The sequence below is a fragment of the Papio anubis genome, chromosome 14, assembly GCF_008728515.1.
Source record: "Papio anubis isolate 15944 chromosome 14, Panubis1.0, whole genome shotgun sequence".
Lineage (NCBI taxonomy): Eukaryota > Metazoa > Chordata > Mammalia > Primates > Cercopithecidae > Papio > Papio anubis.
The window spans coordinates 71536429-71787015 of record NC_044989.1 but is presented as its reverse complement, the minus strand read 5'-3'; the positions used below and the strand labels follow the sequence as shown (position 1 = coordinate 71787015).

Genomic DNA, 250587 nt, shown 5'->3' with positions numbered 1-250587 from the left:
TGTGCAGCTTTGCATAATCACCACCATCATCAAGACAACTTCACTATCACAAGATTCCTTCCTAGTACCCTTCTATGATCCTCTCATTCCAAATACCTGGCATTAAGTAATCTGTTCTTCACCTTTATTTTATGAATGATACATAAATGAAATCATGTGGCATTTATCATTTTGATATGAGCCTTTTTCACTCAATGTAATTTCTTTGAGGGTCAAGTTGCTGCATGCTATCAATACTGGCCAATAGCTTTCCTTAAAAATAAACAAAACCTGTTAAATAGTATTTTATGGTATGGATGTACCCACGGTTTGCTTAACCATTGACACATTGAAGGATATTTGGATAGTTTCCAGTTCGAAACTACTATGAATAAAGCTGCTATGAAGATTTATGTAAACATTCTTGTATACATTCTATGTGAAAATGGGTCTTTATTTCTACGGGATAAATGTTCAAGTGTGTAAGTGCTTGGTCATACAGTTACTTGCCAGAGTGGCTGCACCATTTTATAATCTCATCAGCATTGTATGAGTGATCTAGTTTCAACTTCATCCTTTTCAGCACTTGGTGTTATCCTATTTTTCATGTTAGCCATCCTTATAGATGCGTAGTGTTATCTCATTGTGGTTTTAATTTACATCTCTCTAACAGCTACTGATATTTGACACTTTCTTCAGGTGTTGTGTATCTGTATATCCTCTTTAGTGAAATATCTCTTTTGCTGATTTTCTAATTGGATAATTTTTAAACGTTAAGTTTTGAGACTTTTTTATGTATTCCAGGTAAAAGCCTTTGTTGGATTTATGACTTGCAAATATTTCCTGTTAGTCTATAATTTGTCTTTCACAGAACAAAAATTTTGATGAAATCAGATTTATCCATTTTTCCTCTTATAAACTGTGCTTTTGATGTCAAGTCTAAGTACTCTTTGCCCAATCTTAGGTCCTAAAGAATTTCTCTTATTTTCTTTAAGTTTTATAGTGTTATATTTTACCTTTAAACCTATGGTCCCTTGAGTTTTTATAACTTTAAATATATAATTTTGAGTTTTTTAGTTTTAATATAAGGTGTGAGGTTTAGATCAAGGTACATTTTCAGCTGATGGATGTCTAATTGCTCCAGCATCATTTGTTGCAAAGGCTCTCCTCATCTGCTGAATTGCTTTTGCTTCTGTGTAAATAACTAGGTGTATTTGTGTAGATTTATTTCGAGGTTTTCTACGCCATTCTATCAATCTATGTCTCCCTCTCTCTGCCAATACAGCACACTCTTGATTATAGGACCTGTGTAGTAAGCATCTGCATCAGAAAGAGATTCCTTCCGTTTTATTCTTCTTTTTCAAAACTGTTTTAGCTATTTGCATAATCTTTCCTTTTCCATATAATCTTTAGAATAAGACTGTGCCTACAAAAAATTTTGATTGGATTTTGGTAGAAATTGCCTTAAACCAATAGAACAACTTAGGGAGAGGTAACATCGATATTAAGTCTTCCAATCCATGAACATGATAAATCACCTTATTCAGGTTTTCTTTAATTTCTTTCATCAGCCTTTTATAATTTTCATCATATAGATCCTACAAATGTTTTGATACATTTATACCTAAGTAATTTTCTTTGGTGCAAATGTAAATGTACTTCACTTGTTATTTTGGTTTCTACTTGTTTGCTGTCAGTACGCAGAAAACATAAATGACTGCTGTCTATTGATGTTGTGTCCTTCAACCTTACTCATTGATTCTAAAAGTTTTATTACACATTCCTTGAAGTTTTCTGGGTAGACAGTCATGTATCTGCAAATAGAGACAGTTTCATTAAATTTCTCACCTACATGCCTTTTCTTTTTCTTGCCTAGAATTGCAGTGGCTGGAAAACTGCAGTACTAAGTTTGTTGCCTAACGATGGCAGGAATGAACATCCTTTCGTTGTTCCTAATCCTAGAGGGAACACATATTTTCAACATTAAGTATGATGCCAGATTTTGTTTCTGTAGATCCTCTTTATAAAACTGAGGAAGTTCCTTTGTTTATGATCTACTGAGAATGATGAGTAAGTGCTGATTTTCATATCAAATGCCTTTTCTAAATGAATTGATACACTCATTTTTTTCTTCTTTAGCCTATTGATACAGTGAATTAAACGGACTTTCCAGTATTGAACCAGTCGTGCATGCCTGAAATAAGTTCCTCATAAAATGTAATCCCAGCTACTCGGGAGGCTGAGGCAGGAGAATCACTTGAACCCAGGAGGCACAGGTTGCAGTAAGCTGAGATTGTGCCACTGCACTCCAGCCTAGGTAACAGAGTGAGACTCTGTCTCAAAAAAAAAAAAAAAAAAAAATAAGGGTGTTGAGAAGTGTTCCCTCTTCTATTTTCTTTGGAAGAGGTTGTACAAAATCAATCCTTCTTTTGAATGTTCAGTAAAATTCTCCAGTGAAACCATCAGGACTTGCAGGTTATCTTTTTCATGGATGCTCTCAGTACAAGTTCAGTATCTTTAATGGTTTCAGAATTACTCATGTTCTCTATTTCATCCTGGCTAAATTTTAGTACTTTCTGATTTTTGAGGAATTTGTCCATTTCTTCCAAGTTGTATTTGAGTAGAGTTGTTCACAGTACTCCTTTTGTTCTCATGGCTGCAGGATCTGTTATGATCTTTTCTATTTCATTCATATTAGTGGTTTGGGTGTTTTTTTTCTTAGTCAATCTTGTAGATTTATCAATTTTATTATTTTTGAAGGACCAGCTTTTTGTTTCACTAATTTTTCTCTATTGTTTTCCTGTTTACAATTTCATTAATTTCTGCTCTATCATTTCCTTCCTTCTGTTTGCTTTGGATTTACTTCATTCTAACTTTTCTAGTATCTTGAAGCAGAAACTCAGATTACTGATTTGAGACCTTTCTTTATAATTTAAGCTCTTAGTGCTATATTATTTCCCTCCCAGCATTTCATTAGATGCATCTCAGAGTTTATTCTGTTTTCATTTTCATTCAATTCTATGTTTTATAAATTTCCTTTGAGAAATCAAGAAAATAATCCATTTACAATAGCTACAAAATAAAATACCTAGGAATTAACCAAAAAAGCCAAAGATCACTGCAATGAAACTATAAAACACTGATGCAAGAAACTGAAGAGCACACACAAAATAAAGATAATCCATGTTCATGGATTAGAAAAATCACTATTGTTAAAGTGTTCATATATTTTTACAGTGTTCATGCTACCCAATCTGCAGATTCAATGCAACCCCTATCAAAATACCAGTAATATTCTTCACATATGAAAAAACAATCTTAAAATTTATACAGAACCACAACAAAAGAACCAGAATAGGCAAAGCTCTCCTAAGCAAAAAGAACTAAACCAGAGGAATCACATTACCTGACATCATGTTATACTATAGAGCTATAGTAACAAAAATGGCATGGTACTGGCATAAAAACAGACACATAGACCAGTGAACAGAATAGAGAGCACAGAAATAAATCCAATATATCTATAGTAAATTCATTTTCACACAGGTTCCAATAACATACCTTCAGGAAACGACGGTCTCTTCAAAAATGGTGCTGAGGAAACTGAATATCCATATGCAGAAGAATAAAACTAGGCCCCCAACTTTCCCCATATAAAAAATCAAAATAGATTAAAGATTTAAATCTAGGACCTCACACTACGCAACTACTACAAGAAAACACTGGAGAAACTCTCCAGGACACTGGAGTGGGCAAAGACTTCTTGTGGCAAAGACCGCACAAGCACAAGCAACCAAAGCAAACATGAATAAATAGGATCACATTAAGTTAAAAAGCTTTTGCAAAGTGAAGGAAACAATTAACAAAGAGACAACCCACAGAATGGGAGAAAACATCTGCAAACCATCCATCTGACAAAGGATTAATAACCAGAAGATATAAGGAGCTCAAACTACTCTACAAGAAAAAAAATATATATCTAATAATTCAATAAAAATAATGGGCAAAAGATCTGAATAGACATTTCTCAAAAGACATACAAATGGCAAACAGATGTATGAAAAGGTGCTCAAAATCACTGATCATCAGAGAAATGCAAATCAAAACTGCAATGAGGTATCATCTCACCCCAGTTAAAATGGCTTTTATCTATGACAGGCGACAACAAATGCAGCCGAAGATGTTGAGAAAAAGGAACACTTGTACACTGTTGGTGGGAATGTAAATCAGTATAACCGCTAAGAAGAACGGTTTGGAGGTTCCTCAAAAAACTAAAAACACAGCTATCCTACAATCCAGCAATCCCACTCCTAGGTATATACCCAAAAGAAAGGAAATCAGTAAATTGAAGATACATCTGCACTTCTACATTTGTTGCAGCATTATACAAAATAGCCGAGATTTAGAAGCAATCTAAGTGTCCACCAACAGATGAATGGATTAAGAAATGGTTCAATATACACAATGGAGGATCATTCAACCACAAAAAAGAGAATGAGATCCTGTCATTTGCAATAACACAGGAGGAACTGGAGGTCATTATGTTAAGTCAAATAAGCCACTTTCAGAAAGACAAACATCGTATGTTCTCACTTACTTGTAGGAGTTAAAAAATGAAAACAATTGAACTCACGGTGACAGAAAGTAGGAAGATGGTTACCACAGGCTGGGAAAAGTAGTCGGGGTAGAAGGGGGATGGTTAATGGGTACAAACAATAGAAAGAATAAATAAGGCTGAGTGCAATGGCTCACACCTGTCATCCCAGCACTTTGGGAGGCCAAGGTAGGCAGATCACTTGAGGCCAGGAGTTCAAGACAAGCCTGGCCAACATGTCAAAATCCCATCTCTACAAAAAAATACAAAAATTAGCTGAGCATGGTGGCATGAACCTGTAGTCCCAGCTGCTCTAGAGGCTGAGGTGGGAGGATCACCTAAGCCCAGGGAGGTTGAGGCTATTGTGAGCTGAGATAGTGTCACTGCACTCCAGCCTGGGTGACAGAATGAGACCTTAAAAAATTTTTTTTTTAATTGTACATTTAAAAATAATTTGAAGAGCATAACTGGACTGTCTGAAACACAAAGGACAAACGCTTGAGGTGATGGATGCCCAATTTACCCTGATGTGATTATCACACATTACATGCCTGTATCAAAGTATCACATGTAACCCACAAATATATACACCTAGTTAGTACGTACCCCGTTCTACACACACAAAATTCCTTTGAGACTTCCCCTATTTGAATGTATATTCTTAATGATGTATTCCCTAAGGACAAAACAAAAGTAAAACAGAAAAATTCTTTTTAACTGTTTTCAATAATCACATTGTTGGTTAAGGTCTTGGCATTGTTATTGTGACTGTGATGCATGTAAGGTGAGATAAAAGCTAAGCAATTCTGTGACAGTTTATGTCTATCATCCTGATGTCCTGGAGAATTGTAATACCTGACACAGGACAAAGAAGACCTATATTTAAGATAGAAGAGGTTATGAATTTGAACCAGAAGAATCAGTAAAATAATGATGAATTTTCACTTAAAAACAAAACAGATGCATTGAGAGGCCAAAGCGGGCAGATCACTTGAGGCCAGGGGTTCGAGACCAGCCTGGGCAACATGGTGAAACCCTGTCTCTACTAAAAATACAACTAGCCAGGTGTGGTAGCACATGCCTGTAGTCCCAGCTACTTGGGAGGTTGAGGCACGAGAAATCACTTGAACCCAGAAGGCTGAGGCTACAGTGAGCCAGGATTGTGCCACTGCACTCCAGCCTGGGCAACAGAGTGAGAACCCTGGTCTAGAAAACAAAACATACACTTCAAGTTCCATCTATGGGAAAGTAATAACCAGCCCAGAAGCAATGAACACCCCTAATTAGCCACTGTTCTTTAGAGAAATAGCTGACCCCAGGTCTGGAGAAGTGAGCCTGAAACATCTTGACATACAGGTAACTACTAGTAGAAATGAGGAATCAAATCAAATGTGGGACATATGAGGATCAATAACACTAATACTGCAGAGGTTTCAAACACCAAGTATGTTAAAATTCACAAGTTCATACTAATGCTTAAGAAAAAAATTTATCACAGTTGGTGGATGCCAAAGAATCAACTCATTCTGAAAAAAACAGGTAAGTAAAGGAAAAACATCCCGTATCTGTGTGTTTCTTACACAAACCGTACCACTAAGTAGCCAAAGAGCAGATGAGGGAGAGTTTCTCCTTGCAGAGAAATATTCCTGCTTACACATGAAACAGGGATATAGAATTAAGATATCATTATTTTGCAACCCCTAATGAATAAGTGGATCAAAACTAAGCATCAGCTGCTACTCAAACCCAAAGAAAGCAATCCGTTTGCGCCTCCTATCAGGAAGACCACATCACTGCCTAAAGTAGTCTTATCAAAAAGAAAGAAAGAAAAAAACAAACTCTAATCAAGTGTCTATATTCACTCACCAATTTATAAGCTACGGAGAGGGCAAGGGACACATTAAAGGTACTACATGGTTGCAAGCAACAAAGTCAGACCTGGGGAAATCTGTCAACAGTGCTTCTCAAACTATGTGCTTCATCAGTTTTCTTTTTCTCCCTAATTTTCAATTAACTATAGACCAATTATTCTGTAAAGTACAAAAAAAAAAAAAAAGACAAAAATTTAAAAAGCCCCACAAAAACATACAAACTCCATTTTTTTAAATTGTAAGATTCAATAAACGAATATAAAATCACTGTCAAAATGTTTCTAGAAACTCTCAATTTCCGTACTTAAGTAATCATAAACTAGTACTACAGTTTCTGATCTGGCACTGCACTGGGTCCAAAGACATCTGGAGCAGCACTGCTTGGCAGAGTCAAGAATCTAGCTTCTATATCAAATAAATTACAAGGAGGGAAGGAGGGAAGGAGATAAGGAGGGAGGGAAGAACCTATATATTCAAAATGGTATAATTTAAAAGACCTACCAGCCAGTCACAATGTATGGATCTTATCTGAATCTGGATTCAGACTTAGTAAAGCAACCACCACAAAAAAAAAAAGACTTATGAAACAGCTGAAAATCTGAACCAAACTATAAAATAAGAGATATTTTTAATGGTACTGGTTATGTTAAAAAGAACCCTTATCCATTTTAGAAATACACAATTAACGAGTAAAACATACTGAGATTTAAAGTAATACAAGAGAGCTGGGAGTGGAGATACACACACACAAACATAACTGGCCTTCAGTTGATAATTATTGAAACCAGTGTATGAGGGTAATTATCTTATTGTCTTAATATGCTTGACATTTTCCACAATCAAATAACAAATTAGTAAAATTAAAAATTTAAGTTTTAAAAACCTGACTCCCCTATAAATGTTTTTTAAAGAAGGATTAAAAAGGAGTAAGTTTGGAGAGGCAAGTTTCCACAGCATTCTAATGCCAGAAAGGGTAATAAAATCTAAAAACTTTTATAGAGAGCATCATGAATGTAAACTTTTTTTGCCTTGGAGTCTAGATGCTGAGTTCAAGACCAGCCTGACCAACCTGGAGAAAGCCCGTCTCTACTAAAAAGAAATAAAAATTAAAAAATACAAAATTAGCCAGGTGTGATGGCACACGCATGTAGGCCCAGCTACTCGGGAGGCTGAGGCTGAAGAATCGCTTGAACCCCGGAGGCACAGGTTGCAGTGGGCCAAGATCACGCCACTGCACTCCAGCCTAGGCAACAAGAGCGAAACTCTGTCTCAAAAAAAAAAAGAAAAGAAAATTAAGTCAGCTGCAATCCTAATTACATCCCTCAATCAACTAATAAGCAGAAACTACTATGTATATGATGTTCCATTTGTGTGGTGTGACTAAAGGAGGCAGATTTTTCTGAAAATGTCAAGAACACCACTAAAATTATATGCAAAGAGCACATGTTTATTTTCTGAAAACCTCATATAAATCTTTTGTATTTGAAGCCCTGTGATAAAAATTACCAGCATTAAGTGCAAAAAGTCCCAGAGAAAAACATTATTTATAATGTATAATTAATGGTCAACATTGGTCACTAGGATAAAACACAAAAATCACCCCTGCCATTTTTATACTTTAGCAGCTCCTCCTCTCATTCTAATTTAGAATCCCAATTTCAAAAGACTGATCCAGACAAGATTAAAGAAGTTTATAACTTCTCTAGTTGCAAAAGTTCCAAAAGCAAGCTGAGGAGAAAGGAAGATTCTTTAAAAGTAAGATTCTTATTCACAATGACTGTGTTTCTGTAGTTTACAGGCACCTTATTCTACAATCTTTTAACAGCTCTTCTCCCTCTGATTATCCGGATTCACCTATAAGGTTTTAATTCCAACAAACTCTTGACAGATTCACCTATAAGGTTTTAAAACAGTGAGTTTCATAGGAGGTGACAAAGAGGTGCTGTCTTTTGTTCTCCAAGTCCTTCAAAGCTGACTGTGTTGTCTCTCTTGTGCTGTGATGGAAATAAGAGATCTAAAAAAAGTAGGGGTTTTGTTGTTCTTGTTCCCCTCCATTCATCCTCTTTGTATTATTAATTGGTGTACTCTATCTTGAGGCATCAAATACTAAAACAATTATAAGTAAGCAGACTATGTCTGAAGAATGGCTCAATCTAAAAACTTAAAAGTATAGGGCTATTTCCATCACCTGCTAGCCATTCAATTATTTTTTGTGCCCTTAAAACCTCTTATAAACATATTCAACTATAATTCAAATGGTTTAAAAAGCTACTCTGGTGGTCCACAGAAGTAATAGCTGCTCTGCGGATTCAAGCTAATAATAAATGAGCAGCTTGGTGTTACCTTAAATGGGTTCTGGCAGAAACAGCAAGTGTTACCAGAAACAGAAAAAATACCTTTCCAATACATATAAAAATCAAGCAAAGTTTCATTCAAACCTATCTGGGGAAAACATGCTGTAATCTAATTTTATCCAGAAAAAAACTGAATTTTAAGAAACCTATGACCTGTATATACATGAATGGTTGAAGCCAAGTAAAATACTGTCATGCTATGACTTCCAGTGATACATGAAGAATCCCCAAACATCCCAAATCACAGGAGTTGTAGTGAAAAACTTTTGTCTGCAATAAGAGGCAAGCAAGTCTTTAAAAAATCAGCCACAAACACAGATGGTATTTTAAATATACAGTAGGAACATTTATTTTAACACTTCTAAAAGATATTTCTCCATGCCTGATGATTTGATATAAAAATCAAACCCATCATACTTTCCCCATCAGTCTCTCTACATTTAGGGCAATCAGAAATTTGTACAACACGAATATTTGCTTCTGAAATGAAAATTACAAATTAAATGATAACAAAAATACACAAATCAACTGGACCCTAAAGAAATTTCTAGTATAATTCTTTCCACTTTCCCCCAATCACCTAGAGCTTCTTTCTTCAGCCTCATTCTGCTCCTTTTCCTTTCTTTGCTTGGCCATGAATTTCTGTTAAAAGCAATTTGCAATATAAAATACTTATTAGACATTATTTTGCTATGTGTGCAAACTTATCTACTGTATATTTATAATTTAAAAGAAACTGATCCTGCAAAGTATTATAAACACAGTGCCTTATATAAACATTTCTTCCTTTCATTCATCAGTCATTTGATGTTTATGATACACCAGGTATTACGCTTGGTGCCTGAGGATTCAGTGGGCAACAGGACAGATAGGATTTTTTATACCATAGAGCTTACACTCTAATGGGAGAAGAGAAACAATAAAATAAAAAAATAAAATAGTTTGGGGGTGGTGGTAAGTACTTTAAAGACACAGCAACAAGGTAACTGAGGTTGAACTTTTTGGGGGGTTCTACTTAGCTAGGTCTTTCTTAAGCAAAGACCTTTCTGGGGAACTGATATTTGAGACAAAAAACATGAAGAACTGGCCATGCAAGTAAGACTGGGAGGGGGCAAAACAACAGCAATATAAAGGTGCAAAGGCAGCAATGGGCCTCTCATGTATGAAAAACAGAACAAAGAGAGCCAGAAAAGCTGAAACACAGAACGCAAAAAAAAAACTGAGTTCAGAGAAGTAGAAAAGAATCAGATCATGCAGGGCTTTAAAGACCCAAAATAAGAAGTTTGGATATTAGACCAAGTGCAATATGAAGCTACTAGAAGGTTTTAAATGGAAAAGTGACATGACGAACTAAGTTAAGCACACAGGTAGCAAAGCACAATGTATAAGAGCTTGGGCCTAGAATGAAATAGAGCTGAGTTCAAATCCTAGGTCTGCTACTTACTAGCTATGTGCCCTTGGGTTTAGATACGTAACCTCCTTAAGTCTGTTTTCTCATCCTTAAAATTGAAATAATAGCATCTACCTCATGAAGTTGATGAGGAGATTAAATAAGCATCCAGCATTAGATGAGTGTCTGTGCCACAAATTCAACAGAGAGGATGTACAAAATTCTCAAATATTCAGCAGGAACTAGAACCACCACTTCAATTATGGCTAATGATGATTCTCTAGAGTAACACTTCTTAAAGATGAGTACAATTTAAAAGGTTTTGTGATTAAATCAGTTTAATAAATGAGTTGCATGAAGTTAAGCGGATTCATTTCGGCTAGACAATTTAGAAACTTTAATAAAGTGCTAATGTCTACATGACTGAAGAGGTCATCAAAATACGCAGTTTCTTTAATAATGGAATGTCATATGAGACTTAGTGATCTGCAGAATCTACTCTGGCAAATGTTGCTGTTCAAGGAAAAGGAATAAAGACTAGAAATTACAGGCAAGGTACACTGAACGAGAAAACAGGACTTAAGAGGAATAAACTGGCATAAACATTCTCCTAAAGGGGGGGAAAATGTACGTTTGGGGTGGATAAATAATTTGATTCTAAGACAATTAACAACACCTCAATATTTTTAAATTTTAATTTTTAAGAATTTTAAAATTCTTAAATTTTTAAAATTTAAAGAATTTTAAAAATTACCTCAGTATTTTGCTTATGACGTGTACTCTTGCAGTGATTTGTCATTGCTTTTTCACCTGAGTAGAATAGGGAACAAATTGGACAGAAGAATCCAGCCTTAGGTACGAGAAAGTCTAATTCTAGGGGATAAGAAAATAAGAAAATTAACAATAATTAATCTCCAGTTGTGTTCATCAATTTATTTTATTTATTTATTTGAGACGAAGTCTCACTCTGTCGTCCAGGCTGGAGTGCAGTGGTGCGATCTCAGCTCACTGCAACCTCTGCCTCCTGGTTTCAAGTGATTCTCCTGTCTCAGCCTCCCACGTAGCTATGATTATAGGTGCACGCCACCACGCCCGGCTAATTCTGTATTTTCAGTAGAGATGGGTTTTTACCATGTTGCCCAGGCTGGTCTCGAACTCCCGACCTCCCCTATAGGATCTGCCTGCCTTGGACTCCGAAAGTGCTGGGATTACAGGCGTGAGCCACCACAACGGGCCTTCATCAATTTATTTAAACATGACAAAAATATTAAGCACAGTATATACTTAAATGTAAGAACAGTACACACTGCTATAAATTTAGGGATCAAAAGTAGTAATTTTAATCAGAAAACGTAAGTTTTTATTTCGTTAACACATTCTGTAATATTCCAGAGCCTCTAGGGAAAGGCAGTATGCCACTGCTTTGGTATAATGCCAAGTTGAATAGATTCCCAAGGAGAATCTTCAGATAACAAAGAACTGTTCAATAATCCTTCAGAATACCAAGTCATTACATAAGAACCTAACAGTTCGGTGGCTCACGCCTGTAATCCTAGCACTTTGGGAGGCCGAGGCGGGCGGATCACGAGGTCAGGAGATCGAGACCATCCTGGTTAACACGGTGAAACCCCATTTCTACTAAAAATACAAAAAATTAGCCAGGTGTGGTGGCGGGCACCTGTAGTCCCAGCTACTTGGGAGGCTGTCGCAGGAGAAAGGCATGAACCCGGGAGGCGGAGCCTGCAGTGAGCCAAGATTGCGTCACTGCACTCCAGCCTGGGCAACAGAGCGAGACTCCGTCTCAAGAAAAAAAAAAAAAAAAAAAAAAAAAAAGAACCTAACAGTTGAGGTGGCTCCAGCCTGTAATCCCAGCACTTTGGGAGGCCAAGGTAGGCAGACTGCTTGAGCTCAGGGGTTTGAGAGCAGCCTGAGCAACAAGGTGAAACCCTGTATCTACCAAAAATACAAAAATTAGCCAGGTGTGATGGTAGATGACTGTAGTCCCAGCTACTCAGGAGGCTGAGGTGAGAGGACTGCTTGAGCCTGGGAGTTAGCTGAGATCACATCACTGCACTCCAGCCTGGGCGACAGAGTGAGACCCTGTCTCAAAATAAAATACAATAAAAATAAACCTTTTAGGAATCCCGTTAAAATAAAAGAGAGAGAAGAGGTAGAATGTTGGGCAACTGTCTGATTGAGGAGTATGCTGGCTGAATAAGGTCCCCCTCAGCTCACCTTAGCTGACCATGAACAAAGTCGGCTAGCAAAGACTTTCAGCATGTTCTGCTTAACTGGAGTGACTTTCTGCCTGGGCAAGTATAACTCAATTCTCACCAGAGTGGCAAAGAAAGTACCAGGAATAAAACAGGAGATACATCCCAGATTTCAAGAGTGCAGTAAAAATATCCTTCTCAGGTAAAAACAGCCCAGTAAGCTGTCTTCAAAAATGCCACTGTGTAAAACATGCAAATTTCCACTATTAAATGACAGTGCAGGCAAGGTTACCCAATTACTCATCTGAACAATAGAATACTCATTATGGTGTTGAATTTTTATTTCATATAGGTAAGAAAAAAATGTCATTTTAACTTTACCCTCAGGGACATCAGATGCCACTGATTTGCCTGAAGAAGAGTCTTCAGTCTTCTTGCGTTTTCGCTCTGGTTCTGAATCCTTTAATCCAGATTCCTCATCAACTAAAATTTTTCAAGGAAAAAAAGCTATTCAGAATAGATTTACAGACTTTGTAAAGTTAACATTGGATAATTCTTACCTTAAAACTGAGAGAAAACCCCCCTCGGTTAATCCCATCTGGCCATTCTTTGCACAATGTTCTCCAAGATTCTTTAATGTGAGGAATAAATGGGTAAATCCATTCAAATGGATTTAGGAATACAGTCTAAAGCTAACAGCAAATTTTATTTATATATGTTCCAGGCAGAATTTAAAGACTAATACAAGTCCTATCGTTACTGGCAAGAGAACTTATATATGCAAAGTGCTAAGGTGAGCAGAGTGGAGATTCAGGGAAAAGGGTACCAGCAGAAATTGATTCCATGGCCCAATACTGAGGCCCTTCCAACCTAGAAAATTGAGCCTAAACTGATAGCCTAAGACCCCTGTTAGAATCACAAGTAAAATTATTAATATAAATGTTAAAGCCCACCAAAGTGAGTAACACGTAAGCAGCACTCAATGTTAGCAGACTGCATACTATGATCTTGGGGACAGACAAAAATGAAGACTGATTCCAAGCAATTCTGATTACCCTCAGTAGCTGAAATGCCTTACTGTTGCCTAATACTTGACAAAACCCTTTTACATATATAATCATTTAGCTTTTATCTCATGTAAGATAGGTCAAATCATTATTATCCCATCCCTACTTCTTCAGAGATGGAGAAAGCACAATCAAAAGAGGTAATAAACAGATATGCCCAAGGTTGCATAGCTAGTGAGTGACACAGGGTGGAACGAAGACTTTGTGACTTCAAGTTCAGTGTTCCCTCCATACATCTGGGCTACTCTTTAGTATTCCCTGAGGGGATGGCCAGGAACTTTGAAATCATTACTTACTCTTACTCCTCACATTTTACTGATCAAGTCCTACAGTCAATAAGAAAAAGGTATCATCCTTTTCTTAACTTGATGGTTAAAATAATCTGGTTTCCTTGCCTCCAATCTCTTTCTATAATTGTTTATTTCTTCATCAGGGTAATAAACTTTTCCAAACATATCTGTTCCTGCCACTCCAAAGGCACATTTATCTTAATAATATATAACATATAATAAAATTATATAATTAAAATAAATTAAAATAAATGATTTAGGTTTACAATTGTGTGGAAAAATGACTTTTTCTTAAGCTGGGTCCTTTTGTCAAAACATATTGTTCATTAGCAGAAATATATTGTTACGTAAGCAGTAACTAAATCATCCTTTTATATTACTTGGTTGCAATGAGGTAGTTCTTAGCAAGCTGATTGCTAAAGTTGCCCTACCATACAGAAATTCTGAAGTCCGGGAGTGACCTCGTGAAATCATGCGAGAATCTAATTACTGAACTACCACCTATAGCTTGGTTATCAAAGATTGGTTATGGAAAAGAATAGACAAGGAAGAAGGAATACCCACTTGACCATGAATTGGCAAAGAGCTTCAAGAGAGAGCATTATCAAAAGTAACCAATCATGTGGGAAAGTAGAGTAAGACTAACTTAAGAAGAAAACACTTTAAAAAATCATGTTTGACAACAACCTATTGGGGGTCATCAACATCATTTTCAGGAAGGCGGCAGGAGAAAGAAACCAAAATACATCCAGTTCAATGGGAAATTAAGACGTAAAAGTAGGTGGTTCTTTCTAGATGTCTTGCTCTAAAAGCAAGGAGGAAAGATAGGAGCTAGAGAGATTTCAAGGTCAAAGGGATATTTCTTTCAATGGGAAAAACTTGGCCAAATTTTATGTGTACAAAGCAAAATATAAGTTGGTAGACAAGGGAGATCCTAGATTTACTCTGGGAAATAAAAACGAAAGCAAGGACATCCAGTGAGAAACGGGCTAGGTGATGTAGAGTGGGGAAAAAGCTACTTTTACATCTGGTTAGGAAATAGTAAAGGAAGGAGACCTCTAATATATTGGGAGCAGCACTGACAGCCCACCTGAAATCAAATTCAATTAACTCCTTGGACCAAATCATACTTGGTAAGTTTTCTTTAGAGAAGACAGGATAGGAAAGAAAGAGGGCAATGAGGGTGCTACAAAAAGAATGGTAAAAGTGATATCCTTATAGTGCTCTATTTAAATCATACTGGTAAGGTGATTTTTTGCTTAACCTCTCTGAATCAATAAACCCCTTGAGAGCAGGAGCTATGTACTTTCGTCTACCCTTTTTAACACTGTTATGAAAGATGCCAAATACAATGAATATGACAAATATCTGGTTGAGTGACTAAAGTATTATCTCTCACTAGACATTTCCTTATTTGTTTCAAGTTAAATTTTATAAATGCTATTAAGATTTCTTGTTTAATTCATTGGCTGGCTACTTAGAAGCATCCATATAGCAAGGTCCACAAATAATAGCCAGTTAATAAATAATTTCTCTCTGATGCTGCAACATGGTCAGAAAACCTTTCGAAGATCATTTCCTCTAATCTGTCACATTCTAATATCAATAATCCATTCTCTCTACATTACAAAGATCAAAATCTTACCCACATCTAATAACCACCCCTGCTCCATTCCACTGATTTTCTACTTTTCTTCTTAGCTAGATCTGTAAAACTTCAACTACTCTCTTGTGTTGTGTAACTTTCCTTCCCATTCCAACAATCCTGCTTTACCTTCACTCATCTGGAAGGCCTCTTCACCTTTTGCTGGTTCTGTCACAACAGCTTTTTCTGATGGCAGAGTTTTCCCAATTCTAACTCTCTTGGTTGGAGTTTTAGCTTTAAAAAGAAAGTCCTAATTTATTGCTCTAGTAACAGATTTTAAATTGCTTTAAATTAAACATATTATACTGTCTGAATCACCATTATACATTTTTGCAAAAAATACCCAAATCTGGGTGGGAAGCCTACTGCTAATATAAAATAGAAGAATTCTATTTTAAAATACTCAGTTTAATCTAAGCATTTCCTTTTGTTCCCAGTTATCATTTTCCAAATAACTATGCTTTTCTAACTTCTTTTCTCATGGTGTCTATGTTTTCCTAATTTGTTCCATAAGCCTGTGGGACCTTCCTAGTATTTTATTCTTAGGTGAATTAAATCTTTCAGGTTTTTCTTCTTCTTTTTGGAGACAAAGTGGCTCACACTGTTACCAAGGCTGGAGTGCAGTGGCACAACCATAGCTCGTCACAACCTCGACCTTCAGGGCTCAAGCGATCCTCTCGCCTCAGTCTCCAAAGCAGCTGGGACCACAGACGCATGCCACTGTCCCTGGCTCATTTATTTTTTGTACAGATGGAGTCTTGCTAGGCTGCCCAGACTGGTGTCACACGCCTGGCCTCAAGCGATCCTCCCACTTCGGCTTCCCAAAGTGCTGAGACTACAGATGTGAGCCACAATACTTGGCTTCAAGATTTTCTTAATGGAAATTATGTTTATCTCCCTCAAGTTCGGAAAGTGAGCTGCCCTACTATTCTGTATCATTACCATATTACTTTAAAATAAAATAGTTCCTTTATAAATAGTTCTTAATCCTAAGTCTAAGCAAAAACTGGAAGGCAATCTGATGTAAATGTTCTTCTATTTATCAAAAGTTGTCTTTTTCCCACAATACAAATATATCATTTTCATTTCAATTCTAATTTGGTTACTTTAGTTTGTTTTCTGTTTTTTTGTCATCCTTTCTTGAAGTATAACCTGGACCAAGTTCTGCTGTGTAACTTTAAAAAACTGTGAAACTTGTACACATTTCTTTGAAAAATTTATTGTTGACTTTTAACTGTCTGTTGGCCTCTAATATCAATACTGGGTGACATTATTGGTAATGCCACAACATGTATTTTAAAATTAATTTTAAATGTAATCCCCTTATAAAACAAAAAGACTACCCCTTCCAATTATCTACCTGTTAAGTGTCTTTCAATCATGGTTTTTAGATCTTCTTCCATAACATTCTCATTTACTGGACCCACTTGGGACAAGGCTTCAAGTTTTGTCTTTTTTGTGTCCACAGCTCTCTTCTTTCTATTCCCTTTTTTATCTGTGGCATGGTCATTTTTGCTTTGTGCTAATTCAACTTTTAAATCATCTCCATCTTCCTCCTCTCCAACTTCATCAACAGTAACAAAATTAAGTTCTTCTTTAAGGCTGTTAAAATCAGCCAGAGAGTCTTCATCCTCTTCAGTTACTTCATCCAAAGTCACTAAATGCAAATCACTGCTGTCATCTTGTATTTCATCTACAGTAACTAAAGTAGAAGGGTCTTCGGGCATCTGAGAAGAAATGAAGCCAATGGAATCCCTTACAGTATCTCCTTCATTTCCTTTAGTATTTAAAGTGGCAAAAGTTATGTCTGCTGACTCATTCAAAGGTAGCTCTTCCACTTCTCCAATTTCATCCACAGTTACCAAGCGTTCCTGTTTGAGGAGATCTTGTTCTTCAGCCACTGACAGAACAGTAACATCTTTAGGTTCACTGTGGGAAATGCAATCATCTTGGTCAATTAATTCATCTAATGTAAAAAGTGAATTTGAATTTTTTACCATTTCTTCCATATTTAGTTCTTCTTCATCAATTACTTCATCCACAGTGACTAGAGCTTGTGCTAGATGTGTAGCTGCATCTTCCTCTTCCCCAATCTCATCCAGTGTTACAAAAGATAGTTCTCCCTCAACACCACGAGGGGCAGAAGTTTTCCCCTTTTTCTTCTTTAAGTTCAGTTCAGAGAAAGGAACATTTTTGAGAGTTTCTTTCCTTTTTCCCTTTAGTGGATTCTGCTTGGCTTGAGAAGGATTCACTTCTTCTATAACCTCATCCACAGTAACAAATTCATCCAAATTAAATGGAAATAATGGTTCCTGCTGGAAAGTTAAAAATCATAGTATTATAAACAAATTTTGACCACTGGTTAGATTCCAAATAGTCACAATAAATGTGCATGAAGATCATGTGGGAGAATTTCAGTGCAAATTAGGTTTCCTAAAGGCTAAAATTAAGAGTTATTTTTTTTAAAGCCCCACAAATGACTTAGCTATAAATTCACAAAGTATAAGCCAAAGGTAAAATCCTAACAATATCAACCTAATTTCACTTTTACTTCAATTCATTAAGATTACATTTCCTAAATGATGAGTTTTGAAGTATGACACATAAAAATACATTTAAAGTATTTGTCAGACAATACAAAGGAGGTACTGTTCCATATGTCAAACATCTAATAAGTGTTCTAGGAGACTTACTGGACTTCTAAAAGCACCTCAAATATAGTTAGAAAGTAAACAGCTAATTAGTCTATTTATCAGTATATACTGATTACACATTAATTAATTATATATAGAATACATATTTTAAGAAATACAGGCCAGACGTGGTGGCTCATGCCTGTAATCCCAGCGCTTTGGGAGGCCGATCGATTGAGGTCAGGAGTTTGAGACCAGCCTGGCCAACATGGTCAAACCCCGTCTCTACCAAGAATATAAAAATCAGCTGGGCGTGGTGGCAGGCGCCTGTAATCCCAGCTACTTGGGAGGCTGAGACAGGAGAATCACTTGAACCCAGGAGGCAGAGACTACAGTGAGCCGAGATCGTGCCTTTGCACTCCAGCCTGGGGGACAGGAGCAAAACTTCATTGCAAAATAGTAATAATAATAATAATAGTAGTAATAATAATAATAAAAGAAATATAATGGTTACATTTTGAGAAAGTTGTATGAAAAAATTATTACTAAGACTCAATGCCTAATATAACTGTATTTGAAAAGAACAGTATCTGTAATTTTTTCAATGCTGTCAATAGTAAAGAAGATAAATTCCTACCGGGGCTCCTATACACTTAGTGTGTTACCAATGATCAACTGCTATTATATATAATAACGACATTAGAATATGTACCCTGTAATTTCTAGGGAGAGTATCTGCAAGCGATTGCAGTATCAAGTTAACAAAGCAAAATGAAGTAGCCGTAATCCTTACTTCTGCTTTAGTAGCCATAATCCTTATTTCTGCTTAAAACTAGTAACATTTCTCCTTGCCCCAACGACATAGGCCCAAATTTATCCCCTACCAGATAAGAAAAGTAAAATGACTGAAAAAAAATTCTACGAATGGTAAAAACCTAAAATAACAACTAAATATAAAATATGTTTGACAATGGAACTTGGTACCAGTAAAGTAAATCTTAGAGACCATCCACTTAAGGCTCAATTACAGCCAAAAGGATAACCTGTTTTAACAAAATGAGGATGACTCAAGTCAAATGTCAGTCTCTTTTACATATATAATTTTTTCTGTGTCTACAACCTATTCCTGTCAATATGAGATTGGAGGTATTTCCCTACTATACTCTCTTTCTGTCCCTGTATAACATTTTGCGCCCCCACCCCCCTGACCCCAAGAACACAAGGTGTTTAGACTAGCTCAAGGTCAAAAAGTAAATTAATGGTAGAATTAGAGATAAGTTAAAAATGAAACATCTCATTCCTATCCCTTGCTCTATATGCTTACTCTCTAACGTTGTTAAGGCAGGCACAAGTTGTAAGATAGATGAACTATGGAGATGAAAAAGAAGGGTTAAGGTCTGTGATCCATTTTTTACCTCTTTAGATTTGGAACTTCTACCAGTAGTGCTTTTAGGATTCTTAGTGTTTTGCTCAGTCAAAGTCTGAAATAGTAAATAAGAAATACAGAAAAACAGAATTTACAACCAGATTACTAATGTTCTAAAAAACAAAAAAAAAAAAACCCAGTAAACATTACCCAAATACAGTCAATTATGCAAATTAACACGTATACAAAACTAAGTCAACAGTCACTAAACAGTATAGGCACAGTCTCTACAAGTTGTAGTTAACTTCAGTTTTACTGATCTTTTCGTCCCACAATGTCTAGTTAGGCAATCAGTGACCTGACAAAGGAAGCTTCAATTTAAGAGAGGAAACAGTTTCCCATTCAGAAGCAGAGTGGTAAATCACCTTAGGAGATTCACAGCAGACTTTTTTTTTAAACCACAGTTGTTTCCAAATTGTATCCAAATAATGCTTTTCAAACTTGTCAATAAATTATGAACTTGAGCTTAATACTCTAAATGTCTACTGGCTTAAACAATGGAATCATTTAAGAAAAGGAAATGGAAGCTTCTGGGGTAGAGTGAGGAGATGAAAGTATGAAACAAAATTACATCTCCTACTCCATAGCTACAGCAGCGGAGCTAAGCACTTCAAAGACACACTGCGCCATTCTTCCTACCCTCCTCACCTTATTGTTGCTGTCATCCCGTTTCATGATGGAAGGTCTAGCCTCCGTTTCCTGAGATTGTTTTGTTATGTCCCTGTAATCCAGTTTAGAAAGCTTGCCTTGCAGGGCTGAGATCTTTCCACTGCCTCCTCTGGTAAGACTGCTCTGAGTAGGTTTGAATTTACTGCTGCTTTCTGCCAAGCCTGACCTGGCACTTGTAGGTTTAAGCAGACCAAATTCTTTGGCTGAAAGTTTCTTTTCAGCATTTATTTGATCTCTGGGCACAGATTTTGTTAAACTTTTTTGATTTTCAGTTTTTGAAACTGTAGCTTTTGCCTTAGGAGAAGAGACCATAACAGCCTTGATGCTTGGTTTACTGCTAGATACATCTGATACAGCCAGAATGCTAGTTTTACTAGTTTCATCAGGCTTATTAGCCTGACCCACTCCTTTATTTGGGTATGCCTTGAATAAAGTGTTTTCTGCAGACTTTTCTTTCACTGCTGCCATAATCTTTTCCACCTTTTCTGCATCCATCCTACCTTCATTCTTTTCAGCCTTCTCTGTTCCTATTTGAAGATCCATTCTGGTTTCCTTAGTATTAAATTCATTCTCCTCCTTTTCATCCATGTTACTTTTTTTTTCAGAAATACTCTTTTTATCCACTGTCTTCTCATCCCCAGGGGAAATTCCCGGTACTAACGTCACAATACAAGTTGATGGCGATATTTCTGAAACAGTTTCATGTTTTTCTACTTCAGCTACAGTTTCTACCATAGTCTGTGTAATTCCAGAAAAGAAATCTGCTTCAGATGGAGATTCTTCTAGAATTCCTTTGATGTTCCTTTCTTCTATAAACACACTGTCAGATGGTAACAATGCTGTTTTAGGGCTAACAATTTCTGCCTCTTTCTTCTCCAAGTCACTGTTAAAGATGTGCTGATTTAAAGCACACTCCTCGGCATTTTCAGTGAATTGTTCAACACTGGCTGGAGTGGATGCTACAAAAGGAATTTCTTTGACCTCCTCTCCTTGAGTTTCAAGCTCCAAAGTTTCAATAGCAAAGTCAGAATGACATGTTGCTTTTTCAGGTTCTTCCTCACAAGGCTCTTCCTGCTGTACTAAAGTTTCTGTTTGAATGCTGGGAGTACTTTCTTCTTCAAGCACATTAGGTTTAACAGAGGGACTATCAGTTGCTGTTTGCACCTCACTTTCATCAACTGGATTGTTTTTCAAGTCAGGGCTAAAAGTATTTAAAAACAAACAAAAAGAACACAAACAAAAACACAAACAAAAATCAAACTATGATGAGAATTCAACCATTATAAAGAATCCTGTTGACACCAATTGTTAAGACTTCCTGATGCATTCGTAATAAGCACTGGGAAATCCAACCAATTGGCATAAAATGGCTAAGATGATTTGATGGAAATATGTAAATAATATAAATTATGACTGTTGATGTTCCTTTTGTGCTCATGTGATTATAGCCAATATTTTCCCTTCTCTGGCAAGCTAACCCCTGACACTGAAAGGACAAATGTGAATCTCAGACACTTCAAATATTATCAGGTCCTATTCCCAACAGTGGTAACTGAAATAATAAAATATGTGTACAGTTCTACAATAAAACTAATGATCCATGCATTACGATTTAAAACTTTATAAGTGAACCTTACCTAAAAAGAACATAAAAGCAACTGGTGGGGGGAAAAGACCATACTCTAAATCATATCACCTTTTTATTTTTTTTGGGTGTGAAATATTTAATTACCTAAGAACCATATTTATTAATAATATTTAAAACTTTTTTTGGAAAGTATTCTTTATATACTCTAGTGAAGATTTAAAGTTAGTGACAAAACCTTATACAATCACCTTATGTGAACATACAGTCTTATTATAAATATTTGCCTTTGGCTATAAGAAGACATATGTTAAAAAATAAACCTTCCCAATTCAAGAGAATAATGTATAATTCTAATATTTAACTTAAATGTGTAAGTAATATTATTCAGAAGAAATGGAAGAAATGCATGGCCAAGTATATGTAATTCATCTTATTTCATCATGGTCTCCCCCCAAATCTAAAGTATATGAAAAGTGAGTGGTCCTATAATTCCAGTACCTTCACTGAGGTAGACACAAAATAAGTTATTTTTATATTAATGTTCCACAAATCAGAGGTTTTCTTGAAGAAGAACAAGGAAAATCTTAGCTTCCAAAAACAATGCCCAACATGCTATCAATGCAAATTAAAATTTACCAAATATATTCACATAATGAGAAGCAGCAGATTGGAGCAAGACACCAGAAAGTGATCCTATAATATCAAAACCTATTAGAAAGTATTGACTTTCTTCTCCTATTTTTTAAGGAAGGAAAGGATGAGCCATCATCCCTTTTGACCTGCTTCTTAGAGGGTGGCCATGTACCCTTTAGTTAACAACACAAGATGATGTATATCTGTGTGCTGAGATGTTAACCATATTTAAGAAGTATTGGAATAAGTCGTGCTACCACATCAGGGTCTTAAATCATTTGAACCAAACTGGTCTTCCCTCATGCCCCAAAGGTTACATCCTGAGGAGAAAACTTTTCTACCAGATTACAGAAATACCTCTTGACCCTAAACCTTAATCAACATATATTCTATTCATTGTGCAAGTTATTCTTTGCATGCTAAAACGGTTTTTATTTGAAATAATCACACCCCTTTTATTCAAAATATAAATGGCTAATTTTAACAGTTTCAAATCTTTACAATTCAAAATAAAATTTGTGGCAAAACACAACAGGAAAAAGAGTAGTGACATTCAGTTACAGCAGGTATATGAGTATTATTTCTCAAAACAAGCTTTTGTCTTTAAATTACAAGACTCATTTCCAATAATGAATATATTAAATTCCTGCCTCATTACTGTACTGCATATAAAAGCTTTAGAAACTTACGCCTATGTAAAAACATCTATGGGGCTAGAATAACAATGGAGACCTTGATTCCTGGCTCAAGGATGCAGCAAGACTTTCCCCTTTACAAGTTTTTCAATAAAAAAGTTATTATCTTTCATACAAACTGAATCATTCTGCTGTTCCATACTTGAAACAGAGAACACAGGTCTACTCAGAAAAATTATTTAATTCCATATTTGTCCTTGAGTGCTAGTCTTTTTAAATCATAGTGTTCTCTTTAGAGAAGTCATTTACCAAAACTAGTATCTGCTTTCTGGCTAATATGGAAAAAAAGCCTCAATATTGATCAAGTTAGTTTGAAAAGAGTTTGAAATGTCAAATAAATTACATTAACACCAAAGTTAAACAACCACCCTTTGTAACGATCAAATGAAAACACAGCCATATTCTGGGAAATGGAACAAAAAAGGATTCCAGAAAGGCATTTGAGATATAGATATCTCATCTGCCACTCCTCCCTCCTGCCCCAATATCCCAATAATACCAGAATTTCACAGTCTTTGGAAAAAGCATACAGTAAAAGCTGGGCATGAGAACAAACGTTAACATTGAAACGCAAACATCCTGAGAAACTTTAAACTGGGACTTCACAACACTGAAGATTAGTGTTTATTTCAGTGGCCAACTGGTTACTTTCTAATATTAATGAATTAGAAAAATTTCATCTAGCATTCTTATTTGTGGCCTTAATCTGTTTACATGTCAACAGGATGAGCACAGACATAATGTGAATTATTAAATTATGATTGTATCCACGTGAGTTTCCTCTAAACAGTATTTAAATAGTTTAAACAAAAGTATCATATTCATAATGAATTGGCAACCATAAGCACTTTAAAACAAAACAAAACAAAACAAAACAAAACAAGTGCATGTAGTACCAGCTACACAGGAAGCTGAGGTGGGAAGACAGCTTGAGCCCAGGAGGTTCAAGGCCAGCCTGAGCAGCATAGCAAGACCCTGTCTCTAAAAAAAAAAAACACACACACAACAAAACCAACAAATAGTATTTTCTCAGCATCAGTTCACTCCAAAAGAAACGTTTAGTATTCTGGACATACTCCACATTTTTTTCTCTAATGTAAGTCAAAAAAAAAAAAAGGGAATTAATAAGTTTTTGGTGCTAATTTTAAAAATTAGTTTTATGAGGTTGAATAGCTCTAAAGTCATTAAGAAATATATTCAATTTTAAAAGTTATGTCTAAACAATGAGAGGAGAACAATGATCAACTGCTATTGCTATGGACAACAACTTTTCATGCGGACCTCAAAAAAACTGTGTAAAATGAAATAAAATGGGTTTTGCCACAGAGTTTTCGTGACCAATCTTTAGGTCTATATATAGTACTACATTGGCACTGTTATTTATTAAGCCCTTTGTGAGCTTTCACATCACACACTGCTGGTGGTACTATTTCTTAGGTATGTGAATGCACCTAGTATGATGACATACAAATTAAAAAACCCTGTGCTGACACACAGAGCAAACCTATTGCTTAACGTTCCTGGTATATTTTAACGTACTCATCATCTTTATCAACTAAAATAATCTGATTTTATGAAAATTACTGAGAAGAAAAAATCCATTAAGACATGCTGTTTTACAGGGATCTTAACATCAGTGCATCAGATAAACACTTTTCATATTTAAACACTTTCAAACTGCTGTTTCAAACAAATATACGCTCTTACAATATGGATTAATAAATACGGATGGCTCAGTACACAGGAGGAAAAAGAAATATTCTAAACCAGTGATTTACAGTGAATAGCAGTGAAAGGCAAGTCATTAATTGGTGGAACAATGGTGGTGATAAGGCAGACACTCATCAGAATGAGAAAGTTATTAAGGAGAGGGTGTACTTTATGTGGTCAAAACAAGGCTGTAAGTCACCACTTTGTGGAGACTTTGAAAAACAAGCTTTCATTGCTCTGATAATGCAAAACTGTATACATAATTTTTTTGGACACTTACTTGCCCCGACCCAGTTGTTTTTAAAAATATCAAAATACGCAATGAAATTAAGTAACGTTAAAAGGTTAAAATTTTACTATCGTGTTTATTTTGGAATAGGAAAATCTAACAAAAACAATGTAATTACTGTTTGTGAAGTTGAGTTACTGGAGAATCTTAAAACATTTTATAAAGAAGTGGTTTATTTAATTGAAACTGTTTATATGTTCAGTTATCCTAAATATTCAGTAAATACTTAAATGAGAGTAAATAAACAAAAAACAACAAAGAAAACTCCTAGGTCAGGCTGAATCCAAAAAGAAAACTGTAGCAAGCCCATATGTACACAGAATAAATATGTAGAATAGAACTTTTCACTACATGTGAGTCATTACTATAAAATACAGCAATAAAATTCAGAAACTAAATACTACACAAAAGTGTTAGTAAACATACAGCAACATACCTTTCTTTTTCTAATTCTGGGTCATGCTCAGTTTGCACCTGTAATATAATCAGCATTTTATTAGAGGCTATTCCACTGGATTTGAAATATTTAACTATAAAAGCAATGTTTTTAGTTAAAATTTAAGCTAAAAAAAAAAAACTCTTAAAAATGTATCAAAGCAGCTAGTTTTCAGTGTCTACATTACTATCAGGTTCTAGAATTTTTTTTTCTAATTAAAGACCTCCAAATTAGGTCACACACAATAACTTACATTAATGAAAAAATAAGTTTCCTTAATAATGCTATAAATGAGAAACTTTTTTAACTTTAGAAGCCTGGAAATTCTATCTTTTCCCTAAACAATAAATGTGAAATATCAACATCTTCCTTGTGGAATTATTTTAAAAGACTTCTAAGAGAGATGAGCTGTCTAAAAAAGTTTCCTATTCAAAATACCTAGAAATGCTGAACAAAACTGAACAATAATCCTTTTAAATATTTGTCTGATATCTGATATTTTATTTATCTGGTATGTGGGTCCCAAAAAAGCAATATTCTGGAGCCCCCAAATAGGGCAGGAATTAAAAATCCATCCCTATATGCCAAGCACTGTCCCAGGTACTTGGGATGCATCAGTGAACAAAATGGCAAAAATATCTGCCATTTAGAGCTTATACATAATAGAAGAAAGCCTTTTCTGAGAAATCATGCATTCTCTGGGTAGAAACTTTCTAGAAAGATTTTGTCAGACTAAAAACTGAAAACGGTGCTTTAAGGAAATTCAATGTGTCTAGAGAGGATTCCTGGCATAGGTGTTTGAGTCCAACAGTAAAGACTTCCTTTACTGGGATATCTGGTGATAAGTCTAGTTTATATCCTAATGATACTGCCAAAACTAAAGATGATGGTTTTTAAGTCCCAATTACAGACAGTGTTTATTAGCAGCTTTCCATTCAGGAGAAAGGTTTATTAGAGGAAAAAAAAAAAAACTCTGTATGGTATCAGAGGAACTCTACATCAGATACCTATACTGGTCAACTTACTTCCTTATTCATAAAGGAATAACAGGAAAACAAATACACAAAAGTGAACAAGGTAAGCTAAAGAAAAGATATTTCAGACAACTGAAGTGCCTTTTAAAAAAACTCAAAGGAACAACCTCAGAAAAATTCGAGAGAATATAGTATCTACGAAATCAGTGCTGGTGCTATTTCCAGAAAAATAGAATATTAAAAATTGAAGGAAATAAATCAAAAAATAATAATAGAAAAACTTCCCTGGGGCTGGGCGCAGTGGTTCACGCCTGTAATCTCAGCACTTCGGGAGGGTGAGGTAGGCGGATCAAAAGGCCAGGAGTTCAAGACCAGCCTGGCCAGCATAATGAAACCCCATCTCTACTAAAAATACAAAAAAAAATTAGTGGGCATGGTGGCGCGTGCTTGTAGTCCCAGCTACTTGGGAAGCTGAGGCAGCAGAATTGCTTGAACTCGGCAGGTGGAGGCTGCAGTGAGCCGAGATCACGCCACTACACTCCAGCCTGGGCAACAGAGCAAGACTCCGCCTCAAAAAAAAGGAAAAAAAAAAAAAAAAAGAAAAACTTCCTGCTCTAAACACAGGATGTAGGAAATGAGTCGCAAACCAAGAAAAAACCTTGCTCACTGGACTAGCATTACCAACCCTCTCTTTAGAAATTCTTGAATCACTAAATATGTCCCTAAAGCCTTTGATCTGGTTCTTCTGTCTAAAAAATCTCCTCTTTGAAATTTTCTTAAAGCTTGCTCTCTTCCGTCAGGTCTCTCAAATAACTCTTCTGCTGAGGGACTATCACTGACTACTTTAAGATACACATTCCCCACATTAATCATTCTCTTTTTATCTCAACTTATTTATTCACAGTCTTTTTACCACTTGTATCTGTTTATAGTCTATCTCCTCCACTAAAATATAATCCTCGAGGCCTAGGACATTGAAACAATGTTCATCATGGTATTCTAATACCTAAATGTAAGCATACAGAAAAGGAATTAGATAAATACTAGTTTAGGGCCAGGCACAGTGGCTCACACCTGTAACTCCAACACTTTGGAAGGCCCAGGGTAGAGGATCACTTCAGGCCAGAAGTCTGAGACCAGCCTGGGCAACACAGTGAGACCCCATCGACACACACAAACAAAAATCAAAAATCAGATTAAAAAATAAAGTTAGCCGGGCATGGTGGCATGCCCTTAGAGTCTACTCTGGAGGCTAAAGTGAGAGGATTGCCTAAGCCCAGGAGTTGAGGATTCTGTGGGCCATGATTGCACCACGGTACCCCAGCCCAGGTGACACAGTTAAGACTTCGTCTTTAAAACCAACAAACATAAAAACTAGTTTAAAGAATTAACATAAAAATCCTAAAACCTTTCAGAGGAACAAAATAGTTATGACCCAAATCAGCCTTCTCCTAATACTGGATTCTGGATGCTAAAAATAATCAAAGGAAAAATAGCCTAAGCACAGAATTTTACATCCTGACAATCAATCAATGAAATACGTAAGAGCAAAATAAAGTCGGTTTCAAACATTCAGAGATTCAGAAAATGTACTGCCTCTACATACTTTCTGGGGTAAAAAATATATATATATATATTTGAGAATGTACTCTAGCAAACAGAAAACCTGTGATGTGACAGAATCCAAGAAAAAGCAGACATAATTCAGAAAAACAATGAAAGAAAACCAAAGGTGTATAATTGGTCGACAAAGCAAATGGCCCTAACTTTAGAAAAGAGTCACAAGAATAGCTCTGAAAGGAGATTTCATTGAACAAATAGTAACTAAGTTACACAGATGATCAGAGTAACATGAAGACTGCCATTTTTTCCCCATTCAACAACAAAATACAAACTCTAAACCATACAAGAAAACCATAATCTAAACACTTATGAAAATGAAAATGTGGCACCATTTTGAGAAATGACTGGGAATATAAGAAACTCACCTGTGAGTGTAGAGGTTATGGACACATATTACATATTGCCTTCTTTGTAAACCCATTCTCATTACTACTTAATTCTGCAGTAAATATTTTCATATTCATGATATCAAAAATGCAGATACTAGTCTTCAGTATTTAGAATGGAGTGCTACATTGTTTTGTATACAAGCTAACTACAGATATTGAAATAAAGGTCACACATACTAAACAAAGAAGTAACATTTCAGTCTAACAGAAACAGTAGGTGTTGAAGAGAGGATAGTATAAAGTTGATTCTTTACTCATTTTAAATAGTAGTCAATTAAAAACGGTTATAAATAAGCCACATGTATTATCCAACTTAAGCTATATGAATAAGATTCTGAGTAAGCACTTAGGAAGTGAAGTACCAATTCAAGCAGAAGTTTATGTAAATTTTCACTGGTTTAATTTTCTTTTAACTCTAAGAATTTGGGACTGTATTTCCGGGATAAGGATTTCTGTACAGTCAGTCAGTGTTTAATTTTGAACTTAGTTGAACACAACTAAATAATAACTTGAAAAATATAAATGACAAATTTTTTAAAATGCATGTTCTGCTGAGGAATAGCTAAAAACTTTAAAAATATTTTTTCTGAAATTATGAAGTGAAATGAGCCACTCATTTGTGCTTAAACTGGTACCTATCGTAATACATTTACTTACAGATACTCTAATTTAGATTTAGATGATGAAATTGCCTTTTTCTTTAGATAGTACAAGGTTTTTAACAGATTGACAAACAACACATGGACACCAAATGTAAGGTCCCATTATTTACCTCTGCCATCAGCATACAATGGAATACAAGGAGAAAATATCTGAGTTTGAATTTAATGCTTTCAAAGGTTGACTATTCATAGCTTTCCTTCACGTACTACTGCGTAAGCCAAGAACCTGTGAAATCTTATTTCTTAACCCCAAAACAGTTTATAATAAATATAACTGAAACAAAAAGAATAAACAAACTTCCTTCTACCCAGAGGAAGCCAAAATGGATTCAAAGTAGCTGCATTCTGGAGACAATCATGTTACATACAAGGAGTCACTGTACACAAAAATGTAGATACCTACATGCCAACAATAAACATGCAAATGTATATGTTACACTGTTGAAAATTTCTTTATTCTCATTTAGACAAATTTATACTGCTTTATAAACTATGAAAATTGGAACACTGATTGCAAAACAAATTGTCAAAATCATCTCTAAACACAGAAACACTTTGACTACTGCCTAAGACTGACCTTTATGTTCTCTGTATTTTCTAAAAGCACAAAAGCTGAAGCAAGAGAAATCTTACCTCTGGTAAGTCTATCTTTGGAGATAATGAGCAGGTCAATATACGGTCACCAATGCTTTGTGGATTTTGTTTCAGAAAGCTGTACATTGACTGAGCAGATTCAGGACTATCTAACTGAAGAATTGCCTTTGGAGAAGATTAAAAAGTTATTAATATTTCTTTAAAAAAATTAAAATTAGAATAACCACATAATCCAACAATTCCACTTTTTAGTATATACCTAAAAGGAATGAAAGCCGAGACTTGAACATGTATTTGTATACCCATGTTCACAGAAGCATTACTCACAACAGACCAAAGTGAGAAGCAACTCAACTGCCCATCAACGGATGAGTGGATATAAAAATGTGTTATATGCATAAAACAGAATTATTACTCAGCTTTAAAAATGAAGAAAAATCTGACTCATGCTGCAACATGGATGAACCTTAGAGACATTATGCTAAGTGACATGAGCCAGTCACAAAAAAGCAAATACAATTCCACATACATGAGGTAACTAGAGTAAATTTACAAAAACAGAAATAAAGGTTGATAAGGGCTGAATTAATGGCGAGTTATTGTCAAAAGGATAGAAAGCTTCCAGTTTGAGAAGATAAAAGTTCTGGAAATAGATGGTGGTGAAGGTGCTTAATAAAACACTTAAACATGGTTAAAATGTTAAATTTATGTCTTACAAATGGTAAAATTTGTGTATTTTGCTACAATAAAAATGTTTTTAATTGTTTTAAAAGTTTGGAATATATTCTTCTTTCAGGTTTCAGATATGTGATTACAAAGGTAAGGTTAAGCCTTATTTAAAGGAAACAAGAGAAAGCAATCCTTAAAATGTTGTAAAGGCAAGGCAAAACTGAAGAGAATGATAGGTATTTTTTTAAACAGAGGATTAAAAATGTTTACAAGAAAGGTTCAGAATTCCTATGTGTCATCTGTGCCCCACCTTCCATTCTATGCCACACTATTTATCATATTCCATTCTATGCTCTATTTGTCAGAAGCATATCAAAGATATGTTGATTAATTAAGTGCTCTTTATGAATACTGTCCACTTTTAGGTAAAACCCTGCCTTTCTAGGTAATAATATGGCTGACAAAAATTTAATTTTAATGAACATACAGCTGAAACACATATTAAATGCAGAAGGCATACCAAATGTAAACAGATGAATAATTTTTGGTTCTTTAAGAGGCCAAATCATGAAAGTAAGGAATTATTACTTTATTTTTGAGACAGGATCTCGCTATGTTACCCAAGCTGGAGTGTAATGGCGTGAACACGGCTCACTACAGCCTCCAACTCCTGGGCTCAAACCACCCTCCTGCCTCAGCCTCCCAGGCAGCTGGGACCGCAGGCACACGCCACCATGCCCAGCTAATTTTTAAACTTTTTGTAGAGACGGCATCCCACTATGTTGCCCAGGCTGGTCTCAAACTCCTGGGCTCAAGCAATCCCCTCGTCTCAGCCGAGGCTGAGTGCTGGGACTCCCAAAGTGCTGGGATTAGTGAGCCACTGCATCCAGCAATTATTTTATCTATATCTCTCTCTTTCCATATAAACAAACAAATAGACCTAACTCAGGAGTTACATAGCTGGAAGGGACTTAAAGAAATATTGGGTAATACCCCTTTCATTTTACAAGTAAGTGTAAACCAACTTAGCGAGGACCACAAAGATAGTTAAGATGAGAGCCAAAGGAATTCAGGTCTAAACTTCCCAGTAAGATAATGCTGTCTGCACTATATTACCTTTCCCCCATGTGTAAGTCTTATTTTTCCTTAAAAACTAGGAGTTCGGAAAAAAGAGAGATCATCTCTTCTTTCTCGGCACAGTCTAGAATAAAATATTCTGGTTTATCATAATCGTGCAAAGTAGTTAATATTTATAGGTGCTTCAGATCAGAAGCTGAGTTAGAAGTTGCAGATCGTCAGAATACAGGGTTATTATATATTCTTTATAGAATGTATAGCTAAATTATGAGGGAACTTGTTACCTTGTTTTTATTACTTATGAATACATGGTGATCCACTTTTCCAAACTGAAGTCCAACACAAAGTACACACTGAAGTCCATCTTCCGGTAAATTATCAAGATGTACAAATCGATCATAAATTGTATCTATATTTGCCTGTAGTTTTTTTTTAAGAGACAGCATAGAAAAAACCACAGCTGAAGCAACAAACCGTAAAACAGATTAACGTTAACTTAAACTATTACACAGGTTAGATGATGTTCTCTCCCAAGAGTAAGAAAATGACTACATGGGGGAAGATAGTGAGGTCTTGATTTTACATACAAGTAATCAGTAAAACGATGTACTAAAATGGGAAGTAAAATATCTCTACTATCAACATAATGTTTACCCAAAACATCCTCAGACAAGATATTGACCTACTAGACCACTGAGTATGCACTCCAGTACCTGAACAATCTTTTCACATTAAGGACTACAATAACCCTTTATTTTTTTATTTGTACCAAGAAGACCCATCTGACATTTCCATCACCTCAATATCTTAAAATTAGTTCTAAGGTTTTAATCCCTAAAAGGCAAACAAGTAAAACAATGTTTCCATCAATTAAATAAGTATACAAAAGCATTTAAATGCAAAACTCACCTCTGGGTCATTTTCTCTTACCAAGGTTATAAATATAGCTTCCTAAAAAGCCAAAATAGATAAAGGTTGATGGTATAAGCTCTTTCTCATACAAATAAATAATTACTTAGGTAAGATTTATAACATGACAATCTATACAAATATGCATTACAAAGTATTTCATAAAATTAAGCAGCAGCAAGATTTACATTCTTTCCAAAAATCTTTTTCTCCTCAACAAGCCTCATCCTAACTCATACAATTTAATTCTTCTTATTCCCCTAAGAACATAAAAGACTAATATCCCCTAAGAACATAAAAGACTAGTAAGACAGTACCATTTAAGAAAGACATTCAAATTCACATATAAAGAATAAAGAGATTTAATTTAGACAACAGGAAGATAATTCAAATTACAAAAGAAAAGTTAACTAAGCAAAGCAGGAGATGAGAAAGAACAGAAATGCAGGCAAATAAAACAGCACAGAGCATAAATGCAGACTTGATGCTACTGAATTATGAAGAGGTCAAGAACATCATGAAACAAGGATATCAAAGCAGGCAGAGGACAACTAATGGAAGGCTTTGTGTGTGGCAAAGGAACTTGGACTTTGTAAGACTGAGGATCCTAAACTTTTTTTCTTGTTGATACTACTGACGTGTATAAAACAATCTCGCCAATTATATCACATTACAGTGATTCTTAATGAAAGGTATTTTTACATTACATGCATTTCTACCTGCCTCTAGAGAGGATGTAACATTTCTACCTCATGTAATGCATACAATATTTCTACCTCATGCTTCTTAGCAGTTGACAATAAATGTTTATAGGCCACATAGAGGCACTGAAGGGTGTGTACATGAGATAAAAGCTGAGAACTTGAGGCAGTTTTATAAAACTGAAGGTAGCGTGTATGTAGAAAAGACAATTACTTTTGTATACGCAAAAGGTCCAGGAGGCGGTCTGTCTGTTTGTTTTAGAGACTAGGTCTCCCTCTGTCACCCAGGCTGAAGTTCAGTGGTACAATCACAGCTCAGTGCAGCCTCGAACTCCTGGGCTCAAGTGATCCTCCTACCTCAGCATCCTGAGGAGCTGGGACCACGGGTGTGCGCCTTCAGGCCCAGCTAATTATTTTAAGTTTTGTAGACATGAGGTCTCACTTTGTTGCCTAGGCTGGTCTTGGGTCTTGAAGTCCTGGGCTCACACAATCCTCCCACCTCAGCCTCTCAAAGTGCTAGGATCACCAGCGTGAGCCACCATGCCTGGACTAGTAAGAGTTTTTAAGAGATAAAGCAATGGTATATGGGATGAGGAAGAGGGAACAAGCTCACTGAGTTAAACAAGATTTAGCAGGAAACTAAATGTAAGAAATGATAGAAAAAAAATTAAAGATAACTTCCAGAATCCTAGTTTAGATGACAGATAATGGCAGAAAGATAAGAGAGAAACCTTTTTTTTAGATAAAATTCAATCTTTTTTCCATCCCAACATGCATGAAGAACAGGATTCCCTCACAATGAAAGTAACTCTCAAACAGTTGGATGGGTGACTGGGTGATTGTTGGAGGGACAGGAAGAAGCTTTCTTAGTGTCTGTGAGAAAAATGTGACCCAAAGTGGAAAACTAGAAAACATAACAGATTGTAACAAATCTGATTTAAAAACTTAGTAAGAGCTAGTAAAAATGGTGGTCTGATTTACCTCATCTTTTATATTCATGTTTTCAGGAGCCATACTTATTGAGAGTTGATTTCCATCCATCAATACTGGGAAGCAGTTATAAAATTTTATCATAGACTCAGCAGCTTTTCTATTTATTTCTATATACGCCTTTTAAAATAGAAATTACGGTAACAAAAAATTCTTACGTTAATTTTTCTCAAAAACAGACTTACAAGTATAAACAAACTACTTCAAAGTCAAGTGAATTGAACAACTTAGTAAATATTTTTAAGATACAAAAGGCAGTCCTCAGAAAAATGAGGCCCAAAGACTAAGAATATTACAACCATAGCCAAGAAATAATGAATGACTAAACTTACTATACTAAGGCAAACTAAAGAGAGAAAAAAGAAGAGACATTCTAGCCACTGACATTAAGAAAAATCTTATTCAACACTGTATCCTTAGTACCTAGAGCAGTATCTGGCATGTAGCAGATACATTTCTAATCAATATTAGTATTTCTTGAGTAAATAAATTTATTGACAAAATATGAGAAATATGAGAAATAAAGAACCAAAAAAAGTGTAATAATTGTGAAGTCATTTTTCATTCTGTTATTTTCATAGGTATAAAAGCTGTAGCTCCATACATTTTGGCTTTAATTTTCACACCTTGGTAAGTAGAGGTTGAAACTTCTTCCATATATTTGATAGTTAATGAGGTAGAAAGCTATATGTTTACTTTTAGTTGTAAGCCTATTTGAAATGAATTATCTCTTAAGGTTGTTTGTCTAGTTATTTATTGTAGCTTTAAAATGTTACTGCATAATATAGATGTGAATCCTGTTCCTAAAAACAAATACTCTTCAGTTTTTAAATTTTCATTTTAATTTGTTAATTTTAATTTCATAAATGTTTAAAGTAGTTTCATTAAGTCTCCAAATATTTTAATTTTACTCAACTCCACTCAAAACTGGGCAGATAACTTAGGTTTAAAGTTCAATCGCTGTACACAATGCAATGGGTTTTAGTGTATTTACTGAGCTCTGCGATCATTCAAATAATCTACTTTTAACATAACGTGAAATTACATATAACTCGTACTCATTCTCTTCTACCATTTTCTCAAGCACACTGGCTCTGAGTGCCTCAAAACATATATCCTATTCTACTTTCAAAGATCTCTAGTGACTACCAACTCCTTTCTATTTTAAGAACACTTCTTCCCACTATTCTAATGGTGTCATTTCCATGACTTAAACTACTTCCTGAAATCTCGCTCGATTAAACATACTTTCTACAAGTTGATTATTACATACATTTTAATGTGTTGTTTTAAAAACACAAAGCCAACACACGCTTATAGAAAATTTAGAACATAAAGATAAATCTAGATTGTTTTAAGTATTGATGACATCATTAGTCTGAGTCTGAAAATGGTTACTTCCCATTTGAGTATCACTGATAAAAGAGCAGAAAGAGTATGAAATACAAGTAGAAGAATGATCTACAAAATCTTACAAATATAGCTTCCTAAAAAGCCAAAATAGATAAAGTTTGCTGGTATAAGCCTTTCTCATACATATAGTTATATATTAAACATATTAAAGATATAAAACATTTCCTATTTATTAAACATATTGAAGATATAAAACATTTCCTATTAAACTAAAATCTTGAGTAAAACTTTGACATATTAGAAAGCCATCTGTCCCCATCATTAAAACTATGTCTCATTACAACAATACTAAAATACAGGATATTTGTATTTTATATTTTAAAATCCCTTAGCTTGGAAGTTTACTTTGAGATACTGCTTTTAAACACTTTCTTTTTAGTTTTGTAAGTAAATGTAGTGTTTTTCAAAGCCTGCTTGCAGAGGATATGAACAGCTATTAATCAACTCTTACCTTTTTATGAGATGATAAAATCAAGATATCCTTTAAACCACCAAATGGTTTTGCTAAGTCATAAACTTCTTCTATAGAATATCCTTTATTAGGCAAATTAGAGATAAGCATCACACACATTTCTTCTGTTTCCTTCAAAACAAATTTTTAAAACCTGGTATTAAAATTTCTTTAATTGCTTTTATATTTACTTAAGTTTATACTGTATTATCATGTTTTATGTTAGTATATCGTTGCATTTAATACAGAGGAAAGTCTGATAAACTCAAGAGGCTGGTCTGAACCTCAAATTAAAAAGAAAAGCAAAAAAGCTTGCAAATTTACACTCTTCAAGAGTACACAGACTAATTGTAGTTATACCATCTGTCATCTAGTTCAGGTCTGCTGGTCTCTTTTTCACCCACCGTTTTTTTTTGAGAGTCTTGCTCTGTTGCCCAGGCTGGAGTGCAGCAGTGCAACCTTGGCTCACTGCAAGCTCCATCTCCCAGGTGCAAGTGATTCTTGTGTCTCAGTCACCCAAGCAGCTGTCACCCACTGTTTTCAAACACAAGTTCATTTGTTTCTGGCTACAACTGCTTCCTTTCATATACTGTCGCCATCCCTGTGCCTTGTGATAATATCCCCAAGCTCCAAATCAGTGTGTATCCTTTTATCCTCCTGAATAAGATAATCACTTTTAGGCAATAAATAATAAAAAAGCTCCTGAGAATCTTTACCCCATAACCCAATCCTCAATGCAATTAAGCACTTTGTTTTCTGCCATCCCTTGTCTCAGATATATTTTATTCTTCAAGGTAACCCTCTCATCAATGCCAATTATTCCTTTCATGCTTATTGGGGAAATTTCTAAAGATGATGTGTTATAGTCAACTTGGCAATTTTTGATCTCTAGGGGAAAAAAAAAGGCAGGAAGTTACAATTTTCATAAACCAGTTTAGTGTGACTTTAAACTAAATTGGTACTATAAAATACTCTTCCTAAAGTAAGACTTACTACTTAGTTACTACTTGAAGAATGGCTCTACCAGACAAAAATAAACTTATGCTCAACACCTGAAGGATCTAAAAATCTACACCAGTAAAATGTACATTAATCACTGTATTCATAATAATATACATAAACACAAGAAAACAATTATTAAGTGAACTTTCTGTCCTTTACATAAAACTGCAAACTCCACTTGCTTCTCCACAAATGCAAACAACTGGTATTCTAACCATTAACATATCTCCCATTTACCTCTAAGAAAAAAAGAGATTTCACAAAATTCTACTGATTCTAATTTAACCAACTACTGTCTACCCAAAACCCATTTTGGCATAACATGTTGTTTTCAATGAATAGTAATCTTCAAACAACATGTACATTTGTTGATGATCTGTTCCTAATTTTTGTGACTTAACTCTGCACCTCAGGGTTTCTGAGCTAAAATCACATTTTTTTCTCTTTTCCTTTTTAAAAATCATGTGTTAAAAGTCATAAATGACTGGAATTCTCACATGCCAAATACCGTGAATTTTTTACCTGGCTTTATAAGAAAAACATCTTTTATTAAAATGTCTTGAGCTTTAAAGAAATAAATAAAATATGGAAACTGACCTTGCTAACTGGTTCATTTTCTGTGGTCTCCAAAGCAGCATCTTAATACAAAATAAAATTTAAAATGATGCAGACATATTTATCAAGATCCCACTTTATTCCACAATAGATTAAACAGTAGCTACATGAAAACGTATAATACAAAAGTCTAGAGAATAACTATGTAACAAAATAACTACAAAAGTGACACTGACTTTTAAAAAATACATTTAAATTTCATTCTTTTTCAGATCAAAATTTCAGATTAAGAGATACAGACATGAATCATAATAATCTTAATTTCACTTAGGTATGGCATTGGTAATTAAAATAAGTAAATGCGTTGGGGAGATACTAAATTAAGAATTTCTTTTCTAAAAATGTTAACTTTCCTTCTACCTTTAAACATAAAAGAACAAATTAAATTTCTATTGACCCACCACAAATAGCTTCTTTAGCACAGTCTTCAGTGGCTTTGACTTCAATACTGGTCTTTATTTCAGAGTTTCCTGCATCAAATAGTCTGCTTTAATAGTCTAGTAAAACACTAATATAATTAAACTAATGAATCTAAACAGCAACTTAAGCTAGTTTATTTTGACATTTCAAGTCTCCTTAGGCTGACCTAAGTCAAACATCTCTCTTTGAAAAACAAAAGACAGCAATCCCCACTTTGATAATTTTTAGGCAAAATTTCAAAATATACCTTAAAGATGATCTAAAGAAAATAAATGGACCCATAGAGGGAAACCACACACACTGGGGCCTATTGGAAGGTGGGTGGTGGGAGGAGGGAGAGGATCAGGAAAAATAACTAATGGTGCTGGGCTTAATACCTGGGTGACAAAATAATCTGTACAACAAACCCCCATGACACGTTTACCTATGTAAGAAACCTGCACATGTACCCCTGAACTTAAAAAGTGAAAAAAAAGAAAACAAAACAAAGCACTGAAAGACTACATTTCAAGCTTACCTGGTACGGTCACAGGTTTGTTAGAGTCTTTGTTTTTGACATTCCCAGTCTTTTTGGCTTCTAGAGACTTCTTCCCACCAGATTTTGCTTGTAAAAGTACAGTGAGCCATTATTCTAAAGGTCTGTTAAATCATTTAGCATGTTTCACACTAATGTATTAGTAAATTAGTTTGACTTTATTACAAAAGCAGCCCTTTTCTAAATATTCATTATTTCTATTTATTTTCAGTACCTCTTTCCCAATAAGATTAAGTCAAGATACAACTTTTTGGTGATGCCCTCAAAAAAGCCACATCTTTAACTTTCACATGGCAGACCAACATCATAATCACATACACACAAAAATAATACTGTGTAATTTCTGCAAAGATTCTTTAGAATTAGTCTATTAGGAAAGATACTACTAAAAAGATTGCTCTAGTTCCAAGGTGCAACATTTATTTTAAATAGTATTCCATTTCTTTATGGAAAAAAATGAATTCTCCTAACATAATCTTTTTAAAAGTAACAAGCATCTAAGAAATTGTACAAACTGGAGATGGCAATATGAATTGACAACTCTAAAAAAAAGAGGGAAACAAAGATTTAAACCATTTATGGAGGGAAACGACAGAGCAACCTGTGATTACAAAGCTGTCAAAAATGTACAGTTATATAGCTGCATATTTATGTGATTGTTTACATGCACAAAAATGTATCTGCCTATTTGCCAAAGACAAAATTCCAACAAAATGGGTCAGGTTTTAAATATCAAGGAAATATCTACTAAACTATTCAAGTATTAGATGCTAACAACTATTATACGAATTTAAAACGTGAATAAAGAATAAACAATAAAATCTCTCCTCCCCAATAGTCTTACCTGTTTTGATTGAAGCTTTATTACCTTTAGCAGCTACCGTTACCACAGATTTTACAGAACTTGCTGATTTCCCTAAATCACAAAAGCTGCAGTCAAAACTGGTTTACTTAACTGTATCAACAATCCCCAAAGAACTTCACAGAGAAAAAAATATAAGAACAATAGACTATATTTTATTCAAAACATAAAATCATCTTTGGGACATAGGCCGTTTTCTAAATCTAGCAATGATGATAATTTCTTCAGAAAAAAGAAATCATTGAAATAAGAATCTACCTCCCTACTGGGGTATAGGTTAAACATCCCTAATCTGAAAATCCAAAATCTGAAATGTTCCAAAACCTGAAACCGTGAGTGCTGCTGACATGACACAAGAGGGAAATTCCCACATAAGTACTTAAAAAAAACTTTGTTTCATGCACAATATTATTTAAAACACTGTGTAAAATTGCCTTCAGGCTAAGGTGTATATGAAACATAAATGAATTTCACGTTTAGACTTGGCTCCCATCCCCCAGGTATTTCATTATATATATGCAAACATTCCAAAATCTGAAAAAAATCCAAAATCTAAAACACTTCTGCTCCCAACCATTTTGGATAAGGGATACTCAACCTGTACTTAAAACAGCATTCATGCAAGTTAAATAAATTTCTGAACGTGTGGATCAACTAGAAGCAAAATTACTAATTCCAAGGACATAAAAACAATCCCATACTTTTAGCAGTTCCAAAAGCAGTTAAACCTAGACCCTCCCAACCCATGCTTCCATGGCTCCTAATTGATTAAAAAGCATTCAAGAACACTTATATCATGGTGAGGTCATATAAAGATTGTTTTGACTCATTCCTACAGTTTCCTAGCTGTACAGGACTATTTAAATTGCTCTGACCATTATTTGTACCTACATTATCTATTACTATGGCCTATTTTCCAAGATGGTGCTGTTTATAAAGATGGGATCATCAAAGTGTTGTAGAAGACTGTCAGAGCCCAAACACTTTCCATTCAGAGAGCAACACAAGATTTAACTTCGAAATTAGGATTCATAACAACTAGCAAGAATGGATGAGGAAAAAGCCCAAGATCAAAAATCAACAGATCTAAACTAAACCCCAACTTATATTGAGAAGCTTTGGGGCACTAACAGATTTGTGTACATATTTCCCTATATATAAGGGTGATGATTGCCAGAATTACGTAACAGGAACCTTATGAGAATACAATCATACTTTTAAAAATCATACAAAAAACATTCACTGACATCTACAAAAATCAACTGAACCAATTTACAAATCCACCCTTTATATTCAAGACAGTCCATAATCTTTGCTCAAAAAGAACAATACAAATCCTTATAGCTTGTCACCTAGCTTGTCAATTCTTAGTCATTCACGACTTTTGCCACACTGCAGTAAACTGAGCCTCAGTGAGCCCTTAAGATATTTCTTTCACTATCCCTATGTTATTATCACAAGTCAATTCACTTTATAACTTCTATCTGGGTACTGGGACTTAAGGAAAAAATAAAAAATAGCCGGCATTAATTTCCAGCAAGTAAAGGAGTGGCCATCAGCTTAATCCCAGTCTACCACATCCCCAGTGACTCCATACACTTGGTATCAAAGTAACAGCAAAGTGTTAGCAAAATAAATGCAGCTTCAAGACAAGTTTCCCAGCCACCCATGACCCACTAGCTTCAAGACAAGTTTCCTAGCCACCCATGACCCACTCAAATTACTGCTTCTAAGAAACTACTATATGAAAATTCTGGATCTGCCACTAATAATGATTTTTGCCAGTTCCAGGCTGTTTCCTTTCCTTTTTAATATTATATGAAAGATTATTTGTTTATTTATTTGAGACAGAGTCTCCCTAGGCTGGAGTGCAGTGGTGAGATCTCGGCTCACGGCAACTTCCACCTCCCAGGTTCCAGGTTCAAGCGATTCTCCTGCCCCAGCCTTCCTAGTAGCTGAGATTACAGGTGTGCACCACTGGCACCTGGCTAATTTTTTTGTATTTTCAGTAGAGACAGAATTTCACCTTGTTGGCCAGGCTGGACTCTTAACTCCTGACTTCAGGTGATCCATCCCCTTCGGCCTCCCAAAGTGATGGGATTATAGGCGTGAGCCACCATGCCCAACTTGAAAGATAATTTAATACACTGATCTCTATTCACTTAAAAGAAATGACCCTGAATTAATGTGGGTTTAGCAGAAATGGGAGACAAACTGGAAAGGATTATGCCAGGGAAAAGAGAAAAAAACTTAATTATTACCTAAAATCCCACCATAGCTCACAAAAACCATAAGGGATCATATTTATTAAACTATTGTATAAAAGAAAGGAAGAGAGATCTCAATAAAAGAGAAAGAGGAAAATATGTGATATTCACCATGAGAAATTTCTGCAGTTAAATTATTTCAATAATTACTATAGGAGCATTATCTAGTACATATCATTTCTCAAAACTGCTAGATGATTATAAATCTCAAAGATTAGCATGCATTCAATACAGACTACGTCATGTGAAATCCAAGACTACTACCATACGATTTTAAAATACTTTGAAGTTTTAATAGTCTAGAATCCTAATTTAAAAAACATACCTGCAGATTTGTTTACTTTGGCTACAGATGCCTTGGCTTGTCCAGTTTTGGCTAAAATAACAAGAAAAACATTTAAGTACTACATTACAAATAACATCATTTGGATTTAGTTAAGTCAACCTAGCAATAATTTAGAAAGAACCCTGCAAGAAACATCCCTATACTCATCTTTGTATGTCCATGGAATTACTATGGGGGCAAATTCTTAGATATGAACTTGATGTGTCAAAAGGCATACAGATTTAAATTTTAACGATTAACATTAGACTGACCTCCAGAAAGGCTGAACCAATTAATATTCCCATCAATAGTACATAAGCATAGGAATTATTCCCCATTTCCAAACACACACAATATATCAAGTTAAAATCCTGCCAAGTCTGACCCACAGACTCAGGCTGAGCGACGGATGAAAAAAGTACACAGACACAGGTATTTTGCATGAGTGCGGCTAGGGGACTGCTTGGCCTTAGAGACACCGAAGACAGAATGCAGCCCTGATAAGCTGGAGCCGCTTGTATTTATTCAGTACAGATTTAATGACAAAGGCCTGGAGCCAACACAATCTGTAGGTACTTGTCGCCCCTTCCCCCCATCCTTGGGAGCAGTCCTGCGCGCACGGATAGGATGATTAAACGTCTGCAAAAGTAAATAAACTTGTCTAGATAAATTCCTTTACACTCCTTTGTTACCTACTTCTTGCCCTTAGCATCAGGGTAAGAGAATTTAGCTGCCTTCAGCCTGTATTCTCTCCTGAAGCTTTGCAAAACCTCCCGGACTTCCAAGAAGGTTTGCGTCTCTCCTTATAACTTTTCCCATCACCCTGACTGATTTCCTGCTCTCCTGCATCTCCCCCTTTTTCTGTTTTTTGCATCAGGTTTTGTTGATTGAAGAGTATTGTTGATTGAAGAGTACAGATGTGTGCAGCAACAGGTTTGTCAGGTGTAGCGATTACTGCTCGTATTCCGGCTTTGCATCCTAGAATTGGTAAATAACGTAAGACAAACATGAGTATAATTAGTGATATCTTTTTCTAATCAAGGAGTGGGAGTCTATCCAGGAGAGATGTTCTTGCACATCCTTCCATATGGCTGTCTGTTGGGCATGTGGATCTATGGCACTTAGCAATTCTAGATTTAAGTTGCTTTACGACTGCTGTTAAATTATCATGTAAGGTCACCCAGAGGTGTTTCACCTCATCCCAACTATGTATTGACTGGCTCCATGGTAGAGAGGTGACAGAGATATGCTTATGCTCCCAGTCGGTTTAATTGCTGTCAGAATGCCAGCGCCATCTGTCACTCCCCTACATGTTCCAAGGCAGTCTCGAGGGCTTGCAGATGTGGAGGAACCTTATGATTTATACCCCGTTGTAGAATAAGTTCATTAGACACATTTCTGGTCAAGTTATCTACAAAAGTAGCTGTTTGTACTGACTCAGTAATAGATGCTACAGCAACACTAGCAGTTGGTAGGATGACTACGGCTGAGACTATAAAGGCTGTAAGAGCAACTATGAATCTTTTGTGTCTGACCTGGGATATGGCATGTTCTAAGGTGGCAAAAGCAGAGGAAACTTGCCAATAGTGTATCAAACTGACTGGTAGGAATGTCTCAGATTGCCTCCTTAATACCATAACACTAGTAATATTTAAATTAGATATACTGTAATTAGTGATACATGAGGTGAAGCAAGCCTGTCCTTGCACTCAGGTCACAAACATGGAGTTTTGGGGTGTAATGGAAATACTGGTTCCCGTAAGAAAAACATATGGATGAGTAGTGCAAATCAGGCACTGATCTGTGTGATTATGTATAAAGGTTATAGCATAACTGTTACTGGAATTATGGTATGTCCCATACCAGGTGGTAAGGGTGGTGCTAAGATGTCCCAGATGCCATAAAGTGTCTTGGGGTGGCATGGACTCTACCTGGGGTCTGGGATATCCCATCCCCTCTTTGGCCCAAATCCCATAAAGGAATGGACATGGCCACGAAACTATGATTGATATCACAATGGACGCAAACATCAGTATGTTCGCCCTGTAAACAACCGTCAGGGGCTCCAGTCTAAGATATTAAATTGCCTAACTGCAGACTAAGGGCTTGTCCCCCATGACAGACCTCCCAGCCGAAGTGGAATCCATTACTTTCCCGGCTTTGTTCTTTAGCACAGGGAGGAATGCTGGGGAAAGTGGCACTGATTGCATTGCCCGGTTTGAGGCTACTGGCAACCAAGAATGTTAAGGCATTTCCTTTGCCCATGACGTACCCATAATTTTGTTTGGGCAGGTACACAGTAAGGGTTAGAACTTTTAAAACTTACACACAGTGGGAGGACAGTGGAGTGATATGTAGTGTTACCTGGCACCTTAGTCCAATGTGTGCCACTAATAAGGGACCCTACTAGGGGTGAGTCAATCCCTCCTAGCCAAGCAGTTACATTATTAGAGGCTGGAAGGGGGTGTCTGCCCAGGTAACAGGGCATAAGAAAGGCGGATCTAAGAGATGAGCCCAACAGAGTGTAGCAGGTACGGGTTGCAGGGAAAGCGAGAGCCTAAAAAGGATCCTATGTGAGTTGCAACTTACACCAGAGAGCAAAGCAAGGAACAAATTATCTGGAGTGAATGGTTTCTGTGTCTGGAGCAGGATTTGCTCAGCCTTGTAAGTTGTCTTCTTCAGCATCCCCCAGGTAATGTCCGGGGCTTGTGTTGTCTGAGGAAGCTGTGTTGTCTGGAGCTGCGGGTCCTGTGGGGTCATTTCCTTCACTTCTGGTACCGTGTTGGGTCCTAGCCACGCCATGGTATGGTCTGATGCATCATGCTGGAATCCAAAGAGGGCCTGAGGGGGGTGTGAACACAAGCATATCATCTTCCCCATGTTAGCAATTCATTTGGACATACCATACATTACTATTTACATCTTTCCATAATACTGTGGGTTTTGTCTTGAGAAGATTTAGCAAAGTGCTTTTCTATAGCTGATTGAAATTTATCATTTAAATTGAAGAAATTAAGCGTAAATAACGCTTGTGCTACTAGTGTTGCAGGGTCCTTACTCATTTTCCCCTTTTGTTTCCTGAGCATATTTTTAAGGGTGGAGAGGGCATGTTCTATTATGGCCTGTCCTTGGGGGTTATACGGGATGCCTGTGGAATGTTGGATGCTCCACGTGTGACAAAATTGTTGAAAATGTGAGCTGGCATAAGCCAGATTATTATCAGTTTTAATTTTTGTGGGCCACCCCATAAGCACAAAAGTTAAAAGGTGTTTAATGATATATCGGGTGGACTCTCCAGGAAGAGCGTGTGCTAATTAGGTAGGAATTGGTTATCAACGGATACATGTACATATCTTAGTTTTCCAAATTTAGGGACGTGTGTAACATCTGTTGCTGTAACTGATTAGGTTCTAGTCCTCTACGATTAATACCTGTTGAAGGAGGGGACGTGCCTGTGAGCTGGCTATCTGGGTATTGCAGGACAATTTGTTTAGCTAGTCTTGGGGTAAGCTGCAATTAAGTTTCTCTAATTTTGGTGGAAAAATCGATTCGACTGGGTGGCTTGGTCAAGCAGTGACGTCATAACCTGCAGGTCTGCTTGATCACTGCCATAAGCCAGTGGGAAAGGCAGTGAGCTGTGGGCTGGAATATGTGTGATAAAATTGACTGTGTATGTTGATCCAGCAATTGCTGAAGTCCAAGAAAAGGTGCACTCAGGGTGGGCTCGAGAGCAGACTTTATGAGCGCCATCTCAAGGTTTTGCAACAAATAAACAGAGTCACTAACAATGTTAATGGGCTGAGAGGAATAGGTTTCTAGGGCCAGTATTAGGGCTCCAACCTCAGCTCCCTGAGCGCTGAGGCAAGACTGCTTCGAATTTTTACTCAAGAAAATTCTTATGACATCAGGGTCATAACCTAGCAACAGACTGCATCGTCTGCGGCCCATATAGATGACTTTACTAACTAGCTGGATATAGTGAGATAGTGTTTTAGTCCCAATATGTGAGCAAAACACACATTCTAGGAAGCGCAGCCCTGCGGCCATCTGTCCTATTAATCCTGTAGAGGAGTGTTTAGCAGGAAAAACAAACAACTGAACTGAATATCATGGATCTATGCGATCTAGATGCCTCTGAGAAATAACTTGGTCTATTTCCTCAATTTCCCTTTTTGCTGCAGGGGTTAAATGCCGAGTGAGTCTAGGACAGCATTGCCTTTTAGGACAGAAAACAGGTTCTGTAATTTATCAGTAGTTATGCCTAAGGTAGGAGGATGCCAGTTAATATCACCCAGTAATTTCTGATAATCATTTAAGGTATGTAAATTGCTAGTATTTAATTTAACCTTCTGAGGTCTTACTGACCAGGAAGTTAGTATGTATCCAAGATATTTCCAAGGTGAGGACATCTGTACTTTTTCAGGTGCTACGATTAACCTCTTAACAACAGAGGTATATAAACTTAAGTTTACAACAGAGGCATATAAATTTAAAAGTACTGGCTGTTGGGTCTGCTAGTAAAATACCATCCACAAAATGAATAATCTTAATTATTAAGAAATTTTTTTCTACTGGGGAGCAAAGCCTGATTTACATGATGCTGACACATGGTAGGACTGCTCAGCATTCCTTGAGGAGTATTTTCCAATGAAATTGGTGAGCTGCCCTTTCGTTACTGATAGCTAGTATGGTAAATGTAAATTATTCTCTGCCCTGTTCTTTAACAGGAATGTATAAAAGCAGTCTTCTAAGTCAGTATCGACTATAGGCCAATCTTGAAGAATTGCCACAGGGGAAGGGAGTCTCTGTTGAAGAGGCCCCATAGGTTGCAAATTAGCACTGACAGCCCGTAAGTCATGCAAGTCTCCATTTGCCAGACCTTTTGGGAATGATGAAAATGGGCAAATTCTAAGGGCTGTTTGATGGTTCTATATGGCTGGCTTTTAATTGCTCAACTAATTTGTGGGCTCACTGTAATTACTCTCCCTTTAAAGGCCACTGTTTTACCCAAATTGGATCTTGAGACAGCCACGTCAGGGGTAGGGGAGGAATAACAACAGTGGTCATTATTAGAAAGGGGTTTGCAGCTCCCACTGGGCTAAGAGGTCCCATCCCCAAGGTTAACAGGGACGGTCATGATTAGAGTTTTGTAACTGTTTTTTCCCTCCAAATCGCAATGTTAGGGGGCACTTGCTCTGCTTGGCTGTGTGCACTTCCCCGATGCCGACAATTTTTGTTTCTGAGTGACCCAAGGCCAAGTTTCTGGCCAGTTTTGATCACTAATAATCGAAATATTTGCCCCTGTATCCAGTAGGCCAGTAAAATTCTTATTTCCAATTTTTAAGGTAATCATGGGTCTCTGATCAGTGATTAATTTTTTCCAATATACTCCTATGGCTCCCGTGCTTCCAAACTTCCCTTACCCTTTCCCTGGGCGCTGGGGACCCAGTATGGTAAGAGTAGTAACTGAGCTATTTTAGATTTAGGAGGAAGAATATGCAGACTGACCTTTACATTCCATCATAACTAATATCTCACCTTGAAAATCACTATCAATCACTCTCGTGAGCACACTGATTCCTTTACTGGATAGGCTTGATCATCCTAGGACCAATCCCACCGTTCTGGAGGCAGTGGGCCCCAGATCCCTGCTGCAACCCTTTTAGGGTCTTCTCCTTCTTTTAGCACTAATTCGTTGGGGCAGAGTAAAAGTTCAATCCTGTGCTCCCAGAGGTGGCTGTTCTGAAAGAGTGGACTGTGGGCTTTCCAATTGACCAAGGAAAGCTGCTGGCACTGCCCAAGTTTGGAGCAGGGCCTGGGGCTGGCCCCTCATGAAGTTTCCTGATTACTTATGGGGTTGCCATCTTCTCAAATTTGGACTTGCATTGATTTGCCCAATGTTTCTCCTTTCTACATCGGGGGCATACAGAAGGGGGTTCTTTTCCTGAGTTACCTCTTCATATGACCTGGCTCTCCACATAGAAAACAATTTGGGTTTTTCTCCCTTTTCACTTTAGGAGGCTTTATTGCCATAGCCAATATTTTGGCTTTGTGTGTTTCAGTCCCCATCAGTTGACATGCTCATGTAAGTTCCCTGACCGTAGCTGCCTTTCCTCTGACTGTCTGCATTGCTTGCTGGCAGTGGACGTTAACATTTTCATAAACCAACTGCAACAATAAGATATCAGCACCCTGGGCTGACTAATTTGTCTCTTAATTGCCTGGGTTAACCAATTGATAAATTCAACAAATGGCTCCTAAGGCCCTTGTCGAACATTTATAAAAGATCCCTGTTGAACTCCGCTTTCAGAAAGTCGGTTCCAAGCCCTGAGAGCACACACAGACACTTGTGCATAGGCTTAGGGAACAAAACTTAATTGTTGTTGTACACTGGCATAGGAACCCCTCCCCTGAAGCACAGCAGCTGTTATGTCTTGCCTGGCCAATTGATTCTGGTTGGCTTGTTGTTCACACAACTCATCATACTCTGCCTTCCAGAGAGGGACTGACTGGGCTCTAAAGTTGTTTTAGTTAGCACTGACCAGTCCCATGGGGCCAAACAGAAGTTGTCTGCTACGGCTTCAGTTAATCCTTTCGTAAATGGACTAACAGCTGTGTTTGCGCGAATGCTTTCTCTTATCTTTATAAGTGTCAAAAGAAATGGGTTCACATACCTGATCGCCTTGGTGATCTTGCATTTCCGGACAGGTTAAGAGCTCCCCTTCTAATGCCACCTGCCTAAGACAGGGTCCCATAGCTGTAGTGTATCCCTTGTCTTTTTTCCAATTTATTGGGGGAGGGGGCTCAGGGAAAACCTCCATTTCCTCTTTAGTATCTTTACCCAGTAATGGCAGTGATGAGGGAGGAGGCGGTGGCACTAAGGTAGGTGATGGTTCCTCCTCCCTTCCCTTCTTGGGCTCTTCTGCGTACAGCGGGGCCAAAGCAGCCCTAACTAAGGTCCATACGGTTAAAGACATTACTGGGATCCGTTGCCCTTGTGTATGATACTGTTTAAGGTTTTTCCCCACTTGTTCCCAGAGTTCTAGGTCCAGCGTTCCTTCTGCTGGGAACCATAGATTATGGGAAACAACAGTTTGCATTAGGTCCCTTAACTGAGCCTGTGAAATTGAGGCTCCGCTATCTTTAAGCAGTTGTTTCAATACTTTTATATACTGTTTCTGTTGTGCGGATAGCTGTTGTCTCATGATGAAACTCCAGCTTGAGAATTTCCCTGAACTTGGATATCCCGAGCGGGCACCAATGACTTACTGACTGCACAATCTCTTCGCCTTCATTTTCGGGGGTTCCGCTGTGATCCCTTGCAACGTTCCTCACGAGGGGCACCAGCTGCTGAGTCTGATCCGCTGACTCTGGCCGAGCGACGGATGAAAAAAGTACGCAGACACAGGTATTTTGCGTGAGCGCGGCTAGGAAACTGCTCGGCCTTAGAGACTCCGAAGAGAGAATGCAGCCCCAATAAGCTGGAGCTGCTTGTATTTATTCAGTACAGATTTAATGATGAAGGCCTGGAGCCAACACAATCTGTGGGTAACTGCTGCCCCCGCTGTAGGGAGCAGTCCTGCATGCAGATGATGAAAGGTCAGATGATCAAAGGTCGGAGGATCAAAGGTCGGATGATCGAAGGTCGGCAAAAGTAAATAAACTTACCTAAATTCCTTACTATTTGCCCGTAGCCTCAGGGTAAGAGAATTCAGCTGCCTTCAGCCTTTATTCTCTCCTGAAGCTTTGCAAAACCTCCCAGGACTTCCAAGGTTTGTGTCTCCTTATAACTTTTCCCCCCACCCTGACCAATCTCCTTCAAAAGCCTAACATGGTTAACTGAAATGATCAACCTTCCCAATGTTAAATGGAAACTGGTAGAATTTTTTTTTCTTTAATTGTAAGTGTAGATGTATCCATCTTCTTATGTTTAAAAGTCATCTCCACTTCTTTCTCTATAATCTGCCTAATCATACTATTTTCCAGTTTATCTTTTGAGTTGAGGCTTTTTTCTTATTTTTTATTAGAGTTCCTTATATATTAAGAAAATTAACACATAGGTTAACAATTTTTTTAAAAGTCACTCAAAATACTGATGCACTAATACATTTTATGTAGTCAAATGTCTTCCTGAGAAGAACTTCTCAACCTAAATTTTACAAAAATATTCTCCACACTGTTATCATCTTATGTATCATAGTAAATCTTTGATCCAACTGCAGTTTGATGTAAGTGCTTTTACTTTTTTTTTTTTTTTGAGATAGAGTCTCGCTCTGTTGCCCAGGCTGAGTGGCATGATCTCAGCTCATTACAACCTCCGCCTCCCAGGTTCAAGCGATTCTCCTGCCTCAGCCTCCTGGGTACCTGGGTCTACAGAAGAGCACCACCACACCCAGCTAATTTTTGTTTTAGTAGAGATGGGATTTTACCACGTTGGCCAGGCCGGTCTCAAACTCCTGGCCTCAAGTGATCCAGCCACCTTGGCCTCCCAAAGTGCTGGGATTACAGGCGGGAGCCACTGCACCAAGCAGAGTGCTTTTACTTTAATCAAAAGTAAAAAAAAAAAAAAGTAGCTAATGAATAATTGATTGTTTCTCAACTAATATGAAATATCATACAAATTTACTGATGGTCTGTATGTTTTGGGAAATATCTCTGGATTCTCTTCTGTCCTACTTTTTGTCTACATAACTATGTGAAACGATTCTAAATCTTTGAACTTTGTAATATATTTTAATATTCATTGTGGTTAGTCTGTTTTCATTGTTTTCTTTAAAGAACTGTCCTGCCTATTCTTTTATGTTAATTTCTTAAACTTAGAATCAGCTTATGTAATTTAAAATGTTTTATCGCTATTATTCTTTATACTTAGTGTATAAAGAAAAAAAGGTTTAGCTGGACGAGGTGGTTCTGGCCTATAATACCAGCTACTCAGGAGGATAAGGTAGAAGAAGCACTTGAACCTGGGAGGTAGAGACTGCAGTGAACTGAGATTCCACAACTGAACTCCAGCCTGGGCAACAGAAAAAAAAAAAGAAAAGAAAGAAAGAAAAAAAAGGCATTTTGTAACAGTGAAGCCTTCTATCCAAGAAGGTTATTTTTTCATTTAAGACTCATTTTATGCCTTTTAATATTTTAGTTTTCTTTTTATAACTTCTACTTTTTTTACTGTAAATGGACTATTTAATATTAGATTACATAAGGAGCTCTTCTTTATAAATAAAGCAATTAAACATTACATATTAGAGAATTAAGATGGGTAATTATAATTAAATAGCACTGTATAATTGATTCTCTTAGGTTCTCCATCATACTATCATATTTGCAAATAATGGTGTATCCTACTTTCCAATTTCCATGCCTCCTGAATTACATTGTACTGGTTAATGGTTATTAGTTTTAAAAAATATTTATTTTAACTCAAAGAAGTGCTGATACATAGTCTCAGTTTAATGGGAATGCATCTCATGCATTATTAAGCATATTATTATGCATATGCTGGCTTTTAACATATGCGTACTTGTATATGTGTGTGCATAAAAAAGTATATATACACACATACCATATTTAAGAAACTTTTTTTTTTTTTTGGAGACAGGGTCTCACCCTGCTGCATAGGCTGGGGTACAGTAGCACAATCACAGCTCACTGAAGCCTCGACCTCCTGGGCTTAAGCAATCCTCCCAGATCAGCCTTGCAAGTAACTGGCACATGCCAACATGCCCAGATAATTTCTTAATTTCTGATACAGACTAGGTCTCACTATGTTGCCCACGCTAAGAATTCTTTTTTAAATGCTAGAAATGGATGTTGAAGTTAATACCCCTTTCAGTGTTTATGGAAAGGTTCATACGTTCCTTTTTTTAATATGGTAGAATTGAATTAACAGATTTCCTCATTTTGAACCATCTTTATACTTCCAATACAACCCTCTCTTGAGAATAGTCCATTATTCAAAGTGCTCGCAGACACTGTATGTTAAAATTTTACACTAAAATTTAACATTATTATTCCTAAATATAATTGTTCTACAGTTTCATGAAAGCTGTCAGCATTTAAAAAAATACTTAACTTTCACCTTTGGGATAATTATAAATTCACATGGAGCTGTATGAAGTAAGAGGGAGAGACCCCATATACCCTTTACCCAGTTTCCCTCCAATGGTTAACACTTTGTATAACTGTAGTACAGTATCACAGACAGAAAATTGATACAATTGATACCATCTACCAACATCCAGATTTCACTCATTTTACACACAATGTGTACTTAGCTCTGTGAAATTTTATCATAGGTGTATATCAGTGTGATTACCACCAGCCAAGATACAGAACAGTTCCTTCATAACGATCTCTTCTAAAACCCATTTATAGCAATAGCCACCTCCCTCCCACCAACCCTGACAATCACTAATCTGTTCTCTCTCTGTATTTTCATTTCAATATGATATACGTGAAATTTTATAATATAAAACTTTTTAAAATAGTCATTCATCCACTGAAGAACATTTGGGTTGTTTCCAGTTTGGGACAATTAAAAACAAAGTACCCATAAATATTCGTGTATAGGCTTTTGTATGAGCGTAAGTTTTCATTTCTCTGGGATGAGTGCTCGAGAGTATAGGTGATAAGTCACATAGTAAGCACATGTTTAGTTTTGTTAAGTTAAACTTCCACACTCTTTTCCAGAATGGCTGTACTATTTCACAACTGCTCTTGCACACAATGTATGAGTTTTTCTACATACACATCAGCATTTGGTGCTATCATTATTTTTTATATTAGCCATTCAGATAGGTGTGTAGTGTCTTTGTCAGTATTTGATGTATTAGCCTGTTGCCCCACCTTTTCTCATTCCCCCTTTTATAGGAAGCTTTCCCTTCCCCTGAATGCCATGGTATAGCTGAAATCGATATTGCTTTCTAAAAGATTTGGTGGAACTCACATGTGGGAGTTCCCACAGGTGAGCAGAGGGTTTTTACTGTGGAAATAACTGACTTAAGCAAACAAACAAGAGATCTCTGAATGGTGTGAATCACTTTCTTTAAACATTTTCTGAAATATTTTAAATTACTGACAACAAACATTCATTATTTTTATAATTAGATTTAAAAGAAAGCCATTTTCAGCTGGGAATTGAAAAGGTAAAAAGAAAAGGGGACATAGTATTTATAAAAAAGAGAAAAGCCACAGAAAGAGAAAAAAATCATTCGATCAAGGAAGTTTCATCAGAGATGAGCCTTACAGGATAAATCAGAATCTGTCCCCCAACTCTCCCCAAAAGGAGTCTTAACTGACTTTTTATCTTCAGTACCTTGCCTGTGACCTATTAAGTGCTTACTAAAGTTAAATGAAGTCAGATATCAATTCTATGCAAATAGCATAAATAAAGAAGCAATGAAATAACATGGAAAATAAACTATTCTGAGTGACTAGAAAATAGTACGTAGTTGACTGTTAATAGGTTCAAAAGATAATCTGGGGTCAAAGGGCAAAGAATAATTTACGGAAAGTCAATGAATTTGGACTTTATTCCACTGGTCACTAAAAGTAGAATGATCAGATTTGCTTTAAAGAGACCTCTGGGCAACAATGTGTATAATAAAGCAGAGAATGGAATAAAAAATACCAGTCAGGAGGCTATCTTCAAAAGTCCAAGCGTGAGACGATAGGTCTGAATTAAAGAGTTATAGGCATGATGAAGCTACATATAAAGAATCTGAGAGCTGAAGTAGATTCAAGGGAAAATACAGATCTGCCACTGACCGGCTGAAAAGAGGAAGGATGTTATCGAAATCCGAGTTATGTCAAACAGAAGAAAAGAGAAGACAGGGTTAAGAATTACTCTACTGGATGATTAGTAGTAACTGTAATATAAGAAAATGAGAAGAGTATACTCAAGGGGATAGAAGAGTTTATGTATGTATGGGAGATGTCCTTAAAGACTGACAGGAAAGAAATCACCCAGAAAGAGGGCCAGGCATGGTGGCTCACACCTGTAATCCCAGCACTTTGGGAGGCCGAGGTGGGTACATCACTTAAGGTCAGGAGTTTGAGACCAGCCTGGCCAACATGGTGAAACCCCATGTCTACTTAAAAAAAAAAAAAAATCAGTCAGGCATAGTGTCGCATGTGTGTAATCCCAGCTATTCGGGAGGGTGAGGCAGGAGAATCACTTGAACCTGGGAGGCAGCGGTTGCAGTGAGTCAAAATCATGCCACTGTACTCCAGACTAGGCAACAGAGTGAAACTTCATCTCAATAAAAGAAAAAAAAAAAAAAAAAGAAACCACCCAGGAAGAAAAGTATGACATGAGAAGAGGAAAAGATTGTTAGGAAAACTAGAAAGGCTGGAGAAAAGTAGTGATCCAAGGAGATCAACAAGTTTTCATTCCTGAGGGAGGTAATTTAGTATATGCACAAAGCTTTGGAATCATAGTTTTGCATTCAAATTCTAACTCCTCCATGTGACCCTGAGTCATTTAACCTTTCTGAATCTATCTCTTCTAGAAAATGAGAACAATATATTTTTTTGAGGTGGAGTCTCGCTCTTGTCATCCAGGCTGGAGTGCAGTGGCACGATCTTGGCTCACTGCAACCCCTGCCTCCCAGATTCAAGAGACTCTCGTGCCTCGGCCTCCCGAGTAGCTGGGACTACCACCACCACACACGGCTAATCTTTGTATTTTTAGCAGAGACAACGTTTCACCATGTTGGCCAGGCTGGTCTTGAACTCCTGACCTCAGGTGATCCGTCCACCTCAACCTCCCAAAGTGCTGGGATTATAGGCACAAGCCACTGCACCCAGTCAAACATTAACTATAACTCAAAGAACGGTTTGAAAGATTAAACAAAGTAACATAAATATACTATGTGCCCAGCATAAATATCATACCCACAAATGTTAGGCTTCTTTTCCTTGTTTTCTCTCTTCTGGAACAGATTGTGTTAGTAGGCCTGTCTACTTAATAAGTCATTTTTACCTCATTTTGTATACTAAATTCTAACTTTAAAACAAACTAATCCTGCATCACCTTTACCCTGGTTCTGCTTTTGCTCTGTGTCACAGAACTTCTCATTTTCTAAAACTTGTGTTATTTAATGTTTATTTTATATTTTATATTTGTCATCTCAAGTTAAAAATGTAAACTGTCTGGTGGGATGCCTATTTGGTCCACTGATACATCCTAAGCCTCTACAAAGTACCCCCTATCATGGGCATATAATAGGTACTCAATAATTACTATTTTTCTTTTTAATTAGTACTGGGTAAGAGCTCTAATGTTTCCATTTATGATCAAATTACACTCTTGCTTCCTCCCTGTGCTTATAATCAAATTTATCCTTAAAACTGCCCTAATTAACTCTTCCTGTCACTCTTCAATCTGAGCAGATCTCAAAAAATTATCAAGTACCCTTCTTTCTCACCTGTCACTTTCTCAGTCCTGTTTAGAGGTTCCTTTTTCTTTCTACATTTATATTGGAAGGAAGTACTTGGCTTTTCAAAATTTAGACCAACTTAAAAAAATTCCCAAGTATCTCACTTTCAATGCCACATGATTGGCTGACTAAAGAGTATCTCCAGCAGATACCTGTGACAGCTGAAATTTGGTAATGGTGAAATCTAAGGTCCTACCCCCAAATTCAAAGACACCACTGTGAGTTTTCCAATTGTAATCAATAATATCATCACACTCTTAGTAAAACCTATCAGGACTGAAACTTGGAAATTTTTTATTACTTAAAAATTTTTTTAAACTCATTTACTAAAAAATTCCATACAATAAAATGCAAATTTTACCTCCTCACATCACTTAAATTAACCTTTTTCACATCAGGTCCTGATCATTCCAAAGTGAAGCCCAACTGTGTTTTCTCAGCGGGATTTTTACATCTCTCCAATTTATCCAATCTATATAAGAATCCTAAACAATTAGTGAGTGGCTCCAGATTCTCTACTGCAATTTCCCAGTCTGTACCAATTGTTGCTAGCCCTTATACAGAAAAAATAGAGTGCACTTTTGCCAAGCTTAAGAAACAGTGGACTAAACAAAGCTAAATAGGTTTCTTTCCTGAAGGACTTCATAAAACGTGTTCTGTGAATTATTTTTTCAAAAGAGAAAAAATAGCTGTAACACACACCCCAAACTTTTTTACCCAAAACGTCTTTCAGAAATTAATCTTTAATACGACACATTCTGAAAATGCTACTAATGGGGTCAAATTTGAAAACTTCTCAGCATGACCCTTCAAGGCCTTCAGTAGAATAACTCCACTTTGTTACCCTTGTTATGTGTCCCCCACATGAAGTAATCTTCTGCCTCCACATTTTATCTCTTCACATAACGTTACCTAATTTAAAATCTTAATCAAAATGTACTGTCTTCCAGAAGCCATTCATAGTATCTCTACTAACCTTCAATACTTCAGTACTCTATGCAACTAAAAACTACAGGGAAATGAGATATTCCATACAATCCAATTTTCACCTCACTAGTAAAACTTAGTACCTAAATTCTTATCTCATTCCAGGCAGAAAAACCAAAACACACTATATTTTTACCTTCCCCAAACAGAACATACAAAATGCAATGTAAGTTCCTAAATTTGTGTCTGCCTTATTTTAGCTTTTCTTTCCTGTCTTTCAGCATTGAGCTATTTATTCTCACTAGTACTAGTCTCAAAACTTTTTTCCACCTTCTAGTCCTAAATGGACTAAGAAAAAAGAGAACTCGGATTATAAAACTGTATGCAATATTTATTTAACTAGATTCATAATGATGGCTTCAAGTATTTTCCTGAGTATAAAGAAATAGATTTTATCACATGAGTATGATAATATCCATTTCTGGATAGTCTTTTTTGCTTGCCTTTTGGCTCTCAATTAACCTTCAAAATCAAAGGAGACCAGATAAGCAATCTTAACATACCTTTCTCAGGTTTTGTCTTGTGGGTTTATCGGGAGGGGATGGAGGGAGATATTGCATAACTAACCTAAACATGTAAAAAGCAGCTATTAACTATGGAACTAGGATAGACATTTCATATACATTATCTTAGATTTGTTGTATTTACTCCAGCAGAGATTCTGTAATTACACAACACTAAATATTAACCATCTGCTTAATACATGGGTCAATTAAAGAATGTAATTTGGGTCTCCTTCATTAAAGCACAATAGTGTCTTCCTAGCATCATCATCTAAGTTTCTACTAAACTGACAAGATACATTCATTTGAAAGAATGTTAAAAGTAACAACTTACCAGCAGAAGTTGAAGTAACAATTTCAACAGCTTTTGAAGCATCTGCATCTCTTCTATTTAAGAGGAGAAAAAAAATTAGCAGCAACTTAGGAATTCCAAGTTCTTCAAAATCCTAAAAATGTAATATTTAAACCTAAAAACGTTTAAAATAATTCAACTGGAGTGATATCCCTCTTAAATTGTAGTTATAGTGATAAAATATATTAAAAATGCAGTTTTAAAAATTAAAATTTCTTAAGTCACATGTACATTTCATTCTCACATATGAAATCAGAGTCACTTACTTTAAGGTAGATGCAGATACTTTCTTTGACTCTAAAGTCTTTCTCTTCACCTCTTTGTTCTATGTAGGAAAAATATTTTGAACAAAAGAAATTTAGTATAAAGCAATTTTAAAAATATAGAACAAAAAAATATAAAATCTTCCTAAAGGATACATGCTTATTACACCTTTTTCTATTTATAAAGACATTTTTTTTCAATTTGTGATTACACAGCCTAATTTTACATCTCATCTTTTACAACTCATCTGCGTTTTCTTATCATTCAGTTTCCCCTTATCCAAGACCCCCGGTGGATGCCTTGAAACCGTGCTAGTGCTGAACCCTATATATACTATGTTTTTTCCTATATATACATGAAAGTTTAATTTATGAATTAGACATAGTAAGAGATCAATAAAAAAAACAGAAAAATGCTCTCTTCAGCAGAACATACACTAAAATTGGAATGATACCGTAATTAGCATGGCCCCTGTGCAAGGATGACACATGTATTTGTTAGGCATTCCATATTTTAAATTTAAACAAAAAGTTGTAACAATGTAGTGTAATAAAACTTACGTGAATATGGTCTGTCAAAACATCTTACTGTACTGTAGATCTTAGCTTCAGCATACAATTTTTTTCTTTCCTTATTAAGTTGAGAACTTTCACCTTTTCACTTGAAGCATTTTACAGCTTCTCTTTGGCATATCCAAATTGCCAGCATCACCATACTTGCACTTTAGGGCCATTATTAAGTAAAATGAGGGTTATTTAAACACAAAGCACTGCAATACAGTGACGGTCAATCTGATAACCAAGACAGCTGTTAAGTCACTAGTGGGCACATAGCATATAAAGTATGGATAACTCTAGACAAAGCAATGATTCACAGCCCCAGTGGGTTGGAGTTGGACTGCATGAAATTTCATCATGCTACTCAGAACGGGGCACAATTTAAAACATGTTATTTCTGGAATTTTCTATTCAGTATTTTCAAACCACAACTGACCACTAAAACTGCAAAGCCAAGCCTCAGATAGGGGGAACTACTGTATCTTTCAAAAACATGGTTTCTTATAGCACTGTGACATTTCAGATGTCTAAAGTTCAACTGCTATCACCCTGGTCTAATCTACTGCTATCTTTTGCTTTGATTACTACAACTGCCTCCTAACCATCTCTGCTTCAGTCCTTGGGATTCACCCACTCTCTATTCACAACATAAAACCAGACTGAACCTGCTGTTCAAAACTTCTCATTAGACTCAAGGAAAAAAAGCCAGAGGCCTCTTACAACGGCCTCTAAGAGTTTACAACATATGTTCCACCTACCTTCTAACTCCCAAACCACAATACACTTCTTCCTACATTTCTTCACTCCAACCCCCAAGCATCCTTTCTACTCCTCTAAGATGCTACACAGGCATAGGTTTTGCAGGTGCTGTTCCTTCTGTCTGGAATGCTCTCAATCCAGGATGTGGTTTGTTCCCTCATCTTCTTCAAGTGTTTGCTCAAATATCACCTTTTCAATGAGATCTTCCCCAACTACCTTACTGAAAGTTGCACAGCTCTTCATTTCCCAACAAGAGTACTTCTATTCCCCTTTCCTAATATTTTTTTTACCATAGCACTGGTTGAAAACAAACAATTTATGTATGCATTTTTAATTTATTTGTGGTCTTTCTCTCCCTATCCCTTGAAGTTAAAACTCTGTGATACCGGGGACTTTGTTTTCTTCAATATTCTATTTCCAGTGCATAAAGTCATGCTTTAACATTCAGCAAATATTTGTTAACTTGATCTGAATTTCATCATAACTGTTCTCATGCAATTTTATACTTTCTGTTCTTTTTGGGCACTCTCGTCATTTCTTTTTGCACTATATGGGATTTTATCCCACACATTCCTTCAACTCAATTATTTAGAAGAAATTAGTTCTAGTTCTATTTTACTAATGGTAACTTTCAATTTTAAAAGAAATTTGAAACTACTGAGTTCCAACGTGTAAGTTGAAACTTTTAGCCTTTACTCCTTGGCTACATTCCAATTTTTGATTATACATTTCAGATGAAAATTGTGTTTCTGGTAATTTTAAGTGATATTTCTTGAAATTTATTTTATAAAAATATGATTATTTAGATTTTAGTCTATGTTTAACTGGTTTCATTGTTCACTGCCAACATTTTATATAATAACTTCTCCATTTCTTACGTTCTTCATTTTAATGTTTGGGAAAAAGATGTATTAGTGAAATACCTTCTAAGTCCATGCAAGTCTGAGAATAAATACTGCCCTAACACACACCTTAGGATTCCACTTGAAATGAATGTACTCAATTACAATGAATCACAATCTTTTTCCCACCCAACTCTTAAGAATGTGTTGCTCTGCCATCTAAGGCTAGACTATTTCTTTGTACAGTTAAACTGTTTTCTGCCTAGATCACTATAAGGTGCCCCACCATAACCATGAAATTTAAAATCCTCAGTATTTAAGTGATGTCTTCTTTCTGGAATTCCACTTATGTACAGATTGCATCTTCTAAATATATCTACCATGCCTTTCCTCTAATCATTTTTCACTCTTTTAAACTTTCACACCAAGAGTAGGATCACACGTCTCTTGCTCACCACTGCATCTTCTGTAGATGTTACAATGCCTGACACAACAGATGCGTAACAGATGCTTAACTAATAAGAAATAGTTTCAGAATTAAAATGAAAACCTCTCATCCGAATTCTGATTGCATATTTTCGCTTTTATCTCCTTGTTAATTCATTAGATTTTCTGTAATGCTCAATTGTTCACTAACGCCCAGCACTATTTTTCATATCCATGCAATCTTCTTAGTTGACTACTTGCTCCAATTTTAATTGTAATGTTCCCATGAATCCTGCTGAAAACACTGAATTGAAATTTTAAAAATTGGGTTTTTTTGCACAAGGTTGAACCGCAGTAGTATTTCATGGCTAAAAGGGTTTTATTAGAAATCTGATCCTACTTCTTTCCACATCAAGGGCTCCTGACCATCTCCTAGCCCCCTTTTTTTTGAGATAGGATCTCACTCCATCACCCAGCCAACCTCTGCCTCCCGGGCTCAAGCGATCCTCCCACCTCACCCTACCCAGCAGCTGGATGCATACCACCACACCTGGTCAATTTTTAAATTTTCTGTAGAGATAAGATCTCACTATATTGCCCGGGCTAGTCTCAAACTCCTGAGCTCAAGCAATTATCCTGCCTCAGCCTCCCAAAGTGCTGGGATTACAGGCGTGACCCACTGCGCTGGGCTCCTAATATTTTAAAGAAAACTTTTAAAGTATGAGTATATGACCCTTTCTCTGGGAGAAAAAAGAATGTTTGCTTTCATTAGATTACTGGTAATGGTGGGGCAAGGAGTAGCTCAAAAAGACTTAATCACTGCTAAGAATGGATGTCGAGATTATTATTAAATTATTATTATTATTAAAGACTAGGTTGCAAGGTTATTATTAAAGACTAGGTTACCTAGTTTCTGACAAGAGTTGTACAAATCTGTATTAACACAGGGATATAGAATACCTTTTCTGTAATATTTACTGATTCCCAGAAGCAGCAAAATGGAAAGGATGTTACATGAAACATAGCTAGAGTCAGAGGCAGTCCTAACATGAAATATCAAATGTTGGGAAGGTAAGTTTTTTCTACATTTTGACATGCCATGCCAAAATCAAGATCTGGACCAAGAAAGCTATAGCACAGCTCTTCTTTTTCCTAGTTTGTTCTTTCAGCTTATTTCTGGCTTGCACTGGTAGAAAAACTTGAAGTGGTAACACGCCAAAAAGATTGCCCCTTCCTGCCTCAGACACTTATTTACAAAACAAAACAAACAAAACAAACACAACAACAAAAAAACCAATTGGAAGTATGTACATACTTCCAATATGAAGAAGGCACAACTCAAATTCTGTTAGGAGTTCCCTCCATTCAATCCCTAGGCATGTTGCTCTATCACAACAGAGGTGTCATGAGTTAGCCCTCTTGTTCCAGCATCATCCAAACAATACGTAGCTGGAGAACATTAATATTTGCCATGAAAATGGCATGTTTTCTAGATTTTAGTGCTAGTATTTTCTTTACCCTGTTCATTACTAAGAAAATCATGACAGTAAATATGCCTGGCCTCTTAGACTTACATTGTTACCTTACCAACTTCATCAAAAAGTTGGCCAAGAGAATTTTTTAAGCTATTTTAAACATTCTATTTCCTTAAATGTATCCTTACCTATGTTCCTTATCCTTAACTATGTTAACTGTTTAGAATGAAATAAAACTGGCCTTCTCAACAATTCCCAAAATTTAATGATCAGCTGAGTCTTTCTGGACAGTCGCTAAGACAAGCCACTATTCCTTTCTGTTTTCAAGGTTACTAGTCTACCCCCAAATCATTACCATGATCACAAAAGGCTGAGTATATTGATTAAATGAGTTTTCTAACTGGACTTCAGTGCTCTTCTCCACTTTCATCAATCTGCTAGGCTTTCTTTGCCTTCAGAATCATTTGCCTAACTCATTCTCCAGACCATTTCCAAATGAATCCTTCTAATCTCCATTTTATTATGTCATGCCCCGGTTCAAAAACCTTGAACATATACCTCTCTACGGAATAAAGTTTAAGTTCTTAAATTATGTATTTAATCCTTGTTTCTCCTTAACTGCCTCTGCAACTAGATGGCCATGTGTCTGGTAGCTCTGGTAAATCAAATGCAGGCAAATGCTGCTGGGGAACTCATTCTTTCCAGAAAAGAAAACAAAAACTCACTTTGCTCTTCATTTTTATTCCTTTATGTCTCGAAGATAGAAAAGATGCCAGAAGGCGCAGAAACCATCTTACAACTGAGGATGAAAGACACATTCTAAAGATAGTAGTGCTGGAAGACAAGGCGGGGTTCCTGAAGATACTATGGCGCTGTTACACCAGCACTGGACCACCTACATGCAGATTTCTGTTATGAGATAAATATCTCTCTTATTTGTTAACAACCTACTAGTGAGGTTTTCTGTTATTTGAAACAATGAAATCCTAAATGGTAACACTGGTAATAACTAAGGCCACACGATTTAATTATCCAAACCAGGACAATGGGAATAAATGTATGGCATGTAGCAGGTATAAACTAGGATGACAAGTTACTCTAGTAGTAACTAACTAGAAAACATATGAGAACTAAAAAATAAAGATCCCTCTAATAGCTATATGTAAAAATAAGTAAAATAATAAATTTAACCCCCACAAAATGTTCAAGAACTTCATGGAAAAAAAATAAAATAAAACTTGCTAAAGGGCATAAAAGGAAATCTAAATAAACAAACCATGTTCTTTAAGACAAAGCCTGACTCTGTTGCCCAGGCTGGGGTGCCATGATGCCATCTCAGCTCACTGCGACCCTCCACCTCGTGGGCTCAAGCAATCCTCCTGCCACAGCCTCTTCCTGAGTAGCTGTGACTACATGTACGCACCACCACACCCAGCTAATTTTTGTATTTTTAGTAGAGACTGGATTTCATCATATTGCCCCAGGCTGGTCTCAAACTCCTGAGCTCAAGTTATCTGCCCACCTCAGCCTCTCAAAATGCTAGGATAACAGGCATGAGCCACCAGCCAACGAACCATGTTTTTTGATAAGACTTAATGTTGTAAAAATACTATTACAAACTCAACACAGTATTAATTAAATTCCAGTAAGTTTTTTTTAGAGTACTTAAACTGATTCTAAAACTAATGTGCAAGAATAAATGTTCAAGTTTAAACAAAATTTAAATAAAGAGGAAAAACATTAACCAAAATGAATAAACCAAGAAAAATAACTCTACAAGAAAGAGAGGGAAATATTATGAAGTTATAATAATTGCTATAACAGAAACCACATAGTATTGCCACAGCAGAAGAGTATGAAACACATCTATGTATACAGAATTTATACAAATAAAAGCAGCTTTTCAAATCAACAAGGAAGGATAAATTAGGCATAAACAGTGTTGAGGCTAACTGGCTCCCATTTTGGAAATAATACTGATTCCAATCCTATACTATTGCTGCAAGTAATAGATTAAGGAATAAAATCTTCTAGGCACTAGCACAGGCAAGTTCTTTTTTTTTTTTTTGAGATGGAGTCTCGCTCTGTCACCCAGGCTGGAGTGCAGTGGCCAGATCTCAGCTCACTGCAAGCTCCACCTCCCGGGTTTACGCCATTCTCCTGAGCACAGGCAAGTTCTTAAAAAGACAAAAGAAAAAAGCAGGCCAGGAACAGTGACTCACACCTGTAATCCCAACACTCTGGGAGGCGGAGGCAGGAGAATCACCTGAGCCCAGGAGTGTGAGATCACCTTGGGCAACAAAGTGAGACCTCTTATCTACAAAAAATAAATTAAAAATTAGCTATGCGTGGTTGCTTGCACTTGTAGTCCCAGGTACTCAGGAGGCTGACATGGGAGGATTACTTGAACTGGGAGGCAGAGGTGGCAATGAGCCAAAATTGTGCCACTGCACTCCAGCCTGGGTGACAGAGTGAAACCCTATCTCAAAAAGAGGGGCACATGTCCTTGGGACCTCCTGAGGTTGTGTCACAGGCAAAAAAAAAAATAAAGAAAAAAATCACAGAAGCCATAGAATACCAATAAGTTTGAGTACACAAAAATTTCAAATTTGGCCGGGTGAGGTGGCTCATGCCTGTGATCCCAGCACTTTGGGAGTCCGAGGCGGGCAGATCACGAGGTCAGATCGAGACCATCCTGGCTAACATGGTGAAATCCCGTCTCTATTAGTGGCGAGCACCTGAAGTCCCAGGTACTCAGAAGGCTGAGGCAGGAGAATGGCGTGAACCCAGAAGGCAGAGCTTGCAGTGAGGCAAGATAGCATCACTGCATTCCAGCCTGGGCAACAGAGCGAGGCTCTGCCAAAACAAAAAAAAATTCAAACTCGTTATATGTATGCATAACACAAGCAACACACTATAAGAAAATACTTCTTACATAAAATGCAAAATTAGTGTCTAGAATGCACAATATTCATGCACCTTCAAATGAATATCTTTTAAATGATAACAATAACAGAATAGGAAAAGATACAGACAACTCACTTAAACAGTTAATAGATATAGCTAACAATTATACAAAAAGATGAAGTTAATGAATAATCAAAAGATGCAAATTAAAACTAGGTATCATTTTCCATATGATGCATTTTTAAAGCTGAAGAAATTAAGATGTTGGTAACACTCTCATAAATTACCAAGGAGTAAATTATTACAGTTATTTAGTGAGCAATCTTACATTATCCATTATTGCGCATCTACAAACCAACCATTCCACTGGGTAGGTATCACCTAAAAAAACACTATCATAAATGTCAAAAGATGGCCTGTCAAGGTACACAAGGTGTTAACTAAAGTTCTGTTTCTAGAAACAACCTAAATATCAATCAGTAAGGAATTGATAATATATCTGTGGTATATTCATACAAAGAAACACTATAGAGAAGTTAAAAAGAATGAGGCAAATCTAAATGTACTAACATGGTTAGACTACCAAATCAAATTATTGAGAAATGTGTGTTATAGAACCCCTATAAAGTAGCCATTCCACAGCAAGTAGAAAAACTAAATTACTGGGTGGAGCAGGATGGTAGAATAGAAGCCTACACTGTTCATCCCACCCCCAACAGGAACACCAAATTTTACAACTATCTGCACACAGAAAAGCATCATCACAAGAACCAAATATCACGTGAGCAATCATACTACCTGGTTTTGACTTTGTATCACTGAAAGAGGCATTGAAGAGGGTAGGAGAGACAGCCTTAAATCCCTGACAGCACACCTCCCCCATCTGGCCCCACAACATGGACAGAGTCTGTGCACTTAAGGGAGGGACAGGAAAGCCATGCTGGGCTCAGCTAGTGCCCATGCACTGACGGAGCCTTTGGACCAGATCTAGCCAAAGAGGAATCATCCATCCCAGCAATAAGAACCTGACTTTCTTGGCAAGCCTCACTACCATGGGCTCAAGTGCTCCAGGGTGTGGGGAAAAGAAAGAGATCAGCCTGTTACTGTGTCTATATAGAAAGAAGTAGACATAAGAGACTCCATTTTGTTCTGTATTTGAGATGCTGTTAATCTGCGGCCCTACCCCCAACCTTGTTCTTGCAAGAGACATGTGCTGTGGTAACTCAAGGTTTAATGGATTTTGGGCATGCAGGGTGTGTCTTTGTTACTAGAAAAGCTAGGTATTGTCCAAGGTTTATCCCCATGTGATAGGATGAAACAATGCTGCTAAAAGGTTTATCTCTAGGCACAGGATTTTCCTTTGAACTTATTCAAGTCACAGAAATCCTTGTTCTTATGTCTTACTGCTGATTTCCTCCCTAAAAACGATCCTATTGTCCTGCCACTCCCTGATCTTTAAGATGGTAAAGATAATTATCTATAAATACTAAGGGAACTCAGAGACCGGTGCCGGCGTGGGTCCTCTGTAAGCTGAGCGCCGGTCCCCTGGGCCCCAGCTTTTCTTTCTCTATACTTTGTCTCTGTGTCTTATTTCTTTTCTCAAGTCTCTCATTCCACCTAACGAGAAACACCCACAGGTGTGGAGGGGCAGGCTACCCCTTCACAGGGTCCTAGGTAAACCTGAAAGGCAGTCTAGGACACAAGGACTGCAACTCCTAGGCAACTCTTAGGACTGGGGCTGGGATCAGAGCTAGTGGACTAGGGTGGCATATAACCTAGGGAGGTACCAGCTGGGAAAACTGGATACCCATATGCATTAATGAACCTGAACACTATCTCTCAAGATATACAAAAATTCAAGTAAAAATAGATTAAAGACTTTTATCTAAGATCTCAAACTATGAAACTACTACAAGAAAACACTGGAGGAACTCTCTCTCCAGGACATCGGTCTGGGTAAAGATTTCTTCAGTAATACTCCACACGCATAGGCAAATGCTATACAAAAATGAACAAATGGAACCACTTCAAGTTAAAAAGCTTCTGCAGAGCAAAGGAAACAACAGAGAGACAACCCACAAAATGAGAGAAAATATTTGCAAACTGTCCATCTGACAAGGGATTAATAAGCAGAATAAAGAAGGAACTCAAGCCACTCTACAGGGAAAAAAAATCTAATATTCTGATAAAAAAAATGGGCAAAAGGTCTGAAGAAACATTTCTCAAAAGATGACACAGCAAAAAGGCACATGAAAAGGTACTCGACATTACTGATCATCAGAGAAATGCAAATCAAAACTACTATGAGATATCATCCTACCCCGGTTAAAATGGCTTTTATCCAAAAGACAGGCAAAAACAAATGCTGGCCAGGATGTGGAGAAAAGGGAACCCTCAGTATATTGTTGGTGGGAACGTAAATTAGTACGATCACTATGGAGAACAGTGTGAAGGGTCCTAAGAAACTAAAAATAGAATCTACCACACAATCCAGCAATCCCACTGCTGGGTATATATACCCAAAAGAAAAGAAATCAGTATATCAAAGAGATATCTGCACTCCCACGTTTCTAGCAGCACTGTTCACATTAGCTAAGATTTGAAAGCAAACTAAGTGTCCATCAACAGATGAACAAAGAAAATGTGGCACATATACACAATGGAGTACTATTCAGCCATAAAAATGAATGAGATTCAGTTATTTAAAATAACATGGATGGAACTGGAAGTCATTATATTAAGTGAAATAAGCCAGGCACAGAAAGACAAAGATCACATGTTCCCACTTATTTGTAGTATCTAAAAAATCCCACAATTTGTGGGATCTAAAACAACTGAACTCATGGAGACAGAAAGTAGAAGGATGGTTATGAGACTGGGAAAGGTAATAGGAGGTAGGAGGGGATAATTAACGGGTACCAAAAAAAACCACAAAAACAACAGAATGAGTAAGACCTAGTATTAGCTAGCGCAACAGAGTGACTATAGTAAAAAAGAATTTAATGGTACATTTTTAAACAATTATAAGAGTATAACTGGACTGTTTGATACACAAAGAATAAATGCTGGAGGGGACAGATATCCCATTTTCCATAATGTGATTATTACACACCGCATGCCTGTATCTAGATATCTCATGTACCTCATAAATATATATATCTACCATGTACCCACAAAAATTAAAAATAGAAGAATTTTTTTTTAAGTAATAAAAATATTTTCTCAACACCCTATTTTTAAAAATACACATACACAAAGAAAACCTTACAGGTGAGATATAGCTTTTGTACCTAACAGAAAGGTCATCCTTAAAGAGTAATTTAATTCTATAGATACTATCTATAGACATATAAACTGAAGCATAGAAATGATCTAGAAAGAATAAAGTTACAAAAATTGATACTCCTAAGGAAGTAAAAGCCCAAAGAATATACACTCTATGATTTTGTTTATGTAAAGCTGAAAACAGGCAAAACTCAACTATGGCATTAGAAAACAAGTTAGTGATTACTTGTGAGAAAAAGGGAGAGTGTAAGAATTCAGAAGAAGTAAGCAAGGGACTTCCAGGTACTGTCAATGTTCTCTTTTGTGACCTAGGTACCGGATTCACAGATATTTGCTATTTTTGTGTTATATATGGCCAAGTATTTTCTCCTAGTTATTGTTATTTAATACTGTATACAGCACTATACATTTATGAAGAAGTTTTGATTTCAATATATTTGAATTAATGCACATATAATCTGTTGAGCTAACATTTATGTTTCTATGCATATTTCTGTATGTGTGCCATACTTAAACAAAAAAGTTAAACTAAACAACAGTGACCTAAATCCAGTTTACCTGTGCTTTTTTCTTTCCTGGAACACATATTTTCACACTTTTGCCTTTTATCATAAGCGGTGTTGTTTCAATGTACTTCATAATTGCGGTAATCGCCTCTTTAAATTCCATTTCTAAGTAAGCCTAAAATGAAATTTATTCCATCTTTAGTCACAAATTTACCTTTAAAAGTTCCTGCATTTTAAAATTGACTTAATCCTTTCTTTTGTAACATCAAACTATGAAATTACCTCAAGTCATGGTTGCTTTTGCCTGTTTTTATTTTGGTCATGTGTAATTTGATTAAGGATGTTTCACACATGAAATGGCCATTTAACCTTACAGAATTTCTATACCACTACCAAGATAAAAAAAATCCAGGCAGGCTCATGCAACAAGAAGAAATGAGAAGGCAGGGCTCACTGAACAACAGGAGGGAAGGGAAGATACGGTCCAGCTTGTGGTAGGTCTGACATTTTAAAGGTTTCTCGCAACAAAGACAACACTATCACCATGTTCCCCGTCCTAACTTTTTAAAAAAGTTAAGACAGAGGTCTCGCTATGTTGCCCAGGTTGGTCTTGAATTCCTGGCCTCAAGTGATCCTCCAGCCTTGGCCTCCCAAAGTACTGGGATTACAGACTTGAGCCACCACACCCAGCCTTAACTCACAAATTTTTCTGAGACAGAGTCCTACTCTGTTGTCTAGGCTGAAGTGCAGCAGCGCGATCTCTACTCACCGCAACCTCCACCTCCTGGGTTCAAGGGATTTTCCTGCCTCAATCTCCCATGTAGCTGGGATTAGAGATGCCTGGCTAATTTTTGTATTCTTAGTAGAGACAGGGTTTTGCTATGTTGGTCAGGCTGGTCTCAAACTCCTGACCTCAGGTGATCCACCTGCCTCGGCCTCCCAAAGTGCTGCGATTACAGGCAAAAGCCAACATGCCCAGCCTTAACTCACTATTTTATGTTGTGCTTAAAGACTGTTCATAGTTCTTAACTTTATCATGTGAGTTATAGGAATATAACCCACAGACAATACTCACCATACAAAGGAAGTAATTTGTTTTAGTATGATCAAACTGGTGTTCTAAAGCAATGTTCAAACTGGTGTTCTAAAGCAAGCTATGGCATACTACCTATTTTGTAAATAGTTTTTTGCAACACAGCCATGCTTGCTTATTTACATATTACTTATAGCTGTTTTTGTACTAGAATGCCAGAGCACAGCAGTTGAGATCCTATAACTGGCTCATAAAACTGAAAATATTTATCTGGCCCTTTACAGAAAAAGTGGGCAAACACTTATTTTAAAGGATATAAAACACTATATTGGGCACTTGCTCACTCACATCCAAACATTTATATAACTCTCAAAGAACAATTATATATGCAGTACAAACAGCTAAGGAACACAACAGCAATTTATAGAATCATCAAAGCAATGACTTTGTATGAATTTTTACCAGATTAAATGACTCACCTCCTTTCTATATGGAACAATCAGGACATCATTCACTTTCCCAAATGGTTGAAATAATTTTCTAACATCTTCTTCAGTACAACCATCCTCTGGTAATTCCGATATAAGAAGAACCGAACCGTAATGCAATGATTGTTCTTTCCGAAGCTATTTTTGGAGTGAAAGAAAATTAAAAATAAACCAAATTAAGCTACAATGTACAGTAATAATTTCCCATATAATTTCTTCTACCACTAATATTAGTATATTAAAGGGTCTTTTCCAAATATTTTACCCATTTTCCTTTTTCCTTCACCACCCCCTTTACGTAATTTTTTAAAATCACAATTTTAACACTTTAATAAGATTTTAAATGCAAAAGTGATAAGAAATGTTATTTATATTTTTTAACCCAGAAATGGTTTATAGGTGCTCTTTTCTGTTTATAGCATCTTATAGCAAATAAGATCTATGGAATGGTCCAAGGCCATTAGAGAGAATTTTTCTATGAAACTACATGGCCCACCGACAAGGAAAGCTGAAATTACAGCTTTGCTCACCCCCCCGTTCTAATAATTGGAAATGGTATCTAGACAGGTATATTTTTAAAAATTCATATATAATGCATACCATTTGAATACAGTGTAGTATCACCTTTACCACTCATGTTAAAAATTAGGGTCAGGCATGGTGGCTCATGCCTGTACCCCAGTGCTTTGGGAGGCCAAGGCAGAAAGACTGCTTGAGGCCAGGAGTTTGAGGCCAGGAGTTTAAGACCAGGATGGGCAACATACTAAGACTCTCTACTTTAAAAAGAGAAAGAAAAAAAAGGTCGGGCCCGGTGGCTCACGCCTGTAATCCCAGCACTTTGGGAACCGAGGTGGGTGGATCACAAGGTCAGGTGTTCGAGACCAGCCTGATCAACATGGTGAAACCCCGTCTCTGCTAAAAATAAAAAAAAATTAGCCAGGCGTGGTGGCATGCGCCTGTAATTTCAGCTGCTCAGGAGGCTGAGGCAGGAGGCAGGAGAATCACTTGAACCTGGGAGGCGGAGGTTGCAGTGAGCCGAGATCACGCCACTGCACTCCAGCCTGGGAGACAGAGCGAGACTACGTCTCAAAAAAAAAAAAAAATGAAAACACCCAGCTGGGTGTGGTGGTGCATACCTGTAGTCTTAGCTATCCCGGAGCCTGAGGCAGGAGGATACTTGATCTCAGGAATTTGAGGCTGCAGTGACTTATAACTGTGCCACTGCACTTCAGCCTAGATGACAGAGTCCCCATCTCTCCTATTTTTTACTAAATAAGAAAACTTTTTTTAAAAAAGTTCCACTGCCACCACCTAGAAGTCTTGAACCAAAATGAAAAGAACTTCATATATTAATAATCTTATGAGACTAACTCAGCCTCTTCAAAATTTTCCTTATACTCAAAAATTTCTTCCCAATGCTCTTCAAAATTCTGTTAATTACTGGTTGATTACTACAAGTTTATCCTTCTAAACGTTAAGTTCTTTGGGGCACGGAACAGCACATACTGAAAGTCTTTAATGTATTTAAGTCTTTAATGAGAGCAATGCATACCATACCTAAATGCTTGAAAACTTATTAATATTAAAATATACAAAATATTCGATATTTGGCCTATTAGGATTTTCTCTGAAGATAGTCTCTTGATGTTTTAATATATTATTTCATAGTGATTCAATAAACACACACAATAAAACAATACCTTAGTATTGTAACCAGTAGGTTACAGTCAAAATACACTAAAAATCAGTATCAAAATATACATTTTACACTGTACAACAGAGTTTCTGACTTCTGAATTGTACCACAAAAAGTATAGAACAGATGTATAAAGATCATTTCTCAGGAGAGGCTCACCCTTATACCTTACTAAAAAAGATTACAAAAGCTCAATAATGCTACTGGTGATTATTCACTTTCTCAATTAGAGAGCAAAACTCATCACAATGATCTGCTTGGGAAAGCTAGCCAAAAATGCCAAACCATCAAAATGTTCTCTTTTGACGCATCAAACATCAAACCACTGGAATTCCTAAGCTACAAGATTTTGAACCTTGGACGTCTATTATATTCATAAGAAAACCAGTAAAATATTCCATACTAAAATCATTTAACGACTCATAATTTCAAAGTTATTGGAAATATGGAATAAAAAAGTTAAGACAACTTCATTTTTTTTTTTTCTTGAGACAGGGTCTTCCTTCTGTAATCCAGGCTGCAACCTCTGCCTCCTGGGCTCAAGTGATCCTTCCACCTGAGCCTCCCAAGTAGCTGGGACTACAGGCATCTGCCACCAAGTCCAGCTCATTTTTATATTTTTTGTAGAGAGGGAGTTTCACCATGTTGCTCTGGCTGGCCTCAAACTCTTAAGTTCAAGTGATCCACACCGCTTGGCCTCCCAAAGTGCTGGGATTCAGGCATAAGCCACCATGCCCGGCAACAATTTTGTTTTCTGTTTGTCATAGCAAATGTATGCATACTTGCACTAACAAAGAATTATGAGGCCAGGCATAGTGGCTCATGCACTTAGGGAGGCTGACGTGGAAGGACTGCCTGAGCCTAGTACTTTGAGACCAGCCTAAGCAACATGGCAAGACCCCATCTCTACAAAAATTTAAAAATTGGCCAGGCATGGTGGCACACGCCTGTGGTGCCAGCTACTAGGGAAGCTAAGGCAGGAGGATCACTTGAGCCCAGGAGATTGAGGCTGCAGTGAGCCATGTTTGCACCACTGCACTCCAGCCAGGACCACAGAGTGAAACCTTATCTCCAAAAATAATTAATTTAAAGAATTACCTTTCGCTGGAGAGAAACAGCTTTATCAGCCACCTGTTTACATTCTGACAAAGTGTCATCTTCAAGATTCTTTGATTTACAACGAATAGAATGTCCTCCTAGATTTGAATCACTCTTTGTAGCGCTTGTAGGTTTAACTGATGGTTTTGTTCCACTGCTAGTTTTAGGCTTTTGTGCTGGTGAATGCCCCTTATCAGCAGCTTCAAGATGCTTCTGTTTATTAAATTCTGTCCCATGCCCAGATCGTTGTACCACATCTTCTAATGCTTTTTTTCTATCTAGTAAAAATATATAAAACACAGTTTCAATTGGAAAAAAATTAAGGTAGGAGCCATCTCCTGACATAATCCCATAGTGCTATTCTCAAGCTAAACAGGGAGCACACAGACAATTAAAAAACCTATACTTTATTCACTCAGAAGGCTTACATGAAGTTCCTTTATTCCCTTATACCAGTGATCCTCAAAGTTTTGGTTTTGAGATTGCTTTACACGTTTTAAAGACTACAAAGATTTGTGTTACATTTATTGATATTTACCATATTAGAAATTAAAATCTTAAAAAATTTATTAATTCATATGTTAGGTTGGTGCAAAAGTAACTGTAGTCTTTGCCACTGAAAGTAATGACAAAAAAAGTAAATTCCCATATTAACGTAAGTATTTTTATAAAAACCAACTGTAATTCCCAAAACAAAATTAGTGAAATGAGTAAGACTACCATATCTTCTTCCAAACATTTTAATGTTAGGCTTAAAAGAAGAACCTAAATTCTTTTATCTGCTTCTGGATAAAGAAAATCCAGACTCATAAAGGCATGTAATTGGAAAAGAGAAGGCCTCACAGAACTTGGAAGATCTTGAGGACCCCAATCAATCCTTGGAACATACTTTAAGAAGGAATGCCTTATATAACTAAAGGTATCTCCACTTGAAATCAGCATTTTAGACTATACTAGATACAATAAGACCTGTGCAAAGTACTATTTTTGAATTTTTCAGGCTAGTCAAGTGAAGCAGTGGGAGTGTCGAAGTACTTCTCAGATATTAACTATGGTTTCTTTCATTGTAGAAGGAGTGTGTTTGTATGTGTGTGCATGCCTGTGTGAGTTATTTCTGAGAGGGCCATAAAATCAACATTAAGTCACAGGTTAAAAATAATAATCTTTTCAAAAACATTTTAAATTAATCCATGGAATTCAATAATCAATTATTAAAGCAAACTAAGACATTTTTACCATCCTTGGTTTTTAAATATGTTGGTGGACACATACATTCACACACATTTCTTTGCCAAGTTACCAGAGGGAATAATTAACTCTGTGGGATGTGGGTCAGATCTCATTTAGCAATTCTAAAATTTAAAAAAATAGAACATTTCTCAAAATCCAAAAAGAAAGACATTTAAAAATTTAGTCAAAATAAGTACATTCATTATTTCATGGCCATCAGTGTACCTGATGATCTCACTGATCTCCTTGATATCCTTTCAGGGCTAACTGATCGAAAGCATTTTGGACTACCTCTAAATGGATTTCTAATTCGATATGGTGAACGGGATCTGGATCTGGATCTGTATCTAGAAATGAAACGATGGCAAATTCTTGGACTTCGACTTCTTGGTCTATACATGTAATGCATTGGGCTTCGAGACCGATGGAATCTGTGACTTGAGCTTGATCTTCTAGAACGCCTAGGACTGGGGGAATGAGAACGTCTTCGTGGAGTTTCATTTTCTTTTCTATTGCCCTCATTTCTACAAGTGGGGGGGAAAAAGAAAGTCATCAGCAATTTAATGTAAATTTAAATGATACTAAATGACAGAAGCACCTTGTTAAAAACAGACTGTTAACAATACCAAACTCTGATAAAAAGATATGTCCTTAAAACAAAAATCTGTTTGTTACGATGTAATTCAGCCCTATAGGTAAATAAGAAACAATCAGAACAGTTTATCAGCCCTCCAACTGCTTGGATGTCTGTTTTCTAGTTTACAGAAGAATACGATAATGAATTTCTCTGGTTCTTCCTGTACCAACATTATATCTAATTATGTTTTTAAAGTATTAAATTATGTAAGAATTTAGGAAATTATTTAAACAGATGTTTTAAATAATTTTTTCCTGAAAGATTATGCCATCTATAAATATGACTCTGATTTCTCTATGTGTGCGTACGTGTGTGTACATACCGAACCTGAGTATAATCCCCTAGGGTATACAGAACGTAATAATACCACTCCTAGCAGTCAAGTCATTTATAACAGAAGATATCATAAACATAAAATAATAAAGTCAGAATAAAATATTTTCAGAAAAGGCTAAAGAAAGTAGATCGGGGCAGGGCTGTGTCACATTTAAGCATTGGAATAAGTTACAGATTCATAGAGGCTTTTGCATTTGCCTATTGTTTAAATGGCAAAAGTAGAACTCAAAAGAATCATTCTTAAAATTAACTGCTTACTTTTAAAATACAATCAAGTTTTAATAATATTACTATTTTTAAAAATTACCTTCTTGATGGGAGGATCTCAGGATTCCAATCAGGGTATCTATTTTGAAAATAAACAACATTAACTAACAGCTAAAATAAGACTGTAAGGCTCAATTAATCTTTACCTGTAATATATCAGAAGGACTTTTCACAACCTTTACTGGAAATAAAATATTTTGAGTGTTCAATAAATAATCAAAGTATTATGCTAATAGGTGTATCAGGGAAACACATTCCCCATACTTTAAAGGACTAAACTTTTATTTAAGTAAAACAGCCAGTATATGCACAAAAGTGTTAAGAGGTACAAGATACAAGCTTAGGTTAAGGGTTAAAAGAGAGAAGACAGTTCATCTACTATACAGAACTCTAGGGAACACCACTCCTATCACATTCCATGTGGCAACTCACAGAATACAACACGAATGGCGCCCCTTAACTTGCACCAAGTAGTCCTCATGAAGATATATGCAGTGAGAGGAATCAGGAGAGAATTCACAGAAAGGGCTGCTTTTCAAGTAGCCCTTACAAAGACCTATTAATAGGAATGGATTAGGTTAGATTTCATGCAGTGGCAATACATAAACTAAGATTGGAGGCAAAACATTGGTGTTTTGTTTCAGGAACTAGTCTAGCTGCAGCATAGAAATGATGAAAAGGAATTACAAAGGGGGAAACTTGGACAGGCTGTCTGTTGTTTCAAGTAGAGACAAATTATGAAGAGCCTTAAAATCAGGTAATGAGGTTACACACAGGAAAAAACAATGGGAACTTAACAGGAATGTTTTCAGAACAAGTGTAAAGGAACACCTGGAATTAGGGGGAAAGATGAGAGCTATTTAGAAATCGGGCATGTAGAAGCCACAATTATAGCCCTAAGAGTGAGATTAACACAAGATGGAGTTTATAGAAAAAAAGAGCCAAGGACAGAATCTTAGGCACATTGACAACTTCAGAGTAAAGCAAAGAAAAAGAAAAAAAAAAACAAAAACAAATGATTAAGGAGTAATCACAGAAAAAACTAGAAGAAGAAACAGTAATACCACAGAAGCCTAAGAAAAAGGCTATATCTTCACTCTCAACTTCTAGAAAATCTGAACTCTAAGAGGCATGTGGACAAGCTGATTATATTAAATAAATCACTACATTTAAGAATACAATTTCAGCAGCAAGATGAAAGCCAGGTAAGGAAATGGAGGCAGAAAACTTCTGACAAATCACTAAGCAGGAAAATTAAGTTAGGTCAAATCTTAGTAAAGTGGTTTGTCTTGGTTGCTATTTGCCTCAGACAGTGTTAATAAGCTAACCCCACAGCAATTCTCAATTCCCTTTTCCCTTGTTTGCCTTTACTACAATGGCTAAAAAAGCTAAATATCTGCTTTCCCCCTATCTCTAGAAGATAGCCAGTGATAGGTTCTAACCAATGAGACATAGGTACAAAACCCCTGACAGATATCTGAGAAAGCTTCTGCCTCATTCTTCCTACTTTGAGAATAGATATATTGTCTGGAGCATCTTTTAATTATGAAGGGACAAGCTATGAAGACAAAACAGTTAACTTTAATCCAACATACCCATCATCTAGTGTCAACAATTCCCAATATATGGATAATTCTGTTCCATCTATTTCCACGCTTTTAAAAACTTTCATTGCTCTGTACTATCCAGGAAGATAAATTCCTAGTCTTACAGTGATTCAAAGTAAATCTTTTATCATCAAACCCACCAAAAAGTGGGTTTCACTGTAGATGCTGTCATTTAATGGCTATGAAACTTAAAGCCAGTTACTTAGTATGAGTAAGCCTTAGCTTTCTCACATGTACATGCTGGAAATGAAAGTGATTAACAACACATCAAAGTTATTAAATTTCCAGAGCTCTCTGGTTTATGGTTCACAAGAGCTTGAAGACTATCATTCAAGAGTTGGTAATAATGGTCAGGCATGGTGGCTCATGCCTGTAATCCCAACACTTGGGATGTTGAGGTAGGCAGATTGCTTGAGCTCAGGAGTTTGAGACCAGCTTCGGCAATCCCGTCTCTACCAAAAATACAAAAAATTAGCTGAGCGTAGTGGCACTTGCCAGTGGTCCTAGCCACTCAGGAGGCTGAGGTGGGAGGATCACTTGAACCCAGGAGGTGGAGGTTTCAGTGAGCTGAGAGAGCTAGTAATAAATAATATTGTTGATCTTCACTAGGCTCAGGTTCACCAAGTTTAGACCTGTTCACTAGGTAACACATGTTCTCATCCCTGCTGCCCAGGGCAGAAAGATAAAGCATGTATACATTCTGCAAGCAGAATCTGGAAACACCTCTATCCTGCCCAACTAGTCAAAAATGTGCTTCAGAAGCAGTAACGCTCCTAACATAGGTGGTATAACATAACTATTAAGAGTAAGGACCTAGTTAACTGATATTACCTTTGTCCCAATGTGATGCAATAAATATACACATCACCAATGAAGTATTTGCAACAAAAATGTTCTCAGTGAATTTAATGCTAAGGAAACAAACAGAAAACTATATAAAGTGGGACATTCAACAAGACAAGTTTCCTGGACATTTCAAGGAAAAAGTCAACACTGTAAAAACATCCTCCTCAAACAAAAAAAAAAGATGACAAACAAAACAAAGAGTAGGCTATTCTAGATTAAAAGAGACTGCAATACATAAATCTTAACTGAATACTGGATTGGGGGTATGGATGGGGCAGACAGGAAGAGTTATAAAAGGCATTCTGGAAAGAAATGGGAAAATATGAATTTGGCTTATATATTAGAAGGAATTGTGGAATTACTGCTAATCTCCTTAAACGTATTGTATTGTGGTTATGCAGAACAATGTCCTTATACTTAGGAGATAGATGCTGAATTTAGAAATGATGTCTCATAATGTCTGCAATTTACTTTCAAATAGTTCAGAAAAAAGTATGAAGATATAATAAAGCGAATATTAACAAATGGTGACTATAAATGAATAATATATAAATGTTTTCCTTCCTTTTTCCCTTCAATATTTTATTCTGAAAATTTTTTAAGCCATAAAAAAGTAGAAGGGATGATACATAAACGCCTATGAGCTAAACTAGTTCCGTTTAACTATTTGCTGCATGATGGCAGGGAAACTGTCTCTGTGCCTCAGTTCTCTCACTGATAAAATCAGGAAGAATCCTTATACTTAACACCCCATAGATGGTTTTGAAAACTAAATCAATTATGTAAAGCACTTAGAATGCCCAGCACACAATAAACATAGTATAATTACCTATTTTTAATACTAAAATTCTGATGCACTGTATCTTTCCTCAACTATTCTTGTGTCATAATCCAGAAAGATCCAATAAAGCCAGAGAGAATAAGCCATAAGAAAAGAAAAATCTAAATATACATCAAGGGAGGAATGAGTAGAAAGAAGGTATATCCCCATAACGCAGCTTAAAAGAATAAAGAATGCAGATCCCAAGCACCTAACCAAATCTAATTTATTTATTAAATTATTTTGCAGTGGAGAGAAAGTCATGAAGCAATTATTCAAGTGCATACAACCTCAATGTGATGGTTAATTTTGGGTGTCAACCTGACTAGATTGAGGGATGCTTAGATGGTTGGTGAGGCACTCTCTGTTGGCGTGTCTGTGAGTGTTTCCAGTGAAGATTAGTCTGTGAGTCAGTGGGCTGAGTAAGGAAGATCTGCCCTCAATGTGGGCGGGCATCACGCCATAGGCTGGGAGCCCAGATGGTACAAATAGATGGACAAAGGTGGAATTCCCTCTCTCCACCCCTCCTTCCCTCAGAGCGGGATGCCCTTCGCCTCCTTGTTCTTGGACATCAGAACTCCAAGTTCTTTGGCCTTTGGTCTATGTGACTTGCATCAGCAGACTCCTGGGGCTCTAGGGCCTTCTGCCTCAGACTGAGAATTATGTTATCAGCTTCCTTGGTTTGGAAGCTTTTGAATTTGGACTGAGCCACACTACCAGAAGCCCAGAGTCTTCAACATGCAGACAGCATACTGTGGGACTTCTCAGCCTCCATAATTGTGTAAGCCAATTCCCCTAGTAAATCCTCTCTCGTGTATCAATACATAGGCATACCTCAGAGATACTGTAGATTCAGTTCTAAAACATCACACACCAAGTGAGTCACATAAGTTTTTTGGCTTCCCAGTGCAAATAAAAAGTTAAATTTAGACTATGCCAGTCTATTCACTGTACAATAGCATGTTTTTAAAAATGTACATACATTAATTTAAAAGCACTTTATTGCTAAAAAATACTGATGATCATGAGCCTTCAGCAAGTTGAAATCAAAGATTACTGATCACAGATTGCCATAAAAGGTATAACAATAAAGAAAAAAAATTGAAATACTGTGAATGTGACTCAGGCACATAAAGTGAGCACATGCTGTTAGAAAAATGGCACCGATAGGAAAGAGTCCTGACCGGCCCAGTAGAGACAAGGGAAGAGGCAGGCCTTGGATCTGCCACTGTGATCAGAGTGAGGCCAGGTGAAGAAAAATGTGCAGAAGGTAAGAAACTGTGAAGGCATCATGAGGCCTGTTAGGAGACACAGCCTGGAGAATTATGAAAGATATACTGTTGTTTTAAATTTCAAACCACAGTTACCTGTGTAACGAAAGAACTCTTAAGCTCCACAATAGGAAAAGGTGGAAACTGACCCAGAGGATGCCAGATCGAAGGATATATCCAGTTGCAGTTCTTACCAGCACACAGGCGCTAATATACACACTGTTCATTTTCAGCTTCAGCTCTTGATTGCTTTTGGCAGCAAAAGCACTGCTCAAGGCCCAAACGAGAGAGCAATTTGGTATTAGGAGAATGATTAAGATGGATTCTTGAATGGTGCTCCCCAAAAGATACATACATATATATGTTCCAATCCCTGGAACTTGTGAATGTTACCTGATTTGGAAAAGGATCTTTGCAGATGTAATTAAACTAAAACTCTTGAGATGAAATCATCCTGAATTATCCAACGGGCCCTAGATCCAATAGCCAGTGTCCTTCTAAAAGCAGGGCAAAGGGAGGTTTAAGAGAAGGTGGTGTGAAGACAGTAGCAGAGATAGGATTGATGGGCTACAAGCCAAGAAATGTCAACGATTGTCCCCCGTCATTAGAAGTTAGGAGAGAAGCATGGAACAGATTTTCCCCCAGAGCCTCGGAAGGGATGGTGGCCCGGCTAACACCATGATTTCAGACTTCTGGACTCTAAATAGAAATTTATTCTCTCCTAATTTAAGTCAAAAAGAAAGAAAAAAAAAAAAAGAAAAATGGCACCAATAGACTTGCTTGACACATGGTTTCCATAATCTTTCAATTTGTAAAAAAGGCAAATTATGGGAAGTACAATAAATCAAAGTACAATAAAATGAGGTACGCTTATATTTATATATGTCTCCCCTATTGATCTCTGTGGACAACCAAAATACACTTGATATGGTTAAAAAATAAATACAGTAGAACATTAAAGTAGCAGGCATGGAAAGCAAATGCTTTAAAAATCAGGGTCCTAAGTGTATGAAAAAATAATAGGTTTACCTACACAAAAGGCTTTAATAGGTATACACATACCGTTTGCTCAAGTAAATTAACGTAGCTATAATCCTCTTACTAGCATGAATGACTCTCTAAAATAAATAACTCACTCCCACCCAAATAAAAATTCACCTTCATAAGAATTAAGATGTCCCACTGGGTACCTGTGGGAAAAATGCTGCTTTGGAGAGATTTTTCAATTTTCAACTGTATTCCTTACAGTGGCAGTAAGGCATATCCAATTCAGGTAACAAATTATCTCCCCATGATAACCTGTATTTGTCTGTACAGCATCTATATAGAATACTAACCCCGATTTCTAGTCTTAATGCAAAAGATCCCGGTGACGCTTATCTCACTCTCAACACCAGGACCAGACATGACACAAACTGAGGTGGACTACCCTATTCCCACAGCCACTATAATGGGTTTCGGGATGGACAACTAACCCAAAGTGAACCAGAGTCAAAACAAGGACTTCTGCCAGAGTTATGGAGAAAGAAGTGCTTTAAAGAAAAAAGGTCAGATGGGAGAGACATATATTCTCAGAACCTCCCAAGGCTGTGTCACAGGGTGAGGAGTGGGGTAAGGAAAACAAAAACAAAACAAAACAAAAAACTCCTAGAAATGCCAGCTATACACATCACTTACATCCAGAACCATGGGGTCCATTTTGCTATGTGAAACAAGTGTGTCCAAGATTTCAGAAGGCCAATGCAAAAGACAACAGCTAAGAAAGAAGTATTTCTGACACTAATTTTTATTTGAGCATCCAATATAGCTGCTCCTGAAACTATTAATAGAACCACCAACCTGATTTAAGCTTCCCAGTTAAATAAGCTGACAAATTCTCTTACTTCAAAAAAAAAAAAAATTTTTTTTTTTAAATAGGCTGTCGCCCAGGCTAGAGTGCAGTGGCACAATCATGGCTCACTGAAGCTTCTATCTCTCATGCTCAAGTGATGCTACCACCTCAGCCTCCCAAATACTATAACTACAGATGTGTACCACCATGCCTGGCTGATTTTTTATTTTTATTTTGGTAGAGACGAGATATTGCTGTGTTGGCCTGAACTCCTGAGCTCAAGCAAGCCTACCTGCCTCAGCCTCCCAAAGTGCTGAGATTACAGTCATAAGCCACTGCAACTAATCTGCAACTTTAATCACTTATGACCAGAAGGATCCTCAATAATAATCTCAAATCCATTTGCCCAATAACACGTTACTGTCAGTCTGGTGGCTAGGAACAGTTTAATGGTATTAGGGAAGACAGAGTTTAATCTTACGGTACTTCAAGAGATACAGGAACATAGTGTTAAAATCACACTTTTCACCTCTATGGTGAGTAGGGAAACCTTCACAGGCGCCCTGTCTTTATAAGAAAAAGGTGGAAGAATTGAAAAGCCAATGTTAAGGAAACAAGACATCTAGCTTGTCCATCCCTTACTTAAGGTATATTCTGAAAACTGGTTCTAAGTCAGAGAAGAGCTTTAGTTCCAAAATTAAATACTGGTGTTTGGTTTGCACTGATTTTCAGTTACTTGTCCTATGGGAAGAGGTGGAGATAGGAGAAGAAAGGATACCTGCTCTGATATAGATAAAAGATCCTAGGGAAGGTAAGCCAGCAAATAATGAACTAATGACATAAAAAGTTTACCTACTGGGAATTAAGCTAGAAAATTGTAAGAGCAAAGGATATATTGAATTCTACCATTTTGGAAAAATATTAAATATACTTCCACAAAACTACTATTTTTTAAAAAACAATAGCTTTCCAAAAATATTTTTCTCCAAAGTATTATACTAAAGGTATTTAACAGTCACATCTGAACATTAACTATGTTGTAAATATGCTATCTATAATAAAGAAAAAAAAGTTCTTACTGTTGACGTAACTGTCGACAGCTCTCAATATGAGTAGATGTATTTTGATGCTGAATCCAATCCTATTGTAAAAGGAGAAACGTGTTGAAATTAGAATATTCCTAATGTTGACTAATGAATTAGGCTTTTAAAAAAGACAAAGAATATTTTTTTTTCAAAAATTAAACAAACATACTCATAAATAGCACTTGGCTGCTCAATAAAATTTTCACAAACAAAAGTTAAAGACCTCGAAACAAATGCACTTAATACCATACCTCACTGACCCCATTTGAAAATATTTTATTACAGAAAACATTTTAAAAATCAAAACCATGGCTGCTCATTTTGAAATCAATATATAAACTTGGAGAAAATAAAAGCATGGATCAGAAAAAACTTACTGCAAATATAAAAACAACACACCAGAAAACACCAAAAAAATCTACGAGTAAAATGGTATCTGTGAAACAGCATCTTCAAAATACAGTATTTCAATGACAAAATACCTCTAAAATTCAAGCTAACAACATCAACAATCAAAAAATGCCACCTCATAAACCAGTAGCATTCCATACAAGGTACTCCCTACACTGGCAAATAAGATTAGGAAAAACATAGGGGAAAATGCTACTGATCAAATCTATTTTCAAAATTTAAAAGTAACAACATTTCAAAGATACAATATCCCTTACACACAGAACTTTACAATTAACACAATGCTTTCTTTTTTTTTTTTTTTTTTTTTTGACAGTTTTCGCTCTTGTTGCCCAGGCTGGAGTGCAATGATGCGATCTCAGCTCACTACACTCTCCACCTCCTAGGTTCAAGCGATTCTCCTGCCTCGGCCTCCTTAGTAGCTGGAATTAACAGGCATGCACCACCAAGCCTGGCTAATTTTTGTATTTTTAATAGAGACGGGGTTTCACCATGTTTGTCAGGCTGGTCTCGAACTCTTGACCTCAGGTGATCCACCTGCCTCGGCCTCCCAAAAGTGCTGGGATTACAGGCGTGAACCACCATGCCCGGCCCAAAATGCTTTCTTATACATTACTTCATTTACAAATAAATCTGTCCTAAAATTACAATCTGTACCCATAAATAACTCTGGAAGATACATCTGGTTTAAAAAAAAAAAAAAAAAAAAAAAAGGCCAATACAGTTTACAAAGATACAGTTTCCAAGGTGAAACAATTAGTTAAAAGCAATATATATGTTACTCAATGTTTTACTGTTCCTCCAGCATTTGGAAAGGCAGAAAACTTACTAGATAACTCTGTATTTCAACACTTTGCTTAAGGAAAATGTTATTATTTGTTTCCATTTGAAACACATTTTAGGTCATTAGAAATTTCCACAGTTAAAATCACGGTTGACAATAATTTTGGATTCTGCCTTGGCAAGAACTATCTGAAAGAAGGTACACTGATTTGCAAGGCTCAACATCAATTTAAACTCAGCAACAAGGTATGACAAATCCTAAACTATTTCATTAAGCCATGGAACTGATTGTGGACTACAAAAAAGAAATGTTTGTACATCCTGTTTAGTAATACAAATAGAAAGCTAGAAGAGATTGGCAGTTAAGAGCCTCTAGTAGTACTAAAACCTGTATTTTTAATATTAATTGGACACTGTTTACATCAAACAGACACACTGGTGCAGGCAGTGGGTTGGGCATGATTTATTTGAACCATAAAGTGTGTTATCTGAATACGTTGCCAACATTCAATAATCCAGAGATTTTACCCCCAAGTCCAGATTTCCAGCTTTTCTTGAAAAAATAGGAAGATACAGTAATACAGGATACCATTCTTATAGCAACTATCACCTGAAGATGATGGCTGTCCTATTTAAGACACACTCTTCTCAGTTCAAAACACGATGGCTGCCCTATTTAAGACATACTCTTCTCAGTTCAAAACACACATACACATGTTCTCTTAGGCTTGCTTCACAAATTGACATTACTTGCTTTAAGCTCAGTAAATACACCCACCCCACCCCAACTTCTAGACTCTCTAGTAACAGTTTCCACATTAGATAATAGTCCAAAAGCAGCACTGTCTCCCCAGAGAAAAAGTGATAAATACCTACTAGCAGGAGATGCTGCAAGGACTATACAGAATTAGGCAGGCTCAGAATGAAACTGAAAATATCTACTCATATCAGGGCTCACTTACTATTCTCAACAGTTTTTTATTGTCAGTACTTTCTCAAACTGAATTACTTCAGTCATTATGACACAGTTCCTAAACCAAGGAAAGTTTCTCCTTTAAAATCTGAACCCCAATTTAACAAGCAAATACATTTCACATTCTCAAAGTACATCTTCACAGCTACAGTTTCAAAGACTCGAAGGTGGGGAATATACATATTGTCAGATTTACTCAGTAGGAAAAAGTTTACAATCAGTAATTTACATTTATTGGCTTCATATTTATGTCATATATACACACACACAAACACTTACGAGGCTGCAAAATACATCACAGAAACGAGAGGCAGTGTGTACTATCAAAATCTATCTTCACAAATCCCCATCATTTGGCCACTTAGTAGTGAAAAATTCATTACTTAGATGAGCCCCATTCTGCTGCGCTGTTAAAAGGTGTGTGTGTTTTTAACCGCAATCTAGGTGAGCTCTGATGACTAAATAATTTCCTCTCCTCTCAAATTTTTATTTTTATCTCATTAACCCAGGTTTTTACCATCTTATACTTGAACACTTAGAGAAGCTTCCAAGTGGAAGTCCTACTCCACATCATCTCATCTCTATTTACCCTGCATACTTCAGTCAGGTTGCCCTAAAATATACTTCCAACATGTCACTTCACTTATCAACAGACTTATTTAGCTTTCTAATGCCTCTCACCTCAAGTCTAAACTCCTAGGCTAGCTCTTAAAGGCCTTTCATACTTACTTATAATATGCTCATCTTTCCCAACTGCCTCTTACCACTATGAAATGTAATCTTCTCTCTAGACCTTTGCCTCTCTGTATGTTGTTGCCATCCCTCCTCTTCTTTTTCTTTTCTTTTCTTTTTTTTTTTTTTTTTTGAGATGGAGTCTCGCTCTGTCACCCAGGCTGGGGCGCAGTGGCGCGATCTCGGCTCACTGCAACCTTCCGCCTCCTGGGTTCAAGCGATTCTCCGCCTCAGCCTCCTGAGTAGCTAGGATTACAGGTGTGCATGGCCACAACCGGCTAATTTTTGTATTTTTAGTAGAGACGGGATCTCACCACGTCGGTAAGGGTGGTCTTGAACTCCTGACCTCAGGTGATCCACCCGTCTTGGCCTCCCAAAATGCTGGGATTACAGGCTGTGAGCCACCGCGCCCGGCCCCCTCCTCCTCTTTATACAGGCATATCTAAAGCCTCTTTATCATTCAAGACCCATCTCCAACCTACTCCATCAAGTCTTCTCTCCCACATCATTCTAGTTAAGACAGACTCAGTGCATTCAGTAACTGTAATTCCATTAGTCTAACTAGGCTATAAAAGTCTTTTGATGTCAGGATGCGTATTTATACTTCTTTTTAAACACACACTGCTACAAATACAATAGTTAAAATAATTAAATTGGTAAAATGGTAATGATTAAATTGGTAAACTGATGATGCTGGCCTGAGTGATACACGCCTGAAATCAAGATCGAAATCTCTGTTCCCTACAGCATATCCAAACAAGTTAAATAAATCACAAAACTACTTGTTGCCTTCTAATTGTTTTAAATGTCTTGGGAGTATAATTTTTCTCCTCAATAAGACTGAATAAACTGCTTAATAACATCTAAAATTTTACACAGTTCCTCATTTCTGCCCCAGTACCTAATTGGAGTCAAGCACAAAATTGGTATCCACAAGTACATACTAAATTAAATGTACATCTTTTCTACTCTACAGAATACAAAACTTCAAGTTCTTTATTTAAAGATATATTTTCTTGGATTCATTATGACTAATTAAAAGTTCAAAATAAATTTTAAAAAAAATTATGTGGTATCCCCAGTCACAAGAACACAGAGAGACTAACACTCAATTCACTACTTAGGCCAGGGCTACTTACAGATTACAATTAGGTGATACGAATTATTCTAAGACTTTCCCTTTTAAGGACTTTGCTATCCCTTCTGATGGAATAAGGCAACTATTATTTTAATAGAATTTGGCACATCTGGCTAAAATGGGGTAGAACACTGCTTTCTTTTGCTGGGGTTAACCTTAAGAAAACAGCAACAGATCTAATCAGATTCATGTTGATGAAAACCTAGTGAGTGAATAATGAAAAGAAAATCAAAAGGCAACATTGGAAGAAAAGAACAAGAGCATAACACAATAGATTTCTAAGCCTAAGTATACAACCAATTCCAGGCCATGGCCTTGAATCAAAGCTTTTTCCCATGTTAGTATATTCTCTTCTGACCCTTTACAATCTAAATCTATAAATCACATTAGCAAATAGAAGAAACAGTGATTGCCAACCATACGTAAGTATATAAAATTTACTTGGAAATTCCTGCTCAAATCTACCAATGATTACAACTGAATAGTATGTTCTACATTATAGTACACTTTACTGCCTCTACAAAATACTTCCAACTACACTATCAAAGTACCTAAATCTTCTTTATTTTTTAAAGATTTTTCTCTACAAATTTCTATCATTTCACATTATTTTTTGAGTCCACAGCTGGTACCAGAATAATTTACTGCACCTTGACTTATTTTTGCTATGAAGTTATTTTAGAGAGCTTCTTCTAAAAAAATACTAGAAATCACTAGTCTACATAAAGTCAGGAAATATTTAAATCAACATTAATTGTGATAACCAAGACAGGTATATATGTGCAAGTCTATAATATACTGTCTCTTAAATGTATGCATTACAAATGGGTTATACCGGCCGGGCGCGGTGGCTCAAGCCTGTAATCCCAGCACTTTGGGAGGCCGAGGCGGGTGGATCACGAGGTCAGGAGATCGAGACTATCCTGGCTAACATGGTGAAACCCCGTCTCTACTAAAAATACAAAAAACTAGCCGGGCGTGGTGGCGGGCGCCTGTAGTCCCAGCTACTTGGGAGGCTGAGGCGGGAGAATGGCGTGAACCCGGGAGGCGGAGCTTGCAGTGAGCTGAGATCACGCCACTGCACTCCAGCCTGGGAGACACAGCGAGACTCCGTCTCAAAAAAAAAAAAAAAACAAACAAAAAAACAAAAAAACAAATGGGTTATACCATCTCTTCAGTACAAATGGGTTATACCGTCTCTTTGTATTTTTATACTAACAGATCCTTTTAAAGAAAGGTGATTCCATGTGACATTGTCTTGTGAGTACGCAGCTTATGTTACATAAATTTTATGTTGTGTAAGTGGGATAACTAAAAGTTCAAAATAAATGGACAAACTATTAAAATATGGTGTGCCCGGTCATAGGAATAGAGTAAGCCTAATACTAAACTCAGTACTAAGGCCAGAGCTACTTAAGATTACAACTATGTATTGAGGCTGCAATTAAAATTACCTTCTGCTACTTCCTTAACGCCTAGTTAACAGCAGTATACATATCAGAATTTAGAGAAAACTTTGGCGCTGAGCATCATTATACAGTGATCTTTTTTTAAAAACACTCACCTTCAAATGACTACATTCTACGTTACATAGAGAACACAAATGTGGAAATATTCTTGGAGATGCTGCATAATAATCATTCATCATAGAAGGAGTAGGAAGTCTCTTCATCTTCTGGGCATCAGCATGTGAAAACTTTGGTAGCCAAGATGCTTTCACAATACCAAAGGGAGATCGAATGGGAACGTCAGCCTGTGACTGGTAATTCTTTTTACTTCCTCTTGATCCAACATGTACGTTAGATGAATTAATCACAGGTTCATGTGGGATCCGCTCTTGCTGGCTTACAGCTGAAATTAATTCCGATGAAAAAGGTTGCTGGTTCATAGATGGAGGAATCAGAGATTGACTCATCGTCTGGCTAACTGTTTGGTTAATGGATTGGTTGACAGATTTTATGGGTTCAAGGACTGACTGTCCTCCCGAAATGTGTAAGCCTGACATCTTGGCTCCACTCTCAACTGGGAAAAAGGACCGATTATTGGAGGACTCACCAGGGAAGTCCATTTGGCGAAATACGTCTTCAACAGGAAACATAGAATTACATATCACATTTGGATTGGGAACAGATGCAGAGATGTTCTGCTGTGACTGAAATTCATTCTCGACCTCATCAGTTGGAATTTCAGGATCATAAATACGTACTTCAAGTGGATCTTCCGTGTAGCCATATTTGCTTGCATGCCCATAATCTATCACATTACTTGAAACTGCTTCACTACCAAGGGTTTCTTTATTTCTGCTCTGAGAAGGTAAATTAGGTAATCGGCGCCCCATTTTTCGCATTCTTATATCCCTCAAAATTAATGGCATATTTTCAGGAGTCAGTTGTTCATCAGGATAGCGACTAAGTTCTTCTAGGTCTTCATTAGATAATCCAAAACTTGCTAAGATACTTGAGGCACTCTCTTTTGTATAGCGGCTCTGTACTTTGGGACTCTGCTCTGTAACCTGTGTTACAGAGCTCTGTTTCACTGCCACTGATGCAGATATATGAGGCTCATCATCCCATCGGCTACCATGAGGCTTCCCCTTCTTCTGTTGTGCTTCATGAAAATCCAGTTTTTCTTTGGTCAATCTTGGATCAGTTCTGTGTTGAGTTACCTGAACATTCATTCTCTGTGGTCCCATGTTCTGATAAGATTCATGGCCAGCAAATCTGTGTGGAATTCCACGTGCTCTCCCTGCTGGGTAAAATCTTGGGAGACCCATAGATCCAGGCCTCATAAATGGTCCTGGAGGCCTCATCCCAGAAGGGTTAGGTGCTCGTGGCCTTTGAAGTGGAAAGTCTCCTCGAGGATTAAACCTGGGTCTCGACATGGCTATTTTCAAGAAAGCCTGATTTAATAAAGTATAAGGTGGTGTTGAACCATGTGAGGCAACGGCATTCAGCTGCTGAAGCGCCAACTGAGTCTTAATCTGAGCAAAGTGCAAAGGAGATGGGCCCAACAGAAGTGGGTTTGCAATGCCCAGGTTCAAGGAATTCACAAGTGGTGCGAAATTTTCCAAGAATAACACAAAGCTGAAAGTTAAAACACAAATATTAGATCATTTTAATTCAAACTACTTCATGAAGTGGGTTCTACAGCCAGTGTAAAACATTTTGAAATAAAGCCATGAAACCATTCTGCATTTCATATACTTTTAGAGTAAGGGCTTACGAGGATTTAAATTTCCCAAAAACTTTCTCTTCTTTTCTTTCCTGAATGCAGAACACAAGCCCCAAACCTCAAGTCAGAGTTCATGTACATTGTGTTGTTCTGGGTGCTGTCCTAGGTGCTGAGCAGTAATTACAACTCCTTTTACATAATCTTGAAAAATACTGGGAATTTATTTCACGCTGTAATACTGGGAGAAAAAAAGATGAAGGCATTAAAATACTTTTAAATGCACACATATTTAATATGCATGTTATCAGATAAACAAATAATAAAAGTAAGAACTGTAAGCCTAAAAGACCCATTTTTGTAAAACACAAATCTTCCTTGGAATCAGCCTTCACATCTAATCAATCCCACAGGGCAATTAAACTACACTTATGTTCATATTATTAAATAGTTGTTTCTTGTTAGATAAAAATGTGCTGTCAATAACTTGACTACAGACTCTAAGAAAATAGTAAGCAATGGCATGGAATTTATTATAACACAGAACATAATACGTAACAAAACCAGTAACCCTTCCCTTGGATTCCCTCCATAATCAGTTTAGACGGATATATACGGATAATAATAATGATTAACTTTATACAGCACTGTCCCTATGTCAGTCAGTGTTCTATGAACTTTAAATGATGCTCACAACAATCCTGAGGTATGTACAGTTTTACAGAGGAAGACACAAAGGCACACACAGGTAAAGTAACTTACAAGGACAAGTGACTGCTGAGATTTGTATTCAAGGTTATCTGGTACAGTAATCTGTGCTCTTAACCATTAACAGATGTGAGCAAAGTATCTTACAGTTTCCAGGCATTTTATTAGTTAAAACTGGTTGCTGACCAGCCCATCAGACTGTACTACCCACTTCAACACTCTTCTCAGAAAACAGTAGTTTAGCTATCATTCAGGACCAAGGTCAGCAGCCACATAACTTGGGTTTCCTCCTGCAATTAAAAAATTTATGAGTACATAGACTATGTTGGTGCTTTCTATCAGGACCTCACTTTTATGCGTGACTGAAATGCATGGTGGAAAAGGTGAGGTCTTGAGGCATCTACAATCATTATAAAAATCAACATCATGGATCCTATTTGCTAACCATCACTGTCTGGTTCAAGCTACAATTCCATCCATTACTTTACTATATACTTTTCTCTTTATTTATATATAATGTTATTAATTGTTAATTTGGCTGGGAAAATGGTCTTTATCTGGTTAACACCCTCCCTTCCAATCATTTTGCATGCTGCCATCACATTTAACCTTTGCAAAAGGACATTTTTACCACACAACTCCTCTGTTCAAAAATCCACAAATTTCTCATTCCCTTTATTTCTTAGCTTTATTAAGGTCCAACCAATCTAACCAATCTCTCTAATTTTATCAGACAGGTATTTTTGTTATGTCTTTGTTCTTATTCTTCCCAACTCTCTTCATCTCTTCCAATCAAAAACAAACCTTGCCCTGGATGCTGACCTGACTTTATTCATCCTTCAAGGTCACCCCCATTCAACCTCCCCTGACTACCAATGCCGAGTGAGTCTTCCAATAACTCGGTTTTTTTTTTTTTTTTTTTTAAAGACAGGGATGCGCTGTTACCCAGGCTGGAATCCAATGGCACAATCTCGACTCACTGCAACCTCTGCCTCTCGGGTTCAAGCCATTCTCCTGCCTCAGCCTACCAAGTAGCTGGGATTACAGGCATGCGCCACCATGCTATCTGGCTAATTTTTGTATTTTTAGTAGAGATGGGGTTTCGTCATGTAGGCCAGGCTGGTCTCAAACTCCTGACCTCAAGTGATCCACTCGCCTCGGCTTCCCAAAGTGCTGGGGTGTGAGCCACATCGTCCAGCATCCAATAACCTTTATTTATCGCTTGTACCATTTTTGGATTCTTAATATCTTATATTTTTGCGCTCATACACACATGATCTTTTTCAACAACCTAATGCCAACTGAAGGTTTATATTCATGGCTAAGTCTTATCCCCCAAGCATATAAACCCTACTCCTACTCAAAAGATCCTCAAATATTTGTTAAACTACCTAAATGATCACATCCAAAGTATTCATTATTAACATGCACAGGTTAATTTTCAAATTAGAATGAAACACAAAAATACATCAAATACATACATTTTTGATTCACCAGATACAGGCTGCAGACACAAGCTTACCAAACAATGATACCCAAATTCTGTTAAAAAGTTCATTTATAACAAACTCATGGTCTTTTTAAACAATCATAAATTATATGAAATTGTGCCTACCTTCTACATAATAAAATCTCTTCCAAAAACTGTCTTCACCCAATCCTAAAAGATACGCATTGCTTATGTAAGCAGTTTATCATCTAGTTATTACAATGCTTTCTGAACCACTTATTCCATTTGGTGAAGACTCCTCTTATAAATTCATAGCACAAGCTCTTCCAAATAATGTTTCTCCCCCAAAATAAAACAGCAAATTTCAATCAGAGTGATCTAATTACTAAATGTAATTGTGAAGAAGTATCATTTGGAATCATCTCCATTTTGAATTCCTTAAAGGCAAAAAATCTACTGTGTATTTCCTAATGTGCCCAACATTGCATTACACTGATTCAAGTACACATTTATAGAGGTTAAGACAACTGCCCTTGACAAACTATTCTCCAGAATACTAGAGTACTCTGAGCGGTCTTCTACAAAGATGTTCCCTGGCCAAGAAAGTTCGAAGGGCACCATACTTGCTTTTTAAGAGGGGCATAATGTCTATTAGCATATTAAAGTCTATGAGAGGCTAGGTGAGGTAGCTCACTCACACCTGCAATCCTAGCACTTTGGGAGGCCAAGGCAGGCCGATTACTCTGAGCCCAGGAGTTCAAGACTAGCCTGGGCAACATGACGAAATCCTGTCTCTACAAATAAAAAAAAAAAAACCAAACACAAAAATTAGCCAGGCATGTTGGCTCGTACCTATAGTCCCTGGCTACTCGGGAGGCCAAGGCTGAAGAATCGCTTGAGCCTCGAAAGCAGAGGTTGCAGTGAGCCGAGGTTGCACCACTGTACTGCAGCCTGGGCAACAGAGTGAGACCCTGTCTTTTAAAAAAAAAAAAAAAAAAAAAAAGAAAAAAAGCTACGAGAGCCCTGCTGTAGTTTATCAAAATCCTTTTTACATTTTCCACTTCCCAAACCTGGGTTTCTATTCGTAAAACAGGCATTTGCTTCCTATGGTAGGTTTCCCAGAATATAAATGTTAAAAGAGAAACTTTCCTACCTATATACCCAGGGGTCACGTCTGAAATATTTAGTAACTGGTAAAGCACACGCAATGAACAATCAAAACATAGGTGCTTTACAGTGTGGAAGTAGACTCCTAAGCCCCTCCTTTGTCTACCACCCTTAAACTGTTAAGGGTTTAAGTTGCTGTAGCACGAGAAAGTAGTGTTGGGGCATCCCTAGGGAAGGAACTAGAAGAGAAAAGGATGTGGGGGTCCACCCTTGGAGTAGCCACTACTTACTAATCATGCTAATCATGGAAGAATTATTTCTGTATTTAACACAGCAGCGTCAGTGTGTAGTCACTATTAGTCCTGCAAAGACACCAGTCTTTCATAGAACAATCTGGAATTCACATGAAGAGAAGAATTAAAAGGCATTTTCGCAGTTAAGGAATTTCAACTATCAATATGCAGAGGTATGGCCTGTTTGCATTTTTTAGGAGTCTTTAAAAACCACACCTGACCTCCCATATGGTTAGTCCCATCCTAAAATCTAATATAATGAAGATAGAGTAATAAGTTGGTAGCCCTGGCTCTCCCTAGAAGATCTCTCTCCCTTCTCTACTGGGAAGAAAAGTCAGAGTTCTGTTCAGCTACAGTTATTTACTGAGCATTCTGGTCCCAGGACCTGCTAGCTAGAGGTAGGAAAGTTTCTCTTCTAACATTCATATCCTGGGAAACCTACTAAAGGAAGCACATGTCAATCTTCCAATAGGTCACTTCTGCCAACTTCCTTTCTGAGAACAAGTTTCTTTAATCCTTTCAGCCAATGCTTCTAACTTACCTCAAGACGCCACACAAATTTCATACTTTTATGTGTAGTATATATCATTGTAGTTTGTATTTATAGTTACATTTTCACACAATAACCCAGTTGATATAAAATCATCATCTTCTTATGCTACCACCTCATTTCTAATCCTGGTAGAGAAGTTTCTGATGAAATACTTTGTCAAAACATCGTTAAAAGAAGAATTATGGGCCAGGTACAGTGGCTCATGCCTATAACAGTTTGGGGGCTGAGGCGGGTAGATGGCTTGACCCCAGGAGTGCGAGACCAGCCTAGGCAACATAGAGACTTCACCTCCATAAAAAAATTAACAAAAATTAGTAAAGTGGTGGGGCATCCCTGTGGTTCCAGCTACTCAGGAGGCTGAGGCAGGAGGATCACCTGAGCCCGGGTGGTTGAGGCTGCAGTGAGCCATGATTGTACCACCGCTGGGTGACAGTGCAAGACCCTGTCTCAAAAAAAAGAAAAAAAAAAAAGAAGAATTATGATCAATTACTTTACCATACATTTGTTCAACTGTCCCAACTTTATTAGAATTCCTACTAAAATCACATGATTCTTAAATTAAAGCATGACACACAATGTTGGGCATCGGTAAGAAATAATAAAGACATTTTTAAAAATACAGGTGGTTCACATCTGTAATTCCAACACTTTGGAAGGCCAAGGCAGGTGGACTGTTTTGAGCCCAGGAGTTCTAGGCCAGCTTGGGCAACATGGTGAGACCTTATCTCTACAAAAATGAGAAAAACAAGCATGTTGGCTTTTTAAAACTAGCTACTCAGGAGGCTGAGGCGGGAGGACTGCTTGAGCCCAGGATGTCAAGGCTGCAGTGAGCTGTTTCCACCACTGTACTCCAGCCTAGGTGGCCAAGCAAGACCCTGTCTCAAAAAATTTATATAAATAAAAAATCTGCCTATGACCTACATGCCAAATAACATATCTTCAATGGTTAAAAAAGTAAGTATTATGTTGCCTCTTCTTTGTGAATGAAATTTAAGGAGTATAATGGTCACCCTTCTCTGAGGTGAAAGTATTCCAAGATCCCCAATGGATGCCTGAAACCATAGATGGTACTAAATCCTATGTATACTGCGTTTTTTCCTGTACATACATACCTGTGATAATGTTTATAAATCAGCTACAGTAAGAGATGAACAATAAAAAACAATTAAAATATACCATAATAAAAGTTATATGAATGTGGTTGTTCTCAAAACACCATTCTCATACTATACTCACCTATTTTTGGATGGTGGTTGACTACGGGTAACTAACTGCAGAAAGTAAAGCCGTGGTGTATACTCATATTTCACTTGCACAATTTTCACTTTTAATTAAAAGTGTTAAGTACATTTTTAATCATTTAGCAAAGTTTGTCTTCTATCATTCATATCCACTCCAAATAAAATGTTTTAACTAAAAGGATGCTTGTTATACTGCAAGCTTTCTATTTATAAAGTATTATAAAGTTTCCTTTTGCAATTACATAATTCTGAAGTCTTATTTTTTCAAATTTAACTTAGGTGCTCCACCAACAGCACTTTTCTTTACTTTGTCACTTAACTTTTATGTCTTTCTCAATCAATTCAAGGGAATAAAATTCCAAGATTAAGTATCAGGCCATTCAGGATATTTTTTTAAATACTAAGTACTCCCAAGAAATTTTGAGAAAGTTTTTCTTAGCAATAAATCTAGAGAGTAAGTTCAAATTCAGCTTTTATTCATACAAAATAATTATTGACATCATTGTTCTAGGTAAGGAAGGACCAAAGATATTAAAGCCAGAACAGATCTCTCCTTCATACAGCTAACATTCTACTTTTTAAGATGGAGCTAGTATCTCATAAAATTAGAGTAAACAAAATGATAAAATATATAGTTAAAAATCTCTTGAAAACTTCCCTTTTCATGCTTCTGCAATTATAAAAGCTTGTAGAGAGATTGGAAACTGGTCAAATAAACTATAGTACATCCATATTTTCAGCATCCACTGGGAGGTTTTAAAATGTATCTCCCTCAGAAAAGGGGACACTACTAAGTAAAGGCTTTTAATGACCAGAATCAGAATCCATACAGACAAGACAGGAAAATTCTTCTAGGTTGGAGAGAATTTCAGAATTTGGACACTAGAAATAGAGGACAAGCTATTAATTTTAACAGGAGATGGTGTGATGCAACACGAAAATATCTGAGATTTTTTTGGTGGGCAGAGGGGAGCATAAAGCAGTAAATTCAAACTCAAACTATAAGAGTCTGTCATCCATTTGTCAAAAAGGTCTATGACTCCCAAAAGGTTAAGAAATTCTATTTAGGGGTGTCAGAATCTACATTTTTAAGGCCTCAATTTACATGGTTAGGAGACAATCTAATCTCTCTTCTATTCCATTTAATTTTCAGCTACTGGCTTTCCTACACTGCTACATGCCTAATACTTTCTACTGAATCATCACTTCCGTACATCTCAACTTTGCTAAACACTGATTTTTTGTTGTTTCTGTTTTACTTACTGGCAGGCAAGAACATTTAATAGGGAATGACAGTGGGTCACACATTTCCTTCTTACAAGTGTCCATCTAAATCCTGCATGCCACTGTGGGATGGGGTGAGGAGATACATCCTAACAGACCCTTCTTTTTCCCCTTTTTGATTTTAGTGGAAAGGAGTAAGTTCAGAATCATTCACTCAATGTATTAAATATCTTCTGAGAGCCTAACATGACAGTAACCAGGCTACTTCCTAGTTTTAAAGCCAAATAAAATACAGTTACATTCCTACAACCAAACTGCTAACAATCTAACAGAAAAAAACAAATTGCAGTAAGGTTTGTCAGAATTATAACGAGGCTGAGGTATCAGAAAAGGATTTCTGGAAGACAGAAATGCTTGAATTGAGTTTTGTAGCATGGCATCTTCTACATTTGAGGAAACTAGTAGAAATGAGATTTCAAATAATGTCTTACTAAACATGTGTTTACCAAATTTTCAAAAATTTGGAGTATCCTAAAGTCTCTGGATAAAATACTATAAGCCAGTTGCACTGGAAATGATAATAAGTAAATTATAACTTATTAATACGTTTTTCTGACAAAGGCATAACATTCAAGACAAGAAAAAAATAGCTTCAGATAAAACATTAGAATCTTTGCACCCTCAGGACTATTTGATAAAAGTCAGCTATGAAGACAGAAAAAAAGTGTTAGGAACCAACATCCCTTATGCCATATGTCAGCTACTGTTTTTAGTGGCTTTTTCAATCCTCTGCTCTCTCTATACCAATTCTCTTACCAAATTACCAAGATATAAAAAAAATAAAATAAAATAACTCCATTTCTAAACATAAAATTCAATGTATTCCTGTCAATACTTCTCATATGTACTTTTCTTTTTCCTCTCACCACCATCATCATCCTAATGCCTTTTCTTTGGCTATTACAAACTTTAAATCTACAGTTATCTATGCAGATTCACAGAGGCACTGGCAAAAAGGGGCAGAAGTTACAGGTCAAGTGCTTAATGAGTAAAATAATGTGTCTGAGATTTTCTTTAAAATAATCTGGGCAGGGGTGAGGGAAAGAGCGAACATGTGTAGTGGGGCAGGGGGTGGTCGTGGTGGTAGATGAAGGGAGTTTGATGAAGTAAGACACGTAAAAATACCGGCTGTGGAAGCTGAGTAATGAGTCCCTAAGAATTTATCTGCGCTTTTTTCACATTTCTGAAGATTTCCAAAATAAAAAGTTTAAGTCCTAAATATTAGGTATGACTTTTTTTTTCTTTTTTTGATACGGAGCCTCACTGTTACCCAGGCTGGAGTGCAATGACACAACCTCAGCTCACTGCAACCTCCACCTCCTGGGTTCAAGCGATTCTCCTGCTTCAGCCTCCCGAATTGCTGAGATTACAGGCGTCTGACACCATGCCCGGCTTTTTGTATTTTTAGTAGAGACAGGGTTTCACCACGTTGGCCAGGCTGGTCTTGAACTCCTGACCTCATGTGATTCACCCGCCTAGGCCTCCTAAAGTGCTGGGATTTCAGACGTGAGCCACCATGCCCGGCCAGTATGACATTCTTAACAAAACGAAAAAAATGGGACGAGTAAAAAACAACGAACATGAGTTAGTGAAGATGACATCATTCTTCTCAATCTAACATTATCACATCAAGGTCTGACAAAGCCAAATCAGCTAAAAAGCTGATTAACAAGCAATGTATAAATAATAAATTCAGATTTAAGTCTAAAATCATTTAAATTATACCCTATACCCTTCACCCTTCCTTCCCACTTGACTTTTTAGCTATTACTAAACAGTTTGATATTTTGCTATCTTTGTTTCATTCTACCTTCTGGTGGAAAAAATTAATTTGTAAAATTTAGAAAGTAAAATAAAGCAAAACAAGCAAAGTGATCTTGGTAAGAAACCTCTAAGAATTAGGTTATATCACAACGAAGAAAATAAACCCTCTGCCTTTTTAAGATAATGATGTAACCTGAAAACAATGTGATAAGAAACAGAAACCAAAGGCAAATTTGGCATTAATACCTGGAAAACCACCAAACAAATTAAGACAGTCATTATAAAACCTTTCTCCTTTAACCCCAGGAGCTCTGGTCATAAAGAGGTTTGTTCATCGGAAGATTTATGGATAGTTTTCTTATGAAATAAATAACCTGCAAAAACGAGAGTTGAGATCAGGGTTCTTAACTATTAACTCGTTGGGGAAAAAACTGCAATTAAATAGTATTAACTCTTTAAAATAAATGTTTTATTCCTAGTTATGTAAGTAACGTGTGCTTGTAACAGAAAACAGTAACAACCTGCAAACAAAATCCTTACCAATAAAACCATCACCCAGAGTAAATTAATACTCTGGTATAGTTTCATCTACTTTAGTGTACGTTCATGCATGCATGATGGGCAGGTGTGGTATATCCAACATTGTACAAAATTAGAACTATGCTATTTGCTCTTTTCAAATGACATTTTATTTTTCTAAATTTAATATTTTTCAAAAACTGAATAGTGACAAAATATTCTCAACCTTTGAACTGTTTTAACAAATAACTAATAACTCTCATTTGTGTCCTTTTAAGAACAAAAACATGCCACTGTGAAACAAGAAATATTCAATATAATGTCAACCATAAAAATTCTTTCAGAAACACATAGTAGAAACTGGGTTCCTGAGGAAGCCATGACAGAACGGCTTGACGAATTAAAAAGACAGCGCTATTAGATCCTGTGAGGTATTTCTGAGATCTCCAATACCATGGACAATTAAGAACTGCCTATTATTTTGATGCAGTCTTTCAGAAGGAAGGGAGCCCTTAATTTTCTGTACAGATATGGGTACTTTATCCAAAGCCATCATCAAAAATCAATCCATCAGATAATGGCCCCATTAGACTTACAAGGAAAAGATTTATATCAAACCCTATACTTGGACTTACACTACTTTATAGTTTACAAAGCACTTTAAATATTATCTCATCTGAGCTTCACAATGACCTTAAGAGCAAAGGAATTCCAGTTTACACATTAAGTAAAACATAGCTAGGAAGTAATAAGATTACAACATCTCCCATTGGTGTTCTTTCCATATGCCAGATACATTAAGTATAAATTTACTTTATAACTTTATTTCTAATCATAAAAAAGCAAAACAGGTTCATAATCCGCCCCCAAAAAAGAAAAACTACCCTGTAACATGCAGGAAAGAATGAAAAGTATTCTATAATCTTCCCACAAAAGGAAAACTACCACTAACATTATTTTTCTAGACATACAAACATATACCTCATTTGGTACTGCTTTGTTAGAGCACTATTTGTCTCAGAGTATATAAATTCACTTTGGTACTTAAGAATGCAGTTATTACAATGGCTAGTTAATACAAGAGGCTGATTGTTTATTCAGCTATAAAAACTAACATGTCACTCTGTGCTTTCCTGGTACTCAATCTGCCAATCTCTCCTACCACGCAGATAAAGCCATTCAGCCAACTTCTTTACTATTAGTTTTTGTCCTCTCTTGTCTCACAAAACATATGCAAGTAACAATTCTGAGGGTGTCCAAGTGTTGACAGAGAGTACCATGTTTAATGTTAAAATGCCAAAATGTGGTGCCTTCAAAGAAACAGTCAACGAAATAGGAAGCAAAAATAAGCAGAAAATTAGAAACGTTATTTGGCATCATGAAGGGCAACACCAAATTTCACTACTAACTGCAAGGATTGATAAACACCATGATTTCAGATTCGGAAAAAAATGGAAAATTGCTAATGCACAATGTTAAGAAGAGATCTCCATGAGAACCAGGCATTAACCCCATATAGCAACGATTTAATATTGTTATCAATTTCAGGAAAACGATTTTTTGATAAATGGGCTATTGTAAGATATACCTTTTTATTTCCTAAAAGCATGTGCACTGCATACATAAACGGGCCTCTAGAGCACAACATTGTATTTATTGTAAATGATGCTCCCCTGGACATGTGCACTGGTGGCCTTGCTCTAAACACTCCTAGTAAGGTCTAACACGTTAGCCCAAGAGAAACCACCTTATCCAAGCTGGAACAAACAAATCTTCCCTAGGATTTTTTGTTAAACTAGAAATGAGAAAAGTGGTAGATGTTTCTAAAATTCAAATGCTGTTAACAGCCCTATTTACTGCTTTACCGAGAAACTGCACCATAAAACAACAACAAAAAAAGCCACTGGAACAGAGGTCAGCAAGACCAAGAAGCAAAGACAATAACGAAGGTATTCAATATCCAGTACCCAATTGTTTCTGAAGCCTAACTGCATCCTTGCCCTCTCTGCCATTTGGTTATTTGCTTTTCTTCATGGAGTCACATGGGCCAGAAAATGTTTCCATTTACCTAAAATGGGTTCTAAAATCTTCAATTAAATATACCTTAACTGGCCGGGTGCAGTGGCTCATGCCTGTAATCCCAGCACTTTGGGAGGCTGAGGCGGGCGGATCACCAGGTCAGGAGTTCAAGACCAGCCTGACCAACATGGAGAAACCTTGTCTCTACTAAAAATATAAAAATTAGCTGGGTGTGGTGGCAGGCACCTGTAATCCCAGCCACTCAGGAGGCTGAGGCAGGAGAATCCACTTGCACCTGGGAGGAGGAGGTTGCAGTGAGCTGAGGTCGCACCACTGCACTCCAGCCTGGGTGAACGTGAGACTCCATCTCAAAAAAAAAAAAAAAGAAAACCTAAACTGACTAAATGCATTAAAAATCATAAGCCTTAAAGTCTTTACAAGTACAAATGAGCATACAGTATCCCACCTTTTGTGGTAAACAAAAAAGGAAAATAGGAAAACATACATATACCTGTTTATGGTTAGCATAAAGAAACAAAGGAAAGATAATACAGAAAACGGTGAAGTTGGTAATCTATAAGGGGTAATGGATAGAAAGGATTGAAGGGATATGGTAATGTTATTTCACGGAGCATTTTACTGTACAGTTTTAACCTTTGGAAACATGTTAACAATTTACATATATTTTAAAAATCAGTAAGGATGGGATGGAGAAAAATATCTAACACTGAAAGCAAACCAATCTAATCATATTTCAAATGCATACCACAACACATTGTAGGGGAAAAAGAAAATAATCCAAAAACTTAAAAACCGCTATTCAATTTATGTACCTCACAGGAGGCCACACCCCCTGAGTGTTACAGCCCCCCAGGAAAATAAATAAATAAAAGAAATGATTTATGTACCTCAGTTTTGATGGAGCTAAGGGAAAGAGAAGAAGAAATATTCACTCTTTTTAGTAATTTTATTTTTTGTAGTGGCATGGATGAAGCAATTCTGAAACTACTTTAGACACATCATAGATTTGAGCAAGTACGTAAATGTTTTGATGGTGCTAGGAACTTAGGGCTTTCATTGTGGAAGACAAGAAATACAAATAGGAAATGGGAGAAAGCAAGAAAGAACTGAACCGCAATAAATTATCGAACACTGGAAAAAACAGGAGTCCATAAACACATAGCAATAAATTAATCAATGGGAAGAAGGGAAGCTCTTATAGAGTGCTGAGTACCTACTAGTAAATGTAGAATAACAATGGAAGTAGAAAATCATTTTGCAATCACCATAGTAAAGAATGGTTCGGGTAAGAATCATGAGTGGGTATTACAGAGGTAAATTCTGATGAGTAGGATATTTGCATGGTCTTAAAATGTCTCTCCACAGATTGATTCCAGGGAGAGTGGGGGGAAACAAGCACTTTAACCAAAACATATGCTCACACACAGTATCATGCATGAAGGGCAAATAGAAACGGTGAATCTCCAGATCTGATATCCTGGGGACATAGCATTAGTTATGTGATTTTTCTGCCCAGGGACATATAATCTACATCTAATCAAGAGGAAACAGATAAATCCCAAATGAGAAAAGCTCTATTAAAGAGAAAAGCAAAGCAGATTGTATTCTTCAAAAATGTCAACTTCACAAAAGATAAAGGCACACTACGGAAATGTTCCAGATTAAAGAAGATTAAAAAGACATAACTAAATGCAACATCTGATCTTAGTTTAGCCCTGTACTGGAAGGGGAAGAAAAACTGCTATAAAAAACATTATTGGGTCAATTGACAAAAATCAGAATACAAACAGTAGATTGATTAATTTTATAGGCTATGCCGTGACTCACGCATGTAATCTTACTACTTTGGGAGGACAAGACAGGTGGAAGGCTTAAGCTCAGGAGTTCGAGACCAGTCTGAGCAACATGGCGAAACCCCATCTCTACAAAAAAATAAAAAGTAGTCAGGCATGACGGTGCGCGCCTGAGCCAGTACTCCCAGTCACTTGGGAGGATCGCTTGAGCCCAGAAGGCAGAGACCGCAGTGAGCCGAGATCACCCACTGGACTCCAGCCTGGGTGACAGAGCCAGACACTGACTCAAAAAAATTTAAAAAAAAGATTTTATAAATGTGAAATTTACTGAAGTTAGTAACTATGATGACTATGAAAGAAAATATTTTTAGGAAATACACGCTAAAGTATTTAGGGATAAAGGACCACAATATATGCAACTTAATGTCAAACTTTTCAGGAAAAAAACATATATGGAGGAGACAGGGAACTCCCCTGTCACCTGGCACTTAAATTCATTCAAATATAGTGAATGACCCAATATTTCATGTCTAACATTGGACTATGTTATCTTATTGTATACAAAGCAAAAAGAAAAAAAAAACTATAAGCAATATGGCAAGAGGCAGAAAACTTGCAGTATAATAAAGAGCATCAGCCTTAAACACATTTTTGGATTTGGCCCTTCTTGTCTACATCATGTTCACTTCCTAACTATTGACTGTTAGTCAGCCTATTATGCAATCCATAATAATCTAATCTTTGGGGAAATGTCCACTGATCTGAAGATACCCACCCTGCTAGGAGGGGTGCCAGTGAATGACTTCATGCAAAATTAGTTAACTCCCATAAGTAAAATTTAACACTATTAATTCAGCTTTAGAGAGGTAGTACAGCATAGTGTTTAAGAACTTAGGCCGGGCGCGGTGGCTCAAGCCTGTAATCCCAGCACTTTGGGAGGCCGAGATGGGCGGATCACGAGGTCAGGAGATCGAGACCATCCTGGCTAACACGGTGAAACCCCGTCTCTACTAAGAAATACAAAAAATAGCCGGGCGAGGTGGCGGGCGCCTGTAGTCCCAGCTACTCCGGAGGCTGAGGCCGGAGAATGGCGTGAACCCGGGAGGCGGAGCTTGCAGTGAGCTGAGATCCGGCCACTGCACTCCAGCCTGGGCTACAGAGCGAGACTCCGTCTCAAAAAAAAAAAAAAAAAAAAAGAACTTAGACCCTACATTCAGTGTTTTAACTCTGGTCCTGCTGCTTGCTAACAACGTTACCCTGAGCAAGTTGGTTAATCCAAGCCTGTTTCATCCTGTGAAATAACTCTGGTCCTGCTGCTTGCTAACAATGTTACCCAGAGCAAGCTGGTTAATCCAAGCCTGTTTCATCCTGTGAAAATGAAACAACAGTACCCATTCGGAATGCTGCTGTGAAGATTAATTAAAATTGTAAATCCTGACATGCAACGAGGTGCTCAAAAAATGCTAAACAGTAAACAAAATGCTTTACTTAAGAAAATAGGTGTTTCTTCCCTTTAGTAAGACGAGTAATTTTTGAAAATTATATTAGAAACAGGAGTTAACTGCTTATGTTCACCTTTCTTTCAGTATTTCCTATACTGAGATCTAGAAATTTGTTTATCAAGTACTTTTTTTTTTGTGACGGAATTTCGCTCTTGTTGCCCAGGCTGGAGTACAATGGAGCAATCTCGGCTCACTGCAACCTCCGTCTCCTGTGTTCAAGCAATTCTCCTACCTTAGCCTCCAGAGTAGCTGGGATTACAGGCATGCGCCACCACCACAGCTAATTTTGTATTTTTAGTAGAGACTGGGTTTCTCCATGTTGGTCAGGCTGGTCTTAAACTCCTGACCTCAGGTGATCCGCCTGCCTCGGCCTCCCAAAGTGCTGGAATTACAGGCGTGAGCCACCATGCCCAGCCTTATCAAGTAAATTTTTAAAGCCACATCAAAATTCATGAATTCAGATGCTGATGAAGCAAAGGATTATCTAATAATGTATAAAAAGCAAAGTTTTTCTTCAACAAGTAAACTGTAAGAAAAGGTAGGTGAGGAGTTTATAGACTTGAGAGTTATCAATCGTAACCAATTATGAACATTAGTTGGATCCTTACTCCAACAACCTTTACCACATATGCATGGGGGTGGGAGGTAGTGAGATAACTGGGGAAATCTGGTATCTGTCTGAATATCTGATATCAAAATTAATTACTCATAGTAACTGTTATTGTTTTAGGTGTAACACGCATGTTTTTTCCTAAACACTCTAGAGAAAATTCTGAACTATATACTGAACTGATAGAAGGATTTGTTTAAAAATAAGCAAGTAGAGATGAAACAAGACCGACCATTAGCTAGATAACTGAAACTGGATAGGCACATGAATGAATTAGTATCATTCTCTTTACTTTTGCATATGTTTAAAATTTTCCATAGTAAAATAGTTTTTGGGGTTTTTTTGGTAAAAATATTTAAAAGTTGGCAACTCATACTCAGCAGAGACAACAGGCAAATTAGCTAAAAGCTTAATAAATAAAGACTGTGGAAATAGGAAATTTTTTTAAAACTTGATATGAACGATAAACATATTTTGGTTCAAAAGAGTAAAAAAAAATCCAAAATATATGTTTCTCAGGGTAACCATTAAGGAAACAGGCTAGGCGCAATGGCTCACACCTGTAATCCCAGCAATTTAGGAAGCCAAGGTGGGAGGATGGTTTGAGTCCAGGAGTTCAAGACCAGCCTGGGCAATACAGCAAGACCTTGTCTCTACAATTTTTTTTTTTAAAAGATTAGCCAAGCGTGGTGACGTGTGCCTGTTGTCCCAGCTACTCAGGAGACTGAGGCAGGAACATCGCTTGCACCCAGGAGGTAGAGGCTGCAGTGAGTCATGGTGGCCTTCGAGATAGAGTGAGATCCTGTCTCAAAAACAAAACAAAGCAAGAAAACGTATGTACATTAAACCTACTTCTGTTTCCTGGATTTTCTTTTCAATTTAAAACCCTTATTATTATTGACCCTCACCGGAGTTTTTTTGTTTTGTTTTGTTTTTGGACAGAGTCTGGCTGTGTCACCCAGGCTGGAGTGCAGGGGCGCAATCTCGGCTCACTGCATCCTCTGCCTCCTGGGTTCATGCCCTCAGCCTCCCCAGATGCTGGGACTACAGGCACCCGCCACCATGCCCAGCTTTTTTTTTCTATTTTTAGTAGATATGGGATTTCACCATGTTAGCCAGGACGGTCTAGATCTCCTGACCTCGTGATCCGCTCACCTTGCCTCCCAAAGTGCTGGGATTACAGGCATGAGGCACCGCACCCAGCCCTCACCCCCATTATTATAGTTGTGTGTTTTATTTCTACATCTCACCTTTTCCTCACTCTTCTTCCTTTCCATTATTCTCATCTTCTATATACTTATTTTCCTTCCCTTTTAATTTTCCATCACAAATTTCAAAAGACTAAATAAAGTTAAAGCAGTGAAGAGTAAATAAACTGGATACACATGAGGGCTTATTAGTTTTAGCCACAAACATAATTACTTTCAATTTGGAGAGTCTCTAAAACCACTACATTGCAACATTCATCAGCGCCTGTTTCCTTGCTAAACAGCCCAAACTGTGTTACTGGGTACCAATACTGGAAGTACTGTTTATAAGTATATAAGGCATTTTATTAAGGATTTGGACAAACTTAGTCCAAACCTTAAGCAGTATACATTAAGGCACAATGGAAAGAGCATGATTCAGAGTCCAGGCTCAGTGACTATCAGCTGAGTTCACTCACTCAACATCTTAGCATCTAATACATACCAGGCACTGGGAAAGATACAAAGACTAACGTAACAATCATATAAATAGTTACAATATATATTGATAAGTTCTACAAGAGAGACATGTAAAAAGTTTATAGAAGCACAAAACATTTTAATAAAAGTTAGATTAGATTGCCTTTCAACTCCAAAATTATATTACTCTAAATCCTTTTAAGCCGTTTAATTAGAATACCCACAGATAATCATTTTCTATCAAATGATGCTGCCTAAGCACTTAAATTTTGAAATAAAAGTAACAGCTAACATTAAGCACCTAGTATCTGCCAAGGAATAGGAGTTTTCTATACACTGTCTCACTTAACAGTCACTCACAAAAATCCCAAGCAGGAAGTAATAATGTCACCATTTTAGAGATAAGGAAACAAAAGCTCAGAAAGACTAAAATAATTTACCAAAGTCTCACACATACTGAGGAAGAGATCTGATTCCAGATCTTCTGATTGCAAAGCCTATTCTCTTTCCACTAAACAACTTGTCTCATTTTCTTTCACTACCTAAAAACAAAATTTCCAGAGATCACCTACTTAAGAGCACCCAAGAAAAACCGTAAGATAGTCTTCAAGTACAGTGACGACTTTAGAGTACCTAAACCTTTTTAAACTAGAGTAACTGCCGTACACACCCTCCGAAACAAAATGCAAAAAAAAATTACAAAACAAATACAACCAATATACAATAAGTATGTGACCATAAACATATTATGAAAACTTGTTAATAAAAACGAATTAGATTTTGTGATTTCTTCCAGCTGTTATATTTACCCTTTCTTGCTTCCAAGACAAATAAACTCCCAAGGAAGGAATGGCCCAGCATATTTCAGTGTATTAACATGCTGGAATGCCCTCTAATTATTTAAAAATACATATTACAGAATATGGAGTACAAAATAAAATACAAAATGCTGTCAAATAAATTTTTTTAAAAGATAGCAACTGTAAGTCCACTAAGTCTCGAATGTCTAATCATTAACAAAATTTAGTTATCTGAAGTAATGTCATCAACATGTGTTTCTGCGAAAGCTTCCTTAACTTCACCTTTTTTTGGTCAATCCTTTTTTCCAGGTTATCAATTTTTAATTGTAAATCTGAACCAGCAAGCACAACATCCCTGAAAAAATAATCCTTTATAACAAATGAGGGAAAAACGCAGAAAATTTTGTGTGCACAATTCCAAAGCTCGTTGGAAAAAGTAGTTTAACATAAGTCGCTGGATCCTGGTGACAAGTTTTTCATCGGGACTCCTTTAGACTACTACAATTCCTGGTCCTCGCCCCAAACTTCGCCTAAGGGCAAATTTTAAGATTAAGAAAAATTAGCTTCAGGTAGCCTTCACTGTCTAGCTCAATTAATGATTTTGTAATACTGAAGTATCCCTCATTACCAATTACCTCAAACAACAAAAGATCTATTTCAAAGGTTCTCAAGGATTCCAGTCTGTGATATACACATTCCCCCTCCCTTTAAGAGAACGGGGCCCAAGCAAAGAATCACACGAAAACAATTCACTGACGTTGTTTTCACAATTCCTCTGAGAAATTTGGAAATGCTGTTAGGTATCACAACCATTTATGAGTCCTCAGTCTCCCACACAGAGGTGACATTTTCTTTGCTTTCATACCTGCACTACGCAGCACAGAACGCCGGCCCGCAAAAGCCGCTGGATCCTAACATTCCCTCCCTCATCCCGACTCCCCCTCCCCAGCTCCAAACACAAACACGCTCTTCTCTCCACGCTTCTTGCACAATGTCGCTGGCCAGAGGGGGCTCGGCTCAAACTCCACCGCCTCTTCGGGCCCGACGGGAACGCTTCCTCCCTGCTTGGCGCTCCCTCACCACCGCTTCCTCGGCTGTCAGGCCCGGCGCAGCCTTGGCAGGCCCTGCGCGGCTGGGGAAGGGGCCGCCTCGGCCTCGCCAAAAGGCTCTTCAAGATCCTTGGCCCAGTGCAACGGCGTCAGGCAGCTCTTCTCGAGGCAGGGTCCTACACGGGTGCCCGGACGGGCGCTCCCGGGTAACGAGGTGAACAAACGACGGAGCAGGGCAGCACAGCACAGCTTCCCTTCCCATCCCGGGGGTCCCCCAACCTCCTCCCGCCCCCGCCGTCTGCCCGCCGCCATTTTGTGCGGAGCCGCTGCGACACAGATACAATAGTCGGCCCGGATCTCGCAGGAAGGGCTCAGGACCCCCACGATACGGGCCTCCGCCTTCCAACCCCCTACTCCCCACAGGGCAGCGGTCCTACCTATGCCTACCCGACTAACAGCCGGATCCCATTCGCGCCCCACACAGTTTAGCACTCAGCCTCCAGTCTCGACGCCGAAAAAGCTACCGCCTCCAATGAGGTGCACGCATGCGCACCTCTCCAGCCCCTGCGAGCCCTCGTAGGCTCCCAGCGCCTGCGTACCGCTGGCACTGCGCTCGCCCGAAGCCCGAGAAGAGCCCGGGGGAGCTGGCTCCCGGAAGGGGGCGCTCCCGCGTGGCGGCGGCCAAGGCGCCTGCGGCCAAAAAAACCAAAAAAAACACAAAAAAAACTCCAGCGCCGTCTCCACCCCTTTGCTGGTTCTGTGCCTGTCACCTCTCCAAACCGCTCATCCTTTTAAGATCTATATTGTCTCATCTCCTTCATGAAGTCTTCCCTGATCATTTTGTGCATTCAATAATAACATTATATGGCCAGGCGCGGTGGCTCACGCCTGTAATCCCAGCACTTTGGGAGACCGAGGTGGGTGGATCATCTGAGGTCAGGAGTTCAAGACCAGCCTGGCCAACAATGTGAAACCCTGTCTCTACTAAAAACACAAAAAATAGCCGGGCGTGGTGGCGCGCGCCTGTAATCCTACCTACTGGGGGTGCTGAGGTAGGAGAATTGCTTGAACCAGGGAGGCCGAGGTGGCAGTCAGCGGAGATCGCACCACTGCACTCCAGCCTGGGCAACAGAGTGAGACTCCATCTCAAATAATAATAATAATAACATTATATTATAACAGGTTATACTCACGCGTAGCGCATAATATAATGCTTTGTATGGTCAAGATTTTGCCTGCTTTTACCCTGTCACCTTGCACCTTTTGATCCCTATGGCAATGATGTGTGTCATTGCTACTCAAAACTGTAAATTAGAATTCAACTAAAGCTTATTCAGCTAAAACTTTAACACTCTGAAAATCCTGTTGTCATTTCACAATAAAAAGCCCTATCTGTATGGTAGGTATTCGTAATCCTCATTTTACCCATGAAAAACCTTGGGATGACAGAAGTTAAAGAACTGTGTTATGCAATGTTTTATCTTCTCAAGGTGACTATACTACACCAATATGAAAACCCAGTCATTGGACGAAATCTGGTAAAGCTACAAGCCCTGCCTTATGCATACCACACAAATCACACCACCCACCCTGAGTCTCACACATCGGTTTTACCTAGCACTCAAGCAGATGCATTTCTTTTATTCACATTAAAACAAGCATTTGAAAGACTCAAAAGAAAAGTCGTTTTAAAAAGATATCTTAATCGGATTTTCATTTCAAACTAAAAATCCTGCTAGGGACAACAAACCAAAAACAAAGAAAAAGCCAACAAGCGCGCCCTAAACACCAAATAACCCATGTTAACATTTAATAAGTTTCCTTCTACACATTTCTTCATAGTCATACAAACACATTATTTCGCACATTAGCTATTTGCTTTTCTGATTACTGACATTTCTCCAAGTGAACCATATAATCCTTTTTAAAATAATTATATAATATTCATAGTATAGCTGCCTCAGCAATTATTCAACCTGTTGTTGAACACTGAAGTTGTTTCCAGTCATTCTGCTACTACAAACATTGCTGTATACAAAGACTTACCAAATGATGCTTTAATTTCTAAAGGCTAGAATCATCACAGTGGGACTGCTAGATTAAATGTGTATGTGTGTATATACATTTAATTTTAATAGGTGTTGTAGGAAAACTTCCCAAAAAGTTTCTACAAAGTGTCGCTTCCACTAAATATGTAAGAAAATAGGTCAGGCAAGGTGGCTCATGCCTGTAATCCCAGCACTTTGGGAGGCCGAGGTGGGTGAATCACGAGGTCAGGAGTTCAAGACCAGCCTGACCAACATAGTGAAACACGATCTCTACTAAAAATACAAAAATTAGCTGGCTTTGGTGGTGTGTGCCTGTAATCCCAGCTACTTGGGAGGCTGAGGCAGGAGAATCACATGAACCCAGGAGGCAGAGGTTGCAGTAAGGTGAGATCGTGCCACTGCACTCCAGCCTGGGCAACAGAGTCAGACTTTGTCTCAAAAAAAAAAAAAAAAAGAAAAGAACCATTTCCCTACAAACTCACTTCTTTCTCAAACCTGAAATACTTTAAATATCACTGGACTTCTATCTGTTCTTTAAAGTTTGAAATAATTCACCTTTGAAATATCTTGTTTGGTGCTTTTTCTGAGAGTTGTTCTCTAATTTTCTCTTGATACTTTATGATATTTAGTTGGGTAAGAATTTCTCTCTCTTCCACGATGAATTTGGTAATTTATATTTTGCTTGAAAAGCATTCATTTCATCTAGATTTTCAAACATTTCCCTAGAGTTAGGCAAAGTAACTTACGAAATTTCTTTCATTTCCTTTACGTGGGCCCCTTATATGGCTTTATTTATTTGCACAGCACTTATCACCTTCCAATATACCAATAATTTGTTTATTTGTTTCTTCTCCATCTTCCTCCACTAGAAATGTAAGCTCCCTGAGGTCAGGGATATTTGTCTGTTTTCTTCACTGCTTTATTTCCAATACAGAGAATGATACTTGATACATAGTAGAAAATCAGCAAATATTTCTTGCAAGAATGAATGACTCTGATGGGGGTGTGTGTGTGTGTGTGTGTGTGTGTGTGTGTGTCACTGTCGAACATCTTTTCATATCTACTAGACAGGTGTACTTCTTTCTTTTTTTTTTTAAGTCTCCATTTAACTGGTTTATCTGCTGCTAATAAATTGGCAACACAAGGAGGGACCGAGGGTGAGCTCCCAGCCAGGCTCCCGTGTCCAGGCTTTGGCAGGAGTCATGTGTATTTCCTCATTTAAAATAACTCCTTTTCATATTCTTTGTGCATATTTCTAGTGAAGTGATTGTCTCTTATCAGAGGTAGCTCTCACTATATATGTATTTGTCAAATATGTGGCAATTAGTTTCTCCTCACTGAAATTTTGTTTCTACATTTTGCTATTATAAACTAAATGTTCATTAAATCAAATTAATCTTTTCATTTATGACTTCTGAGTTTTCTTTTCATCCCACTCCCTTGAAGCATACACACCCAGAAATTACACAAAATTCTCCTAAGTTATCTAAACTTCACAGTTGTTCACAATTGTTCACTTTTGTTTACAACTTCACAATTTTATTTCTTACATTTAGATGTTTAATCAATCTAACATAATTTTTATGGTATGAGGTAGATCTAGCTTCATTTTCTTCCAAATGAATAAAGGCAATCATGAAGGTTCCAGATGTTAAGTAAACCATTCTTTTTCACATAATTGAAATATATCTTCCCCTTAAAAAGCAAACAACAAAAACTATTGCGTTTCCATGTATAAAAATGGATTTACAGCCCTTCCAGTCTGGTTTAACGATCTATTTGTCTACCTGTGAGTCCGGGCCATTTCATTAACTGAGCCAGTAAATATGTATTGTTTATGTTTTCATTTTCTGTATATTATGATGTTTGACATCTTATTAACCTTTCTGGCTGGGGAGAAATTGCCACTCCTGGGGCTAGCCAATTCTTAGAGAAGGCAAAGTTCAGCCGGAGCTTGACTTTGATATGCAAACTACCAATTCAGAGCCATCCTCCTCTATCAGGCCGGTATACCCCAGGAGGCAATATTCCTCTGCCTTAGTTGTCCCAGGGGCAGGTTACCAGGCAACTACAGACCACTTCTATAGCTAAGAGCCTGCGGAAATGATTCAAACTAGCCAGTCCTGAGCTGTTTACCCTGCTCTGTCTTGCCTTTCCCTGAGAAACTCCAATAAAGGCCTTGGCCTGGGCTCCTCCTCCTGCCACTCGTTCCTGCCCCTTCTGCCCCCTGATGGACTTGGGTGTTTCCTCATGTGGCCCTGTATGGCAGAGCATGCTTCCTGCTTTTAGGACCTATGAGCATAGTAAACTTTGTTTCCCTGAGCTTCTGCTGGAACTCCTCTTGTGGCCACACCTGACTGACCCTCACATAAAATACCGCAGAACAAAATACTAAAAGGTATTGAGGGTGCACTCTGTGCCTGGAACTATTCTAGCCACCAAGGAGTAGCAAACCAAAAGGCAACACTCACTCCTGCCCTCATGGCACATACAGCCTTGATCAGGGAGACAGACAATTAACAAGTACATTTATAGTATGTCAAATGGTGACAAATGCTATGGAGGAAAACAAAGCAAGACCAGGACACATAACAGAGGCTGCAATTTGAAATGAGATGGTCAAGAAAGGCATCACTAAGAAGGCAACATTGGAGCAGAAATCTGACAAGTGTGTGAATAAGCAGTACAGAATCTAGGAGGAAGAGTATTCCAGGAAGAGTGAAAGTAAAATGTAAAAGCTCTGAGGTGAATGCCAGCTTGCTGTACTTGAGAAAGCCGAAAGGCCAAAGAGGCCACAACAGCAGTATTAAGAGAGGATATGGGAGATGAGGTGGAGGGGAGCTGGAAACACTTGCTGTATTAGTGTGCTAGGGCTGCTGTAACAAATCACAAGTTCGATGGCTTAGACAACAGAAATTATTTCTCTCCATTCTGGAGGCTGCAAGTCCACAGTCATGGTATCAACAGGTTTGGTTTCTCTTGACAATTCTCTCCTTGGTTTGCAGTTGGCTGCCTTCCCACTGTGTCCTCACATGGTCTTTTCTCTATGCACATGCATCTTCCTCTTCTTATAAGAACACTAATCATATTGGATTAGGGCCCCACCATTATGACCTCATTTAATCATAATCACCTCTTTAAAAGTCCAATCTCCAAATATAGCCACATTCTGAGGTGTATGGGGAGTTAGGGCTTCAACATATAAATTTGGGGAGGACAAAATTCTGTCCATAACATAGGCCATTTTGAAGGCTTTGGTTTTTTACTGTGAATAAAACAAGAAGGTTTTGAGCAAAGGAGTAACATAATTTGACTTACATTACATTGAATATTTACTCTCTGTCACTGTTCTAAGAACTGGAAGATACAACAGTTATCAAATACCTGCCTTCATAGAATTTACATTTTAGTGAAATAAATAATAAATATATAATGTGGTAATGTAAAATTTTAAAAAATACTACATTACAGGAAATGTTAGGGGGTTATGTTAGGGGGAAATGATGAGGCAGGGACTGGGGAATGCTTTAGATAGAGTAGTCAGGGAAATCTCAGATAAGGTGATATCTGAGCAGAGATATAAAGGAAGACAGGGAAAAGACACGTAGATATCTGGAAGAAGAGTTTTCAAACCAGAGGAAACATCAAGTGCCAAAGCCCTGAGGCAAAATGTATTTCAGGACTAACAAGAAGGCCAGTTCAGATGAGGAAGAATGAAGAGGAAGGATGAGATGAGGATGAAGAACTATCAAGGGAGCAGACCACACAAAGCCTTAGAGGCCATTTAAGACAATGCATAACACTGAATAAAAAACTGGATTAGAGATCCCAAGAGTTATCCCTCTAGCTCCTTCACTGATACTAACTTCACTGGATTTCAGATTTCTTACATGTAAAATGTGGGAAGAAAGGGGACTAAATTAGCTTTACCATAAGATGTGAGTCTGGAAATCCACAAACTGAAAAATGCTCACCAGTTTATGGCATTCCTAAGAAAATTTCTTTTTTGTTTTTGGAGACAGAGTCTTACTCTGTCACCCAGGCTAGAGTACAGTGGCACGATCTCAGCTCACTGCAACCTCTGCCTCCCAGGTTCAAGCAATTCTTGTACCTCAGCCTCCTAAGTGGCTGGAATTACAGGCATGAGCCACCATGCCTAGCTAATTTTTGTATTTTTTAGTAGAGACAGGGTTTTGCCATGTTGGCCAGGTTGGTCTCAAATTCCCGACCTCAGGTGATCTGCCCACCTCGGCCTCCCAAAGTGCTGGAATTACAGGTGTAAGCCACCGCAACTGGCCAGAAAAATATTTTTTATCTTAGAGTCTACTATATCCAAGTTTTTATGCCTTGTAGTCATGTGGATTATTTCAATAAATCCTCATTCCTATTTTAAAATGTCAATATTCTTGACAAGGAAAACAAATCTATCCTACTGCACATCATCTTCTTCCACAATTCCCCACTTTCTTCTCTCACCCACTCTGTTTTCTGATTGGCCAGACAACAAGCATTGAGCAGCTCTATCCAGAGCTCAGCTTCTGCCTGCTCAGCACAGTCACAGCTCAACACCTGATTAGAAAACAGAACAGTCATCACAAACTTTGTTAACATAAATGGGGCTTTGTCTCAATGACATAGAGAATCTCATCACCATTTCAGCTCAAGTGCAAGTATCCTAATAAATAGGATCTGGGGGCAACTATGGCCTTTTTGTTTTTAGAAACTAAATCTAAGTATTGGAATAGACAAAGGGCCATGATGAAAAGTGTGAGAAATCCCAGAGTCATTTCCTGTCCATAAAAAGGACAAAAATATCAAGAAAACTTGATTCTAACTGATCCTTAAATTTTGGAGACTATAAGGTGCAACCAGACATAATACATGGAGACGTTCAGAAACTCAAGAAAACAAGCAGTTATTTTTCTGAGTTTTAATCAAAGATAATGCAATGGCAAACAGAAATCAGTTTGTCTCTTCTTGTTAAGGTAGTTTTAAAATATGTTCATAAATTTCTTTAATACACTTCAGTTCAAGAGGTGGAGCCTAACTCCCTTTCCCTTGAATGTGAGTCAGACTTAGTGAATTGTTTTTAACGAAGATAATGTGGTGGAAGTGATGCTATGTGACTTCCAAGGCTACATCATAAAAAGCAGAGCTTCTGCCTGACGGTTCCTAGCTCCTGGATTACTTACCCTCAAGAAAGCCAGCTGCCATGTTGTGAGAACATCCAAATAGCCGTTAAACAGAAGCCCATAAGGTGGGCCAGGTGCAGTGGCTCATGATTATAATCCCAGTACTTTGGTAGGCCTGAGTTCAAGACCAGTCTAGGCAACATAGCAAGACCCCATCTTTACAAAAAATTATCTTAAAAATTAGCCAGGCATGGTGGCTTATCTGTAGTCCCAGTTACTTGGGAGGCTGAGGAAGAAGGATCACTTGAACCCAGGAGTTCCAGGCTGCAGTGAGCTATGATCACAGCATTCACTCCAGTCTGGGTGAAAGAGCAAGGCCCTGCTCCCCAGCACCCCCCTCAAAAAAAAGGAGAGGAAAAAGAAAGAAAATTGCCAGCCATTTCAGTGAGCCACTTTGGATACAGAACCTCCAGCCTCAATTAAGCTTTCAGTTGACTATAGCTTAGGTCGATATCCTCCAAGCAATTTCTTGAGAGACACTGAGCAACAACTGCCTAGCTAAGTTACCTCTGAATTCCTGACTCATAGATGAGGATAAAAAACATATTGTTTTAAGCCATTAAGGTTTTGGGTAATCTTTAATACAGCAGTACATAACTAATATATGAAGACTATGAAATCAATTCATTAAAACCATGACTCAAAATCATTATACATCAATCAGTGGAAAATGAGCTGGGATTTAGAAACAATACATATTTTGACTTGAGTCCAACTTAAGCAATATTAATAATTAGCTTCCTCAAGCATAAAATAATGATCCCTTACCTGCAGGATCATCATCCTATGAACCTCTTACCCTGATAGCACTATGTACACAGTCTACACGCTAGCTACAAAAACAATTCGAGATATGGAAAATCATGGTGGAGAGGAGGCAGGATGAAACTGCAGCTCCTACTTGGACGGACAGAGCAGCGTTTGGAGGCTCACATCATGAACTTTTGCTCCAGAGTGACTGCAAGAATACATTAGGAAAGCCAAGAGAACTCACAGACCCTCTGAAGGAAGTGGATTGCTCCTGCAGGACCCAGGAGACACCCCCCAAATACTGTGAGTGCCCAAACTGTGGAAGTGGGAAAGGGAGATCATCTGCCCCCAAACACACACCCCCACTGGGGAACCTGAAGGTCTAGAAGATTCTGACCTTACCTGGAGCTGAGTCTATTTAGAGAGCCAAATGAAATACAGGGGTAGAGGAAGCAGCAGGAAAAGCCCTGTAGGCTCACTGGGTCTTCCAGCAGGCCATTTCTGCCTCGCCTTACAGGGGTCCTTCAGGAGGGCTGCCAGAGGCACTGGAAAAAAGCCACAGGGAAAAGGAAACCTCCAGCTGAACTTTGTAACAAATTGAACCAATCAAGAAGTCTTCTGGCCAGAACACAGGCTAGGACATGAATCTAGTGTGCAGACTCCACAGGCAGGGGAAGAAGGAAAGCCCTACTTACTTCCGTAGCTGGGAGGCAGGTAGCCTGGGGCAAGTTCTCAGGCCTGCTCGCCCACTGCCTGGGAACAGACTCAGTGCTGTTGTGGGGAGCACAGTGGGAGTTAGACTGGCCCTTTGGGTTGCGTGGGAGCTGGGTGAGGCCTTGACTGCTGCCTTTCCCCTAACTTCCCTGACAACCTGCATGACACAGGAGAGGCAGCCGTAATCCTCCTAGGAACATAACTCCATTGACCTGGGAACGGCACCCCCATCCCCCACAGCAGGTGCAGCAAGACTTGCCCAAGTAGAGTCTGAGGTCAGACGCACCTAGCCCTTTCCCCACCTAATTGTCCTTCCCTACCTACCCTGGTAACTAAAGACAAAGGGCACATACTCTTCGTATTTGTGAGTTTTAGGGCCCCTCTCACCACCTGTTCCTCCCCATACTACCACAGCTGATGCTCTCTTGAAAGCACCACCTCCCAGGAGGAGGCCAACCACTACAAAAATAGTATACTAATCAACCAAAGCTAAGGATCCTCACAGAGTCCATTTCAACGCTGCTACTTCCACCAGAGCAGGTGCCAGTATCCATTGCTGAGAGACCCACAGACAGTTCACATCACAGGACTCTGTGCAGACAACCCCCAGTACCACCAGGGAGCCTGGCAGACTTGCTGGGTAACTAGATCCAGAAAAGAGATAACAATCACTACAGCTCAGCTCTCAGGAAGCCACAGCCCTAGGAAAAGGGGGAGAGTACTACATCAAGGAAACACCCACGGGACAAAAGAATCTGAACAACAGCCTTAAGCCCTAGACCTTCCCTGACAAGAGCCTACCCAAATGAGAAGGAACCAGAAAACCAGCTCTGGTAATATGATAAAACAAGGTTCTTCAATACCTCCCAAAAATAACACTAGCTCACCAGCAATGGAATCAAACCAAGAAGAAATCCATGAGCTACCTGAAAAGCATTCAGAAGGTTAGTTATTAAGCTAATCAGAGAGGCACCAGAGAAAGGCAAAGGCCAATGTAAGGAAATTTTTAAAAATGATACAAGAAGTGAAGGGCAAAATATTCAATGAAATAGGTAGCATAAATAAAAAACAGTAAACTTCAGGAAACAATGGACGCACTTACAGAAATGCAAAATGCTCTGGAAAGTCTCAGCAACACAATCAAACAAGCAGAAGAAAGAACTTCAGAGCTCGAAGACAAGGTTTTTGAATTGACCCAATCCAACAAAAAGAAAAAAGAGTAAGAAAATATGAGCAAAGCAAGCCTCCAAGAAGTCTGAGATTATGTTAAATGACCAAACCTAAGAATAATCAGCATTCCTGAAAAAGAAGAGAAATCTAAAAGTTTGGAAAACACATTTGGGGGAATAATTGAGGAAAACTTCCCTGGTCTTACTAGAGAACTAGACACCCAAATACCACAAACTCAAAGAACACCTGGGAAATTCATCACAAAAAGATCATCACCCAGGCATCTTGTCATCAGGTTATATAAAGTTAAGACAAAGGAAAGAATCTTATGAGTTGTGAGGCAAAAACACCAGGTAACCTATAAAGGAAAACCTATCAGGTTAACAGCACATTTCTCAGCAGAAACCCTACAACCTAGAAGTGATTGGGGCCCTATCTTCAGTCTCCTCAAAACAATTATCAGCCAATAGGCCAGGCGTGGTGGCTCACGCCTGTAATCCCAGCACTTTGGGAGGCCGAGGTGGGCAGATCACAAAGTTAGGAGTTTGAGACCAGCCTGGCCAACATGGTGAAACCCTGTCTCTACTAAAAATACAAAAATTAGCTGGTAGTGGTGACACACGTCTGTGATCCCAGCTACTCAGGAGGCTGAGGCAGGAGAATTGCTTGAAACCGGGAGACAGAGGTTGCAGTGAGCTGACATCACAGCATTGCACTCCAGACTGAGCGGCAGAGCGAGACTCCATCTCAAAAAACCAAAAACAAAAACAAAAAAACAAAAAAGCAATTATCAGCCAAGAATTTTGTACCCAGCAAAACTAAGCTTAATAAATGAAGGAAAAATACAGTCTTTTTCACACAAACAAATGCTGAGAGAATTCCCAACAACCAAACCAGCACTACAAGAACTGCTAAAAGGAGCTCTAAATCTTGAAACAAAACCTGGAAACACATCGAAACAGAACCTCCTTAAACCATAAATCTCACAGGACCTATAAAACAAACAAAAACAAACAAACCCAAGGTCTACTGACAACATATGAAACAATTAATGAACAGAATGGTACCTCACATCTCAGTAATCATGTTGCATGTAAATGGCCTAAATGCTCCACTTAAAAGATACAGAATTGCAGAATGGACAAGAATTCACCAACCAACTATCTGCTGCCTTCAAGAGACACACGTAGCACATAAGGACTCACATAAACTTAAGGTAAAGGGATGGTAAAAGATAATCCATGCAAATGGACACCAAAAGCAAGCAGGAGTAGCTATTCTTATATCAGATAAAACAAACTTTAAAGTAACAGCAGTTTAAAAAGACATAGAGGAACATTATATAATGACAAAAGGCCTTGTCTAACAGGAAAATATCACAATCCTAAACATATGCACCTAACACTGGAACTCGCAAATTTATAAAACAATTACTAATAGATCTAAGCAATGAGCTAGACAGCAACACAATAATAGTGGGGGACTTCAATACTCCACTGACAGCATTAGACACGTCATCAAGATAAAGTCAACAAAGAAACAATTTAAACTATACCCTGGAACAAATGAACTTAACAGATATTTACAGAACATTGTACCCAACAACTGCAGAATACACATTCTATTAAACAGCACATGGAACATTCTCCAAGACAGACCGTATGATAAGCCACAAAATGGGCCTCAATAAACTCAAGAAAATTGAAATTATATCAAGCACTCTCTCAGACCACAGTGGAATAAAACTGGAAATCAACTCCAAAAGGAACCTTCAAAATCATGCAAATACATGGAAATTAAATAACCTGCTCCTGAATGATCACTGGGTCAAAAATGAAATCAAGATGGAAATTTAAAAATTCTTTGAACTGAACAACAATACTGAAATAACCTATCAAAACCTCTGGGATACAGTAAAGATGGTGCTAAGAAAAAAGTTCATAGCCCTAAATGCCTACATCAAAAAGTCTGAAAGAGCACCAACAGACAATATAAGGTCACATCTCAAGGAACTAGAGAAACAAGAACAAATCAAACCCAAACCCAGCAGAAGAAAGGAAATAACCAAGATCAGAGCAGAACTAAATGTAATTGAAACAAACAAAAAAAAAATGCAAAAGATAAATGAAGCAAAAAGCTGGTTCTTTGAAAAGATAAACAAAACTGATAGACCATTAGCATGATTAACCAAGGAAAAAAAGAGATAAAATCCAAATAAGCTCAGTTAGAAATGAAAACGGGAGATATCACAACTGACACCACAGAAATACAAAAGATCATTCAAGGCTACTATAAACACCTTTATGTGCATAAACTTGAAACCCAGAGGAGATGAATAAATTCATGGAAAGATACAATGTTCCTAGCCTAAATCAGGGAGAATTAGATATTCTGAACAGGCCAGTAACAAGCAGCGAGACTGAAATGGTAATAAAAAAAATTACCAACAACAAAAAGTCCAGGACCAGAAGGATTCACAGCAGAATTCTACCAGACATTCAAAGAAGAATTGGTACCAATGCTATTGACACTATTCCACAAGACAGAACCCTCCCTAAATCATTCTATGAAGCCAGTATCACTCTAATATCAAAACCAGGAAAGGACACAACCAAAAAAGAAAACCACAGACCAATATCCCTGATGAATATAGGTGCTAAAATTCTTAACAAAATACTAGCTAACTGAATCCAGCAACATATCAAAAAGATAATCTACCAAGATCAAGTGGTTTTCATATCAGGAATGCAGGGATGGTTTAACATATGCAAGTCAATTAATATGATATACCACATAAACAGAATCAAAAACAGAAATCACATGATCATCTCAATAGATGCAGAAAAAGCACTCCACAAAATCCAGCATCCTTTCATGATTAAAACTCTCAGCAAAATCAGCATACAAGGGACATATCTCAATGTAATAAAAGCCATCTATGACAAACCCACAGCCAACATAATATGGAATGGGGAAAAGTTGAAAGCACTCCCTAAAAGAACTGGAACAAAACAAGGATGCCCACTCTCACCACTCCTCTCCAATATAGTGCTGGAAGTCCTAGCCAGAGCAATCAAGACAGGAGAAAGAAATAAAGAGCACCCAAATCAGGAAAGAGGAAGTCAAACTGTCGCTGTTTGCTGATGATATGATTGTTCACCTAAACCCTAAAGACTCCTCCAAAAAGCTCCTAGAACTGATAAAAGAAAGTTTTTCAGCAAAGTTTCCCAATACAAAATTAATGTACACAAATCAGTAGCTCTTCTATACACCAACAGCAACAGAGCTGAGAATCAAATCAAGAATTCAACCTCTTTTACAATAGCTGCAAAAAAATAAAATAAAAAATAAACTAGGGAATATACCTAACCAAGGAGTTGAAAGACCTCTACAAGGAAAACTACAAAACACTGCTGAAAGAAATCATAGATGACACAAACAAATGGAAACACAGCCCATCCTCATGAATGGGTAAAATCAATATTGTGAAAATGACCATACTGCCAAAAGCAATCTACAAATTAAATGCAATTCCCATTTAAAAACCACTATCATTCTTCACAGAATTAGGGAAAACAATCCTAAAATCCATATGGAACCAAAAAAGAGCCTGCATAGCCAAAGCAAGACTAAGCAAAAAGAACAACTCTGTAGGCATCACATTACCTGATTTCAAACTATACTATAAGCCATAGTCATCAAAACAGCATGGTACTGGTATAAAAATAGGGACGTAGACCAATGGAACAGAATAGAGGATCCAGAAATAAACCCAAATACTTACAGCCAACTGATGTTTGACAATGCAAACAAAAACATAAAGTCAGGAAAAGACACCCTATTCAACAAATGGTTCTGCAATAATTGGCAAGCCACATATAGGAGAATGAAATTGGATCCTCATCTCTCACCTTATACAAAAATCAACTCAAGATGGATCAAAGACTTAAATCTAACACCTGAAACTATAAAAATTATAGAAGAGAGCATCAGAAAAACCTTTCTACACATTGACTTAGGCAAAAATTTCATGACCAAGAACCCAAAAGCAAATGCAATAAAAACAAAAATAAATAGCTGGGACTTAATTAAAGTAAAGAGCTTTTGCACAGCAAAAGGAACAGCCAGCAGAGTAAACAGACAACACACAGAATGGGAAAAAATCTTCACAATCTATACATCTGACGAAGGACTAATATCCAGAATCTACAACAAACTCAAACAAATTAGTGAGAAAAAAACAAACAATCCCATCAAAAAGCGGGCTTCGGAAATGAATAGACAATTCTCAAAAGATATACAAATGGCCAACAAACATGAAAAAATGCTCAACATCACTAATGATCAGAGAACTGCAAATCAAAACCACAATGCAATACCACCTTACTCCTGCAAGAATGGTCATAATCAAAAAATCAAAAAATAATAGATGTTGGCATGGATGCAGTGAACAGGGAACACTTCTACACTGCTGGTGGGAACATAAACTAGTACAACTACAATGGAAAACTGTGTGGAGATTCCTTAAACAACTGAAAGTAGAACTACCATTTGATCCAGAAATCCCACTACTGGGGATTCTACCCAGAGGAAAAGTCGTTATACAAAAAAGATGCTTGCACACACATGTGTTTAACAGCACAACTTACAATTGCAAAAATGTGGAACCAACCCAAATGCCCATCAATCAATGAGTGGATAAACTGTAATATATATATATGATGAAATACTACTCAGCCATGAAAAGGAATGAATTTATGGTACTCGCAGCAACCTGGATGAGACTGGAGACTATTATTCTAAGTGAAGTAACTCAGGAACGGAAAACCAAACGTATATTGTAACTCATAAGTGGGAGCTATGCTATGAGGATGCAAAGACATAAGAATGACACAGTGGACTTTGGGGATTCAAGGGGAAAGGGAGGGAAGGGGATAAGGGATAAAAGAGTACAAACTGGGTGCAGCGTATACTGCTTGGGTGATGGTTGCACCAAAATCTCACAAATTACCACTAAAGAACTTACTCATGTAACCAAGTACCACCTGTTCTCCAATAACCTATATAAATTAAATAAACAAATAAGAAAAAAGAAAAGCAATTCAAGAAAGAGATCAACATTGAGAATGGAAGCATGTAGAGTTCAATAGACATGCTTTCCCATGTATCAACTACAACTAATGAAAATTATTTTTTAAAAACCACCATGTAAAGCCTCTATAATTCTTCTAACGCCATCAAATGAAGAAACATTATTGAAGAAAATCTACTAAATCTTGGTAAGAAAGTCTGGGACAGTTGAGTGAACTGCTCATTCACCATCTCCACCAAACTCAGTGTGACAGAAACTCTACTCCAGTTGGTATACAGAAGAAGAAGGGACTCCTTCTTCCTACAGCTCCAAAGGGATATGGCATCTCTCCAGAAAAACATGTGACCAGCACATCTTCTCCCCCCACCCAGCTCCATGTTATGGGAGCTAAGTTTCAGGTTTGGGCAGCAGAGAGGTCTGGAGCTCCCTTCTTATGCCCAAACCACATTCATAAGGTGGAGGCTCTACACCAGATGGAGCAGGCCAAAAATACCGGGACCCCAACTGGCTTCCTCCCAACATGTTTGTAGTGCAGAGATTCCACTCCAAGGCTGCTGATTCATTCCTCTGCTAGTTTAAATCTATTGTTGAATCCCTCTAGTGAATTTTCACCTAAGTTATTGTACTTTTTACCTCCACAATGTGTAACAAATAATAGCACAAAAAAAGGGGCAGAATCAATAGAGCTATACAAGAGTCACATTTTAAAATATCACTGGATAGGCAACATAGGGAGACCTCGTCTCTACAAAAAATAATAATAATAGTAAAAAAGCCGGGTGTGGGGTACAAACCTGTGGTCCCAGCTACTCAGGAGGCTGTGGCAGAAAAGGATCCCTTGAGCCCGGATATCGAGGCTGCAGTGAGCTGAGATGGCACCACTGCACTCCAGCCTGAGTGACAGAGTGAGACTCTTTCTCCATATATACACACACACACACACACACACACACGCTGTGATGTGTATATATATGACATATATATCATCTATCTCACTAGAACTAAGTTAGTATACATTTGAAGTAGATTCTAAAAAGTTAAGATGTACAGTTGACCCTTGAACAACATGGGTCTGAACTGCATGAACCCATTTATGCACAAATCTTTTTCAATAACTATAATCGAAAATTTTTTGGAGGTTTGCGACAATTTGAAAAAACTCACAGATGAAATCCATCACCTAGAAATATAAAAAAAAAAAAAAAGAAAAAGTTCTGTCATGAATGCATATAGTGTATGTAGATAAGTCTATTTAATCATTTACTACGATAAAATATACAAAACTCTATTATAACGTTAAAACTTACACATATAAACACTTACAGACCATACATGAATCCATTTGCAGTTGAGAAAAATGTAAACAAATGTAAAGAGGAAGTATTAATTCATAACTGCATAAAATTAACTATAGTACGTATTATATGACTATAATAATTTTGTAGCCACCTCTTACTACTATTGCAGTGAGCTCAAATATTGCAAGTATCAACTTAAAATGCCATGTGACACCAGTTGTCTCTCTAATAAATTGCAAATTGCAATAAAAATTGATCTTTCATATTTCTTGTGTATTTTTCATTTTGTTTAGTGTAATATTGTAAACCCTGAGTAACACCATGGGACCCATACAAAGAGCCATCAGTGGTGCTGGAAGTCATGACATTACATGAAAAAGTCAAACTGCTTGACCTGTACCATAGATTGAGGTCTGCAGCTGAAGGTTGCCCACCATTTCCAGATAAATGAATCCAGTGTAAGGACCACTGTAAAAAATAAAAGAAAATTCATGAAGTCATCACTGCAGCTATGCTAGCAGGCACAAAAACCCTGCTTTTCTGTGTGTGAAATACTTTTCAATGTAATATTAGACATGCAGATTCTGTAAGTGTTCAGGGCTGCTATAAGAAAGGTATATCTTGTAATCCCAGCACTTTGGGAGGCCGAGACGGATCACGAGGTCAGGAGATCGAGACTATCCTGGCTAACACGGTGAAACCCCTGCCTCTATTAAGAAATACAAAACTAGCCGGGCAAGGTGGCAGGCTGCCTCTGTAGTCCCAGAAGCTACTGGGAGGCTGAGGCTGGAGAATGGCTGGAACCCTCGGGAGGCGGAGCTTGCAGTGAGCTGAGATCCGCCACTGCACTCCAGCCTGGGCAACAGAGGAGACTGGCTTCAAAAAAAAAAAAAAAAAAAAAAAAAAGAAAGGTATATCTATAGCCTCTAACATCATTCAAGAAAAACCAAAGTCATATGACAACTTAAAGCAAAAGAAAGTAAGGGAGTTGGAGAATTTAATGTCAGCAAAAGATGGTTTGACAAATTTAGAACGAGATTTAGCTATAAAAATGTCAAGATAACAGGAGAAATAGCTTCTGCTGACCAAGAGGCAGCAGCTGAGTTTCCCAACATCATTAAGAAAATCCTTGAAAAGAAAGAATATCCACCTGAATAGGTATTTAACGCAGATGAAAGTCCCCTATTCTGGAAAAAAGAATTGCCACAAAACACATTTATTAGTAAGGAAGAGAAGCAAGCACCAGGATTTAAGGCAGGAAGGGACAGGCTAACCTTACTGTTTTGTGCAAATGCAGTCAGGTTTATGATCAGGGCTGCCCTTATTAATAAAGCTGCTAACCCAGATCCATGAAGGAAAAAGATAAACACCAGTGAAGTGTCTTTTGGTTGTACAACAAGAAAGCTTGGACAAGGAGGACTCTTTTTCTGAACTGATTCCACTGATGCTTTCTCCCTGAAGTGAGGAAGTACTCTGTCAATAAGGAATTGCCTTTTACAGTTAATTCGATATTGGACAATGCCCCTGGCCATCCAGAACCCTCTGAGTTCAACACTGAAGGCAATGACATGGTTTACTAGCCCCTAAACACAACATTAATTCAGTCTCTAGATCCAAGCTATGGAAGAGAACTTCAACAGGGAAGACACCATAAAAGTCTGGGAGGATAAAATTATTGAAAGTACCATCGTTGTGAGAATTTTTTTGTTTGTTTTTTATAGAGACAGTGTCTTGCTCTGTTTCCCATGATGGTCTTGAACACCTGGCCTCTCAAAGTGCTGGAATTACAGGTGCAAGCCACCGTGTTTAGCCCATGGTTGTTATGGAATAAGTCACAAAATGCTATCACATTTGAGGGGACAGGAAGGGAGGAAAAGAAAGAGAAAGGGAGAGAAGCGGGGAGAGGGAGGGAAGGCAAAAGAAAGAAAGAAAGAGAGAAAGAGACAGAGAAAAAAGAAAGAGAGGGAGAGAAAGAAAGAGAGAACGACAGAAAGACAAAGAGGAAAGGGAACAGGAGCCTCCCAGCTACTTGGGAGGCTGAGGCAGGAGAATTGCTTAAACCCGGGAGGCGGAGCTTGCAGTGAGCCAAAGATCGCGCCATTGCACTCCAGCCTGGGCAAGGCCGGAGCCAGGGATGGACAGGACGGGATGGAAAAAGGAAAGGGGAAAGGTAAAAGGAAAAAGGAAAGGAAAGAGAAAAAGGGCCATGAAAGCCATCAAGCCCAAAACAATACATTCCTACTGGAGAAAACTATGTCCAGATGTTGTACATGACTCACAGGATTTACAACAGAGCCAGTCAACAAAATCATGAAAGATACTGTGGACATGGCAAAAAAGATGGGGGGGTAAAGGGTTTCAAGACATGGATACTGGAGAAATTCACAATCTTTTCAAGATAGATACCATACCAGAGGAATTAAAAGAAGATGATTTGATGGAGATGAGTGCTTCCAAATCAGTGTCAGATGATAAGGACAAAGATGAAGAAGAAGCAGTGCCAGAAAACAAATCGACATTAGACAGTTTGGCAGAAGAGTTCTGATTATTCAAGACTGCTTTTGACTTCTTTTACATGGACCCTTTTATAATGTGGGCAGTGAAACTAAAGCAAACGGTGGAAGGAGGATTGGTACATATAGAAAAATTTCTAGAGAGATGAAAAACCAAAAATGTCAGACAGAAATTATGATGTATTTCTGCGAAGTTACACCAAGTGTATCTGGTCTGCCTCTCCTGACTCCTGTTCCGCCTCCTCCACCATCCCTAAGACAGCAAGGCCAATCTTTCTTCTTCCTCCTCCTCTTCAGCCTATTCAATTTTCACTTAATGCACAGTAAATATGCTTTCCTTATAATTTTCTTAATAACATTTTCTTTTCTGTAGTTTGCTTTACTGTAAGAATACAGAATATAATACATACAACATATAAAATATGTATTAACCAACTGTTTATGTTATCAGTAAGGCATCTGATCAACAATAGGCTATTTGTAGTTAAGTTTTGGGGAAATCAAAAGTTATACATAAATTTTCAACTGTGTAGGGTGTCAGTACCCCTAACCCCTATGTTGTTCAAGGGTCAACTGCCTATTATGGTAAGTAAGCCCTAGAGCAACAACTAAGAAAATAATTTTTAAAAATCTATATAATTAAAAAATCATAAAAAGAATTAAGATATACTACCAAAATATTCGTACAATGCAAAAAAAAGCAGTAAAGGAGGAATACAGGGAAAACATCATGAATAATAAAAAATGAAAATTGAAATGGCAAACATAAACTGAACTATATTAATAACATTAAATATGAATTAATGAATTCAATCAAAAGACAGGGATTGTCCCATCCAATAAAAACACATGACCAATACATGTTGTCCTCAGAATGCACACCTTTTTTTTCTGAGACAGGGTCTCCCAAGCTGGAGTGCAGTGGCATGATCTTCAGTTCACTGTAGCCTCCACCTCTCAGGTTCAAGTGATCCTCCCACCTTAGCCTCCCAAGTAGCTGGGACTACAGGTGTGTGTGCCACCATGCCCAGCTAATTTTTGTATTTTTTGTAGAGACAGGGTTTTGCCATGTTGCCCAGGCTGGTCTCAAACTCCTGAGCTCAAGCAACCCACCCACCTGCACTTCCCAAAGTGCTAGCATTACAAACACGAGCCACCACGCCCAGCCTTAGAACACACACTTTAGACTCAAAGATACAAACAAGCTGAAAGTAAAAGGATGGAAAACATCACACAAATAGCAAAAACAGAAAGCTGGAGAGGCTATATGAATATCAGACAAAAAAGACTTTAGTGTCAATAATATACAAAAATTCTTGCTTCTTTACAGTGCCACTCCCCTTTATGTTTGTCACAAACTACATCTTTATACATTGTGTGACCATTAAATTAATATAGATTTACAATTAGTGCTTTATGCATTTATTATTTGTATGGAAAAAAGAAGAGTTACAATTTAAACATGCAACATTGGTTGTTATATTTACCTATGTAAATTCTAGTTATTTCTTCATACAGTTTTGAATTGTTGTCTACTATCCTTTTGTATCACCCTGAAAAACTACTTTTAGCAATTTTTTTTTTTTTTTATGGAGACAGAATCTCACTCTGCTGCCTAGGCTGGAGTGCAGTGGCACGATCTCGGCTCACTGCAACCTCCACCTCCTGGGTTCAAGCAATTCTCATGCCTCAGCCTCCGAAGTAGCTGAGACTACAAGTGTGTACCTCCATGTCCAGCTAATTTTTGTATTTTCAGTAGATATAGGGTTTCACCATGTTGGCCAGGCTGGTCTCAAACTTCTGACCTCAAGAAATCAAGATTAGCCCGCCTCCACCTCCCAAAGTGAGCCACTGCACCAGGCCTCTTGTAGCATTTCTTACGGAGGTTTACTAATGACAAACTCCCTGCGGTTTTTTTATCTGAAAATGTACTCAGAACCACTAATGGTGCACTTTCAATAGATGAATTGTATGATATGTGAATTATATCTCAATAAAGCTTTTATATTAAAGCTTCCTTTCATAACTAATTAAAGTGGATATTAAGGTTACATGGAAAAGAGAAAAGCACAGGGGCCCAGATCAGTTGATGGAAGGACAGTTTTCACAGAACAATGGATAATGAACTCTTCATCATTCATGACCCTGCTGTCTTACTTAGCCAACTTATCATTCCCTCTGAAATAGGCATCTGTCATTCCCTATTGAGGTGACTCTACCATACAGGTAACTCAGTCTTTCTAGGTTTCTGCTTCACCTCTAATCTTGGTTTCTGCTTCTTTTCTTTTTGAAAATTTCAAATCCAAATTTGTTTGGGTCTCATTGTCCATTTTTAGAAGACTTCTCACACTAGTCTACTCATAAGTCACTTACCTAGCTAATATAATGTAGCTTTTAGTTATGATACTTACCCCTAATTTAGTTAACTATGGCAAAGACAGTAAGGTAACATTTTCTAGAAAATATTTTGAACCTAATAAAATGTATCATAAAAAAATTTAGAGGGAAATTTTTAGTTTTAAGTGCTTATATTAGAAGAAAGCTATCAAATCAATAACCTAATCTTTCACATTAATATATATTTATATATAATTACTTATATAAATACATAGATGCACAATTAAATACATAAATACAACACATAAATAGAAGAAAAGAAAGAAATGATAGAACTTATCAATGAAAAACAAAAGCTGTTTTTTTGAGATCAATACAATTAATTTCTAGCCAGACTGACCAGAAAAAAAAAAGAAAACAAATTATCAATATTCAAAATGAAATGGGACATTACTACAAATATCCCATAAATACTGAAAGGAAAAATAAAGGAATACTATAAAAAATTTTATGCCAATAAATTCAACAATTTTTGTGAAAATGGACCAACTTTTGAAAACTGCAAACCACCAAACATAACGCAAAATGAAATAGATAATATACATAGTCCTTCCAGGTGAGATTTCTGTTTTATAAAAAATTTATATATATAGTCTTATAACTACTAAATAAATTGAATTTATAGTTAAAACCTTCCAAGAAAGAAATCTCCAGGCCCCGATGGCTACACAAATTAATTCTACCCATTATTAAAGAATAACACTAATTATATACAATCTCTTCTGGAAAATACAAGATGAAAGAACGGTCCTCAAATCTATTGTAAATTTAAATGTAAAGCATAGAACTATAAATATTTACAAAGAAAACATAGTGAAAATCTTTATGACCTGAAGATTTCTCTAAGATGAAGAGTTCTTAGACATGACACCAAAACCATATTCTGTAACAGGAAAATTGATTAACTGGACTTCATCAAAATAAAAGCTTTTGTTTCTTAAAAGACACTGAAACAGACTAGGAGAAAACATTTGTAAATTGTGTATCTTACAAAGTACTGGTATTGAGAATATAAAAATAATTCTTAAAACTCAACAATGAGAAACCATCTGCTTAAAATATGGGCAGTGGACTTGAACAGACCCTTCGCTAAAGAGAATATAAAGATGACAAACAATAGCATGGAAAGATGTACAGCATTATTGGCCATTAGGGAGTGCAAATTAAAGCCAAGGTAATATACTACTACATACTTATTAGAATGGCTAAAATGAAAATACCAAGTACTCCCAAGAAAATGGAGCATAGGGTACTCTGACATGTTGCTGGTGGAAATATAAAATGGTATAGTTGGCTGGGCGTGATGGCTTACAGCTGTAATCCCAGCAGTTTGGGAGGCTGAGGTAGGTGGATTGCCTGAAGTTGAGACCAGCCTGGCCAACGTGGTGAAACTCCAACTCTACTAAAAATACACAAATTAGCTGGGCATGGTAGCATGCACCTGTAATCCTAACTACTCAGGAGGCTGAGGCAGGAGAATCGCTTGAACCTGGGAGGTGGAGGTTGCAGTGAGCCGAGATCATGCCACTGCACTCTAGCCTGGGCAAGAGAGTGAGACTCTATCTCAAAAAAAAGGTATAGTCACTCTAGAAAATAGTTTGGCACTTTCTTATAAAGTTAAACATGCATTTACTTTATAAGCCAACAATCCAACTCTTGAGTACCCTAGAAAAATAAAAACTTACGCTCACACAAAAGCCTGTACCAAATGTCTGCAGCTGATTTATTTAAATAATAAATAATAACAAACCCAAACTGGAAACCCAAATGTCCTTCAATGAGCAAATGGATAAACAAACTTTGGTACAATGGAACTCTACTCAGCTTAATCAAAAGAATGAACGATTTATTCATGCAACAATTTGGCTGAATCTGAAGACATTATCCTGAGTCCAAGAATCCAGTCCCAAGAAGTGATATACTATGTGATTTCATTTATAAGATATTCTCAAAAATGTAAAACTATAGTGATGGAGAACGGCTCAGTAGTTGCCAAGTTATAGTTGAGGGGAGAGTGGGATTATAAAGGGTTAGCACGAGGGAGTTTTTTGAAGTGATGGAATTTTTTTTTTATCCTGACAATGGTTGTGGTTACACAAATCTATACATGTGTTAAAATACAAAGCACTGTACACCAAAAGGGAAAAAATTCAATTTTGCTGCACAAAAAAAAAAAAAGAAAAAAAAAACAGGCTTAGGATATCAACGAGCAAGTTTGAGAAGAAATGCAAATAGCCAACAGAGAAAAGATCCTCAAATGTATTTGTTATCAAACAGCAATAAGATATTATTCACTCCTCAGGTTGGCAAAAATGAGAAAGACTGTTAATATCTAGTGGTGGTGAAGATGTGGAAGAACTAAGCAGCCTCATATGCCATGGTATATATGTAAACTGGTAAAGCCTTATTACAAGGCATTCCGATGGCATCTTAAGGAATATGCACATATCCTTTAAATTAGATAGTACAATTCCTTTGTGCAAGTCCAGTACTTACTATAGTATCTGGTATATAAGCTATCAATAAATGTGTGCAAAATGGTTGAAAGAAGGCATGCAGAGCAGACATACATTAGTAAAAATGGAATATATCAAGCAAGGTTTCCTGTAATAGAGGAAGCTGTGACCTGAACATCCAAGGATGGCTAGGGTTTAAATCAGTGATGAGGAAGGGAAAAAAAAAATTCTAGGGACAAAGAAAAGCTGAGGCACAGTGGCTCAAGAGACAGAATAAATATGGTAAATTGGCATCAGCTAGGCTTCAGTGAAAGTGAAGAGCGGGAAGCTCGAGAGTAAGAAAAAAACATTTCTTCACAAGATGAGTTCCACCTCCTCCTTTAGGGTCTAAATTGTATTCCACCTCCCCTAAGTAATCTCTCCTACACCCAGAATTAATTGCTTGCCATATCACACTTCCATATTCACCTCTTTATCAGTGGTTTTCAAAGTTATCCTACATCAGAATCACCTGAAGTGCTTATTAAAACACAGATTGCTGGCCTTACTACCCATTTCTGATTCAGAACTAGAACTGGAAATGACAATATGAGAATTACTGCTCTAGCCAACTTGGCTTCCTTTGACTTGCTAAAATACCATTATAACGAGCAGCTGTTATTTTTGCCTTCCCAGCGTTCATCCCCTCTTCTTATAACCAAACCCTTTTGGACAGGAACCACTTCCCTGCAGTTTAGGTGTGGCTGGATTGCCTTCTCAGACCACAGGAGACACATGACCCAGGCCTGAACAATTAGAATATTCCATTCCCATGGCCACAGTCATTGAATCAGGAACAGGAGTGTTGCCAATTAGAATCCTCCCCGGGATTTTTTTCTGCCGGAGTTATCAGGAAGATGCTCTCTTTCTACCAAGGTTGTTATGCTGATAAGATGTGAGTCTTAGGCCTCTGGTGGCCCTCAAGACTACAAAATGGAAAAAACCTGTGAGAGAGAAAAGGAAGACCTGGATCACATCACATCACTGGAGCCCTTAGATCCAGTCGTGCCCAAAGTCAGACATTCCAAAGCCTTTTCTGTTTCATGTACAGTATTACCATTTTGCTTAGGCCAATTTGAGTTTGGTGTTTGTCACTTACAAGCCAGGGTCCTGACTAATAAATGAAATGATAACATAAGCAGGGAGGGGTAGCAATGACAGACCTTAAATACGGAATGCGAAGAGACAACCTACAGAATGGGAGAAAATATTTGCAAACTATACATCTGACAAGGGGTTAATATTCAGACTATATAAGAAACTCAAACAACTCAACAGCGAAAGCAAAAAACACAAGCCAATTTTAAAAATGAGCAAAAGATCTTAATAGATATTTCTCAAAAGAAGAGACATATAAATGACCAGCAGGTATATTTAAAAATGCTCAACATCATTAATTATCAGGGAAATGCAAATCAAAACTACAATGAGATATCACCTCACTCCAGTTAGAATGGCCATTACCACAAAGACAAAAGATAATGAGTATTGTCGAGGATGTGGAGGAAAGGGAACCCTTCCACATTGTTGGGGATGTAATTTAGTATAACCTTCATGGAGAACAGTATGGAGGTTCCTCAAAAAATTATAAATATAACTACCACATATTTAATCCACTCATACCACTGCTGGGTATATATACCCAAGAAAATTAAATTAGTATATTGAAGAGATATCTGCACTCACATGTTTATTACAGCACTACTCACAATACTCAAGATATGGAACCAACCTAAGAAGCCATCCACAGATGAAAGGATAAAGAAAATGTTGTATGTGTACATATATGTACACAATGAAATACTACTTAGCCATAAAAAATAATAAAATTCTTTTTTTTTTTTTTTTTGAGACGGAGTCTCACTATGTCGCCCAGGCTGGAGTGCAGTGGCGCAATCTCGGCTCACTGCAACCTCCGCTTCCCGGATTCAGGTGATTCTCCTGCCTCAGCTTCCCAAGTAGCTGGAACCACAGGCACGTGCCATCACGCCCAGCTAATTTTCTTTATTTTTAGTACAGATGGGGTTTCACCGTGTTGGCCAGGTTAGTCTCCAACTCCTGACCTCAGGTGATCCGCCCACCTCAGCCTCCCAAAGTGCTGGGGTTACAGGAGTGAGCCACCACGTCCAGCCAAAAATAATAACATGCTGTCATTTACAACAACATGGATGAACCTAGAGGACATTATATTGAGTAAAGTAAGCCAGACACAGAAAACACTGCATGTTCTCACTCATATGTGCAATCTAAAAAAAGTTGATCTCATAGAAGTAGAGAGTAGGATAGTGATTAACAGAAACTGGAGCAGGAGAGGTGGGGAAAGGGAAGAATGGGGAGAGGTTGGTCAATGAGTACAAAGTTAGGAAAGAGGAATAAATTCTGGTGTTCTATTACACTGTGGGGTGACTATAGTTAACAATAATGTATGTTCCAAAATAGCTAGAAGAGAGGATTTTGAACGACCTCATCACAAAGAAATGATAAATGTTTTAAGGTGTGGATTTGCAAATTACTCTGATCAGATCACTATCAAAATATCATATTGTATCCCATAAATAGTACAAATTTTTTTGAAACAAAGTCTCACTGTGTTGCCCAGGCTGGAATGCAGTGGCCCAATCTCAGCTCACCGCAACCTCCATCTCCAAGGGTCAAGTGATTCTCATGTCTCAGCCTCCTGAGTAGCTAGGATTTGAGGCGTGCATCATCACACCCGGCTAATGTTTGTATTTCTAGCAGAGACAGGGTTTTGCCATGTTGGCCAAGCTGGTCTAGAACTCCTGGCCTCAAGTGATCCACCCACCTCGGCCTCCCAAAGTGCTGGGATTACAGATGTGAGCCACTGCACTCAACCATAATGTACAATTATTATGCGTCAATTAAAAATAAAACTTTTAAAGAGAGCCAATTAGAATATTCAGCTGAAAAAATGTATACATACGGAAAGCCAAGAGGATGTCTCTATCCTTATCTGGAAAGTCTGGGAAGTGATCATCCTTATTCTATGGTTACAAAGGTGCTGATTAAACTGCTGTAACTTGGAACAGTGACTTTGCTAAGAACAGCAGAATGAAGAGAGGAATGGACCTGGATCAATAATGATATAACTGAGCCACTGTTGATCTTCATCAGCTTGAACCCATTCTACCTCTGGACTTCCTTTTATAGAAGACAATAAAATGATTTGTTTGGATTAGGGTTTTCTGTAACTTGCAATCAAAAAGTTTCCTAACTCATATAAATTGACTACTTCTACATCTAATTCTTGCAAAAAAAAAAAAACAAGGTTCAGTTCAGTTGGTCCAGCTGAAAGCAAACAGAAAAGACCATAGAGCCTTGCAAAGAGGTACATTTCTTGCCCACAAACAGTAAACTCTAAACAGATGTGAATCAGACAATCCGTGGCTTTGCTTGGTTACAAAAGCCTAAATTTCTGCCCAGCTAAATCAAAGAAGAAGATATCACAGGAGAGATTATCAGGATTCAGGAGCAAATAATGTATTAATGGTGATTCCTGTTTATGCCTTATTCAGTGAGACAGATGATCATGCCAAGGGAACACTGGCAGACTGCTAGGTTTGAGGGGAAATGCATTAGTTCTGCCTTGTTTAGATATGTAGAGTTTGAGGTACCTTTGACACAAGCAAGCGGGAATGCTAAACAGCCAGTTAGATACCTAGGCTGGGGCTGTGAGGAGGTTTATGAGTTAGAGACGTAAGTCTGGAAGTCACTGGCATGTATCTAATAACTTAAGCTGTGAGCCATCAGTCAGATTACCTAGGGAGGTAATACCAAGTGAGGAGAGAAGATGGCCAAGTGTTGAGAATAGGCAATATCTAATGACCATGAAGAAGACGACGAGCTTACAGAAACAAATGAGGATAAACTGCACAATTGTTTTAGATCCATATAATACAATATTATTTGACAATTAAATTTTTTAGATTTGTAAGATTAACTGAAAGAGTTTAAAGTACATGTAGTATGATCCCATTTTTAAATAGAAAAAACATACATATGTGTAATCATATATCCAAAAGTACATATCAGTTGGGTGCAGCAGTTCACACCTGTAATCCCAGCACTTTGGGAGGCTGAGGTGGGAGGAGACTGTTTGGGCCCAGGAGTTTGACACCAGCCTGGGCAACACTGGAGACCCTGTCTCCAAAAAAGTAAAAAAAAAATTAGCCAGTCATGGTGGTGTGCACCTGTGGTCCCAGCTACTCAGGAGGCTGAGGTGGAAGGATCGCTTGAGCCCAGGAGTTCAAGGCTGCTGTGAGCCATGACTGTACCACTGCATTCTAGCCTGGGTGACAGAGTAAGATACTCTCTTAAAAAAATTTTTTACAGTGTTTAAAGAATTAAAACTGTTTATCAAGAGATAACTATATATACATATATGTTTTGAGATGGAGTCTCGCTCTGTCGCCAGGCTGGAGTGCACTGGTGCAATCTCGGCTCACTGCAATCTCCACCTCTTGGGTTCACGCCATTCTCCTGCCTCAGCCTCCTGAGCAGCTGGGACTACAGGCGCCCACCACCACGCCCGGCTAATTTTTTATATTTTTAGTAGAGACGGGGTTTCACCATGTTGGCCAGGATGGTCTTGATCTCCTGACCTCATGATCCACCCGCCTTGGCCTCCCAAAGTGCTGGGATTACAGGCATGAGCCACCGTGCCCGGCCAAGATTCTTTTTTTAAAAAAAAGCTTAAAGTTAAGTCACAAAGTATAAGGATATGTATGACATGGGTAATTAACAAAAAATTATAATCTGAACTTATAAAGAACTGCTATCAATGAATAAGAAAGTATTAAACAACACAATAGAAAAATAAGCAATATATTTGAGCAGCCATTTCACAGAAGAGGAAACACAAATGGCTAATAAAAAGTGGCCACCTCATTAATGCTCTACCTCACTAATAATCAAGAAAATATAAAACCTCAATGAGATTCATTTAATTCAGTCAACAATATTTATTAAAGTCGTCTATGGGGAAGGTGCTGCTCTAAATTCCAGGGACACAACAGTGAACAAGATATCAAAAACTCCCTATCCTTAAGGAACTTAAGTTCCAGTGTGGAAAAGCAGTGGCAGTAAGTGGTCCAGAAAGAAATAAAGCAGTGAAGAGATAAGGGAGTGGAGAGAAGCATGCCAAATTTTAAAGGGGATAGACAGGAAAAGCCTCACAGAGAACCTGACAATTAAGTGAAGGCCTGAGAGACGTAAAGGAGCAAACTACAGAGACATCAGGGAGAGAACATTCCAGGCAGAGGAACGAGCAAGTGCAAAGGTTGTGAGGAGCACTAAACAGGCCAGAGTGATTGAAGCAGAGACCATTTTGCACACACCAAGCAAAAACCAAAAGACCAAATATTGGTAAGGATATGGAGAAACATTAATTCTTACATACGGCTAGCAGGAAGGTACATGGATCATGATCACCCCGGAAAACCATTTGTCATTTTCAAGCATTACCCTCGCAGGCAAGTAGCTTAGAAAAACTCTTGAACAGGTGTACCAGGAAGCCAGTACAAAAATGCTCATAGCAGCACAGGTTTTTTAATAGCAAAATTATTAAATTCTGGATTTTAATACCATTTTTAATTCACAGACGAGTGACAAAAATAAATGGTATATACATAATAGAATACAATAGAGTAGTAAAAATACATGTGCTCTAGCTAAGCATCTACATGGATGAACATCTGGAATATACTCCTGAGTAAAAGAAAAAAGAAAGTTACAGAAGAAGAAGAATATGAATCATTTTACGTAAAGTCTTCAAACATGCAAATCTAAGCAATACAGCATTTATGATTTTGCCCATTTAGTGGTAAGATATTTTTTCATGTAAGAGAATAAGAAATCATCACGCCTATAGTTCCAGCACTTTGGGAGGCCAAGGAAGTTGGATCACTTGAGCCCAGGAGTTGGAAACCAGTGTGGGCAACATGGTGAGATTCCATCTCTACAAAAAACACAAAAACTAGCCAGAGATGGTGGTACACACCTCTAATCCAAGCTACTCAGGAGGCTAAGGCAGGAGGATCACTTGAGCCCAGAAGGTCAAGGAGGCTGCAGTGAGCCATGATCACACCATCGTACTCCAGTCTGGGTGACAGAGCAAGACCTTGTCTTTAAAAAAAAGAAAAAAAAAAAGAGAGAGAGAGAGAATAAGAAATCAAAAAGATTGGGGGAAGTCCAAAGAGAGGCACAGGATGAGTAGGGGTATAGAGGGCTTCAAAAATTATATTAATGTTCTATTTCTTCAACTGAGTGGTTGAAGAAATGAAGAAATGGCATTAATTTTATTTTTATGATTTTATCTTACAAATATCTCAGATTTTCTTTTGGATATTTGAAGTATTTTATTTAAAAAGTTTTATTTTCTAAAGAAAGAATGTACAAGCCCAGTGCAGTGGCTCATGCCTGTAATCCCAACACTATGGGATTGTGTTGGGCAGGTGGATCACCAGAGCCTAGGAGTTTGAGACCAGCCTGGGCAACATGGTGAAACCCCATTTCTACAAAACACACGAAAATTAGCAAAGCATGGTGGCATGCACCTGTAGTCCAGCTACCTGGGAGGCTGAGGCAGGAGGACTGCTTGAGCCCGGTATGCAGATATTGCAGTGAGCCGTGATTGTGCTACTGCACTCCAGCCTGGACAACAGAGTGAGAATGTCTCAAAGAAAAAAAAAAAAAGAGTGAATAAAGTGAATGTACAGATTTTAATTTCATTAGCAGATCATTTTAACGTGATCCTAAAATAGTTAAACATGTAAGGCATAACATCCTTTTAAAAAATCTTCCTGATTATTGAAAAGGTCTTTCTTCTGTGCCGATAGAAAATATATGACAAAAATCTATGTTTTTGGCTGGGTGTGGTGGCTCACGCCTGTAATCCCAGCACTCTGGGAGGCCAAGGAGGGCAGATCACTTGAACTCAGGAATTCAAAACCAGCCTGGGCAACATGGTGAAACCCCATTTGTACTAAAAAGACACACAAAAATTAGCTGGGCATGGTTGCGTGCAGCTCTTGTCCCAACTACTTGTGAGGCTGAGGCACAAGAATCGCTTGAACCCAGGAGAGGGGGGTTTCAGTGAGCCGAGATCATGCCACTGTACTATAGCCTGGGCAACAGAGCGAGACCCTGTTTCAAAAATAATAATAATAATAATACTTTTTTTCTTGTCTCACTTTAACATAAAAATCTTTCATATAAATGAACAAAATCCCTTTCCTTTTCTCTTCAGTGACTAATGTAAAGGTGGGAAATAGGGAAACATGACTGACAGAGGAAAAGGAAAGCTATTAACTGCCTCTTAAACCAAAAGCAACTAAATTTTATTTGGAAGTTGTGTATGTGAGAGAGAGAAAATCCTCATGCAGCTCACTCATCTACTTAATCAATTTTTTAAAGTTAATTCCATAAATGAATAGAAAATCATGTAAATTTTAATTCCATATGATTTTAACATTTTTATGTGTCAGGCATTGCTCCAAGGGTTCTTACACTTATAGATTCATTTAATCCTGAGAATAATCAATGAACTGGGCACTACTGCCATCTCCATTTTAGAGAAAAAGGAACCAAGACACAGAACTAAGTGATTTGCTGAATGTCACACAGTTAATAACTGGTAATCTGTATCTGAACATAAGCAGCAGGCCTCTGGAATCCACACTCTCAACCATTACATTAGATTGACTTCCTCATATGATGGAGTCTTTTGAAAGGGGACAGAGGTACAGAGGACAGAAAAAAGAGAAAAAGAGAGCAGAAAGCTATGGAAACAATGCTGATGTCTGCTAAAGCCTAAGAGACAAATATCTAACTCATTTACCAATATTGTTCTCTAATATGAATAAAATATTTTCGTTTAAACAATGGGCAAGTATTGCAAAAAAAACCTACCAGAGAAAGTATTCTCATCATTCCATAAAACTTGAAATACAGACATTCTTAAGCTTTCTTTTCCTCATTTTCATCAGGGAATGTTGATTGTTTTCAAATCTAGCTTAAAAAAAAAAGATACCTTAGAATTTTGTCACCACCTTGTGGTCTTTTGCAGTAGTGCTACTAAAAACTTCAAAAGAATTTGGGCTGGGGTCCAGTAAAAACACCAATGTTAATCTTAGTGCTATTTTGCCTGCTTTCAATAATTTTGGTCACCTTCGATGGACTCCTGTATTTATCTACATTATTTTTTAGGTGTGGTGACCAAAATGAGGCACAATCCAGTCTATTATTGAAATACCAGACCAAGGTTGGCCATGCCCAAAACCCTTCTAAGGACAGCAGCTACCCTACCAAGCCCCTACTAAGGGGAAGTCTGTGTGACTTTTCACAGTTATAACCTAGTCAAGACAATTCCTCAATTCCTTATACTGAACTTATTTTGAGTTTCCCTATGTAGTCCAGTAGTGCATTAAGTGAAAACTGTTTGTTTGTTTGTTTGTTTGTTTGTTTGTTTCAGACAGGGTCTCACTCTCTTGCACAGGCTGGGGTGCAATGGCGCAATCATGGCTCACTGTGGCCTGGACTTCCTGGGCTCAAGTGATTCTTCCACCTCAGGCTCCCAAGTAGCTGGGATCACAGGCAGGTGCCATCATGCCTGGCTGATTTTTTTCTTTTTTAGAGACAGGGGTCTCACTACATTGCCCAAGCTGGTCTCAAACTCCTGGGCGCAACTGATCCTCCCACAAAGTGCTGGGATTACAGGCATGAGCTACTGTGCCCGGCCAAATCAGTATTCTCAAATTAGTAACTATCCTATTTCCTCACCTCAGAGCTGATTTTCCCTCTTAAGGGTGTTTCCCTTCCCCTCCTTAGGGAGGGAAGAGGCACAGGCTGGCACAGGGATAATAAGTGCAGGTTCCAGGAGAACACCTCAGGGTAAAGGTGGGACTGAGTCCTTCAAGCACCTGTCTACTTCCTGGCAGCTCCCTGGAGTTGGCAACTGGGAGCCCAACTTAAACTCCAGGTAGAACTTACATGCAACTATGTTGCCCATTTTCCTGTCTTGCTTATGGTCAAAATAATCCATGAAAAACCCTTACATTACTTATTCAGGTGTAGCATATACAGTTTTGGCCAACGAATCCCAAATCCCATGCTGTCAATTCCTCTCAGTCTTCACTCAGTTTTCTCTATGACTCTATACTATTTCTTCTATTTTTTTCCCCCTCTGTTGTTCTTAGCCTATAAGAACACTAAGGCTGTATGCTCCATCCCATCCCATCCACTGATGTTTGAAGATCTGCAGAGCAGTTCTTTGGTTGACCCAATACCTCAGAAGCTACTGGCATTTAATGGCTGAGGGCCAGACATACCAAAAATCATTCAGTGTGTAAGACACTGTCTTAAGACAAGCTGTGCTGCACAATAGTTAGGAAAACCACTACTTTTCCAGTGCCTGGCCTCCTGCATTATGTATAACTCTTCCTTATAAATGGTCAGGAAAACCCATAAAATTATACACTATTTCACAGACTAACAGGATAGACTGCATAGTTAGACAAAGTGGAAAAAAGGCCAATGCAGTCCTCTGCCCTATTTAATAATATATAATTTCCTTTCTTTTACCTACATGAGTTGGTTAATTTTGAGTAACTGAAATGAATATATGAGATTCTACTGTATCTGTTCCCTACACTTTTTAAAACACATTGTTCTGTATCTTGTTTTTTGATTTAATAATTCTTTGAGACTGCTCTACATTCACGAAAAGAAATCTACCTCATTCTTTTTAATGACTGTAGCATATTTCATTTTAGGGAGATATCCTAGAATTTACTTAACCAGTCTTAGTGGAAGAATTTTAAGCCAAAGAGTAAAGTGATGATATACATTCTGAAAAGATTATGTGGCTATATGGTAGGAAATGGCTTAAAGGTTTAACAGTTTATGTGAGGATCCCAGTGACAGAACATTACCACAGTATTCTTGATAAGCAATGACTTATTTTTACTGTTGATCTCTAATAATTCCCCAGCAGGGTAAAATCTTTTTTTAAAAAAAGTGTAAAATAGAGACAAAGTCTCGCTATGTTATCAAGGGTAGCCTTTAACTCCTGGGCTCAATCAATCCTCCTGCCTTAGCCTCCCAAAGTTTTGGGATTACAGGTGTGAGCCACCATGCCCAGCCAGGGGTAAAATCTTAATGGAAGGAAGAAAGGATGGGAGGGAATGAGGCAGTGAGGAAAGAATTTTGATGTAGTGCAATTTATCTTTCTCTTTGCAGTTAGTATTATTTGCATCCTATTAAAAAAGTCTTCTTATACCAAGGTTATGAAGATATTCTCATATATTATCTTCTAGGAACTTCATTGTTTTGCCACTCACATTTAAAACCACAACCCGCCTGGAACTTTTTTCTTTGTTTGTTTTGTTTTTTGAGATAGAGTTTTTGAGATAGAGTTTTGCTCCTGTTGTCCAGGCTGGAGTGCAATGGCACGATCTCGGCTCACCGCAACCTCCGCCTCCTGGGTTCAAGGGATTATCCTGCCTTAGCCTCCTGGGTAGCTCGGATTATAGGTATGCACCACCACGCCCAGCTAATTTCATATTTTTTGTTGGCCAGGTTGGTCTAGAACCTTACGTAATCTGCCTGCTGCAGCCTCCCAAAGTGCTGGGATTACAAGCGTGAGCCACCAAGCCCGGCCTCACTTTAGCCACTTCTATGTATTAACATAGTGTTAGAAGTTCTGGCCAGTGCAATTAGGCAAGGAAAAGAAATAAAAGACATCCAAATTGGAAAGAAAGAAGTAAAATTACCTCTATTCACAGATGACATGATCTTATACGTAGAAAACCCTAAAGATTATACACACATGCACACAGACACACAACCCCATGAGAACTGAAAAAACAAATCCAGTAAAGTTGCAGGGTAAAAAACACAAAAATCAGTTGGTTTCTATACAATAGCAATGAACAATCTGAGAAGGAAATTCAAAACAATTCCATCTGTAATTGCATCAAAAAGAATAAAATATTTAATGGGAATAAACTTAAGGAAGTAAAAGACTTGTACAATGAAAATTACAAATTGCTTAAAGAAATAAAGGAAGACACAAATAAAAGGAAATACATCCCATGTTCATGAATTGGAAAAGTTAATATTATTACAATGGTAATACTACCCAAAGCAATCTACAGATTCAATGCAATCCCTTTCAAAAATCCCAATAATGTTTTTGCGTAAGTAGAAAAATCCATCCTAAAATTCATATGGAATCCCAAGGGACCCTGAATAGCCAAAATAATCTTGGGAAAAAAAGAACAAAGCTGTAAGATTCACACATCTTCATTTCAAAACTTACTACAAAGCTACAGTAATCAAAAACAGTGTGATACTGGCATAAAGATAGACACGCAGACCAGTGGAATAGAACAGAAAGCCCAGAGAAAAAGCTTCACATATATGATCAAATGATTTTCAACAAAGGTGCAAAAATCATTCGCTAGGGAAAAGACAGTCTTTTCAACAACTGGTGTTGGGAAAAGTATACATCCACATGCAAAAGAATGAAGTTGGACCCTTACCTTATATCATATACAAAAACTAATTCAAAATGGGTCAAAGACCTAAACATAAGAGTGAAAACTACAAAACTCTTGGAAGAAAATATAGGGCAAAAGCTTCATGATAATGGATTAGGCAATGATTTCTTGGATATGACCCCAAAAGCACAGGCAACAAAAGAAAAAATACCTAAGTCAGACTTTGTCAAAATTGAAAAACTTTTGTGCATCAAAAGATAGTATTCAAAAGACAGTATCAGTGAGTGAAAATGCAACCCAGAGTGGGAGAAAATACCTGCAAACTATATACCCGATAAGAGACTAATATCCAGAATATGTAAAAAAACTCAAAAACGGTGGCTCATACCTATAATCCCAGCACTTTGGGAGGCCGAGACAGGCAGATCACAAGGTCAGGAGATTGAGACCATCCTGGCCAACATGGTGAAACTCCACCTCTACCAAAAATACAAAAATTAGCTGGGTGTGGTGGCGCGTGCCTGTAGTCCCAGCTACTCAGAGGCTGAGGCAGGAGAATCCCTTGACGCTGGGAGGCGGAGATTGCAGTGAGCCAAGATAGCATCACTGCACTCCAACCTGGCAACAGAGCGAGATTCCATCTAAAAAAAAAAAAGAAAGAAGAAAAAAAAGATCCAATTTTTAAAATGGGCAAAGAACTTGAACAGGAATTTCTCCAAGGAAGAATACAGATGACCAATAAGCACATGACATGATGCTCAACATCGTTCATCATTAGGACAATACAAATCCAAACCACAATCAGATATCATTTCACATTCACTAGGATGGCTATTATTTAAAAAAAAAAAAAAATTCCAGCAACAGAAAATAACAGTGTTGGTAAGGATGTAGACAAACTAGAACACTTATGCATTGCTGGTGGTATGTACAGTGGTGCAGCCACTGTAGAAAACAGTATGGCAGTTCCTAAAAAACTAAACAGAATTACCATAAGATCTAGCAATTCCACTTTTGAATATATATCCCAAAAAACTGAAAGCAGGCCCTTGAACAGATATTTGTGCACCAATGCAGCATTGCTTACAGCGGCCAAAAGACGGAAACAACCAAAAGGTCCACCGATGAATGAATGGACAAACAAAATGTGGCATATATATATATATATATATATGCTGAAATAATAAGGCTTAAAAAATTAAATTCTGATATATGCTAAAAAATGGATGAACTGTGAAGACACTATGCTAAGTGAAATAAGCCAGACACAAAAGAACAAATATTGTATGATTCCACTTGTATAAGGTACCTAGAAAAGCCAAATTCATAAAGAAAGAATTGTAGTTACTAGAGGCTGGAGGGTGTGTAGAATGGTAGTTACCACTTAATGGATACAGAGTGTCAGTTTGGAACAACGAAAAAATTCTGGAGATGGATAGTGGTGACAGTTGCACAACAATGTCAATGTACTTAATGCCACTGAACTGTACACTTTAAAATGGTTAAAATAGTAAATGTTATGTTACATATATTTTACTACAGTAAAAAAAACTGAATCAGAATGGCACATACTCATACTTTTTTCCTCCAGTGGATTATTTACATCAAGTAATAAAGATGAGAATAATTGCTTTGGCCATGTCTCAATGCATAGGTTCCCCTCAGATCAGTAGTTCCTAGGAGGCCAGAGCCAACTGACTTTCCTAGAAGTGCCAAAGGCATCTCTGTCTCACCCATTACCTCAACAATTGGTTGTCACTGAGGACAGTCAACTGAGTACAACTATCACAAAACCCCAGCCAGGTTCAGTAAAGGTCCACAGCTCACCACAGAGTATAAACTTTATCCCAGACCCCAAAGTAAGAGGAAAGCAGGAAGATGCTGAAGGAGTTTGGGAACTTTCATAAGTTTCCATGTAAAAATCCAATATAGGTATAATTCAAGTTATATACAACAGCGGTTCTCAAATTTCAGCATATATCAGAATCATCTGAAGTGCTGTTAAAATACAGGGTGCCGCCCAACTCTCCTCCTCAAGAGTATCTCTCTCTGGAATTTATGTAGGTCTGGGATGGGGCCCAAGATTCTGCGCTTCCAACAAGTTCCCAGGTCATGCTGGAAACTGCTGGCCCAGGGTCCACACTTAGCGAACCACTGCACAGAGTCCTCAGAAACAATTCCCCCTATACCTATCTGACCCCAAAGAGGATCAAATGGGAGCAAGGAGAAATGTATGTGAATATATTAACAATGGTAATTCAGTATCCACAAATTATTTAAGATTCAGAAAAATATTTTCCATTGTCGTCTTTTTCTCTTTCCGTGGGCTGGTTTGGAAACTTTAGGAAAAAACTTTTTCTGTGGCCAAAAGCCTTACTAGAGTCTTTAAGGTCTATGGTTCTATGAAAGAGCAACACACAGCAAGCAATTGAGAAGGCAGAGCCATAGCTGCATCCGAGCCAGGGCGAGGGTAGCACTGCCAGGGAGAAGGAGCACAAGGCAGCTTCTCATAGGCTACAGACATCTGCTTCAAAACCAAAGAATTTCAGTGACACAACAACAGAAACGCAGGAATTATTACAAAATACAACACAAACTGTGATGTCTCACCTAAACATTTCATGTCTAAACAGAATTACATGTCTCAAACAGAGTCTGGGTGGAGTCTTGGATCCTATCAAAGCTTATAGGTATTTTTTTTTTTTAAACAGTTTGCCCTGAAGCTTTCACAGGAAATTCTCATTGAATATTCTGCAGGGGGTGGGTGAATTTCAAAGAGAAAAAAAAATCTTATTACCTGATACTGGGCTGTCTAGCATGTATTTACGATGTTGAAATAAGCAAGCATAAATTTTCCATGTTCATATCCTAAAACTGCCACCATAAAATAAACCATCATAAAAATATGTTTAGTGTCTAAGAAAGAAAAAGAGGTAGCAGTGTAAAATTAATTAGAACAAGATGATAACCATATTTTCCTAGGCATATTGCCCGAGGATATAGTTGGGTTGTACCTTCTGCCTATGACAAGGATCACAAATTCAAGTATCTACAGGGGCCAAGCCAGTGACATAAATAATTGAAGCAATCGAGATTTTAAAAAATTCAAATGCCAGAAAAAGAATTAAGCACTATTTTTAATAACGTAATATAACACAAGCAGTTATGATATCAGAGATTATAAATTTGAAATTAAAAAAAAATACAAGTTAAAACCACAGGAACACAGGCCGGACATGGTGGTTCCCACCTGTAGTCCCAGTACTTTGGGAGGCTGAGGGGGGCAGATCACCTGAGCTCAGGAGTTCAAGACCAGCCTGGGCAACATGGCGAAACCCTATATCAAAGAACAAAAACAAAACAAACACCACCAAAAAATAACAGGCACAGGCTGGGCACAGTGGTTCACACCTGTAATCCTAGCACTTTGGAAGGTCAAGGTGGGCAGATTGCTTGAGCCCAAAAGTTTAAGACCAGCCTGGACAACATGGCAAAACCCCATTTCTACAAAAAATTAGCTGGGCATGGTGGTACATGCCTGTAGTCCCAGATACTCGGGAGGCTGAGGTAGGAGGATGGCTTGAGCCAGGAGGCAGAGGTTGCAGTGAGCCAAAGTCACCCCACTACATTCCAGCCTGGGCAACAGAGGAGAGATCCTATCTCAGAAACAAAACAAAAACCCCAGAAACAATTAATTACTAAATTTTTCTTGTAGGTCATAACACCACTGACCTAAAACCCAAAACTTGACACCTTTTCCCCTATACCAAAGTGTCAGTGTGAGCTCCGATTATCTAGAATTGCATGTAACATGTAATACAGAATTCAGCCCTGAATCCTTGAACTAAGAGAAGAAAAAAACAACTCTTAAACACAGGCACTTTTTCAAACAAAGATAAAATTTTTGCAAAGTGATTATTGAATTTAGGGTAATTACTCCAAAGGTGTGTGTAGGATTCTGCTGCTCCAGTGTTACAATATTTAGTTTTCCATACACCTGCAGCTATCCATTCACATTGTTATTAACTGAGAAATGCCAGTTCATTTTCATAAAGTGTAAAATCAGAAAAGTTACCTTGGAATTCAGTCTTAAATTTCATTCATTTTGAGAATGAAGTAAGGTGCTAATTTTCATTTCTGGAAACCAACTTCAGCACATCAAAGTGACCCAGATTATTCCTTAACATAAAAAGTCATTTTTGCCAAAACACATTTATCTACTAGAAATGAGAGAACCGAATCACATAAATGGGGCATTCTTTATGAATGCCCCTGTAAATAAATATTTGCAGAATTTAGATGGGTAGTAACGTCAACCAAAAATGCCAAATCTTGGAGCCATTCTTCACAGGTAAACTGAGGCAATGTTTTTCCCTTATATAATATGTACAGGTTGATTTAACAGTTCAAAAAGTATTTTCAGCTCTAACCTACACGTAGGAGACTAGCATGTTGTACATATCATTAAATCTGCAAAGTCCTGAACCACCTGAATTTCAAGTATCAGTATCCACTTCATTGTGATAGTTACTAATAACTATATCGGTTGCATTTTTAATCTTTTGGCTTAAAATTACTCCTAGTACAATGTATATTAAACAGACTAAATTCATGTCTATTTCCAGCCGGGCGTGGTGGCTCACACCTGTAATCCCAGCTTTGGGAGGCCAAGGTGGGCAGATTACCTGAGGTCAGGAATTCAAGACCAGCCTGGCCAACATGGTGAAACCCTGTCTCTACTAAAAATACAAAAGTTAGCCTGGCATGGTGGCGGGCGCCTGTAATCCTAGCTACTCAGGAGGCTGAGGCATGAGACTCACATGAACCCGGGAGGCAGAGGTTGCATGAGCCAAGATCACTGCACTCTAGCCTAGGCGACAGAGCAAGACTTCATCTCGAAACCAAAAAAATTAATTAATTAATTCATGTCTATTTCCTTTCAGTACTCTGTCACTAAGATCTCCAATATTAATCCCTACTACTTACTATTTCAGGAGCATTATCTATACATAATCAAGCTGATAAATTTTTACCCATTTTCATTAAATTTTGGCTTTTTTTATACAAATGAGTCCTTTGATATGGACCCTTCCATGGGCAATAAATATAAAAGTTTTTCAACTGATTAAAATTTTCAGACACCACACATATTGCTGTGTGGTATTATCTATATGTTTTCCTTAGCTTAAATTGAAAATACCATAAATGATTTTTTTTTATTTTTTATAGAGATGGGGTTTCACTTTGTTGCCCAGGCTGATCTCAAACTCTTGGGCTCAGAATCCTCCTACACTGGCCCCACAAAATGCTCAGATTACATGCATGAACCACTGCACCTGCACCCAGCCTCCATAAATAATTTAAATTTGTAATGTAACTTGTCTTTTAAATTCTCAGCCATGTATTCAATATGCTATGAAACAGTGTTCCAATAATATTTACATTATTTATATATGTTTCTTTCTGTTTGAGAAACACAATTTCTTCTCTTTAAAAAAAAGGCACTGCTCTAGGAACTTATCATCTATATAAGGTATTGACACCCAGGACATTTTTTTTAACCAAAAGCTATATATCATAATGATATCCCTTATTCAATTCCCATTAAAAAAACGAACCATTTTATCTTTTCTATATACTAGTTACGGCATTTATTATGTATTGCTGATTTTTATTTTTATGACTTTTTTTTTTTTATTTTGAGAGAGGGTCTCCCTCTGTCACCTAGATTAGAGTGCAGTGGTGCCATCACAGCCCACTGTAGCCTCGACCTCCTGGGATCAAGCCATCCTCCCACCTCACCTTCCCCAGTAGCTGGGATTACAGGCACACACCACCATGCCCAGGTAATTTTTTTTGTATTTTTTTGTAGAGGCAGGGGGGTCTCTCTATGTTGCCCAGGCTTATCTCAAACTCCTGGACTTAAGTGATCCACCTACCCTGGACTCCCAAAGTGCTGGGATTACAGGAGTGAGCCACTGTGCCTGACTTATAGCTGATTTTTAGGTGGCATCTTAATTTGGTTTTAAAATGGCATCTTTGTTTATATATTAAAACACAGGAATATTCATTACTTGCATATACACACACAAAATGCCCCCTTACCTCTTAAGAATGAAAAGACCTTTTTATTTTCCTACTTTTGGGAGAAAAAAAAAGGACCCAAAAATCTTTTTTTCTGAAAGCTACAGTGGAAAAAGAGTAGCCCAAGTACAAAGGATGTCTACTAGCACTTGGTCTACACACTCAGGTGGCATGAGGAAATGGTGGGGAGCACATGCCTGTCTACTCCCTAGCTCCAGCCTACTGCAGCCATGTGCTAATGTTGTCTCAGCATTCCCAGAGCTTCCAAGCCTTTAAACACTGGAAACGCAGGTTGTGTGTGTGTGTGTGTGTGTGTGTGTGTGTGTGTGTGTGTGTGTATCTGTGCCTGCTTTATTTTAAAGTGTCGGCAGCTGATTCAAACACGTATGAAATACCATGAGAGCCAAAAAAATGATCCACAGTCCATCAGTCCGAAACACCTTCCCTCCTACTCCCCTCAACACCCATCATGAGATTTAAGCCCTATTAACATCCATCTATATTCTTAGGAAAACTAGTAAAGCAAACAGCAAAATCTTTTCAAAAGACTTCCCATCTTTAGCTGGGTCTTTTTGGAGGGGTGAGGGAACTGGGTCTTGCTCTGTCACCCAGGCTGAAGTACAGTGGTGCAATCATGGCTCACTGCAGCCTCGATCTCCCAGGCTCAAGAGATCCTCCCACCTCAGCCTCCCAGGTAGCTAAGCTACAGGTGTGGGCCACCACGCCCAGCTAGGTTTTATAGTTTTTGTAGATGGGAGTTTCGCCATGTTACCCAGTCTGGTCTCGAACTCCGGAGCGCAAGCAATCCGCAGTAGGCTGCCTCAGCTTCCCAGAGTGCTGGGATTACATGTGTGAGCCACTGCACGTGGCCTAGCTGGGTCTTAACAGCCTCTACCAATCTTGGTTAACTGCCCAGAACACCCAGTTACTTCTAAAAAGTCTGAGTTTTTCTGGTTTTGTTTTTGTTTTCTTAATAGCCTCTACCTTCTAACTTTTTGTCATCCAAACTGTCCTTGTTCCAATAAAACAGAGATAACCAAGAGTTAAGCTTTTCTAAACTTTGTAAAGGAAAAAAATGATAATAATAATAATAATAAACAAGAAAATTCTGGGATGAGAAATTCTTATTCTGTTTCTGTAGCTGGTTTGTGTCATAACTCTTAAATACATAGCACATATTCTGTCTGAGAAGAAATTAGCAATGCCACCCTTCCCTAGGACAAGTAAAAAACTTACAGAACAAAAATGCTTAAGCAACTACCTCATTTAAAATAAAGAAATCACCCGTAATCCCAGCATTTTGGGAGGCCAACGTGGGAGGATCACTTGAGCCCAGGAGTTTGAGAGTAGCTTGGGCAACAAAGCAAGACCCCATCTCTTCCAAAAAAAAATAAAATAAGGACCGGGCACAGTGGCTCATGCCTGTAATCTCAGCACTTTGGGAGGCTAAGGCGGGCAGATCACTTGGGGTCAGGAGTTTGAGACCAGCCTGGCCAACATGGTGAAACCCTGTCTCTACTAAAAATACAAAAATTAGCTGGGCGTGATGATGAACATCTGTAGTCCCAACTACTTGGGAGGCTGAGGCAGAATAATCACTTGAACACAGGAGGCAGAGGTTGCACTGAGCCAAGATTGCGCCATTGCACTCCAGCCTGGGTAAAAGAGCAAGACTCCATCTCAAAAATAAATAAAAATAATAAATATTAAAATACAGTAAAATTAGCTGACCCTGTAGTCCCAGCCACTTGGGAGGCTGTGGTAGGAAGATTGCTTTGAGCCCAGGAGTTAGAGGCTGCAGTGAGCCATGATTGCACCAAGGCATTCCAGCCTGGGAAACAGAGTGATACTCTGTCTCTTAAAAAAAAAAAAAAAAAAAAGACACTCTACTGCTTCAACGGCTAAAGAAACCAACAAGACTACTACTCTACTGCAAACTAGCAATATATGCAGTGAGATAAAGCATAGTAACACTTTGGTTAAGTGATTATAAAATATTACTTAGAGGTACCCAAATTTTGGATCCAATGATGTTGATGTTTATACAATTCACAGTATTCGTAATGATAAGGCATTTGCAGATGGCAAAAGGGTAAATAACATTTCTACACTGCTGAGTAAACAGAATTTGGTGCCATGAAACTAACAGAAGAGAAAATCTTTTAAAGCGAAGCAGTTTTGAAGAAATGGGATGCATATAGGTTTATTTCTGGGCTCTCTGTTCTGTTCCACTGGTTTTTGTGCCTGTTTTCATACACTTACCATACTTTCTTGATTACTCTAACCTTTAAATGAAGTTTGAAGTCGGGAAGTAGAGTGCCAACAGCTTTGTTTCTCAAGATTGCTTAGGTTACTGAAGTTGCTTAAAGTTACACTCAAATTCTATGATTGTTTTTTATTACTGTGAAAAATGCCACTGAAATATTGATACAGATCACATTGAATCTACAGATAACTTTGGATAATATGGTACTTTGACAATATTAGTTATCCTAACGGAGTATGTTTCCATTTATTTGTGTCTACTTCGATTTCTGTCATCAGTATTTTATTTAGTGTATAGATTTTTATCTCATTAAATTTCTTTTGACTAGATTTCCTGTTTAAAGAAAATGGGATGCATATTTGTTAGGATAAAGGCCAAGCTGCTACAACGGAGGTTCCAAAATAAGATGGCTTAAATAAGATCAAAGTTTCCTTCTTTCTCAATTAACTATCTAGACATAGGCTAGCAACTTTGTTCTGTGATGCTGTCTATGCCTCCCAGTTCTTTCCGTCTTGTTGCTTGATCCCCCGTCTACATGGCTGAAGCCGGCACACTACACATGTGTGCCTTCCACCCCATGTGAAGGGAGAGCATTCCTAGTCCATCTAAAGCATGCATTCTCAACAAGGTCAGCATCATCCCCGATGGGAAAAAAGATGGTTCCTGGGGGGTATAGAGGTAAAAACATTTTGGTCTTTTTATGGATAAAGCACAGATATATACATACAGGGCATATGCAGGTATATAGTATATTTATGGCATTAAAATTTCAAGGGAGCTATTAGGGAATACAAGTCGAAAAAGGCTCCTTATGGGAGTGATAATGAAAAAACAATTAAGAAACTGTTTTAAAGGCAAGTACCAGAAGGTGCACACATTACTTCTGCTCCCAAGAACTTAAGTCACACAAATAAACCTAGCTGCAAGGAAGCCAGAAATAGATTCTCAAGTTAGGTGTCCATTTGCCCAGATTAAATTCAGCTTCTCCCCCATAAAAGCCTCTTCGGAGGTTTGCTTAAGTGTTCCCATGACACGACAGAGCAAGTAAGCCAAGAGACCATGATGAAAACAGCAGTGTCTCTTATGACCAATCCTTGGAATGCACACATTGCCATTTCTACCATTGTATATATTGGTATACAGACCAATCCCCACACAACATGGGTGAAGACTACACAATGGTGCGAATACCAGGAGGTTAAATCTGGGCATAATCTAAGAGACTGACTTTTTATTTGAAAGTATAATGAGAAGTTCCCATATCTGTATAAACGGAAAACCATTCTGGTTAAATAATTCTGGTTGTCCTCCAAGCCCCTGATGAAATGTTTTAACTTCCCAGCCAGAATTCACTGCTTCTTCTTTTCTGATTCTACGTCATACTATTTCCACCTTTGGTACTGTACCTACCATGTTAGATAATCCTTCACTATGGACATGGCCGCATCTCCAGTGAGAACACAGGGCTGAGGCTTACTGACTTTCATGCTCTCCAAGCTTGGTGTAGTGTAAATTGCAAAACTATTGCCAGTCGCTGTCAATGTTTATTGGAAGGGAACCCAGTCTGGGACCAAAGTAAGAAGCTTTCTAAATTATTATCTATTTTGCGGGGAGGTGGGAATAGTTAATAGGTACAAAACAAAAATAAAAAATAATGAATAAGACCTACTATTTTGATAGCACAATAGGGTGACTATAGTCAATAACAACTTAATTGTATATTTTTAAATAACTTGAATGTAATTGGTTTGTAACTCAAAGGATAAATGCTTGAGAGAATGGACACTGCTATTCTCCATGATGTACTCATTTCACTTCTTGCATGCCTGTATCAAAACATCTCATGTACCCCATAAATATATATGGCTACTCTGTACCCACAAACATTTTTGAAAATAAACTATAAAAACAGATCATCTATTTCAGTCATCACTGATTTGCCACGTGAACCTAAACAATTTGCTTAAAACAAGCAAGCAACCTAGCAAACGAAACAAACTCAGAACACAAATTTGTTCATTTCAATGATATATATAATATCCCTGTCAATCAGAATTTTTGCATAGATAATTTTAGATGGGAAAGCAAATTAAAATCTATACTTTTCTAGATGAGTATTGCGGGGGAAAATGTGTGTTTCAATGGAAAACTTTTAAACTTTATTTATATCACCCTCTTCCAGCTTAGCTGATTCTAGCCTTTCATTGTTGTTGAATGATTTTACCTTTCTAGTTTCTACTGAGATAGCAAAGCAAAATAACACTGTCTCTAGGCATGTAAATTCTGTCTGGCGGAGGTTCAACCGATGTCCCTCCTCCACTATGTAAGAAGCCATTGCTGCCTTCATTTGTGGGTCACTTCAATATTCCTCATCTATAAATGTATCTGTTTTTTAGATTCTCCCTTTGAACTGGTTGTAACATCTTACTGGTTCCTTCATTTAATTGATGAGTTAAATAAAACAAAATACATAAGTTAGATAAATCCTTTTACAACATACATATAACAAGGAATAGGTAACTATGAAAGGGAAACCTGCTAGACTCAGAAAAATGGGAGATGTAGGCTTCTCAAGCTCTTTAGTCCAAAGACCTACATATTTAAAAAGTATTGAGACTTCAAAGAACTTTTGTTTATATAGGTATAACTATCAGTATTTATCATCTTAAGAAAAACAGAGGCCGGGCGCGGTGGCTCAAGCCTGTAATCCCAGCACTTTGGGAGGCCGAGACGGGCAGATCATGAGGTCAGGAGATCGAGACCATCCTGGCTAATACGGTGAAACCCCGTCTCTACTAAAAAATACAAAAAACTAGCCGGGCGAAGTGGCGGGTGCCTGTAGTCCCAGCTACTCGGGAGGCTGAGGCAGGAGAATGGCGTGAACCCGAGAGGAGGAGCTTGCAGTGAGCTGAGATCCGGCCACTGTACTCCAGCCTGGGCGACAGAGCAAGACTCGGTCTAAAAAAAAAAAAAAAAAAAAAAAAAGAAAAACAGAAATTTAAAATTACTAGTCCATTTAAAAATAAAAAACTCATTTTTATGAAAAATAACCTAACTTTTTTAAGAAACAGTGATAAGAGTGGCACTGTTTTACATGTCTGCCTCTGGTCTATTGCAATATCCTATTACCTCTGGAAAACTCCACTGTATACCCATGAGAAAAAGCCAAATATCACATTAGTATTATTATGAAATGGGTGTCAGGAGCCCCAGTCCACAGTTTGAAAACAGCTCATCTAGTCATGGTTTACCCATACAAAATGTTTGGATACACCCTTTCCCAGTGCCTCGCTCCCATCCTGTGGCAGCCAGGTGACCATCTCATTCCACAGCAGGAGAGTCTTTGACCTCCAAGTTTACCAGTAGAGGGCATGAACAAGGCATGAGGCAGAAGAAGGGTAAGTGAAAGTCTATTTATTAACTGTGGGGCCCTATCCTCCTGTGCAGAGAGTTCACAGGGCACTCCTGAGACTACTATGCTTTGAAAGTCTTACTTGCAAGCTTGGCCCATGGCTGGTGTCTAGGAACTTTGATTTCAGGAAGGTTCCCACCATTCCCTAACTGATAAGAGTGGCTCACTGTACCTAAATAGTGTAAAAATGTAAGAATAGTGGTTTATGCTGAGCACCTGATTTCCTTCTGGGAGTCTGGAATTTTGGTAAACGCTAGGCAGAGGGTGCCTATATAACCTGCACCCAGTTACAACCTTGGGCACTAAGTCTAAGGAGTTTCCCTGGCAGACAACATTTCACATGTATGGTTACAACCATTCAGCACATCCTGTGGAATGACAGAGGACTGGGGAGCTTGTGCCTGGTTTCTTCCAGACTTCACTCCATGCACCTTTTTCCCTTTGCCAATTTTGTTTTGTAACCTTTCACTGTAACGAGCCATAGCTGTCAGTATGATTATATGCTGAGTCTTGTATGTCCTCCTAGTGAATCACTGAACCTGAGGGTGGCCTTGGGGACGCTCAACACATTCCCCCTCCCTGGCCCTACTCCCAGGATTACAGCCTATGCTGCACAGGGCTGGAAGCTTCTCCTTGAATAAACTGAAAAGCCAAAGAGGAATAAAGACTCCAAAAGGCAGAAACAATGAAGGAAACAAAAGAAAACTCCAAAAACAAAACTTGGAATTAATATCTTTAAAAAGATATGAAAATATATGACACTCATAAAAGCAGGACGCTTTGAAAAGAAGCAATCAGAGAACAGGAAACAGCTCTACAAAATTAAAAATATGATGATCAAAATGAAATACTGAATGGAAGGGTTAGAAGAGCTGAAAAAAATCACCTAGAGAAAGTGAAAAAAAAAACAAAAAGAGAGAAATGAAAAATAGTAGAGAGATGATAAGAAAATTAAAGGATCAATTCAGGTGGTCTAAAATCCAACTAAAGAAAAAGAGAACAGAATAAATGCAAAGGAATAAATTAGTAAAGCAAATTTCATCAAACTAGGGGGAAAAGGGAGGGAGGTCCTCGGGTTAAAATGGCCCACCAAGTGCAGAGCACAAGAAATGAAAAACGAATCACACCAGGGATACAAAATCATAAACTTTCAGAAAACCAGAGAGACTATACTAAAAAGCTTTCAGAAAGGGAAAACAACCCATATAAAAAGAAACAGGAAACTTAATTATATCAGATTTCTTTACAGCAACACTAACAGCAGACACACTAGAATTAAACCTTTAAAATTCTGAGAAAAAAACTTAGACTTTAAAATCAGCCAAACTGTAATTCAAATGCAAAGGTAGAATAAAGACATCTTTAAGACATGCAAGGACTTACAAAATTTATCTTTTCTTAGAAAGTAACTGGACTAAGTGTTTCAGCAAAATGAGGAAACCAGATTCATGATCTAGATAACAGAGTGTCCAAATCAGGAGAAAGGTAAAGGAAAGTCCCAGGACTAATAGCTATGCAAACCTATACAACTTTCTCTTCTAGGTCTTCTATTCAGAGTTCATTTTGACTATCACATTTTTAATTTCATAGAGCTCTTTCTTGTTCTCTTATGGTTTCTTTTCATAGCAACCTGTTCTTATTTCATAGGTGCAATCTCTTTTCTTATCTCTTTAAAGATATTAATCTTTAGGTTTGTTACAAACTCAGAACCAGACCAGATTAGAGTATGAAGAATGGAAACTATAGGAAGGAAGTTTAAGGAAAAAATGGCACTGATAAATCCTTACATTTGTTGGCCCATTTGATGGCATTGCAGCATTTGGAAAAAATTAACCATGGGATGAAAGAAAATTAGGTAAATTAGTTTATCATTTGACTCAAAGGCTAGTCATGTTTACCTGGTCATAATAATATAAAACCTAACTACTAATTTAACAAAAAATTATAACAGAATCTAAATTGGGAGGATGGAAGAAGGATATAGAATAGAGAACAAAGAGTTAAATCCTCACTTTATCAACTCTTAATTTATAAAAAAGTAAGTAATACCTAAATTATTTAAGTCAAGAAGTGGTTATAGAGTATACTTTTTCAGAAAGACAGGTAAATACTAGAAGAAAAAGTTAAAGGATTTGAAAGTGTTTGCCTTCAAGGAGAGAAACAGAGTAAGAAGAAATTTACAAGTGTCTCATATTTTTGTGGTAAATCTTCAAGAACTGCTTTATTTGTTCAATTATGTACATGTATTATTTTGATTTTAAAGTAAAAATTTTTAAAATAATTTAATTATTTAGACTAGAAGGTTTTACAACACCTTACCTCATGCTTAAATACTCTAAGTGATTCCTTTTTCACACAAGAGTGTTGTACTCAATACTCCAACCACAAAGAAAACTCTTCATCTCTTCAAGGTCCATCTTTTCTCTTTTCTCTTTTGAGACAGAGACTCACTCTGTCACCCAGGCTGGCGTGCACCAGGCACGATCTCAGCTCACTGCAACCTCTGCCTCTCCAGTTCAAGCGATTCTCCTGCCTCAGCCTCCCGAGTAGCTGAGTAGCTGGAATACAGGCAGGCACTACCACGCCCGGCTAATTTTTGTATTTTTAGTAGAGACGGGGTTTCACCATGTTGGCCAGGCTGGTCTTGAACTCCTGACCTCAGGTGACCTGCCTACCTAGGCCTCCCAAAGTGTTGAGATTACAGGCATTAGCCACCACCGCACAGGCCATCCTCTTTTCTTTTATTCTCTTTCTTTGCTAATTACTTTTCAGAGAGAGAAAAAAAAAAAACAAAAACCTTTCATTGAGGATGTTCTCTGTGTATTGATAAGAAAAGATTGCTCAGATACATTTTCAAGTGGCAAAAGAAATGGAAGAAAACTGCAAATACATATAAGAAGGGGAACTGTAAACCTGTTTTCACTTTTATATGTATAAAATATCCTGGGAGGTAAAGTAATAAACTAATAATAATGATTACCCAGGGCATGCAAATTGTCAGAATGAGAATTGAGAAGACGAGAAACAGGAGAAAGATGGAGACTTTATATTGTATACCTTTTTAAACTTTTTAATTTTTAACCCTGTGAAATTATAGTCTACCCAAATAATTTTTATTAAAAAAATTTAAGTCATTTTTTATCTTGATTCAAAATTAAAATATTTTCAAAAACTATTTTCAGAAACTTGGGAAATAATGAAAATAAAATGATACTCCAAAGATCCCACCTGCCCAAAAGCAGAGGAAACAAGATACTTTACTGATTCAAGCTGTGAATTCTGCTACCCAAGTAAACCTTGGTATAGATCTCAAACTGTAGATTTTTGCACATGTAAGTCAGAAGCAAGGGGACTGAACCTTCATACCAAAACCACAGCTCCTACATGAATGCAGTAAGGAAAATGTTGAGGCCTTGGAGAGAGGTGGGGGAAAAAACCTTTTAGTAATGGCACATCACTGAGAGAGAACAGAAAGACTGAAGTTATCAAAACTTTCTAATTGAATGCCATTTTAAAAAATCACAGCATTTAATGTTAGTGGTCATAATGTTCAAAATTACTAAAGCATTTTATCATCATATCCATTTCTTGAAGGAGAAAATGTCATAATATTAATAGTTTCTGCTGGTGCTGACATTTCAATGGAGAAAAAAATAAAATTTTAATACAACCTATAAGCCATCCCATCCACCCACATACACCCAGAATTGCACATTTGATACTATTAGCACCATTCCAAATTTAGAACCCAGGCATGTGGTTGTAGATGAAAGTAAACCTAAGCAAATTCGGGAAAAAATAATCCTTCAAAATTGATGACTGAAAACAAAATAAGAAAGCTTAAAATTTATTATTTAGGAAACAGAAGTATAAATGTACATTCAAATGTTTACCCTGAAATGGAAAATTATTTTGGATAAGATATAGCAATACCATACAATTTACCAAATCATAAGGCATTTTTTTAAATGAGCAATCCCCAACAAATTCCTTAAACCATTCTATTCTCTTAAATCAGCACTAAGTTTTCCTTGCCACCAAAAAACATCCCCAGAGGCAAAAGGTATGGAAGTACTACATTTCGTAGCTCCCCTTCCTCGAATACACAAAATTAACTACAAAGACACTAAGAATCCCGACCCAAATCCTTTAAGCCTATGTAAAAGATTTACAGAAAGGCTACATTGGGGGTGCTTTTTGGTTTTACAAGACAATTCACAATAACACTGGCAATTGTAAAAGGGTGCATTTAAAGTACTTAAGCTTTCCCTAATTGCTGAATAAAATAGGGCAGCATTTCTATTTCCCAACATCCTACTAAGAACAATTACAGTATTCTACAATCCCTCCATCTGCCTTCATTTTTTAAAAAATCCATAATCTTCCAATCCTCAGAATTCTGGCCGGAGAGGATAAGTTACAGCACCTCTTTCTCAAGTCAGCAATCCCTTTTCCTAATCCTTATGGGGTAAGAAATAGGCACTCCTTTTCCACTCAGACCAACCCAGGGGCCTGGGAAAGGGCAAAGCAAGCTGAAACAATGTCACCAGAACTTGGACCTAGAAACCAGAGCCAAGAAGGATGACATAACACTAGAGCGTTCTGCTTCTGCAAAATGTCTATCATTCTCTCCACTCTCCGCTCTCAGCAGCTCACACAAACGCCACAAAGATAGGGAGAAGGCAGTACAGCACTAGTATTCATTTGTATCAAGAAAGAGCAATTCACTTCATTACTCCGAGCGTCCGTTGCAGCCTGCTCCATCCAGAGGACCGGAGGCAGACTCAGGCAAGAAAGATGAAAAGAAAGAGCTGATGCTGCTATGAAGTGACCCCCCAGATGGGGACGCGAGCAGTGTCCCTCGTGACTCTTGGAACATCCAAATCGCTGCAATAAACAGCCGGGCCAGCAGGACAGCCTCTCCCACGCTGGGGACAGCCCGGAGCCCGCAGCCCAGTGGCTGACTATCCTTCGACTAAATGGATGGGGGCCGGGGCGGGGGGCGTTATTTACTCCATTCCAAAATCTGGAACCTGGGGGTGTAGTTGTGGGTGAAAGAACGCCTAAGCAAAGTGGAAAAAAAAAAATCCCTCAAAACTGATGATTCAAAACACAGAGCGTGGCTACTTTATTCTTTTGTACTATGAGAAATTTCTTTTTCTTTTTCTTTTTTAGGACCACTGCAGCGGGATCTTGCAGTAGGGGAGACAGAGTGGATTAACTCTCTGAGAAATTTCTCTCATGAAAGAAATCTATTACCATACAATAAGAAGCTCAAGACTTATTATTTAGGGGGGTAAAGAGGTCAATGCTGCGTTCATATGACTACTCTGACATCAAAAACTATTTTTGGATGAGATAGAGCATATTATGCAATTCTACAATGTATTTTTTTTTTTTTACAAGAGTAATCTTTAAAAAGAACTGGAGCTGGTCCAAGTGATTTCACCGACACAGAAGCCACGTTGCGCCCCCTCAGTCCACCGCTCCCAGATATCCTGCAGTGAGAGGGATCATTCAAGAACCGCCGTCTCCCTAGACCCGCGTGCACAGCGCGGCGCGTCCACTGAGCCGGTGCAGACTCGCAGGAGGCGCTGCCACTGCGAGGCCGAGACAAGTGTACGCGAAAGCGCCAGCCCGGCCAGGCGTTCTGCTGCTATTCGCTGACCGAATGGCACACCCGCCCATGCAACTTAGCACTAAAGACGGGCAGCCTGGGGAATGATATTCACGGGGGAAATCCAGACCTCGTTACCGCGACGCGGGGACGCCAATGTGGGGCGCCCTGCCGGTACGCCCCTTCCTGCCCACCCACTGCCAACTGCCCCAGAGCACGGGCGAGGGCGGGGGATATAGGGCAAAGGCAGCGCTCACCGCTTCAGCGGGTCCAAAACCTGCGGTGCCCCGGCAGTCGCAGAATCCAGGCTCCGCGCGGCGGCCTGGGCTGCCGCCGGGGTGGTATTCCCGGCAGGAACGCCGTCCCGGGGCATCGCCGACGGCACGCGCTGCTCTCTACGCGCCTCACACGCCTTGCACGCCGCCGCTTGAGCCTCAAGGCGCAGGACTCCGCGCGGCGGGGCCCGCCCACCCCCGAAGCCAGCCAATGGACGCGGAGCGCGGGAAGCCGGGGGCGGGGCCCGGCTCCTGCCCTGCAGCGGAGCAACGCCGCAGGCTCCGCGGTCCTACGCTCCCGCCCGCCCCACCAGGAGCGGTCTGGGATTGGGGGAGCAATTCCTCAAACAGAAGGTCTGTGAGGCCTAAGGTGTTCCGCACGCGCTGCTGCTTTTGCGGGGGTCTTTCTGTCGTTTTTAAAACTAGTAATTTCTTCGCCTGTTGTTTACAGAACACCTATTTAGGGCCAGCCACAGTGCTTGGGGACACATGGGAATAAGAAAAAGCTTCCACTTCGAGGATCCCCCAGTTATTCCGGTGGATGAGCAGATATGAAAACAGGTAATTAGGGGAGCCCACATAAGGCACATTCCAACGTCAAAAAACAGGTAGCCGTGGCGCCTGCCTGTGGTCCCGGGATGAATCTGTTTTGGATTAGGACACACCCCAGAGGACAACTCCGCTATTTCTGTGTCCACCTCACCTAAACCTGGCAAAGCAGGCACACGGGGAGGAGTCCAGACAGGTGACAGGAGACTATTTTCTGATTTAAGGAACACAGAAAAAGGAACAAGGGAAAAAGTGAGAAAAACTTGGGAGGCTGAGGCAGGAGGCTGAGGCGGCAGGCTGCAATGAGCCATGATCTCGCCACTTCAGCCCAGTGTCTGGAAAAAAAAAAAAGGCTTATTGTGATATGGGGCAGGGTATGGGGGAGGAGGAGATTTCAGCCAGAGGACAACTAAGAGATTTGTTACCCTGGAATTCTGGTGGCCATGATTTGCAATGGAGAACAATCCACATTCATTTTCTTTTTTTCTTCAACTTTTAAGTTCAGGGGTACATGTGCAGAACGTGCAGGTTTGTCATATCCATATACATGTGCCATGGTGGTTTGCGGCACCTACCAACCCATCGTCTAGGTTTTAAGTCCTGCATGCATTAGGTATTTGTCCTAATGCTCTCCCTCCCCTTGCCCCCCACCCCTCAACATAACCGTGTGTGTTGTTCCCCTCCCTGTGCCCATATGTTCTCAATATTCAACTCCCACTTATGAGTGAGAACATAGGGTGCTTGGTTTTCTGTTCCTGTGTTAGTTTGCTGAGGATGATGGCTTCCAGCTTCATCCATGTCCCTGCAAAGGATATGATCTCATTCTTTTTTATGGTTGTATAGTATTCTATGATGTATATATTACCACATTTTCTTTATCCGGTCTATCATTGATAGGCATTTGGATTGGTTCCATGTCTTTGCTATTGTAAATAATGCTGCAGTAAACATACGTGTGCATGTGTCTTTATAGTAGAATGACTTATATTCCTTTGGGTACATACCCAGTAATGGGATTGCTGGGTCAAATGGTATTTCTGGTTCTAGATCCTTGAGGAATTGCCACACTATCTTCCACAATGATTGAACTAATTTACATTCCCACCAACAGTGTTGTGTGATCTTATTTCTGAGTTCTTTATTGTGGCCCATTGGTCTATGTGTCTGTTCTTGTACCAGTACCATGCTGTTTTGTTTACTGTAGCCTTGTAGTACAGTTTGAAGTCAGGTAATGTGATGCCTCCAGTTTTGTTTCTTTTTGTCTTGGCTATTTGGGCTCTTTTATGGTTCCGTATGAATTTTAAATAGTTTTTCTAATTCTGTGAAGAATGTCAATGGTAGTTTAACGGGAGTAGCATTGAATATATAAATTACTTTGGGCAGTATGGCCTTTTTCACAATATTGATTCTTCCTATCCATGAGCGTGGAATGTTTCTCTATTTGATTGTATCCTCTCTGATTTCTTTGAGCAGTAGTTTGCAGTTCTCCTTGAAGAGGTCCTTCACTTCCCTAGTTAGCCGTATTCCTAGGTATTTTATTCTTTTTGTAGCAATTGTGAATGGGAGTTCATTTATGATTTGGCTCTCAGCTTGCCTGTTATTGGTGTATAGGAATGCTATCAATTTTTGCGCATTGATTTTGTATCCTGAGACTTTGCTGAAGTTGCTTATCAGCTTAAGAAACTTTGGGGCTGAGATAATGGGGTTTTCTAGATATAGGATCATATCATCTGCAAACAAAGATAATTTGATTTCCTCTCTTCCTATTTGAATACCCCTTATTTTTTTCTCTTGTGTAATTGCCCTGGCCAAAACTTCCAAAACTATGTTGAATAGGAGTGGTGAGAGAGGGCAACTTGTCTTGTGCTGCTTTGGAAGGGGAATGCTTCCAGCTTTTGCCCATTCAGTAGGGTACTGGCCGTGGGTTTGTCATATACGGCTCTTATTATTTTGAGGTGTTTCTTCAATACCTAGTTTATTGAGAGTTTTTTAACATGAAGGAATGTTGAATTTAATCAAAGGTCTTCTGCATGTGGTTTTTGTCTTTAGTTCTGTTTATGTGTTGAATCACATTTATTGATTTTTGTATGTTGGACCAACCTTGCATCCCAGGGATGAAGCCTACTTGATCGTCGTGGATAAGCTATTTGAAGTGCCGCTGAATTCAGTTTGCGAGTTTTTTTTTTTTTTTTTTTTTAGACAGTCTTGCTCTGTCACCCAGGCTGGAGTGCAGTGACACAATCTCAGCTCACTGCAACCTCCACCTCCGAGATTCAAGCGATTTTCCTGCCTCATCCTCCTGAGTAGCTGGGATGACAGGCGTGCACCACCATGCCTGACTAATTTTTTGCATTTTTAGTAGAGATGGGGTTTTGCCATGTTGACCAGGCTAGTCTGGAACTCCTGACCTCAAGTGACCTGCCTGCCTTGTCATCCCAAAGTGCTGGGATTACAGGCATGAGCCACCATGCCCAGCCCAGTTTGCCAGTATTTTATTGAGGATTTTTGCATTGATGTTCATCAAAGGTATTGGCCTGAAGTTTCCTTTTTTGCTGTGTCTTTGCAGGTTTTGGTATCAGGATGATTCTGGCCTCATACAATGAGTTAGGGAAGAGTCCCTCCTTTTCAATTTTTTGGAATTGTTTCAGTAGAAATGGTACCAGCTCTTCTTTGTTCCTCTGGTAGAATTCAGCTGTGAATCCGCCAGTCCTAGGCTTTTTTGGGTTGGTAAGCTATTTATTACTGTCTTAATTTCACAGCTTGTTATTGGTCTATTCAGGGATTCAATTTCTTCCTGGTTCAGTCTTGGGAGGGTGTATGTGTCCAGGAATTTATCCATTTCATCTAGACTTCCTGGTTTATGTGCATAGAGGTGTTTATAGTATTCTCTGATGGTTGTTTGTATTTCTGTGGGGTGATATACCCCTTATCATTTCTGATTGTGTTTATTTGATTCTTCTCTCTTTTCTTCTTTATTAATCTAGCTAGTGGTGTTATTAATTTTTTCAAAACCCCAGCTCCTGGATTTGATTTTTTTAGAAGGTTTTTTTATGTCTCTGTCTCCTTCACTTCAGCTCTGATCTTGGTTATTTCTTGTCTTCTGCTAACTTTGGGGTTTCTTTGCTCTTGGTTCTCTAGTTCTTTTAGTTGAGATGTTAGGTTGTTAGCTTGAGATCTTTCTAGCTTTTTGGTGTGGGCATTTAGCACTAAACATTTCCCTCTTAACACTCCTTTAGCTGCATGCCAGAGATTCTGGTACATTGTCTCTTTGTTCTCATTAGTTTCAAAAAATTTATTGATTTCTGCCTAATTTTATTATTTACCTGAGAGTCATTCAGGAGCAGGTGTTCAATTTCCATGTAGTTGTGTGGTTTGGAGTGAATTTCTTAATTTTGAGTGCTAATTTGATTGTGTTATGGTGTGACAGACTGTTATAACTTCAGTTCTCTTGCATTTGCTGAGGAGAGTTTTACTTCCAATTGTGTAATCAATTTTAGAGAAAGTGCCATGTGGCACTGAGAAGAATGTATATTCTATTGTTTTTGGGTGGAGAGTTTTGTAGATCTCTATCAGATCCTTTAGATCCAGAGCTGAGTTTGGGTCCTGAATATCTTTGTTAATTTTCTCTCTCAATGATCTATCTAATATTGTCAGTGGGGTGTTAAAGTTTCCCATTACTATTGCATGGAGTTTAAGTCTCTTTGTACGTCTCTAAGAATTTGCTTTATGAATCTGAGTACTCCTGTATTGAGTGTGTATATATTTGGGATAGTCAGCTCTTCTTGTTGCATTGAACCGTTTACCATTATGTAATGCTCTTCTTTGTCTTTTGATATTTATTGGTTTAAAGTCTGTTTAGTCAGAAACTAGGATCGTGACCTCTGCCTTTTTCTATTTTTTATTTGCTTGGTAAATTTGCCTCCATCCCTTTATTTTGAGCCTATGTATGTCTTTGCACATGAGATGGATCTCTTGAAGAAAGCATACCAATGGATCTTAGCTCTTTATACAGCTTGCCATTCTGTGTCTTTTAATCGGGGGCATTTAATCCATTTACATTTAAGATTAGTATTGTTATGTGTGAATTTGATCCTGCTGTCATGATGCTAGCTGGTTATTTTGCAGACTTGTTTATCTGGTTGCTTCATAGTGTCACTGGTCTGTGTATTTCAGTGTTTTTGTAGTGGCTCATAATGGTTTTTGCTTTCCATATTTAGTGCTTCCTTTGGGAGCTCTTGCAAGGTAGGCCTGGTGGTGACAAATTCCCTCAGCATTTGCTTGTCTAAAAAGGATCTTATTTCTGCTTCACTTATGAGGCTTAGTTTGATTGGATATGAAATTCTGGGTTGGAAATTCTTTTCTTTAAGAATATTGAATATTGGCCCCCAATCTCTTCTGGCTTGTAGGGTTTCTGCTGAGAGGTCAGCTGTTACTCTCTTAGTCTGGTCACCTTTGTAAGTGATCTGGCTTTCTTTTTTTTTTTTTTGAGACGGAGTCTCGCTTTGTCGCCCAGGCTAGAGTGCAGTGGCGCAATCTCAGCTCACTGCAAGCTCCTCCTCGTGGGTTCACACCATTCTCCTGCCTCAGCCTCCCGAGTAGCTAGGACTACAGGCACCCGCCACCACGCCCAGCTAATTTTTTGTATTTTTAGTAGAGACAGGGTTTCACCGTGTTAGCCAGGATGGTCTCGATCTCCTGACCTTGTGATCCACCTGCCTCAGCCTCCCAAAGTGCTGGGATTACAGGCTTGAGCCACCACACCTGGCCATTATCTGGCCTTTCTCCTGGCTGCTCTTAACATTTTTTCTTTCATTTCAACCTTGGATAATCTGATGATTATGTGTCTTGGGTTGATGGTCTCATGGAGTATTTTACTGGGGCTCTCTGCACTTCCTGAATTTGAATGTTGGCTTGTCTTGCCAGGTTGGAGAAGTTCTCCTGGATGATATCCTGAAGTATGTTTTCCAACCTGGTTCCATTCTCTCCATCTCTTTCAGGTACCTCAATCATTTGTACGTTTGGTCTCTTTACATAATCCCGTATTTCTCAGAGGTTTTGTTCATTCCTTTTCATGCTATTCTGCTATTGATACCTGTGGTTGCTTTGTGAAGTTCTCATGTTGTGCTTTTCAGCTTCATAAGGTCAGTTATGATCTTCTCTAAACTGGCTATTCTGGCTATCAGCTTCTGTATTGTTTTATCACGATTCTTAGTTTCTTTGCATTGGTTACAACATGCTCCTTTAACTCAGCAAAGTTCGTTATTACCCACCTTCTGAAGCCTACTTTTGTCAATTCAGTTATCTCAGCCTCAGTCCAGTTCTGTGCCCTTGCTGGAAGGTGTTGTGGTCATTTGGAGGAGAGGCACTCTGGCTTTTTGAGTTTTCAGTGTTTTTGCATTGATGCTTTCTCATCTTTGTGGGCTTATCTGCCTTTGAACTTTGAGGTTGCTGACCTTTGAATGGGGTTTTTGTGGAGTCTTTCTTTTCTGTTGATGTTGTTATTGTTGTTTTCTGTTTGTTTGTTTTACTTTTAATAACCAGGCCACTCTACCGAAGGGCTGCTGTGGTTTGCTAGGGGTCTGCTCCAGACCCTAGTTGCCTCAGTTTTTCCCATACCTGGAAGTATCACCAGTGAAGGATACAAAACAGCAAAGATGGCAACCAGGTCCTTCCTCTGGAAGCTCCATCCCAGGGGAGTACTGACCTGTTGCCTGCCCCAACACACCTGTAGGAGGTGGCTAGAGACCCCTGTTGAGAGATCTCACCCAGTCAAGAGGAACGGGATCAGGGACCTGCTTAAAGCAGTCTGGGCCGGGCACGGTGGCTCACGCCTGTAATCCCAGCAATTTGGAAGGCTGAGGTGGGCGGATCACGAGGTCAGGAGATGGAGACCCTCCTGGCCAATATGGTGAAACCCCGTCTCTACTAAAAATACAAAAATTAGCCTGGCATGGTGGCGCATGCCTGTAATCCCAGCTACTCGGAAGGCTGAGGCAGGAGAATCGCTTGAACCCCGGAGGTGGAGGTTGCAGTGAGCTGAGACTGCACCACTGCACTCTAGCCTGGTGACAGAGCTAGACTTCATTTCAAAAAAAAAAAAAGAAGCAATCTGGCTGCATTTTGGTAGAGTAAGTGTGCTGCGTTGGGGGGACCGTTCCTCATCCAGATCATTTGTATTCTTCTGGCCAGCAGGCTGGAATGGTTGAGTCAACCAAACCACAGAGATGGCAGCTGCCCCTCCCCATGGGAGCTCCATCCCAAAGAGAGATGAGAGCTCTATTTGTAGAACTCTGGCTGGAGTGTCTGAAGCCCTTGAAGGGAGATCCTGCCCAGGATCAGAGTCCTGATTAAAGAAGTAGTCTGACCACAATCTAGCAAGGCCACTGTGCTGCGTTGTGGGGGACCCTTCCTCGTTCGGACCATTTGTATTCTTCAAAGCCATTAGGCTGGAACCGCTGAGTCTATTACTGAACTGCTGAGACGGCGGCCGCCCCTCCCTCTCTGGAACCTAGACCAGTCTCAGGCAGATTCCAGCCTGTTGCCATTGGCTGGCTGGAATTCCAAGCCACTGGGTCTTAACTCGTGGGGTACGATGGAAGTGGGGTCCACAGAATGATGCTGATTGGCTTCCTGCATTCAGCCGCCTTCCTAAGGAGATGTAGGGAGGGATTTCCCACCTTGCCAGGGATCCTGGGGCTGGAGTATGTAAAACTCCCTAGTCTCTGTGTGTGCCTCAGCGGCTGCTCTGCCAAGATTCCACACAGCTCTGTGCTTTGGTCCCAAGGCCCAGGTGGCCAGGTGACATGGGCTCAGCAGGGGAACTCCTGATCCATGGGGTTGCAAAGATCTGTAGGAGAAGCGTGCTTTCCCAGGCAGGGTCGCACAATTACTCACTACTTCCCTTGGCTAGAGATGGGGGTTCCCTTGGCTCCCTGTCGCTCCCAGATGGGCTGTTGTCCCCCACCCCCCTGCTTTTCTTCATTCTCCGTGGGTCGACTTATTTGCCTAGTTAGTCCCAATGCAAGAACCTGGATATTTAAAGTTGAAGGTGCTGAATTCACTCGCGCCTTTACATTCCCCTCAGTGAGTGCTGTGGACTGCAGCTGCTTCTAATCGGCCATCTTGCAATAGCTTTCAAATCATTCAGTCTTATATCCACCTGTCATTTTCTTTTCCTTTTTTTTTTTTTTTTTAGTACAGAAGACTAGATAATATGCATGACATGGTAAAAATTTTCAATTCTGTCAAAAATATGTGCAGTGAAAAGAAAGTTTTCATCCTCCACTGCCCCCTGCCCCCAGCTTTCTTTCCTCTTAGACTACCACTGTTGACCAGTTTCTTGCATATCCCTTCAAAGACATTCCATAGGTTAAGAAAAATTATAAATGTGTGTATGTATGTGTTGACTATATTGTAAAGTAGGGACTTAAAACATTCAATATATGTTACCAAATTGATCTCCATACAGTTCATGTCAGTTGTGGCCCCCATAACAATTTGTCAGGACCACTGTTTCAACACACCTCCATACAGTACATTATCAAATTTAATTTTTAATTTTCTATTCAGTTGTTGGTCTTTTTAAAAATTGTAGTGCATAGATATGTATACATGCACATATATATAAAATAATGAAATTAGTCCAATGTGAATAAATTGCTTATTCTTTACCCCCCTTGTCTTTTGGCTTGTTTACTGTATTTTTGCAGTGAATTATTATTATTATTATTGCAACAGGGTCTCACTCTGTCACCCAGGCTGGAGTGCAGTGGCAGCCATGGCTCACTGAAACCTCAACTTCAGGGGCTCACCTCAACTTCAGGGGCTCAGGTGATCATCCCTCCTCAGCCTTCCAGGTAGCTGGGACTACAGGCATGTGCCACCATGCCAGGCTAATTTTTTGTAGAGACAAGTTTTTGCGATGTTGCCCAGGTTGATCTCAAACTCCTGGACTCAAGCAATTGACCCACCTTGGCCTTCCAAAGTGCTGGAATTACAGGCATGAGCCACCATACCTGGCTGAATTATTTTTGATTTGATAGTCACATTACTTTTTCTAACTTTCTAGGGTTTTTTGTTATTGCTTTTAGTCTTTCCTAGAAAGGCTATCACTATCCCCAAGATGTAAAAAAAATTATCCTGTGGCAGCATCTAGTCTGCTTGATATCTATATGGTTATAGTATACAATATAGTGTATGTGTATGTATATATGTGTGTATATATACACACACCAATATACTATATAATGCAAGTAATCTATTATAGAATTAATATCTGTTATAACAAAGAAATAAATTAGGGCCGGGCACGGTGGCTCATGTCTGTAATCCCAGCACTTTGGGAGGCTAAGGTGGATGGATCACTTGAGGCCAGGAGTTCAAGACCAGTGAAACATGGCGAAACCCCGTCTCTACTGAATACACAAAAATTAGCCAGGTGTAGTGGTACATGCCTATAATCCCAGCTACACAAGAGTCTGAGGCAGGAGAATTGCTTGAACCTGGAGGCAGAATTTGCAGTGAGCCAGAGTTAGCACCACTGTATTCCAGCCTGGGTGACAGAGCAAAATTCTGTCTTAAAGAGAAAGAAAGAGAGAGGGAGGGAAGGAAGGAAGGCAGGCAGGCAGGCAGGAAGGAAGGAAGGAAGGAAATAAATCAGGGCAAAAGATTTGAATAGCCAGTTCTATAAATGTCAATAAGCACTGAAAGATGCACAACATTACTAGCCATCAAGTAAATGCAAATCAAGACCATAATGAGATACTACTTCACAGCCACTAGAATGGCTATAATCAAAAAGATAGATAGTAACTAGTGTTCGCAAGTGTATAGACTGAATTGTATCCCCCTAAGATTCCTGTGTTGAAGCTCTAACCCCCAATGTGACTATATTTGAATATTGGCCCTTTAGACAAGTACTTAAGGTTAAATGAGGTCATAAAGGTGAGACCCTAATCCAATATGACTGGTATCTTCATGAGAGGAGGAAGAGACACCAGGGATATGTGCACAGAGAAAAGGCTATGCAAGGACACAATGAGAAGGCAGCCATCTGCAAGCCAAGGAAAGAGCTCTTGGGAGAAACCAAACCTTCTCATACCTTGATCTTGGATTTCAAGTTTCCAGAATTGTGAGCAAATACATTTCTGATGTTTAAGCCACCCAGTTTGTGGTATTTTGTTTTGGCAGCCCTAGCAAACTAACACAGCAAGAATGTGGAGGAATTCAGACCCTTATATACTGCTGGTGGGATTGTAAAATGGTACCACCACTTTGAAAAACAGTCTAGTAGTTACTGAAACAGTTAAACAGAGTTACCATATGACCCAGCAATCTTTGGCATAATAACATTTTGTAAAATTGTGGTGATATTTGCACAACTCTGTGAACATATTAAAATTCATGGAATTGTACACTTTCAATGGAGAAATTATATTTGAATTACATCTTGATAAAGCTGTTAAAATCAATACCCAGATTTTACTGAACAAGGTCAAAGTATATGTGTAGGGTGGGCGCAGTGGCTCATGCCTGTAATCCCAGCACTTTGGGAGGCCAAGGCAGGTGGATCACCTGAGGTCAGGAGTTCGAGACCAGCCTGGCCAACATAGTGAAATCCTGTCTCTACTAAATACAAAAAATTAGCTGGGCATGGTGGCACATGCCTGTAATCCCAGCTACTTGGGAGACTGAAGCAGGAGAATCTGTTGAACCTGGGAGGCAAAGGTTGCAGTGTGTCGAGATTGCACTCCAGCCTGGGTGACAAGAGCAAAACTCTGTCTCATAAACAAAACAAACAAACAAACAAAACAAAGCATATGTGTAAATAGTTCACACATGAAGAAACTCAGAAAAGTTAATTTTGGGGAAATTATTAGTATTGCTGCAGTGCTAATTGAAAATTTAAAAAGAGAATATTGATGGAGTTAAATTGATAAAATTATTTATTAGAACAACTGTTTTCAAGAGTGCTGTAGCAAAGCACACAATCTATGAAACTGTTTGTTTTCAGCTAATAATCTACATTTGGGAATATCATCAAAACTAATCAAATACCCAATAATTGGGAGGAAACATGTTAAAGTAGCAAACATGGGCTATATTATAATAATAAACGGGAAGGTATGTATAAGATAATGAGAAAAGTAGAATACTAATTAGTTTGCAAATGTGATGACTATACATAAATAAGTCTACATTGTTGAATATAATGAAGATAAATTAGTAAGACATAGTACCAGAATTATTCTTATGGAGAAAAAAAAACCTGTCTTTATGTGGGAAAATACCCTGATAATCTGTTTCGGGTATAAAATGACATTCTGAAAATATGGGTATGAGCAGAAGCCCTGGCAACACAAGAAAAACTGCCCTGCCTGAACCCTGAGAGAAATTAATTTTTCCTCCTGAGATAGAGAAAAATAAAGTGGTGAGAAGGGTTGAGCCAAGCAAGCAGGGGAGGGGAGACACAAGTCAAGGGGAGAAGGCTGGGTGGTACACAGAATTAAGGAATAATGAGAATCTCTGGGGAAAGGGTTGAAAAATTGACTTTTTATAGAACAAGAGTGTCTAATATATACATTTAAAGTTATTTTTCCAAATCTTAAAATCTCACTAAAGCTTTATGTGAATGGGGTTTTGTAGCAACTGAGGGAAAGGCTGATGTTAAGGTGGTTGGAACAGTGAAAAGACAGTGTACGTAGAAGTAAGGACTCAGGAGTAGAAAGGACAGAAGGAAATAAGCCCCTCAGAAATCAGCCAGGTGCAGCAGCTCTTGCCTGTAATCCCAGCACTTTGGGAGGCTGAGGCGGGTGGATCACTTGAGTCCAGGAGTTTGAGACCAGCCTGGATAACATGATGAAATGCCCTCTACAAAAAAGTTGGCCAGGCATGTGTCTGTAGTCCTAGCTACTAGGGAGGCTGAAGTGGGAGGATCAATTGAGCCAGTAAGGTCAAAGCTGCAGTGAGCTGAGATCATACCACTGCACTACAGCCTGGGTGACAGAAACACAGTCTCAAAAAAAAAAAAAAAAAAGAGAAATTACTAGTGATGGTAATCTTTGAAGGGCTATGGACACCCAAACTGGATGTCTGGGATGATCTTATTTAGATTGCAAAGGGGAAGAAGGCTCTAGCTGACATTTTCCTTACATAAGGATAAGAAGATAACATGATGTAAATGTAGGTGTTTTAAGTTTATGAGAGGCTTAAATGTATGAATTTTTTTTTTAAAATGTCCATTTGTTCTAACAACATTGATTCCCATCTACTAACTAAAACAGAGTGAATGGATCCTGGTTAAGCTCCTGCCTCCATGAAATCCAGTGGACATGATTCAAGTGTACCTGTATGATGGGTAGGAGAAATGGAAATGAATATGTAAAATATAATAATTTATACTCTCTCTTAGCAGTAAGGTTGGAAGGAATTTAGGTGAGACTATCCAGATTTAGAGAAATCATCCTTTTATTATCATTTGTTTTTTGAGACAGGATCTTACTCTGTTGCCCAGGCTGGAGTGCAGTGGTGTGTGCACAGCTCACTGTAGCTTTGACCTCCCAGGCTCACTTGATCCTCCCACCTCAGCCGCCTGAGTAGCTGGGACTATAGGTGCATGCCACCACACCCAGCTAATTTTTGTGTTTTTTTTATAGAGATGGGGTTTTGCCATGTTGCCAGGCTGGACTCAAACTCCTAGGCTCAAGCAATGCACCCGCCTTGGCCTTCCAAAGTGCTGGGATTACAGGCACGAGCCACTGTACCCAGCTAGGAAAATCATTCTAATGTATTCTATGTTGAAGTGTTACTAGAGCAAAAATATGATCAAATGTTCAAGAAGTATGTATACCACATTATGTATGTGATAAAGTTCGAAAGAATGAATGTGTAAATAGCACTCTCAGGGAGCGTTTAGAAGTTCTTAATTGCCCAGCTCCAGAATTCATGACTTCCATTGACCTGGCCAGAGGAGGATTACTAAACAGCCCTAATTTACAAATGGCAGGTCTGTGGCACAGGGCCTAGAAGTGATTTTCCCAAGGTTATAGAGCAAGCCAAAGGGTGAGCTGAAAATAGAACTGTACCTCACACTCCCATGCAGCTATATGATAACTTGTGTACTGTCAGCAAAGAGTTGTGGAATGAATGTCCTGGACAGGTTAGCATAGATTTATGGCTAAAGGAGTCTTGCTCAGTAATTGCAAATGTTATTTGACAACAGCAAATGACCTATCTAATCTTATAAACAGTAATATCCCGGGCACTTTGGCAAAATCTTCAGAGAAAATAAAATTCCTGTTCGACAATTGAAAAAAAATTTAAATGCACTGCCCCATTGTCATGAAGCTACCACTTTTGTAATGCTTAAGCCTACAGAGATAGTCACCTTCAACCCTCCCCCTATATAGACTAAACTTCCAAGTGGTGACTCCTCAACTCTGTAATATCAGCAAGCTTATAGGATCTCGCAGAAGTGTCTAAATGTTTTACTAAGTTTAGGATTTTCTAGAGACTAAGTTCTTCACTGGTGATTTTCTGTAAAACTCCTTACTGAATTAACAGAACTAGAAAGTAGAATGGAAGAATCAGATAGTTACAGCTTAGGGCCCAGCCACTAAATTTATGTCTCTAGGTAGCCAGGCTATGGAGAGATTGCCCACCTAGCTGTGATGCTTATACCTGGGGATGTTTTAGGAAAACCACAAAAGCTAGGACCACTATTACATGACTGTTCTCTAGGGTGGCTTCTTATGTTGTACTGATCTATTCAATAGCTAGGTTAAAATTTTATGTTTTCAGGAGTGTGTTCATCCCATTCCCACTTTTCAGAGAGGAATTTTTTTTTTTTTTTTTTTTTTTTTTTTTTTTTGAGATGCAGTCTTGCTCTTGTCACCTAGGCTGGAGTGCGATGGCACGATCTCAGCTCACTTCAACCTCTGCCTCCTGGGTTCAAGCGATTCTCTTGCCTCAGCCTCCAGAGTCGCTGGGATTATAAGTGCCTGCCACCACACCTGGCTAATTTTTGTAGTTTTAGTGGAGACGGGGTTTCACCATGTTGGCCAGGCTGGTCTCAAACTCCTAACCTCAGGTGATCCACCAGCCTCGGCCTCTCAAAGTGCTGGGATTGCAGGCCTGAGCCACTGCGCCTGGCCTCAGAAAGGATTTTAAAAAATGATTTCTGTGTAAATGGGCTAATAAAGTGAGACTATCACAATCACAGGAAATCTTTTTTTTGTTTTGTTTTGTTTTTGAGATGGAGTTTTGCTCTAGTTGCCCAGGCTGGAGTACAATGGCTCAATCTCAGCTCACTGCAACCTCGGCCTTTCAGGTTCAAGCGATTCTCCTACCTCAACCTCCTGAGTAGCTGGGATTACAGATGCCTGCCACCACACCCGGCTAATTTTGTATTTTTCATAGAGATGGGGTTTCTCCTTGTTGGTCAGGCTGGTCTCGAACTCCCAACCTCAGGCGATCTGCCTGCCTCAGCCTCCCAAAGTGCTGGATTACAGGCATGAGCCACCGCACCCGGCCAGGAATTCTTTACTGCTAGTTTCCTCCCCTTCATATGCGGGGCTACACTGTTACTGCTTCTTATCAGTTCTTCGGAGTGATTGTCCTCACCAGAAACTAACATCTAAGGGTATAACAGAAGAAAGAAAATTAGAGGTCCAGCAACTATTTCTCAGCAAGCTGTCACTGACTGGTAAACTGGTGATAGAAGTCAGTCCCTTTCCATAGCAAAACATCATATTCCTGACAGCATCTTAGAGGTCCCATAAAAAGCAGGAACTACAGAACTATTCGGACAAAATGTATGTCAAAAATATCCACCAATAAAATCTGATTTATTGAAAATGTAACCTTTACAGGTAATATTTTATTAATAAATAACCCAATTATTATGAGGTAAAGGAATAATCCAAACAACTAAATTTGCATGAAACTTTCTGCTCCTTCCATCTCTTCTAGCATAAATATTTTGGCTGCTACCGTTTTCTTTCCTTTCTAGCATCATAGTGACATAGGTTAGGACTTTCTGTGTTAAACACACATAAATATGTAGTTTAAATACATTTTGTTGGTCCGGTGTAGTGGCTCACTCCTGTAATCCTAGTGCTTTGGATGTCAGTGCTTTGGGATCCTCAAGGGAGGATCCTCAAGGAAGGATCACTTGAGGTCAGGAGTTCGAGACCCCAGCTCTACAAAAATAAAAATAAAAAATTAGCTGGGCATGGTGGCATGCCCCTGTGGTCCTAGCTATGGGAGGATAGCATGAGCCCAAAAGTTTAAGGCTGCAGTGAACTAGGATTGTGCCACTGCACTCCAGCCTGGGAGACAAAATTATATCCTATCTCCAAAATAAATCGATTAATACATTTTGGATGGGGCATGGATATAGTTTTATTCAGAATGCCTTTTGAGTATTCTTGGTCATTCTACTGTTTGGATTCTGGCAACGTACAGGATTCATCTCTGCCAACCAAAATAGAAAGCCCATATTTCACACAGAAGGAAAAAGAAATTTGAAGAACTGCATGGGGTCAATAGTTTATCTGGGTTGCCCATTTTCACCCTTCTCTTAGTTTGATCCATGCTCTATTTTACTGTCCTGGCTTTTTAGTTAGAACCCTGGTTTCGTAATTTCTGTGTGTACAATTCCAATACATGGACTATTAATATTTTAATTGATTCATGTATTCATCCATCAGTTTATTTACCAACATTTTTGTCACCATAGGGAGCACAAGCTCCTCCTTCCCTTATTAGGCTGCAGTTAAATGGGGGAAATTGTTTGCCACAGTGATAATGTAATGTATGAAATCCTAAAGGTATGCTTTGGGGTCAGAAAGACTTAAGATCAAATCCAACCCTGCCGTTTATTAACTGAGTGATCTTCATCAAATTACTCAACTTCATTGAGTTTCAGTTTCACCATCAAGGAAAATGCGTGTGGCAGTTACCTTTTAAGATGACCCTAAATGATGCTGGTATTCATGCCGTTGTGTAATCCTGTTGCCTTCAATGTGAGCTGAACCTAGTGACTTGCTTCTAAAAAATAGAATTGTGCAAAAGTGATGGAATGCCACTTCCGTGATAGGGATACAAAAGACTGACTACCTTCTTACTGGATTTTTCTCTATTGCCTTTTTAGCTTATATACTTTGATGAATCAAGCTGTCATTTAGAGAGCCTCATGTGGGAAGGACTGAGAGAGGTGTCTAGCCAACAGCCATTGGGCAACTGAATCCTACCAACAACCATGTGAATGGGCTGGGAAGCAAATCTTTCTCAGTCGAGGCTTGAGATGACCACAGCCCCGGTCGGCACCTCAATTATAGCCTGTGAGTCCCTGAAGCAGCTGAACCAGCTAAGTCAGCCCAGATTCCCAACCCACAGAAACTCTGAGATAATAAATGTTTAAAGCCACTACGTTTTGGGGGTAATCTGTTACACAGCAATAGATAACTAACATAATGGGATTATATATTCCTTACAGAATTATTGTGGGGGTCAGAATGTATATAAGAATTAGAATAATGATGATGATGATGGTGATGACAACAGGAAATCCCAGCTGAGCTTAAAATAAGGTTCAGAACCTGGTAGAAGTGCTACTATTATGAAGAAAATACTTTTAGTGCTTGACCCCCTAAATACTACAAGAAAGATGAAGTTATAGGGAGAAGGGTAATATTGCATTTCTCACTCAGGACGAAACTGACTGTGATAGAAAGGGGCTTGTGAGCAAAAACCAAAGTAGCAGTTTTATGAGACTCAGTGAACAAGAAGTGTTACTTGGGAGCCCAGGTAATAAAGTTTGACAAAGAATTTGGAAGAGGGCTCTTCTCCCACTTCTGTTCAGTTTGGAGGCTAGCTACCGCTATGTTTGTGGTTGGTAAACAGGAGACCACGGGAAGGAATATAAGGACGCTGGATTTGGGGCAGCTTCTGAAAAGGTAAGCTGAGGACCCTCATCACTGTAAGCCAATGAAACTGAGAAGATAAGTGTCTTATAGGATATGCGGAGTTTTGACAGTCAAAGAAAGGTGAACTGAGGGAAGTGCACACCAAAGATTCAGAGCTGTAAACATAAATTATTTCCTTAGGAAAAAGCAAGTGGTCTTGTGTGACCAGAGAAAGAAGTACAAACTAGTGAACACTTCTTGTTCTGATTCTGATTCAGTCCCTAGAGCAATGATTCTCAAAACTTTTAGGTGTTAGTTTCCCTTTCTAATAATTTTCTTAGAAATTATTGATAGCTTCCAAGAGCTTTTGTTTTGTGGATATCTTTTGAATGTTTACCATTTTGGAAATGTTAATGGATAAATTTTTTAAATATTTAGTTTGCATTCATCTAACAAAAATAAACCCATTACATGTTAACATAAATAAAACATTTTTATGGAAAATATAGTTTCTAAACCACAACCAAAATAAATGAGAAGAGTGACATTCTTTGACATTTTTTAAAATTACTTTTGTGTCTGGCTTAATAAAAGACATCTGGATTTTCATATTTGTTTCTACATCAATCTGCTGCAATATCATGTAGCCTCTGGAAAACTGCAGTGTACACTTGTGAGAGGATGTGAGTGAAAATGGCAAATTGTATCTTTGTATTATGAAAATAGTTTTGATCTCCCAGACCCTCTGAGAGAGCTTCAGGGACCTGGATCATACTTTGAAAATCACTGCCCCACAACAAGAGCAGTAGATATTATTGAGAGAAGATGCCAGAGTTTACATGTGTAGTAATGATCATGACGATGATGATGATGATAATAATAATAATAATAATGAGAGCTAATATTTATTGGTTGCTTCTAAGCACTCACATAAATCTAAGAAGTGGTTACAATTATCCTTTACAGATGAGGAAACTGAGGACAAAGACATTAAGTAACTTGCCCAAGTTTAGACAGCTGGTAAATAGTGGTGAAACTCAACACAAATACGGGCAGCCTGGCTCCAAAGCCTGTCCTCTTAACCACTGCACCACCCTGCCTCTCTCACAAACAAAGGCCTGCAGTATAATTGACAAAGGCTTGAGTCATCCCACTCGCCCACCCCTTTTCCCTCCTCTCCCTGCCATTTTCGATTTCAATGCCCCTTTCTCTTTCCCTGCCTGTTTAGGGAACTCATATTTCTCTTCACTCTGTACTAAGTCCTTGTCCATTGCCTGTTGTTCATTATTCCCACCACTCCAGAGAAACTGCTCTTGCAAAGGCACCAGTGACTTTATAATTACCAGATTCAATGGCCACTTATCAGTCCTTGTCATCCTTGCTCTTTGAGATATGGGTTATTACTGACCACTTTCTCTTTTTATTAATATTCTGTCCTGTCGTAGGTATTCTGACACCAGATGCTTCTGTTTCTTTTACTACCTATTCAATAATTTCAGAAAATCCTTTATGGGGGTCTTCTTCTTTGGCCAGTCCCTTAAACATCTTAATTCCCATTATTTGGGTCTACGCCCTTCTCATTCTGTGTCTTCTCCAACTGCCATGCCATTCACTTCCATGGCCTTAATTACTAAATATATACTGTTAAGGTCCAAAGATATTATTTATAGCCCAGGCCTCTGTTATATGTCCAAATGATGCCTGGACATACCCTCAGGCACCTCAGAATCAACAAATCTTTTTTTTTTTTTGAGAAGGAGTTTCACTCTTGCTGCCCAGGGTGGAGTGCAATGCGTGATCTCGGCTCACCGCAACCTCCACTTCCCGGGTTCAAGTGATACTCCTGCCTCAGCCTCCTGAGTAGCTGGGATTACAGGCATGTGTCACCACGCCCAGCTAATTTTGTATTTTTAGTAGAGATGGGGTTTCTCCATGGTGGTCAGGCTGGTCTCGAACTCCCGACCTCAGGTGATCTGCCCACCTCAGCCTCCCAAAGTGCTGGGATTACAGGCGTGAGCCATCGTGCCTGGCCCGCATCCAAATCTTAATCTGTCATCTCTCCCTTCAAACTGGTCTCTCCTCCTGTGATCTCTGACTTGGGAAATTATACCACCATCCTCCGTGAGCCAGACACTTGGGAGTCATTCCAAGCTTCTACCTGTCTCATGGTTCTACTGGATCTACCTCCGAAACATTTCTGATATTTACCTTTTCTTCATTTTCATGGCTACTACCCTAGCTCAGGCCCTCCTCTTCTCCTATCCAGACTATTATACTAGTCTCATTAGTAGTTCACTTCTAGTTCTGGCTCTTGACAGTTCATCCACAGCAACCAAGGTCACCAGTCTGCATAAATATAGGGACCATCATTACCTTGTCTCCTACATTACTGTAGGAGAGTTGTAGAACCCTGAGACTTTGTACTATACAACTGTTTAATCCCATGTCTGACTAGGTTACTCCATATCCAGAAACCACTTCAATGATTCCCCATTTCCTCAGGAAGCCCTGACATGGTTAGTGTTCAGTTATTATGCCTGACTCTGACATGGTTAGTGTTCAGTTATTATGCCTGACTCTGACATGGTTAGTGTTCAGTTATTATGGGTAATAAACTACTCTAAGCTTAGTGGTATAAAACAGCAACCATCTTATTAGATTCATGGATCGTGGGGGTCAGAGATTTGGAAAGGGTATGGGAACAGAGTTTGTCTCTGTTTCTTGATATCTAGGGCCTTATCTGAAAGTATCTCAGCAGATGGTGATTAGGATCATCTGAAGGATCATTCACTCACTAGTCTGGTCCCTGGGCCAGGTGGAGAAGATCAAGACTGCTGAAGACAGCACCTATGTGTAGCCTCTCCTTGTGGCTTGGTTTCTTTGTAGCTTGATGGCTTCAAGGTAGAGCATTTCAGAGTCCCAGGTGCAAGTGCTCCAGAGAACAAAGTGGAAGCTACGTCATCATTTAACAGACTCTGAATTTTTAGTGTAACTTTTGCCACATTTTGTTGGTTATAAGCAAATTTGTCCAGATGCAAGGGGAGGGTACATAGACTTTACCTCGCAATTAAAAGAATATCAGGGCCGGGTGCAGTGGCACATGCCTATAATCCCAGCACTTTGGGAGGTCGAGGCAGGCGGATCACTTGGGGTCAGGAGTTCGAGACCAACCTGGACAACATGGCGAAACACTGTCTCTACTAAAACTACAACAACTAGCTGGACATGGTGGTACATGCCTATAATCCCAGCTACTCGGGAGGCTGAGGCAAGAGAATCACTTGAACCTGGGAGGCAGAGGTTGCAGTGAGCCGAGATCGTGACACTGTACTCCAGCCTGGATGACAGAACAAGACTCTGCCTCAAAAAAAAAAAAAAAAAAAAATCGGGTCACATTATAGATGAGCAAGTGTGGAGATGTTGTTGTGGGCATCTGTAGAAAATACAATCTGCCACACAGATCATACCGCAACTGCCTGCAAGCCCAGTCTCCCTACCTGCCATCTCTCCCCAACCTCTGTGCTCCAGTCACACAAACTCCTGGCTGCTCCCTTCAGCACGTGCCACTTCCTCCACTTACACACTCCTATACTTCCTTTAAGAGTTAGCTCAAGGACTGCTTACTGAAGGCAGACTTAGGCAAGTGTAAATTTAAAAATAATCCTGTAAGCTTTCAAGCAGTGGAAAAAAAAAAAAACAGATGGCGTTATAAGGAGTTAAAATACATTTCTGAGGCCAGGTGCAGTGCTTCATGCCTGTAATCCCAGCACTTTGCGAGGCTGAGGTAGGCAAGCAGATCACCTATTATGTTCCCTTAACATGTGAACAAGTTTCATTTAATGTTCATGTATTTACTGAGTATCCACTATACACCAGGCACATTCAAGGTACAGAGAATAGAATGAGATAGCAGGTGTTGTTTTGTCCCTACCCATATACCTGCAGGCCTTACCAATATAGTGCATACCATCCCACTTTTAATTACCAGAATCTGCATCTCTTCGCCTGTTAACTCTCTTCAGCAATAAGGTGTGCCCATGGGCAGTGGGTTCATCAGGCCAGAAGTACATAAGAATTAACACACCCAGAAACAACCCTCATTCAGTGATTAACAGGAGTTGGTATATTAATAGCTCAGCAGTCATACCCCTCAGAGTATATTCTTTGAGGCCCAGAGTTCCCATGCAGGATTAAGCTCCAGTTACCTACAGTGGTAACATCCTTTATTGACTGCTTTCTCATTCCTGTCTCACTTCTTCATACTCTTACTGGCATTTCCTGGGATAATATCCCATATAAACAGTCACACTCAAATTCTTGTCTGGGTCTGCTCCTAGGACATCCCAAACTAGGATAGGTGGTTAAAATAATATATTTCTTTAAAATGCAAAGCCCTGACCTCATGAAGAAGGTATATAATAAATAAGTAGACAAATGAATGTGTGATTTTAGAAAATGAGGAGTGCTATGAAGAAAAATAAAAGAGTAAGGAATAGAGTCATTGGTAAGCATAGGGGAAGGGATACTATTTGAATAGGGTGGTCAGGGTGATCCTTTGTTCTGAAGAAGTGACATTTGAGAGGCTTTAATGAAGTGAGCTAGTGAGACTTGCAAATGTCTAGAGAAAGAGCATTGTTGGTAAAGCACCTGAAGCAAGAATGGTTCCACATGTTTGAGGAACAGCAAGAAGGCCAGTGGGGGCCCTCTCCTCTCCTCACCTACACTCTCTCTTTTGGTGATGTCATCCAGGCTCCTTGGTTTAAATACTTTCTATTTACTTCCAACTCCCATTGTTGTATCTCCAGCTGGAACTCTTTCCTAGAATCCAGACTCGTAAGGATTTCTAACAGACATCTCAAACTTAACAGTTCCAAAACCAGAATGCTGATCTTCCCCCCAAACTTTCTCCTCATGATATCTTCCCCCATCTCAGTAAGTGGGCAACTTCATTCTTCCAGTTTCTCAGACAGAAATTACTGGGGTCATCTTTGACTTCTCTTATTCACCTGTCATATCCAATCCAGCAGCAAATCCTGTCGGTTCTGCCTTAAAAATATATATAGGGCTGAAAGAGGTGACTCATGCCTGTAACCTCACACTGGTGTCCATTAGTTTGAGACCAGTAGTTTGAGACAAGACTGGGCAACATAGCAAGACCCTGTCTCTACAGAAAGAAAATAGCCAAGTGTGGTGGCACACACCAGTAGTCCCAGGTACTGGGGAGGCTCAGGCAGTAGGGTTGCTTGAGCCTAGAAAGCTGAGGCTGCATTGAGCCATTAACTCCACTACACTCCAGCCTGGATGACAGCACGAGGGCCTATCTCAAAAAATAAACACACACACACACACACACACACACACACACACACATCCACACCCACATCCAGTTACTTCATTGCTGCTACCTTGATCTAGGCTACTATCATCTCTTGCCTTATTGGTCTCACTTACTCCTACTGTAGTTTATTCCCACCCAACTGAAGAAATCCCTTTAAAATGAAGTAAAATCATTTCACTCAACAGTAAAAGCCAAAGTTCTTACAATAGCCCGTAAGACACTACACTGTCTACATCCCCACTTACCATTCTTTCGTTTTATTGTGTTTGCAAATCTCACTTATATATGACCGCTTACCATTCTTACCTCATCAACTACTACTCTCCCTCTTGTTTACTTCATTCTAGCCATGAGAGCTGTTTTTTCATCTCCTCAAATATGCCAAGCATAGTCCTATCTCAGGATCTTTGCATTTGCTGTTCTCTCCCTTAGAATGCCTTTCCTTCAATTAACCATGGGGTTGACTCTTTCACTTCCTTCAGACATTTGCTCAAGTATTGCCTTCATAGTGATTTCATTCCTGCCCAGGGCCACTGCATATAGTCAGGCAGCTGACCAAAGGGACAAATGGGGACAGATGAAGCCGAAATCCAGCTTCAGTATTTGATATACAATAGGCACTCAACAAATATGTGTTGAATAAATAAGTGAATGAACAAAAAACAATTTAAAAAGATGCACACATGACTCCTAATTTAGTATAAACCAAAGAGGAAAGGACATTTGTTAACTTTTTCATATACAGCTCCCTCACATTGGTGTCAGAGCTTGGTATTATGACACTGGATTACATTCTTAGAACCATGTCTTCCTTGGTTTCTAACATGCAAGCAGAAAAAAAGGGGTTGTATTATTCTTCTTAAGAAACATAAATTACTGAAAACCATGCTATTGGGATAATTGGTTAGCCATCTGGGCATTGTTGGGGGAGATTAGTTGAACCCCCACCTCAACTCCTAAATCAAATAGATAAATTCCAGATTATTTTTGCACTTAAATGTAAAAAGTTGAAACTGACATTAAAAGAAAATACAGTGAATATAGATAGAGGTGAGGGGCATTTTGAAACATAAAACAAAAGTCTTAAATCCTAAAGAAGACAGGTAAGTCTGCCCTACATAAGAATTTTTGGGGCCGGGCGCGGTGGCTCAAGCCTGTAATCCCAGCACTTTGGGAGGCCGAGACGGGCAGATCATGAGGTCAGGAGATCGAGACCATCCTGGCTAACCCGGTGAAACTCCGTCTCTACTAAAAAATACAAAAAACTAGCCGGGCGAGGTGGCAGGCGCCTGTAGTCCCAGCTACTCGGGAGGCTGAGGCAGGAGAATGGCGTGAACCCGGGAGGCGGAGCTTGCAGTGAGCTGAGATCCGGCCACTGCACTCCAGCCTGGGCGACAGAGCGAGACTCCGTCTCAAAAAAAAAAAAAAAGAATTTTTGAAACTTCTATGCAGGCATGTATCAATAAATACAAATGGGGTAAATTATGAAGAAAAACAAGAGAATAATCAGCTTAAAATTCTACATAATAGTTACATTTTGGGGAGGAGGTAACTCAGCAATTTTACTTCTATAAATTATCTTATGGAATGAACAATACAAATTTCTAAAGATATATTTGCAAGGGCATTAATCCTGATATTTTATATCAGGAATAACACAAAAATTAATAGGGAGCCAGTTAATTATGACATACATACAACAATGGAATCCTGTACATATATTACAAACGATAGTCTAACTTTTCAAAAGAAGACAAACACACAGCCAACAAGCATGAAAAAATGTTCAACATCACTAATCGTTAGAGAAATACAAACCAAAACCACAATAAGATACTGTCTTATACCAGTGAGAAGGGCTATTATTAAAAAGTGAAAAAATAACAGATGTTGGCAAGGTTGCAGAGAAAAAAATGCTTACACACTGCTGATGGGAATATAAATTAGTTCAGCCACTGTGGAAAGCAGTTTGGCAATTTCTCAAAGAACTCAAAGTAGAATGACTCAACCCAGCAATTCTATTATTGAATATATGCCCGAAGGAATATAAATCACTCTACCATAAAGACACATGCATGTGTATGTTCATTGCAGCACTATTCATGATAGCAAAGACATAGAATCAACCTAAATGCCCATCAATGGTAGACTGGATAACGAAAATGTGGTACATATATACCATAGAATACTACACAGCCATCAAAAGAACAAGATCATGTCCTTTGTAGCAATATGGATGGAGCTAAAGGCCATTAGCCTAAATAAATGAATACAGGAACATAAAACCAAATACCACATGTTCTCATTTATAAGTGGGAGCTAAACCCTGAGTACATATGGACACAAGGGAACAACAGACACTGAGGCCTACCTGAGGATAGAGAGAGGGAGGAAGGTAAGGATCAAAAAACTACCTATCCAGTGCTATGCTTATTACCTGGGTGCTGAAATAATTTGTAAACCAAACCCCTATGACATGCAATTTACATGTAACAAAGCTGGACATGTACCCCTGAACCTAAAATGAAAGTAAAAGAAAAATGATAGGGGATAGTTTCCAAGATGGCTGAATAGGAACAGCTCCAGTCTGCAGCTCCCAGAGAGAACGACACAGAAGACAGGTGATTTCTGCATTTCCAACTGCAGTACTTGATTCATCTCACTGGGACTGGTTGGACAGTGGGTGCAGCCCACAGAGGGCAAGCTGAAGTGGTGGGACATCACCTCACCCGGGAAGTATAAGGGATCAAGGGATTTCCCTTTCCGAGCCAAGGGAAGCCATGACAGACTGTACCTGGAGAAATGGTACACTCCTGACCAAATACTGTGCTTTTCCCACAGTCTTAAGAACCGTCAGACCAGGAGATACCCTCCCATGCCTGCTTCAGCAGGCCCCACACCCACAGATCCTTGCTCACTGCTAGCGCAGCAGTCTGAGATCAACCTGCAAGGCTGCAGCCTGGCAGGGGCAGTGGTGTCCACCATTGCTTGAGTAGCTCACAGTGTAAACAAAGAGGCCAGGAAGCACAAACGGGGTGGAGGCCACTGCAGCTCAGCAAGGCCTGCTGCCTCTATAGATTCCACCTCTGGGGGCAGGGCATAGTAGAACAAAAGGCAGCAGACAGCTTCTGCAGACTTAAACGTCTCTGTCTGACAGCTCTGAAGAGAACAGTGGTTCTCTCAGCATGGTGTTCGAGCTCCAAAAATGGACAGACTGCCTCCTCAAGTGGGCCCCTGACCCCCGTGTAGCCTGACTGGGAAACACCTCCCAGTAGGGGCCGACAGACACCTCAAACGGCCAGAGCCCCTCTGGGACGAAGCTTCCAGAGGAACAATCAGGCAGCAATATTTGCTGTTCTGCAGCCTCCACTGGTGATACCCAGGAAAACAGGGTCTGGAGTGGACCTCCAGCAAACTCCAACAGACCTGCAGCTGAGGGGTCTGACTGTTAGAAGGAAAACTAACAAACAGAAAAGAATAGCATCAATATCAACAAAAGACAAAAATCCCATCTGTAGGTAACCAACATCAAAGACCAAAGGTAGATAAAAACCACAAAGATGGAGAGAAACCAGAGCAGAAAAGCTGAAAATTCCAAAAACCAGAGCACCTCTTCTCCTCCAAAGGATTGCAGCTCCTTGCCAGCAAGAGAACAAAACTGGATGGAGAATGAGTTTGACAAGTTGTCAGAAGTAGGCTTCAGAAGGTCATCATCTCCGAGCTAAAGGAACATGTTCTAACCCATTGCAAGGAAGCTAAAAACCTTGAAAAAAGGTTAGACAAATGGCTAACTAGAATAAACAGTGTAGAGAAGACCTTAAATGACCTGATGGAGCTGAAAACCATGGCACAAGAACTTCGTGATGCATGCACAAGCTTCAATAGCCATTTTGATCAAGTGGAAGAAAGCATATCAGTGACTGAAGATCAAATTAATGAAATAAAGTGAGAAGATAAGATTAGAGGAAAAAAAGAGTGAAAAGAAATGAACAAAGCCTGCAGAAAATATGGGAACTATGTGAAAAGACCAAATATACATTTGACTGGTGTACCGGAAAGTGATGGGGAGAATGGAACGAACTTAGAAAACACTCTTCAGGATGTTATCCAGGAAAACTTCCCCAACCTAGCAAGGCAGGCCAACATTCAAATTCAGGAAATACAGAGAACACCACAAATCTACTCCTTGAGAAGAGCAACCCCAAGACACACAATTTTCAGATTCACCAAGGTTGAAATTAGGGAAAAAAACGTTAAGGGCCCAGAGAGGAAGGTCGGGTTACCCACAAAGATAAGCCCATCAGACTAACAGCGGATCTCTCAGCAGAAATCCTACAAGCCAGAAGAGAGTGGGGGCCAATATTCAACAATTTTTTTTTTTTTTTTTTTTGAGATGGAGTCTCGCTGTGTCACCCAGGCTAGAGTGCAGTGGCATGATCTTGGCTCACTACAAGCTCCACCTCCTGGGTTCGCGCCATTCTCCTGCCTCAGCCTATGGATTAGCTGAGACTACAGGCACCTGGCATCGCACCCGGCTAAGTTTTTGTAATTTTAGTAGAGACAGGGTTTCACCATGGTCTCGATCTCCTGAACTTGTGATCTGCCCGCCTCGGCCTCCCAAAGTGCTGGGATTACAGGCATGAGCCACTGCGCCTGGCTCAACATTCTTGAAGAAAATAATTTTCATCCCAGAATCTCATATCCAGCCAAACTAAGCTTCATAAGTGAAGGAGAAATAAAGTCCTTCACAGACAAGCAAATGCTGAGAGATTTTGTCACCACCAGGCCTGCCTTACAAGAGCTCTTGAAGCAAGCACTAAACATGGAAAAGAACAACCCATACCAGCCACTGCAAAAACGTGCCAAATGGTAAAGACTATTGATGCTATGAAGAAACTGCATCAATTAACGGGCAAAAGTAACATCATAATGACAGGATCAAATTCAAACATAACAATATTAACCTTAAATGTAAATGGGCTAAATGCCCTAATTAAAAGACATAGACTGGCAAATTGGATAAAGAGTCAAGATTGGTGTACTGTATTCAGGAGACCCATCTCACCTGCAAAGACACACATAGGCTCAAAATAAAGGGATGGAAGAATATCTACCAAGCAAATGGGAAGCAAAAAAAAAAAAACAGTGGTTGCAATCCTAGTCTCTGATAAAACAGAGTTTAAACCAACAAAGATCAAAAGAGACAAAGAAGGCCACTACATAATGGTAAAGGGATCAATTTACCAAGAAGACCTAACCATCCTAAATATATATACACCCAATACAGGATCACCCAGATTCATAAGCAAGCCCTTAGAGACCTACAAAGAGACTTAGATTCCCACACAATAATAATGGGAGACTTTAACACCCCACTGTCAATATTAGACAGATCAATGACACAGAAGGTTAATGAGGATATCCAGGACCTGAACTCAGCTCTGGACCAAGTAGACCTAATAGACATCTATAGAACTCTACACCCCAAATCAACAGAATATACATTCTTCTCAGCACCACATCACACTTATTCTAAAATTGACCACATAATTGGTAGTAAAACACTCCTCAGCAAATGTAAAAGAACAGAAATCACAACAAAGTATCTCTCAGACCACAGTGTAATCAAATTAGAACTCAGGATTAAGAAACTCACTCAAGACCGCACAACTACATAGAAACTGAACAACCTGCTCCTGAATGACTACTGGGTACATAACAAAATGAAGGCAGAAATAAAGATGTTCTTTGAAACCAATCAGGACAAAGACACAACATACCAGAATCTCTGGGACACATTTAAAGCAGTGTGTAGAGGGAAATTTATAGCACTAAATGCCCACAAGAGAAAGCAGGAAAAATCTAAAATGGACACCCTAACATCACAATTAAAAGACCCAGAGATGCAAGAGCAAACACATTCAACAGCTAGCAGAAGGCAAGAAATAACTAAGATCAGAGCAGAACTGAAGGAGATAGAGACATAAAAAACCCTTCAAAAAATCAATGAATCCAGGAGCTGACTTTTTTGAAAAGATCAACAAAATAGATAGACTGCTAGCAAGACTAATAAAGAAGAAAAGAGAGAAGAATCAAATAGATGCAACAAAAAATGATAAAGGGGATATCACCACCAATCCCACAGAAATACAAACTACCATCAGAGAATACTATAAACACCTCTATGCAAATAAACTAGAAAATCTAAATAAGATGGAAAATTCCTAGACACATACACCCTCCCTAAACCAGGAAGAAGTTGAATCTCTGAATAGACCAACAACAGGTTCTGAAATTGAGGCAATAGTTAATAGCCTACTAAACAAAATAAAAAGTCCACAACCAGACGTATTCACAGCCGAATTCTACCAGAGGTACAAAGAGGAGCTGGTACCATTCCTTCTGAAACTATTTCAATCAATAGAAAAAGAAGGAATCCTCCCTAACTCATTTTATGAAGCTAGCGTCATCCTGATACCAAAGCCTGGTAGAGACACAACAAAAAAAGAGAATTTTAGACCAATATCCCTGATGAACATAGATGCAAAAATCCTCAAGAAAATGTTGACAAACCAAATCCAGTAGCACATCAAAAAGTTTGTCCAGCACGATCAAGTCGGCTTCATCCCTAGGATGCAAGACTGGTTCAACACACACAAATCAATAAACGTAACCCATTACATGAACAGAACCAATAACAAAAACCACTTGATTATCTCAATAGATGCAGAAAAGGCCTTTGACAAAATTCAACAGCCCTTCATACTAAAAATGCTCAATAAACTAGGTATTGATGGAATGTATCTCAAAATAATAAGAACTATTTATGACAAACTCACAGCCAATATCATACTGAATGGGCAAAACCTGGAAGCATTCCCTTTGAAAACTAGCACAAGACAAGGATGCCCTCTCTCACCACTCCTATTCAACATAGTGTGGGAAGTTCTGGCTAGGGCAATCAGGCAATAGAAAGAAATAAAGGGAATTCAATTAGGAAAAGAGGAAGTCAAATTGTCTCTGTTTGCAAATGACATGATTGTATATTTAGAAAAGCCCATCATCTCAGCCCAATATCTCCTTAAGCTGATAAGCAACTTCAGAAAAGTCTCAGCATACAAAATTAATGTGCAAAAATCACAAGCGTTCCTATATGCCAATAACAGACAGAGAGCCAAATCATGAGTGAACTCCCATTCACAATCGCTACAAAGAGAATAAAACACCTAGGAATCCAACTTACAAAGGATGTGAAGGGCCCCTTCAAGGAGAACTACAAACCACTGCTCAACAAAATAAAAGAGAACACAAAGAAATAGAAGAACATTCCATGCTCATGGATAGGAAGACTCAATATTGTGAAAATGGCCATACTGCCCAAGCTAATTTATAGATTCAATGCTATCCCTATCAAGCTACCACTGACTTTCTTCACAGAATTGGAAAAAACTACTTTAAAGTGCATATGGAACCAGAAAAGAGCCCACATAGCCAAGACAATCTTAAGCAAAAAGAACAAAGCTGGAGGCATCATGCTACCTGATTTTAAACTATACTACAAGTCTACAGTAACCAAAACAGCATGGTACTGGTAGCAAAACAGATATATAGACCAATGGAACAGAACAGAGGCCTCAGAAATAACACCACACATCTAAAACCATCTGATCTTTGACAAACTTGACAAAAAGAAGCAATGGGGAAAGGATTCCCTATTTAATAAATAGTGCTGGGAAAACTGGCTAGTCATATGTAGAAAGCTGAAACTGGATCCCTTCCTTACACCGTATACAAAAATTAACTCAAGATGGATTAAAGACTTAAATGTAAGACCTAACACCATAAAAACCCTAGAAGAAAACCTAGGCAATACCATTCAGGACATAGGCATGGGCAAAGACTTCATGACTAAAACACAAGAAGCAATGGCAACAAAAGCCAAAATTGACAAATGGAATGTAATTAAACTAAAGAGCTTCTGCACAGCAAAAGAAACTATCATCAGAGTGAATAGGCAACCTACAGAATGGGAGAAAATCTTTGCAATCTATTCATCTGACAAAGGGCTAACATCTAGAATCTACAAAGAACTTAAACAAATTCACAATAAAAAAACAATCCCATCAAAAAGTGGGCAAAGGATATGAACAGACACTTCACAAAAGAAGACATTTATGCAGCCAACAAACATACGAAAAAAGCTCATCATCACTGGTCATCAGAGAAATGCAAATCAAAACCACAATGAGATACCATCTCACACCAGTTAGAATGGTGATCATTAAAAAGTCAAGAAACAACAGATGCTGGAGAGGATGTGGAGAAATAGGAATGCTTGTACACTGTTGGTGGGAGTGTAAATTAGTTCAACCATTGTGGAAGACGGTGTGGCGATTCCTCAAGGGTCTAGAACTAGAAATACCATTTGACCCAGTGATCCCATTACTGGGTGTATACCCAAAGGATTATAAATCATGCTACTATAAAGACACATGCACACTTATGTTTATTGCAGCACTATTCACCATAGCAAAGACTTGGAACCAACCCAAATGTCCATCAATGATAGACTGGATTAAGAAAATGTGGCACATGGCTGGGCCTGGTGGCTCACGCCTGTAATCCCAGCACTTTGGGAGGCCGAGGCAGGTGGATCACAAGGTCAGGAGATCGAGACCATCCTGGCTAACACAGTGAAACCCTGTCTCTACTGAAAATACAAAAAATTAGCCGGGCCTGGTGGTGGGTGCCTGTAGTCTCAGCTACTCAGGAGGCTGAGGCAGGAGAATGGTGTGAACCCAGGAGGCGGAGCTTGCAGTGAGCTGAGATCACGCCACTGCACTGTAGCCTGGGTAACAGAGTGAACCCGTCTAAGAAAGAAAAGAAAAGAAAAAGAAAGAAAGAAAGAAAAGAAAAGAAAGAAAGAAAGAAAGAAAAAGAAAGAAAGAAAGAAAGAAAAAAAAAAAAAGAAAGAGGTGGGAGGTGGGGAGGGAGGAGGGAAGGAAGGAAGGGAAGGAAGGAAGGAAGGAAGGAAGGAAGGAAGGAAGGAAGGAAGGAAGGAAAGAAAATGTGGCACATACACATCATGGAATACTATGCAGCCATAAAAAAGATGAGTTCATTTCCCTTTGGTAAGGACAAAGATGAAGCTGGAAACCATCATTCTAAGCAAACTATCACAAGGACAGAAACCAAACACCAAAAGGCCTCACCATAGGTGGGAGCTGAACAACGAGAACACATGGACACAGGGCGGGGAACATCACACACCAGGGCCTGTCAGGAGGTGGGGGGCTGGGGGAGGATAGCATTAGGAGAAATACCTAATGTAGATGATGAGTTGGTGGGTGCAGCAAAACAACATGGCATATGTATACCTATGTAACAAACCTGCACATTGTGCACATGTACCCTAGAACGTAAAGTATAATAATAATAAAAGAAAAATGATAGCTGTGATTTATTAGCATGAAAAAATGCTCAATATTTTTTTCAAATGAGAAAAGGAGACTAGAGAACATTATGTATACGACAGTCCCATCTGTGGCTGTGTGTGGTGGGGGTTGGTTTAAGAGAGAGTTATATGGAAGGAAACGGCTTATCTCTTGATAATGACATTTCTGGACACATTTGCTACCCTTTTAATATTTTTCTGGTTTGCCAGCCTTTTAATATTTTTCTGGCTCATTAGATTTGTTTATTAATATAAACTATCATTTTGTCTAGAAAAATAGACACCCTTGCTTAGATAAAATATATTCATTCTTCAGAGCCCTTGGTCATCAACTCAAGGAGGGGATAAGGAGGGCAGAACAAATCTCTTCATTTTTCAGATGGAATATCTGAGAGCTAGAAGAGAGATGAGGGACCTTGCCAAATGGCCACACAGCAAGTTAACGTCGAAAGTACTCAAAAAGTATATTTGCTAGCTATTATATAATTAGCCATTATGTAAAAGTACAGGACTCTTACCACAATCATTAGGTACTTATCTTAGGATGCAAGATTTATACTATGTATTTAGGTGGCAAAACCTAAATAGCTATGGACAAATAGCATGTGCCATAAAAATTTGAGGAATTTGAGGCTTCTGGTTAGATAACGGAAAACCTTAAAGCAGCAGCTTGGAAAGAATTCACATGGTAAATGGTTAGGAAATATGGCTCCTAAGAACAAAAGGGCAGGTGGATACTGGAGACCCACAGTTTATTCCATTCCTGTTTGTATGGGTTCCCCATGCCCCCATAAAGTCTGTAATCCTTTGTAGCTCTCATTTATACTTAGTTTTTTCCACTCACTCTGTGCCCTTCAAGGACAAGAACCATCTCACATTCACCAGTAGTCCACAGCACCAAGCTCAGCAGCAGATATAGAAAAGACAGTCAGTAGGTGGGTGTTGAATGAAGAGATGAATGGATGAGGCAGTATCACTATGTACAAGACCTTGGAGACCCACAGACCATTCTTGTTCTTATCTACTTCCCACATTTTCTAATTTTCCTCTCCAGTATATAGGTGAAATTAATACATATATCACTTTTCAGGATACAAGATGCAAATACATAAGTGCTGGGGAAGTGACAAATTAGAGCCACTGTCCTACCTATTTCCCCAGTCCCTCAACTCCTGGCTCTGCCAAGGGCTCCCTGCCCAGAAACAGATGCTGCTCTCTCTCTTGCCAGCTTGCTGTGCTGACAGCTCTAATTGCTAAATGAACAGCCTGTGTTTCCAGTAGGGAAAGAGGTTTTCAAAAGAGGGTTTGGGCTCCTGCAGCCCTGGAAAGGGAACACAATATTGTGCAATCAGAAACTACCACCTCAGCAGGAGAGATTTTCCATTACAGAGGGGTAAATTTGGAACCTGGAAGTATTCTTGGAATTTTGGTTCCCAGAGTATAGTGGGACACTTCTGATCATTGGGAATGTGAATGCACTTTGCTTTCAGCATGCAAGCTACCGTAGAAAAATAATGATTTGCAGAAGATAAATTGCATAATGGTAGTAAGGTTTATGAGTTCCGGAAATGTATTCAGGACATGAATCTTAAATAAATTTTTTTTAAATAAATAAGTACTTATCAGGCATGTACATGTGGAATAGAGAAATCAAGAATTTTGAAAAATGAACCTTGAAGAAAAGGCAACTTTGCTGGGGAATAAATCAGACAGTCACAAAGACATAACTAAAAATGCTAGACAAAAGTGATAAAGATCATATAACAGATACAAGTACTTGCAAAAAGAAATTATTACTCCCAATGCCCTTAAAATAGATGCATTTGCAAATGAATATTTAGATTACTGAAATCAGGAGAGACCTAAGAAACTGCTGGAGGAATTTGGAAACTATTTTATCAGCCATCTCTAATCTCAAATTTGCTCTGCAAAGTTTCCTTGTGATAAAGACTTTTGCCCAATGTTTCTGGTCGACATTGAAAATTGATAACATATTTTCACCCACATAGTCTTGATTTTTCATTAGCATAATCATTTTATACCTAGCTGTATTTTAGTTTCTGGTAGATCTACTGATAAAAACTAAGTGTTAGCTTTTATTTATAACATTTTTAAGAAAAATGTTTAAACAGGAAAAACAAAAGAATAGTACATGGAAGTATTACCTGCATCCAAAACTTGTTAAATTTTTGTCATATTTACTTCATATATGTGTATATATATATGTGTGTGTATGTATTACTAAACCATTTCAAAGTTAATTTCAGTTATCATGACAGTTAATCTTTATTTTCTTAGAGCTCGAAAACATTAAGAATATTCTCCCTATTAACTGCAATACCATCATTACAACCAACAAAATTAGCAATAATTCTCTAATGCTATCTAACATCTCCAGTACACATTTGTATTTTCTCAACTATTCCAAATGTATCAAAGGTATTTTAAAACTTATTATTTAAATAAATGGTCATTGATATCATCATTACCACTAAATAACTATCACAGTATCATGTGTATTCTTAGTTATATAATGTTCCCTCTTAACCTGTGCATTTAAGTTTGGCCAACCTACTCAAGCACCTTGAGGTTGGCCCCCTGCCTTTTTTTTTTTGAAACAGAGTCTTGCTCTATTGCTCAGGCTGGAGTGCAGTGGTGCAATATCAGCTCACTGCAACCTCCGCCTCCCAGGTTCAAGCGATTCTTCTGCCTCAGCCTCCAAAGTAGCTGGGTCTACAGGCGTGTGCCACCACGCCCGGCTAATTTTTGTGTTTACAGTAGAGACGGGGTTTCACCATATTGGCCGGGCTGGTCTCAAACTCCTGACCTCGTGATCCACCCCCCTCGGCCTCCCAAAGTGGTGGGATTACAGGCGTGAGCCACCGCGCCCGGCCTGGGTATCTTGACCCTTTTTACAAGTTCTAGCTAGGTCCTCTTTCCCTTTTGTGTTGTTGTTGTTGGTGGTGGTGGTGGTGGTGGTGGTGTTTGCCTTTATTCCTTACCTTCCTTCCATCTGGCTCCTAACCTTCTAGCTTTATTTGCTTTTGTCACCTCTCAGACCTGACACTACTTTCCCTCTCCAATCTTAGTCTTGGCTCTCTTTTAAACAGTTGTTGGACTCTCCCTCTGGATGTCTTTCTGTCAGCTGTTCTATCGTAATTGACCTAACCAATGCCAACATCAGCCAGATTATGCCTTTGAGGTCTGCTGGGGCCCCTATCTTGGGGGATGGGACATTTTTTCATTTAGTCCCTGATGGAGGAGTGGAGGGGATTTCAAGTACCATGGAGGATCTGTCATGATTCAGTCACACCAGTCTTGCCCTGCCTCACTGTGGCTGACTACTCTTGCATGGCCCCATTCCTGGCTCCCATGTCTCTGCCTGGCATCTTCACATTGATGTTTCATTGAACTGTTTGGTGCTGTGCTGTAGACCTCAACTACATGAAGAGTTTTTCTGCATTCCAGTTATACTTAGAATCCTCTTCTTAGGGCAGACAGAGGGGGCAGATCAGTACATGCAAGTACCCAAAGAAGTCAATGATTTGATGTTCCATTAAATCAGTGCTTAAAGAATATTTGTTCAGTGTTTCTTTACAGAGAAAGTTAAGCACTGTGTGGAGAAGGACTACAGGTCCTTGTGTATTTGCATACTCAACTCAGCAAAACAAAGCCTTGTGGTTGACTGGACCCACTTTCTGTAAAAAAAAGAAAAAAAAATTGGGAAGAAGAAAGGAAACAGTATTGCTGAAGTTGAAATGTTGGGGTAGGGGGCAGGCAGGGAGAGAGGACAGTAACCCAGATGACCACATGAACCCAGCTGTTTGTGGAGGCAGTGTGTCCAGAGCCAGCTCCTATTAGTCACATGCTGCCCACACTGTCTGAGGGTCTTGACCTCTCCAAGCTGAAAGCCAATAACCAGAGCATCTCCTGAAGGACTCATGCCTGCCACCCAGCAGCATTGCTTGGGACCTGGAACATCAGTTCCTCTGTCACATCAATGCCAGAGGTTTCAGATGCATACCACCTACAGGGAAGCTGAGGGGCTGTCTGTCATCACTCCCCTCCCTAGTTCAAGTATCCACTTGAATTTGTGCCCAGCCTGAGATCTAGCCAAGCAGCTGCACTCCTTCTTCTGAAGCTGAAACTCTTCTCACAAACCATAATACCAATTCCTCAGCCAGCCCCCAGTGACCTTTGTAAACAGCTCCTACCATGACTACCAAGGCCTCAGTGTAGCTCATAGCCATATTTGGGGGCACTGGATGTTACTAGTGGTTCATTCGCTCCTTTCCTACCCTCACAGCACCACTAATTGACTAATTCAGAAGGTAAAGTGATTTGTTAGGTCCTAGGAAGCAGCTCTGTAATCCAGAGGCTGTAGGGTTTGTTTGTCTCTGCTTTGACCTTGTCTGAACCCGTATGGCATTTTATAGTCTCTAGACTCTTAGCTTACAGCAAAGTTATAGGGGTACCTATAATGTGCATCTCAGAAGGACATCAGGTCTGTTAACTGCAACCCTGTGCCCATTTTGCATGGAAGCTGAGCCCAGTGGAGACAAAATATTATCCCAAGGAATGGACATTTTAGCTTTTAGCCACTGTTTCCTGAGGTCTCAGCATCTGAAGGTAGGGCATACATCTCATACATCTCATCATAGCCTATAGCAGCTGCCACGTGCAGGGCAGTTCTGTTGATACAAGGTAGGCTGCCTCTTTTTACTATTCTGAGTTTCCAATATCATATAATCTAGGCAGCCAAAACTGCCGGGTAGACACTGTTTCCCTAAAGCTCAGGGGGCATGTGTTCAGGTTGATGCTCTGCCACCATGCTTCCTGACTAGTTATACTTAGCCCTGAATATGGTCTCCAAAGGCCAGAATCAAAAATGGCATCCTACACATTACTGCTACATGGCATCTACACACTGAAGGAACACCTGAGACACCTGAGGAATTAATGTGTCCTGTCCAACACTCAGTGCTGCCTTGAATGTTCCTGTCCCAACTTTCTAACAAGGACATTTTTCATATTAGCCCTAATCTGCACCCCTGGAGACAGTCTATTAATCAGATCTTCCTTTACAGAGGACTCATCATTTGACCTCTGACCTCACTTTCAGTTCATCTCCCAGCTTAGAAGTCTACAACCTTGTCCAGCTGAATACTGTCCACTACACACAGTGATGACCAAATGGAACATCTTATTCAGTGGCTCAAAGGGAACCTATCATCAACATCTGTGTGCCTCTACAGAGCTCCTCATCGTCACAGGGTTTGTTTTCAACACTTTGCTCCTTCTCTCTAATCAGAGCACCTGCACTGTGTTCCTACATCTCCCTGTACTACCAACCTGAAGCTCCACAAACTGCATAGTACTGATGCTTCCACCACCCTCATGTCCACTTGACCTTGAGCCTTCAAACCTACCAGACCACCCTGTGGATCAGAGCTGAGAAAAAAATAAAGACAGATATTACTCACTTTAATTCACTTCCTTCCCTAGAAATTAACAAGCATTCTCTGAGCTTTACTTCCAACCTGTTCTCATGCCGGTCCAGTTCTTCTCAGCTCTTGGCTCTTGACTTTGCCATCATTTGAGGCACTGCTCCTGTCCTTTGGATTCTCTGAGTGAACTTGGTTTTCTGGACTTGACCCATTAAGTTCTTAAGGCAAAACCCTTGCCTTGCTCATTGAGTTCTTAAGACAAAGTCACTGCCTTCAGAACAGTGACTGGACTTTAGGACCTATATCAGGCATCATGGGTTAGGTCAGGCTGATGACAAACAATCCTAAAGTCTCAGAGTCTTAATACAGCAAAAGTTTGTCACTCTTTATGTCCACTGTGATTCAGCAGAGGCGTCTCTCACTGTAGTTACTCAAGAGACCCAGGCTGATGGAGGCTCCATCTCAACGTCTGCTACTTGATCACTGTGATACAAAGAAGATGTGGAATATGATGTACTGGCTTTTAAAGTACCTGTACAGGCCAGGTGTGGTGGCTCACGCCCGTAATCCCAGCACTTTGGGAGGCCAAGGTGGGTGGATCACTTGAGGTCAGGAGTTGGAGACCAGCCTGACCAACATGGCAAAACCCCATCTCTACTAAAACTACAAAAATTAGCCAGGTGTGGTGGCAGGTGCCTGTAATCCTAGCTACTCTGGAGGCTGAGGCAGGAGAATCACTTGAACCCAGGAGGCAAAGGTTGCAGTGAGCAGAGATTGCACCACTGCACACCAGCCTGGGCAACAGAACGAGACTCAGTTTCAAAAAAATAAAAAATAAAAAATCTGTCCAAAGCACATATGCTTCTACTACATTTTACTGGCCAAAGAAAATCACATATCCATGCCTAACTTCAAAAGGGACAGAAAAGTGCCATCTACCATGAGTCTAGAAAAACTCTTGGAGGATTTGAGCTAGGCGCGGTGGCTCACGCCTGTAATCCCAGCACTTTGGGAGGCCGAGGCGGGTGGATCACGAGGTCAGGAGATCGAGACCATCCTGGCTAACATGGTGAAACCCCATCTCTACTAAAAATAAAAAAAATTTGCTGGGTGTGGTGGCAGGCGCCTGTAGTCCCAGCTACTGGCATGAACCCAGGAGGCGGAGCTTGCAGTGAGCCGAGATGGTGCCACTGCACTCCAGCCTGGGTGACAGAGCAAGACTCTATCTCAAAAAAAAAAAAAAAAGAAAGAAAAGAAAGAAAGAAAGAAAAGAAAAAGAAAAGCTATTGGAGGATTTGGAATGACAGGCCCAGGACCCAAACCTTTGGATGGCCCATTTGCTGTCACCCCCTCTCAAGGACCACCCCAGTGCCTCAGTCCCCTTTGCTACTCCTTGTTCTCAGAAGGCACTTCCATTCCTTAACTGCTGTTCATTCATCTCACGTTGCCTCTACGACCTTGCTCCTGTTCTCTGTATTGCCCCTAAGATTAACTCCCTGGTGTATGAACGATACTTTTGCCTTTGATTCTGATATTTGCCTTCTGGCTTGGACCACATAAACATGGGAGAGAGGTGCTTTGCCCACAAGCCATGCCTGGAACTCACCAAAGCCACGTAAGTCCTTGTTTAGCCCTGCTTCTGACAGCAGAGGTTTAGAGACCCAGAGTCCCAGGACTTCCAGTTGGAGGACAAATACCAAAGCTGTGTCCAAGGGAGGGTGCTAAGGCTGAGGTAAGTCAGCCAAACCCAGCTATCGTGCAAAGAGCCAAAGACAAGAAACAGGATCCTGAAAGGTCAGGGAGCTGGGAAACATGACAGTGAAGACTGGCAGGGAGGACACTACAGACAGAAGCTCCTTAAACAGAGTCACATATTCACACCTTGGGGTTTTCTAATGAAATGTGTTTAATCAAAGAAATACCTACACACAGTTTGTAAAATCAATTGGTTTTTCGCAGCTGATAACAAAAATCACCAGTTCCCCCTGCCATTTTTGAGGCAATGCCTTTCTACCTTTTTTTCTTTTTTTCTTTTTTTAGACAGAGTTTCACTCTTGTTGCCGAGGCTGGAGTACAATGGCACTGTCAGCTCACTGCAACCTCTGCCTCCTGGGTTCAAGCGATTCTCCTACCTCAGCCTCCCAAGTAGCTGGGATTACCGGCATGTGCCACCATGCCTGGCTAATATTTTGTATTTTTACAAAATACATGGGGTTTCTCCATGTTGGTCAGGCTGGTCTCAAAGTCCCGACCTCAGGTGATCCGCCCGCCTCGGCCTCCCAAAGTGCTGGGATTATAGGCGTAAGCCACTGTGCCCGGCCTTCTTTTCTGCTTTTATCTGCTTCTTTTGAGGTATGTATTTCTCATATATCAAGAAACGCTTATATACTTATTCTTGGATTTTTTTGTTGTTGTTTTAGACTAGCCTATCCCTTGCCTTTCTGCTGTGAAATATGAAGAATTAGCTCTCTAATGCCACTCACTACATAGCATTCAGTATTTGCTAGACAAAGAACAGTGCCTAGCACATACCAAATGCTATGTAATGAGTGGCATTAGAGAGTTCCCTATACTACTCCCTATCCTCCCAATGTGGTTACACCCCAAACTTCGTTAGAGCCCTATTTGGTATTCAAATGATGATGACTATGTGAGTATTGTCATAAAGGCCCCGAAGCATAGTGATTAAGAGTAACAATTCTGGAGATCAGTTACTTAGGTTTGAATCTTGCCTCTACCCCTAGCTGTGTTTGACAGGCTGAATACTGTCCCCTCAAAAATGCCCACACCCTGATCCCCAGAACCTATGAATATGTTAACTGTCATAGTAAAAGGGACTTTGAAGTTGTGACTAAATTAAGGATTCTGAGATAGAGAGATTATCCTGGATTGGTAGGTGGGCCGAATGTAATCACAAGAGTCCCTGTTAGAGGAAGGCAGAGGAATCAGAATCAGAGACAGTTGTAAGAACAGAAGCAGAGTCAGAGGGCAAGAAAATGCTACATTGCCGGCTTTGAAGATGGAGGAAGAGGCCACCAGCCAGGCAATGTGTATGATCCCTAGAAAATGGAAATGACTAGGAAAGGGGTTCCCCCTAGAGCTCCAGAAGGAATACAGGCCTGCCAACACCCTGATTTTAGCTCATAGAAACCTCTTTTTGGCCTCCAGAACTATAAGATAATGAATTTGTATTGTTTTAAGCTATCAAGTTTGTGGTAATTTGTTTTAGCAGCAGGAGACTAATATACTCTGTAATATTTGACAAGTACCTTTACTTAACATCTTTGCCAAATATTTCTGATCTGTAAAATGAGTCGCTGGGAGGCTTAAATAAGTTAATAAATGAAAGACACTTAGAATAGTGCCTAGCACATACCAAATGCTGTATATGTACTTGTTATTGTTGTTTGCAGCTAAGCCACAAAGAGTAGTAGTATGATTATATGCCTTTTCTTTTGTCTTTTCCTGAACTGACAATTCCATCTTAGTCGTCTGTGTATTTATCATTAACTCATTCCCAGCTATGAAATCACCTGTCAGTATGGCCGTGAATTTTTTTTTAAATAGTGACATATCAGTTCCTGTTTTTCTGGAAGACATCACGCTAGAGCACTCATCTCATTGCAGCCACTCTATGCCTGCAGGACAGGTCTTGCCCCATTCACTGTCATGCTGACAAATCCTCCCTCCCCCCCGCCACCATTCTTCTCTTTTCTTAGCTCTCCTGCTTTCCTTAGTTATGTGTCTTCCTCTTTCTTGCTTTCTAATTTTGATGATGGTTTTGCGTTCTTGTGACATGGTCAGTCAGGTGCAGCCACAAGGGGAGGCACTGGAGAGGCTCATGAAAACAAAGCTTATTATACTTACAAGTCTTAGAGAAGGGATCACTGCATGCCACACAGGGTCGCAGGGGAAGGCACCAGGTTTTGGCTTAGTGGCCCAAGACAGGAACAAGTGAAAAACCTAAGCTAGAACCTTAATTGGGATTTCCTTGGGAAAGGCAGGGCTGGGTTTAGGAATGACAAATTTGAATGATTTGGGTAGGCTCTAAGCTATAGGGATGATCTCTAGTTGCCCGGTACTTGGCTCTGGCATGATTAAAGCAGATGAATGTTGCTTCTTGGGGTCTGTGGGCCAGACAAAGTACAGCTCCCGCTGAGCCCTTTGCCATCTCTAAGAATTGACCGGCCCCAGGAGGGGCAGTTTCTCTCCAGATTTTTTTTTTTTTCTTTTTTGAGACAGGGCCTCACTCTGTCCTCCAGGCTAGAGTGCATTGGCGCCATCACAGCTCACTGCAGCCTCCACCTCCCCAGGCTCAGGAGATCCTCCAACCTCAGCACCACCCCAACCCCAGTAGCCAAGACTACAGCCTTGCCCACCACACCAGCCAAGTTTTGTATTTTTTGTAGAGATAAGGTTTTGCCATGTTGCTAGTCTCAGTCTCCTGGGCTTGAGTGATCCATTTGCCTCAGCCTCCCAAAGTGCTATGGTAATAGGCATGAGCTACTGAGCCCAAACCCCAGCCAGATTTTTAAAGATGTCAAACATCATTATATACAGAAAATTGAAAATATACCATACAGTCGTGCATATCCTCCAGTAGTCCCTGATAAAGGGTACCTGATAATTAGATTTCTTGAACTTTGCTTTTCTGAAAATATCTTTATTCCACCCTCACACTGAATTGATAGTATGGCTGGGTATAGATTTCTAGCTTAGAAATCATTATCCTTCTGAATTTTGAAGGTATCGCACCACTGGTTTCTATCTTCCTGTGTTAGTTGTGGAAAGTCTGATTTTCTTCTGATTCCTGACTTGTTTGTGTGTGACCTATTTCTTTCTGGAAACTTTTAGAATCTTGTCCTTATCCCTACAGCTTTGCAAGTGCTTTGACTTGAATCGCAGCTTTTAATAAAGAGTCAGACTCCATTTTTAATATTTGACTGCTGACAGGTTTTACTTATTTACTTATTTTTTATTTATTTGAGACAGAGTCTTGCTCAGTCGCCCAGGCTGGAGTGCAGTGGCGCGATCTTGGCTCACTGCAACCTCCACCTCCAGAGTTCAAACAATTCTCCTGCCTCAGCCTCCAGAGTGAACTGGGATTACAGGCATGCACCACCACGCCCAGCTAATTTTTGTATTTTTAGTAGAGATGGGGTTTCACCATGTTGGCCAGGCTGATCTCAAACTCCTGACCTCACGTGATTCGCACACCTCAGCCTCCCAAAGTTTTGGGATTACAGGTTTCAGCCACCAAGACTGGCCAGCTGACAGCTTTTAATCCCCATCCTCCCTCTTACCATCTTGCCCTACATGTAGGCAAGTCAGTAAAAAAAAGTGCACCCTCCTTTGGGAAGTTCAAATCTTGCAAGCCCTAACCTGTTAATGAAAACCCTTACCCCCGCCCTACCCGCTAGCCACAATTAAACCCAAAACCAGTTACCCCTCCTGCCTCTTTCATTTGCTGACCTGCTTGTAAGCCTGAAGCATGGAAAACCTCATAATATGCACAATACATCTCTTTGTGCCTTCTTGGTACTTGTATAGTGTTATCAGGTTAGACATCTGAATGCATTCCTCCTCTGCAGGAACACAGAACACCACCACTTACTAGCTGAATGATCTGCCTCAGTTTATCCATTTGTAAAATGGGAATAGTAGCAGTACTCACACTGTTGTTTTGAAAATTAAATGGGGTTAATACATGTTAAGTGCTTAAATTGATACCTGGCACACAGTTAAAATTTAACAAGTGTTACTTATTACTGGTGTGGGCCCTTTATATTCAAAGTGTTGGGCACTTGATGAATTCCTTCAATTAAGGGACTCAGGTTATTTTGGTTATGAGGCATGTTTTTGATATTTAATTTATTTCCTCCTCTCCTGGGGACTACTCTCTCCTTCTAGAACATTTATCATACTTTCTCTCCTATTTTCCATCTAACTTTCTTTTTTATTTTGCTTCATGAGACATTCATGTCTTTATCTTCTAGTTTTTCAGTGATCTTTAGATCCATTTTCCTCTTTTTACTTAATAGTAAAACTCGTGTTTAACTAGTCACTTGGTCATATAACTCATTTCTCAGTCTCTCCTGCAAGCTAAGTTTATCCAGATGACTACGTTCTATTCAGCTGGATGGAAATGGTGAGTGAAAGGCTTCCTCGAAGTCTCTTGAGGGCAGAGACATAGCCTTCTTTACTTGCTCTTGCCTGCTGTGTGAAATGTGGAAGCCCCGGAGTTTCTTACTTCCAGGCTGCTGATATGTGAGAGCAAAATAAAGCTCTAAATTTTGAAGAGTTCTTATTTTTAATTTCCAAGAATGCTTTTTTGTTCTCTGAATGTTTCTTTTTTAAAAGCAGCATTTTATTCTTATTTGGTGATACAGTATCTTTTTTTAAAGAATATTAAGGGTTTTTTTTCCATTTTCCTTTGCTTCTTGCATTATTTCTGTTACCACTGAGTTAATTTTTTCTGTATATTTATTTTGATCTTTGTCATTTATGTTAGAGGCTTTCCTCAATTTTCTGGTAATCATTAACTGTCTGTTTATATTAAAGAATGAGGCACTAGGCCAGGCACAGTGGCTTACACCTGTAATCCCAGGGCTTTGGAAGCCAAGGTGGCAAGATTGCTTGAGGCCAGGAGTTTAGGACCAGCCTGGGCAATATAACAAGACCCTATCTGTACAAAAATAAATAAATAAATGATCAGGACATGGTGGTGTATACCTATAATCCCCATTATTTGGGAGACCGTGGAGGGAGAATCACTTGAGCCCAGGAGTTTGAGACTGCAGTGAGCTATGATGGTGCCACTCTACTTCCGCCTAGGCAATAGAGCAAGACCCTGTCTCAAAAAAGAAAGAAAAAAAGAATGAGGTACTATAAAGATAACAATGTGTAATGGGGCTTGTTGAGTAGTTGGTCTCTCCACAGGGAATAAGGTGGGATCCAGAAATTCCTTGGGTACTTCCAAATGCCAGTATCTCTAGGTATTTTATTGTGGGTTAGTCGATGTCCCCATAGAAAGATTATTTGCCTAGTAGTATAAGCCTGGGTTCTTGGACTAATTAAGTCATAGATGAGTGGAGGATGGTGCCCAGAAAGAAGTGTTGAAATGTTCAAGTGGAAAATGCCCAGGGTTAGTGATCCTCGGTTGCAGAAGTCCTCCTGATTCTACCATGAATGGATAATACAACTCTCTTGAGAGAGGAGTCAAAGACTCTTCTCTTTTTTACATTCTTCTTGGGGTACCTGAAGATGTCTAGAAGAATCTTTTGGTTGGCTGTTGGAGTATCCACTGATTTCTTTATCTCCCAGCTTATCTCATTTTCTTCCAGGAACCTCTCTAGGTTGTGAGGGGAGACCAAAAACCAACTAGATATCCACTCCACTTTAAAGCTTTGTCTGGTTAAATAAAATGAACCTTATAAGAAATGCTTAGCTCTTTTGGGGAAAAAATGATCTGTCTCTGTAATAATCTCTCTATACCCAGCAGTGCTTCTTTCCCTAAGGTGGCCTTCAGGAGTATGGTAAGAGAGGGCTTATGAGATCTTATAGCTTTGAAAAATAAGCTCTCTAGGGCCAGATGGTATACCTGCACAATCAGAAATATAGTCCCCAAGTATTAAAGGACACTATCAATATAGAGAAAGGGCAACTCACAGGATATTTGCAAATCATATATCTGATAAGGGGTTAATGTTGAGAATGTTTCTTTAAACCCCTACAACTCAAAAAGAAAACAATCTGATTCAAAAAATGGGCAAAGGACTTGAATAGACATTTCTCCAAAACAGATGTTCAAGTTGCCAATAGGCACCAAAAAAAAAAAAAAAAAAAAAAAAAAAGATGCTCAACATAACTAATCATTAGGTAAATGCAAACCAAGCTGGGAGTGGTACCTCATGCCTGTAATCCCAGCAGTTTGGGAGGCTGAGTTGGGAGGATCATTTGAGTCCAGGCATAAGACCACCCTAGGCAACATAGTGAGATCCCATATCTACAAAAAATTTAAAAATTAGCTGGGCATGGCGGCACGTGCCTGTAGTCCCAGCTACTTGGCAGGCCAAGGTGGAAGCATTGCTTGAGCCCAAGGTTGAGGCTGTAGTGAGCCGTGATCACGCCACTGCACTCCAGCTTGGGTGAAAGAACAAGACCCTGTCTTGAAAAATAAATGAAATAAAATTGCATTCTGAGTTATAGGAAAAATAAAATAAAATGCAAACCAAAACCTTAATAACATACCATTTCACACTCATTGGGATGGCTATTACTTTAAAAAAAAAAAAAAAAACAGAAAAGAAACTACTGTTGGCAAGGATGTGTAGAAATTGGAACCTTTGTACACTGTTGGTGGGAATGCAAGATGGTGCAGCCACTGTGGAGAACAGTATGGTGGCTCCTCAAAAAATTAAACATAGAATTACTATATGGCCTAGCGATTCCACTTCTGGATACATACCTAAAATAATTGAAAGCAGGCCCTTGAACAGATATTTGCATACCAACATTATTCACAATAGGCAAAAGATAGAAACAACCCACATGTCCATCAATGGATGAATTGATAAACAAAATAGGACATATACCTATAATGATACTACTCAGCCCTAAAAAGAAAATAAATTCTGATACTTAAACGTGGGAGACAAAGCCAAACACGGAAGGACAAATATTACATAATTTCACTTACATGTGATACCTGGAGCAGTCAAATTCATGGATACGAAAAACAGAATGGTGATTTCCAGGGGCTGGGGGAAGGGGAGAATGGGGAGTTAGTGTTTAATGGGTACAGAATTTTTGTTAGGAATGATGAAAATGTTCTGCAGGTGGATTGTGGTGATGATTGCACAACAATGTAAATGCACTTACTGTAACTGAACTGTACACTTAAAATAGTTAAGATAGTAAATTTTATATATATTTTACCACAATTAAATTTTAAAAAACAAAATGATGTAATCTTCAACGTTGAAGATTTATTGCCTTAATAGCAATAGGATGTGGGGAAGGGTGATGGCCTTCTCTTGCCTCCCTCCCTCTCATTGACATCATTTCCTAAACTTTATGACTGGTTTTTGTCTCCTATCTGTCCTTGCACAGCACCACCAGATACCCACATTACTACCTCATTCCTTCATTGTCTTTTGGCCTCCATAGTTTCTGATAAGAAATTTGCTGTAATTCTTATCTATTTTTCCCCTCTGTATGTTTCCCAACCCCTTCCTGCTCTTCACTTCTTCACATCTCTGTTCAATGGTCTTTCCACAAACAGCTCTTAAACTAACCATTCTACTTAAAATGACCACTTTTTTTTCTGCCTGCTTTTAAGACTTTTCTCTTTATCACTGGTAATACCCAGCCATGAATTTATAATAGATGACACCAGTGGTAGGAAGTGAGACAAGAGAATTTCATCAACCCTTCCTTACATCCCATTGCTATCCTGGCAATAAAAGTTCATCTTCAAAGAGTATTTCTGAATGTACAAGGACACCATGTGGACCTGAAGAGCCTGTTTTTCAAAGCTATGAGATTGTGTAAACTTTCTGTCATCATACACCTGAAGGCCAATTCAGGGAAAGAAGCAGTGGAGGGTATGGGGATGCTATCTTAGAGACAGATTTTTTTATCTAAAAGACACATGTTTCTTGCAGTATTCATTTCAATTATGTAAGCAAATAAAGCTTTAAACCAGAGTAGGCAGCCCTAAATGGATGTACACCTAATATACAACTTCAAAATACATGCAGCAATGTGACTAGTGATCCTGGAGTTGTGCACTATAGTGGCCCTGCTTATTAGCCCCTTCCCACTCTTCACTTCTTCACATTATTCACATCTCTGTTCAGTGCTGTTTCCTCAAACAGTTCTTAAACTAACCATCCTACTTAAAATAGCCATTTCCCCAACCATCCCATAACTCTGCTTTATTTTCCTTTGTAGCATTTACTCATAACAAACCATTTTATTATTTATTGGTTACTTTTCTGTTGTCAGTCTCCTTCACTACAGTATAAACACCATGGGTGCATCTTCATTGTCTTATTCATATCATATACCCAATTCCTTGATCAGAGCCTAGAACATTCATAGTAGACGCTAAATAATATTTGTTGAATGAATGTATTTATGTATTTACTTATTATATTATTTAATATTAAGTATGTATTAGTCCATTCTCACACTGCTATAAAGAACTACCTGAGACTGAGTAATTTATAAAGAAAAGAGGTTTAATTGACTCACAGTTTCACAGGCTGTACAGGAGGCATGGCTGCAGAGGCCTCAGGAAACTTACAATCAGGGCAAAGGGGACGCAAGCACGTTTTCACATGTTGGCAAGAGGGAGAGAGAGCTAAGGGGGAAGTGACAAACACTTTTTTTACCATCAGATCTTGTGAGAACTCACTCACTATCATGAGAACAGCAAGGGGGATATCTGCCCCCATGATCCAATCACCTCCCACCAGGTCCCTCCTCCAACACTGGGAATTATAATTCAACATGAGATTTGGGTGGGGACACAGAGCCAAATCGTATCAAAGTATATAGCTAATATCTGTAATTGTTATTTGAGTTTGTCTTCTTCATTTTTATATTTTTCCATTCCTTCTGCAATCTCTTATTAACTTTGTGTCATGTATACAGTCAGCTTGAGAGGTGGGAGGGGGGGAGGCGGAAAGAAAAATGTATAAAGTAAGAGCTCCACAAAGAAATCCCCACTTCCTGTGGAATACAATTCGAAGTCCTTTGCAGGCAGATTGGACATCATAAATCCAAGAGGGGAAATAAAGTTTTATTTTAGTTTTTATTTATTTATTTTTGAGACAGAATCTCACTCTGTTGCCCAGACTGGAGAGCAGTGGTGTGATCTTGACTCACTGCAACCTCTGCCTCCCGGGTTCAAGTGATTCTCCTGCCTCAGCCTCCAGAGTAGCTGGGACTACAGGCGCCCGCCACCACGCCTAGCTAATTTTTGCATTTTTAGTAGAGACGGGGTTTCAACATACTGGCGAGGCTGGTCTCGAACTCCTGACCTTGTGATCCGCCCGCCTCGGCCTCCCAAAGTGCTGGGATTACAGGCGTGAGTCACCGCGCCCGGCCAAGTTTTATTTTTTTAAAGCACTCAAGAAGTTAGGTTTGTTTCTAGAAACGTGGAAGCATCCGTCGGCTTCCTTCCAGCGTCCCTTTGCTTCCTTCCAGCATCCCAAGGAGCTCAACTCCTTAATTTTCCCTACAGAGAATAGCACCAGGTCCGAAGCAGCTTGCATCAAAGCTCTTCCTTTGGTAATTGACAGCTGGGGGAAATCCTACCGAGGCCCACCCCTACCGTCCTCCTTGCAGGCTGACAGGCAAAACTCGGTGGCAGTGGCTTCCAGCTCAGCCAATAGACGAAGCTGGAGCAAGAGTCTGTGTAAACAAACCCAGAGTGAGGCGCTTGGTCTCCTCCCCAACGAGTGGGCCGGGCGCATCCTTGGCCCAATGCCTATCCCAGGCTAGCGTAGCGTCCTTTCAGCCAATCAGAGCCGGCGTCTCCCGCAAGGAGGTGTTCCACCACAGGAAAAAAAATGAAGGAAGAGAAAAGACAGACATTAAAACCAATCAGAAGCTGAAACTTCTGAGAGAGTGGGCGGGCACTGCTTCACATTTAGACCAATAAAAACCATATATGCCATTCTAGGTGACCGAACGGCATCCTCTTCGGCCCAATAGACGAATGGGGCGGTGCCCGGCAACCAATGGCTTGGGTTCGGGGGCGGGGCGAGGAGGTAGTGTGCAGTAAGAGGTAACCTGGCAAGTGGTAGTGGCGCTTCTCGGGTTCTGTGCTTCACGCTTTGGTACTAAAGGCCGAGACTGTTCTGGCGACGGCGACCTCTACAGCAACAGCTTAAGCTCTCGGAGGAGTGGCAGAGTACGATCTGAAGGAGGGGCTTCTGGTCAGCCCAGGTGGGCTCGGGTGCCCGGGCTGCTGGGGAAAGGACTCGAGGGAAGCGCTGTTCTCCTGGCTCTGGGGGCGCCCTGCGCCTCCCTTTCTGCCGCCGTCGGGGCTGTGAGGGGCGGCACGCGCCTGCCCGAGCTCCTGTGGGGAGGGAAAGCGCACGGGATCCCACGTCGCGACCATCGGCGAAAAGGGGCGTCCGCTGGGGTCAGCCCCTGCCCCTCCGGGGCGATAGGGGGTTTTCGTCCCTTTTCCCCCGCACAGGTGCTCTGTTTCCCCCTCACCCCTACCCCCACCCATGTTCCTGACTCCCCTCAGCGTCCTCCTAACACTCGAACCGGATTCTTGGCCTGAGTCCCATTGCTACCCAGGTGCAACAATGCTAGGCAAATTGACCCGCGCGGCATCCCCCGCCCCTCTCCCCGGGTTGGAGGGGAGGGATTGCGCGTCCTGCCCCTCCCCCATTCGCGGGCCCCTGCGCGTCCTCTGCCGTTTTATACTTGCTCCATCTCCCGATTGACTCCAGCCCTCATTCTTCATGCCTCATTTGCCTGGGAGACGTTCGCCACTTCTCTTGTGCCTTGCGGTCCGTGAGTGAGTCCATCACCCCCGACCAACCTCTAAATTCCATTCTCATCTCTCCAGAAAACTAACATTTTCCACTTGCCTCTTCCAGGCAGCTGAAAGGTGAACCGAGAGAGGCAGAATACGTTGAACAGGGAGTTTGGCAAGGTTGGGAACTTTAATCGGTTTTGTTCATGGTAAACTGTTTTTGCCTTCCTTAAGATGGCATTTGATCATTATACCCGCTCTAGAATCTTTGTCCTAATGCCGTTCTTTTGGTGGTAATTGCTGAAAATGCAGTTGAAAAGGGCTAACTAGAAGCAAGGGATTTAAATTTGTTACTATTATTTTAAGTAAATTGAATTGGATTATACTTTAAACAGCTTAACTGGGGTTTCTGGGAGTTTGCAGTGTAAGGACCTGGCTACCCTATTTTGTCATAAAATACAGAACATACTTAGTTGTACAGCACAGTGTGATTTGATCACACCCAACCTATGAATGGATAATAACAGCATTGAATCTGTTTAAAAACAACGTTCCCTATTCCCTTTTCACCTTCATAGTATATTCGTTTGGTTTCTAGTAATGTCGGTTCTAGCCATATGTTTCTAGGTAATAGCACAAACTAAGTTGTGCCTAAGTAAAATTATACCAATAATTTTGTGGGGAAAAGCTAATGCACTGCTCTTAGTTTTGATTAAGATTTTAGATGTTTGAAAATATAAATTCAAATATTGGATGGTGAGGGTTTTATTTTGGAGGTTGAAGGAGATTGAAGTGTTGGGGTAAGACTGATAGGCTCCTTTGGCTACTTGTATATCGGGGTGGGGAGAATATACAAGTTTACAAAATCTTGTAAATTCTCACAGTGCTTAGTTTCCTGACTTTAGAAAAATTGGAATTGTTTTTCCTAGCTTTCAGTGGAGAAATGTAAGCTGTGAGTTTAACATCATGTTAACTGTGTTTTGGCCAGAATTTTGCAAGCTTTTGTGAAAAAAATTATATTGCTTTCCTTATCCTGTTTGTAGTGTATATATCAATATGCTTCCTTGTATTTTACTGTGGTAAAATTGTATCTTGCATATAAAGAAAAAAGTCTATCATAGTGAATTAAAAGAAATCTTTACTCTGAGGTGGCAGCCTTGTCTAATGGACCATATGTTTAAGCCTTGTTAATAAATCACACTACAGCCTAGCACAGTGGTGTGTGCTTGTAATCCCAGCCACTTAGGAGGCTGAGGCAGGAGGATTGCTTGAACCTAGGAGTTTAAGACCAACCTGGGCAACATAGTGAGACCCCATCTCAGTCAATCAACCAATTAATCAATTACACTAAAAAGAGCAAGATCTTAAAACTGTTCCAACAAATGACTGGGTGTCTAAAACAATGAAAAGAGTTTATGAGAGTTACAGCAGTCATCAGAGAAAAATCCTGGACAAATTGCAAATCTGTACCAGTTGTGAATTGCTATGACTGCAGCTGAAAACCAAAGTTATTTTTGTACAGTCTTTTTTGGGAGTATTTGTGTTTAATAATAACTTGTTTGCAAATTTAGAGGACTCTAGCTATGATTTCTTCTTAGAGACCTTGACCTTGAGGACCTTAGAGACCTTGACCTCACAGTTTAATGGAAGAGAGAACTAGAAACCAATAATTTAATGCAGAGAGTGAGGTTCTGCAGTACAAGGAATATACAGGGTTCAGAGAAGCACGATGGCACCATGTTCCGACCTCATCTTCTACTGCCCTAGACTTCCTGAAGTGCCATTTCCTGAACCTACCTGTTCTTTTCCACCTCTCTCTGTAGGCACCATTCCTTGCAAGCCTTTTCCACACCTTATGTGCCTGGTGAAATTCTGTTTCTTCAAAATCTTGAAGCCTGCGTCTGCCTCATCCAAATAATTGTTTTTGCCTACTTCTGTTATTTCTTTATAAATAATTATAGTCGATTCTCATTATTTGCAGTAGTTATATTCTATAAAGTTGCCAAGAACACTGGGTTATCAAATATTCAACCATTGTTCCTAGGGAAAATATATACATATATAGATATCTCACATAGATTACAATCTTAATTCCTAAAAACAACTCATCCTGGTAGATTGAATTTTCTTTATTTACAAAAGAATAAAGGAAGTACAGAAGTGTTAAGCGATTTGCCTGAGGCCGCTCCACTAACAGGTGCCAGAGTTAAGATTCAGACTCGTCCAGATGGCCCCAGAGCCAGAGCTTCTTGCACTACGCTGCACTGCCCTCTGCTGTCTCTGTCCTCTGGTCAGTTTTGTATGAGAGCTGAGACGAGGCTGAGGGTCACCTTATTTGATCTTAGCTTGGGACGTGGGCAAGGAGTGACATATTTTTCACTACTATGTATATATCCATGAGTCACCTTGAAAGCTCCACAAGTATTAATTTGGGGATTACAAAGACATTTTAGCAAGTAAGCAAATTTGCAAATATGGGATCCACAAGTAATGAGGATGAACTGTATTTGTAAGGGACTGCTAGGGTCTGTTTCATTTTTAGCCTTTTCCCCAACAATGTGGAGTATTTCTTTAGCTTATTTGATAGTTTGTACATTTATTCATATATTTATTCATTTATTATATATTCATTTGTTCAGTTTGTTCATTTATCATATATTAAGCACTTACTATAAGTCAGACTCGGCCGGGCACGGTGGCTCACGCCGGTAATCCCAGCACTTTGGGAGGCTAAGGCAGGTGGATCACGAGGTCAGGAGTTCAATACCAACCTGGCCAGGATGGTGGAACCCTGTCTCTACTAAAAATACAAAAAAATTAGCCAGGAGTGGTGGCAGGCGCCTGTAGTCCCAGCTATTCAGGAGGCTGAGGCAGAGACTTGCTTGAACCCAAGAGGCGGAAGTTGCAGTGAGCCAAGATCGCGCCACTGCACTCCAGCCTGGGCAAGAGTGAGACTCTGCTTCAAAAAAAAAACCAAAAAAAACCACAACTTGTTTTTTGTTTTTGTCTTTGTTTTTTTGAGATGGAGTTTCGCTCTTGTCGCCCAGGCTGGAGTGCAATGGCACGATCTCAGCTCACTGCAATGTCCGCCTCCTGGGTTCAAGTGATTCTCCTGCCTCAGACTCCAAGTAGCTGGGATTATAGGCTCACACCACCATGCCCAGCTAATTTTTGCATTTTAGTAGAGACAGGGTTTCACCATGTTGGCCAGGCTGGTCTTGATATCCTGACCTCGGGGGATCCTTCCACCTTGGCTTCCCACAGTGCTGGGATTACAGGCATGAGCCTCTGCATCCAGCCTCAAATTCTGCTTTAATCTGTGGTGAACAAGCTAGAGATTAAGGTCCTGCCCTGTGGATTTTATATTTGCATAAGAAAGACAGATACCTATGTCAGGAGCTCCGGGGAGAGGCCTAGGTTGGAATTATAGATTCACTTGACCAAGGTAAACCTGGTGTGCCTGCTCCTACTTCACATCCCCAGACATACTTCCAGAACATTTCTTTTCTATTTTTGTGTAAAAACTTTTCCTTTTGAGCCTCTCTCCATTGTTGCATGTCAGCCTCTACTTGTCTTTTGTTGATTTTGAGGCCACTTACCCATGTAAGTGGCAGGATATCACAGAAGAATCATGCTGACCTGAGTCTTTGAATTATGGTTCTGCTGCCTACCAACTGAGTTCCTTTGATCAAGCTCTTGGACTTCTGAGCCTGTTTCCTGATATCAAAAGTGGTATATGATATGTTAGTCCCTGGTGGGTTGCAAGGAAGAGGCACACACGTATCAGCTTTGGTGATGAAGGCTGAATGTAAACTTGGATGTGAAGTCATCTAAGCAGCCATATTGTCTCTTGGCCCTAGTACTTTCAAAACCTCATAGAACATTAATTTAGCGGTATTTAGTATTTGAGCTCTGAAGCCCTGCCCTCTTTTCCTTCGTTCACTCAACATTTGTATTTTCCAAGAAAGAATATCTGATTGGATTAGTCTGTCACTTTCTAAAAACAGAAGACCCCTATTAGGGAGAATTTTGAGCTACGCCATGTCTTTGGTGATTGATCTCCCTGAAGTTCAGCCTATATGTTGTCCTTAGCTGAAGCACTGAGCCCTGGTCCAGTCACTTGTGGCCAAAGAAGGTTGGTTGTATGTATTATCAATCACACAGATATGCTACAGATATGCTTTTTGTGTATGCCACACTCGCACAATAGTTGTATTGTGTCTGGAGTTGGTTCCTGCCTGTGGGTTCATGGTCTCACTGACTTCAAGAATGGAACCCCAGACCTTGGCGGTGAGTGTTACAACTCTTAAAGATGGCACAGACCCGAAGAGTGAGTGGTAGCAAGGTTTATTGTGAAGCATGAAAGAACATGGCTTCCATAGCGTGGAAGGGGACCCAAGCAGGTTGCTGCTGCTGGTTCCAGTGGCCAGCTTTTATTCCCTTATTTGTCCCCTCCCGTGTTCCGTTTCTGGCCTATCGAGAGTGCCCTTTTTTAATCCTCCCCTCAATTGGCTACTTTTAGGATCCTGCTGATTGGTGCATTTTATAGAGTGCTGATTGGTGCATTTTACAGAGCGCTGATTGGTGCATTTTACAGAGTGCTGATTGGCTTGTTTTACAGAGTGCTGAGTGGGGTGTTTTGCAGAACGATGACTGGTGCATTTTACAGTCCTCTTGTAAGACAGGAAAGTTCCCCAAGTCCCCACTCGACCCAGGAAGTCCAGCTGTCCTCACCTCTCGGTATGACTGTAGCATATTCTAAAAGAACCCTTTGGAGAGTTTCTTTAGAAGACAATTGACAGTATAGAAGTTCTAGAGTTTCATGGCCTTTTGTCCAATTCAAATACTTATCTAATGTAATCATAGATAATTGTTAATAAAGAATCTAACAAGGTAATTGACACATGTCAAATAGTCAATACATCTCCCTTTTGGTGTTGCCTTTAGTATTATAGTGTGGTTATTTGTTCATATGGCTGTTTTTCATACTAGACCATGAGCTCCATGAGGGCAGGGTCTACAGTTTCAACTGTAGGAATTCTGAACTCTTACTAAAAGAATGGGCGGATAGAAAGGCTTCCCAGAGAAGGTAGTATTTAAGCTGATTCTTTAAGGGTGAGTAGGAATCCTTTCCAGGTGAATAAAACTTTGAGATATCATTCCAAACAGAGTCTAGCAGGTGCAAAGGCACAGAGATAGAGATGGTGAAGTTTACTTATGTGCTCTTTGTATTAAAAATAAGTGTTCTTTGTATTTTTAATACAAAGAGCAAATAAAAACAAAAATTAAAAATCATTACATGGGCTTGGCCGGAGGGCATGGCACAATTGAGTTAGCTATGACCATAGACACTCAGTAATGGATGGAAGTTTTAGGGAAAGAGTAAAACATTCTTAGGTTGTTGGCCAAGTATCTAGAACAATTTAGAAATACAGGTAATTGAATTCTGGGAATGATTACACTGTAGTGAAATCATTTACTTCTTCTCTGCCTGTGAAGCATATATGTGTTGCACACTGTTCAAGGTCCTGAAAATGAGACTTCTTCTCAAGGAGCTCATGAGCAATCAAGGGAGACAGATGGGTGAGCAGCTGATTATCATGTGACAAGTGAGGTAATAGAGGTATAACAAAAATGCTATCTAAACAAGAAGAAAAGAATAATTAGTAATATATGGAGTGATGGGGAAAGATTTCTCAAATGAAGCTGGCCGGGCGTGATGATGGCTCACGCCTGTAATACCAGCACTTTGGGAGGCAGAGGTGGGAGAATCCAGGAGTTCAAGACCAGCCTGGTCAACAGAGCAAGACCCTGTCTCTATATTTGAAAAAATAAATGTTTTTTTAAAATGAAGTGATATTTGAGCACTCTGGAGCACTGTACAAACATAGGACAGACTGAAGGAATGTATCCACCTTAATTTGAGTTAACATTTTTAAACATTTTATATTGCAGAAATAGTATATATTAACTGTTGTGAAATTAGAAATAATTGATTGTCTAGGAGCGGGGTACTACAAAGTACTCCACAGATCCACCATACTGAGACAGTGGTTAGTGCTTTGATTTGTTTGTTTGTTTGTTTGTTTGTTTGTTTTGAGATGGAGTCTTGCTCTGTCACCCAGGCTGGAGTGCAGTGGCCAGATCTCAGCTCACTGCAAGCTCCGCCTCCCGGGTTTACGCCATTCTCATGCCTCAGCCTCCTGAGTAGCTGGGACTACAGGTGCCCGCCACCTCGCCCGGCTAGTTTTTTGTATTTTTAGTAGAGACGGGGTTTCACTGTGTTAGCCAGGATGGTCTCCATCTCCTGACCTCGTGATCCGCCCGTCTCGGCCTTCCAAAGTGCTGGGATTACAGGCTTGAGCCACCGCGCCCGGCCTGATTGATTTATTTTATACTTTTTGTGCATATACATGTATTGTATACATACATATGCATGGTTAAATAGAAATGGTTCCTCCTAGGTGTTCTGTTTATCCATTTATTTTTATGAAATAAATCGCCAAAGAGTTCATTGGCTTTGTCCAAGGGAATCTTTTGTTACATGCTGCTGTACATAATGAAAAGTAAAAAAGGGGCTAACTTTTCAGCCTATTGACCGTGTGGGCTTGTGGTGATTTAAACAGAGGCCTCATGAAAGGCAGCTTCAGAAATGAATTTGGTGTGTGCAGGTGGTTATGCTTGGCATTATTGTTTGTACTAGTATGATAGGGATGACTTCTGTGCCTGCCATCAGGGAACTGGTGAAGTAAACGATGGTACATCCAAATGATGGAATACTGTGTAATTGTAAAGAAGAATGAGAAAGACCTATGTACTCATGTGGAAGAACTAGATATTGTGTGTGTTTTTAAAAAAGGAACAAGGAATGGTGTATGTATGGTATAGTGTATATGGTATGCTACTTTTTGTGTTGAGAGAGAAGAGTAGAATAAGAATATACATGGGTGTTTGCAGAGATAACTTCTGAAATGATATATAAGAAACCAATTAAAAGTGTTTGGCTGTGGAGGGAGAATAGGACTATGAATGGGATTTTGCCACATACATTTATAGATAGTTATATTTTAAATTTTTTTGAACTATGTATTTGTACACAAAACCCTCTTAAAAATAAGTGAATGAAGGAATGAAATGGGATTATGAGAACAAGATAAGAAAAAGGTTCTACAGGGCTGCCCATCTTTTTAGTACCCAGCGAATACATAGCAATAGCAGGAAAAATTGGAAGAGTTGCCCCAGGAAGGTGGGGAGTCAGCCTTTCCTTTGTCTTTTCCTCAATTTCATATATTTTTAAAAGTACTCTAAGAACAATAAAACAATTTAAAACAAAAATGTTTCCAGAACTTGTAAAATAAAAGGAATATGGGGCAGCTTTGTGTAGTGCACATCCCAAAAATGGGCTGATTTACCTCAAGAGGCAGGGAGTCAAGCTCTCTAGCCTACATGGGGTACATACATGAGAAAAATAAGAAAAAGAATGGATGTGAAAAAAACACTTATCCCTGATTGTAAAGGAAATCATTCTTTTTACAATAATTTAACAAAATATAAAGAAAAACCTTTAGACTGGATGCAGTGGCTCACGCCTGTAATTCCAGCACTTTGGGAGGCCGAGGCAGGCGGATCACGAGGTCAGGAGATCGAGACCATCCTGGCTAACACGGTGAAACCCCATCTCTACTAAAAATACAAAAATAACAGGAAAAAGCCACGTAGGTAGCTGGGCATGGTGGCAAACGCCTGTAGTCCCAGCTACAGGAGGCAGGAGAATGGTGTGAACCCGGGAGGCGCGGCTTGCAGTGAGCTGAGATCGCGCCATTGCACTCGACAGAGTAAGATGCTGTCTCAAAAAAAAAAAAAAAAAGAAAAGAAAAAAAAGAAAAACCTTTAATTCTGCCACTCAAAACATTCTGATTTGCTGCTTTTTATACTTTTTTATGCATATAAACATTTTTAAAAGTAGAATCATGAAATACAGTCTTTAGTCACTTACTATATTTTGGGCATGTTTCTGTGGCAGTAAATATATCCTGGCATCATCAATAGCTGGCTGTATATTAAGTGAATCATTGCCACTCCAGAGGTGAATTTCCTTATATATACATTTTAATGGACTCAGCAAGCATTTTTGGACTGAATTCATAGAAGTAGAATTTCTGGAGGAAAATAACAAAAAAAACAGTTTTAGGGTTTTTAATAGAAATTTTCAAATTATCCTGCAGGAAAATGGGTTCAGTATATACTCCCACCAACAGTGACGGAGTTCCAGTTTCCCCCTTCCATTTGTCATCTTTGCCCATCTTTAGGCAGAAAGTCTCATTGTTTTAATTACATTTTCTTTAATTTCTAGTGCTTTTGAGTCTTTTTTATATGCTTATTGGCCATTTTTATTCTTGTAGGAAGTGCCTGTTTCTCCATTGCCTATTTTCTGTTGGAAAGTATTTGTTTTTTTCTGAGTAATTTTATAAAATTATAAAATAATTTTATCTCTTCTATCATTTTTCTTTTTCTGAGTAATTTTAAAGATTTCTTTATAGGCTAAGGATACAAACCTTTTATCTGTCATTGAAGTTACCAAAACTGTCTCCCAGTAAGTTATTTGTCGTTTTGCTTTATTTTTTCTTTCTTTTTTGCTAGCCAAGCTCCAAAGTCACATTTCACTTTATTTTTATTGGGCTGAACGAAAGCATTTTAACTTAGTGATTTTAGTGTAAACAGGAGTAGAGCAGAATGTAATTATCTAGGTCTCGGTCTGTCACCCAGGCTGGAGTGCAGTGGCATGATCTTAGCTCCTGCAGCCTCAAACTCGTGGGCTCAAGTGATTTTCTCGCCTCAGCCTCCCAGATAGCTAGGACTACAGGTATATGCCACCACGCCCAGCAGATTTGAAAAATTTTTTGTAGAGATATGAATTTGCTATGCTGCCCAGGCTGGTCCTGAATTCCTGACTTCAAGTAATCCTCCCTCCTTGGCTTGCCAAAGTGCTGGGATTGTAGGCGTGAGCTACTGCTCCCAGCCCAGAGCTTATTTTTGTTTGCTAGTGGTGTTCTTGGTATCTTTTCATATTTGAGGCTTTGTTGCTAGTGCGAGGTATTACCCTCACCATCTGAGGTTTAAGGACTTTTGTTTTTAATACTGAATACGGAACCATTTAGTTCTGCATCTTTGCAGGTAACACAGTGTGCCTACCAGGACCCTGTTTCATATCCATTGAAAGCAAGAAGCAATACAGTAAAACTTTGCCTGGCTAGAGGCTTTGAAAGAATGGAGTATTCTGGTTTAATTCTGTTAACTTGAAAGTTATGAAGGTGAAAAAAATTCAAAACTTTAATTTCCTGTAGAATGCAATTCAAAAGTATAGACTGGGCATGGTGGCTCACACCTGTAACCCCAGCACTTTGGGAGGCCCAGGTGGGCAGATCACCTGAGGTCAGGAGTTTGAGACCAGCCTGACCAACATGGTGAAATGGTGAAACCCTGTCTCTACTAAAAATAGAAAAGTTAGCTGGGCATGGTGGTGGACTCCTGTAATCCCAGCTACTCAGGAGGCTGAGGCAGGAGAATCACTTGAACCGGGGAGGCAGAGTTTTCAGTGAGCCAAGATCGTGCCACTGCACTCCAGCCTAGAAAACAGTGAGACTCCGTCTCAAAAAAAATTAAAATATGTATATATAGCCAATAATTCCACTTTTCTTCTCTTAGTAAGTTTGGACATTCAGATCTACTTGGCGTTTTATTATAGAACTCCTAGTGTTCCTGAGACTTACATTGTGAAGATCCTTTTCTAAAACTTTAGATGTAAGAGGATGTAAGTAGTATTGTATGAGATCAGGCTGAATGAGAATTGACACCTGTAAATATACTTTTTAGACTAAGTCTCCGATTGCCATTTGTTCTTATTTAACTCATAAAAATAAAACACATTGGATGGAGAGTGAGAGTAGAAAGGAGATGAATGTCTTTTAATTGGATGTCGTTATTTCATATCAAGATAGAATATACAGTATCCCTGGCTTTGGGCCTACAGAAAGAAACGCATTTTTCTAAGTGCTATATGCCAGAGGTTCTTGAACACCTGGAGGGCTTATTGCAACACAGATTGCTGGACCCTATTCCAGAGTTTCTGATTCATCAGGTCTAGAGTGGGGCCTGAGAATTTGCATTTATAACAAGTTCTCAGGTGATTCTGATGCTGCTGGTCCAGAGACTACATTTTTGAGAACCACTCTTGTATACTAAATATTGTAGAACTCTAGAAGAAAGCTGTTTGGTCTGGGATGAGAAGCACACAGGTTATGGAGCAAATCATGACAGATTCAACCCTTGATCCAGCCTAGTGTGGAGTTCAGGTTACAAGCAATACGCAGTGACATAACACAATTCTTGTTTTTTTATGATTGGAAGTCATAGCCAAGTATCTAGTGAGAAACTCCGTTTCATTTGCAAGGCTTAGAGAGGCCAGGAAATTCTAGTCAAATAGGATTTAGTGATTAACCCCATGAGAGTACGAGTTATTTATGTCCTTTTTCTCTCCCCCATCACTTAGCATTTAGCCTTACTTTAGAAGGGTCTTGTATTTTTTAAAACTGGTAAAGAGCTTTGAGTACTTATTAAATTGAAACTTTTGTGTGTTTTTAAAGATATTAGACATGTTTCTTAAGATTATTTTAAACAGTAATGTAGGAGAATAAGAGAAACTTTTTCCAAAAAAGAGAAATCATTGTGATTATTTTATCTTATTGGAATGTTGGATAATATAGTCTGCTTCATTAATCATCAAGCATGCTATGGATTTTCCATTTTTATAGGATTTGTACCTCAACTGATAATACTGGTAATTCTTGTACTCCGTTTGAAGATGAAAAATCAAGGCCAAAATCAAAGACCTGGCATAGAAGCTGGGTAATGAAGACAGCTTCGAAGGAACACATAGATACACACACACATAGATACACATATATATAAAGTACACAATCATATATTTTTTAAAGTTTTATTTATTATTATTGTCAGCACAGAGATATCTGTGCTGAACTTAGGCATCATATGTAGAATCTGTAGAATCTTTGGGTTGAAGAGAAAAGAAACTCTGGAAGCCACACCTTTTCACAGAGAAGTTTTGCTTTAACAAGTTTTTCTTGCTTGTCAACACTAATTTCTATCATTCCACGGCTAATAGCCTCAGTTGACCAGCTGGTTCAGCCTAGACTGTTTGAAGGAATAACTAGTATTACAAACAGTGGGTTAGGAAGATTCCCTACTTGGAAACATTCCTGTTTTTCTCCCCTTACCCCTCAGAGAAGAGTTTGAGTGAAGAAGGGTAGAACTAGAACCCACAGATTAAACTGGTGGCTCTGAAGCTTGGCTGCACATCAAAAACAACCCAGACTGTTTTCTAGAAAACCATACAGATTTTGCGCCCCACCTTCAGACCATCTGAATTGTGATCTCCTAGGATGGAACCTGTTTGGGAGGTGGGCGGTCTGCATTTTTTTTTGAGACGAAGTCTCGCTCTGTCACCCAGGCTGGAGTATGGTGGCACGATCTTGGTTGGGTTGCATTTTTTAATAACTTTCCCAGGTAATTTTATGTAGGCTCCTGGACTGTATGCCTCAGATCAGATCAGTGCTAGACCCAGGTGAATTTTCACCAACTTATTGTGAAATAAGAAATATAAGGACCACATAGTATTTTTCGTAACATCAAATTTATTAAGTTTAAAGAATTGTCCTTTGCATTGAATTAAGGCCTTCTTGGGTTTTTTTGGTGCTAAAATATCCTTTTATAGAATGATGTTGATAAGGATGTTTTTACCATCTTTGTATGGTTTTTAATTGGAATCCTATATTGTCCTCAATATTTTTTAAAATCTGTTGGTTTATGAAATCCTAAACACTGAGTGCCTCTGATCTAATCATCCTTGGAAATTGTTTTTTAAATTCTTTGGAATACAGGTCCATAGAGGGTCCAAAGCCCTTGGAACTAGACAACTCTCAGAATTCAGAATTTTTCAGATTTAGGAAGATGCTTTCTCTGTGTTACGAATGCCTCAGTGTGTCTGGTGCAACATCCTTAGTCACATACATTAATATTTCTGAGCAAAACAGGAGTATTCACACTAAGTGGGTAGATAAAGGCTGTATATAGCTTCATATCAGTTCAGACCAAATTTTACTGTCCTGTAAGTTTTGACATAAAGCATATGAAAAATTCATGGTTTTTAGAGCTGTTTAGATATTGGAATTGTGCATAATGGATTGTAGACCTATTTGGAGGATTGCTTTCTCATCCTAAAAGTATTAGCAAGCTTCAAATTAAATGGAGCTTCATATGTTCATGGTAGGGAATGTAATTTATTTTGATTTAAATAAGCTACCATGTGCTGTGATTGGTTTGTGTTTTCCTTCCGAAGACCTCAGTACTTTTGTTGAATAGCATTTTTCTTCAGCATGGTTCCCCGAACCCCATTTGTAATATTTGAGATCAAATCAGAGTTTTCTATTATAGCCTTTCTGAACCTAAAGTGGGAAGTGTGAGAGTATGGGGTAGTCACTACATGGGAGTGGTTAAGAACATGGGCTTTGGGACCAGAAAGACCTAAGCTTAAGCACCAATTCTAGTACTACTAGGTTATACTTTAGGCAAGGTGTTTAATGAATCTCTGGTGGCTCATGCCTGTAATCCTAGCTACTTGAGAGGATGAGGCAGGGGGATCACTTGAGCCTAGAAGTTCAAGTCCAGTCTGGACATCACAGTGAGACCCCTGTCTCTAAAAAAAGAAATTTTAAATAAATAAATGAAAGGCGGAGTATTTATATGAAAAAAACTGGGAGACTAATAGTCCCTGCCTCATGGGATTGTTACGAAGATTAAAAGAGAGACTGTTACTGAAGTACTTAGAAGAGCTGTTATTTTATTGCCATCCTTTCCACCTTGTATTTGGATAGATTACCATACTTGTTTTTTCTGTGTAACTTAATTGTCCAGTGGGATTCTCATTCCCTTAGAGGCCTGGAGAAACTTGTCTTAAATGCTTTCCCAATTCATAAATTGGGACAAATTCCCAATTCATACTAAGTCTTGCCATTGCAATTTAGACATAAAATCTGCCTCTTGAGTGGTTTCCACACCAAAAAATCCACAAACTCCTGAATTTTATATGGGCCTAATAGTCTTACTGAAAATTGGAAGTCTTAAGGTGTAGTCCATTTTACACAGTGTGAGGCCTTTCATACTCTGAAATGTACGACTCTTGACTTTTTCTTTTTCACTCTGTCCAGCACTGTGCCCTCATTAGCCAGATAAATGTTCCCCTTTCTCCCAGGAAATGTTCTGACCTTACCCTGGTTCCTCAAGGACCCTCTTTCTCCCCCAGATTAACTTTCAAAGAGCTTTTCCAACCCAAAATGACACCCTTCCTGAAAAGATTTCCAGTGGATACTGTTTTCACTACCTCATTACAGATGTGTTATGCTGCTTGGCTCCCCTCTCCCACTTAGCTGAGGCAAACCTTTATTTCCAGAAATATGTCAAATAAAATGAACATGTGATCCCTTTTTGTGATTTTTGTTGGGATTCACTGTATGGATTTCTTCTAGTTTAGATAATTCCACTGTGGCAAGCTTTTATTCTTAGCATACAGCACATGAAGAGAATGTTATAGTCTCTTGGTGTTATTAATGCTAAAATAGTAAACAAGAACACAAAATTTTCTAGATTAGAAGTGTTCCCCCCGCCCCCGCCCGGCCAGGCACAGTGGCTCACATCTGTAATCTGGCACTTTGGGAGGCTGAGGCAGGAGGATTGCTTGAAGCCAGGAGTTTGAGACCAGCCTGGGCAACATAGCAAGACCCCTTCTCTTAAAAAAAAAAAATTAGGCATGCCTGGTGGTGCACACCTGTAGTCTTAGCTACTTGGGAGGCTGAGGCGGGAGGATTGCCTTAGACTGGGAGTTCAGTGCTGCAGTGAGCCATTATTGCACCACTGCACTCCAGCCTGGTCTACAGAGTGAGACCCTGTCTCTATAAAAATTAAAAAATAGTCTGGGCATAGTGGTTCATGCCTGTTATACCAGCACTTTGGGAGGCTGAGGCAGGAGGATCACTTGAGTCCAGGAGTTTAAGACCAACCTGGGCAACATAGATGCCATCTCTACTAAAAAATATATAAATAAGTGTTTTTTAATCCCTCTTGAGTAACTTGATTTGTCAAAAACAGATTCCAGAGTAGTGCTGTCACTGACTGTGGGGAATAACTGTTCATACTCAACGAAGAGTCCTCACTCACAGATCCTAACCCCTAAGGGCATGGGCTTCCTGCCTAGGAAATGAGATTTAGAATACAGCATTCTAAAAATGACAGTTAATCAACAGATTATTTATTAAGGACCTGGTGGGTGCACAGAGGCATGCTAGAAGCTATAAAGGACTTGATTCTTGCCCTCAAGAAACTTCCAAGATTATAGACTAGTCCCAAAACAAATAATGAGTGATACTCTCTCAAATATACAAGTAATCAAATGTGAGAGGCAGGTGAAAATGGGGAAGACCTTAGGCTCGGAGATTGTATTCAGGCTTTTATAGTGGCATTTTTTGATATAATTATGCATTTAAAAAACAAATTGTCATCATATCAGTCTGAAAGTATAGAGACACTTGTTGGTGAGAAAAGCTTTTTATATATAATAATTTACCCATAGGGATGTTTTTGATTAACGTTATCTGTTAAAGACTTCACAATATTTCCCCCATTAATAGTCTGTGTCTTTTTGGAGCTGATCTGGAGAAGTCGAGGACCACGTGCTAATTGCTGTTTGATGTTATTCTGGGAGGACAGTTGATTGGCTTTGGGGCAAGGAGTTGGAACTTGAGGACTAGAAGGCTCTGAGTCTAGAAATCTTGCCACTGACTTTTGGCAAGTCTTTTGATTCTACCTTTGAAACTGCCTTTAAATGCCTTGTGGAGTACATTTTATGACTGTTCTGTACATATCCAGTAGAATGATAGTGATATCACAGAACATCCTTGGGGCATTGTTTCTAAAAGTTTGGGATTGTTAATAGTTACCAGATTAAAAATGTATGTAATATGTGTAATAAAGGTAACAATACATAAATTTGGAAAATGCTTGGTAAATTAAACAGGACTTTTCAGAACAATGAATTTACACATGGCCATTTTTTTTTTTTTTTTTCCAAAGAACATTCACAAGACTGTAGTTTGTAGAACACTAGTTTGGGAACTGTTGGTGTAGGAATTAGGGTAATTAGGATTTGGACTATTCCAGGTAGAGGTTGTCACTATATTTGAAGAATTGTTTTTAAGCCTTTAGTCTTTCTGTATATCAGAATTACCTATAGCAAATTAACAAGCAGAAATGCAAAAATTGGACCTTGGCTCAGGCCTAACAAGTCAGAATATCTGCAAAGTATGGATGTGGAAAAACTTCCAGGCGATTCTATATACTCCTAAGACTGAAAACCGCTCAATTAGAATAGACCTTCTTGCCACTTGCTAAATGCAGTCTTTTTTTGGAGACAAGTCTTGCTCTTGTCCCCCAAGCTGGAGTGCGAAGGCGCAATCTCAGCTCACTGAAACCTCCGCCTCCTGGGTTCAAGTGATTATCCTGCCTCCCCCCACCCCCCACCTCCCCGAGTAGCTGGGATTACAGCCACCTGCCACCACGCCCGGTTAATTTTTGTATTTTTAGTAGAGACAGGGTTTCACCATGCTGGCCAGGCTGATCTAGAACCCCTGACCTCAGGTGATACACCCACCTCGGCCTCCCAAAGTGCTGCGATTACAGGCATGAGCCACCATGCCTGGCCAGCTAAATGCATTCTTAATCCTATTTGAGTATGCTTCTGTTTTTTTTTTCTTGACTCTGGTCCAGGGACTAGACTGTTGCTGTAATTAAGTTCAGTTTTATTATTCTTCCCAGAGTATCTGTATCCCAGTTTTCAGATTCCATTTCATCAGTGGGGCAAACTTATAGGTCAGTATAGGACAAGTTTTAAACATTAATGAAAAAGAGACTGTATTGTATTTATACTGCTTTCTCATCTGGCAGCCTTGAGTTTAATTTAGAAAATGCCTCTATTTGTAATTTACCTTTGTTTTGATATAATTTACAAATGTAGAGATCACGTAAGTGATTTTCCTCTTTTTCCTGACTTCCTTGTCAACTAAAACGTTTTTGAAAACTTCTTGTTAACTTGTAATTGCAGGTAAGTTCCATTTTCTGTTTGCTTAAGCTCACTGACGTCATATTTGCAAGCACTGTTCTTGCATCAAATGGAAGATAATCAATGGAACATTTGTGCATTGAGGTCAATATAGGAAAGCTTAGCAGAATGACTACTTATTTGTTTTCTGTTAACGTCCATGCAGCTTCTCTGGAAATAAATGAAATGGAAGTACATGGGACAAAATCATTCTAATTCAAGATTTAACTGGAACCTTTTTTTTCTTCTTCTTCTTCTTCTTATTATTATTATACTTTAAGTTCTAGGGTACATGTGCGCAACGTGCAGGTTTGTTACATGTGTATACATGTGCCATGTTGGTGTGCTACACCCATTAACTCATCATTTACATTAGGTATATCTCTTAATGCTATCCCTTCCGCCTCCCCCCACCCCACGACAGGCCCCAGTGTGTGATATTCCCCTTCCTGTGTCCAAGTGTTCTCATTGTTCAATTCCCACCTATGAGTGAGAACATGCAGTGTTTGGTTTTCTGTTCTTGTGATAGTTTGCTGAGAATGATGGTTTCCAGCTGCATCCATGTCCCTACAAAGGACATGAACTCATCCTTTTTTATGGAAAGCTTGTATTTCCATAAAATGCATTGTATTCCATGGTGTATTTTTGCCACATTTTCTTAATCCAGTCTGTCACTGATGGACATTTGGGTTGGTTACCTGGAACCTTTTAAAAAAAATTCTATATACATGTCATATGTCTCCTCACCCCACCAAAAACTGAACTACTCCCCCTTTCTCTTTTATTTCCTTGATTCTTCACCAAATAATGGAGAAAATCTGATGGGTTTATTTACTTAGTAAAAGAACATCTTGTAAAACAAGGAGACAGAGAAATTATTTTAGTGCAAAGTATGACATGCTATATAAAAATATGTTCTGGCTGGGTGTGGTGGCTCACGCCTGTAATCCCAGCACTTTGGGAGGCTGAAGTGGGCAGATCATGAGGTCAGGAGATCAAGACCATCCTGGCTAACACAGTGAAACCCTGTCTCTACTAAAAATACAAAAAATGAGCTGGGCGTGGTGACTCGCGCCTGTAGTCCCAGCTACTCAGGAGGCTGAGGCAGGAGAATTGCTTGAACCGAGGAGGTGGAGGTTGCAGTGAGCCAAGATCACGCCACTGCACTCCAGCCTGGGGTGACAGGGTGAGACTCCATCTCAAAAAAAAAAAAAAAAAGTTCTATGTGGTTTTAAAAGGCTTTATAAAATTATTTCTTGTATTGCTTATGTAGCTTTAAAATGTTTATTTGTGTTTGTGTATGTGTGTGACCCTGTGAAAAATTAGAAGAATAAACAAAAAGTTAGAAAGTTGGAGTTTGATGCATTAATCCAGCAGCTGTCTGGGCAGACCAACTTAAACTTGGGGGATATAAGCATTCCTGCCACCAGGGAAGTGAAATTTCCTACCGTGGAGTAAGGATGTTTCATGTGGCTTTGTAATGGATAAAATCTTTCTCCTGATGCTCTTCCCACTGCTCTGATTTCGTGCTCACCATGCAACCACCTTTTACTACTTAAGCATCCCAGGCATTTGGATTTTGAATGGTGGGAATGTATTAGCTATTCAAAAATAAACAAATATTCCCTTCTGCCTTCCCAGGACCTACACTATCAACTATACCTTCTCCCTCCTGTATGTATAACCTGTCCGTCTCCACTAGACCCTTTCTATGAACATTTAAACATGAACTAGACTTTCTAATTTTAAAGATGTCATTTCCATGGACTTCATACCCCTCCAGTTTCTGTCCATCCCTGCCTCTTCCCTTGGCAGCTGGACTCTGAGTTATCTCCTACTTGGTATCACCTACGATTCATCCTACCTCCATTTGGCTTTCATTCTCATTTTTCTCCATGGAAACTGCTCTCGTTAAGGTCATCAGAGACTCCATGGTCCTGAATTCTATGGACACTTCTCAGTCTTCCTCCTACTTGACCTTTCAGCAGCCTTCTGTATTCCTACTTTACTGGAATTGGATTCATTCCCTGTGGCTGCTGTAACAAATTACCACAAACTGGTGTCTTAAAACATTTATTCTCTCATAGTTCTGGAGGCCAGAAGTGCAAAGTCAAGGCATCAGGAGGGCCACTTTCCCTCTGGAGGCTCTAGGGGATAATTTGTTCTTTGCCTTTTCCAAATTCTGATGACTGCGGGCATTCCTTGATTTGTGGCCACACCACTCCAGTCTCTGCCTCCATGGTCACATTGCCTCCTGCTCTTCTGTGTGTGTATTAAATCTCCCTTTGCTTTTCTCTTATATACCTATCGTTGAATTGAGGGCCCACCTGAATAATTCAGGATGATCTCCTTATCTTAAGGTCCTTAATTATATATACAAACACTCTTTTTTCCAAATAAGGTAGGCTTCACAGATTCCATGGATTAGGACATGGACATATATATTTTGGGGGGCTACCATTTAATCCATCTGTGATGGACATCTGTGATGTCACACTCTTCTGATTGTCTTCTCAACGCTTCTTCTCAGTTTCCTTTTCATGTTGCCTTCCTTCTCTACTTGACTTGTGTGTGTGTGTGTGTGTTTGTGTGTGTGTGTGTAACAGAGTCTCGCTCTGTCACCCAATCTGGAGTGCAATGGCGCGATCGCAGCTCACTACAACCTCCATCTCCCAGGTCTAAGCGATTCTCCTACCTCAGCCTCCGAGTAGCTGGGATTACTGACATGCACCACCACACTCAGCTAATTTTTGTCTTTTTAGTAGAGATGGGGTTTCACCATGTTGGCCAGACTGGTCTCTAACTCCTGACCTCAAGTGATACACCTCCTTTGGCCTCCCAGCGTGTTGGGATTACAGGCGTGAGCCAAGCGCCCGGCTTCTACCTGACTTTTTAAAATGTTCACACACATCAGTGCTGGGTCATGGACCCTCTTCTCATCTCACTTTGCATTTTCTCCATAGGCAGTATCCTCTATTCCTATGACTTCAGTTACCATTTATATAAACGACTACTCTAACTTTCTATATTTAGGCAGACTTCTCCTATTCTTGGTGCATACAGCCAACCTACTTAACGTCACCATTTGAGTGTTTCAGAAGCATTGCAAATTTAACATGTCCAAAATAGAACTCATCACCTTTTTTACCCCCACGCCCCTATCACCACCCAAGAAAAGTTTGCCCTTCCCACAGAGTTCCTTAGCTTAGTGAATGACATTACCATCCACCCAGTTGCTTGTGCCAAAATTATCCTTGATATTTCCCTCACTCTGACTCCCCACATCTAGTTCATCACCAGAAACCTCCTAAAATAGTTTTGGAGTCTACCTCCTTTCTTCTCACTGCCATCATCTTAGTTCAAGCAGCTACCCTTTTTTCATCTCTATTGGAGCAATAGCTTCCTTACCAGTCTCTCATTATTTAATCTGTCTCTCCAATCCATTTTCCACATGGCAGCCTGAGTGATCTCAAAATATGTCGAATCATGCTACAATGCATTATAAGGAATTTGATAACTCCTTATAATGGCTTCTATTATGTAGGATGAAATCCAAAATCCTTCATGTGGTCTCTTAAGGTCCTGAATGATCTGATCTGGCCCCACCTGCCTCTCTAACCTCATCCCTCTTCCTTGTCATTCTCCGGCTGTATACATACCTACCTTCTTGTAGTTCCCAAAAGTTCCCTCCTGCCTTTGATTCATTATACATCCTTTTCTCTCTCATCCCTATGGCTAGTAAACTTATATTCTTTAGGTGTTGATGAAAATGTTTCTTGCTCAGGGAAACCTTTCTGAACCATCCCCCTCTCCTGGACTAGATTGGGCCCCCTATTGTTTTCTAATAGTCCCTTTTATAGCATGGATCATAATTATTTTTAACTATTTTCTTGTCTCTCTCCTGGGAGAATATAAATATCACCAGGTCAAGGGCTATGTACCCTATCAAAGCAAGAGTCAAGCACAGTGCCTCAGCACTGAGGGTCAGTAGGCACTCGGATATTAATGAGTGAGTAGATTTATGATCTTAGTTGTTAAGATGTAGCTGAGAGAAAGCAAAACCTGAATCCAGTGGCAGAATATTTGAAATAAAATTTAAAGCTGTCATCCACAATATTTACTTTTTAAAATGGTATTAACCAGACTGAAGGAAGTAATGAAACTGTAGGAAACAAAATAGGAGGGACTAGTTTTTACTTCAGTTGTTCAGTAGACTTTTTCCAGGTAATTCAGTCAAAAGTCCTAAGTAATCTTAGCAAACTGTTATCATAGGCACATTACAGGTTTGTAACTTCTGAAAAATATTATTTAAGTTCAAAGAATAGCTAGTTTTTGGTGTGAGCATGTTGGATCTGAAAGTTGTGGGTGTTTTAAGTGTTAAACTGATGAAGCATGTATCCTTGAAATATCCTAGATACATTAAAAGTCCTGGAGTTCTTTCTGACTTGGAACAGAAGTCCCTATTTCAAGCCACATATTTTAGACACAAATATGTCTTGACTCTTGACCATGATAGTGCCAACTCAAATGCTTGGCAGGCCTTAGCACCCTTGTATTGACTATTAACAGGGTTGCAAGCTTTCCCATTTTCAGCTAAAGTGACAACTGTTATTTCTTATTTTCAGCATGTTTGACATGTGTATAAGAGGGCAAGTGGGGTGAAGGGGAAATAAGTTTCAAATTGTTCTTAGATTTCAAGATGCAGTGTAGTCACAGACCAGACACAAACTCCTTTATCTACTGTTGAGGTCTAAATCTTAAAGAACTGCTTCTCAAGCAGTGACCTATTTCAAATTGCACATTTGTCTTCTTGATAGATAAAAAGATGTTGTAACATAGTGGTTTGTGTGGCAGAGTTAATTGCCAGTGTTTATTGACTACCTGTATAAGCTATTGTTAGGTGACAACTTACCCCAGAGCTTAGCAGGTTAAAACAACAAATATTTATTATTTCATAATTTCTGTGCATCAGGAATCTGGGAATAGTTTGGCAGAGTGCCTGTGCTTGAGACTCTTACAAAGTTGCAATCAAGCTGTCATCTGGGGCTGCTATCTCATCTGAAGGCTTGACTGGGAGGAAAATGCACTTCTAAGCTCACTTACATGGTGGTTCATTTCCTTGTACCATGAGCCTCTCTGTAATGTAACTCACAACGTGGCAACCATTCAGCCTCTTAACCCGATTTATGTAACCAAGCATTCCTCCCATCTCTGGAAGCTTTGGGCATATTTTCTTTGTCCTCACTACACTAGACTTTCATCCTTGATGTGGATGAGGATCAAGTGAAATAATGAATGTGAAATGGTGAAATGGAATGGCTAGAGAAACACAGTGCTCAAGCATGAACAGTGACCTGGGAAAGAGCTGGAAACAGAAAGAAAATGTTACATGAAACTGGGAGCAGGAACTTCAGGGAAGTTGTGATGATCCTGTCTTCCCTCGTGTCTTCCCCAAGTTGGAAACATCCAAATGCCTTCCCTAGGAGTTACCAATCTCCAGCAAAAATCTCCCTATTGCCACCTAGCTACTAAAGCCAGGGCACATTAAGCAGCAGTTCACTCACACCCAGCAGGCCCACAAAACAATGTTGTTCTGGAACTATGTGCCTTGAAGTGTGGGTATGAAAGTGCTTTATTAATTTTTAAACAGTATAAAAATTAAGTTGTTGGAATGCTGCTGTTTGGAAACACCAAACTTTCTAATTGTTTGGAAAACACAGGTTGAATAGTACAAAATACAAATCAACACTGTATAATCTATTATAAGAGAATCACTTGCCTAGTATTGACAATGCCTTATCAGTGTTTTCAACTTCTGTGAAGTATTTGCATTAAGTTCAGTAACAGTTTTCGTTGAGTTTATGGTAATTCCCCTCTCCCTTTCTCATGAATAAGCACATCCTGGAATTTGCTATCTGTGCTCCACCTTGCTCTTGAATTAGAAGGGTTTTTTTTGTTTTGTTTTGTTTTTTTACTTTTTCTTCCTTTGCCTTCCCTTTCCCTTTTTCCTTACAATCATATACACTCAGGACTTATTTTTGGGCACAGGAAGATATTTTTTTTAAAAAACTGAACTCTGATTTCTGATTCTGTATAGTGATTTTCCATATTGATGGTGAGAAGTCAATGTGCTAGTTGCAAACAACTGCCAAATCTTTGGAAATAATAGTACAGTATATCTTACTACCTAGCAAGGTTCAGGACCTTTAAGAGTCTCTGTGCTTAGGAATACCCCACTTACATACAGGGCAAATACTGTTGCCCTGGCATTTAGAACAGCCTTGCTTCTATCATTGTTATGCTACAGATGGAAGTGGTAAAAATAAAGAACTGGTTTCTTCCCCTCTATAGCTTATGAAATTATTATTATGGATCTGTATTTGGAATAGACATTGATTTCTTTTGTTTCTATTTAAAATATGTTAAACAGATATATTTCCTACTGGTAGCTTTGTTTAAACCTACAGTGATATAAATGGATTCTATTTTAAATGAATTATTTTAGAACTATGTACCACTGAGTTGTTTTTCTAGCTATTCTTTACTCTTCACAGTTTTACCTTGTCTTTTTAGTATATTGCATTTCTAATATCCATAACAGGTTAGGAAATTGCAAAACAAAACAAACAAAAAACAAAAACAAAAAAAAAACTTTAAAGAGAATGAAGAAAGAATATTTTACGGTATCCAGAAGCAGAAAATAACTTATTCACGAGTGTTGCCAAGATGGAAAGAACCACTGGGAAGTAATTTGTTAAAACTTAAAGAAGCCCCAAGGAAGGTGGGAGTCGGGGTAGAGATGGAGTCAAGGTTGAAGGGAGATGAGTTAGAGAAGGAAAGTTGCCTAAATACAATTAAGCCTCAGGTATTTATGGAACTCCTAATATTGTGGTGAGTTACAAAATCTATTAAACTCAATCTTGCTTGTCAGGAATTGAGAATCTAATTGGAAGGAGAAAAATTATGCATATGAAACAACAATTAAGTAGTATACTAAGTACAGAAGGGAAGTGGTGAATAAGTAGAGAAGGAAAGTAGTGAAGGAAGACTGGAATGATTTTTGAGGAATTGTTAAGATTTAGAAGAATAACAGAAAAAGATATATTCTAAATGACAGCAAAAACATCAAAATGGGTTTAGAAGCCAAAATAAACCATTTTATTTACATACAATTTTACAAAGCTGTAGACAGAAACATACACATGAGCTAGAAAAAAATTAAGGCCAGCAAAAATTGCCACTAAAAAATTAAATATAATGAATAACATATTTAGTTATAAACTTTCATTTAAATTATAAAAAATAAAAATTATAACAAATATAATACATGTTTTTACAAAAGATAAGGAAAAGATATATACCCCAGTAGAAAAATGGGCAAAGTACTTTAGCAGTAAAATTACAGAATAAGAAATATAAATGGCCAGTAAACATATCTTAAGATAATCAGCCTCAGTAAAAATTAAAGAAATGTAAAAAAAATGCAAGTTTTATCTTATGAGATTGGCAATGGTTTAGAAAATAAAACTAATGATTAATACCCGCTTCCGTTGGGAAACGGGCACTTCCACACTACTGGTGGGAATTTAAATTCTTATGGTAGTGTGGCAATGCCAAGAGCCTTAAAAAAGAGAACATAACTCTCCAGTGTAACAGCTCGATTTCTAGGAGATATCCTAAATAAATAATTAGAAAAGACCTTGATAAAGCAGAACCTTTATAAACAGAAACATTGGAAACACCCCCAAAAGATGGTATGGCTATATTATTAAATAACATAGGAATGAGAAAAAGCAAATAATGGGGCATGTTGTAGCACATGATCCTATTACTATTGAGAATGGATACTTGGGAAATATGTGTGTATATTTGTATCTACACAAACATATGGGAATTCAGGAAGGTTATATGTACCACATTGTTAATTGTTCTTAACTCTGGATGGCTGGACAACAGGTGACTTGTTTTTTCCATTTTGCTTATCAATATGATAAACATATTTTTTAATACATTTTAAAGAAAAACAGCTTGAAAATTAGAATAAGGAGTAGGTACTTACGATGTTCATTAAGAATGTATTTTCTCTATCTGTTTAGATGTTAAGGAAGCTGTAATGATCTTCACTAGGTTCCAGGACCTACAGAAATTTGGCATGGGAAGATTCCCACCCCTCCCACCCCTGTCCCACTTGCCTAGAAAGACTAAGTGAGCCTAGGTGTTAATAGACATCTTTTCTTTTAACTTTTAAATAATTGTACATCTGTCTAGTTGTTAACTGTAGAATATGGATGGTTTTATAAGCGTTACAGATTGTTTCTGTTTATAGTTAAAATCTTTGACTTAGAATTTCAGAAGCTTCTGACAGAATCTGCATGTTTTAGATCTACATTTCCTTTATCCTTATATTCATTTTATCTTTTCTTTTGCTCCTCTTTAGGTTCTATCATAATGAATGGATCCAATATGGCAAATACATCACCCAGTGTAAAATCCAAAGAGGACCAGGGGTTAAGTGGGCACGATGAAAAGGAAAACCCATTTGCAGAGTACATGTGGATGGAGAATGAAGAGGATTTCAACAGACAGGTAAAGAAAGAGTGGAAAAGTGGAAGGTTGATGATACATGTAACTCAATAGCTATAATATTTTACTGCCAGTTTGTTACAAAAGAAATGGATACAGTTAGCTTTAGGATAACTTAAAAATTCATTGCGGAGGTCTGGGGGGCCTCATCTGGAATGACCAGGAAACATCTTCATCTGGTAAGAGACCAGAGTGATGGCACCTTGGAGGAAGATATTTGTAGTTTTCTTACCATGTTGATTAAAAGAGAAAACAAATGTCAGACTAATTAGTTGATATCTGAAAATCCTCACATGAGAGCCCATGTATAACCAAATAGATTTGCATATACTCCACACCATAATATGCCTTCTAAGTGTAGTTCACGTCACACGGTAACTACTGCAGAGGGTCCCTGCCCTCAGCCTTGTTCTGGCTAGATTTGTTTATGACATTTCTCTCAGCAACTGTAGACCATTCTAGAATATTCCCATAATTTAAATCAGACAAGACTCTTCTCAATCTTAGAGGACTGACATAAAACCCTTGTACCAAACCATGGTAGCTGAGGTCCTTTATCCTGCCCTGATTCTACCTTTAATCCTAGGAAGCATAGTGGTTCTATAACTCTCTATAGTGATCCATGTGAAATTAATTGCTTGAACAGTAGAGCACTAAAAAACAGAATGGTAGTGAGGTTGTTTTTCTATATACTTTGTAGTTCATTGCTTTCACTTGCTTATAGGAAATGTGATACTCTGCATTTCATTTTGGAAATAAATGAAGACATAAAAGAAGTTTAAGGCCAGGTATGGTGGCTCACGCCTGTAATCCCAGCACTTTGGGAGGCCAAGGTGGGCAGATCACTTGAAGTCAGGAGTTCAAGACCTGCCTGACCAAAATGGTAAAACCTCGTCTCTACCAAAAATACAAAAATTAGCTGGGCATGGTGGCATCCTTCTATAATCCCAGCTACTTGGGAGGCTGAGACACGAGAATTGTTTAAACTAGTAGGTGGAAGTCGCAGTGAGCCAATCACACCACTGCACTGCAGCCTGGGCTACAGAGCAAGACTCTGTCTCAAAAAAAAAAAAAAAAAAAAAAAAAATTAAGAACTCTCACTGAAGGTAAGTATGTTTTCCATGGGACTTTAGAACAGTCGTGTTTGGCATTTTTGTTGACTTAATGGTTTCACTCTGCCTTTATCCAGCCTCTGAATGAAACATATGTTGTTGAAAACCATAAAACAGTTTTAACTAGCTTTAACACTCACTGACATGCTCTTAATCCCAGTGATCAGTATTGTACCAGGACTATTAGAAGCCAGATGTCTGAGCTGTGGGTCAGCTGTGCGCTCCTACATTCAGGAGTTTAGCAAACTCAGAGACAGGGTACAAGGAAAAGTGCTGGAAAGCTAGGGGCTTGCAGAGACACACATACACATTCACACACACACAGACACACACACACACACACACACCCCGCACAAAGAGATTGAGGAAAGACAGTTGAGAAGCTTTAAAAATTACAACTATTTTTTCTGGAGATCCAGGTAAGCAATGACAGATATATGCATGGCAGCTTCCAATATTGCAGTAAATACCAAGCCCTAAGAAGGGCTGAGCAAATAAACAATTGTTTGCTCAAATTCCCCCAACCCTAATGTTTTACAGGAATACTAGCTTGGCAACGTAATTTTGGGTTTTGTCTGTTTGTTTGTTTGTTTGTGGAGACGGAGTCTCACTCTGTCACCCAGGCTGGAGTGCAGTGGCTCAATCTCTGCTCACTGCAACCTCCACAGTCCAGACTCAAACCATTGTCATGCCTTTGCCTTCTGAGTAGCTGGGACTACAGGCATGTGTCACCATCCCTGGAAAATTTTTGCATTTTTAGTAGAGATGGGGTTTCGCCATGTTGGCCAGGCTGGTCTTAAACTCCTGGCCTCAAGTGATCTGCCTGCCTCAGCCTCCCAAAGTGCTAGGATTACAGGCGTAAGCCACTGCGCCTGGCCTGGCAACATAATTTTGAAACTATTATATGATTTCAGGTCATAGGATTAAATATTTCAGAGAAGCCTTCTTTATCCTTCATTTGGGAGCAGGAGGGTTTAGGAATCTGGGATATAATTGATGTTAGTTCTTTCTGAACACCTGTACATTACTCTGTTACACTATGGTGTGCTGTACAGTTTTTACCACTGCCAACCCCCATTCCATTACTAGCATAGTTTACATGGTAATTCAGAAGTGGTTTTGCATACCATGTACCTTGAGTAGGATCTTAAGGAGTAGAAACTGGTTTCTAGCTAGCAACCCTGATATAATGTCTTCTGACTTCCTAATAAAATATCTAACAAAACATAGAATAAGATGAAAACAACTTACAACCCCCCAAACCAGGAGTGACATTCATTGGTCTTTTTTAAAAGATTTTCACTGACTGTGAGGCTGATGGAAGTGGATTGAAATGTAGTTTTGGTGGGGGGAAAGGATTAAGTCTCAAGAAAAGTAGTGGGACTTTTATTTTAAAGTAACTGGGGAAAGAAGAAGTAAGACCTAACATACTAGTTATAATTGTGAATGGCTTATATACCCCAACACCCACACACATACAGAATTTTTTAAGAAATGGGGTCTTGCTATGTTGCCCAGGCTGGACTTGAACCCCTAGGCACAAGTGGTCCTCTCAGTACAGCCTCTTGATTGGCTGTGACTACAGGCATGTGTCACAGTGCCTGGCTAGAATTTCTTTTTTTTTTTTTTTTGTTTGAGAGGGAGTCTCACTCTGTCGCCCAGGCTGAAGTGCAGTGGTGCGATCTCAGCTCACTGCAAGCTCCGCCTTCCGGGTTCACGCCATTCTCCTGCCTCAGCCTCCCGAGTAGCTGGGACTACAGGCGCCCACCAACACCCAACACGCCTAGCTAATTTTTTTGTATTTTGAGTAGAAACGGGTTTCACCGTGTTAGCCAGGATGGTCTCGATCTCCTGACCTCGTGATCCGCCTGCCTCAGCCTCCCAAAGTGCTAGATTACAGGTGTGAGCCACCACACCCAGCCTTCTGGCTAGAATTTCTAAGAGAGAAGATAGGTGGCAGGCGCCTGTAGTCTCAGCTACTTGGGAGGCTGAGGCAGGAGAATGGTGTGAACCCAGGAGGCAGAGCTTGCGGTGAGCTGAGCTCACACCACTGCACTCCAACCTGGGCGACAGAGTGAGACTCCATCTCAAAAAAAAAAAAAAAGATGCAGTTGGATTAAGGGGGAAAAAAGGGAGAAATCTAATTACATGCACCTTGCAAGATACACTCTCACTGGCTATTCAGGCTACAGAAAAAGATGGAAAATGCTTAGTGAATTTTAAAATCTTGTGGGTCATTTCTAACTAGGAGACTTTTTTTTTTTTTTACTCTAAGCTTCTGTCATTTCCCCATGGGGTGTCTATTAAGTAAAAATCAGGGTAGATATATTCTAAAATGTCAACAATATTCATTATGTGTGAGTGTCGAGATTAGGGGGGCTTTTTTTTCCTTCCAATTTGGTTTTCTTAGTTCTGATTTCCCAACTCATATGCAAAGAAAATGGATTACTTCCACAATAAGGGAAACAGGTTCACATGTAAAGAACCTAAAAGAGAAACATCTGAATTAAAATGCTTCAGAAAAGGAAAACATAAAATAATGAAGACAGAAAATATCAGGAAATTTCAAACACAAAGCAATATCAGTACTGGATAAAATGGAAATTGAAGGGAAAAAACAGTTCTCTCAAACCCTGCTACTGTTTTATCAACTAAGCTGATTATGTAATATTCTAAATCCTTTGTTGTCATTTCCACAGTGTTCAGAATATGAATAGGAACAAAGATCATCAAGATTCAGGAGGATGGCAAAACCCAGTCCAAGGAAAATAAGAATCATAGTAAAGTGATACAGGAGCTGAAAGACAAAATAGCCAGTATAAAAAAGAACCTAACAGGCCTGACAGAGCTGAATAACACAATGATTTCATAATGCAATCACAAGTATTAACAGCAGAATAAACCAAGCTGAGGAAAGAATATCAGAACTTGAAGACTGGTTCTCTAAAATAAGACAGGCCAGGCATGGTGGCTCACACCTGTAATCCCAGGACTTTGGGAGGCTGAGGCGGGGATCACCTGAGGTCAGGAGTTAGAGACCAGCCTGGCCAACATGATGAAACGCCATCTGTACTAAAAATACAAAAATTAGCTGGGCGTGGTGGCAAGCACCTGTAATCCCAGCTTACTCAGGAGGCTGAGGCAGGAGAATCTCTTGAACCTGGGAAGCGGAGGTTGCAGTGAGCTGAGATCATATCACAGCACTCCAGCCTGGGCAACAAGCGAAAAACTCCATTTCAAAAAATTTAAATAAGACAGTCAAAAATAAAGAAGAATAAAAAGGAATGAACAAAAACCTCCAAGAAGTATGAGATTATGTAAAGAGGACAAATCTATGTATCATTGGCATCTCTGAAAGGGAGGGGAACAAAGTAAATAACTTGAAAGATATATTTTAGGATTGATACGGTTTGGCTCTGTATCCCCACCCAAATCTCGTCTTGTAGCTCCCATAATTCCCATGTGTTGTGGGAGGGACCTGATGGCAGATGACTGAATTATGAGGGTGAGTCTTTCTTTCCTGTTCTCATGGTAGTGAATTGGTCTCACGAGATTTGATGGTTTTAAAAAATGGGAGTTTCCCTGCACAAGCTCTCTCTCTTTTCCTGCTGCCATCTATCTAAGATGTGGCTTGTTCCTCCTTGCCTTTTACCTTCTGCCATAATTGTGAGGCCTCCCCAGCCGCATGGAACTATAAGTTCAGTAAACCTCCTTCTCTTTTAAATTGCCCAGTCTTGAGTATGTGTTTATCAGCAGCGTGAAAACAGACTAATACAAGGATACCATCCATGAAAACTTCCCCAACCATGTTAGAGAGGCCAACGGTCAAATTCAGGAAATACAGAGAACTCCTGTGGACCTCTTCCTTACACAATATACAAACATAAACTCAAGAGGGATTAAAGACAAATGTAAAACCCAAAACTTTTTTTTTTTTTTTGAGACAGAGTCTCGCTCTGTAGCCCAGGCTAGAGTGCTCACTGCAGGCTCCACCTCCCAGGTTCACGCCATTCTCCTGCCTCAGCCTCCAGAGTAGCTGGGACTGCAGGCGCTCACCACCACGCCTGGCTAATTTTTTGTATTTTTTAGTAGAGGCGGGGTTTCACCATGTTAGCCAGGATGGTCTCAATCTCCTGACCTCATGATCTGCCTGCCTTGGCCTCCCAAAGTGCTGGGATTACAGGCCTGAGCCACCGCGCCTGGCTAAAACCCAAAACTATAAAAACCGTGGAAGACAACCTAGGCAATACCATCTTGGACATAGGAATGAGCAAAGATTTAATGACAAAGACACCAAAAGCAATTGCAACAAAAGCCAAAATTGACAAATGAGATCTAAATAACTTAAGAGCTTCTATACAGCAAAAGAAACTATCAACAGGGTAAACAGACAACCTACAGAATGGGAGGAAATATTTACATACTATGCATATGACCAAGGTCTGATGTCCAGCGTCTACAAGGAACTTAAATTTACAAGAGAAAAACAAACCCATTAAAAAGTGGGCAAAGGACATGAACAGACACCTCTCAAAAGGAAGGCATACATACGACCAACAAGCATATGAAAAAAAGCTCAATATCACTGATCATTAGAGAAATGCGAGTCAAAACCACCATGAGATACCATTTCACACCAGTCAGAGTGGTTATTACTAAAAAGTAAAAAAGAAAAAAAAGAAAAAAAACACATGCTGGTGAGGTTGTGGAGAAAAGGGAAGGCTTATACAACGTTGGTAGGAGTGTAAATTGAGCCGTTGTGGAAAGCAGTATGGCAATTCCTCAAAGAGCTAAAAGTAAAACTACCATTCAACCCAGCAATCCCATTACTGGGTGTAGACCCAGAGGAATATAAAGCATTCTATCAAAAAGACACATGTACACAAATGTTCGTTGTAGCACTGTTCACAATAGCAAAGACATGGAATCAAGTAAATGCCCATCCAACAGTGACAGACTGGATAAAAAAAAATATGGTACTTATACACCATGGAATATTATGCAGCCATAAAAAATAATGAGATTATGTCCTTTGCAGGAACATGGATGGAGTTGCCAGGCTATCATCCTTAGCAAACTAACACAGGAACAAGAAACCAAATACCACATGTTCTCACTTATAAGTGGGAGCTAACTGATAAGAATTTATGAACACAAGGAACAACAGACACTGGGGTCTACTTGAGGGAGGAGGGTGGGAGGAGAGAGAGGAGCAGAATAGATAACTATTGGGTGCTGAGCTTAATACCTGGTGATATGATAATATGTACAACAAACCCCTGTGACATGTGTTTATGTAACCTTCACATGTACTTCAAACCTAAAATTTAAAAAATTGTAACATCAGAGATTACTGCTTACAGAGCACTATAACAGATATAATAATAATGAAAAAGTTTGAAATATTGAGAGAATTACCAAAATGTAACACAGACATTGAGCACATACTGTTGATAAAAAGGCACCAATAGGCTTGCTTGATGCAAGGTTGCCACAAACCTTCAATTTGTAAAAATGCAGTATCTGTGAAGCAAAGTACAGCAAAATGCAATAAAACATGTGCCCATATATAATATTTTTCATTAATTAGACATGGTTAAGTCCAGTTCCTAAAAATCTTGTTTCTGCTCTCCTTTTGCAATGTTTTCATGGAAAAATTGTGTTATGGGAAAAGGTGAAGAAATTTATTTTATGAAAGGAAGTTGTTTTGTTCTAATGCCCTGTGTTATTGGGTATGGATTTGTGGGAAACAGCAGCTATATGCAGACAGGTCAGCATGGCATGCCTCAAATGGGACCTCGGGGACTGGCAGGATGTGAGTCTGAAATAGAGAAGTACATGAGGTGGGGGTTGGCTAGACTGCTTCAACAAAGATTCAGCAGTAATGCATTGTTTTATGTCTCTGTGAGGTTAACAGCCCAAGGTAAGCATTCTGGATAGACAAGTGATTTGGTGCCCACTTGTTCCCTTCCATGGTATTGCTCTGCCACCCCCAGGGCATATATCAGCTGAGTGGCTGAGGGAACACTGTGAAGTCCAGCAGCTGGGAAAGGGAGAGAGCCAAAGGCCACGGCAAGGGGTCTCCTTTTAACCAAGGGATGCCAAAGTGTCCACGTCCCTTGTGGGAACATTTTGTGATGAATAGTCACTTGACCATACACAGCATGTAAGGTGACAAATGTGATTTTAACTGAACAGCCTGGTGCTCTGGGAAGAAGGAAACAAGTTTAAAGGGGACAGACAGCAGTTTCCACCTAATGTGGCTCTATCGGGATCTGTGTGAATTGCACATAGCATGTTTCTGTTACACCTCTGTGCCCAGCAACCATTTTCATTGGTTGTGCTGGTGAACAGGGGTAAATTTAATAAGAGCGAGCATGCTGTAAAGCTCTTGTACAGTCAGGGCAGCTCTTAAGTGGTCATGTTACTTCTTGTGGCATGAGAATATTTTATTAAGTACTTCATAACTGTCTAATTTTCATGTGTGGCTAACTGTAATGTTCAAATACTATTCTTAAGTCTCACTACCAGTAACTTTTCCTCTGAATTCATTAGGTAACTGTATATTCTAATTTGGGTAATTATTTTTTGCCTGACTTCACTTCTGGTGGTGGTGCTAGTGAGCTGTGAATCTGTCACCAGGCAGCCTGCAGGAAAGGGATGCCAAACGTGAAGCAAGAGGCCTATCAAAGACACTGAAATCGGCAGAGCGAACCACACTCTTTACTAAGAGTTAACAATGTCTGCAAAGAAGTGTAAAATATCCTAGATATATATTGCTTTAGTTTAGGGCAATGTTGAAGAAATGCAGAGTTGTTTAAATATTCATATATTTCATCATTTGAAAGAATACTACATTGATTATATAATTTTCTAGTGGTATGCCAAAAAGTGTTCTTTATGTCTTCCTAATGTTCTGAAAGTATTTTTCTCCCTTGAGGGTTTCCTTACCCAAAAAATGGCCAAAAGCTGAGAGCATTGGTTTTGATTTTATCTCCGCTAGCCAGGTCATGAACTAGTTATATACTTGCTGTATCTTTTTCATACTTCTTGAAAAATGGGAAATTTAAGAAGGGTTACTTTGTAAGAAGACTGAAAAAAAGAATTTTAGGCTCTAAAATGATTTTCCGTGATATCTGTATCACCTATTAGAGATCGTAGAACATCTGCGGAGACCTTGAATTTCTGTTATTGTGAATAACTATTTTCTTAGTCTTATTATTGATAGAATTGGTTGAGAAAAAATAAAAATTATGTTATCTGTAGCTAGTCATTAGACACATTGAATCCTTAGATCCCTTAGACCTCAGGTAAGATCATAAAATCTTTTCTTTTTCTTTTTCTTTTTTTTTTTTTAAGAATTGAGGTCTCATTCCGTTGCCCAGGATGAAGTGCAGTAGCACAGTCTTGGCTCAATGAAACCTTGACCTCCTGGATTCAAGTGATCCTCCACCCTCAGCCTCCCAGGTAGCTGAGACTACAGGCACACACCACTACGCCTGGCTAATTTTTAAATTTTTTTTGTAGGGACAGGGTCATGCTATATTGCTCAGGCTGGTCTCAAACTCCTGGCCTCAAGCAGTCCTCCTGCCTCAGCCTCACAAATTGCTGGGATTACAGTTGTGAGCCACCACACCCAGCTCAAGATCATTCTTAACTGCAGAGTAATAACTTCTGAAGGAAAGAGGTGAAGGAAAAACTGGAAGAAGGGGTAAGTCCCTCTATGACAGTAAGTCTGAGCTACTCCCCTTTGCTTGCTAGGTGGAGGAGGAACTGCAGGAGCAAGACTTCTTGGACCGCTGCTTCCAAGAGATGCTGGATGAAGAAGACCAAGACTGGTTTATTCCATCACGAGACCTGCCTCAGGCCATGGGACAGTTGCAACAGCAGTTAAATGGACTGTCAGTCAGTGAAGGTCATGATTCTGAAGATATTTTGGTAAGAGCCATATGTAGTTCCTCATGTTATGTAGTGAAAAGAATATAGGATTTGGAATGACAGACTTTCTTTCTGGCCCTACAACCCTCAACAAGTCTCTGGAGCCCTGTGAGCTATTGTTTCTTTGCTCGTTTTATGGGCATTATTAATAAGGGGTGCATTGAAGATGCATTCCTCCTCATAAAGCACTATGAAACAGTACTGTTGCCAGCATCACCAGTTTTATTTTCTTTTTGCTTGCCAAGATTGGATGCCACCAACCTTTACTTTCTAATGGGATCTTCAAAGTAGAACTGGGATTAAGGATAACAATTTGAACACAAGAAGTTTCTTCTCAAGTTATCATTTGCTGCCATTCTTCTCTTTTACTATCCCTCAAATCTGTATTTAATATACTTCTAAATGATTCTGTTATAAAAATTAACTGTTCATTTTGGAAGAAATGTACTCCTGAGAGGTCATTTTCTCCACTTAGAATTAGAAAAACAGATAAATGAACTTCCTGCCTTTCATATTTATGTAGTGTCAGAAGTCTGTGAGCAGACTGGGCACAGTGGCTCATGCCTGTAATCCCAGCACTTTGGGAGGCTGAGGCGGGTGGATCACCTGAGGTCTAGAGTTCGAGACCAGCCTGGCCAACATGGCGAAACCCATCTCTACTAAAAAAATACAAAAATTAGCCAGGCATGGTGGCGCATGCCTGTAGTCCCAGCTTGGAAGGCTGAGGCAGGAGAATTGCTTGAACCTGGGAGGCGGAGGTTGCAGTGAGCCAAGATTGCACCACTGCACTCCAGCCTGGGTGACAGAGCAAGACTGTCTCAAAAAAAAAAAGTCCATGAGCAATATAGTTTTCACACAACTCATATTCTGAACAATCTTTCCCTGTGGTTTGCTAAGGTGTTGCGTATTCACAAGAGAGTAGAGAACAAAGGAGAGTACAGAAAGATGAAGAAAAATAGAGGTTGTGGTATCCAACCTGGTCTGATCAAGTACCCAGGTTTTCACCAAGTGAAAAATTAATTAATTGTTAACTTTTCTCAATTAATTGTACTCAATTAATTGAAAAATTCTTCTTGGAGTTGAACTTACAGGCCTCTGAGGAGATTTTGGAAAGCATCAGGAAGGAAACAAGAGTCTAAAGAAGGAAGAAGATGCGCTTGCTCAGGGCTATGTCAGGAGCAATTGAGAACAACCGAGCAATAACAGCCTGAGTTACAATGAATTTTCTTTCTTTCTCTCCCTAAAGCTAAGGGGAAGGTACTGATAATGATGGACTGGGGAAGTTTTAAAATGCAGCTTGCCTTAGGATTTATTATCTCTTGGTTCTTATTTCAGAGCAAAAGTAACCTGAACCCAGATGCCAAGGAGTTTATTCCAGGAGAGAAGTACTGAGCCGACAAAGCTTTGAGGAGGACTTGTCTGTCCCCACATCTGGGGATAGTAATGCACAAAATAGTGGAGCTGAAGATGGGGATGGGGCGGGCGAGGGACGCACAGCGGGAAGGGGAGTGGTGGTCTCATGATACTGTGACTCTGAGTAACTAATATGCTCAGTCTTATTCTACAAGCCTCTGAGTATTTCTGTTTTGTTCTGCTGATTTTTGTTTGGAGCAGTTTCCTGTTTTGTTTTTTTGAATAGCTCTTTCGAGTTAAGGAAATTGCATTTCCCCCGCTTCATCAGGAGTGTTCTGCGGTGTGTGTTTAAACAGAATAAGCTGACCAAGATAAACTGGAAATTTAGGAAATGCCCCTCTCACCCTGCTGTATACTTACCAAGGACAGTGAGACCCTGGAGAACTTTTTGTGGAATCTATTGAATTGGATGGGAAAAGGGACAAGCAGAAAGAGCAGGTGGTGCAAACCAGAATTTGAGGCTCAGCTCCCCCATCGCTGGGGTCTCCTGCAGTGAACTGGGATAACCAATGCCCTGCCGAGCCCTTGCCTGTTTGTCCTGAACCCCATTCAAGAAAACGCAGACTTAGAGTACTTAGTTTACAGTAACTTTGATGATTGTTGAAAGTTGTAAATCAGAAGGTGGGGCTGTGATGGTGGTTGTCACTTGAGTCATTTAGTTACTGTTGTCCTGTTCATAAGCCTGTGTTCACCATCACCATCAGACTCACCATTTATAAGTAGAAGAGCACTGTTGTTGATCTGCCACCTCATCTTTCATGAAGTCTATTCCCCGGCCTCCTTTCCACCCTATCCTACTCTGTTTTTAAGAAAAGATATTGCTGCCGAAGGCATAGGGGAGGCCTGGTGTGCTGACAATTAGCATGAGCCTGCAGAAATCATCCTTGAATCTGCTGTGTCTAAATTTTATTTGGACAGCCTTTTTTTTTCCAGCCTCAACACTTGGTCTTCCTGGTGTCTCAATTCCCTCAGACAAGTTTATGCACGTTTTAAAGGATATATTTTTCAGGACACTAGTAAGAAGCTCAGTTCACAGTTTGGATATTTCTTCCCACATTACCAAATTTTGGAAAGGAACTCAAAACCAGCCTAGGAAAGTGAGTCCTGCTTGACCCATGTGACTGTGTACCTGACCCTCTGGGATCTTTTCAGCTATTAAAACATTTTACTGTTCCCACATACCCAGCTTTGCAGGTTTCCTAGATTGACCTCTTAGGATATGTTTCTTTGTCTTTCCTGCCTTTAACTTGTTGGGGTCTTTTGTTGCTACCCCTAAAGAACTAAACTGGGTGCTAGGAGCTGCCTTTGTATATAGAGATGTAGATGGCAGTGTGATGTATAAGAGACCATCCAGGCCATTCTCCCAGGGATGAGGACTTGAAGAGCCCTAAAGATAATAGTGGCTTCTCTCTGATTGCTACTATGCTGTGTGATAGGCCTAATAGGGAAAAGATACGTAACTTGAAATAAAGTTGGCATAAATTCAGTATGTGGATGTGGGACAGAGGTTGGAAGGAAAGGACTAGGGTATGGAAAGCTGAAGAAATTCTCCTTTTGAGCTCTCGTTGACTCTTTGAACAGTGACAAGCTAATGCCAGATTTAAAATACACATTTTGGCCGGGCGCGGTGGCTCAAGCCTGTAATCCCAGCACTTTGGGAGGCCGAGATGGGCGGATCACGAGGTCAGGAGATCGAGACCATCCTGGCTAACACGGTGAAACCCCGTCTCTACTAAGAAATACAAAAAATAGCCGGGCGAGGTGGCAGCGCCTGTAGTCCCAGCTACTCGGGAGGCTGAGGCCGGAGAATGGCGTGAACCCGGGAGGCGGAGCTTGCAGTGAGCTGAGATCCGGCCACTGCACTCCAGCCTGGGCGACAGCGCGAGACTCCGTCTCAAAAAAAAAAATAAATAAAAAAATAAAAAAAATTAAAAAAAAAAATAAAATAAAATAAAATACACATTTTTTCCTATTTAAGTCTGTAGGATTATATCACTTGAAAAATTGCATTCCTTGTTAGGTCACATGTCATAGGAGAGTAGCTTAGAGAACTTGCATTACCAGACAGACACATTAATTCCCAAAGCCTCTGTGTTGAGAAAATGAAACTGTTAACTCTTTTTCAGGGAGGAGTATGAATAAAGAAACTTCTTTATTCAAGCTTCAGCTTTCAGCTGGGTTGTTCCCTCTAAAAAGGAAAGGACATTGCAAGTGCATAGAGGAAATCTCTCCCTTCTGGGACTGCTTTTCCTCCTTCATCCTCCATGAGCCTGTCCAAGCTCAGAATTCTGAAGGTGGTTAGAAATGTGTTGGGATTGCAGAGAGAAAGGAGCTCGTCTTTCCTTCTGCTGTACTGGTCTGTTTTGGATGTCAGTCTTCAGCCTGGTTTCACAAGGCATATTTGGTCAGGACTATGAAAACTTCCTGCCAGTTTAGCATGGACACTGAGGGCTGGCATTTCTAGTCCTCTTCAGACACTGAATGTGCTGACTCCAGGTATAGGAAGCAGCTAGCAAAGTGATTCTTTTTAAAATGCATAGGACTCTGCTTCCAGTGGTTCCTCTTGTAGTCCAACTCTTTTTGCCATCTATTTTATGTTGGAAGGTGGGGGCACAATTGTCACTCACGACATAGGCTCTGCTAGTTAGAGTTTGCTACCTTCTTAGCAAAAAATGCATCTTGTTGGACCTTCACTGGGGAAAGGCTGGGAGCCTCTGGCTGTCTTTGACTTTTCTCACAGGAGTAGAACCAGCAAGCCAGGCTGGAACCCTTTACCCTTGAATGGTGACGCTTGTATTTGTAAGGGGTGATGTTGAATTTAAGCCACTACTCTGTTTAAACTTTTTTTTTAATTGGCAACTAGAAGTTTGAGAATTTGTATAGAAATAGAACATGTAGGCTGGGCTTAGTGGCTCACACCTGCAATCCCAGCACTTTGGGAGGCCGAGGCGGGTGGATCATGAGGTCAGGAGTTCATGACCAACCTGGCCAACATGGTGAAACCCCATCTCTACTAAAAATACAAAAATTACCCGGGTGCAGTGGCAGGCACCTATAATCCCAGCTACTCAGGAGGCTGAGGCAGGAGAATTGCTTGAACCCAGTGGGTGGAGGTTGCAGTGAGCTAAGATTGCGCCACTGCACTCTAGCCTGGGTGACAGAGCAAGACTCCGTCTCAAAAAAAAAAAAAGAAGTAGAACATATATTTTTAACAGTTACCAATCTGGCTGGTCCCAGTGTTAGTTTATTAGTGATTGATCTGTAATTATTGGGATTATTTATTCAACTCTAAAATTCCAAGATGAAAATAATTTATCTCTCTATTTTCAAGGGAAAAAAAGCGAAATGAATGCCTTTTCAGTTTCTCCACCTTTGAACTGCAGCAGAAAATTCAAGGATACAGCCTAGGCCTGGGCAAATGCAGCCCTGGGTCTTTGGGCCAGTTTCTGGCAATAATAGTTGACTTTTGGGAATCACATAAGGGTGAAACCAGAAACCATCCTAAGGAAAAGGCTTGACCTTTGTAGCACCTTTAGTTTCCAAAATCACAGCAGCTGGGGTCCCTTTTTTTTTTTTTTTTTTTTTTTTTTTTAAAGCATAGTCTCACTCTGTCACCCAGGCTGGAGTGCAGTGATATGACCATAGCTCACTGCAGCCTCAAATTCCTGGGCTCAAGCAATCCTCACATCTCAGCCTCCTGAGTAGCTGGGACAATAGGCACGCACCATCACGGCCAGCTAATTATTTTTATTATTTTTATTTTTTGTAGAGACTGGATCTTGCTCTATTTCCCAAGCTGTTCTTAAATTTTTGTGCTCAAGTGATTCTCCCACCTCAGCCTCCCAAAGTGCTGGGGATTATAGGCTGGGTGTGGTGAGCCACCCGAGCCTGCACTCTCTTTAATTAAGGTTATAAAGCTAACCATGGCTTAAAATACTAAGCAGCATTTTCCAAATTGTTGATTACTATTACATTGATTTTGGAGAAGCTGGGAAGTAAGGAGGTGAGGTGAATACTGTGACAGTTAACACGTGTTAGAGAGGAAAGTTGTGTGAAGAGGCCGCCAAAGTAAACAGCATGAATAAATCTTCTTGTATTAGGGCGGCTGCAAACCCCAGGTAGAAAAATGACAGCCCAGGCTCCTGAACCATCGGGAACCCAGGAGCCTGCCCTACTGTGAGGAGGGGGCAGGCCTTCTTCAATAAGGATCCCACCATCACGGGCTAATAATCTTTCTCAGTTTAGGTGATATTGAGGTATTGGGACTGTTAGAAATCTGACAGATTTGACCAAGATTTGGAGATGTGCACATATTGGGAAGGACTGGGTGTCCCTAGCCTCTGTCCTCTGGGATAACGCGGACGTCATTAGTTTGGGAAGCGGGTGGGGAGAAGAGGAGGATTGACTCTGATTTGGAGTGTAGTGGGGGCCTTGATGTCCTTCTGCCTCTGCCCACATTTCCCCGTGTGACTCACTGCAGCCCGCATTGCTCACAGGGATCATTAGTTCTCCCGGTACGCAGAGCACCTTCTGCAGACGCTGCTCTGCTGCCTTGTGAATTTCCTCCACAGACTTGGTTAGTTACAATTTGAAAACAGTTTTTTGTTTTTTGGTTTTTGTGTTTTTTTTTTTCCTTTGTTTTAATCTTCTCATACTGAAACTGCTATTCATGACAGGGAAAGGGGAGCAGGAAGCCAACCCAGGGAAACATGAGAGTTTCCTGCATACCACTTGGCCACCTGCCCTCACTGGCCAAACCCCTACTGCTGTTCCCAGTCAGTCTGGTTTTTAGAGGCATCATGGGAATAGAAGAGCTGGATACACTATTCTCGACAGGGTGTCAGGCAGGAGATTCACCTTCCCCAGTCCCAGGGGACAGGAGAGAAATCCGTAAAGGGACAGATGCACCATCTTTATTTTAAAGGAAAAAGCTCCCTCAGATTTTGTTACTAGGAGTCTCCTTTGTGACATTTGCTGAGCTTTCTCCCCAGTCCTACCTTCCTATTGGCTACCTTTTATATAAAAATAATAAACATTTTAGACTAATATGACAAAAATGAGATAAAATCTTTAAAATATTTTACTAGTTTACAGTTACTAAAATGTGCTTACTATAAAATAGTAAAATATTTTACTCTGTAAATCATCACTAAGTAATTCTGTGCTGTTGATTGTGAGCCTTCAAAAATG

The 250587-nt window shown here is 39.0% G+C and overlaps 3 protein-coding genes and 1 non-coding gene across 16 annotated transcripts; 2 read left to right on the top strand and 2 right to left on the bottom strand.

The window, feature by feature from the left end:
• Positions 1-9117: 9117 nt before the first annotated feature.
• Positions 9118-161070, bottom strand: ZNF638 (zinc finger protein 638). Of its 11 annotated transcripts, none has more exons than XM_021924935.2 (28): positions 160914-161070; positions 88109-89627; positions 82502-82563; positions 75088-75126; positions 74033-74331; positions 72578-72855; positions 69775-69921; positions 68315-68437; positions 57508-57566; positions 57224-57276; positions 41961-42011; positions 39351-39422; positions 38489-38575; positions 37953-38021; positions 37534-37574; positions 35935-36066; positions 34062-34190; positions 32380-32421; positions 31755-31889; positions 29764-29889; positions 25483-25520; positions 20111-21332; positions 19452-19517; positions 16764-17718; positions 15533-15637; positions 12783-12884; positions 10943-11061; positions 9118-9440 (listed from the first exon to the last, which is right to left on the bottom strand). In XM_021924935.2, exons 1-28 carry the CDS (start codon positions 161027-161029, stop codon positions 9375-9377), a joined length of 6252 nt encoding a protein of 2083 aa, XP_021780627.1. In that variant the 5' UTR covers positions 161030-161070; the 3' UTR covers positions 9118-9374. The 11 variants fall into 11 exon arrangements, with proteins under 11 accessions (XP_021780627.1, XP_003908847.2, XP_021780632.1 ...); XM_003908798.3 differs by having other exon boundaries at positions 16764-17715; XM_021924940.2 differs by lacking the exon at positions 160914-161070 and adding an exon at positions 108540-108662.
• On the bottom strand, positions 42396-50270 carry LOC110741080. The gene is made up of 2 exons (XM_021924946.2): positions 48635-50270; positions 42396-44801 (listed from the first exon to the last, which is right to left on the bottom strand). The coding sequence occupies exons 1-2, from the start codon at positions 49163-49165 to the stop codon at positions 44400-44402; spliced, it is 933 nt and encodes a 310-aa protein (XP_021780638.1). The 5' UTR covers positions 49166-50270; the 3' UTR covers positions 42396-44399.
• LOC116270377 lies at positions 57920-58021 on the top strand. The gene has a single exon (XR_004178422.1). It is a non-coding gene; the product is annotated as a U6 spliceosomal RNA (small nuclear RNA).
• Positions 161071-209385: 48315 nt separating the features above from the next.
• PAIP2B (poly(A) binding protein interacting protein 2B) lies at positions 209386-246883 on the top strand. Of its 3 annotated transcripts, none has more exons than XM_009184401.4 (5): positions 209387-209582; positions 210251-210306; positions 234789-234937; positions 243808-243984; positions 245320-246883. In XM_009184401.4, exons 3-5 carry the CDS (start codon positions 234800-234802, stop codon positions 245374-245376), a joined length of 372 nt encoding a protein of 123 aa, XP_009182665.1. In that variant the 5' UTR covers positions 209387-209582; positions 210251-210306; positions 234789-234799; the 3' UTR covers positions 245377-246883. The 3 variants fall into 3 exon arrangements, with proteins under 3 accessions (XP_009182664.1, XP_009182665.1, XP_009182666.1); XM_009184402.4 differs by lacking the exon at positions 209387-209582 and adding an exon at positions 210046-210160; XM_009184400.4 differs by lacking the exon at positions 210251-210306 and having other exon boundaries at positions 209386-209582.
• The last annotated feature ends 3704 nt before the right edge of the window (positions 246884-250587 follow it).

Coding starts and splice junctions, on each gene's coding strand:
- ZNF638 (XM_021924935.2), bottom strand. CDS start 161,029: ATGCCCCGGGACGGCGTTCCTGCCGGGAATACCACCCCGGCGGCAGCC. Junction 89,628..160,913: donor GTTTTGGACCCGCTGAAGCG/GTGAGCGCTGCC, acceptor TTTAACTTTCAG/CTTTGTGTTATTCTTGGAAA. Junction 25,521..29,763: donor CAAAGATAGACTTACCAGAG/GTAAGATTTCTC, acceptor ATTATATTACAG/GTGCAAACTGAGCATGACCC.
- PAIP2B (XM_009184400.4), top strand. CDS start 234,800: ATGAATGGATCCAATATGGCAAATACATCACCCAGTGTAAAATCCAAA. Junction 234,938..243,807: donor AAGAGGATTTCAACAGACAG/GTAAAGAAAGAG, acceptor TTTGCTTGCTAG/GTGGAGGAGGAACTGCAGGA. Junction 243,985..245,319: donor ATGATTCTGAAGATATTTTG/GTAAGAGCCATA, acceptor TTCTTATTTCAG/AGCAAAAGTAACCTGAACCC.
- LOC110741080 (XM_021924946.2), bottom strand. CDS start 49,165: ATGAGACAACAGCTATCCGCACAACAGAAACAGTATATAAAAGTATTG. Junction 44,802..48,634: donor AAGATCACCAAGGCGATCAG/GTATGTGAACCC, acceptor CACCCCCCTCAG/GCCCTCTTTGGATTCCAGCA.